Source organism: Pongo pygmaeus, chromosome 18, assembly GCF_028885625.2.
Source record: "Pongo pygmaeus isolate AG05252 chromosome 18, NHGRI_mPonPyg2-v2.0_pri, whole genome shotgun sequence".
NCBI classification, from domain to species: domain Eukaryota; kingdom Metazoa; phylum Chordata; class Mammalia; order Primates; family Hominidae; genus Pongo; species Pongo pygmaeus.
The window spans coordinates 77,115,336-77,403,693 of record NC_072391.2 but is presented as its reverse complement, the minus strand read 5'-3'; the positions used below and the strand labels follow the sequence as shown (position 1 = coordinate 77,403,693).

General features: G+C 41.0%; 1 long non-coding RNA gene across 2 annotated transcripts; it reads right to left on the bottom strand.

The window, feature by feature from the left end:
* Window positions 1-105,935: 105,935 nt before the first annotated feature.
* On the bottom strand, window positions 105,936-115,178 carry LOC134738567 (uncharacterized). 2 transcript variants are annotated; one of them, XR_010124372.1, is made up of 4 exons: window positions 115,090-115,178; window positions 107,417-107,489; window positions 107,105-107,182; window positions 105,936-106,230 (listed from the first exon to the last, which is right to left on the bottom strand). It is a non-coding gene; the product is annotated as an uncharacterized LOC134738567 (long non-coding RNA). The 2 variants fall into 2 exon arrangements; XR_010124371.1 differs by having other exon boundaries at window positions 107,109-107,182.
* Between the last annotated feature and the right edge of the window lie 173,180 nt (window positions 115,179-288,358).

The following is a 288,358-nucleotide window of genomic DNA, read 5'->3' as shown; positions in this document are numbered from 1 at the left end:
AGAAAATCTTTCCCACCATGTTGGCTCTCAGTCACAATCTGCACACAGGAGGGTCTTGGGTGTTGGTGGGCATTGTTTGTTGGTCTAATTCCCTATGGTTTGCAGCTCCCTAAAAGCGATGGATCCCTAAGCATGACATCCAATGTCAGAGTTCTTGAATAGAACAAAAATTAGGATGTTAAGCTTGACAGTTCATGCATGCATGCATTCATTTTTTCATCAAATATTTATTGAGTGTCAACTATCTGCCAAGCACATGGTACCTAGCACCACAGTGCTAAATGTGGAAACAAAAGTGAAAGAATGATACTTCATAATGGGCTTAGCCTTTTAGATCAGGGTTGATCAGAATGTGTAAACCAAAACCACCTCTGAGGTCTGTTAAAAATAAAGATGAATTAGACTCACCTTAGACAGATTGAGTCAAAATCTCTGGAGGGAACCCAGGAAACTTCATTCTAACAAGAACCCCCAGGTGGTTCTTAGCACTTCAAAGTGGGGGAGCCTCTGCTTCCATGAGAAAGCATCAAGCAACGATGGCCATAATAGAAATGCTACTATCAATGGGACAGACAAGATACTTGGGAAAGAGTGGTGATGGATGCAGTGGGCGCCATACCCAGGGTCCTCACTTAGAGCTGGCCTAGAGTTAAAGAGGTGTGGATGGTGCAGCATGAGCCAGGCCCGTTTGCGTAACTCCGAGGGGCGCCTTTCTCACAATAAACAATGGTAGCCCTCCCCAGTGTGTTCATGGGGGCCTTGCTTTTCTGTTTTTATTCGTTCACAATTTTATTTTCTTAAACATTTTATTTTACAGTAGTTTTACATTTATGAAAAAGTTGCAAGGAAACTACAGATCGTCTCCATACCTTGCACTCATTTCCCATTTTTAACATTTTGCATTAATGTGGGCCGTTTGTCACAATTGATGAATCAATATTGATACATTATGATTCACTGATCTCTCTACTTTCCTTGGATTTTCTTAGTTCTTAGTATCCTTTTCCCACCCAGGATCTCACATTACATTTAGTCATCATTGTCTCCTTTGGCTCCTGTTGGCTGTGACAGCTTCTTTGACTTTTTTGTGTGATGACTTTGACAGTCTTAAGGAGGAATGGTTGGCTATTTTGTAGAATGGCCCTCAAGTGGGGTTTTGGCAGGTGATTTTCTCATGATTGGACTGAGGTTGTGGGTTTTTGGAAGGAAGAACACAGACATAATCATTTCTATAACATCCATTCACTTCAAAGGTATGTATTAGCAACATGACTTATTTTTATTTATTTTTTATTGTTATGTAATAGTTGTATATTCTTTGGGAGTACATGTGATAATGTTTTGATACCTGAATACAATGCATAATAATCAAATCAGGGTAACTGGGATATCCATTACCTCAAATGTTTATCTTCGTGTGTGTGTGTGTGTGTGTGTGTGTGTGTGTGTGTGTGTATGTGTGTTGAGAGCACTACAAATACCTTCTAGGTTTTTTGAAACAGACAATAAATTATTGTTAACTATAATTTTCCTACGGTACCATCAAATACTAGAATTTATTTCTTCTCAGTGTATTTTTGTACTCTTTAACCAACTTCTCTTCATCTTCTTTCCCCTCTTCCTTTCCCAGTCTCTGATAATCACCATTCTACTCTCTACCTCTATGAGATTTTTTTTTTTAGCTCCCAGATAAGCGTGAGAACTTGTGATACTTGTCCTTCCTTGCCTGGCTTATTTCACTTAACATAATGACCTCCAGTTCTATCCATGTTGCTGCAAAATGACAAGATTTCATTCTTTTTTATGGCTAAATAATATGCCATTGTGTATATGCACCATTTTCTTTATTTATTCATCCATTGATGAGCACTTAGGTTGCTTTCATATCTTTGCTATTGTAAATATTGCTGCAGTAAACATGTCAATTTACTTCTCTAAGTCCCACCACACAAGAGAGAACAGGATGTCACAGTGTCTCAGGATATAGATCCTTCATCCAGACAGGGACATGTGGGAAACCTTCTGAAAGAAGGCAGCTTTTTAGCTGAGTACTGAAGAATTGATGAATGCTTTTAACATGCATCTACTGAGTGTTCTAGTACAGGCTGAGCATTAAGAATACAATGCAGAAAAAAAAGACAAGGCCAATGGTCTCATGGAGACCCCAGTTAAGTGAGGGATTCAGGCATTTAGTAACATAAGTGGCAGTTAATCAGGTGGAGACACTGTGTTTCAGTCCTGAGATTTTGCCTGCAAAGGTTTCCTTCAGTTCTCACATCTCTGCATCCATCAAGCCCCTGTGGGAGGATGCTCTGTAAAGATTTCAAAGCCCCTGGCTTACCTGGAGCTGTGTGCTGATTCCTGTGCATGGAGCACAGTGGAGAGGGGAGGGGATGTGGGTACCAAGTGGGAAAACATCCATTTGATCCTTTTATATGTAAATGTGACTTTAAACAGTATTTTGTAATGACCTGCATTTCTGTTAAGAAATATCTCTTGATGATTTATGTTTCTGCAATTATGACAGCCTAGTGATCTTGTAAATTAATGCCAAGGAGGGTTTTTTAGCACCTCATTAAAGGTTTTCCCTTTCAGGACACTGATGCTGATGCTCTCATACACAGCCAGGGGCAGAGAAAGCCATTTTCTTGTGGGTGGAAACTCATCTTTTGATCCTTCACTTCTTCCTTTTCCTCCCCTTCTTCTTTTGATAATATTTCTTTCCTTATTTTTTGCCTCCTCTTCTTTCTCCTCATCCTGAGTTCTCTTCTAGTCTCCTTTTTATTTTATTCTAAAACATAGTTGCTTCTTGTTCTGAATCATTGTTTCAAATATAACAACTCTTATCAGTGTACTTCATTCTCCTGGAAAGATTGTTTTATTGTACTATTTAATTCTCTGTGTTCTATTGAACAAATTTTGTTTGAGAGTCTTCTGTGTTCTGAGTTCCCTTATTTTCCCTTATATTCTCATATATCTGTTATTTCCCTTGTATTCCCCGAGTTTGCGTTCATGAAACCGTAGTGAACCAGAGTCATGCCTTGCTGGTGAAACTCCTAATTTTGTCCCATAAAAATAACAAATGAATGAATGAATGGAGGGATTCTGTGATCCAATAAATGTTGTTAATGTTGTATATTCTATCCTTGCAGATTATCAAATTCTGGCAAATCCTGCCCCCTGCTTGTTTTTGTAAATAAAATCTTCTTGGAACACAGCTACACCTCTTCATTTATATATTGTTTGTGGCTGCTTTTCTGCTGCAATGGCAGGGTTGAGTACTTGCGACAAAGAACATTTGGCCTGCAAAGCCTAAAATATTTACCCTCTGGCCCTTTACAGAAAAAGTTCACTGACCCTTCTGTATCCCATCTTTGGACATTCTCGATGCCCATTAAATATTTAAAGAGTGAAATATTCTGCAGTCAGAAAACTTGCTTAATTCTTTTCCACCCTTTTCCCCCTCCCCCATATTTGATCATAGAAGCCTCTTTCAATTCACTTTCTTAGATACTGACTTGGGGACATTTTTCTTGGAGGTAATGTTCAGCCTTGAAGATTCTCTTTTCTGCCTGATTTTAATTTGGTTTTCTCATCTTCCTGGCTTTCTGTCTTCTGGCTTGATGCGCAGTAGAACCAAGTATTTTACCCCCACATAATACAAACCTGTACCCCACCCCCTGTTTCTTAGCCTCTGTGAAAACATCTTTCTGTTCAGTCATGACAGCAAGGATTCTCCTTGGCTCCTATCAAACACCATTTCTCTTTCCAGGAGCAATGATGTCCGGAAACCAAGTTACCACGAATGGCAACGCAAGTTAGACTGGTTTTCTGTTCATGAGTTTCCACTCTTGTCTCAGCTGACTCATCTCAAGGAGAACTCATTTTTGTTGTGATTCATTATTCTGAGCATTTTTTGAAGCCAAGAGTAAACTGGGATGACTCTGAGGATCAGCCAGCCTTAAAGAAAGGAGGCATAGTAATGTAGAGAAATCCCAGAAGGCATAGATTTCCCCTGAGGTTCAGAGTGGACCTGGGAGAGCTATGGAAGGGGAGATATTCTCCCTTATCCTGAAAACAGGGAGGTGGGGTGGGGAGAAAACAAACAAACAAAAACACTAGGATTAAAATTTGGTGCTTGAAGAGTAGGTTCCCATGTCACTTTCCAGTTCTCATAAATGAGGCCTGAAGGGAATGCTGGGTATGAGGTGGGAGGTGGAGGCAGATATCTTTTCACCAGGGTTAGTGGGGATGTAGTCAATCAACAGATGTCAGCCACAGAAATAAGAGGAAGGTGTTGTCAGAGCCACGCCAATAACTGTAGGTCTAAGGGATCAGATTGAAGTCAAGGGCCAATGCACAAAGCCCACTCTAAGTGTGGCAGGCAGAACTGTAAAAAAATATTTTCCCCAAGTTTTCAAGATTTCCTGCTCTAATCTCCAGGAATATAAATATGCTGGATATTACTCCCATGATTTTGTTACATTACATGACAAAAGGGATTTTGTGGGTGTAATTAACATTACCAATTCTTTGACTTGAAGATAGGAAGATTAGCAATTTTCTCCAGTTGGTGGCAGGAGACGAAGTTAGAAAGATTTGACTCACAAGAAGGATTTGATGCACTGCTGCTGACTTTGACAATGGAGGGATTGGAGCACAGCCTCTTGGAGCTGAGAGCAGCTTCCGCTGATGGTAGCCAAGAAATGGAGACCTCCATTCTGTATCACAAGGAACTAAACACTGCCAACAACCTAAATGTGCCTGGAAACATGCTCTTCCCCAGAACCTTCAGATGGGAGTCCACGCCGGCAGAGTCTAAAACATTTACTATCAGGCTGCTTCAAAAAATGGTTGCTGACTTCTGATTTAGTCCATTTTGGGGACTTTTGTGGTAGATCAGATCTAGCCAGAAGAAGTTATTTTTCCTAGATCACATAGAAATAAATGCAGAGTGGGTATATAAATCCAGATTTCCTGAATCTCAGAGTTAGAAGGGCTCTTGGAAACACTTTGGAAATGTTACAATAAAGAAAAGAGAGGAGCCCAGGAGCATGAATAAGGGAGAAGCTACGAACGGAAGGGCATGGAAAAAGAAGTCGGCCATGGCACAGATTAGGGGAGACTATGCCAAGGCCAATTTGGAGGAAGAGTCAAAGAACACATGGGCGGGAGGACACAGATAAGTTGTGAGCTGAGATGGGCAGACAAACCAACCAAGGATTACAAGTGGAGTGAAGATGTAGATAGCAAAAGTGCAAAAAGTGCATAAAGAGCAACCTCCTCTGGGAAAACCCCATGTAACCTAAGACCTGAAATATGAATCCTAGCAGCATGAGAGTAAGTGGGTGGGGGTGGTGGACGGATGGTGGGCTACCAAGTGTTACAGGCACCGATAAAAGTGGATACAAAGCCCCAAGGCAAGACATGGCATGCAGTGATTGAGAAACAAAAAGAAACTCAATGTGGATCATTCAGTCTGAATATTTTATGAATATGACCTCACTCCAGGTGAGACAACTCCCCCTGGTCATCCCCAAGCTACACTTGTAGCTGCGACTTGTCAGCGACATGGATTTGTTTGAGCAAAAGTCTTCCACATATGGGAAGAAGACACTAACTCATTGTTCTGGTTTGTGCTTTAAAAAATGCTGGGCGTGGTAGCTCATGCCTGTAATCCCAGCACTTTAGGAGGCTGAGGCAGGCAGATCACAGGGTCAGGAGTTTGAGACCAGCCTGGCCAACACGGTGAAACCCGTCTCTACTAAAAACATAAAAATTAGCCAGGCATGGTGGCACGGGCCTGTAATCCCAGTTACTTGGGAGGCTAAGGCAGGAGAATCACTTGAACCCAGGAGGGAGAGGTTGCAGTGAGCCGAGATTGTGCCACTGCACCCCAACCTGGGTGACAGAGTGAGACTCAGTCTCAGAAAAAAAAAAAAGAAAGAAAAAAGAAAACAAAGAAACAGAACAAAACAAAAAATTCCTGATGTTAACCGTCTGAAGCCACCAGCTTCTGCTGTGAGCTATATTATTTTGCCTATAATTCACCAAAAATAATATAGCTTTTTTAGATTAAGGGAATATATTGAAAATAATATTGAAGTCATTTTAGTTAAACCACATTCAGCAGTGTTGTACTGATTGATCTTAGAAATATATAAATAGAATAATAGTGACTAATGGGTGAAGATGTTATTATCTTTTTCTGATAAGTTTGGTTAGACAGACTTAAAAGTAAAAGAAGTAAAGGTCTTAAATTCACTCTTTGGCTCTTCAAAAAGATCCAGCAATTAATATAAACAAGAAACAAAGAGAGAAGCTGATTTTCTTTTTGGTGCTATTTGCTGATCTTTTACTCTTCATGTAATATCACTGAGTCTCATTGTTAGTATTCTAGTACTCAACCACTAGATTAAGGAACTGTTCTAAAACTTACATTCACTAATTGTTTGAAATTTTATTGCATATTCTAATTTGAACAGAAACCTAAGACTAGAGTTTCACTTATTACAATGATTCCCCTATAGCAGGAATAAACATGGAATTTAAATGCGATTTTCTTCCAAAAGCTACGCTACTTCTTCAGACAAACATTCACCGAATTCACTGAAACGTCAAAAGCAAGCCTGTTATAGAAGCCTATAGCAAAGTCTGACATGTTCTGGAAAATTATCCAATGGAACAACAGAGAGGGCTCCAAGGCTAAAATGTAAACTATTTTCCTGAAAGTTTCATTTCCAAGGCTTGATTTCATAAAAAGCAGTTTTCATCATGGTTTTTAGTTTGCTCATAATTGAAAGGGAAAATTCTCCCCCTGAGAGGTTCTCCCCAGATAGCTGTTTTGACAGTGATATGTCTCCCTCTTGGCCAGAAGCCACAGAAATGGGTCCCCCTCATGTTAGATCATTAATTGTTCTTCATCAGGTCTACACACACTAAGCTGAGAATCTAGGCAATTATGCAAATAAGTGAAGCAAAAACCGATGCATGTGCTCCAGTGAGCCACGATTCTCATTGACAGTAGCTTTGACTTGACTTGTCCAGATAATTGCTTCAAGTCCCCCACTGCAAAATGTGTGAGCTCCTTCAGAGAGTGTGTGATTTTTTTTTGGATAATGCCACCATCTTCTTAAATAGAAGAGGTGTGGGGAGGGATGGGTAATGACGGTCTTTGTTTAAAACAAAAACAACCTCTGTTAGTTTGGGTTCCCTGAGAAGCTGACCCTGAGGAAAGAATTCAAATGAACATGCACATGGTTTATCCAGGAGGTGATCCCAGAAAACATGAATAGATAGATGGTTGGGAAAGTGAGACAGCAAATTACCTCTGTGAGTAAAAAGTTTACTACTACTGAGGAACTCTGAGAACCAGTGTAGAACTCTGCTTAGAGTTCCCACCTGACAGAGATACACAGATACCCAGCAGTCATTGTTGAGTGCTTTAACTGGGGGCATTAACACTTTAGCACTTAGGGCAGGATGGACTCCGACCTACAAAGCTCTTAGGCAAAGAGATGCAAATGCTGGCCTGAGAAGTTTGGCTGGCAGGCCCTACAATGATAAATCCCAAAGTGATATTTATAGGATGCCAACTTTACCCCCAGACTTCAAGCCAAAACCCCTCAATTTTTGTGGCCCCTGGTCTGAATCCATTTTTCTTCCATTCTCTGCTTTCAGAATAAAGCTAGATGTTTGGAGATGAACTTGAAGGGTTGTGATTCTCCTGGAGAAAGTAGACATGTACAGAACTTTGTAATCTATTTGCAAAGCTAAAGTTATTTGAGACACTCTGGTTAAAACAGTCACCAAAATGATGTATGAGTCTAGTGACTCCTCTTGGGAAACTAACTCTAAAATGCTACCTATTCTTACTCTCAGATATCATTTTTTTTTTCTGTTTTGAATATTAAAACTGAAAGATCCTACTGCACCTGGTCTTTGATTTTTATGTCTTTCAGCAGCCTTTGGCTCAAGGTACTATAATTCTGACTAAACTATTTTCTTTGGGAGGCTACACGTGTAACCAGGCCAAGCCAAATCAATAAGTTTTTATTTAGCACTTAATATATATCATGGTTACAGAAGGTAAATACTTCTAAACCACTTGCTGTGTTATCTGTTCTAAGACAACCATTTTTTTCCCTCATTTTCTGTGGTATTATTGGCAAATAAGGCTGGAAATGAAAAGAGAGCTAACAATGGACTTGTGGGATGGAAAACATAATTTCTTTCTCAGCATTTTGGTTCACATAATATTCTTAGAAAACTCAAATATATAGAACTCGGGAATTTTCACTAAAAATATTTACCACAGGATTCTTTATTATTTCAATGACAAATTCTTTTAGGAATACTTGAGAATATTAGATTTATCCAAACTTGATGTTGTACAGAAATCTAGGGTCATCTTTTGTCTCTAAGGTCTACATGTATACACAAAGACCCAGAAAATAGTTTCTAAGGAAGTAGCCCTTGCATGTCATTCTTATTAGCTTGAAAATAATTTCTCTCATCTTTTGATCCTCTTCTACTATGCTGTGTATTCTGAGAGCCTTCCCTACCTTCCCCGAACAAGTGAGTTGTGTTTCTGATTCCCTTTGTCAATCTCTATTGTTACTTGTCTATTTTACACCCTGATAAATTCCTCAGAGTGGGGACAGTGTCTTATTCATTATAAAATTCTCCTCCTTCCCCTACTCCTGCCCCTCCCCCTCCCCATTCCTCTCCTTCTCCTTCTGACACAGTCTTGCTTTGTTGCCCAGTCTGCAATGCAGTGGTGCAATCTCGACTCACCATAACCTCTGCCTCCTGGATTCAAGCAATTCTCGTGCCTCAGCCTCCCAAGTAGCTGAAATTACAGATGCATGCCACCATGCCTGGCTAATTTTTGTATTGTTTGTAGAGACAATGTTTTGCCATGTTGGCCAGGCTGGTCTCAAATTTCTGGCCTCAAGTGAGCCACCCACCTCAGCCTCCCAAAATGCTGGGATTACAGGCATGAGCCACTGCACCTGGCCTTATTCATTATAAAATTTATTTTGCTTAAGACAGAGACTGGACATAATGTAAAATCACAAATACTTGCTGAGTTGACCTAAGGAAAAGCATTATTCTGATAAAGGATATCTGCAAAAATCAAACAAATAATCCACACCAAAAATTATACTTAACGGTGAAATATTTAAAGCATTCCATTGAAACTGAGACTAAAACAAGAATGTCCCCTATTGTGACTTCTATGTAATGTTGCATCACAGGTCTCAGTCAGTTCAGTAAGTGAAGGAATACTAATTTTAGAAATGCAACAATAAGAAATAAAGGAATGTAACCATCGTTAGCAGACATTAACATTATTGAAAAGTAGAAATCTAAAAGCATCTACAAATAAAATAAAAGAACTAAGAAATGAATTTATCAAGGTGGCTAAATACAAAGTCAATATGCAAAAATCAGTTGTACTTCTATATGCAAATAACTAGAAAATAAAATTAAGACAACAATGGTGTTAACAATAGCATCACACACATTAAATTATTAGAAATAGCCTAATGAAAGATGTGTAAGACTTCTACACAGAAAACTATAAAATATCATTGAAATAAATTGAGGAAGACTTAATAAATGGAGGCATATAGCAATATGTTGATTATTTCCAAATGTACCTATATGTTCAATACAGTCTTTATTTAACAATTGACAGGTTTCTATGTGTTAGTAAATGGACAAACTTCTAAAACTTGTGTAGAATTTTCAAGGGCTAAGAGTAGCCAAGACAACCCTGAAGAAGAGGAAAGAAATAGTATATGTACACTATCAAATATCAAGAATCATTATAAAGCTACAGTAAATGAGTGTAATATTGAAGCAAGCTTAGAATAACAAAGTGATGCAAAGAAAACAGGGTGTCTTAGTTCATCTTGTGTCGCTATGAAGGAATACCGGAGGCTGGGTAATTTATAAAGGAAATATGTTTATTTAGCTCATGGATCTGTAGGCTGTACAGGAAGCATGGGACCAGTGACTGCTTCTGGTGAGGCCCTCAGAAAGCTTCCAATCATGGTGGGAGGGGAAGGAGACTGAGAATGTACAGATCCCACGGAGACAGAGAAGTAAGAGACAGCAAGGGGAGGGGTGCTACACCTTTTTAAAAAACCAGATCTCCCATGAAGTAATAGTGCAAGAACTCACACTTTACCACAGGACCACACCAAGCTGTTCATGAGGGATCCGCCCCCATGATCCAAACACCTCCTACAGGAGACCCCACTTCCAACATGGGGAATTAAATTCCAGCATGAGATTTGGAAGGGACAAATATCCAAATTATTATCAGGGAGTTCAGAAACATGCACGTGTCACTCACTTTATGGCATAGATGACCCTAGAGTGAAGTGGAAAAAAATGGGCTTTTCAATAAATGATGCCAAGTCAATTAATTTTGTCCACATGGACAAAAACTAAATGTTCATCTGAAAACAAACACAAAAATTAATTTCACATGTAGATCTAAATGTAAAATACTAAAATGTCTAGGAGTTAATACAAGTGAGAATCTTGATGAATTTAGGGTTAAAAACAGATTCCTTAAGCTGAACTTAAAAAGCATTAACCCTAAAGGCCAAGATTATAAACTAATATTAAAATTAAGGACTTCCGTTTATATTTTAAATATCCATTAAAAGAATTAAAAGATAAACTATAAAATGGATATTATATTTTCAATCATCTAACAAAGGATTTATATCACACACATACACACAAATCAATAAAAAGGCAAAGCAATATAAAAATAAATGATATTTAAATGGTTATAAGCAAAGTAAAGCCACAGTAAAATATCATTACTCATCCACCAGAACAGCTAAAATGGAAACAATAACAAGCATTCTCCAGGCTGCAGAGTAACAGAAGCACTCATTCATTGCTGGTGGGAGTGAAAATCGAAGCAGCCACTTTGGAACATTTTCAGCTTTTACCAAAGTTTACACACACATATTCTGTAACCCAGCAGTTTCACTCCTGGTATATACATACAACAAAATGCATTTATATGTACACTAGAAGTCTCACAAATAACAGTGTTTATAGAAGCATTATTTGTAATCACCAAAAATGAGAGCAGGCCAAGTGTCCCTCAGTGGTATAATGAATAAATAAATGTTGTGTTAATATAGTGAAATTTTATGTCGCAAAAACTGTATTATGGATGAATTTCACAAACATAATGTTGAGTGAATAAAGCCAGATACAAAAGAGCACATATGATATGATTCCATGTATATGATGCTCAAAATTAAGCAAATGTTATTTATGCCATCAATAGTTGGAATAATGGTTACCTTTGGCTGACTGGATAAGGTCATAAGGAGAGTTTCAGTACATCACTGATGTATTTCTGATCTGGATGGTGGTTACATGGACGTGTTCAGTGTGTAAGAGTTCATTAAGTTGTATAGTTACAATTTGTATACATTTCAGTCTGCATGTTATATATTTTTAAAATACGGTAATAAGTGTGAACCTCACAGCATTTGTGCAATGATTTTCAAGACTATGACATTTTGCCTGGATTGCTCTTCCCCTAACTATCCTCCTGGTTAGTGTGGCATTTGCAGCCCATGTCTGAAGGTGGTCTTTTGTTTGCCAAGTTTTTTTAAATACAGAGAGTAAAGAGAGTACAGAGTGACTGGAGAGGAAATCTGAGAGTTAACAGGAAGCCAGTTCATATAAGATCTTGTAGGCTCTTCTAGTTATCTATTACTCTGTAACAAATCATCCCCAAATTTTATGGCTGAAAACAACATTCTTTATTTTTCTAGCAATCCTACAGTTTGGGCAGTGCTCAGCAAGGATGGTTCATTGCTGCTGCACATGGCATCAGCTGGAGAAGCTTGATGCCAGGGTTGGAGAATCTGCTTTAAAGATAGCTCTTTTACACAACTGGCAAAGTGGTGTTGGCTGTTGGCTGGGAGCTCAGAAAAGGCTGTATGCTTCTCCTTGGGCATCTCGGACTTTCTCATAATGTGGTGGCTGGGTTCTAAGAGTGAGTGTCCCAAGAGAGCTAGGCAGAAGTACATGACATTTTTATGACCTAGACTCCAAAGTCACATAGTGTCATTTCTACCATACTCCATTGATCAAGGCAGTCACAAAGTCAGACACAGTTTCAAGAGGATGGAACACAGACCTTTCTTTATGAGGGAGTAAGAAGCTTCCAGAAGAGGATATTGGATAGGGCATGTTATTTTGGCCACCATAAAAAATAAAATCTGCCATATAGGCCATGGAAGGTCTTTGATTTTTCTCTTCCATTACAGGGTTTTGAGCAGAGAAATGACATGATCAGAGACCTAAGATATTTTTGCCTTATTATTTTACCTTATATTTTTGTATAGTCTTTGATACCTCAGAAAAAAATTTGTCCTGAGACTAAAACATATGGGTAATTACATATAGGATTGTGACCCTATGGAAGTAAAATGCCCAGCATATTATAGAAGATTGCCAAATGCTAGGTCCTTTAATATTCTAACCTTATCATATCCAAATGCTAGACCTGGGCAAACCTAAGAGCTGTGGGTAAATTTACCTATGGGCCTCATAAGTTTTGTACACAGGCATCGGCATGAATGAGGGAAGAGTGTGGAGGAGATCAGTTTTCTTAGGCTGGGTGCCGGCTTTCTGGATAAAGACCCAGGCTGCCCAGAGAAACAACACAGAGGCAGTATCTGTTGGAATGTGTCTTGACTCTTACGGTAGAGCAGATCTTCTCTTTATTTGGAGAGCTTTCCCAGTTCTTACACAGAGGCAGAAAAGTTTTGGATGAGGTGAGTGGAGAGAGATAATGCACCTGCTTTCTATCCTATTGGGCTTTAGAGATTTGAGCATTAGATCTGCTCAAATCCATGAAGGTAAGGTAAATAAGTAGGTCACAAGATGAGAGAAGAGAGAAGCCCAGGGGAAGACTCAGCAAATTGGATGAAATAATCTTTAGGCTACCTTTAAAGGACAATATAACATCATGGAAAAATTATGGGTTTGGCCATCAAAGAGGACTGTATTTGAATCCTACTCACGCTGCTCACTAGTTGTGTGACTATGGGCATGTAATGAAATTGCATTTTAATCTCTTAACAAATAAAAGATGATAATAGCCACCAAAGAGCATTTTGAGGATTAGATGTGATAATATATGCAATACCCTTAGTACAATTATAGTAAACATTCCAAAAATGCTAGGGCCCTACCTCCCTCTAAATTGCCTATATTTATTCCTTTTTTTTATTCTCTGGGTTGGCATAGTTAAGATTTTATATACTTGGCCAGGACTCCTGGATAATTTTTTCTAGAAATGACTTCTCAAGTCCAGAAAAGAAGACTCATGGAAGTTCTAACATTTTTTTCATGGCATTAAACAAACTTGGGAAGTAGTTTGATTTACTATGAACAGGAAGGATAGTGGAGTGAAGAAAAATGAATTTAACATTTTCTTTGACTTGTAACAACTGTAGCATTAATTTTAAAAACAAAAATAAAAATCTAAAGAGACAGTAAAACTCTGAATCCATAGAAAGTTAAATAATAATAATTTAGTGGATTGCTGATAAACCAGAATTTAGAGATATTTCCTCAATCTAATAATGTCCTATACCTAAGTATATTTCTGAGCCAATGGAGTAATCACCACTGCCATTGTTAAGAAGCACTTGTCATGTTTTTTAATGTTCATGAAGTGTAGCTGGGAATGAGGCACAAGTTGCTGCCATCTTGTTGTTCTAGATGGATGATACTGGTGGAATCAGATTATAAAGGAAGACACAGTAGTTGGCCAGAGCCAGCTCTCCCAGATCATGAGAGTAGATAGTGTGCATTTCATCCTAACTTCCTGTTCACTATCATCAGTCACCCTTATTGCTTGAAATCAGAAATCATAAGCCATGCTAAGAGTATTTACATCATGGAAATTGGCAAAAGCCACAAGTCAGTCCTTTCTTACTCTCCAAGGCTGGCACACCCCTGCATTGACAGGTCATGAAATAAAACATTTCAACAGCTTCATTAAAAGGTAAAGAAACTGTATTACACACAAAGATTTTGTCTTTATTTTAAATAGACAAATAAAATGTATGTACTTGAGACTAGAGAAAACTTCAAATTTAGAACTTCTATTTTGAATTCAAAATGAGTGGAATGAAAACCATCTAATTTAATTAAAAAGAACTTCATTGTGTTTGAATTCAGTGAAAGGGGATTTTTAAAAAATTGATTTTTGTTTTAAAGTTCAATAAAATTTTATTAATTTAATTAGTTCCTATCAGTTTTTAAATAAGCTGTGGCTTAGATTAAATTTGCTCACACACACTCTCTCTCTTTTAAGCCAATCTCCTCTGAGCGTATTAATGGATCTGGTCTTATAATTTTGCAGATGGAACACTATGGTGCTTTTAAATCAAGTGAAAGTTTTGGGCCAGGATTTTGAAGTATTGTTTCCATTAGGGTGGGGAATGGGAACGGAACCTACAAACCGGGAAAAAAAGATTTTGGCAAGAAGCATGAAGGGGATTCTGTTCATGGCAGCTGTTAATTTAAGCCGATTCCACTGGGCATCCTGTTCAGGAAGTTGATTAAGAGTGGGAGCAGGCATCAGACATGCAGGATAGTCCGACGCTATGTTCTGTATGTAGGCATGGGGTGAGCTGGAGGAACGAGGTGCATCGTGCAGCACAATCAGAAAAGAGTCACCTTAGAAGATGAGGGACCTACCAGAGGAACCCTGATGAGTTCAAAGATCTCATCAGGGCACATTAATACATTCAGAGGAACAAGTAAAGAGAATCAATAAACAGGTAACAAGAATGGAGTTAAATTCTGAGGCATGAGAATCTAAGTGTGATAAAACCTTTTCCCAAATGCTTTCTTCCATATATTACTCCCACGTGATGCTTTCCAAAAACAGGGATTTGCAATCTAATAATTTCACAATTTAGGGGCATACTCTAGCTGCTTTTGGAAATACACAACGGGCATTGGTATATTTAAAGCTGTGACGAGTATTAGAGTTAATAAAGCAATTTATCTTTGCTTAACCAACTCCTTTGAGCACAGAATAATTTTTGGCATCACAATCCGCACATTCATGTTCCACAGAGGATCAGTTTAAGACATGGTAGAGTGGGAAGACCTTAGACTTGGGATACAAATACTCCCAGGCCCAAATTTTAACTTCTGCCATATTACAAGCTGAGTGAGTTTGGAGAAGTCACCTCTTTGAGTCTCAATTTCTTTATCCATTAAATCAGGAGAAAATAATACCTTAGCTTGCAGGAGAATCTTTGAGGACTGGAGATAAGGTCTATAAAGAAACCAGCATGGCACAAGGCACATAACAGATGTTTAATACAGGGTTGCCTTGGATCCTCGCTGTACAGAGGCAGGTAAGATTTCAAAAGAGATTTGTCTCACAGGGAAACTGCTGAAATCAAGAAGTGGCAGAGAAGTTTGCAGAATCCAATAACCTGTCATCTCCTCTTGATACTCCTGCTTTCTTGGGGCAAACTTGGCGAGATCACTTCATCATTTTGAGCCTCATTTTCCTCAAGAGAAACTATGTTTGTCAGTGATAGGAGTTCAGAGGCTTATTAAATACAATTTGGGGCAGGTAATGTAAGCAAATAGTGCACACAGGGTCAGCCTTCTGAGTTTATTATAAGCAGTATCTATTGTTGAGCTTCTGTCTTTTCAAGCAATCTGTAAGAAAAGGGTTGTGTCTCCTAGAGGGCTCCAGGATCTGAAATGAGAGGATTAAATGAAATGATGTTTATAAAAACCTCAGCATAGGCCAGGCATGGTGTCTCACTCCTATACTCCCAGCACTTTGGGAGGCTGAGGTGGGTAGATCACCTGAGGTCAGGAGTTTGAGACCAGCCTGACCAACATGGTGAAATGCCATCTCTACTAAAAATACAAAAAATTAGCAGGGCATGGTGGCACATGTCTGTAATCCCAGCTACTTGGGAGGCTGAGGCAGGAGAATGGCTTGAACCCGGGGGGCAAATGTTGCAGTGAGCCAAGACTGCTTCATTGCACTTCAGCCTGGGCAACAAGAGCGAAACTCCATCAAACAAACAAACAAAACAAACAAAAACAAAAAGCCTCAGCATAAACAACAGTGCTCTAAAGAGAAGAGAAAGTCCCTTTGCCTTGTAAGAATATCCAGACTTTGCATGGTTTTACTTTGCAGCTTTTCTCCAGGAGCGGAGCTTGCCTGGAGGTTTGTAGGGGGAGTGTTCCATGGGATTAGCATCCAAGCAGTCTTTTCCCAGCTCTCCAGTCATTTTTAACACAGCCCTAAACTGGCTGAGTCATGAGTAGAGGAATGGTTCAGATATTCATTTCTGATATATTTGCTGTGCAGTTTACTCATGCCAGGCATTTTGAATTACTGAGAGTAATGAAAGAAAGAAGGTGCAGCCCCTCCCTGACACAGCTCGTGGCTGGGGTGGGGGAACAGATGTACATGCTAACTGATCATTAAACCACAAAGCCATGAATGCTGGGATAATCCACGAAAAGTGCTTAGAATACTGTCTGAGCACATGATAAGGGCTCAATTCATCTTGATTACTATTATGATCAATATAATTATTATTATTAAACACACAGGTTGCAATGGGAACATCAAGGATGGGTGGGTGGATGGGGGATGGCTCATTTTGCCTGGAAGCTCAGAGAAAACTTCACAGAGAGAAGGCGATATTTCAGTCTTGAAAAGATGAGAATATGGCCAAGTTCAGGAGAGGGAAAGTGCATCCCAACGGTCAAAGAAATATGTACAAAAGCCTTGATATGGATATCTGACCCATGCTGAGATGTCTGCAGGCATTTTAGCAAGGCTACAATATGAAAGGTGTGTGTGTGTGTGTGTGTGTGTGTGTGTGTGTGTTGTAGTGGCTAAAGACGAAAATGAAAAGACGAGGGGATAAGAATCAGTTTGAGAAGGTGTTTGCTCTTCATTCTGAGAAGTTTGGATTTAAGTCTGATTACAATAGAAACATGGCCCATTTATAAAAATATATACATTCAAATAATAAAAAATCTCTGACCAATTGATTCCAATTCAAGAAGTCTATTCTTTTTTCATTAAGGAGTCTATCCTTATAGAGCAGAATTGTTGTATCAAAATGTTAGACAAAATCTGAATAGAGAGGAATTGTGGAGTAAACGTTGATACAGTTCTATAATACAATTATGTAATTATTAAGATTGATATTAAATAACAGTATTAAGTAGCTTGGGAAAACTAAACCATGTGGCATTAACTGAAAATGTATAGAAATAAAACTGGCTATTAGAGGAATCTCAATTTTATTACTAACTATATTTGGCTAGACGATTGGAAGGCAATATTCTAAAAGGTTAGAGTCATTACCTGTGGGTGGAGGGATCATGGAAAATTTTTATTTTATTTTTTTTGAATTTATTCCAATCAGGGAGAAGAAGGGGAAGGAATCTTGTGCCCCATTAGAGAAATGAGGTAATCAGCCCACAGATTACAGGCTCCCGACACCTTCCTGGTCTGTCCTATGCCTCTTTGAGCTGAAAGGCAAGGTTGGGTGAGCTTTTGAGTGGTTCAATATCCCACAATTCCAGACAGCAACCATAAAGCAGAACCATCTCTAACAAGGGCTGCAAGAGTTCTTAGCGGGAGAGATCAGGGTGGCCATGGTAAATGGGAAGGCTTCCTGTAGGAGGTGGTATTTTAGTTGGTCTTAAAGTGTGGGAAGGTTTAGACGGATAGGAGGGAGAAAACTCAACCTGCAACCACTTGTTTTCTCTAGCTCTTTAATGAGGATTTTAACTCTTTTTCTTGAAGATCTATAGCCCACTGGTGCCATATCCACATGTCAATGCCTCTTTTGGAAAGGGTGATAGAATGAGCCAGTCACTGGGTGGAAAACATGTTTATAATCATAGAAGCAATTACAGTAGCAACCACTTGGTGAACACTTGTTAACCACTTTACCAACTTTTCCTTATCAGTGTTCCCAGGAGCCCTGTTGCAATTTGCCCTTTACAGATTGGAAAACTGAGGCTTTGAAAGATCATCTAAGATTAACAAACACATAAATGCTAGATGTAGAAATGGAATCTGGGTCATCTAGCTTCAGAGCCCATGAGTACAACCAATGGACGCGGTCCATTGCAAGAGTTTTTCGTTTGTAACCAACGTCAGTCTCTTAACCAGGTATCATTGCATCTATCCTCATCATAACTGGTGAGAGAGTCAGGACCCACAGTATGGTATCCATTTCCTGAATGAAGGCAGTGAGGTAATGAGATCCATTTATTCACTCATCAAATATTTGAGTGTTTGTTGAATGAGTATAGTGGGCAAAATGCCACATTTGGTGATGAGGATGGCAATACTTATGGACCTCTTAGACTAGAACCTGTTGAAGTGTTCCTAAGGCTTGATGACATGTTAAGTGGGACCAGTGTCCTTAGTGCTGGCCTGAGTGCCAAGTTCTGTGTTCCCCTTGGCCGTTTGTATGGGAGCCTTGTCATCTAATAGAGAGACCTCTGAACATGCTATGTCTCCTTTGACAGATCCCTTCGTCCTCTGAGCCTCCCTCTCTCATTAAAGAACAATAAGGCTGCATTCAATAATTTCCAAAGTCTTTTCCAGTTTTCAGGTATAATTCCGCATCCCACCTTAAAAAAAAATATGGTTCCTTATGACACAGAGTGAAACAATAAATCACACAAACAAAACACTGAGTGAGAAAAGTGACATCACATGTATGAATCAATTTGTATTCAGTTCAAAAACAGGCAAAACTAACCTATGGAGTTAGAAATCAAGATACTCATTACCCTTGGAGCAGAGGGTAACTGGAAGAGTGAAAAGAAGGATGCTCCTTTGGGGGCCAGATACATTCTGGGTTTTAATGTGACTGTTGTTTCCACCTGTATATTCACTTTGATGTTTTGTTAACCTGTATTTTTGCCAGTTTGGGCTCTTTTATTTATGACTTTAAAAATACCTTCATAAAATAAATTCAAACAGAATCTAAAGAGAATGGTAGGGTGGGAAGTGCTTCTGGTGGCATCAGAAAGAGGTCAGGAGCTCCTGACTTACTTTGTGACCAAGGCAAGTCAACTCCCCTTCCCTGAGCTGTGGGAGGGCACTCAGGGCAACCGCCTTATTTTACAGATGAATGCCAGAAGGTCCACGCAATCAGCACTGGGTGGCTTTTCCCACTTCTGAGCTTGGATGGGTAGAGGACAGGCTGTGCCTGCAGCATATACCCTGGAGCCTGAAGGCCTTGGAAGGAGCACACTATCCTAAGTATTCAACAGGTGGCAGTCTTTGCTCAGTGTCAAGACGCTTTGGGTCCGCAGAGCTGCTTTTGTAAGGCAGAATTAGCTAGGACGCTAATCTTGAGGAGAAAGGTTTCTCTATTTCTCGGGGTGGGGGTCTTATTCCAGGGGGTCCCAACTCAAATATTCCTGCTCCTAGCCATTCTATTTAGGGTTCTCATTTCTTCCAGGAGGAGCCTGAGACAGGAGGCTCCCCAAACCCCATTCTGTGGAGAAGTTTGCCCCAGCCATTGAGCCCGCCTCAGCTGGGGGTCATGGGCCTCACTCAGGGTCTTCCTCCTTGGGTGTCTATCTTTGAAAACAAGAGAGGCAGAATTTTCTGGGAACCTGGGTGAATGCTCCAACAGAGAAGGGCGTGTGAATATTTCATTAAGGTGGCTCGAGTTATTACACAACATTACAAAACCAAGTGTGTTGGCAGGAAGCTGAGAAGCACATTTAAATGGGTGAAAATAGTGGGAAAAGAGGCCCAGAGTGGGGAAAGACTCAGGGAAGGCCCCTGCAGGGCCCTGAAGGGAGGGACCAGCGCTTTAGGGTCTCCTGCCAGGTCTATGTGAAGTAGCCTCCATCACCATCTGCCCTCACCCCAAGCGTATTCCAAGGTGAGGGTGCACTCGGTAATGGCAAGACAGCGGTGACATTCAGCAGCTCACGAACTTCTACCCTCAGACTGGGTAGTTCTGGAGGATGGGGGGCTCTCATGCAATACCTCCTTGGTTTTGACCTCTCAAAAGGGCTGGAAGAGGCTTAAAACTCAGAACTACTCCAGGAGGCTGCCCTAGAGTCTCAGATGTCTGAATTAAGTGATAGTCGAGGCTGGAAAAACATACTGAGACCTATTTGTTAGGGTTGTTGTGAGGATGGGGTATACCATGGGGTTCAACGCTTTCCTTTAGTTGATGGACAAGAAGGAACAAAGACCTCTTTATTTAAAGCATTGAGGATTTTCTCCTCTGTGTCACATCTCATCATGTTTTCTTCTATAAAACAAGCCTATTTCTGTGGAGGTAATGAAAAGAATAATATAAAAACATGCATTTAACTATTATAGGACCAGATACTCTACTAACTTCGCACTTCTTATTTTTTTTTATAAAGCACTGAAGTATGAACTATTATTATCCCCATTTTACAGATGAGAACATAAAGGCTTAGAGAGGTTAAATAACTTGCCTAAAGTCATGCTTCTAGTAGATGTCAAAAAGGAATTGAAATCTAGGCTTGTTTGAATCCAGAGCCCACATACTTTATCTTTCTTGGTTGGAGAATGTGTCAAAAACCTCCCTGAATTTTTCAACTCCCTGATAATCCAAGGGAGGTGTGGTGGAGGGGAATTCACAGAACAAACCAAAGAGTAAAGACATGGGAACAAGAGAAAACCTGGGTCATTTATAAAGTATGTCTCTTGTTCTGAGCACTTGGGAAAGTGACTTTACTGTGCAGAGCCTCTGTTTTCTCTAGTTGCTGTGAAAATGAATTGAAGAACTATCTGTAATGTGACAAACCTGTTATCTGGCATGAAATAGATATTCAATTAATGTTAAAGCCCTTCTTTTCTTCCAGCTTCCCTGCACCTGACTAGCTAGATCTAATTATCTTACAGGGTTGGTTCCTTCTTCCCAGGAAGAGTTTCCTCAGAGAGACTGCAACTGATGACTCTAAACCAGAGCTATGTATCTGTTGGATGTTCTCTCCCTGCACCTTGAACTCCAATCTCAATACTTAATTACATTGTACTGTACACTGTTTAATTATTTATATTTCCCTCTACAACTGAGAACTTGATGTGGCAGAAAATGTGTCTAGCTTGTTCACTATGGAATCCCAAAGTAGTAGTAGAGAGCCTAAAATGTTAGAGTACTAAATAAATATCTGTGGATGGATGGGTGGATGGATGACTAGGTGAATGGATGGATGGAATGATGGATGGGTAAATGTATGGATGGAAGGATGAATAAAATGGAAGGATAGGTTGACGGATGGGAGGATGAATGGATGAGGAGGCTGGGGATGGAAAGATAGATGGATAGATGAATGGATGGAGAAATGAATGGATGGACTGATGAGTGAATGAATGGATGGCTGGAAGTATGGATGAAATGGATTGATAGATAAATGGAAAGATGGATAGACAGGTGGATAGATGAATGGATGGAAAAATGAATGGATGGATGGATGGTTAGATGAATGGATGAAATAGATTGATCATTGGATATAAAGGATGGTCTGCTTAAGTATCTTCATTTATAACATTGTGTCTGTCTCACATGTATACACACCAGTGTTTTGGGGAATGTTGTCTGTTTACTATTAATTCCTTGGCTTTTATCATCGTAGGGATGCTTTTCCTAGGCAGAAGCAATACCCAAGGCTCTCTCTGCCTAAGCAGATAAGAGCCACTCTCCAGTCCAAACCCACAAACAAAAGCATTTTCTAGATGTTTTTCTTCACATACTTCTAGGAAAAAAAAAAAATCTCGCTGACAAGAGAGGATGCCAAACTCAATCACTCATTACAATGACTGTCCTCCACTCAGGAAGAGGGGCTGCTGACTTCTGAAAACTTAGATTTTTTTACAGTGTTGATAGGAAAGAGGGGAACTGATAGCCACTGATAACCAGGCTGTTAATTGCTCTGCTTATCAGAAGATGGTCTTTCATTGCCATGTGTATATGGGGAGCAGGTCGTTCAAAAGGCAAAGCAGTATGTGTGTGAGCAATGATCCTGTGGCTTGGCAGTGACAGAGTCTCAGGGGAGAGGCCAGGGTTCAGGGAGGAGTGAGGGAGGGCAGGGCCAGTGGAATACTCTCAGGATAATCTGTTCTTATCAACGGCACGTTTCCCCAATACACATACTCCATGTACTTGAACTTAATAACCTTGGAAAGCACAGTAGTAGCTTAAATCTGTTGGGGTGTAAGCAGATTCCAGTGTTCTTGATTCAGCTTGACCAGAGATAAATCCTGGTGGGTCTCAGAGCCCAGAATGCCCTCACCTTTGTGTCCTCTCCTTCCACTGGTCACACTCTTCCCCTTCTATTTTTGTAGGTGTCATTCAGGAGCTCTCTTCATGCCCACAATATTCCCCCTTCTAATTGAATTCTCAAAGTAGAATCAGATCAATACAGAACCCTGGAGGTATCATGATTGAGAAGGCTCTCAGCTGCACCTGCTACTGGAATTATACCTGTGATCCGAAGCTCCTGTTTTTATTTTGACAAAGAAATGGAATTCATAAAATAGAGTAACAGACTGCCCCACAAAGGAGAGTATGGGGGTGAACTCTCAAGAACTACTACAATTATTTCCCAGAAGGAAGGAGATATAGAAATATAAGAAACGAATGCAAAGAAGCAAAGGAGAGCAAAAAAGAACAGGAGGAAGGAAGAGTGAAAGGATGAAGGAAAGAAGAGAGAATATAGTGTTCATTGAGCATCTGCTCAAATTGAGGATAAAGCCACGTTTTCCTACATTTTCTGTAATATCCATAGCAACCTAGTATCCATAGCAAACAGATAAGTGACTTCCACTTAACAACGAAATTGAGGCCCCAAAAAGTTAATTAATATGGACGAGTCACACAGCAACTGGAATGGAAGTTGAATAAATCTAGCTCCAAGGCATTCTCTTGCAGGTTGCTCTTCTCATGTCTACTATAATTGCATGGGTCAAGCACAGCCCTGTCAGGTTTCAGTGATCAGAAGGACAGAACCTTGTCACTGGACAGAAACTAGGGCCTCTCTACTGGGCTAACTCCTTGTTCTCAAACTCAGGAGCTGGAATTGCCAGACCTTAGAACCAGCTGACTGGAGACTGCGTCCCCATTAAAGGAAATGTCCAGGATTTCATTTCATGTCATGTCCCCACCCCCACTACCTCTTCCTCCTTAGTGCTTTCTTTCTCTCTGATATCAGCTCTGCTACAGTTTGAGGCAAGTGTTGGGACTAGAAATGTAGTTTTTTGAATCTCAATGTGGTTGCTTCTGGTACTTGTTGAGGCCTCCATGTAGTCAATTTCATTACTGTATATAAAGTTACAATTAAGAGTTGGAAATAATATATGAAGATCAGATGGAGAATATGAGGCTACAAATCCCTGACATCTACCTCTACATAGCTAATCTGTGAAATGGGATTATCATGGTATGATGTGTCCAGAGTGGTCCTGTCCTCATTATGTCATCCTTTCAGTCTATTAGTAAGATGTTTTGAAGGCATTACTAGAAAGCATTCAGTAGATACAAACTATATGACCCCAGAAAGGAATTCACATGCCTGCTACATTGAACAATCATCACTGAGGTTGTTCAATAGGGCTGATAAGGATTCCAGGGAAATAAGCTAGCATAGGTGTAGGGGTAAGGGAACTGAAGTCAGTCTGCTTGACTCTATGTTCAAGCTTTGAGTAAATTTCCTGGTTATTCATTTTCTCAGTTTTAAAACAAATGAAGATGATAAAAAAGAGCTTTCCTATGGCCATTGTCTGCCTAATACTTCATGTCCCATTACAGCAGCTCTGAGCAAGTATCTAGCTCCCTTAGAGTTTTTTGGTGGCCTCCTTTGATGGTCCCTGTTGTTCTTGGGATAAACCCTAAAGTTTTGAGGTGATCTGTGGGGCTCTTTCTTCTCTGTGCCCTAGCTATCTTTGAGCCTGTTTTTATTTGCTTCCCCTTCTACCCTCAGGTTTGTCATGCTGCCTCATGGGCAGAGCCCCTGTGCCTGAATCCCCACCCCACCTACCTCTTCCTCCTTAGTGCTTTCTTTCTCTCTGATATCAGCTCTGCTACAGTTTTCTAAGGAAAGCAGTTTTTGACCCGTTTATGCATCTCAATTCTCCTTCTGTGTCTTATTTATCGCATAACTCTTGGAATCATTTTATTATGTTACTGTTGATTTGTGAGTTACCCATTTTTTTTTTAAAAAAAGAGCATAACAATAAACTCCATAAGGTTTGAGATCATACTGTTTTTATGTTGTTCATTTTGTCTCTACTGATGACCTGTGATAGAGTCAAATATTTGTTGAATGAATGAATGAATGGACAGATAGAGGGAGGCATTGAGGGAGGTATGGAGGAAAGTAGAGAAAGAGGGAGGGAGGTGGGAGGGAGGAAAAGACAGAGAGATGGAGGGAGGAATGATCACCAGATGGAGCTGACTTTTCTCTGAGAAGATATTTATAGTCAATTACAAATGAGTGGACCAGTCAGATGTGATCCTGTTCCTTTATGTGGGATGTATAAAGACGTGATATAATTCCTTTAAATTTCTTCAAATTCCCCGAGACTAAGTCCCCATGGAAGGGCCCCTAGGGTGCTTGAAGCCCTGAAGGGGAGGTTCCATTCTTTCTGAGCTCTGGCAACTGGGCTGTGGACATTATTTATTACCAGAGAACTGCTAGCTCCTAAGATGCCCATCCCCCGCCACGTTTACTATATACTTTTTTGATCAAACTGTAAACCAACAAGAGACAGCTTAGCAATCATTAACAGCTGTTCTTGGAAGAGGACTAGATCATATAATGGTACATTTTACAATGTTCACCCTGGCCACTGACTGTTCCACCTCTGTGGCCATGCATGTCCTCTGTAGCTGGTTGTATCACAAACAAGCCCCCTGGCTAAAATCAGAAAGGGAAGGAGCAAGAGGAGTGGGAGAAAGAGCCAAAAAACAATTTACTCCCTATAAAGTTGCTGAGCAGCTTGAGGCCACTGCATTTCTGTTTGCTGCTAAGTGAATATGTAACTACTTTATATATTTCAACAAAATTAAACTTAAACCTACAGAATTAAGTTTATTAATTTCTGTCAGGGCACAATAGGGGAATAAGAAAGACCATTCATTATGGACACACAATTACTGGAGACAAAAATGAAGCCCAGCACTATTAAGTATAATAAAAATGTTGAACACTGAGGAAATTTTCATTAAATATAATCTATTCTTTATATTACTACACTTAATCCTTGCTGTCTACTCCTCTGTTTTTCTCCTACCTATTTAATTTTATTACTTAACTTTTTATAAATGTTTCTTAATATAATTATGATTAAATATTTGGGAGGAGAGAAGAACCTTAGTCTCTTAAAAAAGAAGAAGAAAGGAAGAAGAAAGCTCTTTTCATCTTCACTCCTATGATAGTGAAAGATGATGTTTTTTTGAAAAAAATAAGTGCTAAGTGGGATTTTATTGTTGGGGCAAGGCCGGAACATGAGAGAAGGGAAGGCAATAAATAAGAAAAAAGAAGCACTGATCAGCAATTGTAGTAGAGCTCTTAATATTAGACATTTAAATAAAAGTCCATTGCCTTACTAAAAGTGTCTGTGAATATTTGCATGGCCAAACCATGTAATTAAAAGACGGGCCTAGCTAATATTATTGCTTGTGCTACATGGAAACGCTTGTGATTCAAGCATTTATTTTTTTAAGCCAGGATAGATTCCCCTGCTAGAAAGCTTTCTCTATTTTTTTTGAGAATGAACCCTCCATTCTGCTCTCTAGAGGAAGAAAGTGGAAGGTTAAGTATTAAGAGTTGTGGTGTCTCAGGCAAACTCTCCAAACTTCTAAAAACAGAAGGAAAGCTGGTCATGTGGCCATGAGCAGAGGGATAGTGGGACATTAAATGGGAAGCAGTACAAATTCAATTTTATTTGCCAAAAGGTAGTCACTGTGCTTTCAAGCTTCTTAGCGGACATATTATGTAGCATGGTCTTATGTATTTTTTTGATACATAATAATCGCACTTATTTATGGGGTGCATGTGATATTTTGATTCATGCATACAATGCATTTTTAAAACACAGCTCAGTTAGGAAGTAGGAATTATATAAGCATGGGATTTAGGGATATTGAAATGAAACAGTGACTCACACTTATGGCAATTAATGGCTGCTTTAATGACTACATTCAGAACAGAGGGGTCTTGGTCTCATGGCCATTCACCTCAGGAGTCCAGTTCTGGGCACCACAAGTTTAGTTTTAAAAGTTGTCTCTTTTCTACATTTTCAAGCTGTGCAAGAAGAAAAATCAAGATTTTACCATTAGTTTCTCTGTCACATAGCTTGAACCCTATACTCCCGACACGCTTATTCTGTTCTGCTACTAAGCTGGGTACTTGATATTTGCATTGTAATGATTATGTAAATTTTATTCATAGCTGAGTCATATAGTATATGGTATGATGACCCTTTTTAAAAAAATTATAGATCTGTTTCTTTGGAAACCAACAATTTTTGTTGCCATTGTCGTTATTATAATTATTACTTTTTGCATAGTTCTTGACATATACTTATTCTTCCCCCAATCCTGCCTACCGTTTGTGTAAATCTCAAAACTAGGATATTTTGTCAATGCTATCTTCTTCAAAATGGCCCTCTTGAGCCTTCCTACCTGCTCCAATCTGGATTGGAGGCTCATAGCTGGGGTTTGGGGATCTCCTGTCACCACCATTCTGGGTGCCCTTCCCTGTCTTGTGCTGAGTCTGTTTTTTCCTGAGTCCCATGCTCTCTTCTTGATCCACCCCTTTCTCCATGATGTTTTGTAACACGTATTTTCTAGTAACTTCCAGAGGAGGAATGCATGGGAATTAAAACGTTGCGAACTTGCCCTGTTAGAGAAGTTCCCCCTCACAGCACTGTCTGAGTGATCTCCCCCGTTTTCTCTCTGGACCATCATCTTATTTTAGTCCTCTGCCTAATCTTCACTTGAGCTGACAATATTCTTATTTATGTATTAGCTCACTTTGTTTCTTGGCTTCCCCACAAGAAAGTAAGGTCATGAGTGCCAGGACCTTGCCTTCTTTGCTCACTGCTGAGCCCCAGTGCTAAGAACAGTAACAGATCCACTAGATCATCCATGAATGTTTGCTGAATAAAGGAACTGATGAGCTTATTAGCTTTCTTGCACATATGAATCTATACAGAGAAGGAGGTGTTGGAGAAGTTTTGGCCCTCATTTGATGTAGCCCATCGTTAGGCAGAGGACATGTGGTTCTCCGTATGAATTCTCCATACGAATGAGAACATACATCAGCCTTTCAAAATAAAATCAATAGCAGCCTTCCCCGATGCCACCTACTCCTGGTCCCTCCAGCATGGGGCTTTCTTTTCAGCCAAAGATGCAAAACACCTAGACTTCAGGCCCTCCCTGGAGCTTTCTGTCCTGTAGGATTTGCTATTGCTCTCCAAAACAATGTGAAGAAATGCTTGATTCTCATCTTGCATAGCTGGAAGAAAGTTAAAAATAGCACTTAAAATTGAATGTGTGGTGGCAAAACTTGAGCTGAGACAAATTCCAGAGAGACGTGCTAAGAGATGTACTCCCTAAAGATTCAGTATTCTAGACTGGTACTCTGCAAACTGTTTCGAATATGTGAGTGCATGGTATGTGTGTGTGTACATGTAAGTAGACATCATATGTGTGTGTATATATACATATATATGTTTGTGTTTATAAGTGACATATTGATTACAGTGATATAGCCATTATAAAACGTGAAAAATAGAAATGAAAAATAGAAGAAATGAAAATAACTTTAAATGGAAATGTTGATATTTTCTTTGTACACTCTATTCAATCACTATGTGTATACCCTTTTGGATATCCTGATTTAGATTTGTATGTATCAAACATCAATGTGCTGGGGAAGCACCTGGAGGGCTTCTTAAAAATTTAGATTTTGGCTGGGTGTGGTGGCTGAAGCCTATAATCCCACCACTTTGGGAGGCCAAGGTGGGCCGATCACTTGAGGTCAGGAGTTCAAGACCACCCTGACTAACATGGTGAAACACTGTCTCTACTAAAACTACAAAAATTAGCCTGGTGTGGTGGCGGGCGTCTGTAATCCCAGCTACTCAGGAGGCTGAGGCAGGAGAATTGCTTGAACCCAGGAGGCAGAGGCTGCAGTGAGCCCAGATAGCAACACTGTACTTCGGCCTGGGCAACAAGAACGAAACTCCGTCTCAAAAGAAAAAAAAAAATGTAAATTTCTGCGCTCCTTTCAAAGAGTGGCTCACTAGGACGTACGAATCTGCATTTTCGCTACCTTCAAATACTGACTTAGACACCCTGAGCATTGCTTATTTGGGAAGATCCAAGCAAGTCAACATATTGGGATTATGTTAGCTCAGCTTCTGGTCGAATTGCCTTCACAAATACATTTAAATAAATAGCAGGCTTTCAGATTTGATGAGAAAGATTATCAGTTAACAGCAACAATAAAGATCACAGATCTTTCATTTCTGTAAATTTCATTGAAGAACTATTGTCCGTGGTGGCTGTGGATGCTCCTTAAATTATACATTCTTCAAATTTAGTGTGAAGGGTTATTGTTTTTCCAAAAAAATGGTCCAATGGTACTAACAGCTAGCTATTTTGAATCCCGTATTTTGCATTGTACTCAGTGCTAATCACTTTTCTTTAGCACTCACAAGAAAGACCATTACAAAATAGGTAATAGTATCCCCAATTCACAGATGTAGAAATTGAGGCCTAAAAGTCACTCCTGCCTCTAAACAATGCAAAGTAAAACAGAAACAAACAAAAAACCTTGATTCCAGACTTGCAGGGTATGATGTGAAAACCTAGAGAAGTGCAGAACTCACCTAGGATCACAGAGCTGGTGAGTGGTTGAGTTGGATGTTAGCTGGGGCCTCCTGACTCAAGCTCTTGGTACAAGGCTGAGACTTCACTCCCTAACACCCCTCAACCGATGGTTGACTCTGAGCTAACTGGGACAGGCAGAGATGTTTAATCAATTCCTCTGTCTTCCTTCAGTTACATCCCCTATCAGCAGCTCAGCTTTGTAACCTTCCTGTGATAAGTAGCGAGCAATGCAAAAGATAATTCAAAATGATCACAATTCATCATGTCCAGTACACCTCAGAATGAATGGGACCCTGAAATCTGCTCCAATGGTTCAATGATGCCACATTCTCCTAGAAAAGACTCCCATATACTCACCATCACTGATGAGCTGCCACTCAGCCCACACCACACACCCTCCTTGCTGGGCTGGGCCCCCTCCCTCCATCCATATGTTTGGCATCAGTTATGCAAAACAGGCAGACGCCAAGGAGCATTCTCTCTTTCTACTCTGACGTTTTGGCACTGTCTACACATGGCCTCTGGAGGCATTTTGATGGATGCTCTCTTCTCCCTATCACAGTAATATTAACCTTGTTTAATAATCCATTAACACAGAGGATAAAGATCTTATTAACATTCACGCGCTTTCTTTGCCACTGAAATAATACTATCTTTTTGTACACTTTAAAGGCTTACTTTTTTTTTTATGACAAGGGTTGATAGATGTGGTGGAAAGGTACTGGCAGAGAGACAGGAGGTCACCTGGTTCAGATCCCAGTCTGCTGTTTACTGATGTGACCTTGGTGAGGTCACCCAGCCTCTCTGAGTCTCTGTTTCTCCATTTGTAAAATGGAGTGGCTGAATCTACATTGCATTGCTATTTTGAAGTTTCAAGAAAATGTATATAAAGTGTCTAACTTGAGACACAGTAGTCACTAATATATATTAATTCTTTTCACAATCCTTACACCCCCATGAAATGGGTTTGCATGGAATTGAAATTAAGCCCATCAGTGAGTACCCCCTTTACGATGCTTGATTTTGGCTGCTGAGCATCCTCCCCCAAAGACAGAAGCCGTACTGTCTACCATGATAGCTGTGCCTCTGCATCAATTCAACCAACCTTTGGTGGAGAAAAAGAAACCCAATGGACAAAGCTATGGTGGATCTTCAGAAATCATTGTAATGACACGGAAGCAGCCGAGTGACTTGCAAAGTCCATCTATGTATTTGTAGCCAGCTGACAAGGAATGAAAGAGAAGGGAGGAAAAATGCCTTAGTCCCCTTCGCGGTGCACGTCCTGCCTACCTCTTACGGACTGCTCACTGGTGTGCTAGAGGCCCCAGCCAGCTGTTTTACAAGCTTCACCATGTGTAAGTATCACTGGGGATCCTGTGAAAATGTAGCCTGCAAATCGCAAATGCAGATTCATTCAGTAGGCCTGGAATGGGGCTCAAGACTCTGCATTTCTAGCAAGCTTTCAGAGCCTGCTGCTGCAGGTCCCCAGACCACTCTTTGAGTGGCAGGCACTCTGCATTTTGTACACATCACTCAGTTGGCACAGATGCTTTTACATTCTTTTCTGCTCCATCTACTAATTCCTCACCCCTTCTGCCTCGGAGTGAGTTACATTCCCGTGTATTTCCTTTTCTCTCTCTCGGCCCAGTGATTCTTTAAAGTCCCCTTGTTTTTCTTAGTTATTCGTGTCATTCTCCTTTTTAGACTCTGAGTGACAGCAAACAATGTCAAGTTTAATCTCTCAAGGAGGAGTTTGCATCTGGAGATGGGAAAATAATAAAAATAAACAAGTAGACAACGACACAAATCCATGGAACAGAATTCCAAGACAGGAAGTTAAGATATTAAATACTAGTTAAAAGAGGAGGGTTTTCTTTTCAGTAAATGTCACATGTCTGGTGTTCAAATAGAAAGTTTAAAATTTCTGACATTGCTAGGAAATTTGGGGAGGTATTGCTAAGATGCTGCACAGATCTACCAAGATTCTCATTTGCATTGCTACTGAATGGAATACTTGAGAAAAAAAAAGTATCAATGTCCACTGCGTCCCACTCCTCTCCGTCAAATTCAAATGGTCTGAGGTGGGATTCAGATGTAGATTTGTTTTTAAGCCACTGCAATGGAGAATAATCAGGATTCGGGGGCTTGGGTGCAGGTTGGTTGGGAGGGGAAAAACTCTTGCTTATCTGGCAGAGAAACATAGAGATGTGTTTCTATAGGGATTCAAAACTAATATCTTCCTTTTGGAAAAAAAAGTGTCTCCTATGTGATTTTTTTTTCCTCAAATATATTCTTCAACAGAGAAATATTCATTTCCCTCCTGGATTAATTGCAGCCCTGTTGCTGATGGTTTTTGCATTAAATTCAGCTGCTGCTTGCTGTGGGTAAAGGCAATCTGATGGGGAATGCACACAGAGGGGCAGCTGCAATTCGTAGGGAAATTATTACCATTTCAGATGTCACTCAGCCTGATGCATGATTAAGGGGAATGTGAGGCACCTCCTGTCTAGGCAGTGGGCTGATACAAAAGCGGAAATCTGTTCTCCCAAACTGGCGTGCTGTATTGTCATAACCAATGCCTGTCACCACCAAAGCTGCCTTCCCCAACACACTCAGAATCCTGAAGCATTTAGCTTCAATTACAAATGTCATTTGTCATTTCTGGGATGCTGACTACATTAATAAACCTTTTTCTTTCCCTTTTTGTAGAATTTGATTAAAGTGTCTTGTGGATAAATAACATTTATCTGTTTTTCTTCATTCCCATGTTGTGTACATGAAACGGCACGAAAAGAGAAACACCTGAACTTTCAAGTCCCTGCAGTGGGCAGATGCAGCATCTTATTAAGTACTCCAGAGGCTCTGCAACATCCTAAGGGATTTTTGCTTAACTTGTTACACAGAACCGTGCAACCAGCGGGCTCCTTGTGCACATGGAGACACAGTGAACCGTTGGGAGGGGAAGGAACGGGTCTGCAGAAAGAATTGACTCTTATGGAGGGAGCGGTGAAGGCTGGGCTCACGTGGGAAGACAGCATGTGGCTGAGTGAGGCAGAGACCAAAGGTGACTGGCAGAGGGGTGTTTTCTTGAAGGGCTGGAGTGTCATGTGCTGACATAGCAAATCTGTGGTTCCAATCAAGGTGGTCCGAGGGCCAAGGGCTTTTACCAATGGCAGCAGAGCTCATGGTAAGATAGGGGTTCTAGGTTTAGACAGAACTTGGATTGAGTCCCAGCTCTGCCCTGGAGCACCCTGGTTCATGAGTGATGATTGCAGTCCTCAGTCTTCTATAGGATGATGAGGACTGAATGAGGTAACACCCGGGTACAAAGAAGTTAATAATGTTGTTGTCTATTAGTACTGCTCAGGGTGACCCTCACAACACATGGCAAACAGTGAGAAAGGTCACCACCATGAGCACAGCTCTGAAGCAAGGTTTGGGATGCCCCCTGCTGGGCCAGCTCTTAACTCTTTAGTTGCTGGATTGCCTATCTGGCAGAAGCCATATCAGCAGAGGGGTGGGCCACAGTGACCCCTTTCATCTGCACAGAAGTCTTTAAGTATTTTAGCAAGGGGAACAACTCTGTTGGCCCTAACAGGCTGAATATCAGCCTTGGTACTGTGGATTGTTAAATGAGTGACCTACTTTGTGACAGCCCTCTCAGAATGAGTAAGATACCTCTGCAGAGAGGACTATAATCCCGGGGGGGCTTACGGTGTAATCTTAGATCCAGCCAGGGGTTCCTGGTGAGACCCTCTGGGTGATTCACACATGCTAAGCACCTTCTATGTACTAAGCACCAGGTTACACACAAAGTGACGAAAGTAGGCAGAAAATGCCACAGCCCCCAGTGAGCTCAAGGTCAAGTAAAAGACAGGCAAGAAAACAGGGAATTGCAAGGTGGAACATCCAGTAAATCAAGAGCATACAGATGACAGAGGCGTGAATTCTGCCAGCAGGACTTAGAGACAGCTTCAAAGACAGTTGAGCTTTTTTAAAAAAATATTAAATTTTAATTACACCAATTACACCAATTAAATGTCACTGGTAAAAACAATTAAAAGTATATGGATAAACCTAAAGACCCCCCTAGGACCACAATCCCCAACCCCATAGGTAACACAGTTATTAGTTTGAGTCTATTGTTTTAAAAAATTGTAATGATATGTTGTGTGTGTGCATGTGTGTGAATATGTACATAATAATATCATTATTGTATCTATCAGCATTGAACTTGCATTTTGTTTCTCGCCTATATGCCCAGAGGCTCTCCAGGTGAGTACATAATGAATTGCCTGTCTTCTCATCTCCTGCAGAGTAGTTCATTGACAGTGGGCCCATAATTTGTATAGCTGTTCTATTGATGACATTTATATAATTTTGATTGTTCATTCTATAAACAGTACTACAGTAAACATCTTGCTCCTGTCTTCTTGTAAATGAGTATAAGTGTTCAATGCATGAGACATATGAGTATGCATTTGTTGAGTCATTAAATATACAATAACTTTCCTCCTTACCTCCACCCCAAGTAGCTGTTTATACACATATCTTTTCACCAGTTGACTATAGTAATACCAGTGTTTCCATACCCTTGCCAACACATATTATCATTTTCCCCATCTCATAGGTGAAAAAATTTAACGATTTTTTTAATAGAATGCTTGGGTCTTATATTTTAATTGGTCTTCTCCTGAGTGTGTAATGTACACCAGCCATTTATATTTCTTTGGGTTTAGATTTAGAAAAAGATTAAGACTCTACGAGGCAGATAGGTTGCCAGGTAAGAGAAAGCAATGAGGGCAAAAGTAACAAGTGCTTTCAGAGGTCTACAGGTTTGGGGAATGTGTTGTGGGTGAAATATTGGGTACAAAGGGGGAAGGATGTGAATGAGGGAGTGGTGAAACCAGCATTGTAGGGTACTGGACCACACTAAAGGATCTGCTTCCCATCCTATTGCCAAAGAAGACACATCTGGCATTCTCAGGTATTAGAGGTTCAAGATGAAGTTTGCACTTCAGAAACATGCCTTTAGCCACCTTGCAGAAGAAAGACTGACTACAAAGCAGTAGCAGAGGGGACAGAGAGACCCAGGACTTATTTCTAAGGTGGAAGTGACAAGGCTTGATAGACTTTTCAAGTATAGAGTTTGAAAATGATGGGTGTACTGGACACGCCTTATGCAACTCCTCAGAACTCATTTTCTTTAGTCTTCCAGCTAGATGCAGACTAGAATGATAGATAGGTGCAAAGAGAAAGGTGCTACGCAAAGTGTGGTTCACGAACCAGCAGTATCAGCATCATTTGGGAACTTTCTAAAATGCAAATTTATAGCTCTACCCCACATCTACTGAATTGGAATTTCTGGTGGTGGGTCACACTTCCAGGTGATTACTTTACACACTTTAATTTAAAATCATAGAGGTCCAAAAATCTTATCCAAGATTCCACATGAGAGGAGTCTGAATCCCTGAGTCACCACCTGGAGGAGAGCCACACACAACAGCCAGCTAAACAGGATCTCTTGCATAAAATTCAGACAAAAACAAAATGTTTGTCTGGTTAAGCAATTGAGATATCTTCTATTTGTTACAGCAGTTAGACGGGTCTACAATGACCAATACACAGTTCATTTAAATGAAGGTCCAGATTTCTGCTCTCCTAGCAGACATTTTTAAATCCCCACTCTGAGAGGAGAATATGTTTATAATCAATGACCAGATTTGCATCTTATATGTGGCCACTAGGGAGTAAAACTAGGACTTACGTTTTCAGTCTCTGTGGAGGGAAGAGAGGACCAGGACCAATTCCTCTGGCTCAGTAAAGGTCTTGAGTGCTGATGAAATACTTTTAAGGATGATTCTTTTTCCTAGCTTGGGTCTGACACTCTAGATGCAGAAGTGGCCCAAGTGATTTCTCCATTGGGAGAAAGACCTGGAGAATAAAAACAGGGAAAAATTATTTCTTCTCAAATTCCTGCTTCTCATCCACCACCTTTATCACCTTTAACCTCAGTTCTCCCTTGAAGAACAAACACCTGCATCACAACTCGCCTTCCACCGACTCGCCTTCCACCGAGTATCCTGTATACCTTTTTCTAGAAAGAGAAAAGAAAAATAATGGCAAACACTTTGTGCTTGCATCACGTTGTTCCTAGTGTCTTTGTAGGTCACTGGGTTGAGAAAGATTCTGAAGCTCCCTTGTAACGCAGTGGGTGGAATGGTTAGGCTTTGTGTTCCCACCCACATCACATCTTGAATTGTAATCCCTTGGTATTGAGGGAGAGACCTGGTGGGAGGTGAGTGGATCATGGGGAGCAGTTTCTCCCATGTCGTTTCCATGATAGTGAGGGAATTCTCATGAGATCTGATGGTTTTATACATGGTAGTTTTTCCTGTGCTCACACATGCTCTCTCAACTGCCACCATGTAAGATATGCCTGCTTCCCCTTTTGCCATGATTGTGTTTTCTAAGACCTCCCCAGCCATGCGGAATTATGAGTCAATCAAACCTCTTTTCTTTATAAATTACCCAGTCCCAGGCAGTTCCTCATAGCAGTGTAAAAATGGACCAATACAGTGGGAGAAAATGCCAATGCATTGTTTCTCATCGCAACATACTCCAACCCTGTGCTGGTGAATGCCTTGTTATTTCTGTGAACCTTCTTCTATGATTCCGCACATTTTCTGCTCTGCCTACATAGTGAAAATTCACTCAGGGGTCTTGAGATTTCCTCTGTGGTTCCTTCAGTGTTGAATCCAGGAGCCTGTCTCTTATATGAATTTCCCGCTGGCCTCTCAGAAGGTCGGTGACTTGAGAAGTGACACCTTATGCCTTCTATGCACCTCAAGCAGCAGTTCTGGGTTGAAGAGCATCTTTGGATATTGGTGCTAAAATAGGCATGTGTGGTGAGGCCACTCAACCCAATGCCTCTATCCCAGGAGCCAGTCAACCACAGCTGGTTGCCCAAATGTGGCCTACAACCTGTTTTTGCACAGCTCACAAGAATGCTTTCTACATTTAAAAAGTAGGAGAACAATTAAAATAACAATATCTAGTGATACATGAGAAGTATTTAGTTATACATGTAATAAAAATTATATAAAATTAAAATTTCAGTGTTTGTAAATGCATTTTACTCATGCACAGCCATGATCCTTTGTTTATATGTCTGTGGCAGCTTTTCTGTTCCAATGGCAGGGTTGGCCAGTTGAGATGAAGACTGGGTTGACCTGCAAAGTCTAAAATGTTTCATATCTGACTTTTTGCAGAAAACTTGTGTCGATCTCTGTTCTATCAAGTTGGGAAACTGGGGGCTTATGGGAACCCTTTCCCATGCTGTCAAATAGATTTCCTGGATTGACACATCCATGGTGTGGCTACTTATTAAATTATTGGGCAGGTTAGGGTAGTTTTGAGGGTTTTCGAACTTGAAAACTGGGTTTTGGGTGGGGTGGTGAGTTGGTCAGATGTCTAACCTGAAGCTCCTGAAACCCACACAGGTGTGAAAGTGCATGTTCTATTGGTGGTGGATTTCACCTTGGGGAGAAGAGCAGAGGGAAGCTTTAATGGAGAGGTCTCTGCTTTTGCAGGTGCCATGTTTTTTAATAAGGGTGTGGGCTGATGAGGCCCAACTCCATCTCAGAGGCATCATGGGAAGGGTGTGGAATCCATCAGACATCAAACAAATGGCTTTGGGTGAGAGCATCTTACAACTGGCACATACATAATTGCGGGGTTCACCATTCCCGATGGGAGCTCGGAAAATCAAGATGCAGTTCCGAATGGCATTTCCAACCTTCCCTGGAAATGGGGGGAAATCAGTTTTATTTATTAATTCCATCTTGCTGGCGACAAATTTGGTGCGAACAGTTATGTTTTTCAGCATGTTTCCACCTTGCAACTCGCAGAGTTAATTCAATGAAATGAGTAGTCTTGTGATGACCTGAAGGGGGAAAACACATTAATCTGGAAACTATCAAAGCCGTCTGACATGTATTATTGTACGACTCAGAAAAAATAAACAGTTTATGTAGAAGATTAAGTGGCAGTGTGGATTTGCTTTTGACATATCTTGTCTCCAAATCTAAGTTGGGAATTTATTATCACGCCATCATGTCACAGCTATCTCATTTATATGATAACACATCTGTAATGTTTTACAAGTGCAGCAGTACTTGTTCGAAATGGGGCTTTTTTAAGTCCTAAATTATAGTACCTGGAGAGGCATGCATAATTATAGCGCGTGTTAGCAAATGAGAGGGTGCATTTTCCACCCGCACTCAGCATTAATCGTCAGCACAGTGGGTGCAATAAAATCATAATTGCTTCTTCCAAACTTCTCATCTGAGCTGCACAGGTTGAAGGCGGTGGTTTGGTGGGGAGATGCCAACACCGTGATGGGTGGAGGCTTCACTCTCATCTTTCCAGAGAGTCCCTGGATTGTGTGGCTGGAATTAGCTGTGAGTTCAGACAGAGAGCCACACCCCACTGGAGCTACACATTCAGGTTCCCTAATCTTAAAAATATTCTCAAATCAGCACAGAAGAAAACAGTACAGAATGGTGATTATGGTCCCTGTTTTCTGGATGCAGGTTTGAATTCCAGCTCTGCTCTTCAATTTTAGATAAATTATCTCCTTATCTGAATAGCTGTTTTCTCATCTGCAAATGAAAGATGGTAGCTCCTAGCTGAAAGTGTTCTTAAAGCAATTAACAATGCTTATAAAGCACAAAATATACCTGCAATAAGCGGTAGATGTAATTACAACTCTCCTTTTGAACATCATTGTCTAACTTGTGCTGTCCGACAGGGCCATCACTGGCCACATGCGGCTAGAGAGCACTTGAAATGTGGACAGTCTCAGTTGAAAAGAGCTGTAAATACAAAACACCTACTGAGTTTTGAGGGTTCAATGTCGGAAAAGAATGTAAAATAACTCAATAATTTTTTCTATTGGTTACATTTTGAAGCAGTAATATTTTGGCAATATTGGCTTAATTATATTAAAATAAACATTATCTATTTCTACTTTAATTTTTTTATTTGTGGCTGCTAAAACATTTAAAATAATGTAAAAACCTCACATTTTATTTCTATTAGATAGTGCTGGTCTAAACAAATGAACACTGGCCAAAACATTATGTGAGTATATGATTAGAGTTGCGACTCATGTTTCTTCGTATTATTATTAATATCATAATTGATTTACTCTTACCTTACTCTGGAAGAAAAATATTGCAGATACATTTGCAGAGAAAACAGAGAAGAGCTAATGATTGCTGTGAGCCACCTAATTTAACTGCTAGCTCCCTGGCAGCTAAGGCAAAGAAAGAAAATATATGTGGATGATATGGATGTCTTTTTAGAAGGCATAGGATTCATTTTGAAAGTACAGCTTTCTCCTAGCACTGAATTCTCAACAGGCTATTTCCTGGAGCTATCCTGAAATTGCATATACACCTGCACGTTTCCATCCTCTCCAAACAAGGCTTGTATGAAGTCAGAATGCTGTGAGTCATGCAAACTCAGTGATGATAATTACACACCCCTTCGTTTATGTAAAGTATCGTATTTGATCCTCAAAGCAGCCCTGCAGGATGGGCCGTGCAAGGACTATTGTTTCTTTCTTACGTATGACAAACCCGAAGATGGGGGTGGGGGGGGTACATCAGGGACTTGCTCAAGTTTTTGTAGCCAGTAAGTAGCAAGGCCAAGACTCAAACCCTCATTGCCCAAAGTGGAAACTCCCTATGCTTTTGGCAATCTTGTACACGTTAGCATGAAAGACACTCATGAGAGAAGGCAGAGAGCATCAGGCCCCTTGCCAATAAAGGGGACACACAGGAAACTGGGAGGCTGATAGCTCCAGAGATGAAACTCTGTTTAACCAAATAGAAGGAATAGATGCTTCTACACACATTCCACAAGTGACACACCTAACTCAAAATATTTCCTATCTGGGCCTCCAGGGATGACTGGTCTTCAGGCATATTAGCTTGCTTACCTCTAAGAGTAGTTCTCCTGGAAACCTAATGCACATGTCAGTCACCTGGGACTTTGTCACAACGTAGGTTTTCAGTGAGAGGCCTGCGGAGGGCCTGGGTGCCATCATTTCTCCCAGCTCCCAGGTAATGCCTAGCCTGTTGGTCTGAGGTTTGAGTAGTGAGGTCTACTACATTTGTTCTCTGCTTTTCTCCCAAACTGCCTCAACCATAGACTTTATTTATTTATTTATTTATTTATTTATTTATTTATTTATTTTTCTTTTTTTCTTCTTCTTCTTCTTCTTCTTCTTCTTCTTATACTTTAGGCTCTATGGTACATGTGCTCAATGTGCAGGTAAGTTACATATGTATACATGTGCCATGCTGGTGCGCTGCACCCACCAACTCGTCATCTAGCATTAGGTATATCTCCCAATGCTATCCCTCCCCGCTCCCCCCACCCCACAACAGTCCCCGAAGTGTGATGTTCCCCTGTATGTTTATTGCGGCATTATTCAAAATAGCAAAGACTTGGAACCAACCCAAATGTCCAACAATGATAGACTGGATTAAGAAAATGTGGCACATATACACCACGGAATACTATGCAGCCATAAAAAATGATGAGTTCACGTCCTTCGTAGGGACATGGATGAAATTGGAAATCATCATTCTCAGTAAACTATCGCAAGAACAAAAAACCAAACACCGCATATTCTCACTCATAGGTGGGAATTGAACAATGAGAACCATAGACTTTTATACAAATAGGAGAGTACTGATTCTCAAACTTGGCTATACACGAAAACCTCCCTAGGGGCTTTTCACCAATACTGATGCCTGAGACCTACCCTAGACCAATTAAATCACAGTGTCTGGAAGTGTGGCTGCGAGGTTGGTAAATTTTTACCTCTCCCCGGGTATTCTAATCTGCATCTGTGCTAGAAGCTTAACGTTTGAGACTGATGGGATCATACAGCTTATTTTCCTCTGCCTAGGAATTACCTGAGACTATCAAAAATGACACAACCTGGTCATTCATTGTTAAATCCAACTATTGAGGGCCAGTGGTGTGCAAGGCACTAGATGCAGCATGGAAGGTCCAGGCCTTGTTCTCAGTGTGTTTATTCTACTGGGTTAAATTGCTGCTGCAGGTATTTCTGAGAAGAGCAACAGGACCATTTTAGAAAGTAAGTGCCGTGAGGCAAATATAATGGAAATGAGATAGAGTCACTGGTGGAGGTTGATGGTGGGGATTTAGATGGGGTAGCCAACTTTCAGGGAGAGTTGAGAGAGAAGGGAATGATCCCATTGAAGAAAGTGGGGAAGGAGATTTTGGTAGAAGAAACCCCCAAGCTCACAGGTGGAGCCAGCTACAAGGAGACCAAAATTGGGAATTCAGCTGTTTTCAACCCAGGGCTTTCAACCCAGCAGCTTTTAGAAACATTGGTAGAGAATTGTAAAAATCTAGATTCCCATGTCCCACCTTCATTTTAGTTCACCGGAATTCACAGAGTGGGGGCTGGGTATCGTCATGTAGATGTTAAAAGCAACTTGGGTGATTCTGATTCAGCCCCTAGACTAAGGAGCCCCATTGTAGACACTGAAAAGCACAAACGTGAGCCAGAAATCAAAGGTGTGTTGACAGCCCTTCCCTTCAATAAGCGAATAGCTCACCCATCTTCTTTGAACTACAGACACAGTAGTGTAAACAGCCTCTAGAATTCCCACATCACTTCCTTTCTTTTCCTTTTCAATAAACAGCTGGTGAATATGACATTAATTTAACTGTAATGACTGCTTTTAATTTTCATTTTAAATCTATACAGTTACTATATATTGGGTTGCTGGCTGGTGCCAGCTGCCCTGGCCACATGTCTGGCTTTCATTTAGTCTGAGTTCCTTTAGGGTAGTCGTCTTCAGAGGCCTGGTTTAATGCATAACCCTAATTGCAATGTGGAATTAAGCTGGTGCTGACTGTAGCATTTTCAGTTTCAAAGTCAAGAAAAGTATCTCCTATGAGGGGGAAAGAAAGGTCTCTCAGGGTTCCACTCCCTCACCAGGGCCTTATCTTTGTACATTTTTTACATTCAACTTTTTTTTAATTGAGTGCATAATATTGCTATAAAATAGCCGTTTAAATAGTGTGGTCAGCCTGCTGGCTTATGGATGTGTCTTCTCGGTTTCAAAATGTCCCCTTCTCCTCCTCCTACTCTGACATGGGCCTGGTTTCCCATTAAAAATGCTGGCAGCTTGAAAGTGAGGACGGAAATGCAGGCTGAGCTCCTTCTCCCAAGTTATGCTTGGTACTGAGTCTTCCCTGGAGCCCTCACAGTCGTGGAGGGAAGTTAAGTTGTCAGCTGATAATCATTTCCAACAATTGTTGGCCAGAGATCCACTAAGTAAAGGATTAAATCTCTTATTTTCACATTAAATATATAAGAAAAAAAGAAGGATTTTCTCCAAGATGGTAAATACCTTTCAGTGAACCAAGATAGGGACATGAGGTTGAAAATTTGCCCATGTTCTATTCTAGTTCATGGAAAAATATGGATAAAAGGAGGTCCCCGATGGAGGTTGAGCAGTGGATGGAAAGGCAGCTAAGCTGGACATGGTTATGTGGGGTGGGGAGGGGAAGGACAAACCAGAGGCAGTCCCCATGCCCAGCCCTCTGCAGGATGCCTAATCCTCACTGCATAAATATTTGCTGAATGAAAGTCAGTTGTTAACATAGATATGTTGATTTTCTTTCCAAATAGTTTCTGTTGGCTCCCTCTTTGATTTGTTTTTTCATGCACAGATTCAACGTGCTGTTGAGTAGTTGCTGTCCTGGGTTTTGGGGGCCATGGGAGTCCTGCAGACAGCACATGAACAAGGCAGCCATGTCCACACCCCTCACGGGCCTCCCAGTGTAGCAATAAAGAAGGAAGAGGCTGGGCACGGTGGCTCACACCTGTAATCCCAGCACTTTGGGAAGCCGAGGATGGTGGATCACGAGGTCAGAAATTTGAGACCAGGCTGGCCAGCATAGTGAAACCCTGTCTCTACTAAAAATACAAAAAATTAGCCAGGTGTGGTGGTGCACGCCTGGAACCCCAGCTACTCGGGAGGCTGAAGCAGGAGAATTGCTTGAACCCAGGAGGCGGAGGTTACAGTGAGTCAAGATTGTGCCACTACACACCAGCCTGGGTGACAAAGTGAGACTCAAAAAATAAAAATAAAAATAAATAAAAATGAGGAGGAAAGCATTCAATGAGCAGTACATGTCATGAGTGGTTTTGTAAGGAGTGAGTGATGCTGTGGGCACCAGCAGGTATCTGATCCAGACTGAAGGGGAGAGAAAGGCTGACATTTACTAAGAAGTCTTTGAATCTGAGACCCCTAGAGTGGGGGAGACTTGATCTTTGATCAGGGACCCTTTGTTTGTCACTGGAGCTACACAAGCAGCCACCCAACTGTTCATTTTGCCAGTCAAGGGTGATTCTCCCTACTCTGCGGCCATCATTGCTTTACATTAAGTCCACCCCTGGTTGCCCCACCTGACAGGCTTCTTTGTCAGGCTGTGCTGTGCCCCTGGGATATTAGGGATGCACACTGGCCATCAGGGTCACATATTACAACTCCATCGCTCCTGGGCACCCTATGGCTCCCATTTTCTCAGGACTTTCTGCTCCTTTCAAGTTCCCTCAGTTCCTCCCTGAATGCCCTTGCATGAAGATTTCTCCTCCTAGTCTTCCCAGCTCCTCCTAGGCCTCCCCATTCCTCTCTCTTCTATACAGTTTCCAATATTATGACTCCATCCTATTGCACCATCCTCTTTTCTTCAATTCCTTCTTGTCATTCTTCCCCAATACTCTCCCCAGGACACCCGTCCCTTCTAGTTCTCTTAGCTGCTCCCATTTTCCCTAGCCCCCCATGACTTCTCAGAGCCTGTCAATGTTACATAATTGCTCATTAAAAATAAAAGTGTTATGTTCACATAAAAATGAGTAAACTATAAAGCAAAGTATGAATTAAGGTTATTTTTGTTGTTGTTGTATTACATTGATGAATGCCAGAAATGAACTTGAGCATTTTAGGCAAAACAAAGTAAATTTATTTGAAGGATCAGGGTTACCTCCTGATACCCAAAGAAGGCTTAAGTTTGGACTTTATATTTTAGGCAATGGGAAAATCACCCAAGATTTATAAGCAGAATGGTGTGATCAGATGCGGGCTTAGAAAGACCATCTGGCTCCATTGTGAGGCTGGGTTAGGAGGCACCAGATAACAGGAAGGAGGGAGTCAGGAGCCTCTTGTCCAACTGACAGAGTGATGGGGACTTGAGCTATGGAATTTACAGTGGCACCAGGGGCAGGTGGATGCAAGAGAGACTGAAGAAGTCTTAGATGAGAGATGAGAGGAGGGGGTAAGGGGTTAGTCAGGAGGACACCATGGATTCTGGCTTGGACCACAAGGTAGAGGATGGATCATGGATGGAAATAGCAGGTTTTTAGAGAAAACTGATGAGTATTATATTGTTTGACACACAATGAGCTTGCAAGGCCTAGAAACTAGAGAGGAAAGAATCCTTCAAGTCACTGGACATCTTATAATAAGGATATCACTTGTCAGGGAGGATTGTCCTTATGAAGTCAAACTTGAAACTCCTTTGTTAACCTCGTGTGTCCAGCCACGTGGTACCTGCCATGAAGGACACCAAAGACCAAGGGGCCCAGCCCCTGCCAAAACCATCAGAAATGGTTGACCAACACAGCCTTGACTTGGCATCCTGCTTGGGACATGAGTTGGAGGTTGATGTAAGATCATCATATGGGGAACTCCCTACGGGTGCAATTGAGATCATTGAAAATGACCTTGAGTCTATCACAGTTTCTTTTCATGTACACCCATGGAAGAAATGTCTCTCTGACCTCAGTATCCGGAAATTCTGTGCTGTGCCTAGTTTGATATATCTTATGAGCAATGCAAACTTTGTAACTGAAGATGTATGCTTGCCTTGAAAGCTAGCTACCTCTGAGTCACATTTGCACTCCACTTCTAGAATTTGCACAGGATGATAGAATTCGCAGTTTCTATGCTAATATTACCCTGATCTTATTTCTCTACTCTTATTTTCTCATTCGAACCAATTCCTTCTTTTTATTTTTTGTGTGTTTATTTTTCAAAACCATCTCAAGTCCACCAGGCAATAAAAGAAACAAGGGAGGGAGGGAGGAAGTTTCTTTTCTGTTAAGAAGAACTTCTAGTTTAGTCTACAAGCAAATTTAGTGTAAGTGAAATAATTTGTAAAAATACAGAACAACTTAAAATGGGACAGTGTAATCAGAGTTGAAAGAAAGGACAAATTGTGGGGGGGAATGCTGAGCTTAAAAGTAGGGTTTTAATTGTGGGATGACTCTAAATAGTTCAGTTTTTTTTTTTTTTTTTTTTTAAAAGAAAAGAAAGCAGAGCAGGAGCAAGTCCTTTGAGTTTCTCCAAATCCTGGACATCTGACACCCAGCCAATGCCAATATTAGCTAAAAAGGCTTGGCACCTGTTCAGTCTGATCAAAAATGAATTAAGTGGATGCTTATAAACGGGGTTTAAAAGAGGACACACACACCACACACACAGACACACACACATCCCACGAGTAAAAATAATAATTATAGGCGTTTAATAGATGCTAATTTAGTGATAACAACTTTACATAGTTAGAGTTGTTTATGCCAAGATCTAACAGTAGCTGACTTGGGTTTTTATCCATTAACCACGAAGCCAAGTGGTGTGTTCACTTGCTATCTCATGGCGCTCCACTCCTCCACGTCCACCACACCCATCTAACAACTCCGACCAGTTGCTTTGCTGTTGGCTTGATCCAGGCTTGGCTCAGGTGAACCCCCGTTGCTGGGACCTGACCTGCATTGCTAAGCATCACCTCTCAGTCTTTCACTATTCATCGGGTTGTGTTTTTTACTTGTCTGCGAAGGGAACATTAAACACCTATGATGAACATTCAGGTAGTTAGGGTCCAGATTTTCCTCTTCTCGTTTCCTTCCCTCTGCTAAAATCTTAGCCCATTTTATTTCCAGATAGGTGGAAAAAAAAAAAAATCTCTGGAAAGGACCTATGGAAATAGTTAGGACAAAGGAGGAAGTAAAATTCCAGCCAATGATCCTACTAGAAACTTGAGCAAGGGAAACAACACTCTGTACGTTAGGCAGCTTCTTGCTTCACCTAAGCCAGAATTGTCCACAACCGACGATTGTGCAGATACAGAGACACACTATTTGAAGGCTTGGGTTTTAGTTCAATGGATCTGTGTCCCAAATCCAGCTTCCTTATTTGCTAATTATGTGACCTAAGGCAAGCTCACTTAAAGCTTCTGAGTTCAGTATCCTCATTTGTAAAAGAATGAGAATGTTTTTAATAACTGCATTGTAGTATTATGAAGATTTGATGTCATGGTGAATACAATTAAAGTTCTATGACAGTGCCTGTTACATAGGAGCTCCTCAATTAATCACAGCAAATATTTCTCTATGATGCGCCAGATACTCTGCTCAGCAACTTCCGTGGGATGTTTGTTTTATTATTACTTTTATTAGAATCTCTCCTGAGTGAGCTCCAAGAGGAATATCCCAAGGCAACAGTAACTACTCAATAAATATATGTTAAATGAATGACCAATTTTATTTAATGCTCAAAAGAACTCCAATAAATTTAGTACTATAAGTATCCTCATTTGTCTGATGGGGAAATTGAGGCACAGATAGTCAAATAACTTGTGCAATACTGTGCATGGCTGGACAATGTCAGCATAAGGATTTAAATGAAGGCCTCCTGGAGCCTCCAGCCTTACCCACTGCAATCTACCAGCTCTGTAAATATTTTTACTCAGAAGAAGCAATCCCCACGGCCTTCTCCAGTCTTCCTTCCTAGTCTGCCAAATGTTGGCGTTCACGCTATCCCTGGGGGAAGTCCTTCTCCAGGCCTAGCCATCAATAAGACAGTGCCTGGATTTAGAGCCTGTGGGTGTATGCTGGGGACATAAAACAGCACACGCTGCATGAAGTCCTAGGAATGATTCGTTTGACACCAAAGCTATGCAGACAAGGAAGCTGTGAGCCTCTTGACGGGCCCCAGCTTGCTCCTGCGAGTTGTTTGTGAGACAGTGTCTGGCCTCCATCCATGACATGTTCACCGGAGGCTCTATGCCAAGGCTGGAAAAGGGAAAAAAAAGCCTCTTCCTGACACTATGGTCTTGCACCCTTTGGGCTTTGCAAGAGGCCGAGTAGAATGAAGGGCTGAAAAATGCATGCCGGAGATGGTGAGGGCAGAGGCAGGAAAGAAAGAAAATAAAACAGAGATGGTTTGGGGCTTGTGATCCCCGTGCTGCTACTTTCCCTCTATGCTCAGGTCCCTGGCAATCTTTGTTGTTGTTCTCTTTTTCTTTTTCTTTCTTGCCTTCTCTCTCCAGCTTTATTTCATTCTTTCTTGCCTGTTTTTTACTTTTTGTCTTTCTTTTTCCCTTTCTTGCCTTTATTTTCTTTCTCTTTAAAATTTTTTTTCTCTTTTGCTGTCTCTCTCCTTCTCTACTTGTCTGTTTTTGTCTTTCTCTCTGTCTCTTTCTCTCTTTTTTGCCACATTTGCTTGCTGCTTTTTAAATTTTTTTCCCCCTTGAAAAATTCAGAACTTTTCTCAAAGTCCTTGCAGTCTAGGGGGACGATAAGAAAAAGAAGAAGAGAACTACCAAAGAGACTGAGGCCCCCTGTAACAGTGCATGTTCCAGCAAGAAGCAGCTGTTTGATGATCCCGTCCTGCACAATTGGCTGGAGTCCTCACCTGAGCTTTGCTGTTTATTCTTTGTAAGATATTGAACATTTAACATGCTTAGACTTACACTTTCCTTTATGTCTTTTCATGATCCCTTTTCCTTTTGGTACCTGCATTCTAGGTTCATGAAAACCAAGTGAGACCAATTCCTTCACCATCATTCTCTTCCCAAACATAGCAGACATTAGGTGTAACTCGTTCAGTTGTACGTCCCGGCCAACCAGTTCTACTGAGATGGAGGCACAAGAATATGGGAGGAAAGTATCCCTGAATACACCATCCATTCACTCACATATTCCCTCCACAAATACGGATTGAGCTCATACTCTCTTCCAGGCATTATTCTAGAAATGGGAGATACAGCAGTGAAGAAGGCACAGAAACCCTTTCTCTCAGAGCTTCTGCTGCTCTTTGAAAAGAAGCTAAATCTGCATGTGATGGCGAGGAGACATATTGGACAGTTGAAAAAGAAGCCTCCTATCTCACTGAGGTTCAAATAGCAAAGGACAATGAGGCTTTCAGTCTGGTGTGCTGGAGAAATGTAGTTTGCTATAATTCAGGGTGGTTGCCTCTATGTTTCCAAAAAGAGCACCGTCTCGGATCTCCCCATCTGCAGCCAAACTCTGTTTTCTGCCTTTTAGCAGAGTCCTGTGTTCTCTTAGTAGCATTAGGAAATGATGCTCCCTAATCAGACAACTGACACTGACTAAGGTCAGCTGAGTTCTTAGTTCCAGGTGACATGCCCGGGATGCACCTTCCCTTTTTTTTTGAGACAGAGTCTCACTCTGTCACCCAGCTGGAGTACAGTGGCACCATCTCAGCTCGCAGTAACCTCTACCTCCCAGGTTCAAGTGATTCTCCTGCCTCAGCCTCCCGAGTAGCTGGGATTGCAGGTGCCCATGACTGTGGCTAGCTAATTTTTGCATTTTTAATACAGACGGGGGTTTCACCATGTTGGCCAGGCTAGTCTTGAACACCTGACCTCAGGTGATCTGCACACCTTGGCCTCCCAAAGTGCTGGGATTACCGGCATGAGCTACCGTGCCAGCCCCTTCCCAGCTCTTATAGTCACCATATGAAAGTGACACTTTAGTTCATTTCACAGATGAAGAAACTGTCGACGCTCACAGTTGGAGCCCTTCTCACTGCATTCTCACATTCAGAAGCTTCTAGGAAATGCCCAGTCTTGCCTCATCTTTCTTAAAAAAACCTTGGCTCTCCTGTGACATTCCAGAAATAGCAAGACCTCATATTTTTAAAAGCCAATACATTTTGAAACTTGAATTTATGTTGGAAACATTTGAGGTTCTTGTAAATATATGAAAACCCGGGGCCCTGTTTCCTAGATCTGGAGTAGGACCCTGAGTCTGATGCAGAGGTCTTACTTTGAGACAAGCTGGTATGCAGCCTCATTTGCTCCCCAACTTCACAAGGTACAATTGACAAATAAAAATTGTATACAGTTGGGCTGGGCACGGTGGCTCACTCCTGTAATCCCAGCACTTTGGGAGGCCGAGGTGGGCAGACTGTGTGAGCCCAGGAGCTCTAGACCAGCCTGGGCAAGATGGCAAAATCCTGTCTATACAAAAAAATTTAAAAATTAGCCTTTGGTGTTGGCACATGCCTGTACTCTCAGCTACTCAGGAGGCTGAGGTGGGAGGATCACTTGAGCCTGAGAAGCTGAGGCTTCAGTGAGTCACGACTGTGCCACTGCACTCCAGCCTAGCTGACAAAGTGAGAACCTGTCTCAAAGAAAGGATATAGTTAAGGAGTACAATGTGATGTTTTGATATACTTATATATTAGAAAATGATCATCACAATCAGGATGAAGCTAATTAACCTATCTATCACCTCACACAGTTGCCTCTTTTGGTGTGGTGATGACATTTAAGATCTATTCCTTTAGCAAATTTCAACTCTACAGTACAATATTATTGACAGCTGTAGGAGGACAGGTCCCTGCATGGCCTTGAATGCCCCAGCTCTTCCTCCTCCTGCTTGCAGTTCACAAAATAACTATAAAATGTATCGAGAAAATGCAACCTCCTGAGATGCTAAGGAAGTTTCCAGAACAATCCGGCCTTTCTACCTTCCTTTGAGAACAGAGGATTCTGCAATGCTTGAACACAGCAAGCCAAGTGGTACACAGGGTGTAAAACCTGGAGTGAAATGCTTTCAGGGTCCCTCAGCTGCAGCAGGCCCAAGCAGACTAGAGTCCATCTGTCCTGGGCTGCTTTCTTGAGCCTTGAGGGACTGGCTCACCATTGAGCCTAGGCTCCCGTTTATCTTTCCTGCCTATGTGCAATACCTTTGCTTTTCCTAAGTTCTTGTGCAAGTGTTCTGTCTCACCAGACCAGACCTAAGAACTTTTGCAGCCATCGTTACCATGCTGTGCATTAGATCTTCAGGACATATTAATCCTGCCTTGTGGAAACTTTGTTTTCTCATTTTACCCATCTCAGATCCTGGCAACCACCATTCTATTCTCTGCTTCTATGAGCTCAATTTTCAAAGATTTCACATATAAGTGAGATCATGCAGTATTTATTGTTCTGTGCCTGGCCTATTTCATTGAGCATAATAGCCGGTGAATTGATCCACATTGTTGCAAATGGCAGGGTTTTCTTCTTTTTAATTCCATTGTAGATATATACAAAACACTTTCTTTATCCATTTATCCATTGATAAATGACACTTAGGCTGACTTCATATCTTGCCCATTGTGAAGAGTTCTACAATAAACATACGAGTGCAAACATCTCTTTGACATACTGATTTCATTTTCTTTGGATAGATACTTAGTAGTGGAATTGCTGGATCATATGATAATTTTTAAATTCTTGAGGAATCTCCATACTATTTTCCATAATGGATATAATAATTTACATTCCTATCAAGAGTGTATAAGAGTTCTCTTTTCTCCACAACCTCTCCAATACTTGTTGTCTTTTGTCTTTTTGATGATAGCCATTCTAACTGGTATGAGGTGATATCTCATTGGGATTTTGATTTGCGTTTCTCTGATAATTAGTAATGTTGAATTCCTTTTCATCTACCTGTTAGCCATCTGTATGTCTTTTGAGAAATGTCTATTCAGGTAGTTTGACCATCTTCTACTTGGGTTATTTTTTTCTTGCTATTGAGGTAAGTTATTTACATATTTTGAATATTAACCCCTTATCAGATGTATGGTTTGGAAATATTTTTTCCCATTCTATAGGTTGTCTCTCCATTCTGTTGATTGGTTCCTATGATGTGCACAGGGTTTTTAGTTTGATGCAGCCACATTTGTCTATTTTTGCTTTTATCATCTCTGCTTTTGGGGTCATATAAAAAAATGATTGCCTAGCCCAATGCCAAGCAGCTTTTTCCTTATGATTTTCTTCTAGTAGTTTTACAGTTTCAAGTCTTACATTTAACTCTTTACTTTGGATTGATTTGCATATGGTGTGAGATAATGGTTAGATTTCATTCTTTCATAGGTAGACATCCAGTTTTCCCAACATCACTTATTGAAGGGATTTTCCTTTCCCCATTGTATATTCTTAACACCTTTGTTGGAGATCAATTGTCAATAAATGCAGAGATCTATTTCTGAGCTCTCTGTTCTGTTCCATTAGTGTATATGTCTCCTTTTATGCCAGGACATACTCTTTTGACTGTCATGGCTTTGTAACATATTTAGAAATTAGGTAGTATTATGCCTCTAGCTTTATTCTTCTCAAAATTTCTTTGGCTATTCAGGGTCTTGTGGTTATATATACATTTTAGAATTTTTTTCTAATTATATGAAAAAATGCCTTTGGAGTTTTGATAAGGCTTGCATTGAATCTGGTGATTACTTTGGATAGTATGGACAATTTAACAATATTAATTCTCCCAATCCATGAACACAGGATCTTTTCATTTATTTGTGGCTTCTTCAATTTCTTTTTATCAATGTTTTATAGTTTTCTGTATACATATATTTCACCTCCTTGGTGAAATTTATTCTTAAGCATTTTTATGTTACTGTAAATGAATTGTTTTCTTGACTTTTCAGATAGTTTGTTGCCAGAGGATAGAAATACTTCTGATTTTGGTATGTTGGTTTTGTATTTTACAACATTTCTGAATCCATTTATTAGTTCTCAAAGTTTTTTGTTGAAGTCTTTATTTGTCTAAAAGTTTTTGTTGCATGGTTTTCTGTATCTGAGATCAGGTAATCTGCAAACAGAGACCATTTTACTTCTCCCTTTCCAATTTGGATACCTTCTTTTTCTTTTTCCTGCCTAAATGCTCTGGCTAGAATTTTCAGTAATATATTGAATGGAATGATGAGAGTGAGCATCCTTATTTTGTTCCTGAACTTAGAGAAAAAGCCTTCAGCTTTTCATCAAGTATGATGTTCACTGTGGGCTTGTTGTACATGGCCTTCATTATGTTGAGGTACACTGGTATGGAGCCTTATTTAAAAAATTATATTCTATTAGCTCTTCTGATATTCTGAGTTTGTTTGCAAAATTTGTTTGATCTACTCTTTCATCCTCATTTCTCAAGTGACCAAACTATAGTGGGGAGAACATTGTCATGGCCATAGTCTCCAAACATTACAGTGATTAGAGAATGGGGCATATGAGCTTGTAGGCAACAGAGGTGCATGGAAAATCTATTGTTATCATTTGTATCAGTGGGTTTCAGCCAGGGGTGATTTTGCTTCTAAGCAACACTTAACAATGTCTGGAGACGTTTTTGTCTGTCAAAACTGGGATAGAGAAAGTGCTGCTGGCAACTAGTGGGTTAAAGCCAGGGGTGTTGCAAAACATCCTACAACATATAGGACAGCCTCCACAACAACGAATTATCTGGCCCTGAATCTCAAGAGTGCTGAGGTTGAGAAACTCTGGTTTGCATTGAGGGGAAATCTCTCCAATTTTGGTATTAGAGAAATATCTCTGGCAGTGCTGTGACAGATTAAGAGGGAGTGAGACTGAAGGCTGAGAGGCAAGTGGTAGAAGCCAACTGTGAATATCTGGCAGATCTTTCCTTGATTGAATTAACACAGTTCTGATATTTAAGGCCTTCGTGCAAAGGCACTATTTGGATATCAGGGTCTTTTTCATGGAGAAAAAGCAGCATTTAGGATAATGATGGTCTGTTTTAGTATTTAGAGCCAAGTTACACATCTATCTTTTCATCACTTGTTTATTGAATACCTGCACTGTGTTGGGACCTGAAGACACCATGAGAAACAACTATGGCCTACCTTCATTGAGCTTACAGTCTAGCCTGGTATGTCAGGGTGATTTTTCCAGTAGAGGAGCTGTCAGAGCAAATGCATTTGGAGGTGCAAGTTATCCACTGAGAAGTGCTGAAATAGCCTGAATTAAAGCTTGAATGTGGGCTGCCAAAAAGAACCTTTGGCTCAGCACCACATTATTCTAACACTTGGGGTAAATAATGCACCATATCAAAGAGCCCTATCCAATTTAAGAACCATCTTATACTATTGTGTAACCGAGTTATAACTATAATGTCTCCCAGTAGGATAAAAAGATGGGTAGGTTACCAAGCCTTAATTATGTCAAAAGAACGTAAGACATTGCAGTGGCTGGTAAATTTTTCCTTTGGGGAAACAACACACACTGGAGCCTGTCAGAGGCGCGGGGAGAGGGAGAGCATTAGGATAAATAGCTGATGGATGCAAGGTTTAATACTAAGGTGATGGCTTGATAGCTGCAGCAAACCATCATGGCACACATTTACCTATGTAACAAACCGGCGCATCCTGCACATGTATTCTGGAACTTAAAAATAAAATTTAAAAAAAACCAAGCAAATAAATACATAAAGTGTTGTCAGCATTCATCAAAAAAAAAGGTAGGAAAAATAACTACTGTTTCTCATGTACCTACTATGAGTCAAGTACTGAGGTAGTTACTTCACATATAATATCTAATGTAATACCATATAACTAGTACTTACATGTGGCAGATGCCTATTTAATGTTTACACCAGTCCTGTGTGATAGCTGCTACTAGTTGACCATTTTACAAATCAGGGAGTGTCGTGAAAGAGGTATAAAAAAGAGATGGGTCCTAGCGCTTTGGGAGGCCAAGGCAGGTGGATTACCTGAGGTCAGGCGTTCAAGACCAGCATGCCCAACATGATGAAACCCCGTCTCTACTAAAAATACAAAAAGTAGCTAGGCATAGTGGTGGGCATCTGTAATCCCAGCTACTCGGGAGGCTGAGGCAGGAGAATCACTTGAACCTGGGCGGCCAAAGTTACAGTGAGCCGATATACTGCCAGTGCACTCCAGCTTGGGCAACAGAGAGAGACCCAGTCTCAAAACAAAACAAAAAACAAACAAAAAAGAGCTGGGGATCTGTGGTGTGGGCTGCATGTAGTGACTTCCAAAGAGTACAGTATTGACAGAGGGAAAAAAGAATAACTTTACAGAGGAGAATATGACAAACACCACCACTCAGGTGGTCAAAGTTAACATCCAGGTTAGTTTATAGCATATACTTCTGATACCATCTAATAAAAATGGCACTTTTCCCTATGGTCTTCCTTCCCAAAATCCATAACTCCAGTCTAATCATGAGAAAAACATCAGATAAATCCCACTTAAGGGAAATTCGGCAAAATCCCTCATCAGTCCTTCTCAAAACTGCCAAGGTATTCAGAAACAAGGAATATCTAAGAAAATGTCACACCCAAGAGAAGCCTAAGGAGGCATGACAAGTAAATGTAAAGTGAAATCCCAACAGGACCCTGAAAGTGAAAAGGGACTCAGGTAAAAGTTAAGGAAATCTGAATAAACTATGCACTTCATTTAATAACATGCCGATGCTGATTCATTAATTCTAACAAATGTATGGGATGAATATAAGATGTTAAAAATAGGTGAAACTGGTTGTGAGGTTTATAAGAACTCTCTGTACTACCTTCATATTTGTTTTCTATACATTTGAAATTACTCAAAAATTTTAAAAAATTAGAAGGAGTTGGAACCATGGCTTTGTATATGGATGGAAGAGCTAAAGATAACTTCAGGGAAGAGGTGATATTTAAGATGGTCCTTGATATAAGAATGACACAATGGACTTTGGGGACTCAGGGGGAAAGAATGGGAAGTGGGTGAGGGGTAAAATACTACAAATTGGGTGCAGTATACACTGCTCAGGTGATGGGTGCACCAAAATCTCAAAATTACCACTAAAGAACTCACTCATGTAACCCAATACCACCTGTTCCCCAAAAACTTATGGCGATAAAAAAAAATACGGGTTGATGGGTGCAACAAACCACTATAGCACATGTAAACCTATGTAACAAAACTGCATGTTCTGCACATGTACTCCAGAACTTAAAGTATATAAGAAAAAAGAAATAGGAATAGAAATAGCAGGGATAGTCCCACTTCATTTTCTTGGTGAAAAGGAGATAATTAAATCTGATTATAGGTCATCTTTGTGAGGCAATCAGAATAATCCTCTAATCCCCTGATCTAGGTATTTTTCTGAATGCAGTAGTTATCAACATGTCCTAAAGAAATTAAAAGGTCTGTTTCAAATAAAAATTCCTCTGTCAAGAGAATTCTAAATATACTTCTCTTTAATTTATGAATTATATTTTTACTATGTTTACAAAAGTGGGCATTTTGTTTCTTTAGAACACCTTTTTATTACACATCTCCTGGTGAATAAAATAATGCAATAGCAGGGGCTTCATTTTCAGTAAAGTTGAGAAGTCAAACTATATTTCATGAAGCCTGAAAACATAATTTTTTTTCCATTTAATACCCATGTCTGCAAATGTTGACCACTAGAAACACAGGATTCCTTATTACAGTTTTTGTAATTCTAACACCAAATGCCAACCAAATCAAGGTCTCGAATATTTGTGCTTAATTTCAACTTTCCTTTAGCTGTTGTATAAAATGTTTCTCTTTCTACATGAGTGGAAAGGGTCTAAAATTCTGAAGTCAGCTCTTTCATGTTCACAATGAGTTTCAAGCAGGAGAAATAATCTTGGAGAGAATTTACCTACATCTAATTTTAAAGTATGTATTTTAAAATGTATTTGCCAATCTTTATAAGAATAGTACAGTGTAGAGAGGAACAAGCTTCATAGAAAATCACAACTTACCAAGCCTGTTAATGAAGACCAGCCTCAGGAAGAGATACCTTGCTGATACGCAGGGTCGTTTCTTCTTGAAGGCAACAGATCTTTCACGTTGCGTCCCCCTTTCGCTACAACATATTGTTTTGCACATAGTAGGCACCCAACAAATTTGTTTTCAATTGAATCTAACTCTTTCCTCAAAGTTCACGTTTATACCCAAAAGTAAACTAACAGCAGAAGTTGTTGCCCCTCTCAGACAACTTTGTGGGTTGATATGCTCACCTCCCAACTGCTGAAATTGCTCTAGCTAACAGCTTATACCTGTGACCATCGCTAGAGCACTGTCTCAGCTGGAGATGCCTGGAAAAATCATATCACGATTATCACCATGCCACGCCTACCTCTGAGGATGGCCAATGATTGGCTAACACAGAGCACAGAGCAGGTTTTTCTTGCCTTGAGACAGGACAGCTCCAGGTGGAACCATTTATACTCCAGCGCCCTCCACGTGAAATCAGGCCAAGCCTGAATGTTTTCCAAGACCATATTATCGCTCAACTCCTCCTTTTTGCCAATTCTGCTTCCTTTCCTCCCTTATAGATTTTTCCTGAGGAGCATTTTCTCATTAACTCACATATACCCCAATCCCTGCCTCAGGTTCTTCTTTTAAGGAATATAATCTAAAACGCACACTCTCTCCCCTACCCCTCAAAAAAAATAATTTAAAAAAAATGGGCCTTTAAGTATGGGTGATATTAAATGAGCTAGGATAGGTAAGGAGAAACATATAGATATGCATGGGATTGGAAATATTCAGCTAGTGAATGAACACGGGGTAAAAATCAGGATCGAACTGTGAATAGCTCTAAATGATCTTTAAAAAAGTTCATAGTTTATACGGGGTAAAGTAGGGTTATAGAAAATAAAGGTAGACTACTGTGTGACTAGGATATATTCAATTGCAAGTGAGAAGACTGGAGTGGTTCATTGACTGCACGACAACATCAAAGACTCAGTCTTGATTTCAAGTCTCTGCTCTGCCATCCATCTACAATTGGCTTTTCCTTCAGGTTTTTACCTCATGGTTACAAGACAGCTGCCATAGCTCTGGGCATCACCTCCTTACTGCAAACGCAGAAAAAAGGTAAGGAAAAAAGTCTAATTTTGTCAGGAAGACCAAAACTTCCCCAGAAGTTCCCCAGAAGACTTTATTATATCACACTGGCAAGAAGTAGAACCTATGGCCACCCTGGACTACAAGAGAAAGCTAATTTTTAACAAAGGGCAATCGGATTATGTTCTGGGCTTGGATGACTCACCATTTGTCTCCTGCAGTTGGGCACATTGCTACTTAAGAAAATAGCAGAAGTTCTGCTAGCAAAAGAAAAGGAGAAATGGCTCTTTAGTAGGCATCTAACCAAAAGTATCATAGATACAACACTACATGTATGTGACTACGTTTTATTTTTATAACATATAAAACATATGTATGTGTGTATTATATATTATATATTATATTATTAGGGCCAGGTGCAGTGGGTCATGCCTATAATCCCAGCAATTTGGCAGGCTGATACAGGTGGATTGCTTGAGGTCAGGAGTTAGGGACCAGCTTGGACAACATGGTGAATCCTCATCTCTACAAAAAATACAAAAATTAACTGGGCGTGATGGTGCATGTCTGTGGTCCCAGCTACTCGGGAGCTGAGGCAGGAGGATCGCTTGAGACCGGGAAGCAGTGGTTGCAGTGAGCCAAGATCGTACCACTGCACTCCAGCCTGAGCAACAGAGTGAGACTGTCTCAAAAAATATGTATTATTAGTATATATACAGTATATATGTGTTTAGAGAGAAGGAAAAGAGAGAGTGAGAAACAAAGAAGTGAACCGTGTGGATTTTCCAATTTTTATCAGTCATATATATTTTATTGTATGATAAATGTTATGAACGAGAAATAATGCTTAACTATTGAGAATACATTAAAGTGATGGTTAAGACAGTGATCTTTATTTTTTCAGTTTTTATAATTTCCTGTTATGAGTCTCTGTCTTTTATCATTTAAATTTAATTTTAGGGAAGAACACAAGGGGTAGTCGCAAGCATGATAGGAGCTGTTGTAAGTGAAAAAGAGAACTCAGGCTGATTTCCCATGCTTTGTGAAAAGGAGCTGATCTTAATATGAGGAAAATAAGCACCTAAAATAAGATGAAGATGGTAAAGACAGAAAAGAGTAGAGAGGTGTGGGGGGATGTCATAAAAGGGGAAACTTTTGTTTCGAATGATGTACAGTGTACAAAATCTACATAAAATACCATTCTGAGGAGCCCTGGGTATGGGACCCAGTGAGGTGCTTGATATGGGACCTTCAACCAGCACAAAGACAACATACAGTCTTGGGAAGAAAAGTCTAATGGCAGAAATGGAGTGAGCTCAGGAAAGCTTTCTTTTCTCTTTCTTTCTTGCAGGTGTCAGGGAACATGTTCAATATCTATTTTGAACTCATTAATCTTACAACAAGAATTAGTTCCAGATTTTTTTTCCATTTCTTACTAGCAGTATGACATTGGGAAACCTACTTGACCTCACTGTATGACAGCTCCCTATCTGTAAAGCGGGGATAATGATAATACCATCTTGTATGGTCAGTGAGGCTTAAGTAAGTGAGTTAATTCCCGTAAAGTACATAGAACAGTACCTGGCAGTCAGCAACCCCTTAATGAATGTTGTTGTTGATGATGATGTTAATAATTGTATTTTTCCTTAAAAATAAGATTCAATTTTTGTGCTTTATTTGCATATCACAAAATGTTTAGCAAAATCTTGGAGACATAACAGCAATTCAATAAAAACATATTAATTATTTAAGTGCTTCACTATTTCTACAGTTTTCAATTACACAACTTACCATGTTGGAAGCCTTCTTAATAATTTTCAATTGTTTCAGATCTTCTAAGAGATAAATCAAGGTACAAAACATCTTCTAGAATTACTCCCTACTTCCCCAACTTTATTTTTCTCATCTTTTCTCAGTTGTGTAACTTAGCAATGCTGATCTTAAAAACAGCCAAGCCCACCATATTGCTTATATATATTTCGAGCATTAACCTCTGCTGATTTGGTTTCCTCTACCTGAAACGTATTTCCACTCCTGTTGTACATTTTGTTAAACTCCTATTCATCCTTCAAAACCTTTCTTAGACATCATATCCTCTGGGATATCTCTCTGGGATGCCATTTCTGGCCCAATAGTGTAATATTTACATATTATGGTATATTTGTACTCTGTATTTATGTCTATTGATGATTTTGTTATTGTAACTTAGGAGTTGTCCTTGTCTCCACTGTTTTTTAATTTCTATGTTAAAGTTTCATTTTAGGCTCAGAGGTACACATGCAGGTTGTTTATATAGGTCACAGAGGTATGATGTATAGATTATTTTATCACCCAGATAATCAACATAGTACTTGATAGGTGGTTTTCTGACCCTCTCCCTCCTCCCTCTCTCCACCTTCCATTGGGCCCCAGTGTCTGTTTTTCCCTTCTTTGTGTTCATGTGTACTCAGTGTTTAGCTCCCACTTATAACTGAGAACATATGGTATTTGGTTTTCTGTCCCAGTGTTAGTTTGCTGAGGATAATAGCCTCCAGCTTATTACATGTCATTGCAAAGGATGTGATCTCATTCCTCTTTAAGAGAGCAAGATCCTCTTGTCCTTATATGTATATGCTGATGCCACTGTTTTCCATGGTGTATATGTACCACATTTTCTTTGTCCAGTTTACCATTGGTAAGCATTTGGGTTGATTCTGTCTTTGCTATTGAGAACAGTGCTGTGATGAACATATGAACCCATGAGTCTCTACGGTAGAATGATTTATATTCTTGTGGGTATATGCCCAATAATGGGAGCACTAGATCGAATGGTAACTCTGTTTTAAGTTCTTTGAAAAACAGCCACGCTGCTTTCTACAATGACTGAACTAAATTTACATTCCCAGCAGCAATGTATAAGCCTTCCCTTTTCTCTACAACCTCACCAGCATCTGTTATTTTTTGACTTTTTAATAATAGCCATTCTGACTGGTATAAAATGGTATCTCATTGTGGTTTTCATTTGCATTTCTCTACTGATCAGAGGTGTTGTTGGTCTCCACTTTTAAGCTACATCAACGGTGGAAAGAAAGTATCTTATGCACCATGCTTCTGGCTGCAAAGTTTAGTTTTGAGTATGTCAATAAATGCCTATTAGTTTGTCGAACTGAACCTTTCAGCAGAGACCCCTTACATCTGTAAACTACTATGTTACCATAAAAAAAGCTATTTCTGTTAAACTCTATAGTTGCAAGAGAATCTCACTTGCTAATGATAAAATAATTCTCTTTATAGATGCTCAATGATTCTTCTAGGTTTGGTTCACACAGCTTACCAACTGAGTTCTGCTTCCTTCTTATTCCTTCTGGGTTCAAATGCACAGGGAGCCCACATTTGTCACTGAATTATTGCTAACAAATAAGACATCAACAAGGCTGTTTCACAACCCACAGGGATTGACTGATCAGAAGAGAGCAAGATCCTCCTGTCCTGATACGGATATGTTGATGCCACTGTTTTCCAGCTGTGGTCTTATCAGACAATGATAGTTCAAAGAGAGTAAAGCCCTCAGCTTACTTCCCTGTTTCTGGCACCACAGCCAATCTCTGTTGGTTGGTACAAAGATATGTTCATAGCAACTGGACTGGGTGAAGCTTTATGTTACTTGAAGGTGGCAATAGCAGACACATCCGAAGAGAGGACCAAGGCTTGGTACCAAAACAAATACTCCATTGTCTTCTTATCCAGGGGATCACCAACAGGTGATACAGGAAGTCAAGAGCAAGAAATTCCAGTAACAGGTCAGAAAATGGACTGCATTTGGCTCAAGACCAGGTCTATTATAAAAATAATAATTTCCCTTAGGTTCTAACTGGTTGCTGTATCTAATTGTGGGAAGGGTCATGTGGGCAAAAATGCAGAGAGCTGGGAGAGACACCGTCCCATGGCACAGCCACCTCTGATTGCCTGGTCTGATGGGAAGAGAGAATTTCTATGACCACTGACTCTTATTCCAAAGCTGCCTTGCAGTTTTCTTTGCAGTGGTTCTTTCAGCACCAGCCTCCGTGTGTTCCCTTGAAAACATTAGCAGTCCTTAAGGGCTCTGTAGAGAGGGGATTAAACAGCATTTAGTTCTTTGTCCATTACCCTATTCTAATGAAATGTGTTATTTGAAAGAATTATTTAAGCCTATGTAAATCAGTCAATGTGAGAAGATAAGGTTGGTGGGGGCAGGCAGAGTTGAGCTGGGTGACAAAAATAGAGTTTTATCTCCATTTGGACTGATTTTGAAAAGGTTTTTAACCATTGCAACTGAATCCTTTTCAGAACCCTCTCTCTCTTTCTCTTTTTTCTTTACCCGAGTTGCTATGAGAACATGAATCATCTCTTTAGCACAATGACAGCAAGTGTAGCATTTAGGAGCGGACCCTGATTTTTCACTGTTTGTTCTTTGCTCTCAACAAGATAAGCTGTTGTTATTTCTTTCTTCTTGAACAAGCACACCATGATTGCTGAAGTGGTAAGAATAATTGGACCAAATAGTCATGCGATTAATGCAAACAGAGGGAATTCATCTGTTTCGAGTACAGTAAATGCACTTCTGAAGACGCAGAGAGCTTGCTTTCTCTGTTTATTCTTGGGCTGCAGAACAAATGTTGCTGAGTTCACTGCCACAGATTCCTGTGTTTCTTCCATGGGGTGGAGACCTTAAATGAACTGGGTTAAGGAAGAAATCAGCCGTATCTTGGGAGAGGGTGGGCCAGAGAGGGGGAATGCAGGGTGAAAGCAGGGGAGAAGGCTGCTCTCTCCCCCAGGCGACACCGTCTTCCCCACCCTCTTCACTGGGGACACAAAGACTTTTGTTTTCTCAAGGATATTTATCAATTAGAAGGTGATGTGGCAAATTGAAATGGAAGGGGAATTAACATTCATTAGAATCCTCAAGATGCTCAGTGTTGATGTCATTTGGATATTGCAGACACGAGGTAGATTTCATTAACCCCACTGGACAGACAAGGAAACTGAGGTTCAGAAGTAAGTCTCCCAAACTCACAACACTCATATGTTGAAGTGCTGGGGTTTGAATTCAGGTCTTCCTGTTTAGTGTTGTGATGGCAGCACAGGGCACAGGCTCTGTGGTTCCTTTGAATCCTGACCATCTTGTAACTGAGTGACCTTGAACAAGGGACTTCACTTCTCAGCATCTCATTTTTGCCAACTGAGAAACAAAACAAAACAAACCACTAGGGATGATAACACTGTTTATCTGATAGGTCTATTGTAAGGATTAAATGAGTTATTAAATGAAAATAATGTAGAATTGTGCTTGGCAGATAGAACACCCATAATATCTGTTACCCTGGACATGGATCCCTCAAAGTAATCAGTGATGCTTTCTACTACACCAGCGCCCCTTCTGCATCACACCTGGGGTTCTCTGCAATGGCTCTGTAACTCATTGCTTTGCATGCAATCTCTCTGACACACCTTGACCAGATTAATCTCCCCCAAATTCTTAAAATGCCATTTTTCCAGGTCACTCCATAACTTTGGAGGCTCCCCATTGCCTGTGGGGTAAAAACTTGAACGTTCATCCATAGACTGGCTATGCCCTGCTTATTCTGCTAACTTCCAGTGGCCCTCACCACCTGCCCTCCCCCGCATCCCCTAGCCGGCCCCTGCCCCGCCAATGGCACTCAACTTGCTCTCTCCCATTTGAGCAGTAGGTTTCAATCCTGAGTACTTCTCAAGTGTCCCACCCCAACTTTATCTTCTCCCAGAAACATCCCTTACAACATGAACTCACAGAGATCTTGGCCCACTCCCTAGCTCCCAGAGCCTATACAATCAATGTTTGCTATTCTCTGACCTGTGCCACCCCATGAATGCTTGGTTCTCTTAAAGGCAGCTGTTGGGGAGGAGATGGAATTTATCATCCCTTGCCATTGTCTGTTGACTTCTCCTTTACTGTGATGTGCGGAGATTACTGGGGTTCCAGGAGGCTGTGGAACATGGAAGGTTGCTGCAGCAAGAGAAGTCAGAGTCTTGAAGGACAAGATAAAGTTACACACCTAGAAAACTGGAAGGAAGGAATTCTAGGCAGAAGGAGAAGCTTGTGCAAAGTTTTGGAGGCATGCGAATCCCTGCAGATGGTGAAGTCTGAATGTCAACAGCTGATGGAGAGAAGCAAGGTGATGCTGACAGTTCTCAGTGACCAGGGATAACAAGGGTGATTATTCTTCTTAGCTTTCAGCCCTCTCACCACCCCTTTACCCTTCCCCACTCCTCTGGAATCCACCTTTAGCCCTGAGCTTGGTTCTTCTTTCAGTTTGATGAACGGTTTCGCCATTTTGCTTAATTGTTTCTTTGCAGTAGTCACCGAAGAGAATGAAGATTAAATCCTACTAAATAAATGAAGCACCTCGCACAGACTTTGGCCAATAGAGCCTCATCTACTTGTTTTTGTGTATGAAGTGGGAAATCCACTGGATGTTGTTTCACTGTAAGTCGGTATTCCATCCTGGGTTGGAGAGCATGTGCTACCCTCCTGCTAGAAGTTCTATAAAATCCAGTTTCTCCTCTGAGATTGTTGAAGTACAAGACAAGAGAAAAATCACTAGCATGGTGTTGGAGTCTTTCCAAGAGCCAGAGGTGTAGACACCATTATCCAAGTGAGCTGCAGAATAACCCTACAAAGGTGCCGGCTTCCTTATCTAATAAATGAGAATAAGGAGGCTTGAAAAAGTAAGAGGATGCTCCCAGTTTCACGAATCCAGTGAGCACCATGAACAACAGATGTCCCCTGGGCCCTGCCCACACCCTGTCCTGTATACTTGAGTGTACACCAGCCTGTCCTTCAACTGCTGGCACCTGCATTTCTTTGCCCAAGAACATTTTCTGGACAACAAAGCCCATGCTGTCCATTTCTGGGTGACATCCTCAACTAACGCCTGGAGGGAAGCCCCTTTTGCCCCTAACATGGGAGAACTCCAAGAGACCCTGTTCTACACAGGCTCCTGGAGTCCCCATGAGGAGTCACCTACAGCTACCTACCATCACCATTCTCTTGAAACTGATTTTTACTTTTTAATTTACTGCCCTCGCTTCCTTGTCTTGCCTTTTCACTCTGTGACCAGTTCTTCTCAAAATTACACCCTAATAAATTCTTTGCACTGAAATCCTTGTCTCAGGGTCTGAGTCTGATGTTTGAATGTAGATCTATTTGATCCTGAAATCTACAGACCCTTCACATTGTGGAGCCATACTGCAGAGATAGCTCATGAAGAATTTCCCTGGGACAGAATAACAGTGGAATGGTGGAACCCACTAGATTAGAAATGACAAGTGGGTTCTGTTTCAGGGGTCTTCTATGATTGGCTGGTGGGAGGGCCACTCAGAAACTAGTTGGAGGATGAGTTTGAGCCCATATACATGCAGATGAGAATGGACAGCCTGACAGTGTGATAGTGTATGCTACATAGTGGAGTTGGTCTCCCTGGACTTTGCTCTTGTTCTCCAATTTCTCGTTTTTGGCCCTTTCTGTGTCAGCTTGCAAATAGGAGGTTAAGGCCATGTATTTGGCACTGTATGCACTTTCATGTTTAAAAGCCAGAGTAAGTAGTAACAAAGCAGAGAGAATACAGAATTGAGCATCAACTCAGAAACCCTGAGCTGCAAAGCTGATTAAAGCACTGTTTGGACAAGTCACTTTTTCCTTTCATGCACTGAAAGATTTTTAGTGATAAAGATATTAAGAGCAACTGCCTCATGTTTGCTAAAGATCTCTTCCCAGCCAGCATGTCATCTATTAGTCTGTGACTTCAAGATGTTAGCCTCTTGCAGTGTTAAATGTCTTTTTCTAGTCAAGGGGTTAGTTGTCATGCTGGTGGATGTTTCTTGTGTGTGTGTGTGTTTGTGTCTGTGTGTGTGTGAGAGAGAGAAAGAGAGAGAGAAGGTGTGGGGGGTGGGGTGGGGATCTGTCCACCTTCTAGCCCCTGCTTTTGGTTAATATATCTCATTTTTTTTCAGAGAAGCCAGTTTCTCCCCTTCTCTCCATTCATGTGCTTTAGCTCCAGGAATGGTTCTGTCTTCTGGTTCCAACCTGGAAAATTAGCACATTGCATTCCTAAGTCTCAACGTGATGAGATTGGGGTCCAAATTATAGAAAGTGGGGCCCTTATCAGGTCTCCTGGGAAATGGATATGAACCTGGAAAGGAAAAAATTCCATCTGGATTTGCTCCATGGTCTCTCACTCTGGGATCAACCCAGATGAAAGAAAGTTAAGGAAATTGACAAGGAAAAATTTAGTCTGGGAGCCACTGAGTAATTCCCTTGGTCAAGGCAGTCCTAAAGCTAACCCTTTCCTAGGACTTTCCATTTAACTAAGCCCTAATATTCCATTTTTGTTTAAATTGTTTTGGTTTGAGCCTATGTTGTCTTTCAAACAAACAAAAATCTAACTAATTTATGATGCAAAAATTGTGCTGATCATGTCTACTATTTTGTGCCCACACTGAGCTTTATAATCCATTGGACTTCCCTTTAGCTCAGCAAATAGGAAAAATGGGCTCCCAAACCTAGAGGGTGGACATGGAAGCTCTCCCTAGCACCCTTCACCTCACCCCACCCTCAAATCCCTACCCATTCCTGCCTGTGACTGTGCTCCTCCCTGCCCCAAACAGAGAGAAAACCGATTTAAATGGTTTCTATATCTAAGCGGTAGGTGTTTATTATGGCTGTAAAATAATTTCCCAGAGACTCAAGCCAGGCATGAAGCCTTTGTGTTCTGAATTTACCAATCAGTGGCAATTTGCTAAAATAATCATCTTCATGTTTGCTGTTAATAATCTTGCTTCAGGCTGTTACAACCAAATGGTTGGTCACTTTCAGTAATGGCCAATTTCTCAGAGATTGTTGCTGAAATGATTAGGCACATCATGATTTCCCAGGGCACATGCTTTGGAGTTGATTCATTAGAAAACTAAAAGGCTTCTGGACTCCTTTGGAAATTGGGGGATGCTTATCTGAAAAGATATGCCATCACGCCTCTTATTATTTTTCCTTAGCTATGTCCTGGTTTAACTTTTTTCCTGTCCCTTGTTGGTTCATTATCTTGTTACTAGACAGAATGCTTTTTGTTTGCTGTAAGCTCATCATTGTAGCTGACGGAACTGGAAACTTTTTACAGCCAATTAGATGAATCAATGAGTCCCTTTTTAGAAAAAATCCTTTCTTGAAGTCCTTGTATGAACCAGGCACTAGCCCAGGAATTTTGTACAATGTCTCACTTAATTCTCCTAGCAAAGACCTAGTCTACAGTTTGCACATGAGGAGAGTGTATTAATCTCAGAGAGGTTAATTGACTTGTCGCCTGTCACACAGTTAATGAATGCATAGCCTGCATTTGAATCCAAGACTCAGTGTTCTTTCTCCTGCACCAAGAAGCCTGCCTTTCTCATTCAACTCCACTCACCCAGGTCCCTGCTTGTACCAAGGCCAAGCATGGCACCCGGGAGCCCAGCCCCAGGTGGAGACAGGTTAGGACACTGGCAAGCAGAGCATGGGAAACCACAGCAGCAGCAATCTTGATTTTCTTGTGGCTGCCTGGTTCACACCCAATGCCAGCGTGTCTGCTGCAAACCTAGGCTTTCAGCCCCAGCTCCTGCAGCTGGAGAAAAAGAAGAAAGCGGGAGATAGAGAAAAAGACTTTAGGGAGAGCATTCTAGGCAGAACTTGATCTGAAACATGCTCTTATTTACCAAAATAGAGAGAGGAAAGCATCTTCTCATTGCAGTTGTAGTAGGCATTCTGTAGAAAGGATCCTTAGACCCTTAGATGAGGGGTGGGAGAAAGTCACGCATTGATTCTTTCTTTGTCATTGTGCAAATGCATGCAGGAACAAATTGGGAGAAAAATGTTAAGTCATCAGGTAAACAATGAACAAAGGTGGAGAAAGACATTATCTGGTTTTTAAAGACTAAACAGCAACTAGGGCAAAGCTGGTAATTCTTTGCAATTAGAGTATTGCTTCTGTCACCCAGGAAGTAGCCATTTGAATGTGGATCAACAGGAGCACTAGGAAAAAATAGTTTCATGACACAGAAACCATATGATGAACAGGAAGAGGATCCACCTGGAGTGGGACAGACAGATCTCCAGCCACACCTGGCAAATGTTTCATCACAAATTAGTGTGAAGGCTTTAGTAACTAATAGCAGAGCCACATTGCAATTTTCCAGGTATTATATCATTTACATGTTTTTATATTTTTAATTATTTAATATTTTATAACAAAGCTACTACATTTGCTTCAAAACAGAAGTACAGGAACCTTTCTTAACTTGGTAATGCTTGTCCATCAAAAATCAACAGCAAATGTCAACCTTACAAGTAAAAAGACAGGCATTTCAATCGAAACCCTTAGGTTAGGGTGATCTTAACTAGCTGGATATATTAATATTAACACTTAGGTTAAATCTTAGTAAATTGTACATGTTTCATTTCATGGGGTGGCCCAATGGTTCAACTTTGGTTGCTTGGGAGAGATTAGTACTGCTCACAACTCATTGGCAGAATGAGTCACGTGGTTCTGACTTAACTTCAAGGGGTTGAAAGGTAATCTTCTGTGCCTAGGAAGCAGAAGGGAACTGAATACAGGTAAACAGCAATGTGTCACTTTTGGAACAAGGCAACTGAAAGCCAGTATGTAACTTTCATTGCTCTCTTCCCCTGCTGAGATGACCTTGGAACCATGTGTTTCAGATCATTCAACTCCAAGATGGTGGAGTTTCTGTTAGCCTGGATCCCTGAGTGATCATATGGAGAGGGGCTGTCTATTGATCTGGACTGGGGAATCTTCGTGAAGATTTCTGAAATTTCAGAATGAATTAGTTGCTGTCGTACAACCTAGCCTCTTCTGACTAAAACAGATGATTCTTCGTGTTTCAATGAAAGTCTTCAGGTATTGCAAAGGAGACACACCTGAAACAAAGGAGCCTCCTGGTATACGCAGTCCCTGTCCCAGTGACCATGTTTGATATATCGTGAAACAGGTACCCTAATAGGAAGACATTGAAGCAGAGATGCTTTCAGCAGAATGAAAAATAAAATTACTTATAAAAGCAAAAGAGCAACAGGATAAGGTTTGAGGGAACAGACATGGAGAAAAGGGTGCAGATATGTCTACTTTCTTGAAGATGTGCTGGACCACTCCTATTTGAAGCTCTTGTTTAGCCTCTTGTCTTTTTCTGCTAAGAGTCTTTCAAAATGGACTGAAATCGTAGGTCTATTCCAAGGCAGGAAAAGAAAAAAAGAAACCCTCAAAATGTTATAAGCAGGTGATGACCAGGAAATATTTTCAAAGAGTGGTCCCCAGGTGAAATTTTGCAAGTACCTGATGCAGAACTGCTTACTGAATCAAACTGAAGGGCTGGGGCTGAGAAAGTTTCCTATAAACCAGGTTCGCAGTAATATCATGTCCACTAAAGTCTGAAAACAACTGGTTTAAATTTTTCCTTCTGGCTACCATGTTATGTTTTGGCTACTGAACCTATCCTTTCTCTAGACTAGTTATTGAAAGGCAGTTTTCTACTTACCCCTTTGCAACTTATTAATGATAACTATTAAATGAAACCAAGACAAATGATTCTCACTTCAAGAAAAGGTATTCTTCAAGTAGACGTGGCTAACCTTAGACATGCTGGTTTAGGCCTTATCTCCCCGTCCCTGTTTATGCAGCCAGGTAAGCCACATACATATTCTAGACCACGTTTTCACAGATGTTTGGGTGAGAACAAGGGTGAGTCACTGGCAGCAGCTGGCAATACTACATGGGGTTTGCGTGCATCAAGATTCACTGCCTCTTCCTCCCTCAACCTGCTTCCAAATCTCAGGCTAAAATTTGACATAGGCTTTCCAACGACAGAGAAAGCCGAGGTTCCATCACCTCTTCTGTCCTTTGTGGAAAATAGTACCTTCAGTCATCACCTGAGATGTGCCAGAGACTCTGAGACTTGGTCTGAAATGATGCCTTGAGCCAGGATTTGTGTCCGAATGAGAAGCATCTCTGAGTATTGTAGAACTTGCCAAGTGAATCACCACAATTTGTGCCATAATAGACTTCCAAAAATTAAGTAAATGTAGCACTATTTTTCAAGAGCTGCAAAACCTTTTCAGATTTTGTTTACCTCCCAGCACACTGACAAAACTGACCTAAATGAAATAACTCCAAACTACAAAGCCTGAACACATTTCAAGGATTACAGTTAGGTCAAGAAAATTTCTCATACATTCTCCTGTTTGTTCGTCAAGCTAATCCAGTGAGGTGAGCAGAGGTGAGCCTGGGCAGAGGTGAGCCTGATTTTACAGAGGAGCAAACCCAAGTGTAAATGGAACAAGTGGTTTGCCAGAGATCAAATATCCTACAATGAGCAGCAAATTCGTGATCTCAACTCTGGCCTTCTGATTCCAAATACAATCCTTTTGCACGTGGAAAACTGAATAGACTCACTTTGAATCCTGGCTCTATTACTTAATGGTTAACTGATTTTGGAATATTTTCTTAACCTCTCTGGGTTCTTGACTTCTTCTCTTGTGCAATGACTATCATATCTCTTTCATAGGGTAAGTGGGATTGCTTTTTAAAGTACTCAACATAGTAGACCTTGAATAAGTCTAAGCACCTTGCTTCCCACTCATTCATGTTCACTTATTACGTATGTACTAAGCACCTAATATGTTCCAGGAACTATATGAGTTCTGGAAGATGGAGAAACTAACAGAATATGCATAGTCCCTGCCCTCAGGGAACTTACTGCGTATTCTCCCACTACCGCTTAAGCAAGGTAACAGAAAGCCCTTTGTCATCTTGCTCCTGAACTTCTCTGCAAGCTCATCCAGGACCACATTTGCCCACCTCTCCCTCTGTGCTCTGGTCTCCTTTCTGTTTCTGGAACATATCAATCTCATTTCCACCATAGGGATATCACCCTTGTTGGTCTCCCTTCTCCTACTTCTTGGTCAAGTCCCAGATTAAATAGCCCATTTCCCATATTTGCTCTTCCAGTGTCCCATTCTTTTTCTTCCGAGTACTTGTCAAAATTTACAATTACCTATTGATCTATTTGTATTCTTGAATGATTTTTGTCTCACACCAAGCTATGAATTCCACAAGGTGTATATTTACCCATGGCCTAGCACATGACCTGACACACATTATAAACTCAGTGGAAATGGAAAAAGGATGTATGATTACTAAATAAATAAATATGCCCACAAACAAGTCTGAAAATAAATTGTTGAAATTGTATTTATGTATACCACAAATAGTAGCTAAGCAGATATCCTAGACTGTTCTTTGAAAAAGTTAAATATATGAGAGTCATTCATTCATTCACTTATTTAATTGAAATTGTGATGGCATGTAGTCAAAAGAACTGTAAATCCAGGCTGGTAGATACTATACCCACGTGCTTCTACTTCCCCTTAACTTTTCCATGCAGACATCACTAATCAACTGTAGCACTTTTCCCCAGAAGCAGTTTTCTCAATACAGCACTTCTAGTATACACCATCAGTTGATTGCAGCGTGCCTGTAAGACCCTTCACCCCAAGCTTCAGAGACCAATGTTACCTCTAGTACCTCCTGCTCAGCATTTTTCTGATGCTTAGCCCACTCTCAACCTTTAGCATTGTCTTGGCCGAGCAAGCTTCCTCAGCCATGGAAGGATCTCTAGTGTGTCAACGAATCTTAATTACTAGAATGTACAGCATGGTGACAATGCAGGCTTCTAAAACTGGTTTCTGTCTCCTTTCTCCATTCACTTTTATTTCCAAGCATGCCAGGAAGAGAGAGAGATTTTATCGCACTTTCTTTGGAAATTGAGAAACTAAAGTCTGTGCATAAATCCAAGGTTCTACCTTCAACTTCTGACTGTAACAGCTCCACTTCGCTTCCCACCATAACACAGAGAGAGGCTTTGGAAATTTCTGTCCTCAGAATTGTGCTAAACAAACATCTTCCTTTTCAGTGCATTCAGCACCCAGATTCTTTTATTGGAGATTTCTCTGCTCCAAATATCCCAGCTTGTCTCCATCGTTCAACTTCCCAGCTGACTGCAAATCAGTGATTTCTCATGTTTCATGAAATTTAAATTTCCCTGAAACCCCCTTCTTCCCCTAACTACCAGCTTAATCTTTCCTTCCTCTAGAGCAATAGTTTTTATTATTATTATTATTATACTTTCAGTTTTATGATACATGTGCACAACGTGCAGGTTTGTTACATATGTATACATGTGCCATGTTGGTGTGCTGCAATAGTTTTCAAGTGGAATTGATTTTTCTCTCCGGGGACATTTGACAGTATCTGGAGACATTTTTGCTTGTCACAACTAGGGGCAACGTGTTGGGGTGCTACTGGCATCCAGCAGGCAGTGATTAGGGACACTGCTAGACATCTACACTGCATAGGACAGCTACACAGCAAAGAATTATCTGGCTTCAAAAGTCAGCACTGCTGAGGTTGAGAAAAACCTTGTTCTAGAGTAATGGCAAAATCCCCCTTGACATTTTAAGGTCTCCCTAGAAATCTTACCAGGATTGGCAAACTCCGTAAGGTGACCACGAGTCACTTAACAAAAGGGCAGACCAAATGGCTACACCCCAGGACTATTTCTTTTCAGTTCTCTGGCTCCAGCAAGCATTGGGGTAATCAGATGACATGAATGTGGGTCTGTTGAACATGCCTCCATTTTTTTTTCATCTGTGTAGGTGCGACAACAGCACTTCAGAAGGGGCAATGTGATAATTAAATAAGAAAATGCAGATACGTAACAAGTATAATATCTTCCCCTAGTCAGGGCTGAATAAAAGGGAGCTGTTCTTGTTGAATTGTTGTTCTCTTTCTCATCATCACTATTATTCTCTCCCTAAGATATCAGTCTTTGACCCTGGGTCTCTGTGCAAGGCTGTTTCCTCTTTTCCTCTTCTTTGACTTTCTGTCATTGCCTTGGGAACCACTGCTACCTTTTTGATACCTTTTACCAACTTCAAATTTGGTGGTGGGGGGGAAGTAAATTTAATTTCCTGTGGTTATTTGTTTACCTTGTGAATTCCTTTTGCCCAGCCTCAAGCTTCCATCTGAGAATTTTATTTCTAAACCATGAGTCACTTACCAAAGGGGCAGACCAAATGCAACACCCCAGGACTATTGACAAGGACAAGCCATGTATCAAAAGGGCAGACCAAATGCAATACCCCAGGACTATTGAAAACAACAGGCCATGTCTAGGCTCAGGGCTCTTTGGGCACATGGCTGCTGACCCAGCACGGGCAGTCATTAGTACTTGAGAAATTGTATTATCTTCTACTTATGGGACATGAGCAAAATTTTAGGGGTGTCCACATTATTTCATCAGACACATGTTGTGGACACATGTGGATCAGAATCATTTTTAAATCTTTTTATTTTATGCAAATTCAGCAGATACATATTGCTGGCACCTCAGATTTATTTTCTTTCTCTGTCTCTCTTTTTAACATGGAGTCTTGCTTTGTTGCCCAGGCTACAGTGCAGTGGCATGATCTCAGCTCACTGCAACCTCTGCTTCCCAGGTTCAAGCGATTCTCCTGCCTCAGCCTCCTGAGTAGCTGGGATTACAGGCAGTTGCAACCACATTTGGGTAATTTTTGTATTTTTGGTAGAGACGAGGTTTCACCATGTTGGCCAGGCTGGTCTCGAACTCCTGACCTCAGGTGATCCAACTGCCTGGGCCTCCCAGAGTGTTAGGGTTACAGGCGTGAGCCACCACGCCTGGCCTCAGATTGATTTTCAAAAATGCTTTATTGAAATACAGCCAATATATGGAAAATACTCAGAGAAGTGCACAAATCACAAGCATAGCTCAAAGAATTTTAACTGAAATAACCATGTGACCCATAACCCTGGTCAGAAAATAGACAATTATTAACTCTCTGGAAGCTCCCTTGTGTCTCTGTTCAGTGACTACCACATTCTTATCCCCAGTGGTAACCACACCCTAATTTCTATTATTATAGACTAGTGTTGCCTGTTTTTGAAATTTATGTAACCGTTGTTATGTGGATCTGCTCTTTTCTATTTGCTTGGAATTTTTTTGATTAATAATTGAAATTCAACCGTGCTAACATGTATAGTGGTAATTTATTAATTCCCACTATTATATGTGATTTCTTTAAAATTACTGTAGTGTAATTATCTGTTCTGTTTTTGATGGACATTTGGATTTTTTCCAAGCTTAAGCATTGTGTGGTGATCTCATGAATGCTCTCATCATTGTCTTTTGGTACATAAATTTCTTTGGGGCTTACGCACATGAGTACAATTGCTCCATCACAGAGGTTACATGCATTTGGCTTTAGGAGATACTGCCAGTTTCCCAATGTGATTGTACCAAGTTATTCTCCCCTAAAACAGTGCAGGTGAGTTCTAATTGCTTCACATCTTTGCAGACACTTGGTAATGTCTATTACATTTTGTTTTATATTAACAATTTCTGTTGGCCTGTTGTTATATATCATTGTGGTGCCATTTGCAGATCACTAATAGAGTTGAGTATCCTTCACATGCATATTGTCCATTTGATTATCTTTTTTTGTAAAGTGACTGTTCAGGTGTTTTGCCCATTTTTTATATTGAATTGCCAGCCTTTATTTATGTGAAGAGTTTTATTGTATATTCAGGAGGAAAACTCTTCATTTTTAAGTATGATATTAATTGTGGGGTTTTCATAGATCGCCTCTATTAGGTTCAGAAAATTCATTTCTGTTCTTAGTTTATTGAGTTTTCATCATGAATAGCTGTTGGCTTTTGTCAAATGCTTTTTCTGCATCAATTGAGATAATCATCTGTTTGTTTCCCCCTTATTCTGTTAATGTGACTTGTTACATTGATTGGTTTTATATGTTGAACCACCCTTTTATAATCTTGGAATAATTCCTACTTGGTCATGGTGTATAATCCTTTTAATATGCTGGTGGATTTAATTCACTGGTATTTTATTTAGCTCTCTTTACCTTTGGCTTTTAGCAGTTTTACTGATATGCCTAGATGTCTTTATATTTGTATTTATCTTTCTTAGGTTTTTGGGGCTATTCTGGTTTCCTGTTTTTTGTTTTTCTTAAATATTGTGGCTTTAAACTTTCCATCAGTTTTGGTAAATTCTTAGCTATTTTCTATTCAAATATTTCTTCTGCACCTTCCTCTTTCCCCTTTTTCTCCTCCTTCTCTCTTCCATTTTTGTCTCCAATTCCATATGTGTTAGATCTAGTCCCCATGCCTTATATATTTTTCATTCTTTTTTTTTTTTTTTTTTTTTTTGACACAGGTTCTCACTCTATCACCCAGGCAGGAGTGCAGTGGCGCAATCTTGGCTCACTGCAACCGCCACCTCCCAGGCTCAAGTGATCGTCCTGCCTCAACCTCCCGAGTAGCTGGGACTACAGGCACAAGCCACGATGCCCGGCTAATTTTTGTAGAGACAAGGAGTTGTCACATTGCCCAGGCTGGTCTCGAACTCCTGAGCTCAAAGCGATCCACCCACCTTGACCTCCCCAGGTGCAGGATTACAGGTGTGAGCCACAGCGCATGGCCTATTTTTCATTCTTTATTCCTTCCATACTTCAGTCTAGAGAGTTTCTGCTAACTTCCAGTTTCTCCCAGTTGCTCTCTTCCTCTACATCTAAACTGCTGTAAACTCAACCACTGAGTTCTTAATGTATTTTTTAGTCTTGAAATTTCCATTTTTTTCATATATTTCAATTCCTTTACAAAATCTTCTTTCTTTTGATTATTTTAGAGTCTGTGCCTGACTTCAGTGTTTGCCTCATCTGTTCTGTTTCTTTTGTTAGGCTTTTTTTTTAAAACTGTTGTTTAGTCCTGTGTCTTATTAGCCCTGGTCATTTTTTACTGAGCACTGAGCACGGACATTGATATGAAAAATTATGGAAGGCCTTGACCGGGTGTGGTGGCTCATGGCTATAATCCCAGCATTTTGGGAGGCCTAAGGTGGGTGGACCACTTGAGGTCAGAAGTTCAAGACCAACCTGGCCAACACAGAGAAACCCTGTCTCTACTAAAAATACAAAAATGAGCCGGGTGTGTTGACATACATCTGTAATCCCTGCTACTCAAGAGGCTGAGGCAGGAGAATCACTTGAACCTGGGAGGGAGAGGTTTTAGTGACCCGAGATTGTGCCACTGTACTCCAGCCTGAGTGACAGAGCAAGACTCTGTCTCAAAAAAAAAAAAAAAAGGAAAAAATTATAGAAGGCCTAGATGAGCCTTCAGCTTCCAGCAAGCAGTTAGGGTCAAACTGAGCTGTTTCAAGCCTGGAATTCAGCTTTGCAAAGATCTGGTTTGTTTCCTGTTTACTCTCTGTTTAGAGTGTCCTGATGGTGAGCCTGGTGAGCTTACCTCATCTCTATCTCTTTGTTGGAAGTTAAACTCCAAATTTCACCTCCTCAGGACCATGAGACACCTGCAAATTCTGTCTCTTTAGCCTACTGTCTGTGATTCCTTCTCCTGGCCTAGAGAGCTTATGAATTGGTGAACACCTCCTGCGAATACATAGCTCAGACTGTTAGACTTTTATCCCTCTACTTCCCTTTGAAGATTTTAGCCCCTCAAGTCCTGACTGTTTAGAAGTCTAAACTTGAGTTTCTCGCTCCTCTGCTCTGTAAGCCTGTCAGAAACTCAGCTCATCTTCTTGGTTACTTAAAAATCTATCGCTACTTGGCTTCTCACTTTCTGCCCAGGATCCTTACAAATTGGTGAATGCCCCAAAGGAAAATGGTGTTTAGAGAGCTGTGCTAGCTTCAGTTAATTTTTCTTTTTTGCAGATCTTAGCCCTCGTTGTTCGGGGTACCTCGATGGCTCTTTAATGGTATTTGGGTTTTCTGGTCATTTTCGGTGAGGCATTTGCTTACCATAGGCTAGTTTGCTATAACTGCAAGCAGAGCTTCCCCAGATCGACTCTGGGTTCTGTATCCATAAGCGTGAGAGGACTAACCAGGGTGAAATGAGCCATCTTTCTGACCACAGAGAGTGCTTGTGAAAGCTTCCTTCACTTCTACCTGTGAGGAACCTGTCCTCAGCTCCATGTCATATCTTAACGTCTTGTCAGTCTTCCTGCCTCTCTGTTTTTCAGTAAAGACATTTGCCTTGGCCAGGCATGGTGGCTTATGCCTATAATCCCAACACTCTTGGATGCCAAAGCGGGAAGATCACTTGAGCCCAGGAGTGTGAGACCAGCCTAGGCAACGTAGCAACAAAAGATAGAAAAAATTTAGCCAGGTGTGGTGGTGTGTGAGTGGAGTCCCAACCACTTCAGAGGCTGATGCAGGAGAATCCCTTGAGCCTGGGAGGTCGAGGCTACAGTGAGCCGAGATCGTACCATGGCACTCCAGCCTGGGAAACAGATCAAGACCACTGTTTCAAAGGAAAAAAAAAAGTACGACCCTCACCTTTTGGATGAAAATATCATTGTTACACTGGAAGTATAAATAGTATCTGGCTATGTTTTAAAATGTAAAGTTCTTATCTTTTAAAAAGTAATCCTAAAACAATTAGAGATTCAATAATGAGTACCTAAAATTTGATTTCAAATAATTCAGTGGGGATTCTATTCTATGTCCGAGTGTTTGAATGTTCCTAATTTAAAAATTAGGCAAGTAAAAAAAGTCACAACCATGAAAAAGTACTCTGACTTGCTACAGAATAAAAATTGGAACTCCTTAGCAATTATACAAAAACTCATCTACACCCCACTTAGCCAGTGGTCATGCCATGCTCTCAATCCTTTACAAGTGCTGGTACCTTTGTTCCTTATCATTTCCATCCTAACATCCTTTTTAAAAAGCTGGCACTATTGTCTTTAGTATTGTTAGACCATGATCCCCACAAGAGGTTGAAGGAGAATGCACAAGCTGTTGGAGGCCTAGCAGAACCCCTTTAGAGAGGTTTTCTAAACTGCCACATTTCATAAAGGCACAAGCAGGCATCTTCCAAACTTTCCGTCATAGTATAAAACCACTGCCGTCAAAATCAAGACCAACCTTGACAAAATCAAGGCCAATCTCGACTGTCTGCTGTGTGCAAAGCCTCCTGCCAGATGTTTTACCCAGGTTATCTCTGTAAACCCTCACAGCAATCCTGTGACAATTATTACATAGTATTCCTTTTTACAGGAAGGGAAACATGTTTAGAGAGCCTAAATAGCTAGAAGCAAGGGAACAGTTACCAACTAGCTAAACCAGGATTTAAACCTCAGGTGTCTGTCACAAGAGTCTCATGATTAAGTGGTTCTCAAACTTGAACATGCATCAGCCTCACCTGGAGGGCTTGTTAAAACACATGCTGCTGAGCCTTACTCCCTGAGTTTCTGATTGAGTAGGCTTGGGGCAGGGCCCAAGAATTTGCATTTTAATAAGTTCCCGGGAGCTGCTGATGCTGTGTGTCCAGGGACTTCACTCTGAGAAACACTGTACTAGGGTACACTGTACTTGAGTCAACGGTCATATGATTTATTGTCCTCAGATATGCAGGAAAACTTGGTGGTTTCTTCTTGGGCTGGGGGAGTCAGGAACTCTGCTGTGTTAAGCATGGACCAAATGACCCATCGCTTTGGGTTAATTCACTCAGGACATGGGTTCACTCTGGTAATGGTCACGGCAGAAGACTGCCTGTTTCTTGGGCCTGGAATGCACTGAGTCCTTCCTGTTGACTGATAACAAGTGGCCAGCCTCACCTTCCAGCAACACGTCAGATGGTCCCTGTTTAGGACCCATTTTGATGATAATTTTTTTAGGACTTGCCATTGCAGTATTGAATCCATTAGGCTCCCGTATTAGTTCGTTCTTGCACGGATAGAAAGAAATACCCGAGACTGGGTAATTTATAAAGAAAAGAGGTTTAATTGACTCATGGTTTCATAGGCTGCACAGGAAGCATGTCAACACCTGCTTCTGGGGAGGTCTTAGGAGGTCTTTACTCATGGTGGAAGGCAAAGGGGAAGCAGGCTGTCTTACATGGAAGGAGCAGGACTGAGAGACAGAGGGGAGGTGCCACACACTTTTAAACAGCCAGATCTCCTGAGAACTCATTCACTATGCAGTACCAAGGGAAGATAGTGCTAAACCATTCATGAGAATCACACCACCATGTGCCAGTCAACTCCCACCTAGCCACTCCTCTATCATTGGAGATTACATTTCCACACAAGATTTGGGTGGGGACACAGACCCAAAGCATAACAGCCCCTATCTGGAAAGGCCTCAAGTGCAGCCACAGTAAACGTGTGAATCATTGCTCCTTTCCTAATCCCACCTGCTGTTTCAGCTTAGTTTTCCACTGTTATTTCCCTACTCTCAAAGCTCCTGCTGCACAAATCTCTTCTCTCTTCCCAGGGCATTGTTGTCAAGACTCTTGCAAGCTAGTTAGAAATGTTTGCACTCAGCAAAGCCTTCTTGTATTCAAGAGGGTGAATTAGATAATGGTGATAGAGAGGTTTAGTGGCTATGGCACCCTGCTGCTTAGCAGTTAAGAAACTGCCTCTCTACTAATCCAGCTAGCACGCACTGGAGCTGGGTGGTCTGATAGAAGTTTCTTAAGTTGGTGCTTCCACTTTCCTCCTTACAAAATAAGATAACAAAATTACAATATTTCTGAGTTATTTGGAGTGTTAAATGACTTAGTATATGCAAAAATCTTAACAAGGTGTCTGGCACAGAATAAGCACAGAATAAGCTGCCACTGGCAAGAGTTCCTTCTCATATACATGAAGGTCGTGCGCTTTGGAGAAAATGTGGAGAAAGGACATTTGGACTGGATCTTGAAGTGATCCAGCTTATGGGCAGTGTTTGGGGTTTGGGTAAGAATAGTCTTTGTGGAAGGAATAAGACAAGAAAAGGAGAAAAATAGCCATGGGATGGGGGCATGGGAAGGGAGGGGTCTGAGAAAGTGTGGAGAAAGGACATTTGGACTGGATCTTGAAGTGATCCAGCTTATGGGCAGTGTTTGGGGTTTGGGTAAGAATAGTCTTTGTGGAAGGAATAAGACAAACAAAAGGAGAAAAATAGCTATGGGATGGGGGCATGGGAAGGGAGGGGTCTCTAGTGAGGAGACTGTCTCTTGTCTATCCTGTGAGCCTCTTCTCCCCTTCTACCCACCGTGAATCCTGGGCTACAAACAGGAGAACATCTCACTATTCTTAGGAGACCAGACCTTTGAGGTACATCATGCCTGGGCTTCCTCCCTCCACGCTTTGGAGCACTTTCCCCAACTCACTGGCAAGATCACCTCTTCTTTATGCACCATGCACAAAGGAACACTCTGTTTTCAGCCTTATCTTGCTGTATAATTATAATTATATATGTGTGTGATAGAGGGTCTTGTCTCCTCGTTGAACTGATTTTTTCCATGTTTGTGACGGAGCCATGTCCATCTCTATGTTCTCCATGCTTGACTCACGGTGCGGATTCTGTGGTTGTTGCCTGAAAGTATAAATGGACAATGAATGGATAAACAAAGAGTTAAGTGAATACAATATTTTCCCACTAAAGACTAGTCCAAAGCATAGTGTGAAAGCAGTATAATATAGAGTCATGTTCCTCAACAGGTTGTGCGTGGATCAGTAGCATCTTCCTCACCTGGGAGATTGCTAGAAATGCAGACTCCCAGGTCTCATCCCAGACCTGCTGAATCAGAATCTGCATTTTAACAGGATCCCGGGGTGATTCATGTACACTTTACAGTTCTAAAAGACTGGTCTAGTGGTTAAGAGAGAAAGCTCTGGAGACTGAGTTTCAATTCCAGATCTGTGTCTTACCCAGCTGTATGGACTGGACTTATTCCCTCAGGACCTTAGTTTTCACATCTGTCATATGGGCACAATGATAGGAGCTCCTTCATTGTCTTGTTGTGATGATTAAATGTGTTAACCTGTGTAAAATACCTTGCACGATGCTTGCCAAATGCAAGCATTCAGTGTTCAGAAAATAGTAGCAGTTGTTATTATTATTCATATCCTTCTGACTGCCCGTGAGACCATGGAGAAAGAAAGCAAAGCTCGCTGAAGATCTAAATAGACACTGCCCTGTGTTTCCTCTCCAAACCCGGTAGCTGGGTGGTGGGGGCTGGCTGGTCTCTGGGCTGCCCCTTCCTGCATTGGGCCCCCTCAGTGGGGCACTGCTGACGTGAGCAGCGTGGCCCTTCTCTCTGCTGTCATGCCGCAAGCCCAGAGCTTCCTGGAGCTGAGGACATCAGCTAGACAGAGAGAACCACCCTTTCCCCGGCGCTGAGTCATGCTATCTCTATTCAGACAGGGATCAGGGCAGGTGGGAAACTCTACAGCCTGGCGGAGACGCCCCGGGCGAGGGATTGGGTGACTCATACTGGGACGTGAGTCACACTTATTACATAAGGGCAGATCAAGAGTATTCAAGTGCCACACAAGCCTGAATCTGTCCCCACAGACTGGGGAGGGGGTTGTCAGGAAGGAGACTTGCCCAGAGACAAGTCCTGGAATCTCCAGAACAAGTTGGCCCCACTTCTCACAAGTTGCTTCTTTCACATATATGCCCAAGGACAATATCATCATCATCATCATTGATGTGGTTATAATTTGAAACAGGCAGATAAATTGCTTTTCAGGACTAGAGAAAATCTGTGGGTAACTTACTTTAACTTTTAGAGGTCCAGATTAATTAGCACCCAAACATTGGAGATATGAAAAAGCAATAACTCTCCTTTTTAAGAGCTATGTAAAAAAAGTGAAGTCAATTTAAAAAGGAATTCAGTAGAAGAAATACATTTATTTAACAAACAAGGATAAAAATTTTACACTGATGCAATTAATAGCATTCTTCCTTTAACATATGCATATTCCAGGATTGTGAAGGTAGACAGAGATGGATACCCACTGATGATGAGTGTGGCAAAAATCAGTGGAAGCTTTCTGTCGTGAAGTTGGGCTTAAAAGACTTTAACATTGGACCTTCTAGGTTTAAGCTAAAGACACAATCAGAAATAAAAAAGATAGTTATGAAGAGAGAAACGTTTTCTAAATTATTACTTATAATAAGGGAATACAGAAAGCACTCTTCAAATCCAACTGTACAATTTTGTTTTGTCTATAAGTGGTAAATGTACTGGGCATTCAGCTATTGGAAAAGCTTTTGAAGTCCTCAGTGCTATAGAAGATCCTAGTGCTAAAATGCTGGGTTAAATGGTAAAGCAGAAAACAAAATTTTTAAAGCCTTAGGGTCAAAGCTACATTAACCACAACAAAAGGTCTCTCTACTCTGGAAAAAAATCCAACTGTAAAAGACAAGAATGAAACATAAAAATATTACCAGTAGTTATGGGAATTCAGTGAACATTTTCCATCTTGATTAAATTTTCAAAACTTTCTGTACTTAACATGTCTTTATAACACAAACGTATATACACATGTATTATAAATAATAAATATCATATATACTTATTTAGAATATATATGAATATATAGTATAAAAGTGATATATAATATATAACATATGTTTTGAAACAATGAATACTAGTAATATAGTATAATATAATATATAGTAAACTGTCAGATTAAAGTTGAAGGAGACTCTGTGGCCAGTGTTTTATATTGATATACCACATTCTTCTTATGTGCAAAGGGTGACCAGCATACAAAGGTTAGCTAATTCATAACTGTAGTCCAGTGTACTTTAGAAGAAAAATTAGATGGGTGTGGATTATGTGGTATATTAATCCCTATGGATTAGATATTTCTGTGTAGAGAACTCTGATTAATTTCCTTATTGCTGATCTAGCCAGGCAACAGCTTTTACTTGTGGTAGTTACAGGCCTTTCGACCTCACAGTAGATAAATCAGATGGCAATAGAATTGGTACACACTCCCTTCCATCCTCTCCCCACCCTTTCAATAAATGTTAATTTGCTGGGTTTTTCTGGGCCATGGAATGTACATGTCATAACTAAAGAACAAATCCATTAGCATTCTCAACCCAAACACCATTTTGGAACTCCAGACCTCCCTGAATGCCAACAGGGCTGTGGCTCCATGCCCAAAAATATAAAGGGAGAGTCTCTCACTTCCCATGCAATCTTCAGAAATCTGTTTTACGTCAAATGGTGGCTCCAATAGAAGAAAGTGATCAGAACCAAATACTCATATTCTGATACATCAATCCGGTTAATCCTCTGGTTCTGCTAAGCTACAAGGACTTCTAAAAACACAGTCCAGCTATTGTGAGGCGTGATGTTCTCTCCAAGCCCTGCTCTACCAGGCATACAATTGCCATATTCATTTTCCAAGGCCCCAACTCTTCTCCTGTTGATCCCCAACCAGGGGTTGCGAACTAAAGCCAGTGGGCCAAATGCAGCCAGTTGCCGGCTTGCTTTTTCTTTTGGCCCTTTCTTAATGGCCCTTGATCTAAGAATGGTATTTATTTATTTATTATTAACCAAATGGTTTGAAGTGATTATATAAATATGTACCTAATAGCCTTGAGGCTGCCTTTTGGCCTTGATTTCGCCCAAAATATTTACTCTCTGGTTCTTAAAAGAAGCCTGTCCTGAAAGTTTTTATTGTAACCATCCCAACCTAAGATATTACTTCCTGGATGCAGCTCCTTACTGATACTCCTGTTCCATGCTGCCCCCTCGCCACATATTTTTTGTTTTTTACAAGCAGCCAGAAAACCCGTTAGAGCATGACTTTCCTTTCCTTGGAGGCTTCCTACGGCTTCTCTTTCTTAAATAAAATTCAAACTCCCTACCTTTTCTTTCAAGCCTGAAGCCCCTGCCTACCTCTCCCTTCATCACCAACAACTCTCCCATTGGATGGGTTCCAGCCTCCTGACTAACCTGTTCTTTTTCACGTTGAGCCTTTGGACATGGCCCTAGAATATATGCTTCATGAAGGCAGGCATTTCGTATTGGTGATATCATCATGTTCTTCAGGGTGGTGTCTGGCACATAACACACATTGTATTTATTCTGCACCATGGAATATACATGTCATTACCAAAGAACAAATCCATTTGTGTTCTCAACTCCAACACTGTTGTGGACCTCCAAGCCTTCCTGAATGTCAGCAGGGCTGTTTTTATATATGTAAATATCATACATGCCAATTCTACTACTTACTGTATTTTTCCCCTTTATCCATCTGTAAAATGTTGATAAAATATAAATTCTGCCTCCCAGCATGCTATGAAGATTCAAAGTCACTTATTTTTGCAATATATAGAGAGAACTGACATTAGAACTCAGGTCTTTCTGATATTCTGCTGCATCATCCTCTCTTCATTCAAACATTAAACCTTCCTCTGCTACATGACCTAGGGACAAATCCCTGTGTCTGTGAACACATGGCCTTCTCTTAGAGGAAATATCTTTGTCTTTGTGTTAGAGTGATCTGTTTACGTGCCCTCATCCAGGCGGCCTTGTGGTACTAAATGACTCAAATTCAAGTTTGTAATCCTCCAAAGCCAGTGTCTGGTTTGGTGCTAGAGAGCCTTGTTTTTATGCTGTAACTACTGCCTAGAAGAGGAATTCTAGCACCTTTTGTCCATCCTCTCCCCTGCCCAGCTGTGGGGCATGAGGCCACCCCTCTGGCCAGACGTCTGGGTTCCTGCTGCTTTTTGCTGTGTTCGCATGACTCCTTGGCTGCGCTAAGTTCTTTGGTTATTGGTTGGAATAGGCAGTTCCAGGGAGGGAGAGAAGGAGGGATACAAGGATTTGATGCACAGTTGCAGCCTTTCCATTTATGGGAACATGGCTTTTAATTTAGGCTTCATCTTCAACCATGGTCTTCCCCAAGCTTTTGTCATGTTATTGCTTCCCTTGTGATTTTTGTTTATTGGTTCTGCTCCTAAACAATTACTTACTTAATATTTTCCTTTAAATCATCTCACTTTTTTTTTTTTTTTTTTTTTTACTTATTTTGTATGCAAGTCTGTGGACACCAGGCCAAACTCCTCGGCAGGGTTCAGAAGGCCCCTCACTGTCTGCCCGGCTCCCATCTCAGCCCCTGTCTCACCACTCCCTGTATCTCACTAGGCATTTCACTTATCATTAGAGTGGCTAACTGTGGCACTGCTCAAGCACTTACTGCGTCCTAGGCTTGTGTACCCCTCATTTTGGTGAACCCCCCCACAAGCCTTCCCCAGAATGAGGGGGTTGACCCTAGAGAAGTGAAATAATCAGCCAAGGTCCCACAAAGAGGAAGCAGGGCAGAGCTGGGGTGGAAGTCCTGCTATTGTTTCCGTGCTTATTTTTTCCAGGTACAACTCCCTCACCTGAAGTGACCTTTCTGCCTCTAGGTCAGGATCTTTCAGATAGAAGTCCAGGAAAAAGCACAGATTTGATGCTTTTGCTCCTTTTCTAAACACTGCTCAATGAATGACTTGTAAGTGGATGGGGCCATATCGAAGCTTGTTACCTGTGTCATGGAATCCAATGTCTAAAGCATTATTGTGTTGACCAGGGGAGAAAACAGTTTTGTAAAGAGATTTTTTTTTTTCTTGAAGAGATGAAGAAGAGTAGGAATATATTGGTCTACTTCCAAATCAACAATAAATAAATGGTCCCACTTATTTATTTTTTTAACCTGGTGCAAACTCTTCTTTATCCAAAGAATTTGCTTTGCTTCTTTCATTTTCCCCTTGAGGCCGGCTCCCGAGGCCGTAGAATGAAAGGGGCCTGAAAAAGCACGCCACCAGTAAGCCAGCATGCCATTCAGTATCTTTTCTTACACAGCAGTTATTTGTAAACTAATCAATAAACTTTTCTCATTTTGTTTGCTCCTTTAGAACTCTTAGCAGCCGCCTGCTGAACCATGAAGAAACTTAAAATAGCGATGATCTCCTCTTGACGCTGCCGCCTTTCTCCCCATAGAACCCACCAGCCAATGTGTGGTGTTTATACTCCAGGCCGTATGAAGCTAATCTGTATGGAAATAAAGGATAGAAATATTCAGATTGAGTTTTACTAAGTGAATCCGAGGTTTTTCTGTTCTGCAAAATAGGCCAGGTAAATGCGTTTCTGATACAAAATAAATCACTGGTTTGAAGACCTATATTTCCCATTTACCATTTTGCTTAGAAGCAATTCACAGGTCTCTGCATGGATTGTGAAAAGCACCAGCCCCTTCCCCCAGGATAGTTCCTGGAGCAAAACTCGTGTTCCTGTTAGAGTCTGGGAGTCCTCTTCTCCCAGCTTGAGGATGAAGGTGTTCAGGACTTCTCAGAGGGCCAAGGAAGACAGAGGAAAAGGAAAACATTCAGGGATGTGTTTATAGAGCAATTTACAAGCTAGGCCCTGAGTCCCTACTCAGGAAATAAGACACACACTCTGGCTCCGGGTACCAGAAGATTGTCACACAGTGTTGTCAATGCAAAGATTGAGACAGGTAAGGAGTTGCCATAGGAGAGCATAAGAGGGGAGCCCCACCAGCAGTGCAGGTGTTCAGGCCAACCCTTTTGAATCACTTGGTTCTAGTCTAGGTGTTTTCATTCATTCATTGACTTAGTCATTACTTCAACAGTATCTGCTGAATGCAGGTGCATTTTTAGAAGTACAGCAATGAACAAAAAAGACATGTTCTCTTCTCTCATGAAGTACATAGTTTTAGTGTATCTTATTATTATTATAATTATTATTAATATTTGAGACAGGGTCTTACTGTGTTGCCCAGGCTGGAGTTCAGTGGCATGGTCAGGGTTCACTGCGGCTTTGACCTCTCAGGCTCAAGTGATCCTCCAGCCTCAGCTCCCCAAGTAGCTGGAACTAAAGGCATGCAGCACCACATCCAGCTAATTTTTTTGAATTTTTAGTAGAGGCAAGGTCTTGCTATGTTGCCCAGGCTGGCCTCAAACTCCTGGCCTTAAGCGATCCTCTTGCCTCAGCCTCCTAAAGTGCTGGGATTATAGATGTGAGCCACCTGGCCAGTTTTAGTGTATCTCAAAGCATGAGCTGCAATATGGGAAAGAGGGAAGGAGAGGAGAGGATAGGAAAGTCATTCCAGGTCCAAAGAGTGGCAGGAGCAAATGCATTGTGACAAGACAGAGCCCAATGATTTCTTGAACTGCACTGCATTCATTACTTCTTCATTGTGATCTTTCAGGTTGGAAGTTGGAAGAAATGATACTGGGAAGGGCTATGTCTTTTGCTTGTCCAGTAGGCAATATAGAAAATTAGTGCCTTCTTTTTTTATGCTTCTCCCATATGCTTTATTTTTATATCTCAGGCATAGAAAAAAACAAACTTTTGAACTCTTGGAGCAAATATTTCTGAGAAAGCTCTTGATTTCTTTACGATGGACTTATTTCAGTCTACCTCAGGTCATAACAAATGCCATCAGACAGAGGTGAAGAATGCAAAGCTGTGGGCAGGTACTGATCCGGACTCCAGAAAACACGATGGTCAAGATCAGCCCTGTGTGGTCAGAAGAGTCACAGATTTGGTGGCAGAGCTCAGAGAAGGGTAGCCTGGTACATATAGTGCATTTAGGGCATCCCGATGAAGGGGAAGCATTTTGACATGCTCTGGTTTGCGAAGTCTGAGTAAAAACAAATAACAGCCATGGACAGTCCTTCCTGAATTATCAGAATTTATCCAGGAGTGAAAAAAGCTCCTGATAACTCACGTTTGCATATATGTTGAACCATATGAAAGAAGTTGATCATTTTTGCTCTGTAGAGTGGCAGTTTTGTAGGTTTTCACCACTCTGTTGCATGTACAGAATGGGGCTCTTTATCCTTGGCATCTCACATTACCTATTTGAGCTACTAAAGTCTTCATTCCATAGCTGAAGAAATCAAAGCTCAACAAGGTGACGTAAATTTCCCAAAGCCACACAATCTGAACCAGGATTCAGATTAAACCTGTTCAATGTCAAAGCCTGACCATGGATTGAGGCTCAGGGGCCTCTATCCTCCCTGTGTCGGAGCCTATAGAGCCCTTGAGAGCCCTGTGGTCTGGGCTGTTTTCTACTGGGTGGCCCAGTCTGCTCTTTTCTACTCGGCATATCATCTTCTCTGGACTCTGAAACCAGCCTGATCCTGAATGTCTTTGTGCCCTGATTGGCTGGAACTTCAAGGAGTTGGAGGATGAGACACTGACTTCTGTGGGACACTTGGCTTCTGATGAGGGTGGAGGCTGGACAGATTCTGGAAGTGTTTCCTGCAGGGGTTTCTCATACTGACAGTCTCAGCACCCACCTCCCCCAACCTCATCACAGACCCTGTTTTGTCAAGAATTCTCCAGGACTGATATTATTATTATCATTTTTATTATTAGTTTGAGATGGTGTCTCACTCTGTCACCAGGCTGGAGTGCAGTGGCACCATCTTGGCTCACAGCAATCTCCGCCCCCCTGGCTCAAGCCATTCTCCTGCCTCAGCTTCTTGAGTAGCTGGGATTACAGGCATGCACCACCACACCCAGCTAATTTTTGTATTTTTAGTAGAGACAGGGTTTCACCACATTTGCCAGGATAGTCAGGACTGAATTATTAATGCCAAAGCTTAGATAGCTACCAGCCCTTCCTTGAATCCTCAGCCATAAAAGGAGGTTTATAGCAGTCAGAATGGGCAAAGTTATGCTGTACAAACAAACATTTCCTCAAACTCTCAGTGGCTTCACATAATCTCTCTCTCTCTCTCTCTTTCTGTCTCTTTTCCTCCCTGTGCTACATCTCCAGCAAGGGTCTACAGGGGGTCTCTGCTCATCAGGGCCACACAAGGCCCTAGGCCAAAGGGGGCTTTCTCTCAGTATATGTTTCTACAATCACCTTGGCATAGGGAGTAATATAGTTTGGCTGTGTCACCACCCAAATCTCATCTTGAATTGTAGCTCCCATAATTCCCACGTGTTGTGGGAGGGATCTAGTGGGAGGTAATTTAACCATGGGGGTGGAGCTTTCCAGTGCTATTCTCATGATAGTGAATAAGTCTCACAAGATCTGATGGTTTTATGTAAGGGAGTTCCCCTACACAAGCTCTCTTGCCTGCTGACACGTAAGACATGCATTTGTTCCTCCTTCACCCTCTGCCATGATTGTAAGACCTCCCCAGCCATGTGGAACTGTGAGTCCGTTAAACCTGTTTTTCTTTATTAATTACCCAGTCTTGCATATTTCTTCATAGCAGTATGAAAATGAACTAACATAAGAAAGAAACATCAAATTGCACACTGGCTTTTAAAGCCACCCAAAGTGATGGGTGTCACTTCTTGATGAAGGCTTTGTTCACATCTCATCAGCCAAAGCAAGTCACCTGTTCATAGCTATCTTCAAAGAGAGTGAAGAAATGTAATTTTGCCACATGTCTAGAAGACAGGGCACAAGAAATTTTTGGGGAGAGCATTGAAGACTCCACAGCCATTCAGGATAGTGGAGAGGAAAATGAGCTCATCTCTTGGCCATTAGACATGGCTCTTCCAAGCCCATAGCCTGGTGAAAGGGTGATTCAATAGGATAAGAGGCTAACCCAAGCAAGCTCTAACGTCCAAAAAAATCATGAGGTCATATTTGAGTGCACTTCCATCACTGAATGTTGTTATTGTGGTAAGAGTCTAGAACCAAGTGAGCAAAAAGAGTTTGCTTGCTAGGATGTTGCCATATTGCTAAGGCAACTTTTTCCCTTGGTCTTCCATCTCAAGCAGGCCTGACCCCAAAGAGTAGCCCTCCTTGAATAATTAATAATAAAACTTAGACGTCACATCCAAATAGTCTTCCCATGTGAAAGCCAATGGTAATTTTATAGGGAAACATGTCCAAATACCATTCCAGAATCTTTCTCTGAGTTACACGAGTCAGATCAGCATTGGAAATCTTTCTTTGGACAGACATTAGTCACTGGGATGAGTTGCACACTATAAACTGATAGCCCTTAATGTTCATGTCAAATAAATCTATTTACACACAGTTTATATGTCTATATATAATAGAAGGAATCAGTGAGTACTTACAAATGCTGATGTGTCTGATGTGAGTACAGGCAGCTTATAGCCAATGCCCAGAGACAAGAAGAGCAAGCTACTGATTTAATTTATATTGTGACATTGCAAGTTTCTACCCCTCCATTTCTTTAAATGCCATGTAAATCTGAAGGGGGAAAAGGTAGTGAATACAGAAATTAAATAAAATGTTGATGTCCACACAAGCTGATATTTCTCATGCGTCCTTTCTTATTTAAGCCAAATGATTGCATTTAACATGAATGCAAAAAGGTCAAAGTGCTGAGAACATTCTCAATGTTATTATTTTTTACCAGTAATATCAATCCTTTTTTCAACAAATGTTTATTTAATGCATACAGTGTGCTGAACAGAGAAGAAGATAGACAAGGTCCTTGATGTCATGAGAATTATATTCTAGTGAGATACAGACAGTGAGTAAGTACACAAATATAATAAAACTTCAGGTAATAAAGAGTCCTTTAAAGAAAAACAAAGCAAGGAATGAGGATGGTAAGTGACAAGTTGTCTTTAGGTAGCATAGTCTGGGATGCTTCTCTAAAGAGGTAATATTTGGGTTAAGAAATGAATTAAAGTGAGCGGTTGAGTCATTGGAAGGTTTCAAGGGAGATAATTTCAGGCAGAGGAAGCTGGAAATTCAAGGATATCTTAATTTTTGCTTTGAGCAACTGAGTATATGGCAGTGCTATTTACTAAACCGGGAAGAAATGAGTTTGAGGTGAGAAATCAAAAATTCTATTTTGCATCTCTAACATTTGAGATGCTTACTTGGCATCTGAGTGAAGATATCAAGTATGTAGATGAACATATGAGTCTGGAGATTTAGGGAGACATCAGAGCTAGATATACCAATATATAAATTTGGAAATCATCAGCAATGAGATGGTATTTAAAACTAAGAAACCATATGAGGTCACTTAGAGAATGAGTTATAAATATGGAAGAGAAGAGGACTAAGGCCAAAATCTTTGGATGAACCAACATTAAAGATTGGGACAAGACAAAGAATTGAACTGGCCAGAGATAAGGGAGGAAAACCAGGAAAGTACTGTGATTGAAAAGCTAAGATCATAAAAGATTTCAATAAGAAGAAATAACCTAACTACGTGTGACACATGACACTGAGAATACAAAGACAATGCAGCCTAAGATGTGGGCACTGAATTGACGAAGGTGATTAGAAAATTTAACAAGAACCGTTTTAATTGAGCAGTATGGAGGAAAGTTTGGAAGTGCGCTGAGGGATTCTGGAATGACATTCTGTTGTGTTCCTCCACAAAAAGGTGGTAAAGAAATGGGAGGAGCTACTAGGAAAATGTGTGAAATCAAGGGCAAGTTTCTTTGTTTCTCTGTAGATGGGAGACCTTTTGGCGTGTTCGAATGTTGGTGGGAATGACTCACTAGGTTGCTGAAGCAGGACGGAGAGCAGTAACTGCAGGAGTAAAGTCCCTGGAAGGGTGGGTTTAGGTAGCAGCAGGGATGTTGGAGCCATCACAATAGGAAAGAAGAAAAGATTGAGTCTATATGTAGAGATGAAGGTAGAAAAGAGAAAATGCTCTTCTGATTGTTTCTATTTTCCGAATAAGGTAATTATCATGTTCATCTATTGAGAATGAGCATTGACTGTTTGAGGAAGGAGAAGAAAGTGTCAGCAGTCATCTGGATCAGTGGGAGGAGGTATTGACTGGGGACTGTGGTTAGCTGTTCAGGTAGTGCTGGAGGCCACTTAAGGCATGTGGCCATAAATCTAAAGTGAGGCCGATAAACACGGTTGTAAATTTTTCTCTAGCCACATTCTGATGCTCGGGTATGGGCATGAAGCAAGAAGAGAAATGAGCTTCAACGGGGATGCGATTTACAATAGCAGTGACAGAGGGAGAGGAAGCTGAGGTTGGGAGTGGGAATTCTTGTAAGGATGAACCGTGGAATCCAAACTGAAGTAAAGCGGGTGATAGCATATGAGCCTGGGACTGGACTCTCTAAAGGGGCATAAGCCCTGCCTGTGTTGGTGTGTAGATTAGAGAACGTGATCTTCCTGTGGCCAGAACGCCTGATGTTTGACACCTAGATATTGGGAGTGGTGTGGCTATTGATAATATACAAGGTTAGAGTACATCTTTGGAGGAAGGATGGCTGAAGTGTGCTGGAGGAAAATCACTAAAAGATCATTGTCTAGAGGAAGAAAATACAACAAGAAAACATTGACTTATTATTTTTAGACAGTGGCTACTAAAAAAAAAATGAAAAAGGGAGGTGGGAATGAATTCCCAACTTGAATAACTTGGTAAAGTGAATCAGTGAATCCCACCCAAATGCAATGACCCCCTTTTGATCGGTTTTGAGGTCTGCCTATGCAATTTTATGATAATGAGGTGTTAACATTTGACATAAGTGAGTTTTTTTTTAAAGGAAAACATATTTACACTTATTCTTTATAATAATCTCACAGGGTCTGGCTCACATTGCCCATGTATTCTTGAATGTGGGAGAGGAGATGGATTTAGAATAGGGTGGAAAATAATACAGATTCCACAGTTTCTCATAATGATAATGCAAATGGCAATGAGTGCCCTTAAACTGAGATGCCATTAATAGTTGTGGTGATTGCCAGTTTTTGTGGTATTTTGTACTTCCCATGCAATTTGGAGGGGTTTCATGAACATCTGGACACTGCCATGCGTGCATATTAGTCATGTGAATGACATCCAACAAGAATGTTTACAAAAAATAAAGGGGGAGGATGTTGTGGATTTCTACTCTAGCAGACAGTGTGTTCACTTGTTACAGAACTGGCCCCAGTGAATCACACCTCCTCAAACACGTGCTCCTTCGCTATGTGATTTTGCTACTCCTTCCATCAAGTAGAGTTTACTTTCCCATGCTTTGAACTGAGCTAACCTTGTGACTTGTTTTGACTAAGAAAATGTGGCAAAAGTGACATGGTGTGATTTCTGAGTCACAGCCTTAAGAGACCTTGCAGTTTTTGCTTTTGGTTTCCTGGATAATGGGTGCCTCCACATGAAGGTCCAGGCTAGTCTTTTGGAAGAAGAGAGCCATATAGATTGGGAGGCCCAGCTGACAGCCAGCACTGTCACCCAGAGATTTGCCATCTTGGATCCTCCAGCAGCTATTAAGTCACTAGCAGACTGCCATCATATACACGGCCCCACTGGAGATCAGCAGAAGATTCACCCTGCCGAGCTCAGCCCAAATTGCCAATGCATGGAATTGTGAGCTAATGAGTGACTGTTAATTTACTAAGTCTTTGGGTGATTCATTATACAGCACAAACCCAAAACGAGGGGGAGAAGTAATGTCTATTGAGTGTCTACTTTGTGTTGAGCAAACCCTGAGGACATTATCTTGATTTTGCTTGATTACATCTCCCCTAGGAGGTATAAGTTTCTTCATAGCGAGAAAACTGAAGGTCAAAAAAGTTCAGTAGCTGACCCAAAGTCACACATCTTCTAAATAAGAGAGCAAAGATTAAAACCCAGAATGTGTCTACGGGCCCAAATACCACTCTTTGAATATGTCAGTTTCCTAACTTAAACTCACTTGCAAAACATCTTTGTATGTTGTGGCAGATCTTTATACAACCTTATGTATTATTTATTTAATAATAGTTTCTTTAAACTGGCTCACTTGAATAAGTAACTAATCAAACAAATATATTTAAGGCAGAAACATTACTGTGACTAATAACCATGTCTAATATTTGTTGCATGCTTTCCCTAGGGTAAGTTCTCTCCTAATTGCTATGCATGAATTAATTAATTTAATCCTCACAAAAACTCTATGAGGTTGGAGCTATAATCATCATTATACCCATTTTACAGATGATAAAAATAAAGCATGGAAAATTAAATAGTTGCTCAATGTCACCAAAGAAGTAGTTGGCTATAAGCTCTGTGGTTCTAGCACCTGCACACTTAGCCCCTAGGCTAGAGGTTTTTAACCACGGGCAGTCTTGCCAGGGAACATTTGGCAATAATCTGAAGACATCTGGGATTGTCCTGATTGGGGAATGTGTTACTGGCATCTAGTAGGTAGGAGCCAGGAATGCTAACAATTATCTTACAATGCACAGGATAGCTCCCTACCACAAAGAATGATCCAGCCCAAATGTCAACAGTGCCGAGATTAGGAAATCCTCTTCTAGGCCATTCTCCCTTTATAAATGGTAAACAGAAACAAGTAAATAGAAACTCAGCCAAAACCGAACAATGTTAAACAATCTCTCTAGAAACCATTGCTTGCCCAGTATATAAACCTTGGATCTCTCTTTGTGTTGAAAAAGAGATTTGCAAACATTAGAGAGATAGTAAAGACAAGCACCCAATGGAGGCTTTTTCCTTGGTGTCATCAGAGGATTATAAAAGACTTATAATGAAAGTTAAATCTTCTTGTGTGATTCTGAGTTTTTTACACCATGCCCCAGTCCCTACCAAATCATCCCACAGTCCACTGGCACACATCCCTTGTCCTCTGGGACATGGGGCACTATATCCTCTATATAGTGGCTGGTGGTCCAAATCCAGCCCACCACCTGTTTTGCAAATAAAGTTTAATTGGAACATACTCACACCTGTTCATTGATATACTGTCTATGGCCACTTTTGTGCTATAGCCACTGAATTGTGTAGTGACAGCAGAGACCATATAGCCTATGAAGCCTACAATATTTACTTTCTGGCCCCTTACAGAAAATATTTGCCAACCCCTGCCTAGAACTGTGCCTGGTACACAGCTGATACTCAATAAATAGTTGCTAAATGAATAAAGCTTTTGAAGACACCACTTTGAGCTGAAACCCTCTTTCTACATTGCCATTTCCTCCATTTCCCCCAACACTCTCTTCCTCTTACCCTATCCCTCACCCATTTATTTATTTGTTTATTTATTTATGCATTTCCACTTTGCTCAACATGAAGTGACAGCTCCATTCTTAAAGCAAACACTTGTCGGCTGTGTCATTGATCACTGTAAGCTGCTCAGTTTTAGGGCTCAGAGATATAAATGGATCTGCTTGAGAGGGGATGGTGATGGATCACCGTCTTCTCGGGAGCCTGAGAAGTTCCCTTTCTCCCTGTGGCTGTTGGCATTCACCACACTTTCTCAGCTCCAGCACTAAGGGATATATAATAGACACGGGAGGGCCCATAAAAGTAACATCTGAAACTGCCGCAGAGCTGAGTATTGATTTATTCATTACTATAAATTTTTTGTCATTGCTATGCAATTGCTCTATCTCAGGAAGAATTGATAGATGTGGTTGGAACCTGCAACCCACTGTGCAAAACTTTTTCCCCCTTCTATAATTTCCTGTAACTCTTCTAAAGAATCATTATTCCTTATTACATAGCTCTGGCATGCCACCTATTTAGATAAATGCGTGAACAAGTGTGCAGTAAATATTCATAGTAGCCCATGTGTCAACGATATATGTCACTAATTAGATAATTTAGTGGTTCAAATAAATAAATAAGAAAATAGAAGAACACCCAGGAAAACAGTGAAATAAAACACAGACTCCTTGTAGGGGTCTGAGCATATAGGACAGCTTTTCAGGCTCATATTATCATCTTGTATGCTGGCAGCCTATCAGAAGGTCACAGAAGGGCTGAAAGAGACTGCTTATAGATGGGAAAAGAAACAGCAATGTATTCGAATATGGAGGAGATGGATTCACTTTGTCAATGTGCATGACATCTGTTTGGGCCTTCCCAGCAAGCCACACGCTTGTTACCTAAGCAAGTCCACTAGGGAGTGCTCTCAAGAGATACATGGGCCTTTTTATCTCTTCCACCCTCTCTATTTTGTTGAGTTTGCTATTTTACTATTGTGTTGATGCAAAGATAACTGGGCTCAGAGTTTGAAGATGATGGGTTCGTGTCCTGACTTTGATGCAAAGTGAGAAAATTCCTTATTCAACTTGGGCCTTAATTTTCTTATCTGCAGAATGGGAATGGTCATCATTTTGATAATAATGACAATGGTGGTGCTAATAAAGCTCAGATGAGGCAGCGGACATGGAAGCCCTTTGTAGAGTCTAGAGTCTAAGCAGACATAAAAAGAGTTGTGGATTTTTTTTTAATTTTTAAATCAAGGAATGTGATATAGGCATATAAAGCAACTATTTAGAGAATCAAGAAATTAGAAGCTACTATTTACTGGGTTCCTCCTTTGTATTCTGAGCTAGACTTTTCCTATGGGTTGTCCACTCAGATGCATCCAAGTGAGAAGGCTGTTTTTCACATTTTACCGATAGAGAAACCGAGGATTAGAGACATTCAGTGTAAGTTGCCCAAGGCCAAGTGAGATGCTGGAATAACACCTACCTCCCTCTGGCTTTATTCCCCATACCTCCCGTGCTGCTAATGCATGCTGTGTCGCTTCTAGGTTAAAGTTTAAAGGACTTACTCTGTTTTTGAAGAAATGAAAAGATTTCAATTTGAGTTGTCTAAAGAAGTTGACTGTATCGACCAAACTCACAGGGCGATCCTCCTCAACTGGCACTGGTTATATGAACAAGTCAGAGTCCTGTTCCCATAAATGCAGTTGTCCCAAACTCAGTCAGTTTGATTAAGGGTCTCTGTGGTGACCTCATCAAGTGGTGTTAAACAAAAATAATTGGATCTACTGAATCCTGAGATCTGACTGATTAGCTCCTAATGCATGAATCTGGCCTTAGCCCTTTCTAGTGGTGTCTTAGAACGGGAAGGAGATGGATTCACTTTGTCAAACAGCTAAAGCTGTGTCTTCTAGACATGGTTAAACTAGTCATGGTCCCCTCTGGTATGTTAATTTCTCAAATGTAGATAGGATAAATCCTACACATGGCCATTAAACAATCATATAAAAAGCAAACTTATTCATATCTGGGTTTACCTAGCTGTAATTAAGAGCACTAGTTACTTTATTTAGCAAATAGTTTACACATGACAGGTATCGGTAGCAAAGGAAAACACTAGCAATGCAAGGAAGAATCAAATTTAGATGATTGTACCCATCATCAGAGCGCTCGTTAAAAGCACCTGCTGTAATTGTTAAACAATAAAAATAAGGATGCATGAATGGATAAAATATGGATGCATGAATAGGTGGACAGATGAATGAATTGATGGATGGATGGATGAATAGATGAATAAATGAAACTGAATTACCTAGACACCTTTTCAATTTTTTCTGATTCAGAGGAAGGCTCAAATCCATTTATTAATATACTCTATTGCTAACTTAGGTACCAGAATGAATCTTTTTATGTTCCATATTGATATACTCCTATTGCAAAATGTCTTCCTTTTCATTGATAGCCAAAGCTCTGACTTGTCTCTTGTCTAGGTTTTGTCTCTTAGTCAACTCTTTCCCAACTGTCACTCTGATTGCACTCTGCATGGACTTGAATCAGGGTTAATCTCTATGTCTCTCTTCCAGCCTCCCTGGGATTCACCTAGTACTCAATTAAATGCCCACAGGAGTAAAATTCTACACAGTGGATAAATGAATAGATGCTAATCAATGGAACATTGCTGGGTGGATAGAAAAATTGATAACCATGTCTTTCATGCTTATTCCTCCAATATCAACAGCAGTGCCTGGCTCATAATATGGGATTATAGATTGGGTGAATAGGTGGTTGGATGATTGAGTAAAAAAGTGATTAGGTGACTGAGTACAGAAATGGCGAGTGATGAGTGGATGATGAATGGATGGATGCCTCTGTGCATGAATGAAAGGATAAATTACTGGGTGGGTTATTGAATCAGTGAGTGGCTAAATAGAAGAGTTGATAAGTGGGTGAATGATTAAAAGGCAGTGTATGAGTGGATTTCTGCATCAATAATCCAATGAATGGGTGGGTGAATATATGGAAGTATAGCTGCCTGAATCAGGCTTGGGAGGATGTAAGCATAAGTGAATGAATGTGTGAATAAAGGAATGGATGGTGGGATGAATGTGTGGATTGCAGCCCCAAAGCTTGTTGAGTGCTGGAAAAGCACAGGCTGAGATGTAAACTCTGCCCTGATTTTGGCCAAAGTAAACAATCCTCTTGGTTTAGGGAAATTATGCTGCTGACTTTGGGAAGATTCAGGGCATCGTACACAAGGGCATGGAAAGTCTGACTTGCTGGCCAGAAGAGTGATAATGACTGGCGGTTTCCAAGCACTGTTTATAAAATAACCAAAAAGGCAATGAGTGTGTTTCTTGGGTTCCTTCAGGCCACAGTGAGGAGGGATGTAACCTCAGCAGGGACAGCCTTATGCAAAAGGCTGCATGACTGCCTTGGGGTTACAAACCTGCTACTGACCAGATGGCCTTGATTACTTTATGCTCTTCTCTTCTTCTCTTCTTTTCTCTTTTCTTCTCTTCCTCTTTCTTCCCTCCCTCCTTCCCTCCCTCTCTACCTTCCTTCTTTCCTTCCTTCCATCCTTCCTTCCTTCCTTCTTTCCTTCCTTCCTTCCATCCTTCATTCCTTCTTTTCCTTCCTTCGTTTCCTTCCTTTCTTCCAACCACCCTTCCTTCCTTCCTTCCTTCGTTTCCTTCCTTCCTTCATTTCGTTTCCTTCCTTCCTTCCTTCCTTCCTTCTTACCTTCCTTCTCACCTTCCTTCTCTTCCATTTTTTTCCTCACTACCAGGCAGGGATAACCCAGGTCCAGAAAATAAGGACTCCTAATAACTGACTCATGCTTTGATTTGAAATTTGGAACTTCACTTGGGAGGCTGGTTCAGGTCTCAGATTAAGCTGGCTGGAGGATTCCCCTCTCTCATGATCACTACCTACCTCTACCACTACTACCTAAGAGGATAGATCCTCTACCACTACTACCTAAGAGGTAGGTAGTGATGCTAAGACAGGGGAATCCTAGAGGGACCGCATCTGGGGAGAGCCTTCTTGCTAGTGAGACTCTGCACAGTCCTGAGATGGTGTGGGGTATCACATGGCAAAGGGACTGAGTGTGCTAGCTCAGGTCTCTCTTCTTCTTCTTATAAAGCCACCAGTCCCACTCCCATGATAACCCATTAATCCATTAACCTACTAATCCATTAACCCATGAATGGATCAATCATGAGGCCAAGCCTTCACGACCCAATCATCTCTTAGGGTTAGGGTTATATATTATATATGCATTCTGATTAACTGAGAGGATCTGTGATGTAGTGGAATAAGCAAGGGGCTTGGAGCCAAACTGATGTTATTGTCTAGCGACCTTCGAAAGTTTTCTATACTCCCAAAGTCTGCTTTATCTGCTAAAAACAAGGAAGCATGAGTATAATTATAGAAACACCTGCCTCATGTCATTATTGTAAGACTTAAAAGAGATAATGTGAAAAAATTAGTACTTGACTGGCACATATTAGGTGTCTTATTTAAGTTAGTAATTCTTATACTTTTTGGTTAATTGTTTAATTCCTCTTCCATAGTTAGGGTACACCAAAGCCTGTGAGTTAAATATCAGTTGGGCTTATTCACTTGGTCTGTTGAAGGCTTTTCTCTTGGGTTGCAAAGGAGAAGACTGCTGTACCCTCGTTCATGTTGTCAGCTTAGCTCAGCTGGTTAACCCCAGAACGTATTTGACCCATTCTCCCACAGGTTGGCTTTCCAAGACAGGAGGGAGGGGCAATCAGTATTAGTTAGCATTTTCCTATGTTACTGCAGGTATTGCTATTTATCCAATTTCATTGAGCTTAATGAGAGAGCAAACTATTAATTTACTATCCCTGAGAACATCCAAGCCCATCAAGGCCAGGGTCTTTCCTGGTCCTAGGATGAGATTAGTCCTGTTAGATGTGCTCTGACTATACCGTGAACTTTCCCTCTGTCTTAGACTGCTTTCTGTTGCTTATAACAGAATATCTGAAACTGGGTAATTTATAAAGAAAGGGAAATAATTTCTTACAGTTATGGAAGCTGAGAACTTCCAGGTGGAAGGGCTGCATCTGGCGAGAGCCTTCTTGCTAGTGGGACTCTCTGCAGAGTCCTGAGATGGTGCAGGGTTTCACATGGTGAAGGAACTGAGTGTGCTAGCTCAGGTCTCTCTTGCTCTTCTTATAAAGCCACCAGTCCCACTCCCATGATAATCCATAAATCCATTAAGCTATTAATTCATGAATGAATCAGTCTATTCATGAGGGCCAAGCCCTAATGACCCAATCATCTCTTAAAGGTCTCACCTTTCCATACTGCCACACTGGGGATTAAGTTTTCAACATATGAAATTGGGGAGACACATTCAAACAACAGCACTCTCTCATAATATTCTTACGTTGTATCATGATGGCTTGTATAATGTCTTTTCTCCCCAGTAGAAAATAAGACATATAAGGAAAGAGGTTGTGTTGACTTATTTACTGTTGGATCCCAGCAACACACACATAGTAGAAACTTCAAATAAAATATTTGTTAAAAACCGAATAGCTAAACTTTGGTATATTTCACAGCATCAAAAGAAAGATTTTGTTCACCATTGAATCCTCAGCTGCTAGTACAAAGTCTGCAAGCAGAGGAGGATTTAGTTAGGGTTATTTGAATGTAAGCAACAGAAATGAACTCTGATGAACTTTGCATATAATAGGGGGTGTGTTGAAAGGTATTGGGTACCTCACAGATTATAGGGAAGGGTCAGGCCCACCGAGACTTGGGTAATAGCCAAAAATTCAAAAGCAGTCTCTTTAGCACAAAAACACTGGATGCAATTCAGCTGCAATTGCCTTTTAGAGCTGGTTCTACTTGAGGTTTAAATTTCTGAAAGTAAAAGTGGGATTGGCCTAAGTTTTAGCAGCAGAAGGGGAAGGGATATTGGCTAAATTAGCAAACAGAGGTCCAGAGTGTTGAGAAAGGATGTAATGTTGAGACTTTTCTCACTCCCTCCCCAAGTGGGTAGACTCCTGCATCATTGCTCAGAAGTGTTAGAAGCCATTTACCCTATCACCCTTCCTGTTCCCAGATATTTCAGAGAATTGGAAAAGTGTCTGCGTCACACTGGGAAGGCCACAGAACAAAGTAAGTCTTTTCTGGCCCAAACCTCGCATGGCATATGTGGAAAACCCAAGCTCTGCTGGAATCCTGTTACACTATACGAAGAGCCAGAGCCTAAATTATGGGTACTCTGAGGACAGAATTTCAGACTTTGCTCTGGCTTTTGTCAGCTTAAGACTCTTAAGGTAGTTTACACAAAGATTTGTATGTCTGAATTTTTCCCTGGCAGGTTCTCAGTATAACCTAGATAAAACAAACCCCAAATATTTGTGGTTAGCAACAATAAAGAATTTTCAAGTTGCCTGACATCTCCTATCCATGTAGATCACCACCTAGGATCAATATTCAGCTCTGAGACAAAGGTAGAGAGAAGGATGGTGGGAAATTTTTCCACGATTTGAGCACCATCCAAATTTAAAATTATTTTCTAACACCTTCTCTTCTCTCTCTCTCTGTCACACGCACACACACACCCCCCACACACTTTTTTTTTTTTTAAACCTCCAAAGGGCTCTTTCAGAGCTATGCAAAATAAATGCTGATATTTCACTTGAAGGCCCAATCACCAAACAAAGTATCACCCAAAGAACTATTGTTTGCCAACATTGCAGAACAGGGAAGGAGCATCTAAAAGTGAGCTTTTTCACAGTCTTTCCTTTAAAATCTCCTGATCCTGGGTTACGCCCTTTGCTTCCATGACAATCTCCTCTCAGATTCCAAAGTTAAGCAGAAGGACTATTCCACAGTGGTAAACAGAAGACAGTTTACATAAAAAAAATATAGATTTCCTTTAAGCACTTTGCTTAAGCCTGTAGTAAGTTGTATTTACATTATTATTGTTTATGTTCCCAGAAGTCAGCGGGAGGATGGCCTTGTTGCCGTTTATGTGGTTTCATGATTCACACTTGATGAGGCAGCTATCACATAGGGCGGGGCCGAGGAGAGGGGCCGAGTCAGGGAAGTACAAAGGAGATGAGAGCTCGCTTGCTTGTGGGATCCACAGCCCTCACGTAATAGTGTAGCCAAGGACCCGGGGGTTTCTGAGTCAGTCTTTCAAATTCCCAGACATGTTTATCAGTTTTGAGTTTCAAAACTGGCCCACCCAGAATAAAACCCTTTTGCACCTGATGTGTTTTATGTGGCCTGTGCTTCGGGGAATTCTCTTGACATAGAAGTTTCTTTCCCAGCTGTCAGCTTGACAATGCACTCAGTTAAAGCTACTTGTCTCCAGGGTCCTGAGCATGTCTCGCAGGATCTGCTCCTCCGGCCCTGCCATGGCACGCATCCAGATGCCTTCCCTTGGATGGCGTTGGTGGGGAAGGGAAGTCCAACGGCCAGGGCCAGAAGTTTTCTGGCCTTAAATTTCAGTGGGTAATCTCCGTGAGCCATGTCCGGTTGTGTGTCCAGCTCAGGGCCACATTATATATTAATATTTCTGAGCCAGATTTTGAAGACTGGATGAGACAAAATAATAAGAAACGCATGTTCTCTTTCGTGAGGCATTGGGACAGAATAGAAAACAGCCTGCATTTTGGAGACATTCAGATCTTTTTTGTTTGTTCCTGAGTTTTTTTTTTTTTTTTTTTTTGAGACGGAGTCTTGCTGTGTCACCCAGGCTGGAGCTCAGTGGCACGATCTCATCTCACCTCATCCTCCGCCTCCCGGATTCAAGAGATTCTCCTGCCTCAGCCTCCTGAGTAGCTGTGATTACAAGCGTCCACCACCACACACCCGGCTAATTTTTGTATTTTTAGTAGAGGCGAGGTTTAACCATGTTGGACAGGCTGGTCTCGAACTCCTGACCTCAAGTGATCCACCCGCCTCGGCCTCCCAAACTGCTGGGATTACAGGCATGAGCCACCTCGCCCAGGCTGTTTTGTTTTTAAGACTGGCTCTGCTACTTATTAGCTCCATGGCTTTGGGCAAATTTCTTAACCAATTTGTGCCTTAATTTACTCATCTGTAATTGGGAGATACTCTGTACCTCATAGGCTTCTGAGAGGATTAGATGAGATAATGAGTATAATGCACCTGGCACAGTACCTAATAAATAATAAGCTCGTAATACCTGGTAGCAAGACTTAAAACATATTTTTGTTATATAAAGGCAGCAGGCAGGAAAGCAGAAGAATAGCTAGAGTGGCATGGAGGTTAGTCAGGAGGAATTGCCTGGGCCATGTTTTAGAGTCCATGGAGGCGTGTGTGTGTGTGTGTGTGTGTGCTGTTAATGGCTTTGGCGTGGAAAGCTAGGGGTGTTTAAAGAAACCTCAAGTTGCAGACCTGGGAGTAGGATGCAGCTCATATTCCATTTGGGTGTAAGCCTAATAGAATTATGTCTAATGGAGTTACGGACTCTTGGTCCTCTGAGACTTCACAGCACCATCTTTTACCAATTTTTCTGGGCACCACATGTCCTGGACACTTGAGATTTTAACTTATAAGCCTCCTTTGATAGAAGCTCAGCTCAGATTTGGCCACTAAAGAATTACTATTTAGGGACAATGTCTGTTATCAACATCTGCTTAGTTGGACCACGAGATCTCAACTCCTAAGCTAACCCATTCATTCCTGTATTCCTTCATAAAAACAAATATTTATTGTGTACCCCTCTATGTGCCAGAGTGTATGCTCAGTGGTAGGGATATTACGGGGAGCCAAAGACGTAAGTCTTTATTATTAAGCATAGGCTCTAGTGAGGAAGACAATCATAAATAATCACAAAGTAAATGCAAATTATCAATGGCTACAAGTGCTATGAAGGAAATGTGCAAATTTCTATGAAAGCAGGAAGGAGAATGTCTAGGAATCTTCGGTGAGGTTTGTCAGAAAGGTCCCCCTGAGAGGGTAATAGCTGAATTGAAAAATAAGGAGGAATTGGCAAAGCTAAGAGGACAGAGAGATGTTGTAGTGTGTTCTGATGATCTCCTGCTCCATAACAAATCACCCCCAAAACTTGGTGGCTTCCATCAGTAGTTTATGATGGACTTCACCCTTTGGGTAGTGTTTGTGTACAGTGTTTGTGTCTCAGTTTCAGGGGAGTTACTGGGAATACAGAGTCATGAAGGCTTGGCTGGACTGGACGGCCCATTTGGCCCCCTCACATAACTGGCAGTGGATCCTGGCTGGGGGCTGGGAGCTCAGCTGGGCCTGTCCCATGATGCATCTCCCCCAGGCCTCTCCATGAAGCTTGGGCTTCCCATAGAATGACAGCTTGGATTCAAAGGGGAGCATCCCACCAGTGTGTTCTAAGGGCCCCACGCAGAAGCTGCAGGACTTTTTATGACCTAACCTCAGCAATCTCAGAATATCCCCTCTACCCCATTCTAATGGTCAAGTGATCTGCCAAAGCCAGCCCAGATTCCAGAAAAAGGGAGAAATAAACCATACTTCTCAGCTGGGAGAAGGTGTAGACATGCAGCGAGGGAGGACAACATTGGCAGGCCCCTTGGGAGTAAGCTACCGCGTGCGGCTTTTGCTGTCTCTGTTCCTTCTATTTGGGATGATCCTCCCAGAAATACTCCCACAATCTGTGCCAATGAGATCTCAGTTTTAGAATAGCTCTTCATTTCAAAATGTCTCCTCCTCTAAATATCCTCTTCAAAGTGGATTTCACCAACATTTGCAGGCAGTCACTCTCTGCCTCATGACTCTCTTTAATTATTTTTATAACACTTATCACTCCAAAATTATCCCTTTATTGGATTATTTTCTTGTTGGCAGTCTTTCCGTGACTGAACCTACCCTCACACACACATAAAACATAAGCCCCATGAGGTCACATCCTTGCTCATAAATGCAACCTCTAGAAACGTGAGTGACATTAAGTGGGCACTGCATATTTATTCAGGGAAATAAGAGGATTCTGGGCAAAAAAGAAATGGCACACACGAAGATGTGTTGTGAAATGCTGCAAGTGTACCTTACCTTCTGTTATGCAAACACTCTAGTTTGAATCTGTCTGATGTATACCCCAAATGGCTTATTTCATAGATGTGTGAAGCTCACTGAATTTGGGCTATTTCTCACTCTTCCCAAAAAATAACTGAAAGAAGAGCAACAGCAAAAAGCACAAACAACTAAGTGATGAACCAGCTATATTCATGGAAATAATTTTGCGCTTTTCCATGTAGAATATTAATTCACTTGTTTCTTACAACATCCTTAGGAGGTTGATATTTTAATTTTCTTTTATACCTGATGACAACTGGAGCATAGGAAAGTTTCTCGGGGGTCTCCAGTCTAATATTGGTAGATACTGGATTCAAATACAGATCTGCTTTGCCTCAGAGCCCTGCAAGTTTTGCCTAATAGCCTAAGGTTGAAGAAGAAAATCAGGGAAGATTAAATGTCCAAACTGAAACCCAGAATGATATATTTTCCCTGTGGCATTGAATCAACTTACAGAGGCCCATGATAACTGAGTTGGCCCCGAAAGGCAAGAGGTCGCCTCTGATTATAAGGCAGGGATCTGATTCCTGCCTCAATTACAGCTGAATAACTACTAGTTAGGAATCACGAAAGGACCAACATTAGGGCAGTGGGGACGAGGAAAGATCTGCTGGTTGCTGGAAATGGAAGCAAAGGCAGTCAGAGTTGGGACACTTCGTCAAGCCCAAACCAAAGCCATCAAAACATGATGTTCTTGACCAGAGGTGAGGGCAGGAGGGGGAGACTGTGGCTGGGGAGATTGTCGGCAACCCATCTGGCTTAATTTGGAGAGACAAGAGGAGGCTTCTCTTCTGAGATTTTTGAAAAGGAATCTCAATGTATCTCTTGCAGACCTTCAAGGCAATGGTAGAGACAAGGGAAGGATTTACCTAAAGCTGGTTACCATCATTTCCAATGGAGTGCCCATCTCTTGGTGAATAGAAAAGTGTGTGTGTTAAGTCACACTGGGAACCTCGTGGCTCTCTCTTCACACTCTGCAGCCCCAAGGGCTCTCTCCCCTCAACCCATGTGAACCATGATTATTTTAATATCTTCTTGTGCTTAGATGGTCGTCTTACTTGATATCTCAGTCTGTGTTTTGAGCTGTTTTCCTCTTTCTCTTTGCTTCACATGGGAAACACTTAAATACGTTTTTTAAAGGATATATAACTAGAAAAACTTTCTTTAAGTCAGACCATTTGTGTTGGTGGAAACTTTAGGCTTTTGTCTGGGAACTGGAATTTCTTCTTCTTGTTTTCTGCAGTTTTTTGGGAAGGCCAGGGAAAAATAACAACAACAAAAATCCCCAAGTAATAATTTTTTAAAAGCTCCTAAAAGGTATCTGGAAATGAGAGAAAGTAAGATGCTTAAGAGACATTTCAAAAAAACTTGAATAATCCATCCTTTCTCTGAAAGAGTGTACAAATAAAGAGCTCACTTAATTACCAAAGAGTTTGTGTTGGACTTGAAGAACCATTGGTGCATGTTACTCATTTCTTACCTGGGATGTGTGTGCTAAAGCCAAGGTCAGCTTCCCAGAAAAAATATTAGATAGTCTTGGAAGTTGAGAAGAAGCATGGTGGGTGAAAGTGGAGAATGGTTCAGCCAGCGGAGCTCAGCATTAAAGTTGATGTTCTTGGCCTCCATGTTAAACCTTTCTGCCCAACAAGGTAACTGTGACCTCAGCTGACCCTACACCTCCCAGAAGTAACTCAGAACCCTCTACCCCAGTTCTTGCCCATCCCACATCTTTTCCTGGCCCGTTGCTGCTATCATTTTTTCACACCTGGACTCACACTATGAATGGCAAATGGGTCAACTAAAAGAAAACTAAGGGGGTAACAGGAGCCTCCCCTCCCTGGGTAAACATGTCCATGGTTGATGAAATTCTGACTGATGATCTAGTCTTTATGGTGATATTATTGAGCCTGGTCATGGAATGGGGTGGAGGGATGTGATGCCTGTTTCCAGAATTTTACATACATTTCTCCAGTCAAGTGAAACTCCCTAATATAATGTTTGGAAAACATTCAGAAAGCCTGAGCCTTGGACCAAAGGGGAATTGGATGGTATCTAGACTGGTCAGAAAGAGATTCAAAAATAGGTAGGCAATGAAGGAGGCTGTCTCTTCTACTTGCCTGAATTAAGTCTGTTTCTATAATTGGCCCAGTAACAGGTACTCACCTAGGAAGTCAGGCCACCTGGTCCTGGGAAAGGCTGCACCTACCACTGATTGATTTTGTGCCTGGGGAAAGTCACCTGCCCTCCCTGAGCCCATTTTCTCAAATGTAATGAGATGACCGGTTTTCAAGCCAAGCCTCTTTGAGCTCCAGGTATTCTTCGGAGAGGTCCCAGGTTGTAAACTGAAAGCGTGGGGTGTTTGGCTCACTCCCGCCTATGTTTTCATAGACCAAGAGTCTGCATAAAATTTCACTTATTAAAAGAGTTATATTGTTTAGTCGAGAAAAGCTTGATAATCTTCAAGTTAGTGATTTCTAAACTCTAATGTGCACACAAACAGCCCAGAGGTCCTGTGAAAATGCAGATTCAGATTTCATAGACGTGAAGTGAGGCCAAAGAATCTGCATTTTAATAAGGGTTCTGTAGTGAAGTCCTAGACTACTAAACTGGGGTCTTTCTTTTCAAATGCATTGACTTGGGGTTCTACTTTTATGGCAAAGTAACCAATGAAAACACTAAATCCCCCAGAGCTTGAGAAGTGAACTGTTTTAGGATCTTTTTATTGGGGTGGGAGGTACTGACTATTGGGGTCCAGGAATCCAGGAGGCACAAAGTGCAAAACTTTCTTTAGCAGGTGGGCTTTGAGAGCAGAGAAGAAAGGGGCTACCTTAGGACTCAGGATTGAAGGTAAATGTCCTGGGCCTCAGAGGGGTGAGATAAATGAAATTACCATGGCCCCTCTTCACGTGGGCTTGTCGACCCCTTCCCTTCTCCAGTGCTGGTGGCAGCAGTGGTTACATTGCCCTAGTTCTAGGGAACATGATTGAGTTCTAGCTCCTGCAATGAGATGAAATGCAATCAGGATGGGAATCTTGGGATAATAGGCGGCCACATGCTCCCAGCCTCTGCAGTGGAGGCACTTAGTTGACATGCCTGGGTGTCAGTGGTAACAATGAGAACAATGGTTGTGCCATGGAAGGATCAATATCTAGGAAAAGCTGTGATGTCCTCTGGGCTCAATAGATCCCAGTCAAGATCTCTCTCCAGTGCAGGGGCTAAAGAACTGGCAGAACGGCCTTTCTCAAATGGATTTGCTCCTTGGTCAGTGATGGATGGGTCTATGACAAAAGGAGAAAGTACAGAAAGGGGTATGATAAGAGATCAAAGTCGTGTTATTTGATTTCTAAAAAGAATGAACTTCATCTCATGCCCCAAGTTTGCAGGACATGTTGGTTTCATTATTAGACCTTATCTTGCCACTATTTTAATCTGTATCAGTGGTTTCAAACTAAAAATGATTCAGAGGCTGATGGTCCACAGGACACTCTTTCAAAACTTGGGTCTGGGCTTAATAACTAGAATACATAAAAAGCTAAAATAATAGAATAACAATTTAATTAAAAAATGGTCAAAAGAGCTGAACAGACATTTCTCAAAAGAAGACATACAAATGATCAACAGGTATATGAAAAAGTGCTTAACATCACTAGTCATCAGAAAAATGCAAGTCAAACCACAATGCAATGTCACTTCATCCCAGTTGAAATGGCTTTTATTAAAAAGACAGGGAATAGTAGACACTGGTAAAGATATGGGGATAAAGGAACCCCCATACACTATTGGTGGGAATGTAAATTAGTACAGCCACTAGAAAGAATAGCATGGAGGTATCCCAAAAACTAAAAATAGAGCTACCATATGATCCAGCAATTCCACTACAGGGTATGCATCCAAAACAAGGGAAATTAATAAGTCAAAAAGATATCTGCACTCCCATGTTTATTGTAGGACTACTCACAATAGTCAAAATATGAAATCAACCTAAATTCCCATCAATGGATGAATGAATCTAGAAAATGAGGTACATATACAAAATGAAATATTATTTAGCCATAAACAGAATGAAATCCTGTGATATGCAGCAATGTGGATGTCATTGGAGGTCATTATGTTAAGTGAAATAAGTCAAGTACAGAAGACAAATATACGTACTCACTCATATGTTGGAGCAATAAAAGTAGATCTCCTGAAGACAGACAGTAGGTTGGTGGTTACTGGAGGCCAGGAAGGCTGGGAGTGGGGGATAAAAAAGGTTGATTAGGCTGGGTGCAGTGGCTCATGCCTGTAATCCCAGCACTTAGGGAGGCTGAGGTGGGTGGATCACCTGAGGCCAGGAGTTCCAGACCAGCCTGGCCAAGATGGCGAAACCCCATCTCTACTAAAAATACAAAAATTAGCCAGGAAAGTTGGCATGTGCCTGTAATCTCAGCTACTGGGAGGCTGAGGCAGGAGGATTGTTTAAACCTGGGAGGCGGTGGTTGCACTGAGCCGAGATTGTGCCACTGCACTCCAGCCTGGCAATAGAGCGTGACTCCATCTAAAAAAAAAAAAAAAAGAGGTTGATTAATGGGTACAAATATACAGTTAGATTGAAGAACTAAGACCTACTGTTATAATGATCAATAGGGTGACTATAATTAACATTAACCTATTGCACATTTCAAAATAGCTAGAAGAAAATAGTTTATAATGGGACAATCTAAGATGTAATCATTGAGCTGTATCATCAGATACAGCTGACAAATTACAAATCCAGGATCAAAGAGAGAAACTACAAATGAGAATCAGAGGAAGAGAAGATAAAGCCATAGAAGATAGCTCAACCTCAGGACCAGAGGCTGAAGGAGAAAGGTAAGTGAGCAAGAGCTTTCCCAACAAGGCTGAGCAGTGAATTCCACTTCACATTTAAAGCTTTGATTCCCTGCTTTCTTTTGCAGGTTGATGCCGAATCAGGTTATAATCAACTAAAAAGTGAACTTTCATTATTAAAAATATCAGACAGAAAGAGCCACAAAGGTTTTGTGAGAACTTAAAGAGATCCCTGGAGTTTATACAAGAGAAAGAAACAACTCAGATAAAAGAGACTTTAACAGTGTGCTTGTGAGTGTCTCTCTCTCTCTCTCTCTCTCTGTGTGTGTGTGTGTGTGTGTGTGTGTGTGTGTGTGTGTGTGTGCATAAAAGAGAAAGGGAAAGGGAAAAATCAGAAAACAGGATAAGAAGGAATCTCATTTTCCATCATTTGTTTTAAAATGTTGACTTAAACTAGGGACAAAGTACTGTGATATTATACCCATTTTATAGAAGAGAAAATTGAGGCTGCAGATATAACAGCCATGATCTCTGCCCTCATGGAGCTCATAGTCCATGGAAGTCTCGGTACTCACGATGTAGCCCATGGATCAGCCAGCCTCTTTAGGAGCTTGTCAGACATGTGGAGTTTCAGGCCCCATCCCCAAACCACTTGAATTAGCCTGTTCTTTTAAAGCTGGTTTCCAGGCCATTTGGGTGCCCATTAAAACTTAAGATGGCCGGGTGTGGTGGCTCACACCTATCATCCCAGCACTTTGGGAGGCCGAGGTGGGTGGATCGCTTGAGGTCAGAAATTCGAGACCAGCCTGGCCAACATGCTGAAACTCCATCTCTACTAAAAATACAAAAATTAGCCAGGCGTGGTGTCACATGCCTGTAGTCCCAGCTACTTGGGAGACAGAGAGGTAGGAGAATCGCTTGAACCCGTGAGGTGGAGGTTGCAGTGAGCCGAGGTCAAGCCACTGTACTCCAGCCTGGGCAAGAAAGCAAGACTCCGTCTCAAATAAAAGATGCATATAGCATAAATGCAAAGCCAACGGAGAAGAAAGGAAACATGAGAGCTGGCAGCCCAGGCAGTGGAAAGGCTATGTGGAAGAAATGAGCAACCTGGGTATGGTCTGGAAAAGCGAGTGGTTTGATAAACAAGAGCAGGAGAGGAAAAGTGGAGAGAGAATTACCTGAGGCTGGGCTAGATGGCTTGGGTGAGTTTGCACCCCTGCCTCTTAGGAGCTGCGAGACTTTACTGAGGCTCAGTTTCCTCAACCGTAAAAAGGGAATAATATTAGTATCCATTTCACAAACTTGTTGCGAAAGATTGAGTCAAAATACATAAAGTTCTTAGCAGAGTCCTGGTATACAGCAAGCCCTAAGTAAGTTGACTATTGTTATTTTTTTTCTTTTTACTATTATTATTATTATTATTATACTTTAGGCTCTATGGTACATGTGCGCAATGTGCAGGTAAGTTACATATGTATACATGTGCCATGCTGGTGCACTGCACCCACCAACTCGTCATCTAGCATTAGGTATATCTCCCAATGCTATCCCTCCCCCCTCCCCCCACCCCACAACAGTCCCCGAAGTGTGATGTTCCCCTTCCTGTGTCCATGTGTTCTCATTGTTCAATTCCCACCTATGAGTGAGAATATGCGGTGTTTGGTTTTTTGTTCTTGCGATAGTTTACTGAGAATGATGATTTCCAATTTCATCCATGTCCCTACAAAGGACATGAACTCATCATTTTTTATGGCTGCATAGTATTCCATGGTGTACATGTGCCACATTTTCTTAATCCAGTCTATCATTGTTGGACATTTGGGTTGGTTCCAAGTCTTTGCTATTGTGAATAATGCTGCAATAAACATACATGTGCATGTGTCTTTATAGCAGCATGATTTATAGTCCTTTGGGTATATACCCAGTAATGAGATGGCTGGGTCAAATGGAATTTCTAGTTCTAGATCCCTGAGGAATCGCCACACTGACTTCCACAAGGGTTGAACTAGTTTACAGTCCCACCAACAGTGTAAAAGTGTTCCTATTTCTCCACATCCTCTCCAGCACCTGTTTCCTGACTTTTTAATGATTGCCATTCTAACTGGTGTGAGATGGTATCTCATTGTGGTTTTGATTTGCATTTCTCTGATGGCCAGTGATGGTGAGCATTTTTTCATGTGTTTTTTGGCTGCATAAATGTCTTCTTTTGAGAAGTGTCTGTTCATGACCTTCGCCCACTTTTTGATGGGGTTGTTTGTTTTTTTCTTGTAAATTTGTTGGAGTTCATTGTAGATTCTGGATATTAGCCCTTTGTCAGATGAGTAGGTTGCGAAAATTTTCTCCCATTTTGTAGGTTGCCTGTTCACTCTGATGGTAGTTTCCTTTGCTGTGCAGAAGCTCTTTAGTTTAATTAGATCCCATTTGTCAATTTTGGCTTTTGTTGCCATTGCTTTTGGTGTTTTAGACATGAAGTCCTTGCCCATGCCTATGTCCTGAATGGTAATGCCTAGGTTTTCTTCTAGGGTTTTTATGGTTTTAGGTCTAACATTTAAATCTTTAATCCATCTTGAATTGATTTTTGTATAAGGTATAAGGAAGGGATCCAGTTTCAGCTTTCTACATATGGCTAGCCAGTTTTCCCAGCACCATTTATTAAATAGGGAATCCTTTCCCCATTTCTTGTTTTTCTCAGGTTTATCAAAGATCAGATAGTTGTAGATATGTGGCATTATTTCTGACGGCTCTGTTCTGTTCCATTGATCTATATCTCTGTTTTGGTACCAGTACCATGCTGTTTTGGTTACTGTAGCCTTGTAGTATAGTTTGAAGTCAGGTAGTGTGATGCCTCCAGCTTTGTTCTTTTGGCTTAGGATTGACTTGGCGATGCGGGCTCTTTTTTGGTTCCATATGAACTTTAAAGTAGTTTTTTCCAATTCTGTGAAGACAGTCATTGGTAACTTGATGGGGATGGCATTGAATCTGTAAATCACCTTGGGAAGGATGGCCATTTTCACGATATTGATTCTTCCTACCCATGAGCATGGAATGTTCTTCCATTTGTTTGTATCCTCTTTTATTTCCTTGAGCAGTGGTTTGTAGTTCTCCTTGAAGAGGTCCTTCACATCCCTTGTAAGTTGGATTCCTAGGTATTTTATTCTCTTTGAAGCAATTGTGAATGGGAGTTCACTCATGATTTGGCTCTCTATTTGTCTGTTATTGATGTATAAGAATGCTTGTGATTTTTGTACATTGATTTTGTATCCTGAGACTTTGCTGAAGTTGCTTATCAGCTTAAGGAGATTTTGGGCTGAGACAATGGGGTTTTCTAGATATACTATCATGTCATCTGCAAACAGGGACAATTTGACTTCCTCTTTTCCTAATTGAATACCCTTGATTTCCTTCCCTTGCCTAATTGCCCTGGCCAGAACTTCCAACACTATGTTGAATAGAAGTGGTGAGAGAGGGCATCCCTGTCTTGCGCCAGTTTTCAAAGGGAATGCTTCCAGTTTTTGCCCATTCAGTATGATATTGGCTGTGGGTTTGTCTTAAATAGCTCTTATTATTTTGAGATATGTCCCATCAATACCTAATTTATTGAGAGTTTTTAGCATGAAGGGTTGTTGAATTTTGTCAAAGGCCTTTTCTGCATCTATTGAGATAATCATGTGGTTTTTGTCTTTGGTTCTGTTTATATGCTGGATTACATTTATTGATTTGCGTATATTGAACCAGCCTTGCATCCCAGGGATGAAGCCCACTTGATCATGGTGGATAAGTTTTTGATGTGCTGCTGGATTCTGTTTGCCAGTATTTTATTGAGGATTTTTGCATCAATGTTCATCAAGGATATTGGTCTAAAATTCTCTTTTTTTGTTGTGTCTCTGCCAGGCTTTGGTATCAGGATGATGCTGGCCTCATAAAATGAGTTAGGGAGGATTCCCTCTTTTTCTATTGATTGGAATAGTTTCAGAAGGAATGGTACCAGCTCCTCCTTGTACCTCTGGTAGAATTCGGCTGTGAACCCATCTGGTCCTGGACTTTTTTTGGTTGGTAAGCTGTTGATTATTGCCACAATTTCAGCTCCCGTTATTGGTCTATTCAGAGATTCAACTTCTTCCTGGTTTAGTCTTGGGAGGGTATATGTGTTGAGGAATTTATCCATTTCTTCTAGATTTTCTAGTTTATTTGTGTAGAGGTGTTTGTAATATTCTCTGATGGTAGTTTGTATTTCTGTGGGATCGGTGGTGATATCCCCTTTATCATTTTTTATTGCATCTATTTGATTCTTCTCTCTTTTTTCCTTTATTAATCTTGCTAGCGGCCTATCAATTTTGTTGATCCTTTCAAAACACCAGCTCCTGGATTCACTAATTTTTTGAAGGGTTTTTTGTGTCTCTATTTCCTTCAGTTCTGCTCTGATTTTAGTTATTTCTTGCCTTCTGCTAGCTTTTGAATGTGTTTGCTCTTGCTTTTCTAGTTCTTTTAATTGTGATGTTAGGGTGTCAATTTTGGATCTTTCCTGCTTTCTCTTGTGGGCATTTAGTGCTATAAATTTCCCTCTACACACTGCTTTGAATGCATCCCAGAGATTCTGGTATGTTGTGTCTTGGTTCTCGTTGGTTTCAAAGAACATCTTTATTTCTGCCTTCATTTCATTATGTACCCAGTAGTCATTCAGGATCAGGTTGTTCAGTTTCCACGTAGTTGAGCGGTTTTGAGTGAGATTCTTAATCCTGAGTTCTAGCTTGATTGCACTGTGATCTGAGAGATAGTTTGTTATAATTTCTGTTCTTTTACATTTATTGAGGAGAGCTCTACTTCCAAGTATATGGTCAATTTTGGAATAGGTGTGGTGTGGTGCTGAAAAAAATGTATATTCTGTTGATTTGGGGTGGAGAGTTCTGTAGATGTCTATTAGGTCCGCTTGGTGCAGAGCTGAGTTGAATTCCTGGGTATCCTTGTTGACTTTCTGTCTCGTTGATCTGTCTAATGTTGACAGTGGGGTGTTAAAGTCTCCCATTATTAATGTGTGGGAGTCTAAGTCTCTTTGTAGGTCACTCAGGACTTGCTTTATGAATCTGGGTGCTCCTGTATTGGGTGCATATATATTTAGGATAGTTAGCTCTTCTTGTTGAATTAATCCCTTTACCATTATGTAATGGCCTTCTTTGTCTCTTTTGATCTTTGTTGGTTTAAAGTCTGTTTTATCAGAGATTAGGATTGCAACCCCTGCCTTTTTTTGTTTTCCATTTGCTTGGTAGATCTTCCTCCATCCTTTTATTCTGAGCCTATGTGTGCCTCTGCACGTGAGATGGGTTTCCTGAATACAGCACACTGATGGGTCTTGAGTCTTTATCCAATTTGCCAGTCTGTGTCTTTTAATTGGAGCATTTAGTCCATTTACATTTAAAGTTAATATTGTTATGTGTGAATCTGATCCTGTCATTATGATGTTAGCTGGTTATTTTGCTCGTTAGTTGATGCAGTCTCTTCCTAGTCTCGATGGTCTTTACATTTCGGTATGATTTTGCAGTGGCTGGTACCGGTTGTGCCTTTCCATGTTTAGCGCTTCCTTCAGGAGCTCTTTTAGGGCAGGCCTGGTGGTGACAGAATCTCTCAGCATTTGCTTGTCTGTAAAGTATTTTATTTCTCCTTCACTTATGAAGCTTAGTTTGGCAGGATATGAAATTCTGGGTTGAAAATTCTTTTCTTTAAGAATGTTGAATATTGGCCCCCACTCTCTTCTGGCTTGTAGGGTTTCTGCCGAGAGGTCCGCTGTTAGTCTGATGGGCTTCCCTTTGATGGTAACCCGACCTTTCTCTCTGGCTGCCCGTAACATTTTTTCCTTCATTTCAACTTTGGTGAATCTGACAATTATGTGTCTTGGAGTTGCTCTTCTCGAGGAGTATCTTTGTGGCATTCTCTGTATTTCCTGAATCTGAATGTTGGCCTGCCTTGCTAGATTGGGGAAGTTCTCCTGGATAATATCCTGCAGAGTGTTTTCCAACTTGTTTCCATTCTCCCCGTTGCTTTCAGGTATACCAATCAGACGTAGATTTGGTCTTTTCACATAGTCCCACATTTCTTGGAGGCTTTGCTCATTTCTTTTTATTCTTTTTTCTCTAAACTTCCCTTCTCGCTTCATTTCATTCATTTCATCTTCCAGGGCTGATACCCTTTCTTCCATTTGATCGCATCGGCTCCTGAGGCTTCTGCATTCTTCACGTAGTTCTCGAGCCTCGGTTTTCAGCTCCATCAGCTCCTTTAAGCACTTCTTTGTATTGGTTATTCTAGTTATACATTCTTCTAAATTTTTTTCAAAGTTTTCAACTTCTTTGCCTTTGGTTTGAATATCCTCCCGTAACTCGGAGTAATTTGATCGTCTGAAGCCTTCTTCTCTCAGCTCGTCAAAGTCATTCTCCATCCAGCTTTGTTCCGTTGCTGGTGAGGAACTGCGTTCCTTTGGAGGAGGAGAGGTACTCTGCTTTTTAGAGTTTCCAGGTTTTCTGCTCTGTTTTTTCCCCATCTTTGTGGTTTTATCTACTTTTGGTCTTTGATGATGGTGATGTACAGATGGGTTTTTGGTGTGGATGTCCTTTCTGTTAGTTTTCCTTCTAACAGAGAGGACCCTCAGCTGCAGGTCTGTTGGAGTACCTGGCCGGCCGTGTGAGGTGTCAGTCTGCCCCTGCTGGGGGGTGCCTCCCTGTTAGGCTGCTCAGGGGTCAGGGGTCAGGGACCCACTTGAGGAGGCAGTCAGCCCGTTCTCAGATCTCCAGCTGCGTGCTGGGAGAACCACTGCTCTCCTCAAAGCTGTCAGACGGGGACATTTAAGTCTGCAGAGGTTACTGCTGTCTTTTTGTTTGTCTGTGCCCTGCCCCCAGAGGTGGAGCCTACAGAGGCAGGCAGGCCTCCTTGAGCTGTGGTGGGCTCCACCCAGTTCAAGCTTCCAGGCTGCTTTGTTTACCTAAGCGAGCCTGGGCAATGGCGGGCGCCCCTCCCCCAGCCTCGCTGCTGACTTGCTGTTTGATCTCAGACTGCTGTGCTAGCAATCAGCAAGACTCCGTGGGCGTAGGACCCTCTGAGCCAGGTGCGGGCTATACTCTCCTGGGGCACCGTTTCCTAAGCCCGTCGGAAAAGCGCAGTATTCGGGTGGGAGTGGCCCGATTTTCCAGATGCCGTCTGTCACCCCTGGAAAGGGAACTCCCTGACCCCTTGCGCTTCCCGAGTGAGGCAATGCCTCGCCCCTGCTTCGGCTGGCGCACGGTGCACTCACTCACTGACCTGCGCCCACTGTCTGGCACTCCCTAGTGAGATGAACACGGTACCTCAGATGGAAATGCAGAAATCACCCGTCTTGTGCGACGCTCGCGCTGGGAGCTGTAGACCGGAGCTGTTCCTATTCGGCCATCTTGGCTCCTCCCCCCGACTATTGTTATTATCCTAATTATCCCTAGAGCATGGTGGCTCTGAGGACTTCCTGGGTGGAACACACTGCCCCCTGGAGGAATGTGCAGTTAAAGTAAAAGCTAGGTGGCTGCCCCTGAAAACAAATTGCCCACCCAGGCACTTTCTAAATTGTCCTAGAAAACGAGCTTAAGTACCACCTTTTAAAACCATCCCTTTATTTATTTTTACGTTTTTATTACTGTGAATAATGTTTCTTTTAATTACATAATCATAGATAATAATAGTAATGATACCAGCCAATGTTTATCTGACGTCCATGACATGCCAGATACTGTGCAAAACCTTTTACAAGCATTTAATTTAATTCTCCATTTAATTCTCTCAAAATCTCTATGAGGTGTTGAATAATTGTATCCCATTTTTACAAATGGGAAATGAGACCAGCAGACAGATAAGAAGCATGGTTATGATAAGTCCACCTGGTGGAGGCCTGGGCAGGATGTGACAGGGACTTCTAAGTGCATAGCCCCCCTGATATTCCTTTCCGCCCCAGCTCATATGCCCACCTTCCAGTGCTCAATTTTACCTCATGTTAGGCAGAATCCCAATGATAGCCCCTAAGATTCTGGTCCCCTGATTATTGAAGAAACCCTTATCTACGTGCTGCTCTGAAGGGATTTTGCAGATGCAATTAGGTGATGTTAACATATGGAGAGAAAGTGCACTGGACCTGACTCAGTCAGGTGAGCCCTTTAAAAGCAGAGCGTTTCCACTAACTGGAGGCAGAAGGGAAGTTAGTGAGATTTAAAGTACAAGGACAACTGGACCAGCCATCACTGGCTTTGAAGATGAAAAAGGCCATGTAATGAGGACCAAATAGAGGTCTCTAGAAGCTGAAAGTGGTCCCAGCTGACAGCCAGGAGGAAAACTGACACTTCAGTCCTTGCAACTGCAAAGAACTGGATTTGACCAAGGACCAAAATGAATTTGGAAGCAAATTTCTCCCTAGAGCCTGGAGATAAGAGCCCAACCCAGCCAATACCTTGACTTTTGCTTTTAAGACCCTAAGCAGAGAATCTGGCCAAGCTCACCCGGACTTCAGATCCGTGGAAACTGTGAGATAGTAAATGAATGTCCTTTAAAATCTCTGTTTATGGTAATTTATTCCTTAGAAATAGAAGATAAAGACTATCTCCATTAAGATCACATTTCAGCATAAAGTTAAGTTGTCACTTAATGTCCCTATAGGTTCTTGGAAACTGCCACTTTCAGTGAAACAACATAAAGTAGGTATTGGAATAACACCATTTTATTCAACTTTCTTTATAATGTTAATGAGAACAAAATTGGTTTCATTATATGTGATTTCACCCTGTATCTTTTTTGTTGGATCAAGGGATATTGTTTGACATTTTCTCAAACAAAGAAACATAAAAATTGATCCAAATATGTTTCCTGAAGGAAAGAATGGATGAGGCGTAGAGGTTTCTGCTTTTGATCACAGATTCTGGCATCAGGCTTCCCAGATTCCAAGTCCAGCTTCCTCCCTTAAGAGTTGTTTGGCCTTAAGTCTTTTTATCTATCACTCTGGGCCTCAGGGTCTTCTTTCATAAAATTGGGATAATAAGAGGGTTGTTGGGAGAATCCAATGATGTAAGACTCAAAGCATTTGATTCACTGCTCAGCACATTGAGATCACTCAATGAGTGCTATCTGTACATGTGATCTTAACCTGGGTGGGTTCATGAATGAATAAATTCCAGCGAGAAGGAGATAAGACATCATCACCATTAACATCACTCTCAGGTTTTGAAACTCAGGCCACATGTTGTACTAGGTCAGATCACAGGCATTTCTGGATCTGTGAACCTGAGGGATGATTCCCACACAAGACCATGGGATATGGAGCCAGACCCTAAAGGAAATGTTTGGATAACCCAAATACTGAGTCCACTTGGAAACCAGGAGAGCCACATGGCTCAGCCTGGGATGCTCCCAGAAATGTTGGGATCATGGCCAATTAGGCCATCTAAACTGCTGACTCAGGGAGTGGATTCCTCAGAGAGGGTCCCCTAAATAACAGGACTGTCGATTCAGTCAAAACCACAGAGTCAGTACCCCAGGTAGAAAAAGCCAGACTTCGGCAATAGCCTCATTCACAACAACTGTTCATTCTAGGCCTTACCAAGGAGCCAAAGGGAGAAACCTACAAAAGTATGCTCGTGTTTCAATTGAGTGGGTATTACTCCTTTCTTTTTTTTTTTTAAAGGTTACTTAGCTTGGGGCACCATGTTTAATGCCTTTTTTTTTTTTCAGTTGTATCATGTCTTTTCTGGAGGAAAAAATTTAAAAAGAAAATAGTTTTGTCACTGAAAAAAAAAGAGAGATACTAAAGATAAAATAGCACCCTGGCACAAAAGGGCAACTGGATCTTTTAATTAGAGCTGGGTGAAACGTGACATCATAAAATCTGCCATATAGGGAAAGAAGGAGGGTTCCGTCCACACCCAGACAATGACTGCAGTCTGTCCTACAACTTAACTACCAATTTTGGCAACTTGGCTTGTTTCCCTCCAGCTATCTATTATTTAGAGAGCTATCATGCAAGTGTGATTTCTACCTTTATGCCCCCATACCCCTAGCCCTCTAATTTTATCAAGTTACGAGACATCATGGCCTGCTGCAGAGGAGGAAACTGGAGTATTTGTAAATAACTGGTGAATGCAAAGATCCATTTCAACTGAGGGAAAGAAAAAAAAAGAATGCAGAGTACCGCGTGGTCTCTGTAATGGGTGAACATTCAGGATCTGGTGCCCGGAGGAAGGAACAAAAGCGGAGAGGGCTGGCCAGAACAATGGACCATCACAGATGCTGGGTTATGTAACTGGGTTATTTGAATTCACAATTGTGAAGGCAACAATTGTAGAAGAAGGCCTGTGCTCCTGCTCCATGGTGGGAGGGAAGCAGGCTCCTGTGTCCCTACCCAGCTGCTCTGGGAGCAGGCTCTGTGCCTGTTGATGATGCTGACAGCCGGCATTCAGGAGAGGACTGGATTACTTCTGACACTGCAAAGGTGTTCAGCAACTCTATGTTGAGCTAAACTTTTTAACGCTTTTAATAATAATTAAAAAAAAAAGACAATGAGCCAATTAAATACCTTTCCCCCTACAGCAATTGGCCATTTGAAAAGGACCCAATTCTTTCCGTTCAACACAAGCTCCTTGAGCTCAAATGGTGTCTCTGGGTATCCACTGGGACTAAAATTCGCATGTTTCATGCACAACTGAGTCAAGCAATGTGGACGTGAATGTGTGGAAAAGGCGCAGTAGGGAGGAATCAGGGAAAAGTTCTCAGAAGAGGCGAACTTTAAAAATACTACAACAAAGATCATGGAAAGACACCACGGACGATGCTGAAGGTCACATTCCATTCTCGGGTGGTGTCTTGCATGGAGCACCTGATAAACTCAGGCTTGGGCAGTGAAAGGACAGCATTCCCCTTGCCTGCCTTCCCAGTATTGAGCTGCCCATGTGCAAGCCCTAAACTGCAGCCACACCCAAGTAGCTCATCCGACTTGGCATGTGCTGTTCCCTGAGTCAGGGACACTGTCCCCACCTCACTCTTCCCCTGACTATCCAACCCCTCAATTTCAGCTGGAATCTCACTCCTGCTGTAAAGCCATCCTCAGGCACTTTCTTCACCCCCCCACCCTCATCGGGTAACACACCCCTTTCCTTGGGTTTCAATAACTCCTTGACTTTAATTCCTACAAACACTTATCTACCCTGCCACTGCGAGCTATTTATGACCCTGCTTCCCTCACTAGAGTATGCCCTGCTGTAGGACAGAGGGCAAGCCTTTTCGCTTTTCTATTTTCAATGTTCAGTACAAAAGGTAATCTTATAATGTTTGGGTAATAAGGGTCTTTCTCCTAAAGCCAACACAGTTGCAAAGAAAGTTTGAGAATTTGTAAGCTAATTTGCAGAAACAGGCTGAGTTCTTTTATTCTTTGTAGTTGGGGCTGTGTTGTTGCTGTTATGTATTTAAGCTGGGCGTGCAAACAGAAGCTGGGCTCTGATTCTTCAGCAATCTCACCTGTCTGGGGAACTTGTCAGTCTGTTGGAAGAAATTTCCACTTCCTATTGGCTGCCAGTTCCGTGAGGATGAGCTTTCCAGGCAAGAAGGGGCACTAGAACAAATAGCTCAGAAACTTGCTTGCTCACTGGTGTCGATAGGTGGGAATATACGGATGATGACGATGATGATAGTAACTCGAATGCTTGAATGGGCATTCTGGAGTCCTAAGCACTTTCCATGTTTTTTCATGTGAAAACCTCAGAACAAACACAAAAGGTAGGCATGGTTGATATTCTTTTTTTCTTTTTTGAGATGGGGTTTTGCTCTGTTGCCCAGGCTGGAGTACAGTGGCACAATCTCAGCTCACTGCACCCTCCACCTCTCGGGTTCAAGCAATTCTTCTGATTCAGCCTCCTGAGTAGTTGGGACTACAGGCACACGCTACTGCACCCAGCTAATTTTTGTATTTTTAATAGTGACGGGATTTCACCATAATGGCCAGGATGGTCTCAATCTCTTGACCTCATGATCCGCCCACCTCGGCCTCCCACAGTGCTGGGATTACAGTCATGAGCCACCACGCCCAGCAGATATTCTTATTTAATGGTGTGACATGACTTGTCCCCAATCACACATTTTAGGACGGGGAGGACTGGAGCCCAGCAGCTACACTCAAAAGCCCATACACACTCCTCAGCACTGCTTCCTGCAGCTTCACGTGTGTAAGCATGTCTACACTTACATTTAGGTGCACACATGTGGATGAACACATACAGTTGGATTTGTAATGTGTGCTTGTGTGCATATGGGTGGGTGCGTGCTAGTGTGTATCTGATTTGGCCTGTCCACATCAGAATGTCTGTGTATGTATGTTCTTCTCTCAACTAGGAAAAAAAATGAAAAATCAGGGTTTGAATAGGGTCAATGTTAACATGATGAAAGTTTCCCCCAGGCATCAGGTGTTCCCCTCCTCTGGTTCCTTGGCCTCTTTGTCCACTTCAAAACAAGAACACATTGAGTAGAGTCTGCATTTCTTTGGTTGGGGATCCTGGCCTTACCCCAAGCGGTGCTGCAGAGAGAACTTGCAGATTATGGGAGATAAACTTCCACTAGTGAAGACTTGCTCTTCAGTGACACATTTACATTTAAATGCACCCTGTCATTTTAAATCTCAAGCACTTGGCACAATCACCTCCCAAGAAGCAGACTCTGTAGCATCTGTTTCAAGCTAGGTAGCACCCAGGCTGCAGCAAGACCAGTGCAGACTCCAGGGCCCAGAGGCATGCAAGGGCATGGAAGGAGCAGTCTGGGGATATATGCAAATTTTACTGTCAGAAGTGACTCAAATGCGCCTTGAGGATAGCGCCAAGGGGCATTTTGTGTTACCAGGCCATGGGTGGAGTCCCTTGAGACAGGAATTCTCCAGGTTGGAGGTGAGACTGCAGAGTGGCTTGTTCAATCCTATTAGAGGTAAGAATGCATTGAAGGCTGCTGACAAGGCAGAGCAGCTGCTGTTTGTCTTATAAAAACCATCAGTTGACAGTTCAAAGAGAGAAGCAAGCTTCCTCAACTTTCCTATCATGCTCCCAAGTCCCTGATTTAGGGCAGAGATACCTGGATAGTTCAATTTTTTTTTTCTTTATTGTCAGAAAGTAAACTATTTACTCCCGGGATTTATTTTGTTTTCTTTGTTTTATCTCATTTCACGTAATTTTACTTTATTCAGATTTTCAGGTTAAAGATTGCTAACAATGCCCCCGATGACACTAGTGAATAGGTATTTGCTACACTTCTGTTTCTACCCCTTGGACCTACTTGAAACCTCTCGTTTGCATCTGTTTAAGAGCTTCATATTTTTTCAAAAGTCCTTATCTGTCTTAAAAGTCCACAACCTGTCATAGCACTGAGCAATCCAGAAGGAGTTTCAAATGTTTGCTGTGGGTTTGGAGCCATGAAAAGCCTGATTGTTTTACCTACGAACACTCTCAACTCAGGATGCGGCAACATGCTAGAAATGATATGATAGGCAAAAACATCCAATCAAATTTTCCACTCGTAAACTTCAGTGGACCACAGAATGATATGAAATGAACACCCATAATGAAGGATTAATTAACAGAGCAGAGGGCCAGAAACAAGGTATGAATCTTGGGTATGGAAGATAGCATGAGAAATGGAAAGAATCATTATTGCATTTTGAAATTCTGAAACAATGCTTTTGCATTATAGGAAACCTGCAGGTAAAACAACCGGAGTGTATAAAGAAGGGATTTTAAAAGTATCTATATTTGCATCACAAATATAGATAACAGTTACTCAGCTTTTCTTCCAGTGTTTCTTCTATTCATCTGAGAATGTGAGGTCTAGAGTTGAAGGAGGGCTGTGGCCCTTGGCTGACCACATGGTGGGTAGCAGAGGGGCCCATGGCATTCATCATAAGTATGGGGAATGCATACAAATAATGCTGTTTCTCACCTCTCCTATGGCTTGCATGAATTTAACTCATGCTCGATGGAGACCAAAATGCCTTAAAGCCTACGGATGCCAATCTTCTGAAAAGTGGGTGTTATGTATTGAATTGTGACCCCCTCCAAAAAAAAGATATGTTGAAATCCTAACCCCTGGTACCTCAAAATGTGATCTTATTTGGAAATAGGGTCTTTCATCAAGTTAAGATGAAGTCATTAGGGTGGGCTCTATTTTAATTTAACTGGTGACCTTATAAAAAGGGGAAATCTGGACAGACACATAAAACAATGGAAGGTGACGTGAAGATGGCTGTGTGATGATGGAAGCATGAATTGAACTGATATAGCTGCAACCCAAGGAAACCCAAGGCTACCAGCTAGCACCAGAACTAGGAAGAGTCGAGGAAGGATGCAGCCCAGAGCCTCAGTGAAGCTTGGCCCCACTGACACCTTGATTTCCAACTTCTGGTCTTCCGAACTATTTGAAAATATATTTCTGTTGTTTAAAGCTACCCAGTTTGTGGTACTTTGTTACAGCAGCTCTAGGCAACAGTACAATAGGATTTCCATTTCTGTCCATGTGTGAGCACTGGGCATTATTCTTCATTAGTTTTTCTTTCTTTTTTCTTTTTCTTTTTTTGGAAGGAGTCTCACACTGTCGCCTAGGCTGGAGTGCGATGGTGTGATCTCTGCTCACTGCAACCTCTGCCTCCTAGGTTCAAGTGATTCTCCTGCCTCAGCCTCCCGAGTAGCTGGGACTACAGGTGCCCACCATCGTGCCTGGCTAAGTTTTCATATTTTTAGTAGAGATGTGGTTTCACTATGTTGGCCAGGCTGGTCTCGAACTCCTGACCTTGTGGTCTGCCCACCTCGGCATCCCAATCATTAGTTTTTCTTGGTTTGGCTTTTTGATAGAGAGATCTGAGACATGGACATAAAAGTTTGAGATTCATGAGCTGAAAGAATGCCTGGGGCTCAACAGTCAAAGCGTGTGGGTGCAGCTGCCTGTGACGGAGACTAACTGATTTGTGCTTGCTCTACCTTTCCTCTTTCTGGGCACATGAAGGACTTATTTCCTGGTCTACCTTAGCCTTAAGTTGGTAACAGTGACAGTTGCCTGCTGCCAGGCCTGGGCCTTTGAAATCTCTGATAATTTCTCTTCTGCCACAGTAACCTTGGAGGGCATGCATTCTATTTGGCATAGAAACAAGATTGAGGAAAAGCATCCAGTCCCCATAGAGCTTTGTGTGCATGAGAAACACACCTTGTATTAAGCTGAGATGTTGGGCTTAATCTGTGACTTTGAGAATCCTATCCTATTCTATTACCGGACCAGTAATTGCTCCCAAATGATTTAAGAGGAGATATCCAGGGATCTCAGAAAACAACATTGTTGTCAACTGCAGGCAGACCTTTTAAAAGAAGTTCACACTCTGAGACTTATCTCCTCTTTCCACCCACATTCTTGCAGCTTAATAATACCATTGCTTACAGTCCCCAGAAAAGGAAGAATTATAGCCAAGTGCTTAAAAGAAACACATCTTAATAAGAAAAAGCGGGTGTGGGTGGGGTGTCTTAAGGAGGAAGACATCCTAAAACATGTGTTTAGACTGTTCTCCTTTAAAGCTGTGGTTTTTCACCCTTGCCCGTGCTCTGTTCACTGTATCCAGAACTAATAAATCATAAATCACAATTTCTGGGGTGGAGCTTAGGCATACGTAATGTTTGATTACCCTGAAGTGATTCCAGTGGACAGCCAAGTTGAGAAACCTTCCTCTGGAGAAAAGTTGATCCAACAAGCTGACTGTCTTATTAAGATGTGTTTCTTTTAAGCACATTGTGATAATTTCTTCCTTTACTGAATATTATAAACAATAGTATTATTAAGGTATGTTCCCAAGTCCCTAAGGGTATAGCAATGTTTATCTGCACTATTTGGAGAACGAAACATGGAAACCCTGATCATAGGCGAGGCTTTGATGGCCTAAGGACAATTCCTACCATCTCAGGGATGCCATTGGTACACAGGCTTCTAGAATTTTCTAACGCTTATCACATCTTCACAAAATGACCATGAGGTCATGAACATTCTCTACATTTTTTAGAGATGGAATCCAAGTCTCAGGGAGATGAAATACCTTGCCCCAGATTGCACAGTTAGTAAGAGCTGAATCTCAGTCTCAGTCTGTCTGAAGACAAAGCCTCCAGAGGAGAGGGTAGCCCCATTGCTCTATGGGCATGATTCTGGTGGTGAACATTGGCATTGTATTCCAAACACAAAATTGTGTTAGAAATTTTTAACTTAGGAGCCCATGATATTAGTTACAGGTTAAATTTCTCCACATAGAACTGCTCTGAGAATTTTGGTGCAAAGGCAAGCCTGTTAATTGCATGGGTCCAGAGTTTTCATAATCAATAAGAAAAGACAAGGTAAGTTTTGGTTGGAGGCTTATTGAAAGACCAACCTCCTGAAGCACACTTTTAGCACACAAACCAACCTCCACCACCCTCCCAAATAGACTCTCTGACAATCCTAAATAGGCTTTGATGCCCTGCCCTACTTGCCTTTGAAAATGCCATTTCCTCTCCCCCGACCCCCTCACTGATCCTTTTCCCTTGAACAACTCTTGCTTCCTTGTAGGAGTATAAGTGTTAACTTCTGCAGGCAGATGGTGGTTCCTCTTTCTCCTTCCATGACTGACAGTCTTCTCCATAATGACCCCTTTCGCTCTGTGACCCAAAGGTCAACTGAACCAGCAACGACCAAACAGAAGAGTCTGTTTCCATAGGGCTGAGACTATGCCACATTCACCTTGATGTCTCGGAGTCTGGATTCAAGAACAATGTCGGGCATAGATGAGGTCTGTGATTTAGAAAAAAATAAATAAATGATGAATCAATGGAATGTTTGCTCTTTCGAGCTAGGCCAAGGGATTTCATGAGGCAAGGAATCCTTGCTATTCCTCTGACCGTATTAAAAATAAAAACAGCAGTGAGGTGTGTTGGGCCATTTGCTGTTAGCCTGTGGTTCATTTTATCATGGGGAAATCATTTGAGCTTGGAGCTGGAGCCCCTGCTGTTGGCAGCGTGTCCTCTGCCCCATTAAGAGGTTTCCCCCACCCCCCGTAATTACAGGGTAAATGACTTGTTAAATCCAGAGCCCTCACAATACATCTCCTGACATGCAGTTCATATTCCTTGGGCGGTTTAATCGCACTTTCGAGTAGTACATATTTTATAGAGAAGGGAGAGTTCTCCAATTAATAGTAATTGTGATCAAAGCAGTAATGCTCATCTGCAGCCTGAACCCGCAAGAGGAGAGACTGGAAGGCCCATGTTAATTGCCACAAAGAGCTATGTCTATCTGCAGCGGTATATAAATAATAAATTAGAGGAAGGGGGGATGCTGCAGCTGTGATGGTCTTCCAGGAGGTTTGGATATTTATGTAGTGCTGATTGCTAAAAATCTTCTCTGAGTAATTATTAGTAAAAGTGGAATGTCTACATTTGTAAGGGAATTTTAATTAAAGGGAAGGTGACTCTCATTATGGGGAAGAAGTAGTGTTTGGGGATTTGCATGTAGGTCCAGAACTAAAGCGTCGGGGCCTGACTGGCTCTCGCCACTGCTGCTTGGACAACGGCAGGAAGCTCAATTCCTCTGGGTTCAATTTCCCCTGGTCTTTAAACCAGGGGAAATAAAGCAGTTATAAGTGATTGAAGTTCCATTGGATAAACAAGCCCTACAGTTGAAGGCTTTTTATCTGATTCAGCTCAGGACTGCCTGACAGAGCTGGGCCACACATCCACTCTTTTGAGCCCCAGTGTCTTCATGTATAACACTTGCATGCCGCCATTTTCAGGTTGCCTTTCAGTGCAGTTAAGGAGACCAAGTATGCAAAAGGACGTGGAACCACTTCTGGTATGTCTCGGACTTTGAAAAATATTATGAGAACAACTTCTGTCTATTGCTTCAATTTTCTTTGGTGTAACTAATTTGGCTCTCAGGATTTAGAAAAAAGTAAAGCATCTTCCTGTGTACTCTCAGTTTATGATCACTCTTCATTTCCCCAGTGAGTATGGTGACTCTTAACATTTTAATTAAGTAAGTAATTTGGGGGGAGATGTATAGATTCTTTTAAGGAGCTGATACAGGCCATGCCATATCATGCAAATATTGCACATATTTTGTGTGAAATTCCAAATATCTCATGGAACCCTATGTTGACCACCAAATGCCTTCCGTTAAGGAACCATGGCCTAGAGGGCTGGACTAAGGAGATTTCCAGAGCCATGTAAAGAAAAGGAGAAGCAAATCGTCCCAGGTGACATATGATGCCATGATATTATGGGCAGGCTCTCTTTCCCGCCGCAGGAAGGCAAGTTAATTTCAGACTCAGCCCAGCCCTTTTGCTACGTGCCAAAAAGGAAACTCATATTCCGGACATGCATCCACCCACAGATGGTCAGGGATTCTCATCTGGCCTGTGGGAAACGCTGTTCAGTCTTGTCTTCCCACTATCCCAAATATACATGGACACAGACAATCAAGATATAACAACATTTAAGGGAAACTGGCCTTTAGAAGGGAGGAACAAAATTCAAACAGATGAGGTAATGTGCAGGGAAATAGACTTCACAGAGAAAACGGATCAGCTTATCTATGATCCCTTGAGTGATTCAGTGGGATATACTGACATCAATACAAGGACAACTCTGCTGTTAAAAATTTGAGTTCTTAGAAATAAAAAAGCCTTAGGGGCCAAGTGCGGTAGCTTACACCTGTAATTCCAGCACTTTGGGAGGCCGAGGCAGACGGATCACTTGAGGTCAGGAGTTTGAGATCAGCCTGGGGAATATGGTGAAACCTCGTCTCTACTAAAAATACAAAAAAATTAGCCAGGCGTGGTCGTGGGCACCTGTAATCCCAGCTGTTCTGGAAGCTAAGGCAGAACCCGCTTGAACACCCAGGAGATGGAGGTTGCAGTGAGCTGAGATTGCACCACTGCACTCCAGCCTAGGCAAAAGAGGGAGACTCTGTCTCAAAAACTAAAAAAATTCTTTTTTAATTTTAAAAATACATAAAAGCTTTAGGTAGTTAAGAGAATGACTGGCAGAAAAAACACAAAGATTCAGTTAGGAAACTAGCGCAGTAGTTGGCAGACTTCCTCGTGGAGGACTGGAGAGTAGACATTTCCAGCTCTGTGGGCCTTACCGTCTCCATCACAATTAATCTGCTCTGCCCTTGTATAGTGAGAGTGGCCACAGATAACACATAAATAGGTATAGCTGTGTTCCCACAAAATTTTGTTAACACTGAAATTGGAATTTCATGTCACTTCTATGTGTCACAAAATATTATTCTTCTCTTGTTTTTTCCTAACCATTAAAAAATGTTAAAGCCAGGGCAGGGCACAGTGTCTCACGCCTGTAATCCCAGCACTTTGGGAGGCTGAGGCGGGCAGATCACAAGGTCAGGAGTTCGAGACCATCCTGGCTAACACAGTGAAACCCCGTCTCTATTAAAAAATACAAAAAATTAGCCGGGCATGGTGGCGGGTGCCTGTAGTCCCAGCTACTCAGCTGAGGCAGGAGAATGGCTGAACCAGGGAGGTGGAGATTGCAGTGAGCCGAGATTGTGCCACTGCATTCTAGCCTGGGTGAGAGAGCGAGACTCCGTCTCAAAAAATAAAAATAAAAATAAAAATGTTAAAGCCATTACTAGCTCTTGTGTACATTACTAGTTGTATAAAAATGGGTGGCAGGCTGAGTTGAACCTGCAGGCCATAGTTCATTGACCCCTTACATAAAGCATGGAGCTGAGTTGTTTAAAAAAATTCCATCTGAAACATAGAAAGATGTGAACAGGTGAGGGAAGTGGTAAGAAAAATAGAAGCTAGATTTAGCCAAGTTTTTCTTATCACTGAAATTAAAAATGCACACAGCTCTATATTTTAGTTCATTCATTCATTCACACTGCCCTAATTAACTGGAAAATGAGGAAAATGAACATTTGATTCCGAAATGTGTGTTAAAAGATAAGTTATTTTTTATCTCACCTTCCTATAAGGTGAGCATTATTTAAGTTTAACCGGATGCAGCATAAAATAACTCAGTTGAGAAGCACAGCATTAAAAGAACCACAGCTAGCAGCTGAATCCAGGTCTGCAGCTTTCCGAAGCCGGTTCCCATTCTCCTTCACAATATAAGGGTTTTAAACATTTTTGACCCAGTCCTGGGTTCTGTTACTTTACTTTATCTCATTTGATATCCCATTGTAATTGAGAAAATTAGAGATTAACAGGAAAATTCAATCTATGCAGCTGGTAAATGGCAGAGCCAGGAATCAGCATTAACCATCTAAATTTACAATGGCCAGGTGTGGTGGCTTATGCCTGTAATCTCAGCATTTTGGGAGGCCAAGGCGGGTGGATCACTTGAGGCCAGAAGTTGGAGACCAGTCTGGCCAACATGGTGAAACCCTGTTTCTACTAAAAATACAAAAATTAGCTGGGTGTGGTGGCATGCGCCTGTGATCCCAGCTACTTGGGAGACTGAGGCAAGATAATTATTTGAACCCGGGAGTGGGAGGTTGCAGTGAGCCAAGATCATGCCACTGCACTCCAGCCTGGGAAACAGAGCAAGACTCTGCCTCAAAAAAAAAAGGAATCTCAGTTTACAAAGACACAAGCCAACCCAGGAACCTAGGAAAGTTAATAACTTAATTATCTAGGTGGTTTTTCATCCTATAGAAATTTAACTTGCAAGGCCCTATAAACATCAGAAATGCACTTATATAAAAGTAACAATAGCCAACATGTTTGGACACCTCCGCTTAGCCAGATGTCATGCTGAGAGTTTTTCATGTATCTTTTCCACAATGGCTGCTTAAAGGACAGTGCTACTACAATCCAAATTTTGCACATGGGAAACCAAGGCTCAGAGGTTAAGTGACTCAGCCCTCTGGAAGCAGCTTGTATTGATTTATTTTCTTGTTTATCATTGTCTCTCTGTCTCCTTTAGAATGTGTGCTTCGTAGGGAAGGGTCACTACTGCATTTCCCAAATTTTTAATTTAATTAAATTAATTAATTAATTTATTTATGACGGAGTCTCGCTCTGTCGCCCAGGCTGGAGTGCGGTGGTGCGATCTTGGCCCACTGCAACCTTCTCCTCCCCAGTTCAAGTGATTCTCCTGCCTCAGCCTCCTGAGTAGCTGAGAATACAGGTGCCCACGAGGACAACCGACTAATTTTTGTATTTTTAGTAGTGACGGGGTTTCACCGTGTTAGCCAGGATGGTCTCCATCTCTTGACCTCGTGATCCACCCACCTCAGCCTCCCAAAGTGCTGGGATTATAGGCATGAGCCACCACGCCTGGCCACATTTCCCAAATTTAAAAAAGTGCCTGCTGCACAAGTAGATATTTAAAATATTTGTGAAATAACTGAATAGACAAAGGGATTAATAAATGAATGGATAAATGAGTGAACTTACCCAAAGTTTCACAGTGAGTATCAGAGCAGAGATGGCTAAGTGTCCTCCCCTCATCAACAACACACAACTCTAAGAAACTTAAACAAAAGTGTGAAGAATCACTGACAGTGAGACATGAATGAGAAATGAAGAGGAAGATGACCATCTCTGAGTTTATAGGAAGCTCTGTGAAAACAGTACGCCAGTTTAGAAAACCCAATTTCAACTCTCACGGTCGTGTCTGATTTGTAAAGTCAAGTACTGACACCCGTGATGGAGACATAGCAATGGTATTTTCTAAACCACATCATGGCTTCTTTTTTTTTGAGATGGAGTCTCACTTTGTTGTCCAGGCTGGAGTGCAGTGGCGTGATCTCGGCTCACTGCAACCTCTGCCTGCCAGGTTCAAGCAATTCTTTGCCTCAGCCTCCCGTGTAGCTGGGATTGCAGGCATCCGCCACCATGCCCAGCTAATTTTTGTATTTTTAGTAGAGATGGGGTTTCACCATGTTGACCAAGCTGGTCTTGAACTCCTGACCTTGTGATCCACCTGCCTCGGCCTCCGAAAGTGCTGGGATTATAGGCATGAGCCACCATGCCCAGCCAACATCATGGCTTCTTAATGTATCTTAAGCAAAGCAACTCATATAAGAAAAGCTCCATAAGTATTAGCTGCTGTTAAGATTAGTACGAGGGTACATATGGTGATTTGTGGGAGTGCAGAAGAAGACAGACTTACAAAGTTGTCTGCACATGGTTATATGTGAATGTGTATGCTTTCAGAGGGGAAAGAAGAGAAAAGAAAGGAGGGAAGAGAGAGAGGGAGGAAGGAAAAGAGGAAGGGAAGAAGGGAGACAGGGAGAGAGGAAGGGGGAAAGGGAAGGAGGGAAAATAGAAGGGAGGGGGAAGGAGGAAAGGAAGAATGGGAGAAAGGAAGGGAGAAATGAGGGGAGGAAAGAAAGAAGAAAAGAAGGAAGGAAGGAAAAAAGGAAAGAAGAACTAATTGTTTATTTGGATTCGTGGATAGATACACAAATGAAATGTGGAAGTATCCAGAGAAATTTCTAGTTTCTGAGACTTTTCATCATTCTTCAATAAGGTTATATACTTATAATATTTGTATAAACTTATATTGAAGCTGGAAGAGTCTGGAAAACTTGTGGAGGGAGCTCATGAAATGCCCTGGGGAGATGAAATGGGTGTCACATGTGAAAGGGAATTTATTTGGTCACATCAGAGACCAGAGTTTGTTGCAGTTACTCAAGCTACCTTTTTTTAGCTGACTCTTTCTGTGATCGCTCTGTGCTAAGGATTTCTGCCGTTCATTGGACCAGATGGCAGAGCCAACAGGCAGGCTGGCATGGTGTGGGGGAGACCCAGCAGCTGATGAGGCTTTGAAGTGTGTCTCTTATAGGAGGGTTGAACCAACCTGTGACAGAACTGATGCTGATTTCTCAGACAACATGGCAGCACACAGGATCACACGCACACACTCACACATACACAAATAAAAACTCAATATGCATTCACATGCATGCTCACACACACTCACACAGACTTACACACACGAATACCCAATGCACACTCTCACTCACACATACTCACACATAAAAACTCACGTATACATACCTTCACATGCAAACTCATGCACACTCACATACACAGACTTATACACACAAATATCCAATCCACACTCTCACACATTCGCTCCTAGAATGTCTCACATGTGCATGCTTTCACCTACATACGCACACACTTATGCAAATACTCAGCTATGCATATTCTAACTGCATACTTATATACACAATCCCATATAGTGTCGTACACACATGAATGTACACACACTCACACATGTACACACACAGTGACACATGCACATTCACATACATAGTCACAATATTCACATGCATTCATACATGCAAATGCTCACATGTGCAAAATCTCACGTGCATAGTCATAATACACACACGCATTCACACACGCAATTGCTCACATCTGCACAATCTCACATGCATGGTCACAATACAAACATGTACTCACATACACTTGTACATGCAAATGTGTCTGCACATTCTCACCCACACAATCACATTCTTATGCAATCATACCCAGACACACTCACACGTACTTGAACACACTCAAATATATTCATCTTCACCTATTTATCTTTAAACCTCAGAAATCATTTTACCATCCTCTACAGAGTCTGTAGGACATGCTCCGTAAACACGCACCACCCATCTCTCACAGAAAAATCCTCTCGGCTGAAGCCAGTCTTCTGGCTATATCAGCCTACCTGCCTATTTTAGGTTGTCTCCCTGCTGCCAGAAAAATCTTGAAGGACCAGGTCGGGGAAATTCATGGAAAAGCTAAAAAGACTTGGGGGAAGGGCCCTCTAGCTGGTCAATAGCATAGCCATTTGTGCAGCAGCTATTATCCCCTGCCTTTGTATTATTCAGAAATCCATACATTGTGTTTGCCTTTTGTGTTCAGCTTCCAACAAGCCTCCCTTTGTCCCTGTCACAAAGGCCAATGAACTCTGTGTGGCAAATAAGTTTCAGGGCTGGCTGGACATTATGACTAATTGTGATGCAGTCTATATCCTTGAGACTGTAAACCGATATCAGAAGACAATGGCAGAGAGGGAGCCCATTGAGTGGAGAGAGTCCCCTAGTAACCTCCGGGGGCCGAGATGGGCAACAAGGAGGCTATTGAGGATGGCAGCCCCAGCACAGAGCCTGGCGCAGCAGAGCGGATGGCAGGGCCACATGGCTCGGCTCGAATGCTGCTTTGTTTGCCCAACAGTGAAAACCAGCATGTTAGAAATAGTTCAGTTTATTTCTTTCCAACTTTATGGAAACACAATTGACAAGTAAAAATTGTATCTATGCAAGGTATATAACAGGCTGATAAGCTGTATGTGTATATATTGTGTAATAATGTTTACAATCGAATTAGTTAACACATCCATCACCACCCACATTTACCATTTATGTGTGTGTGTGTGTGTGTGTGTGTGTGTGTGTGTGTGTGTGTGTATAGGGTAAGGACACTTAAAATCTGCTCTCTTATCACATTTCAAGTGAACAATAGAGTATTGTTAACTATAGTCACCAGGCTGTACATAAGATCCACAGAAGTGACTCATCTTATAACTAAGTTTGTACCCTTAAACCTACATCTCCCCATTTTTCCTACCCCAGGATTAGTTTTGTGTGGATTGCTCAGAAACTTGGAGAAGAAAAAACAAGACAAAATAAAACACACAAAAAATAGACCATCCCAGGCCCCTCCCCAGCCACATGCATAACCCAGGCCTGTTCACTGTAGCTTCTTTTTTCTTTATTTTTTGTTCATTTATTTATTTATTTTTTGAGAAAAAGCCTCACTCTGTGGCCCAGGCTGAAGTGCAGTGGCATGATCTCAGATCACTGCAACCTCCACCTCTTGGGTTCAAGCGATTCTCCTGCCTCAGCCTCCTAAATAGCTGGGATTACAGGCGTGCACCACCATGCTGGGCTAATTTTTTAGTATTTTAGTAGAGACAGGGTTTCACCCTGTTGGCCAGGCTGGTCTCGAACTCCAGACCTCAAGTGAGCCACCCACTTGGGCCTCCCAAAGTGCTGGGATTACAGGTGTGAACCACTGCATCTGGCTCCACTGAAGCTTCTTGATGCAGTGCCAGGAAGTCTTGCTAAATCATCACAGATATTAAAAAGGAGTGGAGGAGCTACCTGATTGATGAACATCTCATTTAACTAAAAACATCACTTCCACCTGGCTTCTCTCTGCCATGGCATGGCCTGTCTAGGGACCACTGTCCACCTAGGATGAGAATGGTCATCTGATCTGCCCAAATCCCCAGTGCTAAATTCCCACGGGAGAGCTGATCATTCTTCCATTGGCAAGTAGCACTTATTTATTCACTCAACAAATATTTATCACATGCTTGCCGAATGCCAAGGGCAAGGCACCAGAGGAAGAGTAGTGAGTGAGTGAGGTTAAAGCCCTGCCATTTATTTTTTATTTTTAAATTTAAATAACAGCATTTATTTGAACTATTATTTTCATTTTGAAAAAAATTAAGTAGACATTAAAATGACCTTTTTTGTTTCTGTTACAAAACATCACTGAACAGCCAAGGTTGGGATATAGAATTCAGTTGGTCAATATTAGGAAAAACCTGGATTTCTGAATGCAAATCAAATGTTAGATTATATTCATTTTGATGCTATTTCCAATTGAAATGGGTCACTAAGAAAATGATCATTATCATACCTTTATTTCTGTATAAAATGCACTATTTCATTTTTCTGTCCATACTCATTAGATTCTTATCTATCTTCTTATTCACATTACTACTCAGAATATGGAGAATGGAATAGAACTCAATTTCTTTTCCTATCCTAGTTTTCCACTGAAGGGCAAGAAGGTTAAAAGGCCATAGACTTCTGAATGTGAGAAAATGTCAGAGACTGTTATATTTAAAGTACCTTCCTTACATGAAGTGAGGTTCCAAAGCTGAAGTCTTTTCCCAACAAAACACCAAAATATTACCAAGATTCTAAAAGTATATCCATTTTCAATAAATACCTTCAATAGTCTCACCAGTTATAAAACGATAATTGCACATTTTTAAGATCAGCTTATAATCTTCCCCTATAAAAGATGCAATTTCCCTGCTGTCTCAGAGTTGGCATTCCATTAGGCGAGAGATAATGCATCCGAGGACAGGTGACTACAGGTACTCGGAAAAAAAAGCCTGTGAAGGGGTTAAGAGTGACAAGGGGAATGACCTAGTTCATTTGGAGCTCCTAGGAGCTCCCAGCAGAGATGACTTTGAGCTGAGACCCCAAGGATGAGAAGTGCTACTGTGCAGGCAACTCTCTGGGGAGAGCGTTAGGAATGGAGGACTCTGAGCAGGTCGTGAGGTTGGCTGCCCTAGGACAGAGAGAAGGCCAAGGAGGCTGCAGTGTGCTGGCAATGGGGACAGAGAGTAGTAGGAGGTGAGCCTGTAGAGGTGGGGTGCTAAGTCAGGTGAGGGGTCACTATCTCCCTGCACTCTGATAGACAGGTGTATCTAATAATTATTATAGTTTCATTATCTACTGCTTATGATCTGTGTGGCCACGGATGAGCTGTTTACTTTCTGAGCTCTATTTTACTTGTCTCCAAAATGGGTAAATGATCATAACCTTCTACTAGAACTAATGCCTGAAGTCCATAAAGGGACTAGCAGAGTTTCTGGCATAAGCTCAGCATGAAGCACATACACTATCACTTAATCATCAGAGCTGCTATGATTGATGGCAAAGATGGAGCAGTGTTATGTGGCTCCCATCTTCCTAACAAGCCAGGCAAAATGTTAGATAGAGCAGACATTCATGGGGTTAAGAGGACCTTCTTAGGTCTCCATCAGACTCCAGTGCTGTGAATAAAGAGGCATGAAGTGAACAAAGGAGGTGTATTAGTCTGTTCTTGGATTGCTATAAAGAAATACCTGAGACTGGGTAGTTTATAAAGAAAAGAGGTTTAATTGGCTCACAGTTCCACAGGCTGTGCAGGAAGCATGGCAGCATCTACTGCTAGGAAAGTCTTACGGAGATTTTACTCATGGTGGAAGGCAAAGTGGGAGCAGGTGTCTTACATGCAAGAGAGTGACGTGGGGAGGAGAGATGCTAGACACTTTTAAACAACCAGCTCTCATGAGAACTGTCTCACCATCACGAGAACAGCACCAAAGGGACTGGGCTACACCGTTCGTGAAGGAACCCCTCCCGTGATCCTATCACCTCCCACCAGGCCCCACCTCCAATGCTGAGGATTCGAATTAAACATGAGATCTGGGTGAGCACACAGATCCATACCATATCAGGAGGTCACAGATGAATGGAAAAAGTAGACAAAAATGTTAGCAATTTTAATAAAATGTGATGGAGGGGCTGCAAGGTGCTAGGGAGCACCATGGAAGGCACCAACCCAGTCAGAAGGAACACTCCTGGGAGCAGGTCACAGTTGGCTGCAGCCAGGAAATTCTAGTGGATGTGAACCAGGCACAGCAAAGAGCAGATGTGGGTCTCTGCTGTGCCTGGTTCACACCCACTAGAATTTCCCAGCTTCAGCCAACTATGCTCACATAGAGCAGGCTCCATGTGCATCATGTTCAAGGGCAAGAAGACCTGGATGCTCTTGGTGCTCCCATGAGCTTCCTGGCAGCATGGTCAGCTGGAATCTGAAGAATAAAGGGCTGATGACAAGGAATAGGGTAGAAGACATCCCAGCTACGAAGCCCATCTGTGAAGCCAGGATGCACAGCAAAGAAAGCTCTTGCCCATCCCAGTGTTCAGTTATAGGAAATAACAAACTTCCCTTTTTGCTAAAGGCAGTTGGAATTTGCATTTTTGTCATTTACCACCTAAAAGATTCTTACACTCTTTTCCTATCCTATTTTTCCACTGAAGGGCAAGAAGGTTAAAAGGCCATAGACTTCTGAATGTGAGAAAATGTCAGAGACTGCTATATTTTTTGTGGATCTTTACATAAGATCCACAAAGTGTCAGGAAAAGTAGGAGGCTGTGCAGAGAAGAACAACAAGAACCCCAAACTCAAGTGCAACCCACTCAAGGCTCTAGGGCCCTTGGCCGATGTCTACAGAATTATCAACCAGCTAATCCAATTTTCAAAAATTAGTCACACAGAATACTGTGTCAAATAGATGGGCACGGTGTGTGATTCTTTGTTTCTGGCTTTTAAGAATTACATCACGTATCTCTCCTGAATTATTGCATTTTGCGCTGGTCTCTAGAACTTCCTATCTCGCCCACCGTTGGAATCCAGCTATAGTCTGGGTATAGAATCATAGCTGGGCAGTGAAAGAAAAATTGGAAATTAAGAGTGACTTAGGGTTTTAGGATTTTTGGCCTGAGCAATGGGGTGGTGGTTAGTGCCATTAATGTGGAAGAAGGAAATTGGCAGAGGAAGAGTTTAGAATGTGGGGAGATGAATGAAGAGTTTTGGTTCGGATACATTATGTTTGAGATGCCTAGTGAAGAAGTTGAGGGAGATGTTACGTTGACAAATCTGGAACACAAAGAAAAAGACAGAGTTGGAGCTATAACTGAGAGGAAAAACAGTATATCGATGGCATTTAAAAGCTGGAGTACTTTTGGAAGAAGTGAGCCGTCAACTATGTCAAATGAAGCTGAGTCATTGATCATTGACTGAAAGCAATCCAGATAATTGACCACTGGACTTGGCAAGATGTAGGTCTCTGGTGACCTTAATAAGAGCTTTGTAGGTGGCATATGGAAGGAAGGAAAGTTGAGGAAGGGAAGAGCATGGGTTTTTATAACCCTGTAGTATTTTTCATGTCAAAAGGGCAGAGAAATTTGGCTGTAGCTGAAGGGCAATGTGGGAGGCCTTTTGTCACTGAGTTTGAGATGGGCCTTTTTTTGTTTGTTTTTTGAGATGGAGTCTTGCTCTGTCACCCAGGCTGGAGTGCAGTGGCATGATCTCTGCTCACTGCAACCTCCGCCTCCCAGGTTCAAGCGATTGAGACGGGTCTTAAATGAATGAATGAAGCTCTGCATAGGGGGATGAATGAACCAACCAACCAAGCCTTAGGTAAAAGCTCAAAGCTAGCTTCCTGATGGTGTGCCCCCCAGACAAACAATGCTCTGGGCTCGCGGGCTCCACACAATGAATTGTTTGGCATTGGCTTATCAAAGAGACCTTTCATTTCTCAAATGCCCTTATGGAAAAACAGCCATAAATTTTTTTTTTCAGGATTGAGGTTATTTCCAGGTGTTTCCTGGATGGCCCAGGTGGACGTATGAAAGTACTTCCCAGGGAGGTTTGGTACTTTCCTTGCTGGTCAGACTAGGTCCTGAGAATTTCTGTTGTAGGGATGAGGCATAAGGCTCCAGTTTTGAGTCTAACAATATACAGAGTGGCTCACTGGGATAACTCTTAGGAGAAAAACCAGACTTGATGTGAATGTTATTTCCAACAATCTTGCCTAAATTTTTTTCTCCATAATTTCCTTTTGCTTAAAAGAAAATAGAAAAGAAAAAGAACCCCAAGAAATAAAAACATGCAAAAACATGTCTATTTTTTGAATTAGCCCAAAGCAAACAACATCAAATCAGGTGGCCTATCCTACCATCTATTATTTTTGTGGGTTCTAAGATTTTTACTCCTCTGTGCCTGAATAATGTTCTTGGAGAGCTGCCTTATTAATAAACCACTCTGGTGAAGTTTCACAGGCATAGAATAATGAATAACAATTAGGGATATTTAAAAAGTAATACTTCTTCCTGCAATTTGAAAATTGATTTATGAATTTGAGGAGCCTCCAATTTCATTAAATAAGTGGTTTCTTCAATTGAGTCCTTTTGCCAGTCTTAAAAAAACCCTGGCAAACTAGTGAACTTTTCTTGCCAGTTCATTGATTTTGACAGAAAAGAAATTTTTGACATTTAACAACATTTGATTATGTGCACGAGGGAAGTCCAGAGTCATTCTCACCTAGATAATTACGACATAGAAACCATTTATCCAACAGTTTGGTACCATCAACAGTTCTCTCAAGACTATTTTTCTAAGAAATTTGGTCAAATTTTCTAATAAGTATAATCTTGAAAATTCCTAAAAGAGGGTATCTAAAGCCAAAGAAAGAACTGAGAAGAGAAAAAAAAATGAAAAAAAAAAAAGAGGGTACAGCGTGCATTTAGAAAATTATTAGGAAACGATAAATAGAGATTTGGCTTATCAGATTCTTTCCAAAACTGAGCCAAAACACCACCTCTGGAAGACTTCCTTGATACTTCTGACCAATTTGTATCATTTATTTAGTGCACAAGTCCTATGATCCTATAGCTTGGAAAAATAATTCATCTAAGATACATTTATTGATCACTTACAACACTCCAAGAACTGAAATGTGGTCTAAGGACAAAGAAGTAGATAGTAAATTTTACTAATTCATAAAATTCTCAATTTAGGCCAGGCACGGTGGCTCACGCCTGTAATCCCAACACTTTGGGAATCCAAGGCAGGTGGATCACTTGAGGTCAGGAGTTCGAGACCAGCCTGGCCAACGTGGCTAAACCCCATCTCTACTCAAAGTACAAAAATTAGCCAGGTGCAGTAGTGGGCGACTGTAATCCTAGCTACTTAGGAGGCTAAGGCAGGAAAATTGCTTGAACCCAGGAGGTGGAGGTTGCAGTGAGCCAAGAACACATCACTGCACTCCAGCCTGGGCGCCAGAGTGACACTCTATTAAAAATAAATAAATAAATAAATAAATAAATAAATAAATAAATAAAAGAAAAGAAAAATCCTCAACTTAGACTCTAGAATAATAGAATAGTCAACAGAAAAAAAAATGAAATGAAAACAGATAAGCATGTGACCCTTCTACTTCTCACTTGTTATTATGACACAGAGATAAATTTTTTTTCAGTAGGATTACCTATAGTGAACACAGAGAATATTTTTTTATTTCACTTTGGGTTTCTTCCCTGATATATCCACATAATGCTTCTTAATTGGATTCACTTTTGAATCAATGATGTTAAACCACAAAGTCCACAGGACATCTCAAGCATTTTATGGAGAACAGCAACTGCCAAGAAGCAAATCTCAAGTCCAGGCTAATCACTTGTTCTTCAATGTATTGAGCTCTCACCTGGAGTCACTGGTCCTATTTAGCTATATGTGTCAAGGAAAACCATAGGATTGATCTTCATGCATCAGGAAAAATCCTAACTAAAATAATATCCAGCTGCACTCAGAGGGCTGTTTTCTTGGGAGATGCAAAATATTTCAACAGCGCAAAGTCAATCATATTCTTTGGAATTCTTTACATTTACCTGCATCTCCTGAGTCAATTCTTAGAGAATCGTGATTTCAGTTTGCTTTATCGTATTAACCATTTTAGATCTTTATCTTGAGTTCCACCCTTGGTCAGCTATACAGATCTGGATATTAGAATATATACCCTCAACAACTCTCCATGCAAATATTTGAAATTAAGAAATTCCAGGAATTAGCTTGTCTAGCACCTGGAGTCAGGCAGACCAAGGATCCACCTCTCAAGCCAAGGGATTTATGACTATGGTCACACATGAAAGTGCCTGGATTATTGACTAAATTAGTCTGGGGTGAAGTGGATCTCTGTTTCTTTACATGTTTTCCAGGTGATTCTAACACAGTGGATCTCAACCTTGCCTGTTTTAAATATCTCAATATGCAGCCTCTAGTGAACATTGACTGTATCAGATCCCCTGGTAGTTGGACCCAAGCATCAGAATTTTTAAAAAATGGTCAGTGATTCCGATGTATCATCAAAAATGGAGAAAAAGTGCCCTAACCGTGCTACTTAATAGGTGTGTAATCTTGGTGAGTGGTTTAACCTGATTTAGCTCAGTCTACTAATCTCTAAATTGGAAATAATGGCCATTCCTCTTTTACAGAGTGTTGTAAGGATTATATGAAATAATTTATGTGAAGTATTTCATAGTGTTTAGTACATAATAAATGCTTGATCGATAAAATCGTCATTGATTTATTGTTATTGATCAGTTCAGCTGCCATAACACAATACCACAGACTGAGTGACCTGAACAACAGACATTTGTTTTCTCACAGTCCTGGAGGCTGGAAGTCTAAGATCAGGGTGTGAGCATGGTCAGGTCCTGGTGAGGGCTCTCTTCTTAGCTTGCAGATGGTCACCTTCTTGCTGTGTCCTCACAGGACGGGGATATATATATATATATATATATTTTTTTTCTTTCTTTTCTTAATAAGGCCATAGTTTAATCAGATGAAGGCCCAGCCTTTATGAACCCATTTAACCTTAATTATCTCCTAAAGGCCATAGTTCAGATATAGTCACATAGGAGGTTAGGGCCTCAACATAGGAATTTTGGTAGGACACAATTCAGTCCATAGAAATTATCATTAATATTTATTTCCAGAGCTCTTCTGTTAGGGTGATGGTCTCAATTTGCCCAGGATGTTTCTGGTTTGGGCTCTTAAAGTCGAGTGTCCTAGGAAACTCCTGTTGCTTTCAATACAGAATCCATTCACCCAAAGATCCATGCTAAAATCCTTAGCCAGCCTAGAATCTTCCTTCACATCTATCTTCTGCCATCTGATCAACTACCATATCCAAGCAATTCTAATGTTTATAAACTATCTTTGTTTTGCTTCCATATGTCCATTCTTACTGCTGCTTCCATTGGTTATTTTCTCATTATCTCACATCTGAACCATTACAGAATCCTCTAAATTAGTTTCCCTTCACCATAAACGAAACTTGAGCATGAATCAGAATCTCCTGAGGACTTGTTAAAACACTCATTGCTGCTTGTCTGCTCCCTCCTGTTCTCTGATGGGGAAGTTCTGGGGTGGGGCCTGTGAATCTGCATTTCTAACAGGCCATCCTGATGCTTTGGGGCCCTGAAATTTTAGGTTCAAAGCAGAGTGACTGGTGGTTTTCACTCTGCACATCCAGAGCCATTGGGGAGATGGAGCCTGCTGGAGATTCCAGAAGCATGTGGGTCATGCAGCAATGACACATTCCCATCCAGGGTCCTTTTGTGGACGGCAGAGCTCCACATCAGCAGGAAAGGCCTGGCACCAGGCTAGCTTATTGTCAAGTGACCTGCTCAGCTGTGAACTCTTTTTATCCTCTCCTAGTTCCTGTTCACAACAGTTACTCCTAATGAAAAATGCTGAGTCAGTGACTCTTAACAGACAGTTAGTTTGGGACATCCTGACTTATGATTTGGGCTGCAGTATTATCCATCATGCTCATGACCTTGGCATGCTCCAAACTCTTCACCAACCCACGAGGTAAAGTGAATGTCTCCACACAACGGGGAAATTGCACTTACTAAAAATCTTCACCTGATATTAACATATTTATTCACACTGGATCAGTTCTGGATTCTCTTTATTCATTTGTCCATTCATTCACTTGTTCAGTAAGTATTTATTGTGCCTGCTTTGTGTCAGGCATGAGGAATACAATGAGGAAACTCAGAACCTCTTCCAAATTCCATAAGATTTTGAGTCTAGGGAAATTCCTCATGTCTGAAATCTGAACAGAAACTCAACTGTCTTGTTTCTGTTATTTTCTAATATGTATGGGGCAGAGCATCTCCCCTTCTGCTCATAAAGCCTCCACATAAACAATTTGACAAAATCCTGAAGTTTCCACCTGCTGCTGTATTCTTAAGATACGGACACACATGCTCTCACATGCACACATCTTTAATGGCACATATTCACCAGCATTTCTTTGGTGAAACTTCCATCAGTTAATTGTATTAGTTATTGTTACTGGGTAACAAATTGCCCCAACACTTCTGAGCTGAAAACAGCACACGCTATTATCTCTCAGTTTTTTTTGCAATAGGGATCTGGGTTCATTTTACTGATTGGCAATCGCTGTCCAATAGTCAATTCTACCATAAGGCTTTATATATATTTAGTCATATATGTAGATATAGATAGAATCTTTTAAAATTCTAGAAGAAATGAACTAAATAAGCCAAGGCCCTGGAAAGAATTGGCTACACCATGGGAAAGGTGACATATCTGTGAGAAGACAGGTATTCAATGTATTATATGAGACGTTAGGCCATATCATTACTTCTTTGAAAACTCAAGCTTTGCTAGCGGACTCTCCTTATATTAAATGGACCTTAAGATTTCTTTCTAAGAGGGGAATATGAACATCAGCTCTAATTAACTTGGGGGATGTAATTTGCTGAGAGCTGGCTCATGGACATGGTGGCTCCCAAGCTGTTCTGACGAATCAGCAAACCCTTGAATGACTCAGCACATCTCTTATAATGAGCTTGGAGATATCCACTTTCCAAGTAAAAACTTTGTCTCATAATATGGGAGTCAGAATATGAGGCCAACAATGGGGCCAGAAAATGAGAGTCCAAAATTCAGAAATACTTATCTGCTACTATATTTTAACACTGGTAAATGTGAAATTTAAAGTACCCAGGCCCAATGTGGGCCTTAAGGCATGGAATTGAGTTTATAGAATGCAGGAATGACATAGAAAGCAGGGTTATTAGTGGTTTACTTAGCGTGATAATATCAACTGGTGAACATTTCCCAGGATCCATTCCCACTGATAAGAACTTATCACTGCACATATTGATTGGGGATTTATCTGTACCATCTGTGGCTCTGGAAACTAATGATTTGGGCCTGTGTTTCCTCCAAAGGTGAAATACTGAGAAGCCCCATGTGAATGTGTAGGAAGCTCACACTGATAACTTCTTGTACTCAGGCCAGTGTTGCAAAATGTTTGTAGGGTAGTTTCTGGGCTGCCGGCCTGGACTGAGAATGTGCAGGGACTGCATGTCCCAGAATCAGAAACGGTGACCTATTAGCCCAGAGATTCACATGGTGTTGATAGTTGAAAGAATTCCACAAAAGGTAGGGCCCACAACTTCAGCACCAAAAGAGCTCAAAATGTGAAGATTTACCCACATGTTTTTGCCTAAAATGCTGATTATGGCCTGAGAAAGTTTCTGTGGCAGAAACTCTACCTAGAACCTTTTGTAAGAACTATTTCAATGCCCCGTGCAAACATTTCATGAGCTGAATTGTTAAGGGCCCTTTGAATGACTGAGTGAGGCAACACACACATGAGGTTAAAGAGAATGGAAACCAACAAATGAGTGATGATATTTAACATAGATCTCAGCCCTGTCAAAGCACCATGAGAGGATGAGATGGGAAAACGTAAATCTAGAACTGATGGCTGTGTGTGTAAACATTCCAGGGTACAACTTGGAATTTCTGAGATAGGGTCAAAGCAGTGAAATGAGGAACAAGTAAATGCTAACATTAATAATCTTTTTTTTTTTTTTTTGAGACAGAGTCTCATTCTGTCACCCAGGCTGGAGTGCAGTGGCACGATCTCAGCTCACTGCAACCTCTGCCTCCTGGGTTCAAGTGATTCTCTAGCCTTAGCCTCCTGAGTAACTGAGATTACAGGTGCATGCCACCACACCTGGCTAATTTTTGTATTTTTAGTAGAGACAGGGTTTCACCATGTTGATCAGCCTGGTGTCGAATTCCTGACTTTGTAATCCACCTGCATCAGCCCCCCAAAATGCTGGGATTACAGGCGTGAGTCACTGTGCCTGGCCACCATTAATAATATCAATACTGAAAATGCACACAATTTATTGAGAACTTATTATGGGAACAGGCCTTGGGCTAGCTTCTTTATCTATGTATTATGTATCCAAACTGGCATTATGCCAGACAAATATTAGTCTCCCATTTTAAAGGTAAGCAAATCAAGTCTTGGAGAGGCAAGAAGCTTTCTCAGGATTAAGCACCTACAAGTGGTAAAGCTGGGATTGAACTCAGTTGTATTTGACACCAAGATCGAATTCAAGAACACCATTGAGCCATAGAATATTTTGGAAATAATGGTGTTATTTCGTTCAATGAGTGTAAATAGGAATTCCTGAGCATGATTTTTGTGAGAGATTTACTAGCTTCCTGCTTGAGTATTCCAAGAATTGGATGGATGCTTGTTCTCAAGGTAGCCCAATTTACTATGGGAGGGAAGAAAATATTTTAAAGTTCTTAGTTCAGTCCAGATAGATAGACAGATAGATGGAGGTAGGGTTTGGCTGTGTCCCCACCCAAATCTCATCTTGAACTGTAGTTCCCACAATCCCCACATGTCATAGGAGGGACCCAGTGGGAGGTAATTGAATCATGGGGGCAGTTACCTCCATGCTGTTTTCATGACAGTGAGTGAGTTTTCATGAGATCTGATAGTTTTATAAGGGGCTTTTCCCCTCCTTCACTCTATACTTCTCTTGCCTGCCACCATGTAAGATGTGCCTTTGCTTCTCCTTTGCCTGCCATCATGATTGTGAGGCCTCCCCAGCCATGTAGAACTGCAAGTCCATTAAACCTCTTTCTTTTTTAAATCACCCAGTCTTGAGTATGTCTTTATTAGCAGCGTGAGAGCAGACTAATAGAGATAGACAGATGGATAAATAGATAGGTATCCTGCAGTGACCATTGGACATATTTGTTGAACTTGAAAAAATGCATATGTTCATGCCTTTAGAAGTACAGATATCTGTTCTGTGGAAAGTGCGCCTGAAGGGATTTTGAGGCATATTTCATCTCAAGAGCTTCTTTATTCCAATGAGCTGGCAAACTCTGGGCAGCAGCCAACAGCCAAATCTGGTTTCCTTTTTCTATCTTTTTTTTTTCCAAATTTGTTTTTGTAAATAAAGTCTTATTGAATACTAGCCATGCCTACTTATTTATGTATTATCCATGGTTTCTTTCGAACTACAGTGGGAAGTGTTGAGTCGTCTTGACAGGCACTGTCTGGCCCACAAAACCAAAAATACTTACTGCTTGGCCCTTTACAGAACAAATGTGCTGCCCTCTGTTCTAAAGCAGGAATGTTTATAAAACAAACAAACTAAAAACACCTGGAGATGTTATTAAAAATGCAAATTTTGGAGTCCCACCCAAACCTACTGACAATAAATTGGGGGAGAGCTTTCCATGCATTTGGAAGAGAACATCAGAGATTCTGAGGCAGGAAAGAGCGTGGCTTATTCATTGGCCAGAAAGGTTCTCAGTAGTGCTTGAGCAAAGAGAACAAGAGCAAGGCAGTAAAGGTGCATTGGGTATATCACACAGGACCTAGTGAGCTTTGGAAGATCTCTGAACTCTATTCCACTTATTGAAAAAAGTGAAAGGGTTCAAAGTAAGGATGTAATATGAACACATTCATGTTTTAATAGGATGACACCAGCTGCTGAAAGGAGAACAGATTGGGGAGGGGCAGAAAAGCACACAGACGACTCATAAAGACCTCTCTATACCCTAGTTCAGTAACAAAGATAACTTGGACTAGGCTGCCCCATGTCATATACCTGGGCAAAATGTTCAACTGGATCTCGTGGAACGAATGAAGAAGTATGAGCTCTGGCCTGCAAAGAAAATCTTATCAGAAAGAGATGAAATTAAGAAGGGCCTTAAAAGATGGCTGAGGGCGGGCATGGTGGCTCATGCCTGTAATCCCAGCACTTTGGGAGGCCAAGGCGGGCGTATCACGAGGTCAGGAGTTTGAGACCAGCCTGGCCAACATGGTGAAACCCCGTCTCTACTAAAAAAATACAAAAAATAGCTAGGCATAGTGGTGCGTGCCTGTAGTCCCAGCTACCTGGGAGGCTGAGGCAGGAGAATTGTTGGAACCCAAGGGGTGGCAGAGGTTGCAGTGAGCCGAGATGGAGCCACTGCACTCCAGCCTGGGTGACAGAGTGAGACTCCATTAAAAAAAAAAAAAAAATGTGGATACCAGAGAAAAATCAGGTGTTGTTTTTTTTTTTTCTATCCTACTACATTCCAATTTGGGAAGTGGTCTAAAAACATGGTAGATAGGCAATAATTCTTTATAAAAACTCTTGAATTGCAATTTCCTCTTCTTGGCAAAATAACCAACATTATATCAACGTTACACTTGTTCAATCATTCAACATTCTTTCTCCAGCCCAATGACTTTTGCTTTAAAAGTCTGCCATTTTGAGTGTTTTACATTAATCCATGTCCAATAATAATTACCAATGGAATGTTTACTTTGCTTGCTAACATTTATAGTTCCTCTGATGGGCTAATATTTGTTATTCTTTATTGAAAACCTATTATTAGGAAATGCCTGCTTGAAACTTTTGAGTATTTTGTTTTATTCTAAAGCATGTTATACTTTGTACTACGGATTATGGGTGTGTGCATATGAGATGTGAATACACACATACATATGTGATGGGAAATGAGATTTGCTTTAGATACAACTAATAGGAATACTCATCTCTATTCAATACCATCTACTTGACCCAAATAAATTATGATAGTAAATGCAATTGCTGACCCTTCAGGATTTAGTTCTTTGTGTTGGAATATGGGGACATTTTTGCCCAGAGAAAAGGTGGATTGACAAATGACTCTTTTATTTTGTTGTTCTCTCTTCTTCCCCATTATCTAGGATAAGCAATATCACTTTGAATGGTTTGATCACATATTTTAAGTGGATTGCCAAATAGGAGGCATTAATACCTTATGGAAAAAATATATAGTCTGTGACATCATCTGAGCCCCATGAGGAATGCATTTCAAGGTGGAGGAGAGATATCCTACAGGATTCTTTATTGATGCATCACATTTATAGTTTAGAAAAAGCTCAGTATTCAAGGCCCAGAACCCAAGGGGTATTCCACACAGGAGAAAGGAATTAAAGCGAGGACAGAGGATGAGGCTGGATCATGGATGCTGCTGACCTGGCTGGGCTCCGGGGCTCCTTGCTGAACATGCTCTCTGCTTTGGGATGGGTGGAGGCTGCTCAAAACCCCTCTTGGCAGCCATGGTGAGAAAGGAAAGGAAGGTTGAGGAAGGCCATGTGGGAAGGTACTCATTCCCTGTGAGAAAATGGTGACTGGAAACAGCTTTCGTCCTGGCCAAAGGATGCACCAAAAGACATTGAGCAAGTGTCATAATTGTGGCCAGGAAACATCTGGCTGGATCAGGAAATGAAAGGAATTTTAACATAGGTACATCTGTGGTGACAGTGGGGTGGGGTCCAGTAGTATAAAGACATTTTAACTTTGGAGGGAGGAGATATAAGTGAAAAAATAAGAAAAGAAAAATGTCTAATAACCTGTGTTCTTTTTTAAACATTTATAAACAGTCTTTTATTTTTTGTCTTATTTATTTAGCTTGGATAGGGTTTACATCAAGTATATTATAAATGCTGAGATAGAAGACTACAGAGAATACATTTCCAGGGAAAGGCCAAACAAAAAAGCCAACCAGAGTCTTCTGGAAGAGATATCTCAAACTTAGTTTTTCTGCAAAACTATTATCAGAGCCCACTTGGGAAATGGCAGATTAGATGCCTAATTAACATATGGCCCTGTAGTTATACTTGATGGCTACTCTCCAGTAGGAAAGAAAACATCTTCTTCAAAATATTTTCGAGATTGCTGAGTCAGATAAGAGACTTTAAAAAAGGATTAAACAATTCAAAGTCGGGGAAGCAAAATGGAGATTAGGGGTGGGTGATTTGGATGTTTCAAGTACATAGGAAACAGCGGGAGATATCAGGAAGGCATCAGAGCAATTTAGTAAGTCAGCAGCCAGAAGACCCCATCTGGGGAGGTTTGTATCTCCTCCTAATTTGATTTATCCCTAACTATACTTCTCCCCACTCCCCATCCCTCTAAAACACCTCCAACTGCATTAGGCTTCATGCATTCATTTAGGGGTAGCTTAAAGGTATGGGAGAAAAAAATGAAGAAGGAATCCAAGAAGACAATAAAGAGAAAGAGTTTTTTTTTTGTTTGTTTGTTTCTTTGAGGCAGGGTCTCACTCTGTTGCCCAGGTTGGAGTCCAGTGATGCAATCACAGCTTACTGTAACCTCAAACTCCTGAGCTCAAGCCATCCTCGTACCTCAACTTCCAGAGTAGCTGGGTCTACAGGTGCATGCCACCATGCCCAGCTAATTTTAAAAATGCTTTGTAGAGACGGTGACTTGTTGTTGCCCAGGGTGGTCTTGAACTCCTGGGTTCAAGCAATTCTCTTGCCTAGGCCTCCCAGAGTGCTGGGATTACAGGTGTGAGCCACTGTACCCGGCCAAGAGAAAGTTTTAAAGGTGTAGAAACAGAAATATTTTACTAGCTTGCATTTTTTAAAGGTTTCAACTTTGGATTCTGCTCAGGCTTGAGGGAAGACAGGTCCAGAAAGCAGACCATTGGGTGAGAACAGCCCTAACACCAGGGAGTCATGGAAATGAAATGGGTGTGTGATATTGAGCCTTTAAAGTGGGATTAGAAGAGGAGACAGCTGAGATCACAGCATTTTCAACTCTGAGCTCTGGGCCAAGTTTCACAAGGCCCTACATCATCACCTGCAGGAGCTGGGCTTGGATTTTCTGAGAGGGAAGGGCAGTGTCACAGGTGAAAGTCAATTCAGCCAGGACTGATAACGCTCCTTTAAATCATGAACTCCTTGAGAACAGGGTCTCTGTGTTTAACGTAAATCTTGATAACTTCAAGACTTAATTCACTGACTGAAAGACAAGACATGCTCTCTCCATATTAGTTGAAATGAGTGTCCCTGAGTGTGCCTTGCACACAAGTTGATAAATCCTTTCACGAGGACATCTGTGGAATCAACTCAGAGGGGCAGAGCCTGGACTTGTTGCTGCCTTCTCTTTGCCTTAGTTTCCTCTTTGGTAAAATGAAAATAACATGGCCCGGTGCAGTGGCTCATGCCTGTAATCCCAGAACACTGGGAGGCTGAGGAGGGAGGATCACTTGAGCCCAGGAGTTGAAGTCCAGCCTGGACAACATAGGGAGACACCGTCTCTACAAAGAATACAAAAATTAGCCAGGTGTGTTGGCAAACGCTTATAGTCTCAGCTACTTGGGAGGCTGACATGGAAGGATCCCTTGATCCCTGGAGGTGGAGGCTGCAGTGAGCCAAGATCATGCCACTTCACTCCAGCCTGGGAGACAGGGCAAGACCCTGTCCCAAAAAAATGAATGAAGGAGAGAACGAAGGAAGGAAGGAAGGAAAGAAAGAAAGAACAGAGAGAAAGAGACCAAGAGATAGAGAGAAAGAAAGAAGAAGGAGGAGGAGGAGGGAAGGAAGGAAAGAGAATAATAAGAAGAAGAGGAAGAAGAAGAAGGAGGAGGAGGAGGAAAGAAAGAAAGAAGGAAAGAAAGAAAGAAGGAAAGAAAGCAGAAAGAAAGAAGGAAAGAAAGAAAGGTAAATAAAAGAAATCAAGCTACCTGGTAAGACTCTTGTGAGAAATAAGCCCATAGTCAGATCTAACCTGGGTGAAAGAAACAGCACACAATCACAGTTCGTTTAGCCTCTTTTTAATATCTCCCTCAGATCAGAAAGGGTATGCTAGAAAAAGCTGAAGGGTTTTCTGATGCAGAATCAGCTTGATTTGTGTGAGAAAAGCCAAATGTGAGATATCGGGTGAGATCCAAATTATCCACAGTTAAATCCGTCTGTCTCCAAGCACAGAGGCTGCATCCTGTTAGGGGTAAGGTGGCCTGGGGGCGCTGGAGAGGATGTTGGAGATGGGGGGACAGGTGCCAAGGAGGCCATAATTCTATCAAAGGGTTGATGGAATATAACGGGGCTTGAGGGCATGAAGCCAATAGTGGGTCTCCCTCAGAACAATGGCAGCCACGCTGTCTGTCTGATGCCAGTCCAGGATGTTCCTGGTGTTTCTTCTCACTGAACCCTGGGGTCCCCCTTTTTGTTCTTGTTGTTTGTTGGTTGATTGGTTGATTGGTTTGCGAAATAGGACACAGGGAAACCTGGCTAAGGTAGCACTCTGTGAGTGCTTTGAACTGGCCTGCCTACTTAGGGCATTAAAATCTTAACCGGACCAACCAGCCAGCACCACCCAGTCTGCGGCTCTTTGGAAGCCAGTGGTTAGCCACCCAGGCTTTGGAATCAGGCTGCTGGGGTTAATGTTTCTGCTGCTGTACTACTAGGTGGAGTGTCCAGCCATGCCCAGTCATGACCAGTTTTGAGGGGCCAGTGGTGGAACACGTTTCTATTAATCAAGTGTAGCCCAGTTTCCCCTTCTGTCTTTTTCCTCAGAGGCAGGCTTTGAAGTTTCACACTGGATTTGAATCCTGGTGTCTACACTTACTGGCTGATTGACCTTGGGAAAACAAAATTCCTTAATCTTTCTAGGTCTGAGTTTTCTCAAAGGAAACTAATATTACCTGTTAGAGGATTAAACAAGATAAAGTATGTAAAACACCTAGCAGCGTTTCTGTCACATGATAAACTTTCAGGAAATGCTAGCTGTTACCACTGTTCTCCTAGCCAGGAACATCTTCCCCAAGGTTCACATATGGCTTCATCGCTTGCTTCCTTTGGAGCTTTGCTCAAAATCCTAAAAGCTGCTTTTTATGAGTGAGGTATTGCACGATCATTTATAAAACACTGAATTTCATGTCTGCCCCGGTACTATTTCACTCTTTCCTCTGCCTTACTTTTCTTTATGTGATTTCCACAATCTCAGACTAATTCATCTGTCTATTCATCTATTCATCTACCCACCCATTCATCCATCACCTGCCCATCCATCCATCCATCTCCATCCATCCATCTATCTCCATCCATCTTGCTGTTTAGCCAACCATCCCTCCTTCCATCCATCATTCATCTAGCTAGCTATATCTATCTTGTCTGTATCTTCTCTCTAGAACATAAGCTGAAACAAGGGAGGACTATTCATCTGCTTTTTTTTCCCTTCTGCTATATCCATAGCACTTAGTAGACACTCAATAAATATTGAAGGGCTTAATGCATATTATTATTTAAGTTGGAGCTTTGTGATATAAGACTTAGTTCAGAGTTGTTAAATTCACCCATTGATATAGTTTAGATATTTATCCCCTACAAATCTCATGTTGAAACGTGATTCCCAATGTTGGAGATGGAATCTAGTGACAGGCGTTTAGGTCAAGCCCTCATGGATGGCTTGGTTCTCTCCCCAGGGTAATCAGTGAGTTCTAGCCTTAATAGTTCATGTGAGAGGTGGTTGTTTAAAAAAGCCTGGTGTGTATCTTGCCCCCTCGCTTGCCATAGATGTGCCTGCTCCTTTCACCTCCTGCCATAATTTTAAGCTATCTGAGGGCTCACCAGAAGCACATGCTGCCACTATACTTCTTGCAGAGTCTGCAGAACCATGAGCCAAAATAAACCTCTTTTCTTTATAATTTGCCCAGCCTCAGGTATTCCTCTAAATCAATGCAAAATGAATGAACACACATGCTAACCTGAGAGCTAGCTATAATCACTTCCAATTATTAATGTCCGTATTCCTAGGATAATTATTAGGATTTTCTGCATTGGGTTGGTGGGATAGTCTATGCAGTGGGGTGCCACGAGACCCACATTCAGGACCAAGGCACTTAGGCACTTATTCCTGAAGCTGTCTTTGACTGATGAGAGCTATTTGGTTCAAAGTCATGCCTTCTTCCCAGGGGCAGGTCACATTCAATGGCTGGTAAATGCAATGGTATAAAAGCCTAACCCACATTTTTTTTTTTTTTTGGTAGATGCAGTTTTGCTCTTGTTGGCCAGGCTAGAGTGCAATGGTGTGATCTTGGCTCACAGCAACCTCCGCCTCCCAGGTTGAAGTGATTCTCCTGCCTCAGCATCCCTAGCAGCCGGAATTACAGGCAAGTACCACCACGCCCAGCTAATTTTTTACTTTTAGTAGAGACGGGGTTTGTCTATGTTGGTCAGGCTGGTCTCAAACTCCTGACCTCAGGTGATCCGCCTACTTCAGCCTCCCAAAGTACTGGGATTACAGGCATGACCCACCGCACCTGGCCTGAAAGCTTTTTAAAGCAAAGTTTCTGCATGAAAATCTCCATCTCAGAATCTGCTTCCCATTTACCTGCTCTAGTGACTTTATTTGTGCCTTGTATTACTATTTGTGGGAGCTTCTTATTCTTTGCCTATGTAACTGGTCCAAATTTGACATCACATAGAGGTCCCTTCATATGACTTCTCAAAGACTGTGCCTCTTCTCAAGAGGCATAAAATGTTTCAAATTTCGTTTACATTAGATTACCTTATCTCCCTCATCCAATGAATAAACAATGAGTGTTTGCTGTGTGCCCGGCACTGTGCTGAACACCCTAAATTGAGAATTTAGATCTGTCTCTGGGATCTCCATCACAATCAGCATTTTGCTGGAACTGGAAGGATCATATGTCATTCCCTTCCCTGGATTGGCGAGAGTCACTTGTAAACTATGATCCAAGTTTTAAAAGTATGTTTCCATAAAGCAAGATCATTTATTCCATACTGCTTCCTGTATAACCATCTTTAGATCAGCTCAAAAATGTGATTCTGTCTAAATAGTCACATATATCACTTAACTTAAAACTGCGTTGGGTCATTCTGTGAATATTTTTCTTTCTTTTTGTTTGTCTAATGTGTTTTAAAGATTTGCCCACATTCATTCGTACAAGTCTCCCTCATTCTTTTTAAGACTAAATAGTAAGATGGCCATGTTTTCATTCATCCATCAACCCATTTAATTGTCTGTCCAAAATTATTTATCAAGCATTTCCAAGTGAGAATGCCTTCTCAGCTCTAAACAAGACCAATGATGTGTGTACCTTCAAGGAGATAAGATTCTAGTGGGAAAATCAGAAAATAAACCGGAATGCAAATAGAACGAAATGAGACCCTTGCAGAGAGAAGAAGTTGTTGTGAAAAAAAAAAAAAAAAATGAATCAGAATGATGGATAGTGTGGAAAAGAGGCTGAACAAAAACTAAAAACACCAATTAAAAAGAAAAAATTAGCTGGTCGGAGAAAGTTTCTCTCAGGAGGTAACACGAAAGCTGAGTTGAAACAAAAAATGTCAGACATGGGAAAACCATGCTCATAATCATTTTAAGCAGGTAGTTGAGCAGATACCAATGACCCAAAGCATGGGTAACTGTGGCTTTTTCAATCACCAGATCAAAGCCAGCATGCTGTGGTCCTAAGGGAGCATACATCCATCTACTGACAGGGCTAAGTCTACAACACCACAGCCTCTGACAGAAATATAGGATTGCCTGTCTCTGAGATATACATTTTGAAATTCATTCAAAATCCATTATTTATTCAAAAATATTTATTAAGCATTGACTATGCCTAAGAGTTAAAACAGTAGGCAAAACTGGCATAATGTCTGTCCTCACTGAGCTTATGGCTCATGGAGGAGACAGAAACTATCTTTTAAAATAACTTAATTAGCAAAAATAGACATACGACAACCAAAAATTGATTTGAGCATTACATTTTGCAGGTGGTAAAGTCCAGCTCCTCCGCAAACTGTTTCCCACTAAGGCGGTAGAATGGTCATGCTCCAGGTAAAAAACAAATAATGTTATCTGCAGGAGCTCATTGGTCTTTCAATGTTAATCACACGCCTAATTCTCATTAATCACCCTTACACATCATTTGTTACATGTTGTCTCTGGGAGTTCCCATTCTTGCCATGGCAGCATCCTAAAGTGTTTTTCTTTCCTACTTCTCTGAGTCTGTTCTAAAAAGCGACTTCTCTGAAGATGCTAACGATCACTCGGTATTCAGAAATTCTCACTCAACTCAATACGTTCCTCAGCTGCCTGGCCAGTGCATAGGATCTTCTTGCAATTCCTATTTTAATAATGGCTCTTGATTATTTTGGAACTTCTAAACTTTCCCATTGAAAAGAGTTTAGCAATGTTATCTCTCTTCTACTTTCCCCCAATTTCATTGTCCTTTAGGGACATCGTTTTTTTTGGGATGGCATCATGGTGCCTGGTGCTGTTACCTGCACAGGTGGAAATAGATAAGTTTTTCAAATAGAGACAGCAGATAAGGTGGAAACAGTGGGGCTTGGGAGTCAGGGTGTGCTGACTTTCAAATCAGCTCTTACACTGACTAGACATGTGGCCTTGGCCAAAGTACAAATGTTATCTGAGCCTCACTTTCCTGATTTGCAAATGAGCCTCAGGGCCAGGAGTAAGGTGAGTTGAGTGCAGAATTTGCTGCAGATGCAAGATCTAAGAGGGTGACAAAAATCTTAGTGATCAAAATAAATAATATTTTAATGCAGTATTTAATAAAATTCAAACAATGCAAAAAGATCCCCCATGATCAAAACATCAATTTTTTTTTTAAGTCAGGATCCTAAGGGACCAGGATTAGGGTGAATCAAGAGTCCAAGTTTTGCACATCTAGGGCTCCCCCTTAATTTTTATACTGGAAGCTAGTGTCTCACTCACCTTACCCTAGTACCAGCCCCATGGGCCTATTGACATTGCATGATAAATCTGTTCTAAAAATACATTTTGACAATCTAGGTAAAGCATATTACAGAGTGAGGTGTACCCATGTAAGATAATTCTCTCCCCTGACTTCACATCTGTGTCATCTGCTTACATTAGATGGTGCTAGATGGGGATAAACCAAAGTGAGCTTTTTACTCATTGAGTATTTACCCATGCTGCATACAACTCATCAACTCCTCTAAGCCCTAGAACATTGGCCTAGCGTACTGACAGATGCTTCTAAGTGCTCTTCTTTCGTATGGATCTCTCTCCCTCCCTTTCTCAATACAATGTTGGCAGAACATTTATTTTCTCTCTGCAACAAAATCACTGCAGTCCTCGCCTGAGACACTCTCTGGCTCCATGAGACTTATCCAGACATTGTCTAGATCTATGACTTGAAACTTTTGCCATCAGCCTCCCTCCTTTGCATAACCAAGCATCATGCACACTCATCACCTCCCATCCTTTGCCAAGTTCTTGCTTTTTGTGGGCAATTTCAGATCCATTGGCTGTTTGGGCAAGGGGCCTAATATGAAATCCTAAGTATCTTCTTGGCACTGATTCCCTACTTGGTGCTGTTGCCAACCTCTTTCTCCCCCACATTGTTTTCTATATTCACTACTGTAGAAGATAAGGGTTTTCTAAGCTTCCAAAGGTCCCCTCATGCTCCTTCATGGTCTCACAGCATCTTCAAACCCACAGAATGCTTCCTACAGTATCTCTCCTACTGAAGTAAGATGACCTCAACCTGGAGGCCCCAGGGGACTGACCAAACCTGTTGCTGAGAAGGTGGGAGCACTAGGCCAACATGGTGGTATTTGAAGCAGGGATGTTCCTAAAGGAAAATATTAGTAACAGAGATGGGGAAAGTAGAAGAGAAATTGAAAGCTAAACTGTTTTCAGTGGAAAAGCTCAAAGTTACAACCAAGGGCAAATGTTAAAATCATAATTAAAGGAAGACCCTATGCATTGGACAGACAGAGGAAGAATACAGTGAGTTAAATGAGAATTTCTGTATACCATAGAGTCATTAACATCTTCAGAGAAGTCAATTTCTTTTCCTAGAACACACTCAAGGAAGTAGGCAAAGAAAGTGCTTTATTTATGACGCTACTATGGTAGGAATGGGAATTTCCAGAGACAACATCTAATAAATGATGGATAAGGGTGATGAAGGGGAATTAGAATGTGGTTCAAATAGATTCAAAGACCAATGAGCTCCTGCAGATGACTTATTTATGTTTACCTGGATCCCGGCTGTTGACACAGTACTTGGTTTTCGTTTTGCACACTGATGAACATCTTCTGAATCATGTAACTTAATTAAGATTGTCTAGAATCGTACCATCATGGGTTCCTCAGAGCTCTGCGTAAGGATTATACAAGCCAGAACAGGGGCACTGAGGGGGAAGATCACGTACTTCAGAGTAAGACCCACCTGATTTCAAGTCTGTCTTCTATTAGTGGGGTGACTTCATGCAAATCCCTTTGAACTTCTGAGCTTCAATGTTTGAATGTGTCAATATCTCTTCCAACACTCAGGTTCTATTAAATAAACTCCATGTGAGACTTCTGGGTTAACTTTAAAGACTGCAGAAATTAATTGATTTAAACAACAAATCAGAATTGAGAATCTGTAATGACAGCTTTTCCCCTCAAGTGATTCAAGGCCAGTAGAAAAACAGACAAATAAGCAAACATTAAAAAGAGGAAGAGGAGCATGGTATCACATATGAGTAGAGGTATTTACAAAACCCCAAGGAAGCTCATGGGAACTTAGTCTGGGAGGTGGGTGGGACAAAAAAGTTCTTCCCAGAGAAGGTGCCACTTGAATGGGTTAGTGATTTGCAGTTAGCAGAAGAGAATGAAAGATGTGGATTTAAATGCATTTTTCTTCCTGTTGCTATCAGTGGCATAAACCCATTGCAACCTCTTGACAACCTTCAATCTTAATCATTTACTGTTCCTTTGTGTTGTTTTTTAGTTATCCATTTGGTTTTACCCAACATTGCTTTCTTTCTCAAATAAGAGTGCCTTGGAAAGCATCACACATCTCAAAGGATTTGTATTAAGAAGAGCAAAGTGAGACATGAGACTCTGAGAGATGCAAACAGAAGATGGTCCTACAGTATCCAGGTTCAGGAACAGGGACAAGCCCTTTGCTGGGGACATTGCAGATAACAATGGCTATTTTGTGTCATACAGCTTGGAGACAACATCTCTGAGATGAAACTCAGTTCTTCAGATCCTGGAGCTCATTTCTGTAGCCACGATGCTAGCTAAGTAGGAGCAATAACGTGTCTCCCCTATTAGTGATTCTCAACTCCAGCTGACAATAGTTTCACATTTTAAAAATACACACTGCTTCTGTGATGCCATGTATTGGTGTTTATGTCTATAGTTCTACTAGATTAGAAGCTTCCTGAGGCCAGCTATGTAGACTGTATCATTAATGGCCAGCTTATACCACAAATCGTGATCTACTTGCATCACAGTTGTCTGGGTTTCATCTTATAAATGGTAATTTATGGATCTTGCCTCAGACCTACTGTATTAATCAGTGTTCTCTAGAGATTTATATGCATAAGTGGAGATTTTTTATGAGGAATTGGCTCAACCAATTACAGAGGCTGAGAAGTCACATAAAATTAACCATCATACTTATTGAATTAGAATCTCCAGGAGTCGGAAGGGCCTGGAAATTTCATTTTAATAGAGTACCTAAGTCATTCTTAGTTTCATCAACAGAACCACTATGACAGGGACTCAACAATGAAGGACACAGAGGTAACTGATAAAATAGTACTAATCTTATAATTTCAGAACTCTGGGATGACTGGGAGACCCATCAGAGATGGGCAGGCAAAATGAAAGAATGAGTCCTTGGATGGAACACAGAACTCACAGGAAATGGAACAGGAACAGTCCATGGAGATTTAGTACACCAATGAACCACAAAAGAACGTGGACATTGTTGGTTGAATCAAATCAGCTGTCTTAACTGATGCCTGTTAGTATATGCCAGTGAGAAACTCAGTACCTTGTGCGTGGCTAGTAAATATTGACAAAATTGAGACTTCAGTTAGGTCATTAAAGCAGCCCTCAGGATTCAGCCTCCTTTATCATATTCTTTGTGTTTGGTACTCAGTGTAATTCAACAATTCTCACAACAGTTCTTATGAAGGAAAATGCCTACTGTTGGGGGGCTACATCAAAAAATTTTTTGGGCAGCTTTAGCATAGGTAGTTTGGGGATGTGGAAGGATTGGACAATACCATCATTCCAGAGAAGATCACCTGGACATAGCAGACATAGCATGTGAGTATGTGTGTGTGTGTGTGTGTGTGTGTGTGGTGGGCTGTGCTTCTTTGCATGTAGGAATGTGTATGTATGTGTACGTCTGTGTATGTGCTGTAGCCATATCCATTTTTCTAGGGCTGTGCCTATTAAAGGCAAACCCCTCTTCTCACTCTGACACCCTTGTTTCTAAGGCATTCCGGGACATCAGTGACAGCTGAGTATGACAGAAAATCAAGGACATCAGTAACAGCTGAGTATGACAGAAAATCAAGGACTCTGCTATGTGAAAGTGGTAAGAGTTTGGTTAGTCAAGCATCACAGACTGGTTTTGAATCTAGGTGCAGCAATGATTTCTGCAACCTTGTATAAGCTATGAGAATAATACTTTAACATCAACCTCAAAGGGTAAAGAGGATCAAATGAGAACATCCATGTAGAGAACTGGTTCGCTGCAAGTGCCAATAAATGTTAGGTGCATTGTTCCCCAGAAGGATTCAGTTGTTTTGAGTCAGCCCCAGAAAGTCTTCCTAAGAAGCCCATCTAAACATGTCAGTTTTGTCTCGGAATGCTCAAGAGTCTCCCTAAGTTAGTTAAGAGAGAGAGTAGGTCAGAGTCCATGAAAATCCTCGTTGCTTAACCCAACAGAGGTTTGTGTATTATTGCTCATGCCAAGTCCATTGTGGGACCAGCAACTCCCTCTAAGAGCTTTCCTCCATGTGGTTACTTGATATTCATGATTTTGCCTTCTCAACTGGAGGTTCTGTAGCTCTTCAGGACAGAGAGACAGAGATAGCCATAGAGATAGAGATAGAGATAGAGATAGAGATAGAGATAGAGATGATAGAGATAGATAGAGATAGGAATAGGGAGGGAGACTGAGGATGTTCGGGTCCATTTCTTGTTAATTTCAGCCTGAGAGTGACATTTATCACACTTGCCCACAGCCTATTGGCCAGAGCTGGTAACAGGGTTGCCCCTAAATGCAAGAATGCAGAAATGAGGAGTGAATGGATGAGAATTGATCACTACTCTGTCTGCTATACTCTCATTTTCCACCAGAAACAATACAAAATGTCTCTGCAACACTATGGCTTCTATATCACCCTCTCTCTTCCATCTCTTCTTCCACCATATTCCACCTCCTGTTTTAAAAGCTTGGGAATTCCCTAAGCAGGTCATGGACTATCACACTTCTATGCCTTTGACATGATCCTCCTTCTACCCAGATGCCATCTCTCTACTTGTTGCCCTGACAACCTCCTATGACTGCCTGAAGTCTCAATCTCTTGGAGGGGTCTCTTTTAGACATGATGTACTTTGGCAACAAAGATATAAAGGAGATCCCATGATTTTTATACAATAAATCCACCACTATTTTTCACTCCCACAGGTGGTGTTCGAGCCCAAACTCTTCATCATCATTAGTTCTAAGCCATACTTCTTAGTGACCTTAATAAAAATTTAAAGACCATATAGCATACATTATCCAGTAGATGTGTTAATTAGTCTTCTATATGACATCATCTCTGCTCCTGGGATTTTTTATGGCTGTCATATATCTTGAGAGAGAGAAGACGTAGCCATTCTCTACCTAACTGCATAAAATTCTGTTTAGTTGGCGAGGCAGAACAAAGAAAATAGATCCTCTGAAACATCACTATGCATTTATGAAAGAAAATTATGCATAGAAAAAAATTTAGAGGATATATTTTTAATAAATATGTAAATTTTAAATTATTAATTTTTAATAATTAAAATGGACTTGTAATCAACTTCCATCATGTTGCATTATATTACTTTAGAAGATTTTAATATATTATAATCTTTCTAGGATTTATATATAAACACATGCATATAATATTGTCACCTTTCACTTTTAACTCATTATGCCAGGCCTCAGAAAAGCCTGTCAGTCTTTCTGATGTTCATTTGGCACATGCATTTGAGAACATAGCCAAATGTTTTAGTCCTCAGCATTTTGGAACTTGCTGATCACTTTATCACTTTGTCTTAACTCTTTTTTTTTTTGAGATGGAGTCTCACTCTGTCACCAAGGCTGGAGTGCAGTGGCACGATCTTGGCTCACTGCAGCCTCTGCCTCCCAGGTTCAAGTGATCCTCTCACCTCAGCCTCCCAAGAAGCTGGAATTATGGGCGCTTGCCACCATGCCTGGCTAATTTTTGTATTTTCAGTAGAGATGAAGTTTCACCATGTTGACCAGGCTGGTCTTGAACTCTTGGCCTCAAGTGATCCACCCACCTCACCCTCCCAGACTGCTGGGATTACAGGTGTGAGCCATTGCACCTGGCCTATCTCTTTAAACGCAAATTGAATTGTATTGGAAGGAAGGCAATACCACTGAGAAGAGATACAGAATATTTTCTGAAAAATCCTTCAAGTGTTATTTCAGGTATCACAAATAGTGTCATTAGGAACGTGTGCTTTTAACAATTATAAATTTAATGTGTACTGTGTTCAAAATGTAGGGTGATATAAAATGAAAATATGTATCATATTTCATTTAGTTCTTATGAGTTTGACTTGTTCTGTTTTTATTGTAGGTTCCTCAAGGCAAAGAAAAAAATGTCTCTACTCTGTTGGTGTGAACCTTCTTGTAGCACCTTGAGTATATTAAATCTAATGATTTCCTGAGGGCATGTGGATAATTTAACCAACAAAATAAATACAGTCCTCCTACTTTCCACTGAGAATTTAACATATGGTCCTCATTATCCCAAGAGGTGATACAAACAGAACCTATAATTATATTCAAGAGGGTCTAGAGGAATGTATGGAAGCCGGAGAATGCCATATACCCTCCTTGGGGTTCCCATAAGTGATAAAGAGCATGAATGTGGCATCTTCACTTGAATCCCCATGAGACTGTAAATTTCTTAATGGCAAAGAACCTGACCATTGGCATTCACTTATTCATTACAAACATTTACGGAGTGCCTACTATGTGCCAAGCAGTGGTTTAAGTAAGTAAATGCCTAATTAACATTTCTTTTTCTAAGAATCCCTTCAAAGAAGTTTCCTCTAATGGTGGAGAAGACCATGGCATGCTTCTACCTTCTCCTACCTTTATAGCCAATAGCACAAGATAGAAGGCAGTGAGCTGCCTGGGATGTGGACAGAAGCCGTGCTCATGAATCAGAAATCGGGTTTAGTGGCCCAGAAAGAAACAATTCTCACAAGTAGCACCCTACTTTAGCTCATCAGACTCTCCATCTATAAATATTATTCAGAATGCATTTCTACCAAACTGACATTGTTGATTGGCCCAACAGAAATGCATAAGCAGACGTCAAGGTGACTTTATGTCTGCATGCTGGTACCATCTCATTCCAGTATATAAGATTCCTTAGGGACATAATGTCTTTGTGGTAAGATCAAGAAGTATACAATGACTTTTATGAATAACGACCAGCCATTGGGCACAAAATGCCAGGAAATTGGGTTGTTAAACTTGGTTTTAAAGCTCCAAGGAAAATACATTTATGTAGGCTATGTAGCTATTGCCAGGGAAGGAATTTAGTGCACTTCCTGTTGATGGGGGGAAATTTGCCAAGCAGTGGAAACAAGGCACTAGAACTTGTTAATGAGTTAAACCCTATTGATTGGTGTACGAAAAGGTTTAGATTCGAAGACTAGTAGAGAAGCCCCAAAAGGTAGAAAGCCCACAATAATTAGTTTGAACAGTTTTTGTTGTTTGCATTTTAGGAATCAGATCAATAAAGCAACATTAATAATTAAAGACCAGGATAAATATACCAATTCCAGATTAGAGCTTTAAGCATTAAATTGCTGGTGCCAAAGGCTTTTTTTATGGGCTCTAATCTTCCCAGATATACTGAAGGGCTATAATGTGACTCCTTAAGCTATGGATTTGGTGAGAAATATGAGGTTCTTCTAGATGGAAGCTGTTGAGAGGTCCCAGAGCAGGTATCTGGCACAGTAGGAACAGGAAAGGACAGGTATGGCTCATTTAAAAGAGCTGGATTTCTCTTTTGTCCTTTATCAGGTTCAGCTTAGTGGCTCACAAAACAATGGAGAAGAGTAGAGCTTTTTGCTTATCAGAGGCTAGCTTGAGTTCTGCCACAAAAGGTCAAAGCTTGGAAGAGAAGAAGGAAAGGTCAGATTAAGATTTGACCAGGGAAGCGCTGCTGGAGTGCACATTCTGTGGGTATTAGATAAACACTGGAGAGGCAGTGAAGGGGAAATTCTGAAGAGGACAACTTATGACCAGTCATGAGGGAATTAGGAAGTGGTGCTTGACATTAGGAAAGTGTTAATATTATGACTTCCCCAAGCTGGGGAAGAGGAGAATTGGAGACTCAAGCATGCTCTTAATGAGTGCTTAATCCAAGAAAATGTGCACCAATTTCAGTTCACCAGAAAGCTACATCCCATGAAGGAAGGGGACAGTGGTTTCATCAGACTGGTGTGCCTAGGGAAATTCTCTGGCATGAAGAGACAATCTTGTCTGAATCCACATTTCCTGTGAAGTTTTCTGGCTGGATTTCCTGAGAGGCTCTTCCCATCGGGAAGGAAGTTGACTATGTCCACACTGGTCTGGTCTGAAGCCAGGTACATCTCATGCTTAAAAATAAAAGACACACCCACAACCAACACTACTTCATGTCCTTCCCGTTCTTTCTGGCTCTTGTTTTGTTGTCTAATTCTCCCATTGTCTTTTTTTTTCTATTTGCAATACATAGTCTATTAATCCACTTATGTCCACCACTATATTCATGTCCCAGCTACTCAGAGACATCTCTACAATGTTGGTGCCTTTATTTCCCTCATTCTTCTCTTTTACCTCCTTTTAGTTACGGGTCCCTAATTTTGCTATCATGCCTGTACTCTTAATTTTCTAACTTTTAACGCCATTAGACCTGACCACAGCTAGGTCTATTGGTGTGGTTTCCTCATAGAGACTCATGGATTCTTCAAGCTGAAAATGTTTTGCAGATCATATATACTAATGTCTCCTAAAAATCGTTTCACCACACATCCCTCCCCTGCCCCCAGCATGAAATGCATCTTGCAGAAGCGTTTCATTTTTCTATTGGAAATGATGCATAGTAATATCTCCTAATGGAAAGTCTCAAAACGAAAGATTCTGTGACATGGTTTAACTGCTTAATGTTTCCCAAAGTTACTTTACCAGGGAATTAGCCTGTCTTTATTTTTTATAACTATTAATATGTTGTAGCAGTACTTTGAGCAACACTATGGGAAATGATGAATTAATCCAACACCCTTGTTTGGTAAAGACATCACCTCTTCAATTTTTTTAAAAAATAATTTTAACCTTTATTTTACATTCAGGGTCTACATGTGCAGGTTTTTTACCTGGGTAAATTGTGTGATACTGAGGTTTGGAATATGAATGATTCTGTTACCCAGGTAGTGAGCATAGTACCCAACTGTTAGTTTTTCAACCTGTGTCTTCCTCCCCTCCTGCTCCTTTTGGTAGTCCCTAGTGTCTACTGTTTCCATCTTTACATCCATGAGTACCCAATGTTTAGCTCCCACTTATAAGTGAGAACATGCGGCATTTGGTATTCTGTTCCTGTGTTAATTCGCTTAGCATAGTAGTCTCCAGCTGCATCCAGTTTGCTGCGAAGGACATTATTTCATTCTTTTTTATGGCTGTGTAGTATTCCATGGTGTATATGTACCACATTTTCTTTATCCAATCCATCACTAATGGACACCTAGATTGATTCCATGTCTTTGTTATTGTGAATAGTGCAGAGATGAACATACGAGTGGATGTGTCTTTCTGGTAGAATGACCTATTTTCTTTTGGATATAATCGGGTTGCTGGCCTGAATGGTAGTTCTGTTTTAAGTTATTTGAGAAATCTCCAAATTGCTTTCCACAGTGACTGAACTAATTTATATTCCCATCAAAAGTGTATACCTGTTCCCTTTTCTCACAGCCTCTCCAGTATCTGTTGTTTTTTGACTTTTTAACAAAAGCCATTCTAACTGGTGTGAAATGGTATCTCATTATGGGTTTGATTTGCATTTCTTTAGTGGTTAGTGATGTTGAGCATTTTTTCATATGTTTGTTGGCCACCTGTAGATCTTCTTTTGAGATGTGTCTATTCATGTCTTCTGCCCACTCGTTAATGTGGTTTTTATTTGTTTTTTGCTTGTTGAATTGTCTAAACTTCTTATAGATTTTATATATTAGACTTTGTTGGATGCATAGTTCAAGAATATTTTACACCATTGTGTAGGTTGTCTGTTTACTCTCCTGATAGTTTCTTTTGGTGTGCAGAAAATCTTTAGTTTAATTAGGTCTCACTTGCCAGTTTTTGTTTTTGTTGCAGTTTCTCTTGAGGGCTTAGTTATAAATTTTTTCCTCAGGCCAATGTCCAGAATGGTGTTTCCTAAGTTTTCTTCTAGGATTCTTATAATTTGAGTTCTTACATTTAAATCTTTAATCTATCTTGAGTTGATTTTTGTATATGGTGAAATGTAGGGGTCCAGTTTTATTCTTCTGCATATGGCTGGCCAGCTATCCCAGTACAGTTTATTGAATAGGAAGTCCTTTCTCCACTGCTCATTTTTGTCAGCTTTGTCAAAGATCAGATGGCTGTAGGTGTGTGGCTTTATTTCTGGGCTCTGTAACTGATAGATCATCATCCATATCAAATTCCAGTTTGATGCTTCCAAGGATGCAGAGCTCAATATCTCTCAAGGCAGGCTCATTCCATTGCTAGGGATAATTATTACAATATTGTGCCTCTGATTCTTTCAGCCTGTTCTCTTTTATACCATCCTTTCCTAAGTCCTATTCACGAACATTGTTCTACCCATTTTTAGTACATCCAAACACTCTCAAAAATTTAGAAGGCAAGCAGGGTTTCCTTATCACCCCTCTTTCTGAAATTTTCTGAGTTCAAACACAGGAATTTGCTCATTTCTGTCACATTTTCAGATCTTCAGAAATTAATTTTGACTGCATTCATTGAATTGATCAAGAAAGGAAGCCCCTTCCTCTATATGTCATGCTTCCTAATTTAGTCGCTTAAATATTCAAGCTCATTTGAAAAACCTAATTCAGGCTGCTAGTAGGTCTGTTAAATTATACCATCTTCCAATCTATATACCTGATCTTAAGTACTTGGTTTAAAAAATATCGTCTTTATTTTTTTTCTCCTAGACTTAATACAATTACCTATTAGGAAAAAACGTCTAATACTACGCTTTAAAAATTATGTGCAGCCAGGCACTGTGGCTCACACCTATGATCCCAGCACTTTGGGAGGCTGAGGCGGGAGAATCACCTGAGGTCAAGAGTTCGAGACCAGCCTGGCCAACATGATGAAAACCCATCTCTACTAAAAATACAAAAATCAGCCAGGTGTGGTGGTGGGCCCCTGTAATCTCAGCTACTTGGGAGGCTGAGGCAGGGAGAATCACTTGAACCAGGGAGTTGGAGGTTGCAGTGAGCCCAAGATCACGCCATTGCACTCCAGCCTGGGTGACAGAGCAAGACTCTGTCTTAAATAAATAAATAAATAAATAAATAAATAAATAAATAAATGCAAGGAATCCATCTCACTGTTTTAAAATCTCTCATTTAAGTGTTTATTTCTAGGAGCCTTCACATTAGACTGAACCCTACTTCATAAATGTTTAATTCGTCCCTATATTTCCTCCTTTTTTCTCAATCTTCTTTCTTGGTACTGATCTGGCCCTGAGGTTTTCGGTTCTGAAAGTACCACAGGTTACACCCTGACTGTGATAACCACAAACTTGATTGACTGTCAACATGGGCCTGCCACAGAGCTAAGTTTTTTTTTTTTTTACATGTATTGTCTTATTTTCTTGTACTAGCCCTAAAAGGATAAATATTTTAAAGATAAGAAAACTGAGCATTATGGAGGCTAGGCAAATTCATCTGGGGTCACCCAGTGCATAAAAGCCAGGTCAGGATTTAACCAATTTGATTCTATTGTGAAAAACTTAGCAGCTGCTGAATAATGCTTTAGTTGTTATGAGTCTAACTGCAGTTTTCTATGACTTGAGATTTTATCTGGGGACTTAATTTTATCCATAACAGACCCTTTCCCTATCCTCCTTCCTTTCTTCTTTGTCTCTTCTTTCTTCTCCCTTTCTTCTTTCCTTCCTTTTTCTATTTATCTATCTTCTATTCTATCATCTATCTCTTTTCTCCTTTCCCTCTCTTACTTAATTTCTCATCTTTCCTTTTATACTAATATTCTTTTTACTTAATTCTCTCCTCACTTCTCTATTTCTCCTTTCCCAGCTACACATGGGAGTCTCTTTCAGCTTGGAGAAGCCGTGCCCTATGGTAAAAGACTTAGAACTGTGCCACAGGAAACTTGGATTCTTGTTTCAGCAATGCTGATTAACTCTTTATCCTGCATTCTTAACTCCCTCACCATCTTCCTAGAAGGACTTCAACAGACTGTGAGCATTTATCCTGTGTCAGGCACTAGTGATACAAAAAAATAAAACATGGCTGCTATGTATTGAGCTGTATGATTTGGCTAGTTCTGAGGCAATCACTTTACATGTTTTATTTACTTATTTATTTTATTTATCTATTTTAGCAACAATTCAAGCAGACAAAGTATTTTATTCGCACTTTACAAAGAAAACAAGCATTGGTCATAGAGGCTCCATGTCCGCATTTAGAAAATGGTAGAGCTGAAAATCTAACCAGGTGCAGTGTTCCAAATTCCCATGCTGTGAACCATTACACCAATGCAAATTCTACAAATATATGGTATATGAAGTGGTGTTATGAAATAAAAAATTTCTGTAATCAAATAAGTTTGGGACAGTATGGGTTAAATAAAATCCAATTGGCTCACATTGGTAGTAAGCGACCGATTCATTATTCTAAACAAGGGACATATGACTCTCCTTTGGTACTCTTCCCATGGCACTTTATTGCTTTGTTAGTAGTTTCCAGGAGAACGCTCAAAAATATATTTAAGCTTAAAAACCTACCCATATTTAAGACTGTGCAGGGCCCAGAGACATTTTTAAGAATGGATATTTATGCTGAATGACATTGTAAATGTTAATGTCATGTGTCCATATTTCTTCTAAGGATAATTCATAACGAAAAGGCAGAGGCATGCTTCAGTGGTGATGACAGCAGAACAATCCTTTACAACCAATTGCTGCCTTTTTAGTAATTAACATGCTCCATATAGATTGAAAGGTCATTTCTTATCCCCTTTCTCTAGCAGCCTTTAATATTTACCAAATAGTGTTGCATTGTTGGAAATGTCACAGGCTCTACAGCACAAGGCGGGATTCCACACAGTGATTCATGACGACTTAGTTCATTAAGAAAATTACCACTCATTTATTTGGATGCTATATCTCTTCTGCTCTCAAAGAATTCTCTTTGATTAGAAAAGTGAATTATGTTGACTTGTTTCTGTATTGTAGGTGGCCTCTAATTAAAATAAAAAGATAATGTGTCTCAGCCTTAAGGATGTATTTCCTTTTCAATGATCATTAGAAGTTTCAAGACAAAAGTTGTGATGGCAAATGCAAAGCAATTCTGAGTTGAATTCACTTTCCTTTTTCCAGTAACTCACATCTGATTATGTGATGTCTCTGTTAATGCAGTTTTTCTCTCTGGAGACCTGGGAGACAGCCCTAAGGCCCACTTCTCTTTTTTCCCTACCTTCCAGCCCATCACCAGGTCCTGCCTATCTGCCCTTCTAAACTTTATTTAAAGCTGTCCATTCTTTCCATCTCCATGACTTTTAATCTAACCTGTGTCAACATCACTCCCTTAATAATCTCCCATATGGGTTCCTTTCTTCCAAACTATCCTTCATCCCACTAGGTCCCTTAGCTAGAGCAGTGTTTTATAAACTATGGTAAAAGGCTAAGTGTTTTTTCGCCCAATGCATTGTGGACCAACATTCTTGTAAAATGCAATATATTTATATCTTGGATATACATATATATATGCATGTATATATGTGTGTGTCTATATATATATATTTTATATATATATATAGTATCCAGTACACACACAGACATATATGTTTGGATATATGCATATATATATGTTTGGATATATGCATATATATGTATATATGCTTGGATATTACAGCAGTTTCAAATGCTAAGAAAGTTTCTGAATGCTTATGCTCAAATTCTATACCCATCTAATTGCCTGGTAACAAACTTTGCAATCTGGGGCTGGTCTGAGACTCACACTTAGAGTGTTTCTGAGCCAGAGAGATTTTTAAAATATATAAATTACATCATGATAATCCTTGATGCTGATTTCTATTAAAGGACACAGTAGCATACTTAGCCCCACCTTCGTGGGCCACCCTGACCAGGCCTTTGCTATCTCAGCAAGTGTTCCCTCCTAATCTGTCCTCCAGGCTTGCTGCCATCATCCACATTGACATTTTTTTCAGGTCTTCAAAACGCTGAGTGTCTGTGCACGTACTTTTCCTCCTGCCTGGAATGCGTTCCCTTTTCCCTCCTCCCTTACGCCTCTCAGCCTGGCACTCTCCTATCTTCAGGTGTCATCTTAAATATACCTTATTCGAACAGGTGCTGCCTTATTCTCCTCCCAAAATCACTGTGAATAGTTAAGTTTCTTTGGTAGATTTAAGATGGATAAAAGTATTGGATACTTCTCCCATCAAAGGGGAAGGGGGCATTCATGTCCTTTGCCTTGAGCCTGGGCAGGTTCTGTGACTGCTTGTCCAAGAGGATATTGCAGAAGGGAGACCGTGCCAGTTTCCAAACTCAGCCTTTAATACTGGCAGGTTGCATTTGCTGTCTCTTGGAATGGGAACTTGGGGAAGACATCCAAAATAGAAAAAGTTTAACTTTCAGCTACCATGATGTAGGGAAGCCCAAGCCAGCCACATGGAGGACTCCATGTAGAGAGAGATGCCCAACCAGTTCACACATCAGAGATATGAATGAAAAAGCCTTCAGGTGACTCTAATCTTAGCTACCATCTGACAGCATTTATAGGAAGGACCATAAAGGGGAACTGCCCAGCTGAGCCCATCTACCCCAGACCCATAAGAAGTAATAACTGATTGTTTTAAGAGAATACAGTTTGTTTGTTGTGGAACAATAGATAAGTGGAAGAGTTTCCCTACTGTGTATTCTGATGACATCTCATAAATTTTCCTTTATGGAATACACATAGTAAACATAGATATCTTGTCTTGGTTTGGTTTTCCCTCAGAAGCAGAACCTGAGACAAGCATTTCATTTCAGGTGACTCATAGGTCAAATGGATTTCTTAGCTTAAGTATATATTTTCTTTTCTTTGCCCAATTAATGTTCTAGTGCAAAGCTGCCATAATATTCAAAGTACAGAACAGTTTGGAATTGTATTTTCCTTGTTTCTCTCATTATCCAAGGAAGTGATCCCAGGAAGTGCTGTGAGAAAAACAAGAGTGGTTCCTCTGGGAATCACTGAGGCTCCATCCCCCTGGGACCTTCGAGGCACTGTAGAATATGCCTCAGAACTGTCCCACTGCCCGAGGGGGAACACAAGAAACCTTGGATATTAATCCACCAACTTTCATTCATCCTTGGTTGAGGGTCACTTCTGGAATGTTAATTATTGGACACTTTAACCTGTCTAGCAAGAGGGCTGGGCACATTCCTGAGAATGGAGAATTTCCCTCACTAGAGAGATGCAGGAAGCTGTATCCACAAGTTTGGAAAACTATGGGCAACGTCTAGGTGAAAGACAGTGATGTGGCAACTCTTGGAGTTCTATGGGGCAGGGGAGAGGTCTGTCTCATTCTTTCTTTATATATAGTGCCTGGTGCCTGCCAGGCATGCAATGCATATTTGTTGAATGAGTAAAGAAATGAAAAAGACATCTCATTTCATAAAGATTGAAGCTTCAGTCTGTACCCCAGAATGCTCGAATTGTAGTTTCAGATTTTGTTTTTGGCCTTAGAAAGCCCCCTCCCCTCTCTGGGACTTAGTTCTCTGCATTATGCGTTATAGAAGTTGGAGCTGGTGATTTCCACAAGTTCTTCAGCTACAGTATTCTATGGTTTAGGAGTAGAATCTACATAGCTTCAATAGGCCAACAGATGATATTGCGAGCTAAAGAAATTAGTTTTTTTTTCTTTTTACCAAGAAATGAAATGAGTATTTTAGCAAGAAAGTGTAATTAATGGAATCATGAGAATTACATTATGATCTTATGTTCTTTTCAAAAAGAAGGCTAATTATTGCATAAATTGGGCTACATATACACAATGGAATTATTTAGCAGCCATTAAAAGTCAAGTTTATGAAGAACATTTTATAATATTGTAATATAGGAATGTTATATGTATAAAAAGTGTGTGTACTCACACTCACGTGTTCAGATGGATCTAGAAGTTAAAAAGGAACATCTGAGCTATTATTTTAGGTTACTGGGATAATAGGTGATTTTTTATTCTCAGATTTAAGCTTATTTACACCTTCTAAATTGTGAACCATAGACATGCGTTATTTTTATGATCCAAACGTATTTAACAAATGTGCACATAAAAGTGTTCAAAAGGTGCAAAGAAAAGACAACGAAATGCAATCAAGGAAGCATTACCCGGCCTCTCTGACCTCGCTTGCTCAGAGGAAGGCTCTAGCACACCCCTCACACAGCCATTGAAAGTATTGAAAGAGTGAAAAGTGCTGCATATGACACAACTTCAGGTGCATATTCAAGAACTATCATGAGACCTATATCTCTGCTGAATTGTTTTATCCTCAGTATCTATATCCATAAAATGGGTATAATAATATTGAATTCACCTCATGGTAATAAATATGAAAGGATATAATTATAAAAACACTGGTACACTTAAGGTCAATTAAGTTTTCATGAAAGATAATGAGAAACAAAACCAAGGAAACTATTAGTAAAGTGCTTTATAAGAGATAGCTTCAAAGGCAGGGAAATGACTGCCTTGCTACATTCTACCAGCGTCTAGCTCCTGGATGAAATGGTGGGTGCTCTACCTTCAGGGGAGATCAGTGGTGCTAAGTGCATTGATTTGAGCTTAGAGAAGAGAGAGTTGAGGGGGAGCAATAAGATCACTGTTTGCATGTGTTTTCAAGATAGTCATGTGAATAAATGAGCAGTCTTACTTCAGGGTTTCTCAGACTATGTTATGGGCAGAATTGGGCCCTTCTCCAAAAGCAAAATTTTGTATGTTAAAATTTCAACCCATAATACATCCTAATGTAACTACATTCAGAATCTAATCAGGTTAAAATGAGGCCCTCAGGGTGGGCTCTAATCTAATGTGGCTGGTGTCCTTGTAAGAATAGGGAGAGATGCCAGGAGCACACAGAACAGAGGGATGACCATGTGAAGAAGCAGCAAGGGGGTGGCCATCTGCAAGCCCAGAAGAGAGGCCTCAGGGGAAACCAGCTCTGCAGGCACCTTGATCTTGAACTTCCAGCCTCTAAAGCTGTGAGAAAGTAAATTTCTGTTGTTTAAGCTGCCAAGTCTATGGTTCTTTGTTATGACAGCCAAAGGAAATTAATATAGATAGTATTAATTAATTGGTTGATCCATTGGTTCATATATTCAACATGTGTATGGGCCACCATGTATATAGGCTTACAGAGATAAGGCACAGTACAGGTGTGTCTCAGTCAACTCAAGTTATAACAAAATAACAGAGACTGAGTGGTTTGAACAATCCGTTATTTATTTCTCACAGTTCTGGAAGCTGGGAAGTCGAAGATCAAGGTGAACCCAGACTCTGTTCATGGTGAGGGTCCCATTCTGTCTCGCTGTGTGCTTATGTGGCCTTTCCTCTGTGAATGAGTATGGAGAAAGCTATTTCTTTCCCTTCCTCTTATCAGGGCACCACTAATCTCTTTATGAGAGGATATAACCTAATCTAAACCTATTTACCTCCCAAAGTCCTCAACTCCAAATACCATCATATTGTGGTTTAGAGTTTCCACATATGAATTTGTGGGGAACTTAAGCATTCAGTCCATAACAAGGTGGCTAGAACCTAATTTGTGTAGATAAAAGCCAGAGGAGGACAGATTTTTGATTCTGCATAAAGTAGCAATATAGACTCAGAGTGAAGCGACAGTGGCTGCCCCAGAGAGCTAGCCCATCAATGAATAGACACCTTCTTTCAGGTCCTAATTCAGCTGTTCCCCACTGGCCTGGAAATGGCCAAGGAAAACAGGAGGTATGTTCCCAACATTGCAGCAATGAGTCGGTGGCAGATAGTATTTGCCAAAAATGGTCATGCTAATCCCATTTGCTTTTCTTACAATGTATTGCTAACACCTTCATCTCGAATTGAGGTCTAGGTTTCTTCCTCTTGAATCTAGGTAAGTCTAGAGATTCCTGGGGAGCCCACTTGCTCCAGCATCCCTCTGCTCAAGTCTTCGCAGCCCAGGCCCCATATACCAAAGCCAGAAAGCCTTCCAGATGACCCCAATCCTAGCCACCACTTAACTTTGAACTCATGAGATACAGTGAGGTGGAACTGCGATCCACTCCTGAATTTCTGACCCACAGAGACTATGAGATAATCAATGAATATTGTGGTTTTAAGCAACCAAGTTTTGGGAGATTTTTTTTTTTCCACAGCAATAAATAACTAATCAGATTTAAAGAATGGGGAAGATATAAACTGATATATCACTAAGCCGCTTTTAATTCCAAGTCTGTGCCTGTGTCATCGTCATTCATTACCACTAATATAATACGATTAAAGGTTTCTCCATGGCAAGCAAGATTCAGGGAGGAAGCCAAAGGGCTTGGGCTTAATATAGCCACCCTCTCACTTTTGATGCTGTTTAAATGATGACTTATGCATGTGTGCTGTGTTTTTCATTCCGTTTTGCCCTGTGTAAACACATTTCTCCAGACTTGTTATTAACAATGGCCAAGTGGAAATTAATCAGTGGAAAGAGAGCCAGCTCTTTATTTGATGATTGTGAATGTGGAGTTGGGATAAGGTTCTGTGAAAGCACATAGATGCATTACTTTTACATTTTTCCTTTGACAATTTTTCCTGCTACGAATTCTCAAAAGCAGACATAGGCTCTATTTAAGGCAATGCAGAAACTTCTCTACAGGAAGGGGACATAGACAACAGTCTCCTGAATGGGCTATTTTCTTCCAAACCACCCTTCATCCCACTAAGCTCTTTAGCTATACTAGTGTTATTGGAAGTTATCAGAATTTAAAAAAATTGTCTTTCTCATTCTGTTAACTACTTTTTGGATTGAATTACAAAACTTGCTGAGTATTTTGGCACAACATAGAAATTAATTTATTATATCACCTGTAATTCTCCGTTTTCATCCCCAATAACAGATTCAATAGTTAAGAATATAGAGTATTATACTGCTTCTGTCTACAAAGAAGAATCTGAGGGAAATATAATCTTTGTCTACCATAAACAAAATGTCTGTGTTCTAGATAAGAAAGCAACCTCAGGGAAGATGTCTCATCTTAGGCTTCTTTATCATCCAAGTGCCTGGCATTGTTCCTGACAAATCGTATGTGCTAATAAATGCTTGAATAATAAATGCATGAGTAGATGCTGGAATAAATATGACTTGGAAAAGAACATAGACATTTGGCATTTGTTTAGGCAGGTGATGTGTGTGTGTGTGTGTGTGTGTGTATGTGCATGTATCTCCTGTCATCTGGCAAACATGGTACTAGCCACTAAAGATGCAAAGATACAAAAAGGCACCTGTGATCTCCACATTCACAAAACTTAGATTCTAATTGAAAAGATGATCATTAATTGAATAAATAAAAAATTATGGATGTGTGAGTATGTAGAACAAGCAGAAATCTATTTTATAACTGAAAAATATATTAGAACAACCACACTTAGAACAACATATATTACAACATAGAACAACATATATTAGAACAACATATCTCTACATATAGAACAACATATATTAGAACAACTCTACCAAAATGTGTACATATGTTCACCAAAAGACACTTAATAGCATGTTCCTAGCAGCACTATTTGTCATAATTCCAAAATGGAAATGACATAAAATACACATTGAAATTAGAATAGATTTTAAAGTTGTGGTATATTTATGCAATCAAATACTGAACAGCAATACAAAGAAATGACCTACAGCTATATAGAACAATATTATGAATCTAACCTACATAATAATATGTCAAAGTGTGCACTGTATTATCCCACTTACATGAAGTTCAAAACTGAGAAAGTTAATCTGTGCTATTCGAAATAAGATCGTGGTGACCCTGGCTGAGGTAGTAACTGCAAATGGGCAAGTGTTGGGGGCTGTGGGTGCTGGCTGTGTCCTGCTTTTTGATCTAAGAGTTGTAATATGAATGTACTCATTTTGCTGTGCATTTGTCTGTATGCATGTTATACAGTAATGTAGAAAGATAAAATGGCCAATGGCTCCCTATTGTCAGCAAGTTTAATCCTAAAGTCTTGTGAATGAAGATATGACTCTTTATGGTTGAATGATGATCTACTCTTTTCAACTTATTTTCTTCCCCTGCCTGCCAATCTTTGCCCAACAGAAATAGCCTCATTTCTCAAGCATGTCTTCCTGTTTTCCATCTTCTTGATTCTATAAATGTGGTTTTCTTGTCTGACATACCCCATTACTCTTCTCTACCATAAATGTCCCTTCTCATTGGATACACAGGCTCAGCTGTGATGTTATATTTAGTAAAAAGTTATCTCAAATTGCTCTCTCCACCCCTATAATTCACCTCATGTGTTGTTCAGTTCATCTGTTGTATTTCCAATTATGAATTATCTAAAGTTACCCTTTTACATGTTCTATTACATACCTCCCAACCCCTACGGGCTGAGCAACTTCAGGAAAGGGAACATTTCTTAGACTTCATCTTCCAAGTGCCTGGCATAGTTCCTGACATACCATATATGCTAATAAATGCTTGAATAATGAATGCATGAGTGGATGCCAGAATAAATATGACTTGGAATACAGGCATAACTAGACTGTCAAATAAAAAGGAAGCTGGGGAACCCCAATTTGTAGAAATAGTGAAACTATCAACTCATATGATCATCCCAAGCAGGGGATGAGACACCTAAAGCTTTACAGAGAAATGATGTCACCAGGCAGAATTATTGATGCAGGTGGGAAGATTGGGTAAAGGAAACTTAGAGCGCATGCACACACACACACGTGCATGCACACACACACAAAGACTTCTAAGCAAATGAATGCTAAAGGCATTTTCCACACAACAAAAAAATACAGTTGCCTCCCTTATGGCTTATCCATGCATCTAATTCATGCACCCATTCACTCACTTATTCATTCATCTACAGCTCTTTATTCAGCAATGATTACATGCTAAGTATCATTCGAGGTGCTAGACGTTACAGGTGACTCAGTCATTGCCTATAAAGAGAAGAAAAACATGCAAACATATTATTAAGTTGATCCAACCTGATTATTGAGAACCAGGAAATGTCTACCATTGCATCTACTCTTGATGTCTTTGGGATCATCACTTTGTTTAAATTAACCATTTCTAAAGAGTCCTCAAATCAATTGTACTATTTATCAGCTACCACATTTTTCTTTTATGTAATCCATAGGCAATACATTATATTTTCCTTTTGGAAGCTAATAATTAAAGAGAGAGAGAGAGAGAGAGAGAGATAGATAGATAGATAGATGATAGATAGAGACAGGAAGAAGAAGAAGAACAAGAAAAAGAAGAAGAAGAAGAAAAAGAAGAGGAAGAGAAAGAAGAAGTAGGAGGAGGAGGAGAAGGAGAAGGAGGAGGAAGAGGAGGAGGAGGAGGAGAGGGGGAACAGGAGGAGGATGAGAAGGAGGAGGTGAAAGAGAAGGAGAAGGAGAAGGAGAAAAGAAGAACTTTAGTAAAATTTATTCTCTATCCAAGGAGATAAAATACACATTTTATAATTTTCCCAGGAAATGATCCTGATTTTTCACTGGAATACACTGAGAACATGGAGAAGCTTTGTCAAGCATTATCTCTGCTTGGTTGATAAACAGGTCACTGGAAGGAAAGTGTTATAGTGATAAAATGTCATCTATTTTATATCCTAATGTCTCTTACTTAAAAGGTTACTTCACCACTGTGAGGATCTCTTTTTAAAAAATATTTAAATATACTGAAAACCAGAACTCAATAAGCAAACCTCAACTTACTTTCTTTTCCACTTTTCTAGGTGTTAATCACAACCATTCCAGTAAATAAATGACCCCAGGGAGAACGGATAACACCCTCTCGTGCTCTTACCTTATATATATATCATTATACACTAACTTTTGTCTATATGTCTGTGCACAGGTATATATCTCACTGCCCTTAATAATTTGGTTGTGTATCTATCTCTTGTCTTTGCCTTTAAACTTCTGGAGTGAAAGTTAAAGTTTCCAAATCTTTAATCTTTGCATCATTGACCTTTGGTCCAATGCATGGTACATTTTGGAGATGTTGTGTTTGTGGAATAAACTGAATTAAATGAGTGTCTTATCTTTGGCTATTTTCCAAATTATTTCTCCAAAGACACACATTTTAAATAGTCTACTTAATGCTTTGCCTTGATTTTGTTCCTATCAAACACTTAGATTCCAAACAGATTTGCAATGATTGTTAAAGCATTGGGCTGGCAAATGTCTCCACAGAGATTCTGCACGTTGATATTTTAGTTGTGTGTGGAAAGATACACCATCATATGCAGACACATTCCCACAAACAGAGAACAAGAGGATATTTGTGATGTCATCCCTCTGGGAATCCCACTGCCCACTAAAGTAGGAAACCTGCCTTTGAAAGTTGGCGCAGCTGTGGGATGCTCAGCTGTCACTTTCTTCTCACATTTATTCTGAATGAGCACAGTCCATCCATCAGAGCTTAAAGAGTTTTCCAACAGTACATTGACCTTGAATGCGGCACATTGATTTTCAGTAACGTACCACAAATAGGGTCGTTACTGAGCCACCCAACAGTGAATGTGATTGGGAACAGATTCCTGAAATTCCGATAGGGTGCCAGCTGCCTTGGATGATGGATCACCCTACTGTAAGCCATCAATCCTTACCGGGGTCTTGAAAATGGTGACACCTGTATGAAATTTATCATTATGTACACCACCAGGTAAAGCATGAGACCATAACCGGGCTTTTCTGCAACAGTGGGCCCTCTTGGTTGAGTGGTCTGTTTTGTTTGCAGCAGTATTTATTTACTGAAATGCTTTCTGGAGAAGAACCCCCTTGGTGAGGGTGACAAAGATGTAAGCACTATAGGGAATTACATCTGCAGCAAGGATTGAGAGATAGATAAAAAGCCTATGTCTTAAGCTGTTAGAGGTTAACGCCAGATCAATTAAGGTGATCGTTTCTTAGATTGCATTGGACAAATGTACACACACAAAGGGGGACATGAGCACAGCCAGAAGGAAAGAACAAAAAGAAATTAACTGATGTTAGGCTCCAAATCAAACTGGAAAATGATTTTGTGTTCTATTGAAATGCCATATTATCTTAATGAAAAGCTTCTTTCCCAAGTGAAGCACCTAAGCCCTTTTTTCACTTGAGTGTAAGAAACCTTAGAACAAATAAAGAGGTTTATCAAGGACTGGATAATAGTAGGTGTCATGTAATTTTGCAATAATGTGGCTTTTGGAATGTGTGTCCTTTTTTTGGGAAATGATATTGTGTTTTATAAATAATAATAATCATCACTTGCAGAGTATCTGCTATGTGCCAGTTGCCACTCCAGGGACATTACGAGGACTGTACTAACTTCCTAATAACTCTGGCATGTAGATTTGACTTTGTCCCCACTTTACAGATGAGGAAACTGAGCATCAGAGACCTTGCTCAGGCTTATATCATTATCAATTGTAGAATGAAGATTGGAAATCTGGCTTTCGCTCTTTGACTTCAACTCCTCCATACTTTCCCCTGTGGTTCACTCTTGCTTGCAGAGCAAGAGAAATTAAGTCATGGGCATTTAGACATATTACCTGGTTTTAACATTGCCCACCTTAAAGGAAGCAAGTTAGAGCAGATTGCACCTTGATCCCTTGTCCAAACAGGTTAAGAGATATTGCTGGGCATGTGAAGTTTGCAAAGGTGCTCCTTTGAGAGGTGCCGACCTCATGATTATACTTCCCTAATTATAAGCTTTTTCAAGAGGGAAAGTGTTTGGAGGGGTCTGAGTCTTATAATTGATGTTTGTGAATGCACGCCTCAACCCAGCATCTCTCCTTGTTGCAGACAACCCACTGTCAGGTGCACATGATCCTCCTCCACCAGACTCAGGGGTTGATATCCAGCCAGGCAGTGCCTACAGTGATGATAGGTGAGGGCCATCATGGGTCAAAACTAAGCCCATGCTACTCACGGGAAGATTTGGAAAATGCTCACCTCACTTCTTTTGATAATTAAGTCCTGCATTCGTGAGGAATCCAATGTTTGCAGCCAGATTGAGCTGCCTGGTGAGATTCTGCTTGTTCTTAGAAGTCTTCTCTGTCTGACTTACTTTCTGGATCAGGCATAGACGTCTGGCTCCAAAATTAGCCTGATTCATTCATTCATTCATTCATTCATTTATTCATCATTCATCTTAATCCCCACTTCCCTCCCAAATTCAAGTTTGAGTCCCAGAGTGTCTGACATGCCTCTGGGCTATAAGTCTTTTATAGAAGTGATGTCTTCTTTGTCTTTTTTATTTTTAGCATCATGTATAAAGCTTTGGAAATAGAAGACCCTCCATGCATGCTCCTCAAAAAACAAAAAAAAATGTTAACAGAGAGACTCATCATGGTCCAGAACATTCTTCTACCTCACAGAGGCTGTGAGGCCACATGGGATAATGTAGCTGAAGCACATGGCCTTTCTATGAGGGTGACATGGGGACCAGGGACTGTCCTGAGATCGTGGGCTCATGGTGGCAATAATGTAGCTTCTGTGAAGTTCCATGTCTGTGTCTTAGATACAGCAGAAATTTAACAAATATACATTAAAAAGCATAATTATTCATTAAATTAGTGGATGCATAAGTATCTCTTGAATAAACAAATAGCCACAGAGTGAATGAATACTGCAAATAACTTTGTCAAATAAGTGGATGGATATTTATTCACTGAATGACTTTAGACACAACTTGGCTGTGTTAAGTTTCCCACAGTTCTAGGATTTCAAGCTGAACTGATATAGTGGACAACTTTGAATCTAAACTTGTCAATGCATTGTGTTCGAACTGTCTGAATATCTAAACTCCCCAAGTACACAATTGATGGAATTGACTGCACAGAAATCTGTTCTCAAAATTCCAAAAACTTCCCCATTAATTCTAGTTTCTGTGTCTAAAGACAAACCTCCCACTCATTTTTGCTATTCATTTTCTCATTTTTGAATGACCATAAAAATGGTATCCTGGGTGGTAGGCATACTGTGTGTGCTCAAGGAATGAATGGGGCTTCATAAACATCTATTCCAAGAGCTATCAGTATTCATAAAGGAAACTCAATACATGACAAATGTGATTAGAAATGACTGTCAAATAATGACAAATAAGTTCTAATAAAAACAGACACAATCTTAACAATTACTTGAAATGCAGGTATTTATCAAACAGGGCAAGATTTTAAATGACCATATTGCATTAAAGAAATCGAACTGATGGAATTTTAAATATGCAGCTTGGCCATTTCACTTTGTTCACGCCTTCCCCCTCACCAGGCTCCTTGCAGAGAAATGGGGTGGGAGTGAATTTAAACAAAGAGTGTTCTAATGTGCCCTGAAGTATTCACATTTTTTACCAATGTTATCTCCAGAGTTCAACTCTGTAGAAAAATGAGACCACAGTCTAGAGGAGAGTGGGACAGATGACGGCCTCTCAGACTCCAATTGTGAGAAACAATGGGGAGACACACACACAGCTGAATACACTCTGTGTGGGTGGGAGGTGCGACTGGGCCCCTTGGTTAACGGTCCTCAAAGGGGCACTTATTATTAATGGAAACGTCCAGATAGATGAATCTATGGAAAAATATCTAACCGGGCAGGACATCGATGATTAGAAATCCTTCTCTTTCTCCCACTACCAATGCATTCATTGTCTTTCTCTATTTTGGGGACTTTAAACAAATCCTATGACTCTAGCCACAAGGCACCAGAATATCGAATGAAAAGCTCACCAGTTATTAACTTCCTGTAGAAGTGAAGATCGTATGTTTCAAATAACATCACTAATAACAATAATAATAACCTTGATAATGATCAGGACATTTATTCTTTTCTTTTGCCTCCATGATTTTAGTTAATTAATATAAAAATTCTTAAAAAGTTCTAGAAAAATTAAATGAATTGCTATCATCTAACATTTAGTAATTGCTGTCCATATGCCAGGTCTTGAGCTAAACCTTGCACAGGTTTTATGGGGCCTGAAGATCAAATGCTTTGAGGACTCTTTTCAGGAAAAATAATACAAATATTAGGTATGAAAGTAAATATTTATTGAGACTGAGAAGACTACAAATTTTATCAAGCTTTAAATACTACAAACATTAAATATTTCCAGAGTCTTGGAAAGAGCCTATGCAAGAGAAAGGCCTCAAAGCTTAAGCTTCATTGGCTTCAGTGAGGTGACCCTGCTTCTCACATTATCTGGGATTATATTATCTAACCCTCTTCACAATCCTACAAATTAGGTGCAACAATTTTTGTCATTCTACAAAGTAAGAGGCTATGGCTCAAACAGGTTAAATCACTGACCTCAGATTACAAAGCCAGGATTTGAACTGAGCCTTAAGACCAAAGATGACACAAACACACACATACACACACACACACAATCCCTCACAGTGAATCTGCATTCTAAATGACTCCTCTAAATGAAAAGATAAACATCTCATACCTTTGAGTCAGAGTAGGAGTTTCTGGACTTGGGTACACGGGGTCAATATCCTAACAGTTATCAGCTTCAGTTAAGATTGAAGAAGGAAGGAAAGGAGATGGGGAATAAAGAAAGAAGGGAAGAAGGAAGGGTGGAAAATCGTGCCAACTCCCATTTTTTGATTATTAGCCTGTGCTTGGTCATGATGTCATAAAGCGAGTCACTGATGAGAGACCTTTCTCGACTTAAAGGGAGGACCACATGGTAAGACGTCTCAATGGTTGAGGACTAGCTATTGTCTCTTTATTCTCCATGAGAGCAAGGCGAGCTTCAGGAATGAAGAAAGCTTCATCTTGTTCAACATTACTGCTCTGGCATGAATTATATTCTTTCTAAATCTTCATTGAAAAAAATGATTATTTAACTGAATGCATGAATGTGTGCATCCTCCAGTGGTCTTGCCCTTTATATTTTTCACGTGAAGAATAATTGCTATAGGGTTGAGGATGGGCAGGCAAGGCCTTTTTTTTTTTTTTTTTTTAATTTTCCAGAGACAAACAGAATACGCCTGTTCAGTTGCTGCATGGGTGAGGTTGGAGGGTAAAGAGGACCCAGGCAACAAAGATTCTGAGTGAATAAAAGACACCTTGTTATCCACTGTCTTTGATCTGCATGTCAGTTTCAAACCAGTCTGTGGTCATCCAAGTGGCAGCAAACAGCTACCTGGGAATGTCAGTGCATAGATTATCTCAGGTGTGGACATACTTTTTCAAGGGGATGTGGGGAGGATAGATGAGTGAGGCCAAGGTCAGTAGACAAGCTGCCCAGCCAGCTGGTTGCTTTGTGTGAGCTTCCTGTTTACTCTGGAGACCCGTGTCCAGTCATTGTCCTTCCCTACTGGGTGGACTTCCCATCTCCCTGCACAAGAATTTGGAAAAAGAGAAAAATCAGAAACACAATTGTCTAAGCCAGGGTGGCTGGAAGCAGCATGGAGGTTTAGAAAGAGCACAGGCCTGGAGATCAGACAGCGCTAGTGTGAGTTCCAAGGTGGGGCCTTGGGACTGTCATTTCAGCTCTGTAAGCTGTTATTGACTCATCCACCAGATGAAAATGATAGAAACATATATATCACAAAATGGTCATGATGGCTGAATGAAAAATACATGCAAAGTGTCTAGCACAATGCTTGGTTCTTAGTAAGCATTAAAAAAAACCTAATAGATACTAGTAGTAGTATTACTAGGAGGGTAGTGGCGGTCATCATCATGGGAAGAAAAGGAGAAGTTGCAGGCTGGTGGTGATGGTAGTTACCACATTAGCAGTAGTAATATCAAGAGGAAGAATTGTGGTAGGGTGGTGTTGATGGTAGTTACAGTAGTAGGATCAGTAGGAGTTAAAATAGGATGGTGGTAGTGGTAGTTGTTGTAATACTGGTAATCATAGTAGCTGTAATACTATGCTGGTGTTAGGTATAGTAATGACAGTAGTAGAGGGAGAAGTTATTCCAAGATGATGGGGGTAGGTGTAGGAGGAGATGGAAGATAAGTCGGGTGGGGGTAGTAGTTGTAGTATTAGTATTAGAGGTAGTAAGAGGAGGAGGAGGAGTTGTAATCGGTGGTATTGATGGCAGTTATTACAGCACAAGAAGAATAAGCTGGATTTTTAATAGAGTGGCAGTGGTGGCAGTTGCAGTAGAAAGAAGAAGAGAAGAAGGAGGAAGAGGGGCATTAGTAGAGTGACAACGGTAGTAGGTGTAGTGTTCATAGGGGTGGAAATAAAAATAGTAAGTTTTAGAAATGGTAATAGTAGGCCAGGCTCAGTGGCTCATGCCTGTAGTCCTAGCACACAGGAAGGCCAAGCAGATGGATGGCTTGAGCCCAGGAGTTGGAGACCAGCCTGGGCAAGATGGCGAAACCCTGCCTCTACTAAAAACATAAAACTCAGCTGGGCATGATGACGCACACCTGTGGTCCCAGCTACTCTAGGGGCTGAGGTGGGAGAATCACTTGAGCTTGGGAGGTTGAGGCTGCAGTGAGCCCTGATCCTGCCACTGCACCCCAGCCTAGGAAATAGGGTGAGACCCTGTCTCAAAAAAAAAAAAAATACATACATAAATAAAATGGTAATAGTATCATAAACGAATAGTAACAAATAATGAAAATAGCCATAATAATATAGATAAGGATACTAAGAATAGGTTTGCTAAATGTGCGTCTCTTCTTGAGTCCATGCCGTCAAGATTCCCAGGATGGATTGAGTAGTGATTACTGTATGCCGGTTAGTTTTGAAAAATTTCTAATGTTATGAAATTACTAACACACACACACGCAGACAAGCTTGCCCTACAAAAATTAAATGATTTTAGAGCTTCTAGGAGATGATCCTGGAGTCTACCACATGGGGAGCAGTGATTTTTCTGAAGGATACACACAGGACACACACCTGAGTGTTGATGAATGCCCTGGTCTGTTCATTAGCCTTGGCAGTAGTGAAAAGCTTAATCAAAGGGAAAGAAAGGAGGGATTGGCATCGATTTTTTGCCTACCCAGTACCATACCAGACATTGCCACTTGCCTCATTTACTCCTCTGCAGAACACCAAGAGAGAAGACGTTTATTCATGAAACAAAGACTCAGGGAAGTGTGAAAACTTGGCCAAGCTCACACAGCTGGTACAAGGAGAGTGGGATTCCAATCCAGGGTGATTCTCTCACCAGGGGCCTGCCCAGATTCCTGCAGCCCTCATTTCTCCCTCTTCTGAGGTCTGTGTTGGGTTACTGAGCACAGAAATCTTAGTACTTAAGGTTTTCTTACTAATTCATGAATATTAATTTCTCCTCAGCCAGACTATAAACGTCTCAAGAGGAACCAGAGAATTATCTTTGTATACCCTTTAAAAAACAAAGAACTTTGTTGCTTAACTATGCTTAACTATGACGTGCTGGCAGTTGCCCTCAAGACGAAGTTATTTGTATAAATAACCAGAGGAACATTGAACCAGTGCCTGGACATATTTTTTCTTGAAAGAAAACAGACATTGGTGTAAAATAGAGGTGGATTTAGATCCAGCCCCAACCCTTATTTTTTGAGAAATAAGAATAGCAAATTACATTGCTTCCCTGAGTCTAAGTGTCCACATCCCTAAAGCAACATTTCTCTTCAGATGATTGGAAATAATCCAGTGATACATACAACTTGATGTCTGACAACTGACAAACTTAATAGTAGCTATAGGCAGAGGGGGCACTGGAGCCCTGACTCAGCCATTTACTAGCTATATGAGCTTGGGTAGGCTATTAGTCACTCATTGCCTCAGTTTTTTAATCTGTAAAATGGGGTGATAAGAATAGGAGTTCATAGAATAAAACCTTTTTGAATGAATACACATTTAGAGTACTCAGATGTGTCTGACACACAACGATCAATAACTTCTAGGAATTAGCATCAATTATTTTTCATAATGATATAAGATGCAATGAGCACATGAGATGGAAAAATGTGCTTTACAGAAGAAGAGAAATTGAGATGGGCCTTGAAACACAGGCTGCTTTCTAAATGGCCAGGAGGTTCCACACATTCCAGGCAAAGGAAACGGTATAGGCATGGCAGTGGGGCCTTCCTAGAGGATTGGGAACAGATTTATGGATAATATCTCTTGTCCACATTATACCTCTGGGTTGCTGGGATGAGATGGGTGAAGCAGAAGTTGAAGGCAGCTTTCCTGATGCATCTGGGGTGACCAACCTCAAATTCTGACATTGGCAACATTCGTACATTTATATTCGACTTACCCTCCATGTATTCTAGTATGCACACTGTGTACTGATTTGTCACTTTTTTAGGGTAAGATTATGTCTCTGAGTAAGCTGATTAGTGTTAGACTGATTGTTTTAAAATAACTCGAGCGGCATCTGAATTTATTTACATACATGATATTGCCTTCTATAAACACAGCTGTATGCAGAAAGAAAATTCAACGGTATTTTAGGAAGTTAAGCCAACAGTTTAGCTGTAATAAAGGCAGCTTTCTCATTCTGGTTTCTCTTTATTTTTTCTTTCTGGACTAAGTTTTTCTGCAAGGATTGAGCCTAAAAGCTTCTGCCCAGAAAAGTCTCAGGGAGTGGGAGAGTTGACATTCTGCTGGCCATGGGGAACAGCCATCAGGAGGAGGCAGAGTGTGTCTTTTAGGGAGGTGACCTCTCCTGGCACCAATTCCAGGAAGCGAGGCCATGCTGGCTTTCAAGCCAATGTGGAAACAGTCATGAGTCTTAGGACCCTTTCATATTCTGTGTAGGGCAAGGCTTTTCTGATTTCATTGGTTCCACGTGTATTTAGAGAACAACATTCTGTGTTGCCAGGCTCTGTGTTGGGCTCTGGAGATTCAGTGATAAAAAAGGAAGATGTAGACCCTGCCCTCATGAACCTTACAGTCTATGGGTAGAGTCAGGTGATCGGTAAGAGGTATGAAAATGACTATGTAAATGTCATTATGATGAATGCAATCACGTATTAGGTTGGTGCAAAAGTAATTGTGGTTTTTGCGATTAAAAGTGTAATTGCAAAAATCTTACTTTTGCATCAACCTAATACAAGGACATGCAATGGGCCACATGAGGGCAGGAAAGCAAGTGATAAGAGAACACTCCTCTGAAGAAGTGGCATTTACACTGAGAACTATGGGATGAATATGGATTGACTAGGTGAAGAGGCAAGGAAAGAGTGTTAGCTTGAAGGGACGAACTTGGTACATTCAAAGGAGGAGAAAGAGGACAGCATGGCTGAGTAGAAGAGAGTGAGGCGAAGATGCAGAGGAAGTCAGAAGCCAGACCAATTACACAGGTGCGGGCTGTGCTGTGGATTTTCACTTTATCCTCTGAACGATGGGAATCCATCAACGGTTTTAAGCCATGGAGTGACATGGTCAGATTTGTGTTTCAAAATGACCAGAAGAGAATGGATTGGTAGGAGACATGACAAGGGATGCGGCACATCCATCAAATGACTACTGCAGAGGTGTAGGCAAGAGGGGATGGTGACTAAGACTAGGGCAGGGGCAGTACAGACAGAAATGGGCATCAGATTGAGATAGAAGTTGGGGATTTGATCAATGCAGCTCACGTTTGACTGGACGTGAGGAAAAGGAAATAACAGGTCCAATTACCGTTTTTGTTTGTTTGTTTGTTTTTGACCTGAGTAACATTAGTGGTAGTGATACCACTCAAGGAAATGGGGGAAGATAGGAGAGAACCAGGCTAGAGTCAGAATGTAAAAATTATGAGCGTTCTTTGGCTTACGTAAAATGTATGATGATTATAAACTTCTAACAAGAGATGGGGGAAGACAGAGATGTATAGGTCTGAACATCCAAGAGGGACTTTGGGTGGATATTTTGTTGGAAAGAGAGAAAGTAGGTATGCAAACCATGAGAGTGGATGAGATTATGGAGAAAAACAGGACGAGGGTAGCAGCAGAAGCTTATGAAGATGTGAGTTCCTTGAAATCATCTCTGCTGATTCAAGACATTGAAGGCAATTCGAAATTCTGTCTGGAGAAAAGGTGTCTGAAACAAGTTTTGTATATCGTAGGATGGGACTCAGTAAGCTGTACACACAGGCAAGGCACCAATTCCAACACGAGGATTTACACCATTTGTCCTCCTGATGTGTCACGATGCAGGGAAATGTCGGCTCTAAATCCACAGAGGATTTATGTCTGCTCTCCATCGCGGCAAGTTTTTGAAGCCCATCGCAGGAGGGATTTATTAGGCCCCGGTTCTAGATCACTTTTTCTTACGATTTTGACTGCAACACATTCTTCTTTTGATTATTTAAGCTGTTGTTATTTTTTAGCCCACTGCCACAAAGTCTTCTGAGTAAAATGGAAGAGCTTCCTAGTGCCCAAGAAGAGAAAGAAAATACAAGAAGGAAAATGTTGGTAAGAGATTCATTTTGCTCTAAAAATGCCTCTGTGTGGACATTATCTTAGTGGAATTGCTTAAAAAAATTTATTAGCTAACATCAAGAGGCAGTTTAGTGGAAGCCGGAATGGTCACCGATCCCAGCTCTGTCACTCACTAGCTGTGTTACCTGGCACAACTCACTTAACTTCTCTGTGCCTTCTAATCACATCTTTATACTAACATTCCTAATACATAGAAGTATTTCCTTGATGTTCGCTCTCATCATTTTTATATCAGTTATAGGAGCCCATGGCTGAGAAGGAAATCTCTATTTTGTCCATAATCATTTGCTGATTAATTCAGTGGCTCCAGGCAACCACGTATCTTGAACCATATTTTCCTAGAACAGAAAGAGTTTATTTTATTCAAAGGCCCCACAGAGACCATAAAATTGCAGCTCTAAAATATGAGAGAAAAAACTCTTTACGTGCAAAGGTATTTATCACAGCGTCGTTTATGATACAGAAAAAGCGTAAACAACTTAAATTTCCAATAACTAAAAAATGGTTAAATAAAATTTGGCCCATCAACTTGATGAACTATTAAACAATTAAAGTTACTTTATGTGCATGTGAGTTAGTATATGTACAAATGTACTCTATGTATGCCAACATGTTATTTTTGCTAATGAATAATTGTAACTGGGCATGAGAGAGAAACACTAAATGTACATGGTTTATTTCTGTAATTATTGAATGTTTTGAGTAATGGGATTTATTTTTTCTTTATATAAAGAAGAAATATATAAAACATATAAATATATAAGGAAGATTATTCTAAAAATACAACTTGTCTTTGACACAGAACTTGTATTTTTAGAATCATCTTTATTGAGGTAAAGTACATGTATGTAATAATAGAATATATGCATATTTATAATAGAATTCATATATTCTGAGAGTGTAATTGATGAGTCTTCATAAATGTATCCAGTCGTGTAGCCATCCCCATAATAGGGGATTTCCACTCCCCCGTGTAACCGTCTCCAATAATAAGGCATTTCCACTACCCTCTGTCCTCTTTTTCTCCCTCATGCTTTTTGCGGTTTATTCCCTCCTCCCATCTCAGTCCTGTAAAAACACTGATTTACTTTCCATGACATTAATTTGATTGTATTTAGAATTTCATAATCTATAATTTCATGTAAATGGATCCTACTGTCTGTTTTTTTTTTTTTTTTTTTTTTTTTTTTGAGGCAGAGTCTCACTCTGTCCCCCAGGCTGGAATGCAGTGCAGTGGTGTGATCTTGGCTCACTGCAACCTCCGCCTCCTGGGTTTAAGCGATTCTCCTGCCTCAGCCTCCCATGTAGCTGGGACTACAGGCGTGCACCACCATGCCTGGCTAATTTTTGTATTTTTAGTAGAGAGGGGGTTTCACTATGCTGGCCAGGCTTGTCTCGAACTCCTGACCTTGTAATCCACCTGCCTCGGCCTCCCAATGCATGTTGTATTTGAGTCTGACTACCTTCAACTAACATAATACTTTGGAGATTCAACTACGCTAGTGCATTTATCAATACTGTGTTCCCTCTTATTGCTGAGTAATATTCCATTGTATGGATCTATCACCATCTATTCACCAGTAGACAATTGTGTGAGTAGCTTCTAGTTATGGGCCATATTGAATAAAGCATCTATGAGATCTACTTGATTTAGTACTCTATAAGCAGTACTAATCTTTGCATGAACATAAATTTTCATTCACCTCTGGAAAATACCTAGGAATGGGATTCCTGGGTTATGTACTAAACATATTATGTTGGTGCAAAAGCAATTGTGGTTTCACCATTAAAAAAAAGTATGTTCCAATAGTTTATATGAATGTATGTTCCAATAGTTCCACATTCTCACCAGTATTGGTATTACTTAACTTTTAGCATTTTGGCCATTTTAGTGAATTGTATAGTTGTATCTTTTTGTGATTTTAATGTGTGTTTTTCTAATAACTAATGGTATGAGTCTATTTCACATACATATTTCTCATTTGTATCTCTCTTCTTTGGGAGAAGTGTCCCAGTTTTTTAAGAGTTTCTTATTATTATTATTGTTGAGTTGGAATACTTCTTTTGATGTTCTGGTTATGATTCCTTTATCAGGTGTTTGTTTTACAAATATATTCTCCCAGTCTTAGCAGTTTTTGTTAACAGAAAAATTTTAACTTTGATGAAGTTCAGTGTATTAAATATTTTTCTTTTAAACTCCATTATTAGTGTTTTAGATTACAAAATAAATATATTTACTAGAATGGGACTATCTTGGTTATCTACTTCTTGAAGAAACTGGTTGTTTGTGTCTTTCAACAGATGTGTCCATTTTATCTATGTTATCAAATTTATTTAAATGAAGTTCGTAATATTCTCTTACCCTTTTAATGTTTGAAATATCTGTTATTTTAGCACTTTATATTAATAATTTGGGTCTTCTCTTCCTCTTTCTGCCTCCCCTTCCCTTTGCTCTCTCTTTTATGAGCACACACATAGCCATGCATGTGGATCGTGTGTGTGCGTGTTCAGTCTGGCTAAAGATTTACCAATTGTATAGATTTTTTTCAAGAACCTGCTCTTGTTTCATTAATTTTCTTTATTGTTTTTTGTTTTTCTACTTTATTGATAATTGCTCTTATCTTTATAATTTCCTTGCTTCCTGTCCTTATTTAAAATTTGCTTTTCTAAGTTATTAAGGGGGAAAGTAAGGTCACTTATTTGAGACCTTTTGTTTTTCTAATGTGAGCAGTTAATGATATAATTTTCCCTCTAAGTACTGCTTGAGCTGCACCTCACAGATTTTGATACATTATGTTTTTATTTTAGTTCACTTCAAAATATTATCTACATTGTCTTATTATTATATCTTTGATTCATAAACTACTTAATAAATTGCAGTTTAATTTTCAAATGTAAGGATTTTCCATATATTCTGCTGTTATTAATTTTATTGTAGACAAATAAAACCTTTCACATGATTAAAATTGCCTTAAATTTATTAAATCTTGTTTTATGGCCCAGAATATCATTTTACTTGGCAAATATTTCATATGCACTGAAAAAGAATGTGTATAATGCTGTGGATGGGTAGAGTGTTCTACAAATGTCAAGGAAGTCGAATTGGTTGATAGGGTTGTTTCTGTGTTCTCCATTCTTACTGATTTTCTGTCAACTCATCCTATCATTTACTGAGACAGGAGTCTCGAAGTCTACAAATATAATTGTGGACTTGTCAATTCTTCATTTTAGTGATATCATATTTTGCTTTATGAAATGTGAAGCTCTCCATTAGGTTCATATACATTTAGAGTTGCTATGTCCTCTTGATGAATTGCCCCCCTTCACCATATAAAATCCACTTTATTATTCCTAGTCATATTCTCTGTTCTGATGTCTAATTTTTCTGAAATTTATATAGTCTCTCCAACATTCTTTTAATTACTGTTTGCTCAATACATCTTATACCATCCTTTTGCTTTTACCTATGTGTGTTTTATGTTTAGAGTGTTAGAAACATTTAATCAGGTGTCATGGCTAATTTTATATGTCAGATAAGCTATACTATGGTACCAGTTGTTTGGTCAAATGCCATGGTAGATGTTGCTGTGTAGGTATTTTGAGATGTGATTAATGTTTAAATCAGTAGACTTTGAGTAAGCAAATTACCCTCTATATCGTGGATAAGCCTCATCCAATCAGTTGAAGGCTTTAAGGGGAAAGACTGAGGTACTCCACTGAAGAAGTAACTGCCTCCACACTGCCTTTAGATTCAATATTGCAACATCATTTCTTCTTGTGTCTCCAGCCTGCCATCTGTTTGGACTTGCCAGCTTCCATAATCACATGAGCCAATTCCTTAAAGCAAATGTCTCTCTCTCTCCCTCTCTCTCTCTCTCTCTCCATATATATATATATATGTATATACACATATATATGTATATACACATATATATATACACACACACACACACATATATACATACACATACATGCGTATATATATACACACACAGGTGTGTGTGTATACATCCTGTTGGTTCTGTTTCTCTGCAGAACTCTAATACATTGGGTTTTGCTTTTTTATACCATGCGACAATCTTTGACATTTAATTGGCGTGTTTAGGCTATTTACATCTACTGTAATTACTGATATGGTTGAGTTTTACTCTATCACCTTGCTATTTGTTTTCTATTTATTCCTTCTTTTCTTTCTTCATTATTTCTCTGCCTCCTGTTGAACTAATTGAGTATTTGAACATTCTATTTTATCTCTGTTATGGCATATTGTTCTACCTCTTTATTTCCCTTTCAAGAAATTGTGGTACTATATGTATATATGGTATTACAGCCTATACATACTTTATACATAAAAATATATATATGAAGTATAGTACTACATACATATATAGATATGTAGTGGTATCATATTTAAGGGTAGGGTGTAAGACTATATATAAAATACTATATATAGTGTGTATACTGTATATAAAATACTATATATATGCATATATATACTGTGTAATACTGTATATGCATACTATATATAAAATACTACAGCCTACCTTCAAATATTATACTGCTTCATGTACAGTATAAGACCCTTACAATTATAAAACTTATTTTTCCCACTCACCTGTTGTGCTATTTTTGTAATATACCTTATTTGTATAAATGTAGTAAATCCCGCAATAAAGTTGTTATTTTGCTTTAAATAGTCCGTTATTTTTAAAAGGAGAAAATACTTATTTTTACATTTAAAATTTCTTATACTCTCCATTAATTTGTGAAAATCCAAATTTTTATCTTTTTTTATAATTTCGGACAAAGAGACTAATGTAATTTTTATCTTTTTCTTCTGTATATAATGTGTCATATTTCTTTGGATACTTTTAAGGTTCTATTTCTATTTCTAGATTTCAGCCATTTGATACTGATGTACCTTGGTGTGGTTTTCTTTGGGCTTATTTTGCTTGAGGTTCATTGAACTTATTGTATGTGTGAGTTTATGATTTTCATCAAATTTGTAGAATTTTCAAATATTGTTTTATTATTTTTTTCTGTTTTCATCATCTTTTTCCTGGACTTCAGTTATTTGTATATTAGATTACGTTATAATTTATTTTATAGGTTACTTATCCACTGTTTATTTTTTTCCATGTCTTTTCTGATTTGTTTACTTTTGCTATATCTGCAAGTTCATTAAGTTTTTCTTCTTTAGCGTCTATTCTGTTAATCTTAATTTTTTTTCCTTTAAGATATTGTAATTTTCATTTCTGGAAGTTCTGTTTTTAATGTAACATTCAATTTCTCTATTCATCATACTCATATTTTCCTTTACCTTCTTGAACATATGGAATCTTTTAATAGAAATTGTTTATAATAACAGTTCATAATAGCAATTATTTATAATTCTGCCTCAATTGATTGATTTCCTCCTGGTTACAGGTCATATTTTCCTGTTTCTTTGTATGTGTGGAAATTCTGTAGTAGATTAATTAAGTGTAGAACATTGTAATATGTTGTCAATTGTAATACATTTTTATGGCTCTCAGTTATTTAGAATTAGTTGGATACTTTTAAGGCTTACTTTTAAACTCTGTTATGCAGATTAGTATTTAGTCTGGGGCTAAATTCGCCCTAATACTAAGGCAATACCCTTCTGAGGATTCTACTTAATGCCTTGTGTTTTAACAGGATCTTTTCCCACCTCTGGTAGAAAGATGAACAATTTTCAGTTCTGCGTGAACTCCAGGAATTTTTCTGCCTACTTCTCTCCTGGGTCGCATCCTCTCACTCACGTACAAATTAATACTCAGCCAAAGATTCAAGGGCACCCCCTTCAGATTTCTTGAAATCTTTATCCATCTACCTCCCTTGCCATCTTACTCTGTCCCACAAATTCTAACTGCCTTGGCTTTTCTGAACTTTGATCTCTGTTTTTCTGCAACTCAGCAAGACTGAGCTGTCTGTTTAGGTTCTCCATCTCTGTATTCAGTCCTGGTAACTGAATCCAGGCAGTAATCTGTTAAAATTATAGAATTCACATTACTTTCTTACCTTCTTTCAGGAATCATAGCCCTATAAGGCCTGTGGTTAATAAGTGTCTAAAAACTATTGACTATATGTATGAAAAAATCACAGAAATGTATAGATATTAAAATAATCATTAGAAAGTGATTAGAAAAACTTAATTTATATGTTTTTAAAAATTTTAAATATTTTTTCTAATTATTTAAGGTGAGAGGATACATCTGTTCCCTGTTATTTCATGTAAGTCAGAAATGGAAATCTGTAGTTATTATCTATTTCAGCACTTTTCTGACAACTAATATTTTAAATCATAAATTGCACATATTTTCTAAAAATATGGAATATGTATTTAGTAGTGAAGGTAGGGTATATGTGCATGCGCAACTTATTGTCATTGTGCCAGCTGTACGAAAGATAAGTATGAAAAGTTACTGCAGGTCCTACTTGTGGTTGTCTTTAGATGCTAAAACTTTGCAGCCTATGTTTCTTTCTTTTTTAGTGTTTTTCTAATATGTTATAATGGAAATGTAAAAATTGTTTTTAAATTGGAAAAATAAACTTTACTTACAATCATTAATGCTATTGAATAATTTACATGGAGGAAGTAATTCCAAGCAGAAAGCTCTTACCTATAAAAGAATTATGTTTACACGAATTAATGAATATACAGATCATCTTTTCACGTACCTAATCTTTTCATGTACAGTTTCCCTTCATACTTCATTTATTTCTGAAATGTATTTAGAAAATACATTCTAAAAAATGCATTTTCATATTTTATTTTTTTCCAAAATATATTTGGAAAATACATTTATAGAAAAATACATTTATTTTCTAAAAACCACAGATATGATAAAATAATAAAATGATTAAAATGAAGGTAAAAGTTCAAGATACAGAAAGTGAAATGGTTAGGAAATATATGGGTTGAGAGGAGAATAGTGGGAGGGGCATGGAAAGGAAGCAATGTAATTTTAGCAGAAAACCTAGACTAAGGGAAGCTTTGGAGATTGAAGACCAAACTTATCTGTGAGCTTACTAGTAGCCAAAACAAAGAAACAATGGGATTTGGAGCTCTCGGAAGAAATCAAAAGTTTTTTCATCTGCAGCTGCTTTTTTTTCAAATTTTATTTTTTCTAATTCTAACTTCTAAAATAATGTTTTATATTAACTAGATCAAAGAAACACTCAGCATATAGAATTGTTGTGCTCAGCTCTTTAAGAACAAAAAAAGAATGCCAGGCATAGACCCTTTCCTTAATGAAACTGAGTTCCAAGACAGTGGGAGAACACATAAGTTACACCTGGACTGGTTTCAGATTAAAACAAGACAGTGTATGATTGACTTTAAAGTCAAAAGCATGCATGATCCCAGTTTAAAGTAGACCTTTGGTTCTTAATGAACAAGTGAGTGTGGATAAGCGCAGGAGAAGAATGAGGCATTCTAAGAAAAATGCAAAACACAGGAAAACAAAGAGACAGTTAAGGACATTGCAAATGGCCTGGGAAGGTCAGATGATTGCAAAGCTGTCCTGAATGTCATAATGGAGAATGCATTGACCACTGATAGCAGACGACAGCCCTGGGCTCAAATCCTACCTCTGCTAAATTAAAACAAAAACAAAACAAAACAAAACAAAACAAAACTAAGCTAAACTAAACAAATGTCACAGCCACTACCTTGAGGTTTTAATAGGGCTGGCTGAAGTTTCAGCTTTTAATAGCTGCTATGTACCAGGCTCTGCTGTGTGTAATACAGCTTTTTCTTCCATGTATTGATGTAATAAGGCATTTTTGACCAGCGGAGGCAAAACCAAAAGTCTTAAGCTATTTAGAATTAGCTGGATTTCTTTAAGGCTTACTTTACTAAGAAAGTTTCCTGACCCAGACCAGCAATTTCAGTACAGAAAGTTCATCTTGTCCGTGGCTGCAAAGAGGAGTTTGGGTTTATGGAAAGGGCTACAAAGGGACCTGGATGGATGAGGTTTCTGGTCTGGCCTTTAGATGGGCCTGAGTTTGAGAGCCTCTGGATAGAAGACTGAGGCATGAAACAGACATGTTGCTGGTGTGTGTGTGTGTGTGTGTGTGTGTGTGTGTGTGAGAGAGAGAGAGAGAGAGACAGAGAGAGAATGAGAGAGAGTGTTGTTGTTGCTGAATCCTCTGGGAAGAAGCAAGCTGCTATAGGACTCAATAAGAGAAAGGATGAAGTTCCTTGGATGAGTTGTGACAAGCATTGGCCCTCACCCTTTGTTTCAGCAAGGATCCAGTTAGGAAAATACAAATACACATTAGGTGTTTTAGCTAAGTAATTCAATAAAAGAACTTGATTGTACAGTTACTGGAAGATTTAAAAGGCAAAAAAAGGGAACACTGAGGCCATACCTCAGTAATAGCTGTAGGATGCAGCTGACAGCTCTAGGGTGATATTAGGTATATCAGAATTCAGAAGCTTAGTGGAGAAGCCTGGTAGGGCCGAGGCTCAGACCTCTGAGTTGCCTCCCGACTTGCGGCTCATGGCAGGGTCCCTTGGAGCTGAGACCCAGAGGTCTGAGAAAAGGGTCTTGCCTGTTGGTGTTGGCACCTCCACAGAGGTGTGAATTGGTCCAGGCTGGAGCCTGCAGTCAACAGCTGCTGCAAGGAGGAAGTATTATTGCCAAGGTGAAGTGAGGCTGTGAGGAACAGAAGCCAAGAGAAGGCCAAAATCCCTTCTCCCTCCATAATCCTGCAGTCTGCCACTAGCCCCATCTATCGGCACAGCCCAACATGGAGCCAGCTGCAAACCTGAAATGTGGGGTGGGGAGACCCAGCCCCAGCCTCACAAAGCCTGCAGAGAAGCTGGGGATGTGAATGAGCCACGGGGACTTCACAATGGAATTCCTATCAGGACCTGACAAAGGCTGGCACAGGCTGGGTGCGGTGGCTCATGCCTGTAATCTCAGCACTTTGGGAGACTGAGGCAGGCGGATCATTTGAGGTCAGGAGATCGAGACCAGCCTGGCCAACACGGTGAAACCCCATCTCTACTAAAAACACAAAAATTATCCGGATGTGGTGGCACGTGCCTGTAATCCCAGCTACTCAGGAGGCTAAGGCGGGAAAATCCCCTGAACGTGAGATGGAGGTTACAGTGAGCTGAGATCGTGCCACTGCATTCCAGCCTGTGGCACAGATGCTCATTGGGGATGCCCAGTATCTGCATGAAAACAGAAGACAACAGGCATGTTTTGATGAACGACTGTAGGCTACATCAAAAAATTCACCTTTTTTGTTTTTTTACTTTATTTTATCCTTACAATAACCTAAGAGGCGAGTATTATTATTCCCATTTTACAAGTGGAGGATTTGAAACTGAGACAGGTCATGTAACTTTCTAAGGGTCCCAAAGCTAGTAGATGGGAGAGGCAGGAAATAAACTCAGAATGTGGTGATTTCAGTACTTCCATTTTCACTAAAAGGCAACTCTCTCTCCTGCCTCTTTGGTCCTACTACCTCAGTTACACATTGATCACACAATAACATCTTGGAATATAAGTTCCATGAGGTCGAGACTTGCTCAAAGCTTGATGTGGTCACTGGCCTCTATGTCACTGGTCACTATGCCTATGACCACATCCAGGTGGTCGCATAGGTACATGGGCACTCAGTCAATATGCATGGAATTATCAAATGCGTATTTACGTTCCTTTAGGCTTCTTTATGTATTATATGGAAGTATATCCAGATATATAATTTAATACCCAAACGTAATGTGTGATACGTGTGTGTGTCTAAAACATATTTTGGCACTGCAGAGAGAAAAGCATTTGAAGTCAGAAGCATTGCCTGCTAAGAGACAACATGTAGCTTTCAAATGAGGCAAAAGTGAATGCATATTTGATCTTCAAATTAACTATCCCATTAAACTATGGTCTCTTCTTCCCCTTCATCCCACCCTGTTCCTATCCTACCCCCCACACCAAGCTTAGCCTATCATTAGCTGCTATCTGGAATCGACAGTAGAGTAATTTGAACTCTGGTTCCCAAGGGCCTATTCTTTTACTTCCTGCTGTAGGAATACGGTGTGTATTGATTAGATATCAGACTGTAATGGGCTTCCAATCTCTCTGCCTTAAGATATATGATGGAGATGACAGGAAACAGATACCCTGTTACTACTTGTAAATAGTCTGGTTGAACAAAATGGTTGGTAACCACTTCAGTGCCATTCACTTTTTTACCATCAGGAAGGAGCTCCTTTTTTCAGTCTTTCCAATATTACTTCTTGGAAAGGGAAGGCACAGAATTTTCTTTTGGGGCCAGACCCATCATCCAACATGGTCATCTCCTTTAGAAACTATTGGCTGGGCACAGTTGCTCACGCGTGTAATCCCAGCACTTTGGGAGGCTGAGGTGGGCAGATCACAAGGTCAAGAGATGGAGACCATCCTGGCTAACATGGTGAAACCCCGTCTTTACTAAAAATACAAAAATTAGCTGGGCATGGTAGCGCGTGCCTGTAGTCCTAGCTACTTGGGAGGCTGAGGCAGGAGAATCGCCTGAACCTGGGACGTGAAGGTTGCAGTGAGCCGAGATTGCACCACTGCACTCCGGCCTGGCGACAGAGTGAGATGCTGTCTGAAAAAAAAAAAATACTATTCAGGGAGAAGGATTTCCCTTAAGAGTTCACGCTTGCTTGGAGAGTTGTTGACAGACTACTCAGAAACAAAACCCACAGCATCTGCAGCCCACTCCCACCTGGGTGACTGATATAAGATAATAGGGTTTGGAGGCTGAGTGGAGGCAGAAGCAGCCTCCTCCCCTTCTGAGCAAGACCTGGGGCAAGTCACTTGTAGAAGCCTCAGTTTCCACATCTGTAAAATGGGAGAATAGTCTTGTTCACAGAACTGCTGTCAGGATTGAGTAAAACAATGCACTTGGAGTAGCTAAGATAGTACCTGGGGCCTGGTTAGTTTTCTTTCCTTTCCTCACTTTACCCCATCTACCGAAATTGATTCCCTCTGCTGGAATTCCGATAGTTCTTCGGTTTGTAGAAGAGGCAGGTACACATGGAGTGTCTCCTTGTGTGTCATCATTCAAACCTCAAATAGCACATAATGGTGGCATTTGTAAGGCAAATGGACTGAAGCTTCCAAGCTGAAATAAACTTCCTCTGGAACTGAGTAAATGCTGGTCCTATGTTGCTGATGGCAGCCTGGCTCACGCGCTGATGACTCCACAATTTGAAGTTGGCCTGGGTTTGTTTTGCGGATTTTGCCCACTTTCTGGATGAGGCTTGTGATATTTGTTTGAGTTAGAAGGACCCTGGCTCACAGCTTAATAATGCAAAGGTAAATATGAAGTTAACCGGTGACATCCTTCTCCTAGTGGCCCAGCAGATGCCAAGATAAAGGTTCACATGCCTCCCTTGTTGATATGGGTTTGTTTTTCCACAGATGGGAGTGTCTTCTGTTGAGTCTTCAAGTTACTTCCCTTTTCTTATCAGCAAAGATGACTAAAAAACAAGTTGAATGGTGGTTCAAGAAGCATTTCAAGAGAAGACTGTAAAGTTTTAAGAAGGAATAAACTGTGAATTTATACATTTTTAATTACACCAGGCTTAAAGCTCATATTCATTTATTACCAGAGATATCAGCCACTTATCTACCACTTCTCTAATCTCTGCCCTGAAAACAGACTTGACCCTGGTCAAGTAAGATAAATGGAGAATTAAAAATGGCTACCTTCTGGGAATTGATTGGAAAAGAGTGGGAAAGCAAGCCAGGGCTCAAGTTAACCCTGGACTCTTTCCCAAACTTCCTGCAGCTACTGCTTCTGTGGGTGAAGGCAAAATCAAGTGGACCTAACCTCTGTCTTTGCTAACATTTCCTCATTTCTCCTTCTTCCCCTGCCCCCATTAGAATGAGGGGATCAATAAAGCTAGCTTTGAGAGAGGAAGGAACCGATCTTCATGCTAGTATCGAATGCCGTATCTCTGCGGCATGTGGAGAAGGGCCAGCGTGCTGTAAGTGACCTAATTGCGCATTCCCAAAAACACCGAATTCATATTATTGGCTTCATCAGCATTGTCCCTGCTAGAGGTTGCTCTTAAGTAGCTCAGGAAAGGATTGAAGGAAGGAACTATGACTGTTACCTTCAATACAGAGGGATCTGGCCAAGAAAGAAGCAGAGACACACATAATGATGGTCGCCATTTATTGAATGCTTTCCTTGTACCAGACCCTGTGCTATGTTCCTGATGTCCAGCAACTCATTTCATTCTTGCAACAATCCTTTGAAGATGGTCTGATTATTCCTGTTCTACAGATGATGGTAACTGAGACTCAGATAAATTAGGAAACTTATTTCCATTTATACAGCTGGTAACTGCAACAGAAGGTTTTAGACACAGGTCTGTCAGGCCGACCACCCCGCCCCCACCCCCCCAAAAATAACTACTGCCCCTGATATCCCATCATGTCAAGTTATTAACAGCAAAACAAAAAAGAAGTTACAAAGAGGTTATTTAATCTAGCCCTTCAGTTTTTAGATTCAGAAACAAGTCCACAGTGGGAAAATGACTTGCTCAAGGTCACAGAGCAGTGCCACAACTATGTCCTTTGATTTTGGACTGCCCTTGGACCCCCCATACCCTTAGCAAAGATACAACATACTTATCCTCTACTCCAGTTCCCAGGCCCCACACACGACCAGGAAATACATCAGTTCTCAATACCATGGCTTGGTGGGGGCCAGAAAAATGGGGAGACAGAAGGTTGACATAATAAAAGTAAGTTTAATGGGTTACTTTATTTATAACAAACATTTATTGAGCACTTAAAATATACAAAGCACAGTTAAGGTAACAGGTTTCTGCTATGAATAACAGGTATACTAAAAGTTGGCCTCTGTGTGCCTGTGTGTATCTGTGTGTGTGTATGTGTGTGTGTGGTGTGTGTTTGTGGGTTTCTTTTCTTACTCTCCAGTAGCTGTATCGAAGACAAATTTGAGCTTATAAGCAAAATGAGGTAGAAGTGAGGTAAAAATGATATTAAAGTAACAAAAACTGTGACAATGTTTAGACAGGCATTACAAATTAAGCCACAAATTTTTTTTTTTTTTTTTTTTTTTTTGAGATGGAGTCTCACTCTGTCGCCCAGGCTGGAGTGCAGTGGCGCGATTTCGCCTCGCTGCAAGCTCTGCTTCCTGGGTTCACACCATTCTCCTGCCTCAGCCTCCCGAGTAGCTGGGACTACAGGGGTTCGCTACCACGCCCGGCTAATTTTTTTGTATTTTTAGTAGAGATGGGGTTTCACTGTGTTAGCCAGGATGGTCTTGATCTCCCGACCTCTTGATCCACCTGCCTCGGCCTCCCAAAGTGCTGGGATTACAGGCGTGAGCCACTGCGCCCAGCCAAATGTTTGTTTTATAACTAACTTTGATCACCTACCATAGATATATTTTTTACAGTATTGAGGTAATCAAGTGTTTGGGTTTCGCTACTTATAAAAGTAAATGAAAACAAACTAAAATTAAAACACCTCTAGATTGGATGCTCTTACTTAGGAGTAAAATGCTGAGTATTTCAAAAAGAAGGAATAATGACACCATTATTTGCTGAGTGCCTACTCCGAGCCAGGCATTCCATAGACATTACTTCATTCAATCCTCTCGAGACTCTTGCAAGGTATTATTATCTCCATTTTACAGATGAGAAAACTAAAGCAGTAATGACATCTCACTAAGACATGCAGCCAGACAGCGGAAGTGGTCAAATTCGCTGCAGAACTGATACTGTTGGACAGACACCTCTCCACTTACTCAGAAAAGGAGAGTGAGAGTCTTATAATCATGATAAAATCATCATACTAAAAATAAGAGTTCACATGTATTGAGCATTTGCAATGTACCAAGTACTGTGCTAAGCAAATGTCAGACATGATTCTAGTTGATTCTCACAACAACCCCATGAGGGAAGTACTATTATCAGCTCCATTTTACAGATGCAAAAACAAAGCACAGAGAGGGTAGGCAACCTGCCCAGGATCACACAGCTAGTAAATGATAGACCGAGGATTCGAATCCAGTAAGTGCAACTCTTGTTCTGCACTCTTATCTGTTACACTGCTTTGTCTCTACAGCAAGAGAAAATAACAGTTCAACATGAGTAAGAGAACAATGAAATTGAGAATTCTAGAAATATCAAAATATCACTGCAGATATGGTTTAATTGGGAAGCAATTGCCCAAGATTGCATTTTCACTTAAAAATTGGATGAAATTTTGGCCCATTGACATATATTCTATTATTTCCTTCTCTAAGACTTTGAGCACACTGCGCCAAAAGCTCTTATTTTTACACAGTGATGATTAAGGGACTTCTCATTTTCCTTAAAGGGTTTCTTACTTATCAAAAATGTTCCGAGTGATCCTGTGGGTGAAGAAACCATGTTCACAATTCCCTATAATAAACATATCTAGAATTCCTGTGTAGCTATACCTTGAATTTCTTTTCTTCAGATTGCAAACTGTTGAGTTTCTTCTCCCCATTTGTCTCCCTTCATGGTTTCCTAGGGACTTCCAGAATGCTCTCTGAATGCCCTAGTCCATTTCACCCTTTATGCTTCAAGGAACAGGAATATTTTGCTATAAGAATATTAGGCCTTTTCCTTTGCTGCTTGGTTTGTCTGGCTCATAAATAATTCTACAAGTCACCCGTAGCCAAGACAAGCATCCTCTCTTCATAAATGCCAACAATCAGTTCACAGAAATGCCATTACTATTCCATTGATGAGGGTCACCCAATACATGGAAGGTCAGATATGGGAACAGAGTTGGCACTTAACTAATTTATGCTGCTACCTGATGCCAGACACTTTACATTCATGAACTCATGTAATCATCATAAAAACCCTGAGAAATTGGCATTACTGTTCCCATTTTACAGATGAAGAAACTGAGGCTCCTGGTATGCCAAAGGTTATAAAATGAGTTTAATATGAACAACTGTCACTAGTATTTATTAGGCTTGTACTATATTCTAGGAGCCTCCTCCACTGCTCTTGGGCATTATTTCATTTAATTCCACAGCAACTTTATTGTTATGGGGATAAACTTGATTGTTATCCCTCTTGTACAGTTGAGAAAACTGTAGTGCAGAGATATTAAGCAACTTTTTCAAAGTCCAGCAACTGGGAAGTGGCTTGAAACCAGAGGACATGATGTTTGAACTTGCACTCTTAAGACAAAATGAATGGATACCAATTTCCTAACAAATCAAAGAGTAAGTTTCTATGACCTCCATTTTTGAGATATAAATGGATGGGAATAGCTTTGGGCAATTGCTGGTCTTGGGATTTAGGGCCAGACGGTATTAACTGGAGGATGCGCTACTGCTTCCAGCAAGATGATCTCAGGCAAGACACCTCTGGGCCTCATGACAGCTGCCTCCCAGGCAAAGCTAAGGAGCAAGTAGAGAACGTAGGGAAAGACACCACATAAATCAGAACTGAAATTGAGGTCCATTATGCTGGTATTACCATGGAAAAAACAATGAAACTCTCCTTCGAAAGAGGAGTTGCGCCCCAAATTTAAGGCCACAGCTTAAGACAAAAGGTGTCCATTTACAATTTCTTACCAAAACAGCTGTTTTCCTTTTAGAAAACAAACACACAAACAAAACAAAACAAAACAAAACACAAAACAACAACAACATTTAACAACAATCCAGGAAACTGCTTCTGTTTTCTTTCTTTTTTCATTTCTTTTCACTTATTTACTTGATTTAAAAGAAAATGTAGCCAAGACAGAAATGTGTAAATACAAGAAGACGGTTCCTGCAGGAGGGGCTTTAATGGGTACATATTACATATAATTGTCCTGCACTTGCTTTTCCCCTCCATAGTGCGTCATGAGCCTTCTCTCACATTAGGGTATTTGAATCTACCCCCGTTCTTCTTAACAGCCACAGTGATCCCATTATGTGGAGGTTCCGTTGCTTGCTTTTTTCATTCCCCTATTGATGGACCTACAGCTTGTTTCCTGCAATCTATAGTTATTACAGCAGCAAAAAGCATGTCTATTATGCTTACATGTATATTCTCAGACAATTGCTTTTGATTTAAAATGATAAAACATCCACTTCTAATTTGACTTATAAGAAAAATAGTTGAGAGATTTAGATCGAAGTCCAATTTCTACATGCATAAGGGAAGGGGTAGGGAGTTTCACCGGACCCTTTATCTTACCTCCTTCAAGGGGCCCCTGCACTACCCTTCTGTGTCACCCAACCCCTTTCTCCAGCCCCTCCCAAACATACCTTCCTAAGACCCCTGCTTTTTGTCTCACTAAACCCCCAAGGAAATGGCCAGGTCATTAGTGTTGTCTTTAGAACCAGCTGTTTTGACTTGGTTTGCAATTTTATTCACAGTAAAAACTGATCTATGACTGAAAAAATAATAATAAGCATGATTCACTGACTTCTTTTGCTGTAGGTGTCATGGCGAGGGGTCCATGGCAGCGACTGTGGTATGTAGGTCAGGCATTAACCACACATATTCAGTGAGGTCACTCTGGTTAGAGTGAAATTTGCAGAACAAAAGTATCCCCTTCACTGTGTGCAATGCCAAAAGGTGCTCAGAAAAGAATCTTTATCTCCTTGATGAAACCAAATATGAAAACTATTTGCTTCCAGCATGTCAAAGATCCTTGCTCTGTCTCCCCCACTTTAAAGAAGAATGATTAGAATATTTGTATCAGTCCTCCAGCAACAATTATTAGATTCAGAAGCTCCTCTTAGGGTGAACAGGATCTGAGAGTGAAAGTCTTAAATCAATTCCTTCTATTTCTGGTGTTAAGCCTCAACTTGTCAGATTGCTTGTGACTCCTTGGGCATTTCGGCATCAATATAAGTACGGCTTTGAGCTCCCAGAATCCGTCTGGCATTAACATTAAGAATATATTTGGATTCGTATGCTTATTTATCTTTTTGGTTTCTTTCCCACCTCAGCAGCCAGCCTCACGCTAGCTGGGAACTGACAATTCTTTTTGAAAAACTAAGCAAATCTTTCAAAACAGTCTTCAAGTCTTGTAGCAGCACGTTTGTGCTGTTACAGCTAAAGAGCTGTCAGGCCTCCAGCGTGCACCTTGATTTCAGCTCAGCAAATGGAGCAAAATATCCATTTTGTGCATGAAATTGCCTGTGTTCTGCGTGGGAATCTATGCTTCTCAGCACCCTCTGCACTTAGCAGGCTCTGCTTGGCTTTTCCTCGAGTTGGAAAATTGGGTCTCGAGGAATAGGCTCCTTCTTGCCTGATGCTGGAAAAGCCATCCCTGAGGAAACAGAATTCTAAGTGAGAGCCATGAATTCTCACTTAGAATGTTTTTCTTCAAAATATATTTTTTTGTGTGTGATAGAGCCCACAGCTGGTGGAGGTATGATCTAATGTTCACGGACATCCAATATTCTTAAAAAGTCAAAATTGCTCAGAATCCTGATGGGGTGAACTTATTTCATGCAAACAAATAAACAATCCAACAGCAAGAATAACAATCAAAGCAGTCTTTTATGTGCAGTTTGGAATAGTATCAAGAGCCTCAAAACCCTTTAATTTCACTTATTGGGATCAATCCTAAGGAAATAACCCTGGATCCACATTTCCAATCACATACAAGGTTAGTCATGAAAGCATTATTGAAAGGGGTGGAAAAAAAAAAAAAAAACAGGAGGAAAAGGTGTCTGTCTAACACTAGGAAACTAGTTAGGTCAATGATGGTACATAAACAAGATGAAATGCTTTGCAGGTATTGGCATGAGTTTATAAAAGGGGTTTCCAAAGAAAAGTTAGGGCTGATTTCTTAAAAGATTTTATGGAAGTGTAAAAAACACACAGAAGAGTGTACAAATCATACACGCATAGAAGCAGTACCTAGATAAAAATAAATTAAAAAAAAATTCTCAGCTCCCCAGAAGCCCTCCTGGGCCTCATCTGGTCATTACTTCACCCAGGGAAGCCACTTCTAACACCTTAGATCAGGTGTGTATTTTTGAACTTTATAAATGGAGCCACATCTAAGGTATTCTCTTGTCCCTGGCTTCTTTCAGTGAATACTTTGTTTTAAAGAGTCATCCGTGCTATCGTGAGGAGTTTCAGTTTCCAGATTCCCACTCTACTGTGTGAATATATTGCAATTAAATATCCATTCTGCTGTTGATGAGCATTTGCATAGTTTCTAGTTTTGTCCATAATGTATAGTACTGCTAATTGTTCTTCTACAAGCTTTTGATGATCACATGTGCACATTTCTGTTGGGTACACATCTAGAAGTAGAGTTGCTGGATTATTGGATATGTACATATTCTGTATTAGAAGAGGCTACCAAATAGTTTTCCAATGGATTCTACCAATTTTTACTCCTATTCACAGTGTACCACTGCCCCAGTTGCTCCAAAATTTACCAACTCAATATTGTGTCCAGTTTTTTTTTAATTTTGGAAATGTGTAGCTAAATGACAAATATAAGTACAACCATGAATTTGTAAAAAATATATATATATATATATACATATGTTAAAAAAATTCCTGGAAAGAAATACTTCAATTTGTTAAGAGTTGGTAGTTTTGTGTGGTTGATAGAATCCTGTACTCATTCAAATTTTGTATCATTTTTCCCCTAATATTTTCTCATCCTCTATGAGAAGGAAGTATTAATTTTATAACCCTTATTCCTTTTACCAGGCATTAGGTGAGCATATGACATTTAGAGTAGGGTGTTAGAACAGTCATGTGACTACCTTCCCATATGATGATCATTTTCAAATGCTATTGGCTCTGGGAGAAGTTGTTATTTCACTAGACATTTCCATGGGCTAACATCAATTTATCCATGTAACCATTCATCCATCTACATACTCATCCACCCATTGATTTGCTCATGCATTCAGTAAACGTTTATTAAACACCTGCTCTGGGCCAGACATTTTGTTGGGTAGAGAAGAGTCATGGAAGAGATTCTTTGGAGCACTTATATTGCATAGTTTTGTAATTAAGCATCAGTAATATAACAATATTGAGGATACACTGATACAAATAAGTATAGTATAAATAACAAGTATTTCTGAGGATTCATGACTTACTAGGCATGGAGCTAAGAGAGTTACATGTAAACAATCATTTAAATCACAATCACCTGTAGAACAGATGTGGAAGCTAAAGCTTAGAGACATTAGAGAAGTAGCCTGAGGTTACAAAGCTAGACTGGAATTGAGACTCAGATCTACAGAACGCCAGGCCCTGCTCTCCTGATCACCTTTTTGGCCCTGCTGCCTTCTACCCAGAAAGGGGCATTCTGTGAGAAGGGAGCACAGAGGATGTGACATTGATGAACAATTAAAACATAGGCTTTTAGGTTTAGTCTTAAATGATGCAAAGGAATTTGTTAGGCAGAAGAAGAAAAAAAGGCCAGTAACATGGGAAAGCAACAGTGACTTCAGCTCTGAATGGAGAAAGGGCGGAAGTGAGAGATGAAGCAGAGAACAGGAGTGGGAGGAACTTGAAACCCACCAAAGGGAGGGACCTTGAATCCTTCCTGTGTAGTCCCCAATTTGGAGACCAGTCTAAGTCTGGCCTTGGATAGTGCCTCTGAGTGACCTTTCCCTCCCTCACATGATGGGTAAACTACTCTCTCCTTAGTGTGCCCACAGATTCTGTCTGCACTCTCATTACCACATTGATACTATTTATTTATTTATCTATTTATTGAGATGGAGTCTTACTCTGTCACCAGGCTGGAGTGCAGTGGTGTGATCTCGGCTCACTGCAACCTCCCCCTCCCTGGTTCAAGCAATTCTGGTACCTCAGCCTCCCGAGTAGCTGGGATTACAGGCACGTGCCACCACACCTGGCTAATTTTTGTATTTTTAGTAGAGATGGGATTTCACCATGATGATCAGGATGGTATCAATCTCCTGACCTCATGATCCACACATCTTGGCCTCCCAGAGTGCTGGGATTACAGGCATGAGCCACCGTGTTCAGCCCACATTGACACCTGCACTATTAAATAGGATGACCTCTAGCCATCCATGCATGGCTATTTTTTATTTTATTGGTTTTTTTTTTTTTTTTTTTTTAGACAGAGTCTCTCTCTGTCACCCAGGCTAGAGTGTAGTGGCCTGATCTCTCTGCCTCCCAGGTTCAAGTGATTCTTGTGCCTCAGCCTCCCAAGTAGCTGGGATTGCAGGTGTGCTCCACCACGCCTGGCTGATTTGTTGTATTTTAGTAGAGACAGGGTTTCACCATGTTGGCCAGGCTGGTCTCGAACTCCTGGCCTCAAGCAATCCAGCCACCTCAGTCTCCCAAAGTGCTGGGGTTACAGGCATGAGCCACTGTGCCTGGCCACATGTGACTATTTAAAATGAAATAAAATTAAAATGCAGTTCCTCTGTTGCACTAGTCACATTTCAAGTGCTCGATAATCAGGTGTGGCTAGTGGCTCCCATATTGGACCATGTGAATATAAGACATTTCTTATGTTGTAGAACATCCTTTGAAGGATGCTGCTTTCTAGCTTGTCTCCTGTGCATGGAAAATCACCTGAGGACAGGAACCATGCTTGAAAGATGCCCCTAATGCCTTGTATGGGATGTGGCAAGGAAGAGATGTTCAACGACTTAAGTTAAGTCAATAACTTTAGGAATGGAAGAGAATTTATATCCCACACCTTCATTCAATAGAAAGACTGAGGCTGACACTGTTACTAGTAATATGTCTTTGACCAAGTAACTTTATCCTCAGTGCTTCTCCAGTTTTAAGATGTGTGTGATCACCTGGGGTTTTCAATAATGGTGCAGATGCTGATCCAGTAGTCCTGGGGTAGAACAAAGATTTTTCATTTCTGAGAAGCTCTCAGGTGGTGTGGATGTTGTTGGTTTGTCAACCACACTTCAACGTAACAAGCCTTTATAATCAGTGGAAAAGACAAAAATAAAATACTAAAGGACAAATCTGGAAAGTCCAGCTCTTGGTATGGAGATTTTTCTGGGATATGAATTCATTTTGTGAACACAAGAACACATTTAAGCCACTTATTCATCTATTCCTTTTATGACACTAAGACATCTCTTTATATTACCTTTTAGAAGATGAAAAAATCAGAGGGAATGTTTAGAAATCAGGTGTCAAAAATGCCACCCCTCTATTCCCTGCCTATAATACCGTCATCATAACCACGATGAAAAGTTAACACCACCACTAACAAAAGCTTAAACTCAAGGAATAATCGATTCTGTTTCATTTAGCTAGAGAAATCTTAAAACAAACAGATAAACACACATTTGAAACTTGAATCAGAAAGGAAGGAAAAAGGGCAATATGATTTTAAGAAACTTCAGGAAGAGAGGTACAGAAGCAACACACTTTTCCGAGGAAGAAAAATCTCTTTACAAGTCTCTTCCTTTTGCAGGTATCTCCTTCAAAACCACATTTGACATGGGTCTAATTTCCTTGCTCAATATCATCATTATTAAATAGCCACAAATCACGAGTAACATGTTTATCATTTCAACATTTCTTCCAGGATCGGGTTTGAATTATGGATTGTGAAAACATAGATTTTGTTGCCTGGGAGGGGGGAAAGAAAATTCTATCAGTGTTCTAGAAAATGAATTTTTAATACCATTTGAAAGACAGATTGCAAATGCTCTAAGGTTTTGACTCTTTAAGACCATTTCCAATGCCTGAAACAAGTGTGTTTAATTATGCTGCTAACAGCTCTCCTTAATGCTAGCAAGCTGGAGAGAAACACAGAGATATTTTCCAGAAAAGGAGTAGACATATAGCTCAGGGTGCTGGTTTTATGGGCAAACTGCAGCAATTTCCTTGCTCCGACTCTCTCCAAAGTCCATGGCCCATGGAGGAGTCAGAGAATGTGCCATATGAGTCAAGTGGATGGGGATGAAATCTGGCTACTGCCTCTTTGTAGCCATTTAATTTTGGCTAAGTCACTTGTTAATATTTTCTGTGCCTTGGCCATCTGGGTGATAGTAATACCTAGTTGTTGGATTATAGGAAATATTAAATTAAAATAATGCATATAAAGTGCCAGACACACGGTAACAATTGTTTTAATTGAGGTAATAATATTCATAATGGTATTTGGACTTCATCCCAGGAAGGACAATTTGTGAGTAGTGGAACAGGGCATGAGAGTTTTCAAGGACACTGAGAATCTATTCATCCCCTAATCTGCATGGATGCCCTCTTTTCTATCTCCAAAGGCCTCTGTGAAAATGCATACCAGATATGGCTGTAACAATAATGATTTTCGGAGGAGTGATGGTGTGAAAAACAGGGAGGACAGTGGGTATCCGAGCCCATTGAACATTATGATTTATATATTGCTTATATGAATTAATATAAGTTCATGTTATTTTGTCCCAATATGCACCAGGCAATGTGGTAAACACTTTCCGTGCATCACCTCACTCACTCTTCACATCAGCCCTGGGAAGTCAGTACTACTATTTCCTAAATAGTACAAGGTTTTTCAGCTTCCACACTATTGCTATTTGGGGCTGGAGCACTCTTTGCTGTTGTACTGTCCTGAGCATCGTAGGACTCTTAGCAGCATTTCTGGCCTGTACCTACTAGCTGTCAATAGAATTCCTTTTTCTACCACCCTATAATGTCTGCAGACATTGGCAAGTGTCCTGCTGCAGGGGAACAATAAACCCTGGTTGAGAAGAATGAAGTGAAGTTCAATGATGTCCCGAGATCATCCAGCTAGCAAGTGCTGGAGCCAGAATTAGACATCAGGAGGTAAAATTCCACTTCCCTAAATACTAAAGCTCTGTTGTCTACTAGGCCCAGAATAGAAAGTGAAGCTCTGTGTTTTCTAGGTTGGGGTAGAGGAAGTGGCCTTTTGAGCAAAAATTCTGCTGTGAGGAGTGAAGGTAAGAAGTCATCTAATAACCTGGACTCATCAAATGTTTCCAGGTATGCATCAACCCCTTAGAAGCTCTTCCCTGATTCTAACAAGGCTGCCTAGTACAAATTATTTGAAAATGATCCCTTGGGATTGTTATTTTTCTTAGCCAGTTATTGAGCATTCAGGGAAAATCTAACTTTTGACTCCAAACCATTATCTCCTCCTTACTAACAAGACTTGGCAGTAGATGTCTTTTGGCTTTAAAAACAAAACAAAACAAATGTACTTTCAAAGATGGATATTTGCCTTCACTGAGGACTATATCATAGGTTCAAAAGGAAAATTAAATGAGAACATTTTTATTATGCTAAAATATTTGTTCTATGTCCCAAGGAGACCAATTTCACTTAAATTTGTGATTTCTGAGTCATTTGTTAAAATTCAGTCCCTTTTGTTTCTAGAGTCCCATCTCTGTAGTTTAGCTGTGCCTATCACCGGTACATGAGGAAGTCCCTATTATATGGTTGTCCATTGCTTTAATAACAAGAATTTCTCATACGTGCCTTCCAGTCACAAAGTACATTCATGTTTATCTTAACGAATCCTGCAACAGCTCTAGGTAAGATGTCACAACTATCCCAATTTTTACATATGTGGAAACTGAGGCCCAGGGAGATTGATATATGTCAGTTAACACCTGGCAGCTATTGAGCTCCAATTCAGAACCTCCTCTGATTCCAAAAATGTGGATAAGGGATGGGTGCCTGGCATCAGGAAAGATGTGAGTCTGTCTTTGGGGGTCGACTGTATGTGAGTTTTCCTCTGGGTCTCCAGAAGAACCTCAAGAAATGCCCCAACTAGTGACCACCAAGGGGTTGTGCTTCACAGTCACTAAGGCCTGGATGTAGCCAGGGGTTTGTGAATGTGTGTCTGTCTTCAATGCCACATACCCTTAGGGGAGAGCAAACATAAATGTATCTACGTGGGCATGTACACAGTACATTAAATTAAGAACGCCCGTACTCGAACTTTATAGAAGGCAACAGACAATCAGGATTGGGGCAAAGGGACTGGGTCCAGGAAGAGTCCCCAGTGAGCCTGAATTGTCTTTAATTATTGTTCAGTGTGCTGTGCCCACCTCCGTAACCACCCATCCCCACCTTTTATGCATCTCCAAATGTTCACTCAATCTGCCCATCCAAATAGTGCTTCTTCCTGCCTACTCTCCAGCTCAACGTTTGTTTTCATCTTTTCCTGCCTTGAAGTTTTCTTGTCCAGAGTTCATGAGATTCTGCTCCAGAAATGCCAGTGGAATATGGAGCCACTAGGTCAGAGATGGAGAGTATACTTTTCTGATGTGTCCACAGCCCTCAGCTGAGTCCTGGCATATAAGAAGTGGGAGGAGGTAAAATTCAGAGACTGAGTCAGAATATCAACTGTGGAATCCAAGGCCTGCCACTCACTGGCCCTGTGACCTTGAGTGAGCCACTGAAGTTGTCTGTGGTAGGTAGAATAATGGTCCCCCAAAGATGTCCACATCATAATCCCCAGGATCTGTGATTATGTTACCTTAATTGGCAAGAGAGAATTCAGGTTGCAGGTTGAATTAAAGTTGCTGCTCTGCTGACCTTAAAAATAGGGAGATTATCCTGCGTTATCTCGGTGGGGCCATTGTAATCACAAGGATCTTTAAAATTGGAAATACGTGGCAGAAAAGAAATCTGTCTTGTCATGATGCCATATGAAAAAACCACTGTTGCTAGCTTTTAAGATGGAGGAAAGGGTCACGAGTCCAGAAATGCAGCTGACCTACAGAAACCTGAAAAATGAAGCAAATGTTTCTCCTCTAGAGCCTCCAGAAGGAAGGCAGCCCTGTTGATACCCCACTGTGAGCCCAGGCAGATCCATGTTGGACTTCTGACCTCCAGAACTGAATGGTAATAAATTGTGTTGCTTGAAACCACCAAGTGTGTGATAATTTGCTGTAGTGAGTAGGAAACTAATATACTGTCTATGCCTCAATTTTTTCATCTGTGAAATGATGACAATAATAGCACCTGTAAAGAATATTGCTATAATTATTCACAATAGCAAAAACATAAAATCAACCCAAATGCCCATCAACAGTAGAGTGGATAAAGAAAATGTGGCACATACACACGATGGAATACTATGCAGCCATAAAAATGAATGAGATTATGGCCTTTGCAGTGACATGGATGAAGCTGGAAGCCATTATCCTCAGCAAACTAACGCAAAACATAAAACCAAACACTGCATGTTCTCACTTATAAGTGAGGTGTGGTGGCGGGTGACTGTCATCCCAGCTACTCAGGAGGCTGAGGCAGGAGAATTGCTTGAACTCAGGAGGCAGAGGTTGCAGTGAGCTGAGATTACGGCACTGCACTCCAGCCTGGGCAACAAATCCGAAACCCCGTCTCAAAAAAACACAAAAACAAAAAACACCAAAAAACAAAATATAAGCGAGAGCTAAATAATGAGAACACATGGACACAGGAAGGGAAACAACACACACTGGGGCCTGTCGGGGGAGGGCGGAGAGAGCATCAGAAAAAATAGCTAATGCATGCTGGGCTTAATACCTAGGAGATGGATTGATAGGTGCAGCAAACCACTATGGCACATGTTTACCTATGTAACAAAGCTGCACATCCTGCACATGTACCCCAGAATTTAAAATAAAATTTAAAACAGAATATTACTGTAAAAAATAAATAAAACAGTGTATGTACAGTTCATGGAAGACAACCTGGCTAAGGTAGAGAATATTGGTGTTTATTAAATGTACAATCAACGCCTTGAATGAATGGACAGATGAATGAATGAACTGAGATGTTTGAACCAAGAAACACAAAAAGAGCAAGGACATTTCAATGAAGGATCAAATCTTTGCTAACTTCAGATTGAGTGCTTCGACAGTTAGCTCCTGGCCATTTGCTGTTCTCTGCAATAGCTGAAAGAACATGGTAGCCAGTCCTTTCCTTGGTTTTGCCTTTGGTTTTCCCTATTACATTTTGGGCAGGTTTGCCATTATTCTCTGGGCTTCCACTCTGATCCTCTTGACTGAAGGGTGGTTTCAACTCCCTGGAATCTCTTGACCAATAAATAATGATAAATAATGTAACATTAAACAATTTAAAAATCAGTTCTCTGTAATGCTGTAACAATGGCTGGTGGGACCTTCCTATCACATTGACCAGTGTGTGGAATGATGAAGGTGCGGTATCTGTGCTGTTCCCTAGATCTCCTTTGGTTTCACATCCTTCCTTTTTGCCTGTGAAAAACAATCCACCCTGAAGAAACTTTGTCTCCATTAAGATGTTTTCTTCCTTCCTTTTTTTTCTTGTTGGCGGTTCCCCTGTCTCAGGCCATCAAGCATCTAATCTACAACAGAACAGCCTGCTCTGTCTTCCCTCCCCAGCATTTTCTAAATATTCGCATTCTTCAGATGCCAGCTCCTTCCTTATTTTCTCAATTCTGTATTTGTTTATCCTCAAAAGCTCCTTTGTAGCAGCCCACATGGATCTGGGAAAATGTGGAGGCCGGCCCTCTTCCCTCGGGCAGGCGGGTGGGAGGGCTGGAGCCCACCAAGAGCTCCATTTTTCACTCTCCACCTCTGGGGCACTTTCCGAGAACAGAAGCAAATGCAAGGTCCTGTTGGGCCAGGGAGCTGACAGAGCCCTTCCAATGCAAGCCATTTCCCTGAGGATCTGGGTCCTGGTGGGTGCAGGCTCTGTTAAAACTGGGGAGATTGTTAAACCCATAGCTCCCAGTTTTGTAAGTAGAAGCTCTGCATTTTGACATGGTCCCACTCAAACAGACCTCAGAGCTCAGGGTGTTTAAAAACCAAGGATCATTCCAAGACCAGGATACACTAAGTTTGAACTATGCCCATGAAGTCTACAGTACTCATCCACAGATTAGAAGGTAACTACAAAGCTTACTACCTTCCCTGCAGCCCCAACTTGGCCTTTGCTCAGGGCTTGGAAACCCTGTAGAAGGAAGCAGAAGAGCTGGAAAGTAGCAGGCAGTGGACTGAGTGTGCCTCCTAAGGCTAGCTCAGGGACAAGGGAGAAGAGAAAGAGGAGGGAAAGGTGTTTCCTTTGTCAACAAGAAGGAATTTTCCATCTCTTCAGCATGGGCCACAACAGGACTTAAGGTCCCAAAGTAGGCTGGGGTGGGGGCTCACACCTATAATCCCAGCAGTTTGGGGGGCCGAGGAGGGAGGATCACTTGAGCCTGAGAGTTTAAGACCAGCCTGGACAAAATACTAAGATCTTGTGTCTACAAAATTTTTTTTTTTAACTTAGCAGGGTGTGGTGGTTCACACCTGTACTCGCAGCTATTTGGGAGTCTTAGCAGGGAGGATCACGTAAGCCCAGGAGTTCCAGGCTGCAGTGAGCTAGGATTGCACCACTGCACTCCAGCCTGGGCAACAGGGTGAGGCTCTCATTTCTTAAGAACCAAAAATGTCCCAGAGTTGAATTTAGAATCATTTGTTCTTTGAGGGGTGGGGGATGAGTCATTTTCCTGCTTTACATTCTTTAACATTCACCCACTGCCTTTAGAAGCTGAAACTTGTTTGCAGAGCTCCGTGGTATCTGCAGTATCCATTTCCTTCTATGCAATCGTCAGCCAATTGTTCTAAACTGTTAACGGGTCCCTCTAAACTCTTCATGCCTTTCAGACTTCGGTGCCTTCATAAAAACTCTGCCAGTGAGGCTGTTCTGCTTTTCCTACCCAGATAATTCTTATTCATCCTTCAAGCCGCAATGCAGCTGACTTCTCCAGCTTGGCTCCAGGACCATCCTCTGTGTTGTCCTGGTGGAGCTGGAGGGTGCTGGGTTTGCTGGGTGCATATAAGGTCACAGGATTCACATATGTTAATTGTCTCCAGCATTTTGCATATGCTAACCCATGTATTCTTCATCACTACTCTGTAGTAATATTATAAACCCATTTTATAGATTAGGAAACAGAGTCCAGAGAGCTGAAGGAACTTGCCCAAGGTTGCAAAGCAGGTAAAAGGCAGAGCTAAGATTTGGCCCTTAGCAGCCCAGCTGTGGTGTAAAGAGTGTGAACTCTGTAGACAGACATAAGGGGATTGCAATTCCACCAGATTCTCACTAGCTGTATGACCTTAGGTTACTCAACTTCTCTACTTTAGGTGCCACATTTTAAAAATGGGATTATAAAGAGTATCTGTTAATGCATGAAGAGGTCATAGTGGTGATGATGGTTAAAAATATAATGTATCCTAAGCACCTGACATGGAGGAGTCCCTCAGCTAAGACCTCGCAACAATAACGTTATTACTGTTAACAGGAATTAGTATTCTCCCTTCACAGCCCTAATGACACTAGACCTAATCATCTGCTGCCTCCACACACAGTACAGGAACCATGTTGTTTTAACCTCTTACACAGTGCCTAATACAGAGCTTAGCAGATATTTGGAATTCAGTAACTGTTTAAGAACAAATGATTGTTTCTAATCTAACATACTTAGCACACCAGGCACTTCTTGAGCATTCAATTTATACTTATAATATTATTATTATTATTATTATTTACTTGGATGGTTTAATGTAGATACATCTCTGATGGGAAAAAGTGGGACTTTCTACTTTTGTCGTATTTGATAAAGGGCAGTCACACCTTCTAGTTGATTCAGAAGAAATACTGCAAAGTTTGCCACTGTATCCACTAAAGAGCAACAGCATGGCTCATCCTTGTGTCACACAATTAATTAAGCTGTCCTATTTTGTTGTTGAAAATGGTGGTAAAATGGGGTAAAAGCCAAAATGGGGTAAATGTCAAATGGGGTAAAAGCCAAAACAGTCCAATCATTTACCCTGCAATGAGAATCACTAACCACAGGGCCAGGGTCAATATTAGAGCAAGTTACATATCAATTGGGAGTCATCAGGGCCAGGGTCAATATTAGGGCAAGTTACATATCAATTGGGAGTTATTAGTCTCTATCCTTCCTAGTTCTGGGAGAGCAGATTGGTCCTCAGCCCACTCATATGAGTGGGGAGCCAGTGGCATGGACTCTGACCGTGAAAAACAAGACACTAGAAGGTTTTATGCTCCCAGAGCTTAAAGGTCAAACCACGATGTGGTTACAGTGTCTGTGCTTTCCAGATACGCTCTCCACAGGGATGAACAAAGTCCAGCTTGCAGGAAGGCCTGTGCTTAAATAACAACAGCGGCTTCAGGCGCTCCTCCTGGTCTTCCAGCAGGGCTCTGGGAAATGGCAGAGCAAAGCATTGAGGGGCCCAGCAGGGCTGGTGGAATCAAGGGGAAGGTTGTCACTCCCAGCACTAACTCCAATAGCTACTCTTTGCAGAACACACACTGTGTGCTGGACACTGTATGGAGGGCTTTTATAAGTGACATTACTTAACCCTCACAGATGCCCCCGGAAGGGGTATGGGTGGGTTATTTCTATAATTATACAAATAAGGAAGCCGGAAAGTTCGAGTGCACAAGCTGAGCAACTTGTGGGCTGCAGAGCTTTCCACCCTAATGCTGCCTGCCTCTGAGCTCAGCTGTTGGATGGATATAGGGAGCTGCTTACTTCAAACTCATCCTCTCCTTTCTCTGCTCAGACTGTGATTTTGTCCAGAACAGCAAGGTGCTCACTGCCCTGGGAAATGCTCACTCTCCCAGAACCCTTTGCAGCTAGGGTAACCATGGCGCAGGATTGTCAGTGAAGTTTAAGGGAAATCCTGTTGGGAGAGGGTGTGTGCTGTTAGGGATACACTCACTTTCCTCAAAGAAGTGGGACACGTTCAGCCCATCTGTTCCTTCTCTTTTGCCTGCCTGAGATGCAGTCATTAAGGCTGGAGTGGCAGAAGCCCTTTGTTCAGAGGCAGGCTCTGTTGCCCAGGCTGGAGTACAGTGGTACAATCCTAGCTCACTGCAGCCTTGAACTCCTAGGCTCAAGTGATCCTCCCACCTCAGCCTCCCCAGTAGCTGGGACTACAGGGGCTTGTCACTATACTGGGACAATTTTTTAATTTTTTAATTTTTCGTAGGACAGGGTCTCTTTATGTTGCCCAGGCTGGTCCTGAACTCCTGGCCTCAAGTGATCCTCCCACCCTTGCTGGAATTACAGGTGTGAGCCACCACACCCAGCCGCAGAAGCCTTCTCACGCCTGTTAGGGAAATGCAAGAAAACTTTGGAGACTTCAGAGACCTCAGAACTGAGATCCTGGGGTGGTTGAAGGGAGGCATGCCACCAGGCCTTAGGGTTTTTATTGCTACAGCAAAACCAGCCACCAGCTAAGCAGGCAGCCCATTCGCGTCCCAAGCTGTGTCCTGCTCTTCAAGTGGGCTCAGGGTCTATCTTGCAAGCTACATCCCAAGGTGTTCCAGTCAATGTCTTTGGGGAGGAGGAAGAAATAAGAAATAAAGCAAATACAAAATGTAGAAAGGTGTAAACTCTAAACAAGTGGAACTTGGCCTCAGAAACAAATAAGCTCTTCAAGACTTGTTTTACTTCCTGATTATTGTCTCTGGAGCTGGGGAAACTGGTTTTGCTCGCAATGGCCAGCTTCACTGCTGGGCGGGTTTTAGCAGTCAGCTCCGACCCTCTAATTGCACTTATCATGTACTAATTAGCATTTAATAAGCAGCAACCATGTATCCGTTCCTGAAACAATAAAGCGACCTCATCCCCACTTCAAAGTTGAAGAAACTCAGATTAGGATGTTAGCAGCAACAAGAATAAAGGGCCACACACGCCTAATCAGAGTTAATGGCACAGTTAGAACCCAGGGATTCCCAATCTGGAATCGGGTTGCGGGCGAGGAGTCTTCATAATTAGCCACCACGATTCCTCTTGGAGTCACTCACTGGGGTGGAATAATTAACGCAGGCACGATTCCTTTCAACAGGCGCCAAGACCTAGGTATCTAGATGTACATTATAAGGCCTGGAACGATCTTTCTGCAGGTGAGTTCTTGGGGCTGTGAAACTCTGCAGAGTGTTGGGTGGGGACGCCCCCACCCCCGGCCTTGCTGTAGGATACCTGACTTTGGACACACTTTCAGAGTGTGCACAAGGCCTGTGCCAGGGATTTGGTGAGCAATGGGCTGTGTTTTACAATCTTTTCCTTGCTCCAACACTCTCAGCTGGGACTTAATGTTTCTGTCTGGGGAATAGCAAGGCCAGCCGATCTCAAAGTGGGGTTCCCTGGGCTGGCAGCATCCCCTGAGAACTTGCTGAAGATGAAATCCCCAGGCCTTACCCCAGATACAATGAATCAGAGACTTTAGGGGGAGGGCCTAGCAATCTGCATTTTAGCAACACCACCCCACAACCCCCAAGGATTCTGATAGACACTCAAGCTTAGAGGCACTGGCCTGAACCTAAAACAGGAAGGAGCTCTCTTCCCAGTGTAAGCGGGCAGTGGTGAGTGGAAGGAGAACTTGGGGCCCCCTCTCAGATCGGCCCTTCTAGAGCAAAGACCTCCTCTGTGATGCTCATTCAATCTCTCACCATCTCACAGAGCTGCTCATGCCTGGGGACCATCCTATAAAGAACAGCTTTCTCATCTGGATGTGACATCTCTCCCACCTTTGTCCTCACTGTTAACCCTCTACAGAATGTTATTCCTCTTCCGGGAAGCCTTCCCAGACTGATTCTCTGCTCCACCAGCTCATAATCGCTGGTGCAGATGTGAACTCTTATTAAAATTCCTTGTTACGTGTCATTCCTTCCCTAACCTAGGCTATGAGGATAGGTCCCAGATGTTAGCACACAGTGGTTTGTATATAGCATTTCTTCCATGACTTTCAGTCATTTAATCAATTGTTTTCCAACTTCTTATATGAATTTAGTAAATATTTTTTGTGTTAATTTGAAGAAGAACTCACGCAGTGTTACATTTTCTTATATCTACCCTTTATTTTTATCCCTCCCATTTTTGGTTATATGTAGAGGGAATTTTTAATTTTCTCCTAATTTTCCCCAATATAAGTATGTCTTCACTTGCAATCTGACTCCCTTTACCATGTATAACAAAGTTTGCTGCACTTTTAGACACCATGTTGTCCCATCAGTATTTTTCCAAACATCTATTTGCCAGATGCTAATAGAAAAATATTAGAGAAATTTTTTTAAATCACAAATTGGTTCTGATTTTCTGATGTTTATAACATGAGTTGGGATACAGGCTTCAAAAAATCAAAAGGATCTCATGCCTATTAGAGATGGTTTGTCAGTACTACTCGGAGACCATTTCCCTGGGTCAGATCCTATGTAGCACAGAGGTCAGAGAAGGGCAAAAGTGTGTGTGTGTTGAGGTGTTTGGAAAGATTTCATGAAGAAAGGCAGGCGGGAGGCCAAGAAGCTGTCTCCTTAGGGCTGGATGTTTGAAATTGTTGCCTTGGCCGGGCGCGGTGGCTCACGCCTGTAATCCCAGAACTTTGGGAGGCCGAGGCGGGTGGATCTCGAGGTCAGGAGATGGAGACCATCCTGGCCAACATGGTGAAACCCTGTCTCTACTAAAAATACAAAAATTAGCTGGGCGTGGTGGCGCGGGCGCCTGTAGTCCCAGCTACATGGAAGGCTGAGGCAGGAGAACTGCTTGAACCCGGGAGGCGGAGGTTGCAGTGAGCTGAGATCGCACCACTGCACTCCAGCCTGGGTGACAGAGTGAGACTCCATCTCAAAAAAAAAAAAAGAAAAGAAAGAAAAGAAAAGTGGAGTGGCCACAAATGAAGACAGCAGAGTGTCCTGCCACTATTTGGTAAGTGACATTTCAGAGAGACTTGCTTGGGGGACAAAGAGAGGGACTTATAGCCACCCGCTCCTGCCTCATCCTTATTACCCTGGAAGATACTAAAGTGTGGGGAGAATTTTCCCATGGCCGGCCTAAGAAGTGAATCCTACAATCTGTACACGTCGTTTCAGAGACGATCACTAAGACAAATATTGAAAGAGTCAACAACACAGTAAAAGCTGATTATCAGCTATTTAATCTCTATTAAAGGTTTTACAAACAATTTGAGTTTCTTGAAGGAAAAGTAAACTCACCTCTTTGTTATATGCACTTAACAAATGTGCACACACACACACACACACACAGACACATTAAGTACAACGTTAAATGTGTCTACCAGATGACAATGTGTTTCTAGATGGCTGCATGGAGATAAGATTCAATGTGTATAAATTTGTGCCTATGGAGGGTTCTGTGTCCTAGCTGATCTTACAGCAGGAAACACACACACGAAGAGATATACTAGAGAGTTACTAAGAGGTGCTAACATTTATTAAGCATTTCCCAATGCTCCAGAACATTGCCAAAATCAAGGCCTCCTCTTATTTAATACTCACTGCCAGCCTCCAAGGGAATTGCTACATTATCTTCCTTTTGCAGATGAGGAAATGGAGGCCTGAAGCAGCAAAACACAGGCTGATGCTTGCAAAGCTGACATTTAAACCTAGATTTGTGAAACGAGATGGAGAGAGTCTCATTCTTTACGTCATCATGAACCTCTAGAATTGCAAACCATCTATCCAAAAGTAAAAAAGTAAGACTAAAGTAAGAAAACGCATGTTCATTTGACTTTGGACACCAAGTCCTTACCCACCGGGATCCACTACCAACTTCAAAATTCCGCCAGGCCCACCCTGCATGGCATTGGAACAGCAGGAAGGGCTCATGCTGCTCGGCACTTCTAGACTTGAGGATGGTGCCTGTGACATGGACAATAGGTGATGGCTACGGCAGGTGGGGTACAAGAGCTTTTGGAGATTCTGCAGAAGTTCCTGTGGGCACCCAGACACAGAGCCCTCCCCACCCCTCAACCCTCTATAGGGGCTTCTCAGTGAAACTCCTGCTGTCACAAGGAGCAAGCCTAGCTCAGAGGGAGATGGGAGGGGGAACTTGGAGAAGGCATAGCCCTTGATACCTGGTTATGCAAGTGTCTATGGTCACTGATGGGGCATATTCAAGGCAGACAGGGTCAGCTGATAACAGGAAAATGCATAGATTTCAGTGTTCTCTGAAGACCGTCTAGAATATAAAGTCCATTGCATTCCACTGGTGTTTCCTGAGCATGTACTTTGTACCTGGCACTGCACTCATCTGTGGAGCTTGATTTCTACCCTCGAGGCGTGGCTCAGCAGAGACAGGATTGCCCCCTGGTCATGAGCCTGGGCCCTTGCCCAAGAGAGCCTCAATTTGAAACTGGCTCCACTGCTCAGTAGCTCTGTGACTTTAGGCAAGTGAGGGAATCTCTATGTCTCTGTTTCCTCATCTGAAATAAGGGGACTCAAAGAGAACCCACTTCATATGTTTGTTCTGAGGGTTAGATGAGCTCATATTTGAGAAGCATAGTACCCGACACATAATATGCCATCAACAAACACTAGCTGCCAGTATGATTATTACTTGTAGGCATTCTCACTCCAATTTCTCTCCCTGTTGCTTAGTGGCCTTGAGTTGACTTGAGAAGTTCTTTTTTTCTTCCTTTAAGCATCAGGCCTTTCATCTCTAACATGGAAAGAATAGATGCATAGACTAGTTCCAAGGTTCTTAAACTTTTCTGATTTTGGCTGTAGAGTCTTGTTCAGACAAAATTATGTGTGGGAATGCCTACAAGTGGAGTTTTAATGGTTGTTTTACATAAAGTCTCGCACTTTATTCCTAGCCTCAAAGTCTTTTAGCATCTTTCAGCCTTAGTTTCCTCTTCTGAAAATGAGACCATTCATAGAACTGACCCCATGGGGTTGTTGCAATGAGAAATAAAATGGCACATGTGAAGTGTTTAGCTCCTACAAAATGTCTTGTTTGTCCTGCCCGCCACCATCTCTCCTATTTAGAGAGAACTTCTCACCCACTGCTGTGGCCACAGAGGCTCTTCTATGGGAATAGGTCCTTGGGGGCCATGTCGGAAAACCCCTGGATAGATGCTCTCTAACACTCCTTCTGCCTCTACTGGTGCAAGGGTCAGGACTGATAATCGGGCTCCCAGCAAGCAGATAAAAAGCACGTGCTTAGAAGTACTGAGAGCTCTTGTCAGACTGAATGTTAGGTTCAGTGAAGGCTACAGATCAATGGGCTTTTCAATATGCCAATATGTTTCTACTCACAATCTATCCTACTCGTGTGAGTGTTAGCAATAGCATGAGGTGGTACATTTGGGGAATGAACTGGGGCAGAGGACACGGAATCTCTACAAGGTTCTTTAAACAAGCATTTTTAAAACATGGGGATCTTTTTCCTGCTCCAGAAAGTTAGATTTATTGAGCTGAGTCAAATAACTGTACATCCTGACCTCACTGTTGCAGTCATTGATCAGCTCTGAAACCCTCCCGCACATTGCATTGCCATTTCAAGAAAGAGCATGTTCTCAGAATGGCCCATGGGCTGCATCCCGCCCACTTGTAGAGAGAGGCATTCAGGGAGATAGGCAACCAATAGGCGAGAGACACTTGGACACCCAGGGTGGTTCCTAGCTGGGTGCGTGTCTAGCTAAGTGAGCCAGACTCTGGGGTGACTATCCCAGAGGATGCTTCTCAACACTCAGCGCAAGAAAGGAATGCAGAAAAGAAGAGCTTGGTTATGCTCTTTTGGTTTTAAAATTGAGAATATTAACTTTTCAGTACCAGTCTGGATTTGGTAAACATTGTGCAGGCTTTGCTCACTGCTTGATGGATGTTGCACACTTCTACTTAATGCTTAATTATGGGTGTGTAGTGCATGCAGCGTGTGTTCATGTATGTGTGCGTGGGTCCTGCTGTGCATCTTTGAGTACTTCCAAATTAGCTGTGGGGTTCTTTGCTAAAAACATATTAGTGCTTATAAAAACACTAATCCCAAGAATGAGGCCTGATTCATAGTCTAAGTACCGCAAATGTTTCCTAAATTTGGATTACGTTTCTAAATTAGTTTTTATTATAAAAGAACCACAAACTAATTGAAATTTTTTTTTAACATCTAGAGGAGGATAAAATAAAAAGTTATCTGTTACCTCTTTCCCAGAGTCCAAACTTTCCCTAGAGGAAATCTCTGCTTACATTTTAGTGAATCCATATATTTAGTGAATTCATATATTCTCTGTACTCATATACATGCTTATTTATGTACTTTTAAATAAAGATAATCACATTACTTATACCGTTTCTCAATTTTGTTAATTCACTTAATAATACTTGACTTCAATTTGGATCATATTCCTATCAGATTTCAAGTTAAGAGTGTGGAAGTCGTTATGAGCTTTCAGTGAGTTTGAAAACTGGGGAAATGGGTCAATGTTGATGCTGTGAAGGGAAAGCAGAAAACGAAAACTTAAAATATGAAGAAGCAGCACTAGGTCTGAGTGGAGTGAGTAGGATTTGATGCATCTATGCTCAAATAGGGGGCAAGTTGCTTTTGATGGGGGTTGACAAGAAAGACAATAATGGCTGTTCTGTAAGGATGGCCCCCAGTGAACCATCTCCTGGTTTTCACACACTTCTGTGATCACTTCCAAATGAATTCCAAATGAAATCTGAGCTGGCCTGGCACTCATATTAGGCTATAGAATGCAGAGGAAGTAATATAATGTTGATTCCAGGCCCAGCCTTTAAGAGGACTGCCACTTTCGCTTCTTACTTCATGAAGTGTTCACTCTTGGGAGCCCTGAGTTACCCTACAAGAACTTTATCTACTCATCTGGAAAGGCCACATGGAAACAAATAGTCCTGAGATGGCAGGAAGAAAATGAGAGCCATCACAGTGTCTCTGTCTTCAGATGATTCCAGCCCCAGCCATCATTTGCTGCAAGCGTTTGAGAGACCCTAAGTGAGACCAGCATAAGAACCACCCAGCTGAGCCCAGTTAAACCAACAAATTGAGAATAAAAGCTGTTGTTTTACAGATCCTTGTTTTGCAGTAATTTGTTACACAGCAATAAAGAACTAAACACCTAGGTCATGGCTGGAGTATGTGTTCTTTCCAGACATGTTTACAACAAGCGTGATACATTCTCAGGAAACAGAGAAATCTGTAAGGGTGGCCATTAAAATCTAAGGCTCTTCCACATGGGTTTTGAAAGTGGTCACCTCCATCATCAACATGTTAGGTTTTTAGCTGAGTTTGGCTTTGGAATTCCTTTGATAGAACAGGAAGAGGAAGACTACAATTTTATCTCTGGCCAGCATCTATTCTTTCTTTTATTTTTTTTTTTTTTTTTTGAGACAGAGTCTCACTCGGTCGCCCAGGCTGGAGTGCAGTGGTGCGATCTCGGCTCACTGCAAGCTCTGCCCCCTGGGTTCACGCCATCCTCCTGCCTCAGCCGCCCGAGTAGCTGGGACTACAGGCACATGCTGCCACGCCTGGCTAATTTTTTGTATTTTTTTTTTTTTTTTTTAAGTAGAGGTGGGGTTTCACCATGTTAGCCAGGGTGATCTCGATCTCCTGACCTTGTGATCCTCCTGCCTTGGACTTCCAAAGTGCTGGGATTACAGGCGTGGGCCACCACACCCAGCTGCCAGCGTCTATTCTAAACAAGAATAGAATAGTATTCTTTTTTTTTGTTGTTGGAGTTTCACTCTTGTCCAGGCTGGAGTGCAATGGCACGATCTTGGCACACCACAATCTCCACCTTCCAGGTTCAAGCAATTCTCCTGCCTCAGCCTCCCCAGTAGCTGGGATTACAGGCGTGTGCCACCATGCCCAGCTAATTTTTTGTATTTTTAGTAGAGACAGGGTTTCTCCATGTTGGTCAGGCTAGTCTTGAACTCCTGACCTCAGGTGATCCACCTGCCTTGGGCTCCCAAAGTGCTGGGATTGCAGGCTTGAGCCACTGCACCCAGCCGCCTACATCTTCTTAAATGGAGGGATACACTATAGGGAGAGAAATGAACAGACCTCAATCTAAGGGTGTTCATTAATTATATAGCAAAAAGTGAAAAATAAAAAAGAAGACAGAAAAGCATCAAGAAAATCTAGAACAACTCTATATCCTGAAGGACATAATGATTTGTAACCAAATCACTTGTCTCTCTCCTTAGGACATTGGTTGGCATAATTAGTTAATTCTTGGAAAGAGTTATGTGTGTCTTCTTTATCAATTGACATTTTCCTTTAACAAGGAACATAAGGACCAGGAAAAATTGTCATCATCAGAGAGTAATGGGTTTTCTTTTGAGAAGCCCATGTGTTTAATGAGGACAGTATCTTTTATCCTGCAGCATTCCAAAGGTATTTAGAAACTTTATGGGGCTTGAAATGGAGCCACCTCTGGCATGAAATCTGGGAACACCTCTTGCCTCTTGAGGACAGGATGTGCAGATGCCAACCGAAACTACCCAGAGCATGTAATTACCAGTTGGAATTATCAATTACCAACTGGAATAGGTCCAGGCCCCAGGCTCAACTCCTGTGACAAACATCAAGGGCTATTTAAAGACCACACATGATTTGATACCTTTGCTTTGGCCTCATCACCATCTGGGACCCCAGAGAAGGGTATATATTAAATAGATTAAGTCTTCCCTGGTGGTCAATGTTGGGTTTGAACTCATAAAAAAGAGACCTCAGAGTCAGGCCCATGAACCACATTCGACCCTGCTGACCACCTGGTCTGGGGATATGAACAGCAAGCTTTGGAGAACAGAAGATACTGAAAGCTTTCATGTGGTCTCTTCTATCTGCTCCCATCTGGGAAGCCACAATGTAAACCAGCCAGATGCCTGGAATACTCTAGTCAAAATACGCGGAGACATAGGGGTGCTGAGAGGTGAATGGAACAACTTGAGAGACAGTCCAAACATGAGCCAGGGCACATGCATGCCTCACACACATGGCTGGCATGTGAATGTGCCTCTGAGTGTGATCTGGAAGGCATATGAGTTGGGGATCTGTTTGTGAGTTCATATTGGCCATACACGTATGGTTTTGAGTTTGTTTGCTTGTTTACCTTTCGGTTTTATTTATTTATTCAACAAATAGCTATTGCCAGACAGCAGTACAAAGCAGAGCAAAATAAACAAGGCTCAGTCCTCCAAAGCTTAGAGTCAAGTAATGGGCAAGTGAGGGAATCAGGTAATTCTAATTCAGTGTGATGACAGCATAAAGCAGTTAGTTGCAAATGAATTTTCCAGTGTGAGTGCTCATGTCCATCTGAGTGTATGTAAGAGTGCATAACTCTGTGTTATGGTGCATTTGGAAAATAACAGAAGTTTACCAAGTGGTTCCAACAACTTTTGGCCATTGGAATACTCTATGGTGATGCTAGGTTCATAAATGGAGCCTCAGAGATGTGTGTGAGAGGTGGGAGGTAGAGGTATGAACAGGATCCTGAAATCCAAAATCTCTGGCCACAATTACTCCACCCCCATCCCTCCCCATGGATAAATTGACATAGACTGTGGATTTCATGTTCAGAATAGAGGGAACAGCATGTTTGTTACTGGGATAATATTGTGGTCTATAAAGAGATCTAGTGTGGTGTGTGTGTATGTGTATGTGTGTTGTGTGTGTTTCATGTCTTGTCTTCAGATGACTTTCTGGATCACAAGATAATTGAAACCCTTTGAAAACCTAAGAATATAAGGTTTCTGCAGTCAGTTGCCTGCTAGATTGATGTACCTTATTCTGATTTGGGTTAAGTAAATCATGTGCAAAAAGAAGAAAAAAGAAGAAGGGAAGAGTATGCACATTTATTTCATGCCAACTGCTCTTAGGCATCTATTTGAGCAATTTGGCACGTGTTGTCTCTTAAACCTAAAAACCTTCCCAAGGGGGGTGTTATCACATCCTTTTGTAGATGAAGAAGCTGAGGACCAGGTGGAGTATCTAAAGTCACATGCATTTTTATTTCCAGCTTTCTTCTTCTCTCCACCATTGACTAGGCCCTCATCACCTGGATTCTTGTCATAATCTCTGAAGCTGAGACACTTTCTCAATTGGAGCCCCTTATTTGAACCATGAATACAGAACATGATTTGAATGATGATTTTTCCCAATGCTTCTAAGGATGGGACATAACTAGAACCATTCTCAATGCAGACAAGAGAAATTCATCCAATAATTAGAATTCTTCTAGAATTCTAGATGCAGAAGACTGAATTTTGTTCGTTGCATGCAATGGATGCCTTGGAGCTAATTCTCTTCTCTTATAAAACTCCAGCTCTTCCAGAGGCTTCTAGAATGAGGTTCCTGAGAATTGCTGGATACAAGCCTATCCACTTCTGAAAAGTGTCCTTTTGACTTTCATTGGCTTCCCTTGGTTATGTGGGTCTCTTGCTAAAGTCTCCACTTTAGAGACACCTGCCTAAAGTAGATCTTCTATTCCCATTAGTCTCTGAATCCTAGTTATTTCCTCTCCAGTAATTATTACAAACAACACTTATGGTGTTTATTTGTTTGCTTATTTGTAATCGATCTTCTCTTATTGGTAGGTAAACTCCACAAAGGGCAGAGGCTTGTCTTTCTTGTTTACCACTGGATCGCCAGCATTTACATCATTAGTGGATAGTATGTTCTCAGTAAATTTCAGTGGGGTTAACTAAGTATCAATTAATCATAGGATTTATCAAGTCCCAGTAAGAACTTTGCATATATAAAATAAAATAGTTATATGTAACCCTCCTCCTACACACACACAAACACACACACACACACACACACACACAGACACACACACACCAGAAACATCCGTGTCTTGGTTTTTCTCTCCTTTTCATTAACTTCCTGAACTTAGCATGCCATGAAACTGCTCTTCCCAACAAACAGGATCATTAAATATTCAGCCCAGTTTATCTTTGCCTGCTCAGATCACATTAGCCTGAAGGCCTCAGCACAGTCTTTTAGGAAGAACAGGGATCTCCTGGATGAATGGCAGGAAGCCCACCGCTCGGGGCAGGAAGTGATGGAGAAGGAACGGGCAGAAAAGGAAACAGGCCCCTCTCAAGCCACTTAAAGAATGATGGGCGCATCTCCTAGATGTCGACAACATCTGCTTGACTCAGAGTTGGTCACAGTCACTCTGTGTCTTTAGCAGGAGGAGCCCACTGGCACTTTTCGGAACAGCACACACTAGCAGTTATGCAGGGAACAGACTGCTGGGACAGAGTGAATTTCCAGGCAGCAGGCCTGCCTGGACCTGCAGCTCCCACCTTGCATTCAGGCACGCACGTGTAGCAGTCCTGTTGTGGTGAAACTGGAATATTCTGAGCCTTGTGAAACCAGAGAGGTTTTCTATGGGCCTTCATCATGCAGCAATTCAATTTCATTTTTATTTATCAAATTTTGGTTTTGCTCTGATTTCAGTCAGTGCTAAAATGAATATTAGCACACTCCTTTGTGAATACCTAAAAAATTAGACTGTCTGTAGAAGGTATATATTTATTCATGCACAACAGACATATATCTCTATATTGCCTCTTCCAGTGAAGCTACAGTGATATCCTAATAATAGCTAATGTGTCTGAAAGCTGTGGCTGATACCATGCAAAGTGGTTTATGGAGTAGGATAGCTAGATTTAGCAAACAAGAATAAAGGACACCAATTAAGTATAAGTAGTATGTCCTAAATACTTCATGGGGCATATTTATATAAGCTAAACAATTTTGAGGGTTTTTTTAGTCTGCAATTCATATTTATGGTGGAATTTTCTACTTTACCTGGTGACCTTACTTATGGGTGTGTCAGTTTCCTGAGCCTGCTATAAAAAAAATTACCACAAACTGAAAGGCTTCATACAATCACCCAGAAAAAAATGTATTCTCTAAAGTTCTGGAGAACACAAGTCTGAATTCAAGGTGTCAGCAGGGCCATGCACCCTCCGAGAGTCCATAGCATCCTTCTTTGTCTCCTCCTAGCTCCTGATGGTAGCCAGCAATCTTGAGTGTCCTGTACCTTGCAGTGGCTTCGCTCCAGTCGCTATCTCCATCATTACATGGTGTTCTCACTGTGTGTCTGTCTCTGATTCTCTTCTCCTCTTCCAATAAGGGCATCATTCATATTGGATGAAGGGTCCACCCAACCTCAGTTTGACCTCATCTTGACAAATTATATCTGCATCAAATTCTATTTTCAAATAAGGCCTTTAACTCTGAGACACTAGGGATTAGGACTTCACCAAATCTTTTCAGGGGAAACAATTTATCCCACAGCATATTGGTTATCTCATTTTATTTTCCTTCATAGGATAACTTGATTTGGTTCACTATGAGAAAACTGAGTCCAACGTGTAGTAAATAACTTGTCCGAGGCTGCACCCCTGTAAGAGAGAATCATGAGACTGGAACGCAGGCAGGACAGTCAAGTAGCCTGCACTGGTGCTCCTGATGCCACACAGTCCCTACGTGAAAACTACTCAACTCAAGGCGTAAGAACTCAGGGCCGTGATCTCTGCTTAGAACAATCTCCGTGGGGCATGGCCATGGGCCAGTCCTGACCGTCTTTGCCTCTGGGTCCTGATATCTAAAATAAAAAGGTTTGTGTAGAGCTGTGCTATCCTATAGGGGACCAACAGCCACACATGGCAATGGAAAGGCAGCTAGATGGAATGGAGATAGCTTCAGTATCACAAACATACCAGATTTTGAAGACTTCATCCAAAACAAAAAATAAGGTAAAAGAGCTCACTAAGAATTATTTAATATTGTTTACATGTTGAAATAATAATATTTTGGATATAACGGTGTAAGTAAAAAATATTGCTAAAATTAATTCCATTTGTTTCTTTTTGCTTTGTGGATTTCATATTAAATGTTTTTATTTCACTATTGTTATTATTTTTATTCATCTGTTTTCTTTCCTACCTTAAAATTATTTCATTCATAGCCTGCACTAGCTTAGATCACCGAGCCTCAGACTTTTTTGTTTGTTTTTTAAAAAACTGTCTGTTTAACTATGGAACACTGCATTCAAGCACAATGCAAGATGTCCTCAATAAAAACTAGTTTTATTTATTTAATCACTTATTTATTCAACAGATGTTTATTGATCACATCCTAGACATTAGATACTTCTCTAAAACTGGAGATTAAATGGTGAACAACAGAGATGACATATCTTCCTCCCCTCTTGGACACAGACCACAAAATGCATGCTCTAGGCAAGGTGTTGACCATATCAACCTATGACAATCTCACCAGCAGTGTGGTGTTGATGTCTACCTATTCTCCAGTTATTAAAATCAACTGATCTTTTTAATGAAGAAATAATGAATAGAAACAGGTTTAACTTTGTCACGGTGTTGAGGCATTTTCAATCTTCAATATATAAAGCAAACAAAATTGTGAGTAGGAGTTAGAAAAAAACACACAAAAAGTGAACATTTAATTGAGAGTTGGGTAAGGCATAAGAGTATTTTAACCCTAAACAATTTCCCTAATAGTAAACATGCATTAATTTGAATCTCTAAAAAACAATATTTATATTTAAACAATTATATCATAAAGCATGCTTGGCTTTCTAAAATATTATTTTGAATGTAAATTTGTAATTTTGAATATATAAAATATAATTGGGTCAAGTAAAATATCTAAGAAATGGCTGTATTTAAAATATTTATAAAGAACATTACAAATCATTTTAACAAAAAAATCACCACTGTCTTATCATCTTAATAGATTTATTTGTAGTTTTTCTTTTTTGCAAGTTATTTTTCATCTCTGTCTACATGTGTATACTTACATATTGTAACTGTAGTACAAGTATTATTTTGCATTCTTTTATTTATATATCTTTCATCCATCTATCTGCAGAGTTATAATAAGCAACAAATCTCTGCTGACTCATCTGTTTCTCGGGGAATTATCTGAACACCCTGACTCCCTTACTTGGTCAGTATTCCCTTTTTAATCATGAAAGGAATGTTTCTATTTTCTTTTTAGCAATGAACAGAGTTGCGTTTTTACCGTTTTGTGTGTGATTCTTTGATTAATATCTGTTTCTTCACTGAAACGGAAGTTCTTCAATGTATCATTTTTAGCTCTCCGTTATATCCTTAATCCGTGGTAAGTGCTTATTAACCATTTCTTAAATACATGGTACATAATAGCTACATAATATCTCATCACATTGATGTTGCAATATTCTTGATATCATACCACTATGGTTGTACACTAATTTGGTTCAGATATGTTTCTTGAATAAAAGACAGTATAATCAACATCTTTATGCATTTAATGTTGTAAAAAATGTATTCCCTTAAAATAGAAATCACAAGGTCAACAATTATGAAAATTTTTATGGCCCTTGATGTATCTAATCATAGGATATTACAAAAGGGCTAGGCCCATTTATCAACAAAGTATGACTATCAAATGATGAAACTGTTTGAACCATTTATGATTTAAAGTATATATGCATAGTATAATTAACTTAATAATATTAAAATTATAAGGAAAAAACTTCAAAACATCCATAAGCACACTATTCAAAGATGATCACCACTTATCATTTCTTCCAAGCTGTGTTTCAAATGTATGACGTGTGTGTGTGTGTATGTGTGTGTATGTGTCTAGAGACAGATGCCAGTTTTGTCAGTGCTGAACCATACAATTTACATGGCTGAATACCCTGCTTCTCTTCCTCTATCTGCCATTACATAATAATAATTTTCAAATCTTCTAACAACTTAATTTTCATGGTTGCATATAACTTTATTGTATAGCTGACTCGTGATTTAAATGTCCTATAAGATTTAAAAATTATTTTCAATTATTTCCTATTACATACATGGTAGCACTGATTTTTTTTTTTTTGGTATATACAGTTGATTCTCATTATTTGCAGTGGCTGTGTTTTATCAAGTCACCCTAAACACTGAATTAGTGAATACTGAATTATTCTCTTAGGGGAAATGCGGGGTTTTTTTCCTGCAAGCCTCTGATCACAACATTTTCATCAACTGACCAATGCATAACTTTATTTTACGTGTTTCTGGTTAGACACCTTACTGAGTTTATATTATTGGTTCATTAACATTGAACTCTGGGCTAGTATTACTCTAACTCTTGCCTGAAAGGAGTTTCTCTAACATGGGTATTTTCTAACACGGTTATTTTCTCCCTAAGGCACATGACAGCCATCCTGCACTTAGAGGCACTATACAGCATTTCAGCACTGTACTTATGGGTCATTGTCTTTTTTTCTTTTTCTTTTTTTTTTTTTTTTGAGGTGGAGTTTCACTCTTGTTGCCCAGGCTGGAGTGCAATGGTGCTATCTCGGCTCACCACAATCTCCACCTCCTCGGTTCAAGCAATTCTCCTGCCTCAGCCTCCGGAGTAGCTGAGATTACAGGCATGCGCCACCACGCCTGGCTAATTTTTTATTTTTAATAGAGATGGGGTTTCTCCATATTGATCAGGCTGGTCTCGAACTCGCAACCTCAGGTGATCTGCCCACCTCTGCTTCCCAAAGTGCTGCGATTACAGGCGTGAGCCACCATGCCCAGCTGATTTTCAACAGTGAAATCACCAGCAAAAAGCAAAAAATGTGGGGGAAAAAAGTGGCAATGAATTGACTGCACAAAGGACATTGTTTACAATATGAGAATAGAAGGTTGCCTCGTGCCATCTTAGATGGGAAGGTGGTGGGTGCATCTTGGGTGACTCTAAATTTTTTGCTGTTCTCTGCGTGTTCACAGATGACCACAGGAGTGCCTTCAGTATTGATTTGGGGATTACAAATAATTTTAGCAAATAGGCATATTTGCAAGTGTAAAATCTGTGACTAATGAGGTTCTAGACTGTATATCTTTGGGGATATTGGATATTTCTCCTTATGTCCTTGGGATAAACATGAAGTAAAGTCTAACCCTAGCATTCCTTTGAAAGGGTAGAAAAGGGAGCTAGCTGATAGCCATCTATGCCCTTATCTTAGAAAAGCAGGTGTTAGGGATGCCTTCTGCCAAGATTATCTCAAAGTTCTCATTAGTTCACACCTTTTAGCCCTGAGATATGACCTGGATTCCAGTTTCACATGGGCCACTTCCTATGAAAGTGACACTGAGCCAGTTTCTTCACCATCCTGAGCCTCATTGTTTCCATCTTTAAACAGGTTAACTGTGAGACTCACCTCAAAGGGTTGTTGCAAGGAACAACTGAGTCAATACAGGTAAAGCATGGGACAGCCGCCCTCATCAGATTCAACAAATCATAGTATGAGTAGAATGGCGTGTCTGGGAGGGCAGTTCTCCTAGAGGCCGAATGTGTGCTAACTATTTGGGACAGCCCATGGGGATCTGTAATTAAGATTTTTATGTTAAACTTTATGGGGCTTTGTACTACCCGAGAAAGGACAAGAATCCATAGTTATCATCTAAGGATCAAAAGTTACCAAAATGTCCCCATTCTGGTTCAAAATCAGTCTATCAGTTGACTTCAACCTTGAGGCCTCAGATTGTAGCTCAAATTATCCAGTGATACATTCTCTCTTGTCCTCAGCCATAAGTTACCTAAAAAGTCAACTGAAAACCAGTATTGTGATGCAGTGGAAAAATCACAGGACTTTGAGCGGTACTGACCCGCATTTGAATTCCTAGTTCTTTCTCTTACTCAGTGTGACTTTTAGGCCAATCACACTATCCCTCAGAGAGTCAGGTTTTCAATCTGGAAAATGGACAAGGAAATATGTATTTATTTATGTAATTTTTTTTTGAGACAGTATCTCGCTCAGTCTTCCAGGCTGCAATACAGTGGTGCAATCCTAGTTCACTGCAGGCTCCACCTCCCAGGCTCAAATGATCCTCCCACCTCTGCCTCCCAAGCAGCTATCATGCCTAGCTAATTTTTTATTTTTTGTAGAGGCAGGGGTCTCACTATGTTGCCTAGGCTGGTCTCAAACTCCTGGGATCAAGCAGTCATCCAGCCATAGTCTTCCAAAGTGCTGGGATTACAGGCATGAGTCACCGTGCCCAGCCTGGTAACTTCTATGTTTGATGTAGATGTTTGTCAAGTTGTTTTTGAAGGTTCTAGCCTGATGGTCAGCACCTTGTAGGTACCATGTAACTGCATCTATTGTGAGATTGTCTGTGTGCATCACCTGTGTGTTGGAAAAGTCACTCTGAATTTGGTTCTTGTAAATATTTCTGTAACTTTCCTGTGTATTAATTCACATTTTCCATTTTGCTTTCTCTTTTTAGGTCTTTTTTCTCCTGACAGAAAAAAGAATGGAGCTAACTGTATCACAAGACAAAATCTTTACTTAGAATCTGAACCTGTAGCAAGAAGCAAAATATATTGGCATGTAAGACAAGGCATTGCACTGCCTCCCATTTCCTTGAAATCTATTTCCAAAAATCCTGAGGGAGGTGAGACTCTCATAGAAAGACAATAGAGGGATGGCATGGAATTGTTATAAAATGATGACTGTTCCAGTGCCAAATGGGAATTTAATAAAAAGGAAAAAATATTCCTGTCCCCTTTCTTCGCAAAACTGATGAAGCTATTCAACGTAATTATTACAAGTTCCCTCCCAAACACTCATGTCTTTGGGGTACTCAATATTCATTTCAATACTCTGAAGCTAGACTTTATTTTTTTCCTTAAAGAGAGAAGGGAAGAGACTTTTGTTAGTTAATAATTTAATAATTCCAAATTTGAGTTAGATACAATTAAATGTGTTTTTCAAATGATATATATATATGTATGTATGCTCATATACGTACATGCATACATATATGTACCTGCGTACATGCGCCTACACAGAGAGACAGATTTATCTGAGGGATAGTTAACTAGTTACCTTGATGCTGGAGCTATTGATAATAAAGTGGTGGTTTTATTATTTGTGTGTGCTGTTTTTTTTTTTAAAGAGTGGGAGAATTTTATCAATGTCAATTTCTTGGTTGTTATATTGTAGGACAGTTATGTAAGATGTTACAATGGGGAGAAGTGGGTAAAGGCATAAGGGCCTCCTGTATTATTTCTTATAATTGTATATGGATATTCACTTTTTCCAAGATAACAAAGTTGTAAAAAGAGAGGGAGGGGGGAAAAAGGAGGACATAAAAAGAGGGAGGGAGAGAGAGAGACAAACAGACAGATGCAGAGAGATGGGCACACACACACAGAGAGATGGAGTGAGAAAAAAGAATGAGAGAGAGATTGGGGAGAGTAAGAAAGAGAGAGACACACAGAGACAGAGGCAGACATAGAGAGAGAAAGAGAGATAGAAAGAGATGGAGACAGAGACAGAGATTTAGAGAGAAACAGAGAGACAGAGAGATTGGGAGAAGAAGCACAGCCCCTCTGCCTTGGGAAGTTGCACCCAGCCCACATTTGCGTACAGCACGTGTGCCCTCCCCTCACCTGGCTCACATCATCTCAACCTTCAGATCTGAGCTGCAGTGTCCTTCCTTCCAACAATTCTCCTGGCTCCTTCTGTCCTTCTGACACTGTCTGAACAACCTCAGTCGCTTCTATCCACAGCCTCCTCAGAATACTTCCTCAGGACACCCATCATCCTTTACCTTAGGTCATTAAATGTTGATTCATCGGTCAATATCTACCTCCCCATGAAGGTCGGGGCTCCAGAGACAGGGCCCATCTCCTGAACTCCTGTTACCTTCACCTGGGCTTGGCCCAGCACTCGGCACATAACGGGTATTTAGTAAAGGTTTCATAGAAAATAACATTTTCCTATTGTTTTGTGATTTCATTCTTCAGTAAAAATGTTTGGAAAGCTCCCCGATCTCCTGGATAATTTAAAATTTGCCTTTTCGCTAACTTTCCAGGAATGGAGACAGTAGCATTTACTGTCTTTAATTCCTCATCATCTAAAGGAAGTGGAGTAAGACCCCCAAACAGAGATGGCCTCGCTGGGCCTCTCCACACTTTGGACCCGGGCCACCTGGCCATCTGCATTCCTCCCTCAGTGTCCATGCCATGTTCCCTCCCTGTGCCTGACTCTGCGTACTTGCTCATGCGTTGGTTTCCTTCTAGCTCAGCTCCCTTGGCCTAGCATGTGACTACTCTATGTATGTTCTCCATCTGAATCATGCCCCCTCCCCCTTAAGGTTCAGGTCCTCGGAGATCCCCTCAGGTCTGTTATTCACCCTCTTCTTTTAGGATTCCATAATGCCCTGGACTTCTTGGTGATGATTGCAGAGGTCTGTGACCTGCAGCAGGCGGGGGTTCTGTGTGTCTCAGGCACTGCTTGTGGGTTCTGCAGCTATCTCCAGCTAAGGTGGTGCTGACCCCGAGGAATGGGTGTTGGAGCATGCTGGCGAAGACATCAGCACTACTTCTCCAAGGTGGGGCTGCAGGGCTCGGCATGCCTGGTTCATCCTTCTGGACCCTCTGCTTCCAGAAGCGTCCCTTGAATTGTCCCATCAGCCTGCTTCCATGATCTTGGAATCCCACGATCCATGAAGACCATCATCACACAAAATCCTCATGTTTTGTTCTTGCTGTTGCTCACATGCCCACCTCCCTGCCTGGGCTCTCATCTACATAAGAGCCGAGAATATGTTGTACAAATCTTTGTAATCGCAGCACCTGGAATGGTGTCTGACATGCAGGAGATGGTTGGCAAATAAATGTCAAGCAAACCCACCCTGTGTGTCTTTCCTCTCATAGTTACAGCTGTGCATATCAACATGCTGTGGGTATGACTGAATTTATTTCCTAGCGAGTTGTCTCAGGGATCCTGGAGTTGAGTGTGAGCTCTCTGGCTTGAGTACAGTAGTCTCCATGGATATCACTGTGTATCACACCCACCAGGAAGCCCAGATCCGAGACTCTTTGAGTCAACCAGTGCGACATGAGCCTGGGACTACCATGCGTTTCAAAAGATCCCCAAGTGGTTGGTTCTAAGGTGCACTCAGGGTGGAGAACACTGGCCCAAGAAGGAGCTAGAATTTACCATTAAGTAACCAAAATGAGCTGAATATTCCTTGGAAGAATTCAGCAAAAAGTCAGGCACTAGATGTAATAGCACAAATACCAGGAGTGAGCAAGCGGGTTTGAAATGGAGATGCAAATACGGACTCTGAAGGGATTTCCCAGGCTCCAGGTGTTCTGGCAAGGAAAGTCTGTGGTTTCAGCTATGTGGGGGAGGCGGCTGTAGCAAAGGGGTTCTAGGTCTTGGGTCCTGAGTCCTGGGTCCTGAGTCCTGGGTCCTGAGTCCTGGATGCTGAGTTCTGGGTCCTGAGTCCTGGGTCCTGGGTCCTGGGTCCTGAGTCCTGAGTCGTGGATCCTGGGTCCTGAATTCTGAGTCCTGGGTCCTGGGTCCTGGGTCCTGGGTCCAGGGTCTTGGGTGCTGAGTACTGGGTCCTGGGTCCTGAATTCTGAGTCCTGGGTCCAGGGTCTCAGATCCTGAGTCCTGGGGTTCAGGGTCTTGGATCCTGAGTCCTGGGTCCTGGGTACTGAATTCTGAGTCCTGGGTCTGGGTCCTGGATCCTGGGTTCTGGGTCCTGGATTCTGACTCGTGGGTCCTGTGCCAGGCTAGTAGATAGGCTCAAGAGAAGGGGCTGGAGAAACTTTGAGAGACAGGAAAGAAGGGCTGCTGCCTTCCAGTGTATTCTAGGGGACAGGGTAAAAAAGAAGTAAAAGGAAAAGAGAGAAAGAAGAGAGGGATGAAAAGGAGAAAGGAAAGAGATTTGCAAGTTTGGAAAGCCAAGGGCTGCAGGGAGAATCAGGGTCAGGAGAGAGAGAGGCATTGGAGGAAGGGAGCTTATGGGCTGGGCCCTTTTCAGTTTTCTCCAGGCACCAGAAGCAAAGATCTCAGTTTCTTTTCAATTACTCTTGACTGCTGAACTAGGCTTTTTAGAAATGAGGCTTCCTGCCAACATGGTGCCACGCAGGCCCTAAGAGTGTATGTGTCTCTGTGTGTGTGTGTGTGTGTGTGTGTGTGTTTATATTTGTTGTCTTGGTATATTTGTGTATATGTCTGTGTACGTCTTTGTGTCTGTGTGTCTTTGTGTGTGGTGTGTGTCTGTGAATTTGTGTAATGCATGTCTGTGTAGGTGCTTACGTGTGTCTGTGTGTGTGGTATGTGTCTGTGTGTTTGAATGTGTGTGTTTGTATGCTTCATTGTGTGTGCATTTGTGTGTATCTGTGTGCATGTTTGTGTGCATTTGTGTGTATCTATCTGTGTGTGTACATCTGTGTGTGTGTGTATCTCTTTGTGTGTGTCTGTTCCTGTATGTGTGTGTGTTTGCGTATCTGGGTATCTGTGTGCCTGTATCTGTGTGTGTGTGTGTGTGTGTGTGTGTGTGTGTGTGTGTGTGTGTACCTAGGCAGTCAACACAGGAGAGCATGGGCAGCCTCGGTCTGGAGCCAGGCTGCTGAGACTCACATGCTGACCCTGGCACTCCCACCCCGTGACCTCACAAAGTTGCTGAAACCATCTGTGACCCACTTGACTCATTGGTAAAATGGGGATCATTATAGGACTTGCCTCTTGGGATGGTCGTCCTTGTGACACACAATATACAGACATGCCAGGCACACAGGCAGTATTCAAACACAGAAATTATAGGCATCTAAGTATCCTCTCCAAGCAGCAACTCTGGGGCCAGGACACCTGTCTTCTCTAGTACCCTAATTTCTTTAAGGTGACAAATTTGCCTCTGTTTTCTCAGGTTTGAGGGGCTTCCTGGGACCACAGACTATCTATGTTAAAGGCGGAATAGTGCTGGGCAAATCAGACAAGTTGACCACCTTATTTGTCATCTTTCACCCCCATCCCAATTCCCAATCCCAATTCCATTCAAGGGTCTGTAGACAGCAAACATTTAAGTATGATTGGGGCTCTAAGCCAAGACATTGCCTAAGGCCTGGGATCATTGTTTAACTCTTCCCGGGGTGCTGTTGCTCCAGTGTGTCTGGGCGATCTGTTGCCTAATGCCTTCTCAGAAATGGGCACGGTTGGGTCCAGAGGGGAGGTTGGGAGCAGAAGAGAGGCAAAGATGGCTGGGCCCTGCAGGAGGTGACTCAGCAATGGGTGCAGGGTTTTGTCACAACAGGCCCCCTTTCCCTTGAATGCCCGCACACCCATGACATGCTCCACTGGTTGCCATGAGTCAAGCAGGATGAGGTTCTCCGGGCTGCCACTCAGTGCAGGGGCTGGGGGGGCCACATCTGGCCTCCTCCCTGAGAACTTCCCAGTAGGAGGAGGTGGCCCCTCCCCTGGGCTGAAGCGGGAGCTGCAAGAGCCAGGCCAGGTCTGGGGAGAGATTGCAGCTGCACCTGCTTCCAGCTGGCCACTCCGTGGAGAAGCCAGAAGCTGAGTCATTAGAATGACCAGCCTCTGCCATTTCACAGGAGCTGTGAGCCAAGGGAGCTGCTCCCTGAACACAGCTTTTGGGGTGAACCTCCCAGTTTGGGTTATTTCCAAGCCAAAACTCTTCTAAGCAAAAATGTGATCAACGAGGCTTCTGGGCTCAGCTCCCCAGGGCAAGAAAGAAATGATCGTTATAACGATTTTTGTTGCTGCCACCATCCCCGCTATTTATCCCTCCTTCACCAAGCACCCACTGTATGCCAAACTTTTTATACACTTTCTATCAGCCAACCTTTGAAATAGCTCTGGGAGATATTTCTTATTATCCACACTTAATACACAATAAAATGAGGACGTTGGGAGATTCTAGATTCTAGACCTTGGACTCGGCCAGGGCTATGGCTGGCATACCCTGGACTTTTAGCCGTTTCTGCACCTGCCCAAATACTGCCTCTGAGGTCCACCCACCCTAACACCACACTTGACAGATGCTGAGTCCGGGATCATGTTCAGAAAAAAAAAAAAAAAAAAAAAATAGGGAGAGAATAGAAAATTGGATTCAGAGGAAGTACGAATAGAAAGGAATCTAAAAATGCAAATATTGCCTTTGCAAAGAAATTACTTATGAATTCACAGGTCTCTTCCCATGTTTCTGCCTCAGTTTCCTTTTGTATTGACTTAGGGATCATCTTCAATGCAACCATCCACGTATTTCCCAGAATGCTTTAGTCTCACGGGGTCGGTTAAGGGATCCCTGTCTGCTCAGCGGAGGCATTTGCCAGATCACACTCCCCTTGCGTGCGTTTGCAATACTGTCAATTCAGCCTTGTACATATATTTGAGTTAATCCACGTGATTGACCTTATTCAACATAGATCTGGTTACCTTATTTATTTGTTCACAAAATTTGCTTTAGAAAATCTGAATTTATTTTATTTTATTTATTTTTTATTTTATTATTATTATTTTTTGAGACTGAGTCTCACTCTGTTGCCCGGGCTGGAGTGCGGTGGCGCGATCTCGGCTCACCGCAAGCTCCGCCTCCCGAGTTCATGCCATTCTCCTGCCTCAGCCTCCCGAGTAGCTGGGACTACAGGCTCCCGCCACCACGCCCAGCTAATTTTTTTTTTTTGTATTTTTAGTAGAGACGGGGTTTCACGTGTTAGCCAGGATGGTCTCGATCTCCTGACCTCATGATCCGGCCGCCTCAGCCTCCCAAAGTTCTGGGATTACAGGCGTTAGCCACCACGCCCGGCCAATAATCTGAATTTATTATACTCACCCCTTGTTTCCACTCAATTGTTCAGGTCTCCTCTGCGCACGTTTTCTGGAGGAGTCGGTGCTGTCTGGGGTCTGTGCCTTTCCCTGTGCTAGGAAGTCCTTACACCCTTCTTCACCTGGAAGTCTCTTCTCCATCCTTCAAGCCCTAGTTCCTCGAGGGAGGCTCCTGTCACTCCCCTTAACCCTGCCTGCAGCTGCCGCAGCAACTTGCAATGACACAAACCCTACTCTCAGCACCCACCTCTGCAAATGTTTCCAAATAGAAATGAAAGTTAGAGTTGTCTGAGATGTTTCTTAAAAATGAAGATTCCCAGGGCCCATCACCTAGGTGTTTTGATTCCATAAATTTTTTCTGGGGCCAACGAATCTGTGTTTTTAACACATGTTCCAGGTGATTCTGATTTAGATGCTTCTTGGGCCATTCTTTTAAGAGACTGCCCACTACTGTCATTACTTATTATTTCTATCTCAGTTCTCTGCCAACCTCCACCTACCTGTCATCCCTCAAAGGTCAAGAGCTCTCAGGAACAAGAACAGCATATTTTCATTTCTAAGGTGCTGGGACATCACAGATGCTCAATAAACCTGTGATGACTGAACTCGCTAGGCAGTTTGTCCATAACTACTTAATAAGCACCTACTATGTTCATGAACTTGTCCTAGGCACTGGGGAGAAGCAACAGAAAAAAAAAGGATGAAAATCCCTGCCCTACGGATCAAGCAATGGATGCGTGAATTATGAAGACTAGACTCAGAGTGTCTGAGCTTTAACAACGATGTATTGGAGTGTTGTCATTTAACGGACATTAAGTATCTTCATAGACACCATATAATTAAACCCCACAATACATAAGAGATAAATAATATGAGAGAATGATTGCTGTCTTTTTTATTAAGCAATGTGGAAACTGAAAATCAGAGAGGCTGTAGCTGTGGGGTGCTACACTGTTACTTGCTTGTAGAGTCCGGATTTCAAGGCTGGCCTGTTCCGTTTCCAGTGCTGAGTCCTTGGTTTCCTCTCCTGGATTCCTCTGCTGCAATGTCACACCCCACAAGCCCAGGCCCATTCACATGATACAGGAGACCTTTCTCAGCAAAGCCCGGGTAGCTCAGCAGCTGAGTGAAGGCATTCATCTGTGATGGCATTCTCCCTAGCAAATTCACCTGTGAAGCAACCTGTGAAACTCACCTGTGGAGCTACCTGCACTGAGGTTCCACTGAGCCAGTAAGTTAAATGTATATCGGCACAACCATGTTTCATGAAAAGAAGCCTGTTGTCATTCATCATGCTTTCATCAAGAGGGTTTAGAGCAGAGGGGGTTGAAACAGCTTTCTGCTGGTGCAAAAAAATCTGAGATTAATAGTAAACCTTGAAAATCGGAAAGCATCTGATTTTGGCTTTTTCCATCAACAAGCCCAATAACTTGGAGGAAATTATTAACATATAAATAGACAAGCTTCCCATTAAAACAGCGGTCGCAGACAGTTCTGGAAAAGACCTTTTCATGCAGAAAGCAATTACGATGGGAAATAGAGTCCAATTCAGGCCCATTTGCAGCAAGCTTGAAAAATCAAAAGTACCCACTCATAATCACGTAGACAACCCTGTTGTTGGATTGGGGCAGGGAGACCAGTTCTTTATTATTATTGCTGTTACTATTTTACTTTTAAAGAATCCAACTTTTTAAGCTCCAAGTGTTAACTGACTCACAACCTCTGCTCAGAAGGTTACAGCAAAGGGCAGACACGCATACCCATATACTAGCAAAACAAAACAAAGCAAAACAGCCCATGTGTAAATAAATAGGTTTTTGGTTAGATTTCCAGAGGTTAATAGTGTTTCTAGCTGAGATGCCACTCAAACCAAGAACTTCTAAATAAGTAGCCATTTCCTTTGAGTGCTTGTACCCTCTGACAGTGACGTGCTTCAGCCCTTGGCCCTTCATTGTTTTAGGAGAGCTGGAACGTACATGACCAGAAACTTCAAGACATGGTTGACTCTAGAGATAAAAGGTAGGGCCTAACAAAGGTGCAAGCTGCAGGTGAAGACAAAATGATTCCCGGGAAACATGAAGGTGTTCCTCTCAAATGGCTGTGAAAGGACAATGGGGAAAAAAGGTAGCAGATAAGGATGCTACCATGAGATCACATATCACCCCATAACCTTCTCGGAGGTGCAGGAGTTTGGTGAAGTTGCTCAAGACCATATCACAGGATTGGCTATTTAGGGCCTCTGAAGTGCCCTCTCAGATCCCTGGTCCATTCTTCCATGGCAGCATACTTTGTTCTGGTTAATGGTTCAAGTTTCTGTCTTCTTTGCTATGCTGCAAGCCCAGTACTGCACAATCTCCAGCTACCTTTAAGGAGGAAGACAACTCTTCACATTTGACCAAAGACTGTACTGGTGTTGGCCCTGCCTACTTCTCCAGCAGAACGTGATGCCCCATTTCTCACCTCGCTGTACAAAGCTAAATCAGCCTCCTTTCATTCCACGGTCAGACCATGCTCCCATGCTCCCCGCCTTTACACCTGCACTTCCTCCTGCCCGGATGCTGTGCTTACTCTCATCTCTATGCCTTCCTCCTTCCACATAACACACACAGCAAGCAGCCAGGTTACATGCACCCATAACACCTGGTTTCTTTGCTTCAGCATCCTTGTCTACAGCTATAAACCTAGTTGAGTAAGTATTTGATAAATGCCAGTTTCTCCCACTAGACACATTCGACCATGGCGCTTGCATCCTCAGAAGCTAGCACAACATCTGGCCTAAGAAAGAACAAATGATTCCCCAGTGCCCAGCTCAGGCCCATCACATAGTTGGGCTGCATAAGACCTTTTTCAATGAATAGATGGATTGCTATGTGGGGTAATTGGAACTCGTGACCTGTGTCCTTCCTGTCATCACATTGCCTCTCTGTAACAACATGACAAACCACATACGGACATTTCCTCATTTCCAGTTAAGGATCCTTTTGAAATGAGAAATATCCAGACACAGAAAAAGTGAATGGTGAGGATTTTGTGTTGGTTTTTGTAGTTGTTGTTTAAATTTTGCTTTGAAGGGAAGGCTAATTGGATACATGGAAAATGCCAAGAACTAAAACAGGAACTGCAATGGGGACAAACTTTTTCCAACATGCCACCAAAGCCAGCTCTGAAAATTGTTCACTTGTGACATGTTTCTGGTGTCAAGGAATAGATAATGTCTTCAGCCTCTATTTCAATTGTTATCACCCTAAGTCCAGAGGAACTGTACTCCTTGGCTGTTTCTAGAAAGATAAAAACTGGACACATATTTCTGCAAGGCAGCATTGTTGACTCTGACTACAGATACTTGAGCCTCTGAGCAGTGGCAAGTTGGAGTTTCTATTATTTATATTTCATGTTAAACTTCCAGAAGGGTTGTCAGCTGTTGTCTGGTTCTCTCTCCTCACTGTGATCTGGGTTTATAACACACAAGGTCTGGGGAGGTCACTTTCCCTGAGGATTGTGCCCAGGTAAGCAGGGTTTTGGTAGGTTTGGCCATCAGAATCATGTGACCCTGAGCACTCCTTACTCTTACCCAGTCTCCTCAGAGAGGCCTTGCAAGAAGGGCCCCATTCAGCTGGGAAGAAAAGTTTTAGAGCTAATTCATTCATGCATTCAAATATCTTTGAGTCTGTCCCATTCAACAAGCACCCTTTCAGAATCTATTGTGCTGGGACAGAATTCCCACCCTTATAGAACTCACTATCTAATGCAGGAAACTGATAAATGGGTTACTAAGTACAGTTATAGATGTGTTAAGTTTAATAAAGAAACAAACAAGATGATGAGATGACCATATTCATAGGATTCATTGTAGAAAAAGCCACAGAGTGCAACAAATGATTTTTATTCCTCCCTGTCTCTTTTCTCTTCTTCCTCCGCTTCCTCACTTTCTTGCTTTCTTTTAAGTGGTTTCACTCTCTGGGAGTTGGAGCCTATTCTCTTGACAGCCTTTGCCTGTGCTGCTTACCCCAGGCTAATCCAGTCCAGTTCTACAGACTGAGTAAGATAGAGAAACCTCATATACCCAGGCCCTGCCCTCAAGGTGTTTACAGTCTGGAAGAGACAGTCAAACATACAACTAATTGTAGTAATGCAAAAGGGAGCCAAGCACACTAAGTGCTACATTGTGGCTTAGGAAGTAAATGAGTTGCTAACAGGCAGAGTAGACTGTTAAGACTTTTCCTGCAAAAGGAGTAAGTGATAAAAGTTCACGCAGAAAAGCTCTGGTTATGCCAAATCCAAAGCTTCCTATTTGGGCACACTGAGTCTCTTCCACCAGTAGGAATTCCTCGAGACTGGGATCCCTGATGCCTGAAGGTCATGTTCTTCTCCCTCAAAAAGAGTCACATCTAACAAGAGCTTGCTGTTACTAGTCAATTCTCAGGGCTTAGATAGAGGGTTCCTTGGCTCACTCAAGATGCCCTCCCATGAGAACATGTTTAGTTTGCAAAGGTAGGAAGAATTTTTAGTTGGTTAGTACCAGACATTGGAAAGAAGACTGAAACAGGTCATGTTTTGATTCAGCTATGGGAATTTTTACATATAAAATGAGCTTAACTCATATTTGTAAGTGTGTGTATTTTGGATCTACATAAGACAAAATTGTTCGAAATTACCTAAAGTCATCTCTTCATCTTGAAAACCCCATTGCTGAGAGCAGATGTATCTTTAAGACAGAAGAAAACATGCGATTCATTCATCTCATTAGTTTCCATTGAGCCATTTCAAACGATATCTAGGAAACTAACACATATGTTGACAGTGTAGTGTCACATCTACATCACAGTATCAGAGACAGGAAGGCCCTGTTATTTTGAGGTTGTCTTCTCCATTTTGTATTTTGTGGTTTTTTTTTTTTTTTTATCTTTTCCAAGTTCTCCAGAGGGAACTGGGACTCTGTTCTCCTTATTTAACAATATTTTTAAAATGGTACTGCTGTTTGTGTATTTTCATTTGTTTTTAAACTTTGAACCAATCCAAGTTTCTTAAATAAAAAGATAAAGGTCTTTAACCAAGGACTTAATGTTCCCTTAAGGCTTGGAAATACAGGCACGAAGGCTATATTATCCACTATGTTAGCTTAGCACTTACTATGCCCCAGGCATTAACCTCAAAACTTTACATTCTGTAGCTCAAAGAAATCCTCAAACTACAGTTTTGAGGTAAGTAGGTGCCAGGACTGTCCCCATGTTACAGAAGAGGAAATTGAAGCTTCCAGATTTTAAGAGATACTTCCAAGTTCATAAATCTTGTAAATGGTGAACCTAGATTCAGTCCTACATTGACTGACTATCCCTCCCTTGGTAACTATCAGCTACAAGCATTCTACTGCCAAAGCAGTTCGACTCCTATCTCTTATTTCTACCTCTATGAAGTATGGCGAGCCTTGAGCATTGTCCTGTCTATACCTGAGAAAAGCGCTCTGCTGTCTCCAACCTTACGTCAATTCAAGAGCTAAAGCTTCCATGAAAGTTCTCAGATCTCCTTCCTAATCTTCAAGTTAGAGAGATCTTCAAGATAGATTACATGTACAGGGTTTCTCCCTGTCTTGGAAACAGATACGCCAGCCCACCTGAAGCCTTCAGATGACCGCAGCTCCAGCCAACAGCTTGAGTGAATCTCTTGAGAGGTCCTGAGCTAGCAACATCCAGCTAAACTACTCCTGAATTCCTTACCCTCAGAAACTGTGTGAGATAATACATGTTTGTTGTTTTAAACAGCCGTATTTGGAGTAATTTGTTAATGAGCGATTGAAAACTAGTACACCATTCTATTCCTGGGATCTGATACCACAGACCTGAACCTCTGACAATGAAAGGGTCACTATTGGAATAAACCAGATTAAATAATGCATGTAGGGTTAAGCCATAGGTCTCTGAATTTGTTCAACTATGGTGTGACTTTGTCAGCGTGAGACTCAGTTCACACAGAATTATTTCCCCTCCCTCATTTATTTGTTTCCTGTAGAAGAGAATGACTAATTACATGAGTATGAAGTTTAAAAAATTGGGGTTCAATTCCTTTATTTGCTGTTTATTAGAAAGTCACTGGAAATTGATTTAACTTCTTTGAGATCTGATGCTTCAATATCAAACAAGGAGGGTAATTGTACCTTGTGGGATCGTGAAATTCCAGGGGCCACCTGGACATCATAAGGATCCACTTAGATAATGCACATCAAACACTTAACACAGGGGCTGGCACCTATTAAGAACTCAAATAATAGTACTATCATTATTATCAGTAATAAAAATTATCAAGTTTCCTGATACCAGTCAATAGAAAGTTTCCTTAATTCTAAAGGCTTGTCACCATTTAACATAATCCTGATAGACAATGTGTCATAACAGCTAAGTGTTCTAAAAATGTGTTCCATGCATGGATTTTCTGCATTAGAATTCTCTGAAGTGTTTATTAAAAATGCAGATTCCTAAAACGAATCTCAGAACCACAGAGTAAGAATCTCTGGAGTGAGAGTTGGGGAGGGAGCAGTGGAAATCTGCTTTTTTTAACAAGCTTGTGCAGCATTCTAGCACTCAGAAAAGCTCCAAGAGCACTGTTGTAGAAGAGAGAAGATTCATCTCGAACTGAAGGGTCCAGGGTTCAAGTCTGACTTCTGACATTTGCTAGTCAAGATAAATTAACCTTTCTAATTATCAGTTTCTCATCTGTGAAGAGTAAGCATAAATCTGCCTTTCTTAGCTCAAAGAGCAATTATAAATATCAGCTGAGATAATAAAAACATTAACTGACTTGTATCTAGTGTGTACATAGTTGACATAGTTGCTATTCCTTTTTTGTCTCATTGAAACTCATGACAGTTCTGTGAAGTCAGTCTTCCTCCCTGTTGAAGTCGAGAGCAGAGGTAGCTGAAGTTACATTACTTAGTTCAGGTCACACCATGATGGTTACTGCATAAAGCAAGGTCTTCTGATACAAATTCAAGACACATTTTTCATTCCCTAATGTCAACTAAAATCAAGGTGCTATGTCAATTTGCTATTGCTGTGCATTTCTTTAACTGTGACTACTGCTTTGTTGTGTTACCTCGCCCAGAAGAAAGAGGCCAAGGGAGGGATTATGTTCTAATTGCCCAGATCACAATTATACATGCAAAGAGCAATAATTATTTTAAAACAAAAACTGTGAGGTCATTGAAAATGCGTTTCTTTAGCAATGACATTAGAGAAACTGTCAGTCTTGATGCATCAAATAGTTCTAATTTGTGCATCATTAAACTCACTCATCTTAAATTATGAAACTGATTACCTTTGTTCAGTTTTTCTGGGTCATTATTTTGTTTCTTCTTCATAGGGTTTATGCAAGGGAAAAACATTTGGAAAATTGTTTGTATCCCCTACATACTCCATGAATAAAGAAAAGAGCTTCAAATGGATACTTTATATTTCTATTAGTAACATTATCTGCTACTATACTATGTGAATTGGCTGGATAGGTTTTCACTGAGTTTGGAAGGTAAGAGTCTGGGATGGTTTTACTTAAACTATAGAATGTGGTGTACATGTCAAATAGATATTTGGGTGCTAAGGGTGTGGGCTCCAAGAAATAATCACACGTCTTCCAGAGTAGCTAAACTGAGACCAAGGAGAAGCCTTTGTGGCCAGGAAAAAGCAAGCCATATGTATTCAATGCATTAAGCAGAGAAAACAAACCGCTTTCAAATATGAATACAACCCTGAAGTCACAAAGTAACATACTGAACTGCCCGTGCTGATTTGAGATCCAGTTGATTCTCACATGGTAACTCTAGGCTGATAGTTCCAGGATGAGATCTATACTTAACACAAGTGTCTTCGGTCAGATTCACACAGGAGTAGACCTAGAGACAAGGATTCGAGTGCAAATGGCTTCTTTGGGATGTGTTCTCAGATGCACTGGTAGGGAGATGGGCAAGTTTAATGGGGAAGGAAGCATGGAAGCTATATTAGGGTGCATGCATGGAAATGTAGGATTTTTATGTGAGGAATTGTGGCTTAGTCGTAATGGGATCTCTGCGACACTGAGTTGAACACACTTCAGAGTTACTGACCCAGGGAGCAAAGAAGCTGGAAGGCATTAACCCACCAACTCCCATCTATCATGGATGGTCCCAGGGTGTTAAGACACTGGCATGGCTGACATTCCCTGAAGTGGTCAGATAAGACCCTTGGGTGGAGAATCAGGAACGCTTGCAGTTAAATGCCCTTAGCTTGACTGGCTAGCTGAAGAATTTCCTATAACCCAGAAGGCTGTGTCATGGTTAAGTTTTCAAGGGATAAGAATTAATATCAATTTACTTAACTTGAATGATAATATCATTATTAGAGTAACGATCTTTACACTAGTAATGCAGCAATAGCCATTTATTGAGTGCCTGCCATGCGCTAGTTACCACAGTAGGTCCATTACATATCTCATTTAACCTACACAATCATCTCCTATCTAGGGCGTTATCATTCACATTTAACAGATGGGGGTAGTGGGAGATTCGGAAAGCTTCAGTAACAGGCCTAGGATTACACAGTTGGAAAAGAAAGCTGGAATATGACACTAGGCCTTTGAGCATAGGATATATCCTCTCCACATAGCAGGTTGTACGTATACATTTGTTTAATAGATGAATTGAATATACATAAAGGGTTCTTTTTAACTTTTGACACTTCAAGATGGTATCTTTGTTGACTTGCATCTGTCTTGACTGTTTTCCAAACCTCACTTCTCACCTGCTTGTTTAACCTTCCTAGAAGGCTGAACTGTATTCTGTAATAAAATGCAGATACTTTTAGTCATAGTTGAACACGTTTGTACCTTCTGTGTGTATATAAGTCCTCAGGAAATTGACACTGGAAATTTAGGGCCAGTCAAAGAGGCTCAGATACTCTATTACGGACTCTGCATGCAAACACAGTCCCTTCACTCTCTACGGCACCTTCCTTCCTTCAAGTTAAGCCAGTGTGCTCTGTTTAGCTTTATATAACATCTAGCTTTTTTCCTGTGTTGGTTCACAACAAAGATTATCGAAATTTAAGAGAAATACTTTGGTTCTCCAATAAGGTTTGAACTATGCAGATGTTGCTGGGATAGAATTTAAGAGATAAGCTGCTTCCTACCACAGGAAGCTTCTGCTACTCATAGTGGGTTCATAGCTGAAAGACAAAAGTTAAAAAAAAAGGTTTGAAATGCTATGAAACTCTTTTCCTAATGCAATCAAGCTGAAACTCCCAGGTAACCTGGTCATAGGAAGAAAGATTCTCCAGGGTGATTCAGCTTTTAATCTCTAGGAGTCTCAGCCCCTAGCATGCTGTGTTCATCGACTTGAAGCCATAAGAAAATGAGAGTTTGGAATAGTAAACTGCATAACCACTTCTGTGTACGTCCCGCACCCCCACCCCCAACCCTACTCCCAAGATGCAAGAGGGAAACCAAGGCCATGTTTTCCAAATGAACCGATGTCTGAAATACTGGCTTCTATTTCTGAATATCTCACTTCTGAGCTTGTTTGCCCAACTCTGTAGTTCAATTAATTTCACCCTTCAGGGATTTGTAGGCATGTTGACATGTCCAATGGCAAAAATAAAATTTTATTGGAAAGGGTGTTTGTTGGGAAAGCAAAAGACTCAGGGGCTAATTTGGTAATAGGCTGTGGAGACTTTCTTCCTAGGTCATTGGTTCAAATCTAGAACCTGTTTGGCAGTGATGGGAAATCATTGCCATTTGATGGCTGCCTGACAGGTAGCCAGGAATGTGTTGGTCTTCTGTCCAGCAGCTCTCTAGGCAAAACAGCAACAGTGACAGGAGGAACACCAACCATTACATGGAAATGCAGGAACTGAATTACCAAGTTGCTCCCTCACCAACTTGTTACTTAACTGATTAATTGCTTTATCAATTTAACAGATAATGACCCACCAAAAGATTCCAATGCCTACCTCTTAGGTGTGAAATCTGATTAAAACCGGGGGAAAAAAAAACTAGAACATAATGAGAAATGAAGAATAACAGAAAAAAAAATTACAAATCTGTCAATCAGGGACTTGTAACTGAGCTAGAACATCTATACGTTTATATAAAAAAGGCCAAAAATCTTAAAAGGCCAGAACTGGTACCAGGAAAACATGCAGAGACAAACCCCAAATAGAGTGACTGCGTGGAAAAAATTGGCAGATTTCTATCCAAAAGGTCCTTATGAGACTTACAAGGCTAAGAGCCACGTACGGCTCATTATGGGAAGGTTGGCGCCATAATAATTTCGGCATAGCCATTCTCAGCTGGAACCAAATCACCAGATCAGATCTCCACAGGAGTCCATTCCTAATGCAAGCTGGGCCAGATAGTGAGAACTTCATTCTAAGCAGGGGAATTTCCTTATGTCCATGGGCTTATGCCAAAACCTTTAAAATTATTTTAATGTCATTTTTCTTTTTAAAGGGACATGTAAGTACTAAGAAAATTATGGGCGCTAAAAGGGTTTCTTTGGACTTCCCCTCCCTGCTTTTGTAATTGCCTTTTACGGAGTGGAACTTTTAATTTATTCTGAATGTTTTACTCTGATATGAGAAACTTGACTCAAGCTTCATATTCTGAGATGGGTTTCTTGTATTTCTATCTAAATAACACTCAAGACAATCACAAATTTGAGCTCAACATGTGTTTATTCCCTTAGATTATAAACCAGTGGAGTTTCAGAGAGGTTACAAGATTTATCCAACACGGTTGTTGGCCAAAGAGAAGAGTGTGCTACAATGACTTAGAAATAAATGTATGAAGCCAGGAAATTGGTTATTTTGCAGAAAGCACCAGAACCTACCCATCTAAAGGAGGCTCATGCCCTTCAAAGTACACCGGTGAGAGACAGCATGTTGGTTTCAATGTGGGTTACTGCCCTGGGTTTTGCTGCCGTGATATCATGAACAACCCTCCAAATCTGAGTGATTTACACACACACCAGCTTTGCACGTTGACTGTGGCTCAGCCACCCTCAGCCAGGCTTCGCTTCACGCCGGCTCCAGGTGCCTCTCATTTTAGGTCCCAGGTTGCAAAGGCAACATCTGATTGGGGAGTGTCCTTCCCATCACACTGGGCAGGATCAAGGAAGGCAAGCCGAAACACATGGAGCCTCTTACAGACTTGGCTTGAACTAGCACTTGATCAGAACTGATCACAACCCATTGGCCAAATGGGAAACACGACCAAGCCCAAAGTGGAATGGTGGGTCAAGGGGAGAATGTCTGCTGAACGTTAATACAATCCACCACAGTCATAAAGTCCTATGCTGAAGAGGGATACTCTTTTATGACTTAGCATGTATACTAACAACTCTAGTGCTAACATTCATGGAGCAACTTTCTGCTTAGTACAGGAATGTGCTAATCAACATACACATCCATTACACCATGTTATCCTGTCAACAGACCTCCAAGGGAGGAACTTACCCCCATTTGACCAAGGACCAATGACAGCCTTGTGCAGCAAAACCCTGCACTTCAGCCCTAAGACCTGCACAGAGGACCTGGGATTGAAGCCCATGCATTCTAGACCCAAGCCTGTGCTCTTCTGCAGCCCCTGGCTCTGTGCTGAAGACTGGACTGGTGGGAGGAGGGCAGCAATCCCCCAGTTATCGATGGGAGAGTTGGCTGGGAACTTCCAACCAAAGCAGGCATCACTGTCCCTCAAAGAAGGAAGGATCTATTTTGGAAATAATTGGAAGACGTTTGGCTAACACTGGAGGCTAAAGTGGCTGATAAAATTTGATAATCTCATTTGAGGTCTGAAGTGAGATGTGACTATAAATTAATGAGGCTGACTTTATGTGCCTTGGGACCTGGTTTAGGAGAAAATTCTGAAGCAGTGTCCCCATACAGTCAACATCCTCTGTCTGGAGTGGAGATGAGGAATGCCTTTACTATTGTGGCCCATGCATTATTAATTGTATGTAAAGGAATGAGTCTGCTACTCCAACATAAGTGTTCTGAAGGGACAGTCATTAATATCTTACCTGTATTTGACAACTTTTAAGCATCCAGTACACACTGTACTATGCATAGGACATTAAAAACAAAAACAGAGACGGTGTCTGCCCTCAGGGAGCTTACAGTTTATAGGTAAAGACAAACCTTTGCTAGATAAGCACATTACTGGTCCTATAATTACAAACTGGGTACATATGTTTTATTAATATCTGAAAGAGAGGGGCACAGTTCCAGGAGAGCATATAACCAAGATGAGGAAGTCTTCCATAAGAAGTGACAGAAATCTAAAAAAGGAGAGAGCCCCACAAAGGTGAAATGTGTATGTGTGTGTGTGTGTGTGTGTGTGTGTGTGTGCACATGCATGGACTGTTCCTGTGACTGCATCTGCATGTGTTCAGGAGTGTGTGTTCTGTGCATGCATGTGGGACTGTGGAATGAGAAACGGGGAGCATTCTAGACTGAAGAGACAAGATGTACCTAGACCTTGGGTGGGATGAAAGGAGGACAGTGTTGTCATCTAGCAGGGCTTATGTAAAGGGCTGGTGCCTTGAGTTTCCTCTTAGGCTGGAACTCTCCCGAACCCTCTGTCATGCAGCTGCCTCTGAAGGAGGCCAATTGCCTGTAACTCTCCTTAACCTAAAACCAAGTTCAAAAAGAAAAGATGTCACCCCTACTAAGATAGTCCTCAGTATCTGCTGCAGTACGTATTTTGCAAAGGGAGACATTCTACAGCTATGACAAATTAAATTCCCATTGCCTTACAAATAACCCAGGTGTGGCTAAGGAACTGGACCCTTCACAGGTTAGAAACTGCAGTAACAGAACCAGCCACTTGCCATCAGCTAATGGGGTCAGTCCCTTGCTTAGGGCATTCAATGCATATTGCCAAAGGCTCACTATGTTCCAGATGCACAGGAGAGAGAGAAATGACACATGCAGCCCTTCTTCCCATTAAGGAGTTCCTGTCTGCTGGAGAAAACACACCCACAAGCATGCCATTGAATACAGTACACTGAGATAGGCTCCAAGAGTTGTGGGCAACACTAAGAAGAGACCCCTCACTCACATTACGGACTGGGATGTCAGAGAGAGATTCTTGGAAGAGTTGAGGGTTTGGAAAACTTATGGACAATTACTAGTAATTCACTAAGCAATGCAGGGGCACCAGTAGCTCTATCAGAAAGAACAGTAAGTACAAAATCATGGAAACATGCAATAAATAAATAAATATCCATACGACACACACACACATACACACACACATACATGCACACATATGAAGAACACATTAGAAAACACAATATATCACAATATAAATTAGAGCATTTAGCCTGCAGATCAACATTTCACGTGGAAGAAGTTTGTGGATTACTAAGCCTCTTGTTGCTCAATCTGCAGCAATATTGCTTTATGTTTTTCTTGCTAAAGAGCAACTGTGCTTTTTGCTTCCAAACCCATCTCATAAAGCCTCCTTAAAGTGCCATTAGAATTACTGCCCAAACTCTTGTCTGAATATCGCATATCTTTAGAATCAGGGTTGCATGCGTGGTTGATTTTGGTGTTACCAGCGTGGTTACTGTGTGTGTGTGTGTGTGTGTTTGTGTTTTTTTTCTGGGCTACAGTGTCCCTGAGCCCTAGAGGGCTTCTGCACAGCACATAGCACCAAGAGCTGCAGTGGGCCAAATAATAGGATTCCTTACCTCCAACTCTCAGTTAAAAGTCATCTGCACCAAGAAGACTTCATCCAGCCAGGAGTCACCTTTTTTTCTCCTTTGATTGGCCATGGGAGGACTTGCTTCACTGTGTGTCCTATGTAATGTATAATCTCTCCTACTAGACTGGGGGATCACAGGGGGCCTTGCTTAATCCATTTGGGACTTAGTATAGGGTGATAATTACAGGCAGAGCTTCAAAGTTCTGCTACATTTCTGCCACCAGACTGCAGGCAGGTAATCTTAACATGCCAAGCCCTGTGTTCTTCCTTTCAGAATGACAGTTCATCAAAAAATAACTTTTAGGCATCTATTATGCTAGAGGGAAAATAGACATAGACCTGGCATGGCTGATTAGAGAGAGAAAGAAAGATAGAGAGAGACAAAATAGAAGTAAATAATATTTGGAACAGTAAAGGGAATATAACTGATGATATATTACAAATTTGGAAATCGTGAGAGAGTAAAAGAACCTTTTAATAATAATATATTTTAAAATGTAGATGAAATAGACAAATCATTAGGAAAGAACACAAGTTTCAACATTTTCTAATAGGAAAAATTCCCAAAACTTCCAATAAAAAACTGAAAATTTCAAGGGGACTTGTAACATTAAGAATTGGAGAGATATATATAATTTTTTAATTTTTGAATACATATATTGAATATACATAATTTTGTCATATATATTCTGATCGGATATATATAACATATATTTATATTCTGATTGAGTATATATAACATGTATATTCTGATTCAGTCAGAATATAGATATATCCTATTTTATCAGATTATATATATCTGTATATAATAGATTTTATATGCAAAGTGTATCTAAGTCTCTCTGTTTCTCTCTCTATATATATGTGCATGTATATATACATATATACATATATACATATATATACATATATACATATATACATATATATATATATACACACACACACATACATACACTGGTATATATGTCAAGCTATTCAAGTAAAATTTATACTTTAATCTTACCTATGAACAAAAACACAAAAAATCCAGAATAACACCTAGCAAATCAAGCCTATTGATGCGTTACTCCAATAAAAAATAATAGTAACAGCAGCAACAACAACAACATATCCTAGTCAAACAGAATTTATCATAGGAAAATCAAATTAGCTTAATAATGAAGGTAAAAATATCAATCAATACTATTAATTATATTAGCGGGTTAAAGGAGACAACTTATAATCATATTGATTGAAATGGGAAAAGAAAACAAAACCACAAATCATGGTTTATTTTAAAAAATCAGTGAATTTAAAACAAGACAAAAGAAACAATGAATGAACAATTCTTATAATCTAAGGATAGAATAATTTTCCTAAGCTAATAATAAGTACCTATCCAAAACCTAGAGCAAATGTCTGTTCTTGACAGTGTAACTATATTATTGTTGCATTAAAATCAGGATTGCAATAAGGTTACTATTACACTTTCTGGCTGACATTTTCCTGGAGGTACTAACCAACTCTATAGGACATGAAAAAGAAATGAAAGATACAACACAGGGAAACAAAGATAAAAATCTGTAATTTTTTGTAGATGAATGGTTGTTGACAAGTAAAAATCCAAGAGACAACAGTCTACTTAGTATAATACAATTAATAAGAGTTCAAACATGTTACAGTCTGTAACTTAAAAAATGGAGAATGCTTCTATACACAAATAAGTAGCAATCAGAATGTGTAAATTTAAGATATTATATTCTTAATAGCAAAAATACAATGCAATAAAATAAAATTTAGGATACTGGGAATAATAAAATAATATAAAAATATGATAGATATGTGTCAAAGTAGATAAAACATTATTGAAGGACATAAAACAAGATCTAAATCAATGCAGTGATATATCATGCCCATGGTCAAAAGATATTGTACCTTTGGGATAGTAATTCCATCAAATTATCCTATAAACATAATAAAATTTGAACAAAACTAAAGTGTTTGTGACAGGAGTAGACACTTTTTTAAAAAAATTTATTTGGAAAACTAAAATGCTGAAGAGGCATTTTACATCAAGTGAAAAGTTCAAATGATTCAGTAGAAAGCATTGGGACAGAGGCTCTCCAAATAGGGAGAGGGATTAATTTTGATATCTGCTTCACTCAATATTCAATAATGAATTTCAGTTGGATTAAATATCTCCATTTGAAATGCAAACTTTAACTTTTTTTTAAAAAATTGAAGTCTAACTTATGGTTTGGCATGAGAAAAGATTTCTTAAATAAAATGTAACAAGTGAAATCCTTAAATGCAATTTTTAAAATGTGAGACTAAACAAAATGTTAATTAAAAATCCACAAACTGGGGTGAGGCCAAGATGGCCAACTAGAAGCAGTGGCACTCAGAGGCTTCCATCAAAAAACCATAATAAGCATGTGAATCCTTCACCAGCAACCAAGGTATCCAGGTTCTCTCATCAAAATTGACTAGAAGGTTAATCACGGAGAGAAGGAAGAATAGTGTGGTGTGGCAACCCACCTGTGAGACACTCGGGGCAGGGGAGCCCTCTCGCCTCAACCAAAGGAAGCAGTGAGGGAGAGTGCAACCCAGATGGGGAAACTGTGCTTTTTTCACAGAACTGTGCAATCCACAGATCAGGAAATCCCACTCATGAACCCATGCCACCAGGGCATAGTGTCCTAACCCTGGAAGGCGCAGATTCTTACAGCCTCTCAGCTGGAATTGGCTTAAGCATACTGAACTCAGGGATAGGGAGGCTGGTGTACACTGCACTTGGGGACCTCCTCTTTCAGCTTTGGAGCCCCCATCTATCTCTGTATAGGGGAGCTTCTTCCTTCTGCTTTCTCCCTTCTTTCTGGTCTATTAAACTCTCCACTCCTTAAAACCACTCCATGTGTATCTGTGTTGTTTTATCTAAACTGGCATGAGGACCAAGAACCCTGGTGTTCCTCCACTCATCCAAGCCTTATCAGTATCAACAGCTGAATTGACCAAGTGGAAGAAAGGGTATCAGAGTTTGAAGACCACCTTACTGAAATAAGACATACAGACAAGAATAAAGAAAAATGAATGAAAGGGAATGAACAAAGCCTCTGAGAAATATGGGACTTCATTAAAAGACTGAACCTACGATTAGTTGGAGTACCAGCAGGAGATGAGGAGAATGGAAACAAGCTGGAAAACACTCTTCAACATATTATCCAGGAGAACTTCCATAATCTTGCAAGACAGGTCAATGTGCAAATTCAAGAAATACAGAGAACAAGATTAAGATACTCCACTAAAAACCCACCCAAAGACACACAATCATCAGATTCCCCAAGGTCAAAATTAAGGAAAAACTGTTAAGGGCAGCCAGAGAGAAAGGCCAGGTTATCTACAAAGAGAAGCCGATCAGACTAACAGAAGACCTCTCAGCAGAAACTCTAGGAGCCAGAAGAGACTGGGGGCCAATATTCAACATTGTTAAAGAAAAGAATTTTCAACCCAGAATTTTGTACCCAGGCAAACTAAGCTTCATAAGAGAAGGGGAAATAAAATCCTTTCCAAACAAGCAAATGCTGAGGGATTTCATTACCACCAGTCCTGCCCTGCAAGAACTCCTGAAAGAAGCACAAAATATGGAAAGGGAAAACTGGTACCGGCCACTGCAAACACACACCAAAATATAAAGACCAATGACACTATGAAGAAACTGTATCAATTAGTGTGCAAAATAACCGATAGCATCATGATGACAGGATCAAATTCACACATGATAATACTAACCTTAAATGCAAATGGGCTAAATGCCCCAATTAAAAGACACAGACTAGCAAATTGAATAAAGATTCAAGACCCATTGGTGTGCTGTATTCAGGAGACCCATTTTGCATGCAAAGACACACACGGGCTCAAAATAAAATAAAGGGATGGAGGAAAACATGGAAAGCAAAACAAAAAAAAAAAGAAAGAAAGGCAGAGGTTGCAATCCTAGTCTCTGACAAAACAGACTTTAAACCAACAAAGATCAAAAAGACAAAGAAGGGCATTACATAACGGTAAAGGGAAGAATTCAACAAGAAGAGCTAACTATTCTAAATATATATGCACCCAATACAGGAGCACCCAGATTCATAAAACAAGTTCTTAGAGACATACAGAGACTTAGGCTCTCACACAATAATAGTGAGAGACTTTAACATCTCACTGTCAGTATTAGATTAATGAGACAGAAAATTAACAAGGATATTCAGGACTTTAACTCAGCTCTGGATCAAGTGGACCTAGTAGATATCTACAGAACTCTCTACCCCAAATCAACAGAAAATACATTATTCTCAGTGCCACATGGCACTTATTTTAAAATAGGCCACATAATTGGAAGTGAAAGAGTCCTCAGCAAATGCAAAGGAACGGAAATAATAAAAACAGTCTCTCAGACCACAGTGCAATCAAATTACAACTCAGGATTAAGAAACTCCCTGAAAAACACACAATTTCGTGGAAATTGAGCCACCTGCTGCTGAATAACTCCTAGTTAAATGGTGAAATTAAGGCAGAAATCAAGAAGTTCTTTGAAATCAATGAAAACAAAGAGACAACATTTCTGGGACAGAGTCTCTGGTAGATGGCTAGAGCAGTGTTAAGAGGGAAATTTATAGCACTAACTGCCCACATCAGAAAGCTAGAAAGATCTCAAATAGACACCCTAACATCACAATTAAAAGAGCTAGAGAGGTGAGAGCAAACTAATCCAAAAGCTAGCAGAAAACAAGAAATAACTAAGATCAGAGAAGAATTGAAGGAGACAAAGACATGGAAACCCCTCCAAAAAAATCAGTGAATCCAGGAACTGGTTTTTTGGAAAAACTAACAAAAGAGTCAGAATGTGAGCTGGACTAATAAAGAGAGAGAAGAATCAAACAGACACAATAAAAAGTGATAAAGGAGATATCACCACTGACCCCACAGAAATGCAAACTACCATCAGAGAATACTGTAAACACCACTACACAAATAAACTAGAGAATCTAGAAGAAACGGATAAATTCCTGGATGCATACACTTTACCAAGACTAAACCAGGAAGAAGTCGAATCCCTGAATAGACCAATAACAAGCTCTGAATTTGAGGAAGTAATTAATAGCCTACCAACCAAAAAAAAGCCCGGGACCAGATGGATTCACAGCTGAATTCTACCAGAAATACAAAGAGAAGCTGATACCATTCCTTCTGAAACTATTCCAAATAATTGAAAAGGAGGGACTCCTCCCTAACTCATTTTATGAAGCCAGCATCATCCTGATACCAAAACCAGGAGGAGACATCACAGAAAAAGAAAATTTTAGGCCAATATCCCTGATGAACAGCGATGTGAAAATCCTCTATAAAATACTGGCAAACCAAATCCAGCAGCACATCAAAAAGCTTATTCACCATGATCAAGTCAACTTCATCCCTGGGATGCAAGGCTGGTTCAACATACGCAAATCAATAAACATAATCTAGCTCATAAACAGAACCAAAGACAAAAACCACATGATTATCTCAATAGATGCAGAAAGGGCCTTTGATAAAATTCAACATCTCTTCATGTTAAAAACTCCAATATGCTAGGTATTGATGGAACATATCTCAAAATAATAAGAGCTATTTATGACAAACACATAGCCAATATCATATTGAATGGGCAAAAGCTGGAAGCATTCCCTTTGAAAACCAGTACAAGACAAGGATCTCCTCTCTCATCACTCCTATTCAACATAGTATTGGGGGTTCTGGCCAGGACTATCAGGCAAGAGAAAGAAATAAAGCATATTCAAATAGGAAGAGAGGAAGTTAAGTTGTCTCTGTTTGCAGATGACATGATTTTATGTTTAGAAAACTCCATCATCTCAGCCCAAAAACTTCTTGGACTGATAATCAACTTCAGCAAAGTCTCAGGATATAAAATCAGTGTGCAAAAATCACAAGCATTCCTTTACACCAACAATAGGCAAGCAGAGAGCCAAATCATGAATGAGTTCCCATTCACAATTGCTACAAAGAGAATAAAATACCTAGGAATACAGCTAACAAGGGATGTGAAGGACCTCTTCAAGGAGAACTACAAACCACCACCCAAGGAAATAAGAGAGGACACAAACAAATGGAGAAACATTCTATCCTTATGTATACTTAGAATCAGCATTGTGAAAATGGCCATACTGCCCAAAGTAAAGATTCAATGCTATTTCTATCAAACTACCATTGACATTCTTCACAGAATTAGAATAAACTATTTTAAATTTCATGTGGAATCAAAGAAGACCCCGTATAGCCAAGAGAATCCTAAGCAAAAACAACAAAGCTGGAGGCATCATGCTACCTGACTTCTAACTATACCACAAGGCTACAGTAACCAACACAGCATGGTACTGGTACCAAAACAGACATATAGACCAATGGAGCAGAACAGAGACCTCAGAAATAGCAACACACATCTACAACCATCTGATCTTTGACAAACCTGACAAAAATAAGCAATGGGGGAAGGATCTCTTATTAAGTAAATGGTGCTGGAAAAACTGGCTAGCCATATGCAGAAAACTGAAACTGGACCCCTTCCTTATGCCTTGCATAAAAATTAATATGAATTAAAGACTTAAACGTAAAACCCGAAACCATAAAAATGCTAGAAGAAAACCTAGGCAATACCATTCAGGACATAGGCATGGGCAAAGACTTCATGACAAAAATGCCAAAAGCAATTGCAAAAAAAAAAAAAGCAGAAAAATGACAAATGGGATCTAATTAAACTAAAAAACTTCTGAACAGCAAAAGAAATATCATCAGAGTGAACAGGCAACCTACAAAATGGGAGAAAATTTTTGCAGTCTACCCATCTGACAAAGGTCTAATATCCAGAATTTACAAGTAACTTAAACATTATTTCCAAGAAAATATTGAACAACCCCATCAAAAAGTGGGTAAAAGATATGAACAGACACTTCTTAAAAGAAGACATTTATGCGGCCAACAAACTTACGAAAAAAAACTCAACATCACTCGTCATTGGAGAAATGCAAATCAAAACTACAATGAGATACCATCTCATGCCAGTCAGAATGGTAATTATTAAAAAGTCAGGAAACAATAGATGCTGGCGAGGCTGTGGAGAAAGAGGAATATTTTTACACTGTTGGTGGGAATGAAAATTAGTTTAACGATTGTGGAAGACAGTATGGTGATTTCTCAAGGATATAGAAGCAGAAATACCATTTGACCCAAAACCAAAGGAATATAAATCAACTACTATAAAGACACATGTACGCATATGTTTATTGCAGCACTATTTACAACAGCAAAGACATGGAACCAACCCAAATGCCCATCAATGATAGACTAGATAAAGAAGATGTGGTACATCTACACCATGGAATACTATGCAGCCATAGAAAGGAATGAGATCATGTTCTTTGCAGGGACATGGGTGAAACTGGAAACCATCATCCTCAGCAGACTAACATATGGAAAGAAAACCAAATACCACGTATTCTCATTCATAAGTGAGAGTTGAACATTGAGAACATGGACACAGAGAGGGGTGCAACACACACCGGGGCTTGTTGGGAGGTAGGGGGTGAGGGGAGGGAACTTAGAGGACAGGTCAATAGGTGCAGCAAACCACCATGGCACACGGATAACTATGTAACAAACCTGCAGGTTCTGCACATGTATCCCTTTTTTTTTTTTAGAAGAAATAAAACAAAAATCCACAAACTAAGATAAATATAATTTTTATATTATATCCAAATATACAAGTAATTCTGACATATTAATAAATAAAAGACATACTAAACAATGGGAGGAGGAGGGGGAATAGTTCAATGACAAAGGAAATTCAAAGAATAGAAAACCCAAACATTGGATAAAAATATTCCCACCATTTTCCTTGTTGTCTTACAATGCCTTCTAGGACTTAACACCAAACACTGGGGTCTATCTCTAGACTCTCTGCTGTTTCTGTGGTCTACTGCTGGTCTCTGCAACTTCATCACAATGTTTTGATACTCTAAACCTGTGCTGTCTGGTGATGGCTCACTACATGGGTCACAATGACATGTAGCTATTTAATTCAATTAAAGTAAAAATTAACTTCCTCAGTCTAGCTATATTTCAAGTGCTCAGTGGCCACATGTGACCCAAGGCTACCATATTAGAGTAGCATAGCTAGAGACTATCTCCATGATTGTAGAAAGCTCTGTTGGACAGCACTGCTTAAATGTATAAGTCTAGTATCATTATAACAGAGCAAGTCTCCTTTCTTTCTTTCTCCTCTTTAAAATTGCTTGGGCTCTTTACTTTTCCAAGTACATTTTAGAATAAGTAATCAGGGAAATGTAAATTAAAACAACAATAATATTCCACTGTATGGCAACAAAAATGAATGCATTACATGCATCAAAATAGAGAGACCTGAACATAATGTGAATGCGTGAGAAGAAAAAGTTGCAAAGTTTGTGTGTGTGTGTGTGTGTGTGTGTGTGTAGGTGTGTAGGTGTAATGCCATGGAACAATTTAGATGAAACTTAAAAACACACCAAAAAGCCATTCTATTTATTTTTTGTGGATCATAATAATAGTTAATATAAATTAAGCATTTATTTTTTTCCAGGCTCTGCTCCAGACACTTTAAATGTATCAACATTTGATGATTGCACATAGAGTTGATTTACTATCCTCTTTTTTATTTGACTGAGACAGAGCAAAGTTAAGCAACTTCTTCCAGGTTACTCAGCTAGTTGGTGCAGAGTTGGAGCTCAGAGCCAGGCTGGCTTCCAAGTCTGTGCTCATAAGCACGGTGCCATCCTGGATTCAGACCAAACGACACCAGACATGCAAAGGGATGTTTCTAGACGCGGAGAAAATAAAATAGAAATGGCCTTTGGGGCTTTACCTTCTATATAATGTATTTTAGAGAGAGAAAGAGAAGAGGATCAGGGAGAGAGAGAAAGAATGGGATATCCAGCTACTCGGGAGGCTGAGGCAGGAGAATGGTGAGAACCCGGGAGGCGGAGCTCGCAGGCTTGCAGTGAGCCGAGATCGTGCCACTGCACTTCAGCTCGAGTGACACAGCGAGACTCCGTCTCAAAAAAAAAAAAAAAAAGAAAAAGAATGGTATATCCAAAGAAAAGATAGGGGAAAATGTTAACATCGGTCAGATCAGATTGGCCAGTATATGGGGATCTATCACTTTTTGTTTGAGTAAAACATAAAATACTTTTTAAATTAATAAGTTAAAAAACAATGGTTATATTAATGGGTGGCATAAGGCTTCCCAGACTTGCTTTTGATCTGCAATTTGCTAACTAGACTTCTATGTTGCCAAGAGTCACTCTTCCCGCTTTGCAGAGTGACATGTGGAAGTTGAAGGGTTTTTGAGGGGCAGCTGAGAGGGACATAGAACCAGGCGAAAGGAGAGACTGCAGCCGAGGTTGTTGGGGTACACCAAAGGGAGTAAGCAGCAGCTGTAGGAGGAGTGGGGTCATGGATGTTTACAAGAGACTTCCAGAAACCCTGTGGTGTTTGATGTAACCCCCTCTTCTGTTTCCCCAGGAAAGCTTCAGTCAAAGCCACACTACTTTCCATTTCTTCAGCTGTCAGATATGGTTTTCTTTTGGCACGTGGAGAAAAGTGGAGACTTGCCTCAGAGGGACCATGGCCTGGACAGCTGGCCAAGTGGGTGCAGTCGTGCTCAGGGTCTATATCCACATAAAGTGACTCTTCAGGGTACCTAGCAGGCCTCTACTGTGGCATCACTGCATCCCATGGAGGTCTCTTCTCACCCAAGGCTTTCTGTCATCTGATAAGCTAGGTGCTCAGGCTTCATGCCCATGTCACTGCGCTCCAGTGGCTGCCAGCTAGCCTCTCTGCCCCAGCATCATGACAGAGAGGCTCTTTGGCTGTCGCCCTGATAACCGCTCACGTGTGGGGTTTCTTGCACAATTGCTGTCCTGGGAGCAGACAGGTGGGAGTGGCAAGGTGGGGCCCACACGGAGAGGTCTGGGGCAGCTTAACCGTGTGAATGGCAGACACCAGCCAGGCCTCCAGGAGCTGGGGAGCTGGGCTGCTGCAGGACCAGCGGGAAGGTGGGAAGGCAGGATAAGGTGGTGGTGAAAGGGCCTTTGGAGGGAGGTCCACGCTGCATCCTCTGCCTGCTGTGAGCAAAGAACCCAGCCCCAGCCTAGTGATTTATGGCTTCTCTTCTGTGAGCTCATCAGTGATTTTGGAGTAGGTTCATAAGAAGCAAATGCCTTGCAAAGGCACAGTCTAGCTCTGGCTCTGCCATAGCCTCTCCTGGGAGCAAAAGGAGGTTTCCCATTCCTGGGGCTTGGCTGGCCTGCACTCCCCTGCACACCAACAGCAGGCCTCATGCCTCTTTGCAGAAGCTGGAGACAGAGTTGTGTAGATGGGCTTCCACACGTGCCAACACGCTATTTACAAGGCGAGAAGCTCTGGAGGAAAATGATAAAATGTTGTTTCTTAGGATATTTTGCAATTACTTTAAGTCCTGTGAGCCTCAGTGAAGAATGCAGCATGGTGAAAGCTTCCAGACCTTACTGCACCGGGGTTTGGGGCCAGCTGAGAGGTGATACGACCTGTCATCATTTGTTCTTTCTTCTGCCTGGGCCACCTGCTCCTGGACACCTCTGTACCCAAGCTCGAAGCTTTGTCTCATATTTCAGGATCCATGCAAGAAGCAGGATCAGCTAACCTACAGAACACAGCCTCTGGGTCAGATGAAACTCGGTGAGGACTTGTCTTAGTTCAGGTCCTTGGTCCTTACATTTTCTGAGCTTCACTCTATTTATCAGAATGGAGGCCCTCCCTGCTTTGATGAGTTTCTAAAACTGGAAATAAAAGTATTTTCATGTAATTAAACTTCCTCATTAAATCTGTTGAGGACAGTCAAGGACAATCGTTAATTTCCGGTTCTCATAGTAGTCCACATATTGTAGAGTCAACCATGAATTTTTCATATCAGTTTGTTTTGTATGGTTATGATTAATGAAATTATCATAGATATGCACATGTGTTTTTGAAGTCACTTCTATCTCAAAAATACATATATAAAGAAAGAAATGAACTACACGCACACACACACACACACACACACACACACACATATCAAGTAGTACTGTGGCAAAATAAATAGGCTCTAGACAGACAGACCTGGGTCCTACTAGTCTTTCTAACATATCTTGACTTTGTGATCTTGGGCAAGTTGATTAACCTCTCTGAATCTGCTTTTGTTTATTTTGGAGACAGTATGCACAGTGATTAAGGGCTTTGACTCTGGAAGCAGATGATCTAGGTCTGAATCTCAGATCCATTACACACTTACTTATTTGTGCCTCAGCTTTCCTGGTTGTAAAATAGAAGTGAGACTAGTACTTATCCCATAGAGATGCTGTGAGGACCAAATGAGCCAAAGAAAAGTCACATGATATAAAGGGCTTAAATGGCTGCCTAACACATGGTTATTAAATGACTGCAAAATGGGAATAATAATGGAATCTACTTTAGAGGGTTGGGGTGAAGATGAGATGAGATAACGCATGTGAAGCACATAGCTCAGAGCCTGACACCCAGGTGCCGGCTACAATGGGTGCTGTTGTGGCTGTTATTTTTCCTTCAGGGCAGGAAGCAGAGAAGTTGGACTACGCACAGGTCAGGCTGCACCCTCCTGTGGTGTACTGAGATCCATTCACAATTCTACAGCACCAGGATCTAGGGATATAGGTTGGAGGGTGGAGACAGAAGGGTGAGAAGAGGGGTGCTAGTGTCCCGGGAGAAGGGTCCAGAGAAGGCCAGGCTCTGACATGGAGAGAAGCTGCAGAGGCCGCAGACAGCAGCTACTTGGGAGGCTGTGCTTATGCTGCACCCAATGCAGGACCATTTTGCTGATCTCCCTCCTGCTGCCAGATGTTCTAACCAGAGCTCTTTGATCCACTGCCAGGCCTTGAGCAATGGAGCCAAGGTGTGTCTGGATTCATGCAAGGCCCTCGGGTGAGGGACTGTCGATCCCGATAGCCATGCTAGCGCAGGGCCAAGAGAGAATGCCCTAGAAGGGTGGGGATGGGTTGGGCTGCCTGAGCCCTCCCACCTCAGGAAGGCAAAAGACACAGATCACAGGCAGCAAGGGGCTGCCAGTTCCAGTGCTTATACCCTCCATGGTGGCCACAGGAGCCTGCACCAGCAGTGGGAGGAGCAACATTCCAGAAGTTGGTAATGATGCACCTAGGTGGGTCCCCATGACCACCTAGTGCAAACCTCCCATTGCCAGGATGAGAAAGCCAAGGCCAGAAGAGGTCAGGGAATTTTCCCAAAGTCCACGTTAAGGGAGGGTAGAACTTTTAGTCACTTCATAGTTTCATTTCTCAACCTTGGCACTGCTGCTATTTGGGGCTATATAATTATTCGTGGTGGGGTCCATCTAATGCATTGTAGGATATTGAGCAGCATCCCTGGCCTCGACCCACTAGATGCCAAAAACACTTGGCAAACAAAAATGGGGTGACAAACAAAAATGTCTCCATGAATGGCCCAATGTCTCCTGAATGCAAACTCGGCCTCAGCTGAAAACCGGTCACTTGGTGAATTGGATGCTAGAGCAACATTAATTGAGGTCCAACTGCATCCCAGGGGTCTATGCTAGCCACGCACATGCATTATCCTGTTTAACGTTGACAACTATCTAGGGAATAAAATTTCTATTTTCATTTCTATCAATGCAGCTTCTCTCTGCACCAATACAGAAACTGCGCCTGCCAGATAGTAATGATCCAGCTGAGGGCACCAGGCTACAATTTGCAGAACTGGACTGAAGAATGGCTGACATAGCCAGCTGCAGTGGCTCATGCCTGTAATCCCAACAGTTTAGGAGGCCAAAGCAGGAGGATCACTTGAAGCCACGAGTTCAAGACCAGCCTGAGCAGCATGGCAAGACCCCATCTCTATAAAAAATACAATAATTAGCATGGCATGGTGGCACATGTCTGTAGTCCCAGCTGCTTGGGAGGCTGAGGTGGAAGGATCATTTGAGCCAAGGAGGCAAGACTGCAGTGAGCCATGAGTATGCCGCTGCACTCCAGCCTGGGTGACAAAAGAAGAAAAAAGAAAATAGAATGGATGCTATAGACTTTATTGTTTACTGGGGGGTTGCGGTGGGGGTAGGCGTTAGTTCTGTTCTTCTTTCTCTCAATACCTTTACAATGTCCCTGCTTCAAAAGAGAGCCCAGACTATGCCTCCTACCCCAAGTCCTGAGACAGAATTCAAAGGCAAATGTGGTAAGGTGATGAGGGAGAAAGGACTTAGGCAGCAGGAGGGCTGTGTTGGTGGAAGGGGCAGGCAGGAAGAGTTTGGGTTTGGAGACACTGGTTGCTGAGTCAGAACTCCAGCTCTCTCATTGCCTGTGTGACTTTGGGCAAGTTACATGCGATTGTTGGAGCTTCCATTTCATTTGCTAAATAATTGGGATCATAATACATACACTGTGGAGTTGTTAGGATGTCACGAGAGAATGCACAAGAAGTAAGTACTCCCGAATTGAGCTATTATCTACCTCAAAGGATTACTGGAGAAATAGAAAAGGGATATAAAGAAACACAGCAAAGATGCTTCAAAAAAGGTAATTATTATTATTGTTACGAACACCCTTTGAAATTGGTTATTCATTTTCTGAAAGCCACTCAAAGATTTCATTCCTATCGCAGAAGAATTGGTTAAATGACTTCTTTGATAAACTAGCTTTTCACCTAGGGGATCTGGTTTGCTGATCCTACCCAGATTAAAATGACTGAAAATCAATTTGATTTGACAGCTGTGGAGAAAACGAAACGCATGTATTAACTGTCAAGCAACGCAGCTCCTCGATGCAGATACAAAGCAAGGCATGGAAAGGGTCCTGCTGTCTGGGATCTTGCTGCCTGGTCACCCATCATGGGTGATGAGATCCGACCTCCTTCCTGCTGCATTGATGCCCCATGGGCCAGCAAATGCCCACCAAAGGCCAGGCACTGAGGTTCTGGCCTGTTTCTCTGCTTCTGGGGCCTGGCCTTGAGACTCACCCCAGACTTGCAAACTCTTTCAAAAGTGTTCTTTCTTCCTATGTAGCACCCATAGCAATCACTCAAAGGCAGAAATGACTGGGGTCTGAGAGCTGCAGCTGCAAGAAAGAGGAAGGAAGACGAAAGGAAATCCCGCCACCTGCTCCTTGCCACAAGAATAGATGACTTGAGCCCCTGCTCCCTTTTGCCCTCCCCTCCACTGAACCCCCATTCTGGATTCCCATATTCTTCCAGGTCTCAAATGCTCCAGGCATGTCCAACTGCCAAACTCCTGAAATGAAACATCCTCTGAAGTCACAAGGCATAGATTGGGCCACTGTAGACCTCCTGTGACCCCAGGAAAGGCCTCTGGCCTCCTCAAGCCTCAGTTTCCATGTTTGTCAAGTGGGGAGAATAAAGCAGCACTAGCACGGCCTGCCTCATGGTGCTACTGTAAGAATCATGGGGCAGGTTGAAGGCAGAGGGACTTTCTCGGCTGAGTGTGCCTGCAAGTGGGAGCTGGGGAGTATTAGCCATGTTCCAGAGCACTGCAAATGCGCTCCTTGTAAGAGTAGAGATGCTACCTGTGGACCTCATTTTCACTGTCATTTTTCCATGTGTTCTGATTTTGTCCTATTTGCCACAAGAGAGGGATGGGGTTCTCACTGGGTCAACTCCACAGAGGGCTGTTCTCCCTGAGTTTTTAGCATAAGTAACCCAGGACCCAAATGAGGAATTTGGGTGTTTAGAGGTCCTCCTTATGGATTTATTTTGAACTAGCTGCTAAGAATAATCATTAATCATCATGAAATAAGTAAACTGTGGGATGCCTCCCCCGCAGCCTGCCATATGGAGTTGCCCCTGTTAGAAGCAGCATCTTCTCACAGCAATATCTGCCCCTGGAGAAAGACATCTGCCATTTGCCTTTTTTGTTTGTTTGTTTTATTCCCTCCTCTCTCTCTCTTTTATCTTCATATACCATCAGCTCCTTTCCTAATCAATAAGCCTCATGGACCATCTACTATTATCTCAGTTTGAGCTATTCTGCTTATTTTTTTTTTTTTTTTAGTACAAACTACCTGGAATTCCTACATACTACTTAGCCTGTATTTTAAGCCAGATCCTTCTAAACATGCCCTCCAAGTTTGGTGAATGTCTGTTCAACCAGTTTTATTTACACAAAAAGAGAGGCTTGTTTAATTTATAGGGATATGTATTGTAACTATTTGTCTCCACCCTAGAAAAAATGCTGTCCTAGACAGCCCTGGACAAGTTGCTAAACTGTGTTCCAAGAAAGTGCTAGTTACTTGTCATTTATTGAGAATATCCTTTGTGTAAAGAAAACTGAAAGCATACCAGGCATTGTGGTAATATCTAATTTAGTCATCAGCCCCTCCTCCAACAGTTAGGTACTATTATGATGCCATTTTACAGGTGAGGAAAATGAGAGTAGGGGGGATGAGACAATGAGAGTAGGAGGGATGAGACAAGTTGCTCAGAACCACAAGCTCGTAAGTAAGAGCCAGGGTGCAAATCAAGGCCTTCAACCCACTTTCCAGGAGGCCTGCTGATGAACTCACAATGCTCTCCTACAAAAGGCCTGTGGGCTAGGTGCTGGTATTGTCCTCATTTTACAGAGAAGGGGGTGAGCTCATAGAGCCTTGGGTGTGATGAGTTGAGTAAGGAGAGATGAAAGATGCTCTTGAACCTCAGCACACAGAGGGGGCCGCCAGGCTTCAAATGGACACTTTATATTTCTATTAGTAACGTTATCTGCTACTATGTTATGTGAATTGGCTGGATAGGTTTTCACTGAGTTTGGAAGGTAAGAGTGTGGGATGGTTTTACTTAAACTATGGGATGTGGTGTACATGTGAAATAGATCTTTGGGTGCTAAGGGTGGGGGCTCCAAGAAATAATCACACCTAGGACCAACCACCCTCTCAGCAACTGAAGAACACTTTGTGTATGATTATGCAAAAGATTGTTTAATTAATTGCTTTTTATCCCCTGTCACAATATTCCACCTTCAAGAAGTGTCTTTCATCTTGGATCTCCAAAACAGGAGTAAAAGCTGTAATTAGTTGTAATGACTGTTGTGTTTTTAATAGTTACCTGCTATAATGTCCATTTGACAGATGAAGGGGCTGAGGCTTTGGGTCAGAGAATGATGTGCTAAATGTGGAGATCCAAGACAGAAGCTAGCCAAGTTCCTCCCACCCTGGAGAGCGGGGGTCCCGGGAGCCCTACAGGAAGCCTTGATATGTCACAGAACAAAAAGTGCCATAGACGGTTTGAGCCTGTCTCCTCCTGCCTTCAGGCAGGGCTCAAGATTCTTTCTGGATTGAGAAAAATAGTCAACTTTCCATGGCATTTTAAAACAGGTATAATTTGTCCATTCCACTATAAAATGAAAGGGGGTTTAAGATTCAAGATGCTACTGCCGCATTACCAACCTCAATTTGCTCATGATTCATGATAAATCCTAAATCACAACCAACTTTTATTGAATTTGTGTGTGTGTGTGTGTGTGTGTGTGTGTGTGTGTGTGTGTATGCAGGGAGAGGTAGAGTAGGTTGATGTTTGGGAAAAAAAATGAAGAGAACTTTCTCCTACTTTCAACTCTAAAACAGCAAGATCCTCAATGCAACCCTGTGAATTAAACAAGAGACACAGGATTTGTCCAAAGTCATTACTGGTAAATGGCAGAGCCAGGATTCAAACCAAAGGGCTTCTTCTAAAACTACAGCAGTGTGTGCAAATGAGGAAGAGAGGAACCCTGGCTGAATAGCCATTTTGGGGGAAGTCAGGAAGTGGAAACTCACACTTTAGGGAGAAAAAAAAAGCACTCAGCAAAAACAAACAAGGTGTCTTCTTTGGAGCAAACTAATAAGAATATTTTAATAATCAGAAGGTTTGTCATGGGAGTAGATCTATGGTCTCTCCACCCGTCTTCAGTTTAACTCCTAGATATCTATTCTAGAAAAACTCTTATTCACATCCATTGAAAAACATGTACAAGAATATCATATAGTTGTATTAAGTCGGTGCAAATATAATGGCGGTTTTTGCTGTTACTTTCAATGGCAAAAACTGCCATTATGTTTGGACCACACTAATATTTGAAAACAAACAAACACACGAAAGCCAGACAACTAGAAATGGCCCCTATATCTAACAACAGGACAATGAATAAATGGAATAGAACAGTACCTAGCAGGAAAAATAAATGAACCACATACAGGTACATGCACCAACATGAATGAAACCTAGAAATCTAATGCAGAGAGGAAAAATTGAGTGATGCCAGATAATATAAGATACGGTGACATTTTTAACAAGTTAAAAACAAGCCACACACATACACCTACAGTTGAGTGATATCTACCTGAAAAATACAACTTTTAAGAAAAGCCAGAGAATGGTAAACATAAAATTTAGGGTAGTTTAACTTGATGAGGAAAAGAGAAAGGGCTTGGGAAAGAAGGTTCACTGATACTGGTTTATGGTTCTTGAGACATTGTTTTCCAGGTTGTTTATATACAGTTTCATGACTTACATATAGATTACATATATAATTGTATATGTCTCAAAATACATATTTCAAGAGAGAAGTTTCCTAGACCAAATGGCCCAAAGACAAACTGTTTTATTCAGTGAAAATCGATAAATATGAACTCAAGAAAAGTACAAGGATTATGATATATTTGCGGGGAGTGTTGATGGGGGCCAGGGGGAGCATGGGAAGTGGAGAAAAATGGGAAAAAGGTATGAAAGCTTGGAGAATAATTGTGTATGTGTGTGTTTGTGTGTGTGTGTGTGTGTGTGTCTTGATTTTATTGATTTTATTTCTCCTTTCTCCATAAGATACTCTCAGTTGCTGATAATCTCTTCTTACACCCTGTAAAATATTTGGTTAACGACCAACGGAAAAAGGGAGAAAATATAGACCTACCCTCCCCAGGACATAATGCTTGTCCACCGTCAGGCTGATAAATGCACAGGTTGGAGGGAGAACTAAACTTGGTGTCAAAAACCCCAGGGTCTCATTTCTACTTGAAAAGTGTGACCAGGTTGGGGTATTCATGCCTTCGAATAAATGGGGCATCTAGTGATAAAATGTATGTGAGATAGAGTTGTAAGCTGTAAAATGCTATGTTTATACAAAGGTCACGGTGACTTTCACTAGACCCAGGATCTTAACTTGTGTGCTTCTGCAGATAAAGACCCTAGCCTTAATTTGCTGAGTCTATTTTCCATTTCGTACAAGTCCCATTTTGCTATATTTAGAAATACCTTTTTAGCTTTGAAAATCAGAGTTTGAAAGAGATGGAAATAATCCTCCCCAAACATTGTGACTGAAGCTGTATCACAAAATATTATAATGAAAAGTGAAAAGAAAACTGTCTGGATATCACACAGATCTATTAGTGAATATCTTAAAACACTTATGTTTGGATTGTAGGCTTCATGTGATTTTGAATTTTTATGTGAATTAGACAACCAGTAAAGAACACTTTAATAATTAATAATAATAATAACAATAATAGCAGTATTGTTTGCTAATGCCAAGAATGTACCACACACACACACACTGAGAAACTCCCAATATGACACCCTATTTATTTTCAAAGCAATATTTTGAGGTCATTATCAAGACCCATTTGCCAGTGGGGATTGGCAAACCCACAAAGTTAAATCAACTTGCTCAAGAACACTCAGCAATCAGAAAGTGGCTAAGCTGAGATTTCAACCTCAGTTGGTCTGCAGATAAAGCCACTCACATTATAGCCAGGTCCCGATATGTAATTTCCAAAGATTTAACAGCCAGGAGAATGTGTCAGCCAAGCTGAGAATAACCCTATTTTATGAAAGACTTCAATTTATTTAACACATTCACCTACTCAGAGCAATGGATAAGCATTTGGGAGCAGCCAGCCTTCAGCTCCAGCTCTAAGAAGGGAGGGCCACAAAGCCAGGGGTGGAAGGAAAAAGCGAATCCATCCTGATTCCAACTGCCAAGCCACATAGCTCCGTCCAGAAATCCAGAGCTGCTACTATTGGCACAGGGTGTTCAACAGCTGATGAGGCCTTAAAGGGAGTGGCTCTCACACTCTTGCATCCATTGCCTTCCCTCAGCAAGTCCTGTGTGCTCCCTTTGAACTTATTTCCAGGGCTGGTGCTAAGGGACATGCACCGGTGCCCTCCAAACCAGGCTTGGACTAAGTCGCTGACGACACCACTTTGTGTTGGGTCCACAGCACACAGCCGTGGAAGCTGGGACTTCTAGTAGTCACCTCATTGATGGGGAAGCTGTAATAGAGAGAAGAGGTTGCCAAGGTCAAACAGCACGCAGGAGGCCAGTCAAGGAGTGGGAGAGCGTCCATCTGCTATGAAGCTCATGACCTTTATAATACCACATGCAATCCCTAAAAGGCAAGGGTTCCAAACTGGGGGAAACTGGGTTCTCAACCTGGGGAGTTTTGGTCATCATAACTCAGGTGAGCAGTGCTCCTCCTGACGTCTAGTTTGTAGAGGCCAGAGATGCTGCTCCACATCCTTCAACACATAGGTCAGCCCCTGGCCCCAACACACACACATACCACAAAGAACTATCCTCCCCCAAATGTCAGGAGTGCCAAGGTTGAGAAACCTTGGCTAAGCTGCTGTTAAAGAAACAGAATTGGGAGAGAGTAAAGTCCACCAAAGGAAAGAGGCCTAGTAATAGCAAGTCGCCTGCATTCTAAGGACCCAGGCACTGGCCAAACTGACCCTTAGTAAATCTCTGTTATCATCTATGCAGGATTGTTTGAAATGCCCAGACATAGCAGATAATACCATTCCCCACCTTAAATCTCTTTCACAAGAGGTCTACAGCTTTGAAGAACTGCCAAAGGTAGGGAGGTAGAGGCTGGGGGGCGAAGACGGGAGTGGAAGGGATTATTTTTTATTATTATTATTATTATTTTCTAGATACACAGAGCAACACTGAGAGCACCAGGTTGAATATCTAGGGAAACACTCTGCTTCCCAAGAATCACATCTCAGTGTCCAAAGGGAACAGGGAAACGTGTCTGTGAAGGGTTAAGTATGTATCTTCTCTTGCTGGCGTGTCTCCCGGGCTAAATGAAGGCTGTTTCATCTCATATGGATATGAAAGACAAAGTGTGCAGATTGAAAACATCTGTACACTGAGTGAATGGACCACATGTCCACAGTGCCATGCCGGGGTTTAGCTAGATCAGTGCCCTTTTTGTTTGACTTTGGAAGAGCAACACAAATAAATACAGTAGGTTCCGTTTAAACAAAGAACTCTGATCAATAGAGGTTTGTATAGCTTATGACGTTCAACCATAAACAGAAATTTGAGGTAAAAATCCACAAATCCCAGATCAATTACCAGATTATTTACCCTCTTGCACCGCTAATGTTCCAATCTGCCTTGCGTATTAAATACGAAAAGGATTTGTGTTGCAGAGAAGAGGGAAGGCTGCATGGATTTATTAGCCATGGTAATCAAAGCGTGTGCCATACGTTTTCTATATAAACACGGCCAGGGTGATTGTGCAAATTGGCTAAAATGAATTTTAAATTCCAAGACTTTTCAGGCAATATTACCAGTAGCTTTAATAATCTTTTTCTATTTTTTGAAGGAGCGTTAACCATCTGCCACAAAACTGTTGCTGCATTGTGGTTTGCTGTAAACGAAAGTACATGTTTTGCGGGGCTCTTGGATGGGGGCACCAGGAGATAGAGGCTTCAGTCCTTCTTAGGCTCCTCAGTAGCTGTGAATCTTTGAGAAAACCCCTGCCCTGTGTTGCTCTGGGCTCAGTTTCCTGGGTATAAACTTGGGCTTTCACCCCCTAGAACTGTGCCTGGGGTTACACACTAGCACTGTACTGGGGCAAGTTGCATCATCTTTTGAAGCCTCTGTCTTCTCATCTGTGAAATAGAAAAAAAAAAAAAAGCAGCAGTGTTTACCTGCTGGAATTGTGATTAGAAGTAAGTAAGATGCAACATATAAATGCATAGCTCACATCGGGACTACAGGAAGCACTGCTCCACAGGCAGGAGCCACCGTTGTTCTTCTCATCACCATTATTATCAGTGTCCATTCTCCTGTAAGGTCCTGAATTTCAGCATATTCATTATGATTTGGAATGGGCCCTCTGAACCAAGAGCTTGGGGGAGCAGCTGGAATGAAGGAATGGAGAACTATTAGGGAGAGGAATATGTAGTGCCACTAGAGAAGGACAGAGAGGGAGAATTTTTTTTATCAAGTCACCCTGAAGACCCCAGCAAGGAAAGGCCATGGGAGCCTTCAGACTACTCCACGTCTGCTCCCACCTACCCATAGAGATCTTCTGGCTTGGATATTTGTTCATCGGTACCTATAGATCTACTCCCTGCAAAGAAATAGCTTGGGCACTGCAGCCATTACAACCCTCTATGGGATGCTGCATCAGTGAACACAATTTCCACCCCACCCACTACACTATAAGTCCCTCTGAGGGGTGGGGACCATGGTCATTTCATTCACATCTGATCTCTGGTCCTTAACCCCATGAAGGACTCATAGTACATCTCAGTTTACATTTGTCAGACTGAATGTACTGAATTTGTCAGACTCAGTTTACATTGTCAGAACTAAATGTGTTCTCTGTGATGCCCAGGAATATCTCCTTTCTCTATCCCGGATTGTAGACTCCAACCTTCTCCTCTTATTCTCAGACTTCCTCATCACTCCCCTACTCTGGCCTCCCAAGCCAATCATGGAGAAAATACTAGGATTTACCCTATTCTCTGTTTCTCTTCCATACACCCATAATCATAGGAATGACAGAGGAAGCAATCTGTGCCTAGCCGTATTGAGAGCTTGACATATATAGACTCATAAATTCACATAGCAACACCATTTTTTTCCACATTTTACAAATAGAGGGAGTGAGTGTTAAGGAGATTATTCATAGGCTGCAAAGGGGCTGATAGGAATCCACAGGAGGTCTGCTTGACTCAACTCTTAGGCCAGTGGCTCTCAAGCTTGGACAGCATCAGAATCATTTGGAGGGCTTGCTAGAACACAGTTTCCTGGGCCCTATTTCAGAATTCCTGATTCAGTGGGTCTAGGATAAGGCCTGAGAGTGTACATTTCCAACAAGTTAGGTGGTGATGCTGCTGCTGCCCAGGGATGACTCTTTGAGAAACACTAAAACAATCGTCCAGTGGGAGACAAGTTCAATCACTGAGTATTTTTGCTTTTTTCTTCTTGCATTTTGAAAGAACCAAGTTATTTTCAAATCGTGTTCTACAATTCATCCTCAAGTATGACACTATAAGTGAAATTCTTATTAACCAAGTGTTGGGATCTTCTCCAGAATCAAGGACAGGATAGTGAAGAAATTTCTTCTAACTTAACTAAGAGGTCTAATTATAGCAGAGGTTAGCCAACCTTTAAAAGAAATGAAGAAATAAATAGCAGAGATTAGCTAACCTTTAAAAGAAATGCAGTTTCTTGAGTTGTAATTATTCTATGTATTATAAAATGTGGAAAGTTATGGGTTGGGGGAAGGAGGACTAGAGGCTTGCATTCCTTAGTAATGAACTACAGAAGTAGTAAAAGCCCAAGTTAGAGTATTTTTTCCAATCTTTTACTCAATAAATATCCTGTCTCCAAAGTATCACAAATTCCAAATTAACAGCGTGTGGATTCATGAAATCCATTCATTTCTCCATTCATGCATCCCACAAACATTTATTGAAGACTCCATTCCATGCCAGGCATCTGCTGGGTGCCTGGCCGGGGGGAGACACAGAGAGTAGGCAGTTCTGGGATGCTGATGTTAAGAGAAATAAGATATAGCCCATATCCTTGAAGAGCTCACAGGACAGTGGAAGATAAGAGTCATAAAGCAGATGTGTGAGACTGCGCGTGTGAGTGGAAAGTTAGATAAGGGGTTTCCAGACAAAGGAAATTGTGTATATCGATGGAAGCTCTAGTGGACTGTGTTGGTGCTGCATCCAAATCCTCTGTTCCAGGGCCATTCCATTCATCCCCCAGTTGCTGTGCTGACTGCTAAGGGCTCCATGTTACCTCTTCTTGGCCAGCTAGAGCCACTTGCCAAGGAGGTCACAGCACCCCACTGCCCAGAAGGTAGCCTGTTGACTGACTGACTAACACAGCACTACTTCGGGGTAAGAGTCCTCCCCCAGCTGGACCAACTATTTGATGCAATTCTTACTCCACAGCTATTGCTAAGATTGAGCTAGAACTAGACTACAGCAGAGGCCACATCCTTGCTTAGCTGCTGTCCTGACCTCTTCTTCTCTGTAGCTTCTTGCCTACTGAACGCACATCCTCAATAAATCATGTACCTCAACCTAGCTCAGTCTCTGCTTCCACGAAGGAGGTGTAGTGGCTAACTGCATGGCCTCTGGAGCCACACACCTGTTTTGTCATCCCGGGTCTGAAAATTACTAGTTGTAGGATTCCAGGTAAGTTACTCATCCTTGACTAGAGTTACCAATAGGAACCCAATAGAAAAGATGTGTATATTTACCAATAGGTACTGCAGGCGGAACCCCCAATCCCCATCTTTTCTTTGCTCCATCCCTTTAAAGGAGCACCATTGTATCTATGAACGTGTGTGTACACACATGTACACACACACACATATGCACACAAACCAGCCAAAATAAGAAACAACAGGATCAACCAAGTGGCTTGAGGACCCGCCACATGGATGCCCTCTCCCTAAAGACTTAAAAGTCTGCAGTGCATCCTGAATCTGATCTAGGGTTTTGTAACTCTCTGAAATGTCCTTCCTGGCATTCAACCAATGTATTCTCGGATAGGCCTCTAAGACCCATCTGTGTCAGTTTAAATGCTTTTAGAAACAAGTAGTAAAAACAGCCGGGCGTGGTGGCTCATGCTGGTAATTCCAGCATTTTGGGAGGCTGAGGCCAGCAGATCATGAGCTCAGGAGATAGAGACCATCCTGGCTAACACGGTGAAACCCCGTCTCCACTAAAAAAAAAACACAAAAAATTAGCCGGGCGTGGTGGCGGGCGCCTGTAGTCCCAGCTAAGTGGGAGGCTGAGACAGGAGAATGGCGTGAATCCGCAAGGCGGAGCTTGCAGTGAGTGGAGATGTGCCACTGCACTCCAGCCTGGGCGACAGAGCGAGACTCCGTCTCAAAAAACAAACAAACAAACAAACAAACAAAAAACAGTAAGTAGTAAAAACAAACTAGCTTAGCTTAAGCAATAGGATAAGACATTTTTTTGGTATCACACATATTGTCCAGAACTAGGGCAGATTCCAGGACTAGTTGATTCAGTGGTCAATGTGTCAGCAACGCCTTGGACTTTTTTCCATTTTTCTACCCTGTTATCACCAGCGTTGGCATGCATTGACGTGACAATGAGGAGCACTGAACTTCTGTGTTCCCACTTGCAAGCTCCAGTCCTTTCTTTTCATCTTTATGACCTATCCTAGGTCATGTGTCCACCCTGAACCAGTAACAATTCACAAGAAAATGCCATGCTCTGCTCAGATTAAACAAATCAAGACTTGCCCCTAGAGCTGGGGATGGACAGGAGGCAATACAGCAGCTTGACCAAGGAGCCAGAACACTGGCACTCAAGTCATGCCTGTGACACTTACAAGTTTTATGGCTTTGGACATATCATTGATTTATCTGTTCCTTGGTTTCCTTATCTGTATAATAGATATAGCAAGATGCCAACTTTGCAGGGTTGTTCTGAGGATTAAATGAGTTAATAGATGCCAGGCACTCTGAACAGTACTTGGCCATGGGCACGGCATGCACAAATGTTAGCTGTCACGCTATTGTGTTGTGTCTGAACAAAACTGGATGCTGATCCAGCAGTCCCATTACTGGGAATATACCCAAAGGGTTATAAATCATTCTACTATAAAGACACATGCACACATATGTTTATTGCAGCGTTACTTACAATAGCAAAGACTTGGAACCAACCCAAATGCCCATCAATGATAGCCTGGATAAAGAAAATGTGGCACATACGCACCATGAAATACTACGCAGCCATAAAAAAGAATGAGTTTATGTCCTTGGCAGGGACATGGATGAAGCTGGAAACCATCATCCTCGGCAAAATAACACAGGAACAGAAAACCAAACACCACATGTTCTCACTCATAAGTAGGAGTTGAATAAAGAGAATACATGGACACAGGGATGGGAATATCACACACTGGGGCCTATCGGGAGGTCGGGGGCAAGGGGAGGGAGAGCATTAGGACAAATATCTAATGCATTTGGGGCTTAAAATCTAGATGGTGGGTTGATAGGTGCAGCAAACCACCATGGCACATGTATACCTATGTAACAAACCTGAACATTCAGCACATGTATCCCAGAACTTAAAGTAATATAATAATAATAAAAAAACCCTGGGTACCAATAGGAAAGACAGGACAGCAGGTGTTAGCTAGGTGACTGGCAGTGTCTGCTGTGTTATCTCCTGTTCAGCTCAGCATTCTGAGTCAAAACATCCTGACCATGTGGATAAGGTTTAAAAACCACTTTGTTTCTGAGATAGTTCTTGGCATTCAAAGTACCTCCAAGCATTTGGAAATTGTAGCTTTGAGCCCTATTCTCAGTAACATTATCTCTCACCTGAACTCCACCTGTAGCCCATCATTACATTTCTCTTGAATTTGGGTGGGGTTGTCAGCTTCAGGAGACGCTACCTCATAACAGGGGGGCCGGGACCCACCTGTCTGCTTGTCTTTCAGGGCTGTGCCACCATGAAGAGGTTATACTGGGCAGGCCCGGTTTGGTTTCAGAATCTATGAGAAGACAGACTGAGCTAATCATATGGTGCTATGGCAGGCCCGGAAGACAGAAACCCTTTCACTCTGGAGCTGTAGAGGCAGGAGTAAGCATCAGGCTGCCCCGGAAGAATGTTAGAGACAAGAAAAGTCAGGACTGATTCATTATGGAGATAAAAGTATCAAGAGATGGTGGAAATACCTCCTGGTGAGGCTGTTTGTAATGCCCATTTAGTTCACTGTCCACAGCAATCCTCAAGCTGGGGAACTGTGAATGGGGACACTGGAATGGGTTTAAGATGGTTGCTCAATTCCTTACTAATATGCTTGTGTGTGTGTGCCTAGGTCTCTGGACTTTGCTAGTAGAAAGGGCTTCGGCTTCCAAAGGACTCTCAAATCTGGGATGTCCAAAAGAGGTTGAAATCTACCGTACTGGAGTGATCTCCCCACATCAGGAAATTAACCACCTCATTTCTGTGTTCATTTATAGATGACTTCTCACCTTCAACAGGGATATGTTAGCAAGCTAGATCTCTCAGGTCCAATAATCCACCAACCAGAAGTCAAGGAAGCTCATCACTAGGCACCAACATGGGTCTATGTTTTGCATAAGGGTGAATATTAGTGAGACACCTGATTTATGCGGCCACCCAGAGTCCCATTTCTCAGGATTCCACCCACAAGTCACCTGGAATAGCTACTCAGGTGTGGTGTGGGCATCAGAGTCCCTTACCAGTTCACACCCAGATAAATACAGAGATGGATAGTGCATATTTAGGAAATTTACTAGTAATTTGGCACAGTAATTTTATATCTACCTAATCTAATACTTTTTAAATGGGGCTTGTATTTTTCATGTCTTGTATGTTTCATTTCTTCTAATTATTTTGGTTGTGTTTTATAAAATTATTATTAGTCTAAAATGCATATGAAATTTTTTTTAAAAAACTAATTTTTATATAGTTTGGGAAGGATTAACCCAAGGAATCTTCACCAGCTTCCTGCAGTGAGCTAAGGGCACAGCATGGCTCTGTTCCGGTACCTCTGGTCCCACTCCCACATCTTTTCGGCCGCTGTATGGGGGACAGGGGATAGATGAGCCTGAAGCAGAAACGCAAATGTGAACTTTCTTTAAAGGCTCCTGTTAACTTGAAAAGTCATAGAACTTGCACCACATTCCAAAATATATCAACTTTTGTTTTAATATAAAAACAAAGTCATTTTTCATTTGTTTATTTTCCTTCAAGATGTCAAACAAAATTTTAACTCCAAGAAGATGCACAAAGAGTTGTTAGTTGGTTAGCTAGTTAGTTAATTAGTTAATTAGTTTCACCCTGTGGTTTTATGTGCCTTTAGAAACACCACCATACCCTCCTGGGGAATGGCAGTATTTGTTATTTTGTGAAGCAGCTTTGCAGAAGATATACAACAGCATTTAGGTCTCAATTTCAGATTTAAAAGTAACTTATATTCTTATAATATAGCAGTCAGTGTAGCCTTAACATTTAAGAGCAAACTCTTATATAGCATTTATTATGTGCTAGGGGATATTATAGGCGCCTCTTCTACATCAGCTCATAGAATCCTGAAAGCGCTCCTTTGAGACAGGTGCTATTAATATTATTGCCATTTTATAGGTGCAATACTGATGCACAGGGATGCTAACTCTCTTGCTCAAGGTTGCACAGCTAGTAAGTAGGTGGTAGAGCTCAGATTTCCACCCAGGCAGCCTGGGTCTGGTTCTTGCTTAGACACTGGACTGAACTTCAAGTAGCCTTCCAAATGCGGCAATCTCAGAGGCTGTGTCAACTCAGTAAAGTACTAGCCGCATGAAGATAATGCATTTGACCGAGGACCAAAGACTTATAGGGAAGTTACAGTTACACACAGTTCTGTGCTAGACTCTGCTTGGATTAAATTGATTGGGTTCTGAAAATGCAAAATAACTTTTAATGCACATTTTGCTCCATATTCTGCTACCTAAGTGATAGTCTCAAGTTGAGTTGAAGTGGAGAACAATTGTGTTTGGGGCTGTCCAGTTCAAGGCACTCTGGCTGGAGCAATTTACTGGAAAATTTGGGGCAATTTTATAGCCACAAGTAGACCCCATCAATTCCACTAAATTTTTTGGCCATGCCTTATTTAGTCATGGCTGTGAAGATTCAGCCTTTGTGAATTATCCACACGCCAACCCACATCAGCATTCGATTTGGTGTTTCAAGCATCCCATTTGGTTTTGAAATTAGTTGAAGAGGATGCTATTTAGGGGCCATGTGAAAAAACATATAATCTGTCTTGTGTTTATGAAAAAAAATTTGCTGTGTTCTGATTAACTACACGTGATGCTGAGATATATCCCTGTGAAAATGACCTCCATTTGCAGCCTGATTTTGATTTGCAGGCTGTGGAATTAAATTCCACCTCATTGGTTTTATGTTTCTCTCATCGTTTGTCCATTCATTCACCAAATATTTATTGAGCACCAACTATAGCCAGACCCAATGCTAGGTGCTTGTGTGGAAGAAGAGGAGGAGACTATTCAGTGATGAATAAGACACGGTCTCTGCCCTTGCGAAGTTCATGGTTTTGTTAGAAAGACAGATATATACTCATATAATGATAGTGCAGGGTATGTACGAATCCCAGGCCAACACCTATCACAGATCCCAAATTAATTCATTGTTTAATAGCTTAGTTACTTTGGTCAAGGAAAATACCAGTTTACACCACCTGCAAGTTAGTAACTGAACTAGTATTTATTATTTACCTATCTTGAAAATGAAAATAATCGACTGAATGCCTATAAGGCTGACTTCAGGATGTTGAGTACAAGTGGTAACATTTGTCTACTTGATATACTTATGTCAGAAACAAAGCCAACAAGCAAAGACCAGGAAGCATTTCTCTAATGCACCTGCATTTATTCCAGTTTTTGTTACTCCATTTGCTCCCGACTTCACAAAACACTTCTATATCTATAACGGAATTGCCTTGTGGCAACAATGTCTGAAGGTAGGCATTCTCATCTAGGGAGAAGTTAAGTGACTTGCCCAAGGCCACCCAGCTAGTTGATGGTAGAAGAGAGCCCTTGAAGCAAGTCTTGTTATTCCAAGAACTGTGTCTTTTCTGGTTCATTGTGCCACCCTAATTATTTATTGAACACCTATTGTACATTCAGTATTAGACTCATTGTATGATTGGACAGCATAATTTTAATATCCAGATGCTGGGTCTTCTAGGTCACCTGGCCAGTTGTTTTATGAATGTAGGTTAAGAGGCTATTCTATACCCAGGATAGGAATGGCCTTTTACATTACCACTCGTGATGAACTCATTAAGGAAAAGTAGAAGCTTCCAGAGCTAGCTCTCTGTAGTGCACTCAGAGAGGTACCTTGCCTTCCCAGCCTCACAACTTTAAGTTTTCCTTCATTTATTAACCCATATGATTCTCTGGAGCCACTGGGGATGGTCAAACAAGACAAAACAAAACAAAGAAGCACAAACTTCATTTTTTTTCCCTTTTTTTGTTATGGTTTTGACTTAAATGGAAAACTCAACTCAGCTTTTTGAAAGTCAAAGTGGCCTTTGTGTTTGGAAATTAACTTTTACATCCCCCAGGCGGTAGTTATTACTCACTGGATACTTTTAAATTTAAATGTGATCAATTAATTGATGGTAAAAATTATATTATGTAAATGCAAATTCAGAATTGAGTTTGGTGTTCACAGTGGCCTGAAAACATTTTAAAAGTTCAGGTTAGGCCCGAGGAAATTGGAAGTTTTAGCTCCTGCTATTAAAAAAGAGAAAAAAAGAACAAAAGAAAGAAAAAATGAGTTTGCAACAAACTCAGTAATGAAGACTAGAATTTTTTTTTCTTTTCTTTTTGACAATGTTATCACAATCTGTTATCACAATCTAACTGTACCATAGAAACTTCAATGTAAAGGAATCAGGCGAGCTTTTGTTCAATGCTTTTTGTTAGAAATCCTACTCTACAAGCCTTATCAAGCTTATAAAGCTCATAAACACTGGAACCCCAAACAACTTGAGAAGATAGAAAGACAAAACCTGAGAAAGAAAAAAAAATAGAAAAGAATGGTGATAAAATTAAATTGAAGAGGGTTACACAAAAGACTCTGGAGCCATTAATTTTTATAGCTGATGCAGCTACTAATATTTTATGAGATTTGGAAATATCAGTATAAAAAGCACCCTAATATCTGCCCTTGTTCTCTTTCTGTTGTTGTTTTGATACAAAGATAAGCCCATCGTATTTGTACCTTGAACATGGCCTTATTACAGTTAAATACTCTTGTGGTAGAAAATGTTCTGTTTCATTGGAATCTTTCCAAGTCAATGTTTTCGTTTTTTTTTAGTTTGTTTTTCCACCTTTTCCAACAGAAATTCATGGATTCCTTTATGTGCCATTTCTTTCCCTTGTTCTTTTTTTTATTTCTTTCTTTTAACTTGTCAGATCTTATTTCTAGTTAAATCGCAGCAGGGTTTATGTTTACTAGCTTTCCTGGACTGTACTGCGTGCGATGTCTCCATTTAAATGTAGATTTTGACTTTACACTGGGGAGGTAGGTGAGAGCCTTTCCGCTGCAGAATTAACATCAAGGTGAAAATATAAACTCAAAATAGACGCTATGTTTCCATAAGTAAAGCTGTCTAAGTCCAGTTTGAGTATTCTGAGCCATTTATTCGCAAGTTCCCTTGTACCCCATAGGGGAAAACATTGTACAAATCAGATCTATATATTTATTGAGGCCACAACACAAAACTTTAGGTCAAGGAAATAAAATGCTGAAGGGTAGCCCAGAAACTGTTATAGACATTGATTCAGCTGCAGTGGGGGGCTCAACCCATGACCTTTGGAATTCATGATAAATAGGACTAAGAAAGTATATTTAATAACTGTTCACATCTCTTTTCCTTCTTCAGGAGCCATTTGCACTACGAAGAAATGGAATACAAAATATATACTCTACATAAAGCTTAACCAAGTGCAGAACATAATGCATTTTGAGTAATAGCCCTACCCCACACACATTTTGTTTAGATTAACTGTGGTAAATAACTATGAAATTCATTTTAAAGACAAAAAAGAAATAATATTTTGCCCTCTCTCTTTTGCTCCATTTTATTGATAGGCCATTAAAGAGGGCAGCGAGAGAAGTATCCATGTTTACATCTAGATAACTTATATAGTGTTTTTTCTCAGCTATTCATGGAGCAACCCTACTCCCAAATGACATGGATGTGGAGCTTTTAGCACCATCCAAATAACTCAATGAAAAAAGTACGTAACTTCATTGCGAGCTCTTCCAAAACCCTGCACCATTGAGCCTGTAAGTAAAGTTGTCCTTATAGAAGCGTATCTTTTGATTGGGTTTATCAAAAACATAGTGCTCTACTTCTCCTAATGCCCCAAGTAGAACCCTAATCATTCCATGGGGAAATGTTTCCTAGCCTAAATTATAAAGTATATTAGTCCACTATCATGGTCCAAACCATGTGGTCTAAAACCACTGTGTGTCCTCTGGACTCCAGTTTGCCCATTTGTAAGCTGAGAATGATAATAGTACTTGTACCATGAGCTATTTGAAGAATAATGCCATTTAATGCAGGAAAAGGGTTAAGAACAGTGTCCGGTACAGGTAAACACCAATAAATATTGGAAACCCACTCACACGTACACATGGATATGTGTAGATACAGAATTCTCTCTTGAAGAGTTCAGGAGTCAGAGAGAAAGGAGTGGCTCTAACTAAAGTCAAGTATCATTTACTCTTCTGGAAATCTCGATTACAGGGGTGGGGAAGAACTTCCACAAACTGTAGGCTAGTAATAACTAAATGGTAGGAAAGTAAGGTTAAAAGCAGCAGACCCTGGCAGAAACAGGGGAGGAAGAAGACAAAAAGATTTTAAAGAGGGCCCCCAGGGGCCTGACTTAGCTCACAGGCTCCAGGATCTCCGGATAAACTCAGGGCTAAAAAAATGAAGATGCCCTTGCCACTTTGACAGCCTGACCAAGAATGCCATCCTTTGCACCTCATCTGGTCTAAATACTCAGTTTACAAATGCATGTTGCTCAGCATCATGTGTTATAGATGCTTTATGTTTATTCAAGAACTCAGTTTCCAGACATGCGGTTTACCGCAATAGACAGCTGTTGATACTCTGATCCCATGAGCATTATAATATGTTTTAAAATTGCGACACTTTTAAAACCAGATGTTCTACATAAATTGTACGCAGGGGGGAGAAAAGAGAAACAAAAGAACGAGGAGAAGGAAAAGAGGACAGGCAGATCTGTCAGTTGGCAAAACACCGGAGCTCCTCAGGCTCACAGAAAATTCACAGCAAAACTAAAGTGAACCCCGTAAAGCTTGTTCTGGGTTTTCTTCTGCAGAAAAGATTAAAGGAAAATTGTTTTAGCAGAAAGAAAGCTCCATCCTCAGGAAAGACAAGCAAGGGAGCTGCAGCTAAGGGAAGGTCAGCCCCTGGCTCCGCTGTGGTTCTGAGGTCCTTGTCTCCAGCTGTTTTCCAGGATACGCAGGGTATGCACTGAGTACTTCACTGGTTCCTAATCTCTTCTGAGGTCCTATGTGTATTGCTCAATTTTATAGCCTCCACTTCTCTCCCAAGAGTTCCTTTTGGTTGGAACAGAGGCTTGTAGGGTGCAACATTGTGGGTATATGTTGTGAGGTCATGTGGTTAAGAGGAGGGCCTCTCGCCTTAGACTACCTGGGCTGAAATCCTGACTCCACCACTTAGTGAGCGCCCATGGATATATTACTTCATGTAAGTCTCCGTTGTCTCCCTCCATAAAATGGGACCATGATGTCACCTTCCTAATAAGGAAGCAGAAGCATTTAGCATAGCGCTTGATGAACTCTAAACATATCATATACTCTAGATACTTTATATGTAAGACCTTTTTCCCAATTCAAACTACTTAAGACTGACTTGCTTTGAGAGGAATTTGGCATCTTTATTTCTCCCCTGGAATAATTGCATAATTTCGGGTGTCCTCAAGGCAGTCCTGTAAATCACGAGTCCACCCAACCGGAAATGACCAGTTTGGAGAGAAGCAGAGTGGTAGCATGCAGTAATGGAAAGGCGGCCCCATCAGACAGATCTGGGTCCTCACCCAGGATCTGCACTTTGCAAGCTGTGTGGCCTTTTCCAACAGCCTCAGCTGGCCAGGCCCTGACTTTCCACCTGAATTCTTAGGAATACCTTTCCATCTCAGAGAGGATGTGAAATTAAAAGGAGCCAATTCAGGTTAAGTATCTTGCATACAGTAGACACTCAATCAGTTTTATTTCTCTTATTCCATCATCTACATGGCTCCTGAAAATACGTTTTTTTTATATTCATCAAATAGCTTCTGCCCAAGTACAGAATTTATCAAATTATATTTCTATTTGCTCATATACCTCCTCCGCAAAAATAAATAAATAAAATAAACAAATGCAAACAAAAATAATAACAAAGCAACAGCATCTGAACAAAATAAAACAAAAGTTTTAATAGATATACACTGACCCCTGCTTACCTCTCCAGTCCAATCTCATGATTCCACCCCATCCCGACCTCCTACCCAGCCACCCTGAAACCAGCCACCTCCTTCAAAACATCTCCATCTTCGTCACCCTTGGCCTTTGCATTTCCTGTCAGATTTTGGCCTCATACCCTTTTCACTGTTCATATCTCAGCTTAGACTTCAGTTCTAGAAAGCTTTCTCCAATATTTGCCTCATTCCTTTGTGTTCCCTTGATACTTAGTTCTTACCCGCATCCCAGCCAAGAGTTCACTGTATTATCTTTTCCCATTTAATTGTCTCTCTTATTGTACTATAAAACATTTGAATGCAGGGGTGGTGTCCTGTTCACCATGTTACCTTAGCATCCAGCACAATTCTGTTCCTAGAGAATTGAATAAATACTTGGTGAAGGTATAAATACATAAGTGCATGGATTGAAGGTTGGATGGATGGGTGGGTGGGTGGGTGAGTGGGTAAATTAATGACAAGGGAGGGGATGAATGGATAGATGGATAACTGGATAGATTAGTGGATAGATGGATGGATGAATGGATTGATGGATGAATGGGTGGATAGATGGATGGGTGAGCAGATGGAGGAATGGATGGACAGATGGGTAGATGGATGGATGAATGGATGGATTGATGGATGGATGGATGAATGGGTGGGTAGATGGATGGATGAGCAGATGGATGAATGGATGGACAGATGGGTAGATGGATGGATGAATGGATGGGTCAATAGATGAGTAGATGGATGAATACATGCATGGATGGATGGATGGATGGATGGATGGATGGATGGATGAATGGGTAAATGAGTGAGTGGATGGATGAGTGGAAGGATAGATGGGTGGGTGGATGGATGAATGGATGGATAGATGACTAGATGAATGGATGGATGGTAGATACATGGATGGTAGGTGAATGGACGGGTGCATGCATGTATGGGTAGATCGATGAATGGATGGGTAGATGGGTATGTGGATGCATGAATTAATCACTTAGCACTGGAAAAGTGGGCATCTGACGTCAGCTACATTTTCTGTAGTTTAGTTGTAATGTCTGCCAGCTGAATGTGGCTGGGAAATCAACAGTGATAGTGAATTGACTGTGTGATCAAATCTTTCCTTTGTGATAACGACTTTATCTTTCTGGTAAGTTCTGAAGTCCTCCATGTGGCCTACTTCGCTGTCACAGGTCAGCTATGCTTACTTCTTCAGCCTCATTTCTCATACACCATTATCTCTGCTCCTCTTCATCTGCGAGTTCTCCCTGACTACCATCTCTTAGCCATATCCTTCTTCCACTTTTGCCTGCCTGACTCCTACTCATCCTTTTGGGCTGAGCTTCAGTTTAGCTCCTTTAAGTGAGTTTTTCTTGACCTGCAACCACCTTCTCCCTAAGTCTCCAAACTGGATCAGGCCTCTCTGTTGTTTGTGCTTACACCTGCTTCTCATGTTCAACATAGCAGTTACCACAATTCTAATTATGTGG